This window comes from Typopeltis vanoorti, chromosome 8 (assembly GCF_054136105.1).
Source record: "Typopeltis vanoorti isolate ZY-2024b chromosome 8, IOZ_Tvanoo_1.0, whole genome shotgun sequence".
Classification (NCBI taxonomy): Eukaryota; Metazoa; Arthropoda; class Arachnida; order Uropygi; family Thelyphonidae; genus Typopeltis; species Typopeltis vanoorti.
The window spans coordinates 22996594-23284951 of record NC_143556.1 but is presented as its reverse complement, the minus strand read 5'-3'; the positions used below and the strand labels follow the sequence as shown (position 1 = coordinate 23284951).

At 36.6% G+C, this 288358-nt stretch overlaps 2 protein-coding genes across 3 annotated transcripts; both read right to left on the bottom strand.

The window, feature by feature from the left end:
• Window positions 1-19243: 19243 nt before the first annotated feature.
• Window positions 19244-57647, bottom strand: LOC150103849 (carnitine O-acetyltransferase-like). Of its 2 annotated transcripts, none has more exons than XM_090396555.1 (3): window positions 56717-57647; window positions 56347-56484; window positions 19244-19537 (listed from the first exon to the last, which is right to left on the bottom strand). In XM_090396555.1, exons 1-3 carry the CDS (start codon window positions 56798-56800, stop codon window positions 19301-19303), a joined length of 459 nt encoding a protein of 152 aa, XP_090252681.1. In that variant the 5' UTR covers window positions 56801-57647; the 3' UTR covers window positions 19244-19300. The 2 variants fall into 2 exon arrangements, with proteins under 2 accessions (XP_090252681.1, XP_090252682.1); XM_090396556.1 differs by lacking the exon at window positions 19244-19537 and adding an exon at window positions 36416-37720.
• Window positions 57648-78748: 21101 nt separating this feature from the next.
• Window positions 78749-234725, bottom strand: LOC150103848 (carnitine O-acetyltransferase-like). Its single transcript, XM_090397075.1, has 10 exons — window positions 234588-234725; window positions 227741-227908; window positions 198373-198459; window positions 191015-191133; window positions 182839-182892; window positions 159201-159366; window positions 135258-135429; window positions 131516-131691; window positions 86535-86635; window positions 78749-78875 (listed from the first exon to the last, which is right to left on the bottom strand). The coding sequence occupies exons 1-10, from the start codon at window positions 234612-234614 to the stop codon at window positions 78749-78751; spliced, it is 1197 nt and encodes a 398-aa protein (XP_090253201.1). The 5' UTR covers window positions 234615-234725.
• Window positions 234726-288358: the final 53633 nt, after the last annotated feature.

Here is a 288358-nt window from a genome sequence, read left to right as displayed (position 1 = left end):
GTTTGAGTAATACAATAACAATGCAGAATAATTTTAATTCTCTCTATATGAAGTATAATTAAAACATTTCTGGGTCGTACGAGGAAGCGAAGTAATTCTTCACTTCCTTCTGAATAAAAATGTCATCTGAACGTTCTTTGTTTCTCATGTTCTTGTTCCAAGAAATGACTACAAAACAGAGGAAGAAACTGAGTCATGCCAATTATTATTATTATTACGTGACACTTCCAGGGAGTCCAAAGACTCATCGAGGGAGGGCATCTACTATACAACTCTATCTCCACTACCCACAATCTACCAACCAATGAACCACAACTCCACCAACGCCATCTACCGCCCACCACTACCACTGTTATTTTCACAGACAATCACAAACATCCAAGTTCATGGTGGGATTCGAAAACCCGCAGCCTTTTGGCTTTAGAGAAGATACGCTAATGACTCGACCAACCAGGCCTCGCACAGCGACTAGTTTTCATGCATCAAAATCGAAACTTTACCTAGCAAAAAAAAAAAAAAAGCATGTCAAATTCAACTGAGTTTCACAATGTTTTGTATGAAATCTCTGGAGGTAATGTAGCAGACTACACCAGAGTATCACGATGAACATGTCACTATCGTGAAGGTGGGACAAGGATTCAATGCGATCCAAGAAGTGACGCATGATCAACAGCTACAGATGATAGACATACATCCGTGGTTATCGTTAACTGATTTCTGGAAGGTCGACCAAACGGTCTCAAAGAGAGAAATCTGCCAGAGAAGATGCTCAATTAACAACAGCAACTAAAAGTATGCAGTTGATGGTAGAGCGAGTAGGCTGTTTAGTGTGCACCCTGATATGAGTCCCTAGGCTTCATGGAGATGCTTTGTAATAATCGTACTAGTCTCCATAAATTAAAAGATGAAAATAAAAAAAAAATCACGATAACTTCAGGTGGGGAGAAAAATTCATGAGTCAGGTACATTATGTAAAAAGTGACACTGAGTCTGGTTATTCTATACAAATGAGTCGCGCTGTCAACAGCATATGAAAATGAACCACTCCATAAAAGCGGGATTTGTGGAGTGGTTCCACTTCATGTTTGGAGTGAGAAAAAACATTTCGTGATAGCAAAATTCTTGATATGGCTGCAAGACATCATTTAACAGATGAATTCAGATGGCGAGACAAAGTCAGGTGGACAAAGTCATTTCCAACAGTCGCAAAGAGAATCTCGGAAGTACAGTGAAGTAAGGCTACAATCAGAATGAATGGCCGATATTTTCGGTTATCTGCTCCCCAAAACAGAAGTGCTGCCTGCCCTGGAATTAGCTACAATCTGACCTCTCGTCAACTACAGCAACATTCGTAACTGCTTCCACTCTGTGCAAAAATGGGCCAGGTTCCATGTCAACTAGATCCAAGAGACCAATGGGGATCGGTGTTGTTTACAGACGAGTCCCTATTTGATCTACAAAGAGATAGGAGGCATGTGTTGATCTGGAGAGAACCAGGGACACGTTATTATTCCACTAATTTCTATGAAAGGAACAGTTACGGTGGAGGTAGAGTGATGATTTTTCGTATTCATGCAGCACAACTCGTGGACCAATTTATAAAAAAATCCTAATCACTTTATCAATGATAAAGTTGTGCATAAAATCAATACAAGATTAGATGCGAAGATTCAAAATGATTTAAATAACAGTTGAGAGGACACAAGATGCCTTGTTAGAGTAATTGGTGGAGGCAAAATGACTAAATTCTTTTAACACCAAGTTTGATATCTACATGTAGATTAGGCTGGATCTTCTATTAGTCTCAGAATTCTATGGAGATTGTATTATAATACAGTAGTAATATACATATCATATTGTATCAGGCTAAGTCAAGACGTATCCATATTGATTTATTTAATTTTTTTATTTTTGATTGGTCCCAGTGATGAATGCATGTGCACCCATGAATATGAATCCCATTGTTATTTAAAGAATGGCAGCACTTACTATGCCTTTTAAGCTTGTAGTGTGTGGCTGAAATAAATAGGATAGTATATCTAATTAAGATGTTATTATAAGCCTGGGAATGTAGATGGCAATAATCCAAAATGTTTAGACAAATTGGTTGGGCAAATAAAAATAGGGTAATTGATCCTAATGGAGAGAAGGATTTCAAATATGGAAATAACTGAGAGAAAAAAGAGTGCATCTCTAAAGTTTTTGAAGGTTAACTACCTCAGGCAGTATGTGATGGAAGCAATGTGAGGGTATGGGATGTTGAATTTGGTGACAGCCTCAAATATGTACACTCATGTTCATAGAAACCACATCACCTTATATAAATATAGTTTTTAGTAGTTAAATAGTAATTTTCATTGGTTTATCATTAGATATTTCATTGTATTGCATCATCTAACATTTCCACAGGTTTCTGTATGATGTAAAAGTTGCTGCTATTGTGTCAGAATGTTTTATGCTATAAATAGATAGCAACAACTAGTTTTTGCATTTTCGTGCTGAGATCACTATGGCTAGTTACGTACAGTTGACAATTCGTAGATAAAGTGTAATTCATGCTTTGAACTATTCCTCTCATGAAATAACTAAAAGGGTGTCCTGGAGTCAATATACTGTGGTAGCTGCTGTCGCAAGTAGAGGAAACTGGATCTGCTGCAAGAAAGAAGGGACAGTGAGAAAGCTAATGTCTACACCATGCCAAGATTGAGTTCTAAAGCAGCTTTGCCTCAAGAATTACCATGCATCATCTGGAAAATTAAAACGGGACTGGAAAGAACAAACAGGATTTGTGGCAAGCTCTGTAACTGTCAGGAGAAGACTCATTCGACAGCTGGAATGAGAGAAAAGAAGCCGTTGTTAACCAAAAAATGAAATCAAATAACATGCTCAAAGAGCATGCCAAATGTAATCCTGATCAGTGGAAAAGAGTAATTTTTTCTGATGAGAAAATGTTTAACCTGCAGAGTGCTGACAGCAGAGAGACAGTTCAAAGATCATCAGGGGAAAAATTCAATCCAAACTGTCTGGTGTCAACAATCAAATGATCTGGGGCTGCATGTTGTATTATGGTGTTGGTCGCTTGCATTTCACAAAAGGGTCAGTGAATGCCCAAGTGTACCAGAAAATATTAGAAGAATTGCTGCCTACTATCAGAGACCACTTTACTGTAATGAAAAACTGCATCTTTCAGGATAACTCTTCCCCATTGTCATAGGGCAAAAAGAGTAATGCTATTGTAACCCTAAAATGTACCACATAAATTGAGTTTAGTACTTAAAAGACTTTAATTTTTGTTGCAGGTTAATAAGTGACTCAATGAACACTCAATTCATCGACTATCGTGGTCAGGAAACAGCCCAAATCTGAACTCGATTGAGAATTTGTGGTACCAAATGGAGACTGAAATACATAAGAAGCCAAAAACACTTCAGGTGCTCCAACATTATAAGGGTATGGAATCATGAATTGACAGCTGCATCCATCAGGAAATTGATTTTGTCAATGCCCCCACTGATGCCAATAAAGGCAAGAAGAGAATCCACAAAGTACTAAACAGCAAAAAGTGAATTTTTAGCTTTGAATGTTAGTACAACTGCGCAGCTGAACTAAATTTTGATACCAATATTTGTTTTTCCAGTGAAAATATCATTGTTTACTCCATTTTAAAATATTTGCAAATTTGTCAAGTTTGTTGTCATTTCCTAATTATGTTGCATTTTGTATTAAAAAGAGTCAAATATTAATCAAAAATAAATATGTTATATTACTTTCTTCATTATTTGTGATAACTGTTGTATTATTATCCCTTTTCAAATAGGCATTCAAATTTAATTATCAAAAAAGAATTGTTACAGCAGGTGATGTGGTTTCTATAAGCATGAGTGTAGTTGTGAATATCAGCACTGCTATTGGTAGATAAGAGTGATCATGATATACTAACTTGGGATACAGTCAAGCTGGGAGAAGATTTCAGTCTTCTTCATCTTCTTTAGAGCGATTTTTATCCTGCTTGCTGAAGGGTTTTCTATGATTATGCGATCATAGCAAACCTTGCAACTGGGAAACCCCAACTGGCTTCTCAAAGAGTCTCTGGTATTGGGGAGGGGGATGATTTTTATAACTGTAGAAGTGTGTTCATGAGGGCCAGTTTCCCTGATCTGGGGGGACGAAAAACCAGAGTTTCTGGGTGAAAAATCCCCCTATACCTCTATATGAGACCAGCTAACTCACCTTTAGTCAAAAGAGACCAGTCTTTCTGACCAAAGAGCTTTGTCTGCAATGACTAACCAACTGAGGCTCTTGGGAGAAGATTGCAGTAAAAAAAAAGTATATATATATGTATATATATATGTATTCTTCAGCTTCTACCCGGTTGTAATGATACATTTTGAAGAGTAAATTTTAAATGACTTTAAACCGAGATAAAATATTTAATTTAATTATGATTACAACTAGTTTCAGCCTTCTTCAGGTATCCACTAAAGGTAGAACACAGTAATAAAACTTGAAGATATAAAAAATGAGAATTACAAGCAAAAATGCAACACATAATTGAAATAAAAATGTTGTACTTTTCAAGTCGTTCTATCTAACGCGCTATTGTTTGTTGCATGCATGCTTGCAGGTTCTCGTGAACACCAGTATTGAACAACTGCAGTATGACTATCAGGGACGTTATAACTCAAATTGCTGTTCAAATGCTCAGGATTAAGGAGGATTTCCCTGGACTCCACGATTTTCCTTTCAAACTCATCACTTCAGCGAAAAATATTTCGGATTTATCCCAACACACTAAGTGACTCTGTAGATTATCATGACGATTCTTAGAGAAAAGAACATGACTGGATAGCGCAGATGCATGTGACCTTTTATAGGAGATATCTGTCTTATGCTCCTCAATACACAGTTCAACAGATTTGTTAGTCTGTCCAAAATAAGGAATATTACAATTGCACCATAACTTGTAAACACTGCAATAGGCTTCAGATGGCTTACAAGAGAACGGACTTTAGGGAGTTTAGTGAAAAACGTTCTGATGTTTTATTTTTTAAGGACTTTAGCCAATTTATTGGAGACTGAACTAATGTAAGGTATTGAGATGCTATCTTTAAAATCAGTAGTTTCCGTAGTACGTTGCCTAGGAGGATCCAGAAGAAATTTCTTAATTGTTTTTTCAGAATATCCATTTTGTGTAAAGATAAGAGAAAGTTGTTCTTTTTGGAGTTCATATGGTTCATTTAAAGGAGATCGTGCTGTGTCCTAAGGTAGAAATAGTTCTGAGCTTTTGTGGTGGAAAGTGATGAGATTGACAATGCAGATATCTGTTTGTATGAGTTGGTTTTCGGTATATAGAGATTTTAAATCTATCAGAGCATCGAGTAAGAATTATATCCAGGAAAGGAAGGCAGTTACGTTCTAGTTCAGTAGTGAATTTTATATTAGAATGCTGGTTGTTAAGATGTTGAAGAAAATCCATGAGATGTGTGTCACTCCATATAATGAAAATGTCGTCAACATAACGTTTCCAAAGTTTCGGCTTAGGTGAGAAGGACGATATAGCTTTCGTTTCAAAATTTTCCAGGAAAATGTTTACTAGAACTGGGGATAAAGGGTTGCCCATTACTAGGCCTTTCTCTTATCTTTAAACAAAATGATATTCTGAAAACACAATTAAGAAATTTCTTCTGGATCCTCCTAGGTAACATACTACGGAAACTATTGATTTTGAAGGTAGCATCTCAATACTTTACATTAGGTTAGTCTCAAATAAATTGGCTAAAGTCCTTAAAAAATAAAACATCAGGACGTTTTTCACTACACTCCCTAAAGTCCGTTCTCTTGTAAGCCATTGGAAGCATATTCATCATAACCTGAAATATCCAGGTGTTTACAAGTTGTGGTGCGATTGTAATATTCCTTATTTTGGACAGACTAAACAAATCTGTTGAACTGCGTATTGAGGAGCAATAAGAGAGACATCTCCTATAAAAGGTCACATGCATCTGCGCTGTCCAGTCATGTTCTTTTCTCTAACAATCGTCACGATAATCTACAGCAAGGATTCCCAACATTTTTGTTTCCTAGAGCACATTCTAAAATACAGGTAGGGTGACGGGCAGCATCTATTTTTTCGGAATTGCAATGCTACTGTTGCACAACAAACAAACACAATTATCTTTAAAATTAACGAAACAATATGTTTCCTCCCAGTCAGTGTTAAAATTATAGCTTTGTTGTCTTTTACTTGATTCACTCATTTTAGGATTAAAAATCAAAATATTTCAAAAATTTAAGTACAAGACACCGTTAAAATTATGCTCATATAACTAGCAACAGATAATGAACAACTTCGAATGCCCGTCTACTTTACATTGAATGCATTTAATACCCATCATGTGTCATTAACGCATGCGTCATAGCATGCCATGAATTGTTGTGTGATGTGCACGTGATTATTTCAAACTATACGGCACACGGTTGAACAGCGGTGGGCACACACAAATTGGTCGACGAGCGCCATGTTGCCCGCGGGCATAGGGTTGGGAACGCCTGATCTACAGAGTCACTCAGTGTGCTGGGATAAATCCGAAAACATTTTTCGCTGAAGTGATGAGTTTGAAAGGAAAATCGTGGAGTCCAGGGAAATCCTCCTTAATCCTGAGCATTTGAACAGCAATTTGAGTTATAACATCCCTGATAGTCATATTGCAGTTGTTCAATGCTGGCGTTCACGAGAACCTGCAAGCACGCATGCAACAATAGCGCGTTAGATAGAACGACTTGAAAAGTACAACGTTTTTGTTTCAATTATGTGTTGCATTTTTTGCCTGTAATTCTCAGTTTTTTATATCTTCAATTTTTATTACTGTGTTCTACCTTTAGTGGATGCCTGAAGAAGGCTGAAACTAGTTGTATCATTATCATTAAATTTAATATCTTATTTCGGTTTAAAGTCATTTAAAATTTACTCTTCAATATATATATATGAAAAACCTTTAATGACTAATACCGAGAGATAAAAAGATGACATGATATATTTGATAAGATACTACTAGTTTACTGGTGTCGTTGAATTGATCAACATCTTCAGGTATCACAATCAAAGAAGTATATAAAGAATTACAGAGACTTAAAATTGTAATAACAGAACAAGTACAAAAAGACAGTAGCGTGTTTGAAAACAAAATGCGAGCTTGAATTCCAAACAAACGTATACTACGCGCTGTCTCGAGTGCGCCAGTACTGAACAGAGGCAACGTGTGCATCAGAGAGATTAAAACTCAGGATGTTGTTGATATGAGAAGAATCTAGAGAAATTTCCCTAGATTCGACAATCTTTCTCTCGAGTTCATCATAGCACACATGGATGTTAGAAGTTTGAGTCCAGTTCACAATGTGTTGGCGACAATCTTTCTCTCGAATTCATCATAGCACACATGGATGTTAGGAGTAGTTTGAGTCCAGTTCACAATGTGTTGGCGACAATCTTACTCTCGAGTTCATCATAGCACACATGGATGTTAGAAGTTTGAGTCCAGTTCACAATGTGTTGGCGACAATCTTTCTCTCGAGTTCATCATAGCACACATGGATGTTACAAATCCAGTTCACAATGTGTTGGCGGCCTTCGTCTGAGTTAGGTGAAAAGAGAACGTGGCTAGAGAGAGAGCGCTAGCTCTAGTCCTGTTATAAGAGATGTCTTGACGATGTTCTTCCAAACGTAGAAGTATGGATTTAGCAGTCTGGCAATAGTATGGCTTTCCACAATCACATAAAATCTTGTGCACTCCTGGAAACTGAGTTAGATGTTTCTCTTTAGGTTTGCTAAGTATTGAACGAAGTTTTGGAAGCGTAGTGAAGCAAGTTTTGAAGTTAAACTTCTTGAGAATCTTTGACAGTTTCGGTGAAATAGAACTGATGTAAGGCAAAGAGATGAAGGCTCTTGGGGAAGAGGGATCTTCAGAAGTAGTTGAGTGACTTGGGGAAAGAAATTTGTCAATTTTCTTAGTAGAGAAACCATTATTAATAAACGTTTTTTTTTAAGAAAAAGGAGTTATTTTTCAATTTCTGTTTCTTCTGTAAGTAATGATTTGGCTCGGTGAGCTAAGGTGGAAATAATACCAAATTTTTGTGGAGGATAGTGATGGGAGGAAGCATGAAGGTATCTATCAGTATGAGTAGGCTTTCTAAAAATTGAGATTTTAATACTCTCAGCACATCTTTTAAGTTTCAGGTCTAAAAAGGGGAAGTCATCTGATTCCAGTTCGAGGGTAAAAGATTTTTTCATGGCACTTGTTTAGGTGGTCTAAAAATAAATTGAGGTTGTTGACACCATCTTCCCAGATGAGGAAAATATCAATATAGCGATACCAGAATTTTGGTCAAACTTCTAATATCCATGTATGCTATGATGAACTTGAGAGAAAGATTGTCGAATCTAGGGAAATTTCTCATATCAACAACAGCCTGAGTTTTAATCTCTCTGACGCACACGTTGCTTCTGTTCAGTACTGGCGCACTCGCGACAGCGCGTAGTATACGTTTGTTTGGAACTCAAGCTCGCATTTTGTTTTCAAACACGCTACTGTCTTTTTGTACTTGTTCTGTTAATGCAATTTTAAGTCTCTGTAATTCTTTATATATTTCTTTGATTGTGATACCCGAAGATGTTGATCAATTCAACGAAACTAGTAAATTAGTAGTATCTTTTCAAATATACCATGTCATCTTTTTTTTTCTTTTGGTATTAGTCAAAGGTTTTTCATAATATTCCAACCGAGTAAAAACGAATTCTGTGTGTATGTATATATATATATATATATGCATGAAACTATAAGGCAGGTAATCATCATAGGAAGTTCCATAGTTAATAAGGTATGGTGCAAAAAAAGTACGTTATTTTGCACCATTCTGTACAGTAATAATATAGTAATCCCTTCCAGAAACCTTACTGGATCATGAAAATATTATAATGTATAACCAATAATTCATTCTATTTTAGCAACTCCCTCCAATACATCAAAAGGTAAAATTTTCTCCACATAGCTAAGTTATTTTCCTCTCTAATAAGTGGGATTTAAAATGAGTCTTTTGACTCCATGGAGGTTTGATAATAATAAAGGCGTTAGCTGATTTTTTTTTTTTTTTATAAATATGCTTTCATTTAATATAAAATATTAAAACATGAAAAAACTTGAAAAAATTACAAAAAGTACCTTTACACAATATGTAATTTAATATTGAATACATAATTTCGACGTGGACAGGAAAGAGCAGTGCACAACTGCTCAGATTAGCACAAGAGCGCAGTTTGTTCGCCAAGATGGTCGCTGACCTTCGATAGAAGATAGCACAATAAGAAGAATTTCGATGAGCACAATAAACAAACACTTGAAGGAAAAGAAGCATAATCATAATCACTAAATAAAACACTGTGAGTCAGCAGACTCAACATGTTTATTGTGATATAAGCACAATCAATAATTATGATTGTATTCAATGGCGCAATCAGGATTTAACCTTTGGGGGGGGGGGGGGCGAGTTGAGTAGACGTTTTGCGAATACACACTACACATCGCATATGACCTATAACTGAGCATCTGCAGTGATCGCTAATTCATAAGTGGCACCAACATAAATAAAAAAAAATGAATTTTAATTAGGAAAAGATTTTTGGAAAATTTTCTAGTGTTTTTTCCTTTTCTTTGGGGAGTGCCCGGTCCCCTTGCCCCCCCCCCCCCCTTCTGGGTGCGCCACTGATTGTATTAGCCTAAACACATACATGAGGTAGGTTACTAATCACATCATCATTATTTCGGGCAACTCCAAGGAGTCGACAGACTCATCGAGGGAGGTTATAACATCATGTCAAGAACAACTATTCAACATTCACACAGCATCTATCATACCTCGCCTTGAACTCATTCACGGTCATTGCGCCCACCACAGACTCTGGCAGCTTATTCCACTCATTTACCACTCTCCAAGTAAAAAACCTAGCTCTAACACAACTGTTAACCACTTCTTGCCCAGCTTCCATGTATGGCCCCTAGTTCTCCCACCACCAGCCCTATTCTCAAAAATGTCTTCTGAATTAATCTTATAGAAACCCTTTAGTAATTTGAATGTCTCAATTATATCACCCCCTTTTTCGCCTATCAATCAAATTTTGCAACCCACAAATCTTCAATCAGTTCTCATGAGGTTCATTCTACAGACCAGCCACCATCTTGGTCACTCGTCTCTGGATCCTCTCCACCTCCTCCCCATCAAGAAGAAACCCTGGCGCCCATATCTGGGCACAGTAGTCCAGATAGGGTCTTATCAGGGCTCAATATAGAGGAACAATAACTTGTTTGTCTCTGCTTGTTAAAGTATTTTTCAGTAACCAAGTGATTTGATGAGCTGATTTAGCAACTTTTGCAATGTGCTCTCTAAACTTCAACTCCCTATCCACCAACACTCCCAAATCCTTGGCCTCATCAATCTCCTGGAGTACGGTTCCACCAATGCGATATATTGCTGCTATTCTTTTCACCCCAAAGTGCATAACCTTACACTTTGCCATATTAAATTGACATCCATTTTCCTTGCCGCCTTTCAAACTATCCAAATCATCCTGCAAAATTTTGACATACTGTGCACTCACAATTGCTCTACCCAACTTTGCATCATCAGCAAACAAGTGAACACTTCCTCTCAGATCCTTTCCTATATCGTTAATGAACAAACTGAAAAGAAGTGGTCCAAGAACAGAACCCCGTGGCACACCTCTAGTCACAGGTCGTCTTTTGGACTCCACTCCTGAATCAACCATCCTCCTAACCATCTCATCAACCCTATATCCATCCTAATCTGCTCCAGTTTACTGATTAGAGTTCCATGCGGTATCCTGTCAAAGGCCTTGGCAAGGTCCAGTAGAATCACTGAAAACCCATTATCCTTATCCAGTTCAGTCGTCACTGTGTTATAAAACGTGAGCAAATCACTGAGGCATGATCTACCCTTCACAAAACCATGTTGTCCCCCATACAGTATCCCATTTTCATCTATCCAATCCTGTATTCTTCTCACTAGTTTCTCCAAGACCTTGACAACGATTCCTGATATGCTAATGGTCAGTAATTTACAACAGCAGTCTTGGAACCTCCTTTATGCAGTGGAACTATTTTCCCCTCTTTCCACCCCCTCGGGACTAACCGAGACCCGAGACTCAGATTAAACAAAATGGTCAATGGTACTGACAATTCTTTAGCCGCTTCACGTATCACACGAGCTGGCATACCATCCAATCCCACAGATGTATTGACATTGAGGTTTTGCAATAGACTACTCACCTCCACCTCATTCACCACAATTCCCGTATAAACGTTTGGTTCATTCATTTCTGCAATGTCACCACTTCGATGATATACTCTTGCAAAGTGCTCAGGAATTGAACTATATCAATTGATTCGATCACCTCCCTACCATCGGCATTCTTAAAATCATTTTGCCATATACATTTTTTCTTTTACTTTCAACATATCAAAAAAACTGTTTAGGATTGTCTTTAGCCTGCATGGCCAATGTTCTTTCATAATCCTTTTCTGCTTTTCTTACCACACTCGTTACCCTTCTGGCCTGGGCTTTATACTGTTCATGTGACTGCTGGTCACCTTTCTCCTTAAATTCCCTCCATAGTTGTTTCTTTTTTTGCAGCTCAATCTTAATGGTGTTATTCATCCATTTAACTCCTACTTGATTTATTATTTGGACTCTAGGTATACAGTCAGCCATTGCTTCATGCAAACACTTCTTAACTGCCTCCCATGCACTGTCAACTTCTAGTCCTTGCAGTTGTACATGCCATGGAACTGTACCAATCAATCTCCTAAGCTTGTCATACTTACCAGCCTGATAATTCCACATGTACCCTGTCTTAATTGTAAATTCCACACTTTTAGCCACCTTCCAAGTCAAGACCCTATGATCGCTCTCACCAATTGGTGGCGTGGTCATATTCGCTACAGCCAAATTCTCAGGTGCAATTACTAGGTCAAGCACTCTCTGACCCCTAGTATTTTCCATTACATGCTGTCGCAGATAGCTATCCCTTAATAACTGCATAAAATCCAATTCCTTCCTCCCATGTGTCCTCTCCTCCTTCCAATCAATGTTACTATAGTTGAAATCTCCCATAATAATTACCCTCCTTCCACACATTTCTTCTATTTGCTTATGCATACTATCTCCACCATCTATTCCATCACCTGGTCTACAGCAGCATCCAACTGTATATTTTGTTCTGCTAGTTTTAATCTCTCACCAAATAGCCTCAAATGTGCTCTTTTCTCAATCCTGCAGTTCCACTTCTATTCTCCTTGGCTGTAGCTCATCTGCTATCATCAATAACACACTTCCCCCATTTTATTCTCCATCTCTCCTGAACACACCATACCCCTCACATTCAATTCCACTAGCTGTGTCATCTTCTGTCAGCCATGTTTCACTAATGCCAATAACCTGTGGTCTGGAAGTGCCAACCAAGGCCAAAAATTCTTCCTTCTTTCCTAATACTTCTGGCATTTGTATACATGAATTGCAGAAGCTGATTTGTCCCATCCCTATTTTGATGCCTTATACTAACTATCCCATTCTGATTCGTGGTCTTTCCTACTCGCTTGGGCATATTACACACATTCACACACTCAACTGTCTCCCTAAAATCTTTTAGGGAGACAGTTGAGTGTGTGAATGTGTGTAATATCTACTTCCCTTCCCCCTTAATAACTCTAGTTTCCCTGGTTTTGTACATCCACTTCCACTACATTCGACAACACCTTTTCAAGTCTCCGCACACCAAATCCATTCAAATTTAAACCATCCATTATATATATATATTCTTTCACCCATCAAACTCACTCCACACCACTCATCAAACATATTTCACGCATAAAGTCATTAGCAATTATGGCACTCCTTCTATACTCTTCACTGTCATACTGCGACAACAGACTCACCATCCTAACTCTCTCACTTTTTACTTTTGCTACCTCAAGCAATTCCTTCATATCCTCACTCATAGCCTTTTTGTTTCCTTTCATATCATTTGTACCCGCTACCACTATCAATTCCTTCACCTGCTGTTTTTGCATTCTAATTGACTCGCTTACATTCTTTACGTTCGCACCGGGTTGGCATGATTTTGTTAAACTCTCAACTAACACACCTATTACTAAGGAATCCCCATACAACACACGCTCTTTCATTTTGTTTACACTCACTATCATACCCATTTATTTTTTCTATCATATACTTTTGCCGATTATTAGTCGGTTCGCTTGTTAAAGATTTTTGCCAACGCTCCAGCTGCTGATTTACTCTATGTATCACTCCGCGTAATAGAGCTATTTCATTCATTGCGTCAGTGTCATCATTTTTATTCTTTGATGATTCATTCAATCGTTGAAAGAGAGAATAATGCATTCTCTCTTTCAATGCCACTCTCACACCAACAGGTACTACCTCGCAAATATCATCATTCATACCTCGAATATCGCTGTTATCTAGATTTTCACTTTCGACAACGATATCACTCACACGACCTGAAACACTCTTTAAATCCTCACATTCTTTACACTTTTTGCATCCTATCATAAAGTGCATATTTTAATTGTACACAGAAACTTATTTTATTAAGAAGAGTCCATCATAAAATGATTTGATCGTATACCAAGCCCATCAAAAAGTGGGAGGTTCACTGTACGTTAATAACATGGGATGATCAGCTGTAAGAAAAACAGGATAACAGAGAATGGGAATTGGTATATAGTTGAACATAGCATCAGGCAAATAAATAGGATGTTAATAAAATGTATGAACAATAAAATTAGGCAAGCAGTAAAAATAAGTAAAATAATATGTAAAAATAAGTTGTCACGGAGGGAGATATAGGACAACAGGAAATGACCATAGGCATGAGGAGTATAAAATGTAGGCTGGAAAAGTGTTGAGCAAGCATGCTAAGAAACGAAAATTTTTTGTTTAAAAAAAAGTACAGCTAAATCCAAAGTAGTTCTTTGGCTATATGGAAAGCAAGAAGATGAATAATTATGAGAGGGTTAGGGTAATGGTGATAAAATGACTCTCTGAAACAGCAGAAGCAGGAAAATTATTTAGTGAGCACTTTCTTGGTATGTTTCACAATGATATTACCACACAAAAACGTGCCACCACACAAAAATGTAGTGCTGAGAGAGAGAGATTATTCCTAACAAATCTCTCCAATTAAGGTATTGGAGAGATTTGTTAATAACAGTATACAAGACTGGTTTGAGAAACATAGGATTCTTTGGGACTGTGAACAAATGTCTGCAAAGAGTAGGTCATGTTTTAGCAATCTATTTGAAATTTAATGAAAAAGTGATGAAAAGTGATATTTGAACTTCATGAAAGTATTTTTCCAGATAGCAATTTGTCATACAAACTGAGGAAAATGAAGCTGGATGGATAATAAATTATTGAGATAGGCATGATCAAAGATATACAGCCAGCAAGTTGTGTATGTCAAGGACAGCAATGTTCCAGAAAAAGAAGGCAATCAGTACTGTGCTACAGGGTATGTTATTAATCCACTACTGTTCAACTCATTTGTTAATAATATTTCATATGGATACTCAGTGGTATGCTGATGATATAAAGTTGAAGAGAGTTATATGGAATGATGATTATATTGGATCCCTTCTTCTTCGATCTCTTTTCATCCACTACTAGAGACAGGCCTTTCCCCTAAATTTCCAGTTATCACTGTCCTTCCAGTCATTGCTTAATTTTGTACTTCTTTCACCTGTTAATCTTTTATTATGGCCAGCCCATCTCCATTTGCATGCTTTATAATATAATATCCTCTACTCCACTCATCTCTCTAATTATATTATTTCTAATTCTTCCTGTTTTGTTATATGGCACATCCTTCCAAGGCTCATTAGGCCACTTGCAACCTGTCATCCTGTTTTTTAGTCGATGCCCATATCTTCCTTCCATATGTAAATACTGGAATGATGCACATAATAAATAGCTTTCTTTTTAAACATACAGGTAATTCTCCTAAAAGATAATCTTTATGTAGCCAAATGATGTTTGTTGTTGTCTTGTGGGGCAACCCCCAAATTTTCCTTATTCGTCCCTTAGGATTGGTTGAGATTGTGCCCTCCAATGAGAGACTTCTATGTATTTTTTTTTTTTACTCTAGATCTGTGTGTGTGTTCACAGGGCTGGTTTGCCTGTTCTGAGGGATGAAAAAACTTGAGTTTCTGGGAGATAAAACCCTCTACCTCCGTATGAGACTGGCTAACTCACCTTTAGTCAAAAGAGACCATATAAAGGTTCCTCACATCATTGATGGGAATGAAACCAAAGTCTTTACAACCAAAGTTTTTATGTTAATGATATTGTCAGAGGACTACAGGGAGATGTTCAGTTGTTTGCAGATGATGTGAAGCTTGGGAGGGTTTCAGTAAAGTGCTGATGTTTTGGCTCTTCAAGAGGATTTGAATAAGCTGGAAAGGTGGGTAAATGAATGGAGGATATCCGTTCAATGCAATTAAACTGATATCCTCCATTAAAATTTTAATTCCATAAAAATATTAAAATTTGGGATCCACAGATGGGATGCTTCATACTCACTTGGTAGAATTATACTCGCAGAAGTGGGGAAAAACAAGGGATCTTGGGATGACAGTGGATGGAGATTTGAATTCCAAGAACATATTGAAAAAGTTGTGAAAACATCCTAGAGGATTGTGGCAATGTTGAACAGAACATTATCAAGAGCGATAAAAGAGTGTGTTGGTTCCATTGTATAAAGCTTTGATCAGACAACATCTGGTCACCTGATCAAAGTAACCTTGGAGAGGACACAGAAAGATAACAAAAATGATATCAGGTCTGTTACAACATTGATTATGATGACAGACTAAGGGCATGTAGACTGCAGAGTTTGGTGGAAGGAAGGCAATGGCGGATATATGAGCAAGACATTTAAGCTGTTGAAGGATTATTATTGTATTAGCACTGAGGAGATTTTTCATATGGTAGAATGAGGGAAAGGAGCAAGGACAAGGGGCCATTCTTGGAAGTTGCAAAAGAAGGTGGTGAGTAAAAGGTTAAGAAGTGTTTTGCATGGAGAGTGGTGGAAGCATGGAATGCAGAGGGTGGTGAATATGCAGACTGTAGATGAGTTTAAAGAGTGGTATGATAGACTTTGTATTGACTTCCCACAATGAGTCTCATGACTCCATGGAGGTTAGGAAGATGATGATTATAATAATAATAATAATATCAAGGGCCAAGCTATTCGGGCTGAACATTCTTAAAGTATGTGCTGCTATCCCATTTGGACACTGTAGCTGAATTGTTATCCAGGTTATGCAACAGCGGTTACACCTCATTTTTATGCACATCTACTTTTTAATCTGGTGTGGTGGTAGCATTTTGCACCACATTACATACACTTAATTTAAAGATCTTAGTGAAGTGAACAATCATCTGCTTCTGACATGTTTTTTTTTTTTTTTCTTTTCCTGGTTGTCTTTAGCCTGTAAGCTAATTTCATTTCATACTCTGATTTAGCGATCGGGCTGAACATTCTTAAAGCACATGTATATATTATATATATATATATATATATACAGGGTGTTCGGGATAAATTTGACATATTTATAATTAATTATATTTTTCCGTAAGTTACATGTATTAACACACACTTCTCTTCATTTAAAAGTTTGGACCCTTCTTCATTCACATACAAGATGTCAGAAAGGATGGATAGCTGGAACCCACCTGAATCATGGAAGAGAATAACTTGTATCATGATGATTCGTGCCCGCCATCAAAATAAGGATATTACGACTGCTGCCCAATGCTCCCTGAATACAGTAAAAACAATCAGGCATGAACTAGAGACTTGCAATGGTGACTACGAGGATGTAGCAAGAAGAAAGATCCCTAGCAGACGATCTGATTGCGTTCGTACAGCAGAATTCCTTGCAAATCTGCAGGAACAGGTGTTGAAGAACCCTGGCATTGGAATTCGGGCTTTGTTTGTGGAGTTGCTAACTGTAGTCAAGCCCTGGATAACAAGGGTAGCCAATGGTAGGCCGTATGTATGGCAGCAGGATTCGGCCCCTTGCCACACCTCTGGGAAAAGTCAAAAATGGTTGTCTGAAAATTTCTACGACTTCACCAGTCCAAATGTTTGGCCTCCAAACTCCCCAGACCTTAACCCCATGGATTATTTTGTATGGGGCGCAGTTGAAAACGACACCAATCGCACTTCCAGTAATACAAAAGCCCAGTTAATGGATAAAATTAAAACAGTTTTTGCGGCCCTTCCCAGGGAGACTGTAGCATCAGCTTGTTCGAGGTTCCGAAGCAGAATTGAAGCTGTGATCGATGCTAATGGTGGTTATTTTGAGTAAATCTTGTTGATAGTATTGTAATTAACTCTGCCTGTAATGTTTTTTTGTCAATTCATTAAATTTAATAGATACAAAGAAGATTTTCTTTTTCCTTACGAAACTGTCAAATTTATCCCGAACACCCTGTATATATATATATATATATAAGGAGAACAACACAAAACAAAATAGAAAACAAAACTAAACATAAAAGAAAACAACATAAACACTGGAAAGGATTAAACAAAGATAACATAGAAAGAAAAGATGGCATCCAAAAAACTGAACAATATAGTATAATGCAACAGAGATCTACAGAAAGGTAGAGGAAATAGATACAAATCCTTTATTAAATTTAGATAACTTGGATACTGAACTACTAATCATAACAGAAGAATTATGGAAAGTACTTAAAAGAACATGGTATATTAGAAAAATATATAAAAATGAGGTATGTTCAAAGATAATTATTGGTTTATGCCTTTGCTATGGAACAGAAAAAAATTTCAAAGCAATGTCATGAATCAATGATTACCTTATTATATAAAAAGGGCAGCAGAGATGATGTTAATAATTAAAGGCCAAAGTTTATTACTGCATATGTACAAAAGTTTTATATCAATTATTTTAAATAGAAGGTTTTTGGATGATGCAAAGAAATATAAACAAGTAGACTTCTTCACAGCAAGATTCTTGGCAATTAAACAAATCTCACCTTTATTCAAGAAATAAAGAAAAGGAAATTAAGGGCTTTAAATTCCATAGACACTGCATATTTAGTGTCTGTAGATTTCAAAAAAGTCTTTAATTCATTAACATCAGTCAGCAAAAATAAACAGTAAAACAACAGTCCAAAGGTTTGTAAATAACCTTTTGTGGGTGGGAACTACATAATATATATATATATATATATATATATATATATGTTAAAGATACCAGGCAATTTTAAACCTGGTTTTACTCCATTTCCCAAGCAAGCAAACAAGTCAAGTTTGCGCCTGCAAGTGTTGCAAGTCTAGCTGACCCTGCACGTAGTGCAAGACCAAGGCAACTCATGGTAAAAGTAGAGTAAGCTCTGATCACTAATCTTAATATTTACCCTTAATGCAAAGCACATCTCCTGGAGGAGATGTATGATGCTTTGTATTACTGCTTACTTGGGAAATGGAGTAAAACCAGGTTTAAAATTGCTTGCTATCTTTAACATTTATTATACCCAAGGTAAAATACTTTCTATACACACACACACACACACACACACACACACACACACACACACACACACACATATATATATGAGAAGATACCATCCATGATCCCTGGATGTTGTGTAAGGGTGAACAGTAGATTTTTACATAGTGAAAAGCAGTGTTGGAGTGCACTATAAATGCAAAGAGTGGGAATGACGTTAGGTTAGATACATTGATAGCTGAGTGATACTTCATGTGATGAGTGTGCTGCCTGTACAAAGTTTTGTTATAGCAATAATAATGATGAATGATGATATTTCTAGGAACTGTGCATGAAGTCAGTTGAAACTGTTACAGAAGTAAATGAATAATGGTTAATGATTTCCGTAAGTTTTAATACTAACTCTAGTAATTTCTTTTTAATGTGAATTTAGTCAAATATTTTTATAATGTTATTTCAAGTGAAACTGAAAATAGCAGATGTTTCTGTTCTTCTTGTTTAGCTACCATATCTCAGGTTGTCAGTATGTCATTTTAAATTTGTATAACTAATTCCATGTAAAAAATCATTGCAGTTGATCGTAATGTATTCCAAAAATGAAGCTAAATGAGTGCTTGAAATTGAAGGAAACAGAAGAAAATATTCATCATTTACATAGCTATATACAAAATTCATAAATGTCCCTTCATAAGTCCACTTTTTGACTGTTTAAATTCCATTAATAAATCATATAGTTCTGTAAGAACTTCTTCTAGAATTTCTCCAAATTTCTTGGCATTTGTGTCAGGACAAGTGGTGAATGATGTTGGTTCAAAATGAATGCTGTATGGTGTTACATAATACCAGCAACCATAGCCATCAGGTACTACTGGACGAAACGCACCTGCAAATCCTGATACAGCAGGAAACTAAAAAAAAAATAAAAAAAAAAAATAAGGAAATAAAGAAAAACAAAATGCCTAATAAGAAAACTAGAAGAAATATTAAAGATACTGTTAATAATTCTATATATACAATATAAGATGTATGTGTAAATAATTCAATTTTTTTACATATGGCTGCCTATAAATTCCATATTCTAAAGAATATGGAACTTGGTACCTACCTTCTTTCTTATCTATAAGGCTCTATCTCTATGATACTGTCACAACACCTCACTATCTGTCTTAGTAGATTATGTTTACAGCGTCCATGTCTACTTTTCATTATCTGCCTACACCTAAACACAAATTCTTCTCCTTTCAACAGTAATCTATCCAGCATCACACTACTATCAATTGGGTGGTGGGGAATTTGAGCTGTGCTGAAGAAAGTGCTTATTAATTGGTGAATAGTCCATTTTTTCAATGTTTTTGTAGTGCTAAATTGTTTTCTGGAATATGAATGTCCATCAGTGGTTGTTTTTTTTGAAGTTAGTTGTCGCGATATTGTTTATTTTGGATACTGAGAAGACTGGGTTGGAATCGAATGCATAACGGTGGAAGAATACAAGACGAAGGATAAGTTTTCATTATTTAGTTATTTCATTTTATTTATTTATTTATATCTAGCGTACTTAAATTTACTATTTTAAATAATGGTGGCAGCAGCAGTTAAAATTACAAATGGCGTATCGCCAAGCCCCCCTCCCAATTTAAGGACTCCATTTTGCGCAATATCATACAAGATTTTGTAGCATGCGGGACTTTGAAGTATGCGTCCCGGCGATTGTATATATGGCAGGAGAAAGAAGGGGGAAAACGTATATGCGCAAAATGCAGGCAATGGGAGGAACTTGGTGATTTAGAAATGACCATAACTGACCTCGTTGAGTCAGAGATAGGAGATTCTCCATGTAGAGAGATGATGGGTATGATAGAGGGTGATAGAGAAGTATGAATAAAATAATAAGAGTGGGGAGTATGGAAAAGTTGAACGATTCTGAAGTTTTAGGAGACAGTCTCAATTGGGAGTATGAATGGCAAACAAGAATGGCTGACTTACAGAGAGAGATAGATGAGTTGAAAGAGCAGGTAAAATGTCTGGGGAATGAGATGAGAAGATGAAAGATGTGAAAGATGAAATTAAGTGAATGAAAGAGATGAATGCAAGGCAATCAGAGGAGGAGCGAGAGAGAGTTATGGGAATGAGAGAAGAGGAGAGAATGGGAACAATAGTAGAGGAGAGGGATTGAGAGAGAGATGGGAATGGCAGAAGAAGAGAGAATAGGAACAGTATAAGAGAGGGAATGAGAGAGAGAGAGTTATGGGAGTGATAGAAGAGGAGAGAATGGGAATAGTAGAAGAGAGGGAATGAGAGAGAGTTGTATGAATGACAGAAGAGGTGAGAATAGGATAAGTGGAAGAGAGAGAATGAGTGTCAGATATAGGAATGATAGAAGAGGAAAGAATGGAAACAACAGGAGAGAAGGAATGAGAGGAATGCAAGGGAGCACAGGGACTAGAGATAGAGTGATGTCAGGAAGGCAGATAAGTAGGGGAGCGCACAGAGAGAAACTGTTACAAGAGAGAGAGAGCGAGGGATGCATGTGAGCAATCGAGGAATATGGTGGTAAGAGGTGTAATGTATGGGGACTCAATGATCCGTGGTGTTCAAGATAGGATGCGTGAGGAGTGTTTGCCAGGAGGAACAATAGAAAGTGTGGCTATGGCAATTAAGAGAGATGAAAGGGTGGATGAGATGATTGCGATGGTGGGAACAAATAACTTGAGTGGTGGTGTAAATAGGGCAGCGAGAGATATGAGATTCTTGCTTGAGGTTGTATGAAAGAAGACACACAGAGGAAAGATAGCATGTGTGTTGCCTAGGTATGATAATGTTGAGCTGAGCAGAAGAGCAGTGATATTGAATGGCATAATAGTGAGAATGTGTCAGAAGAGAGCATTTGAATATGTGGATGCTTGGAGTGCATTTGAGAGCAGAGAGATATTGTACGCGAGACATTGCCTGCATTTGAATGAAGAAGGACATAGGCATCTGGAGTGATTGCTGTTCTGAACAAGTCAGTGTGTCCCAGTGTGGATGGTAGCAGGAGTGGCCTCTTGTGGAAATGGGTACTTGGGAGAAGGGGGATGACATCAGGTAATGCTGAACCCAGTGGAGTCTAGAGGGGATAATGCTGGGTATAGAAACAATAGCATTTTTATGCTTTATACCAATGCCAGGAGTATTTGGAATAAGGGAGAGGAATTGGTGGCACTGATAGCATCAGCCTGGCAAGATTATTGGGAACACAGAGACGTGGTTGACAGAAGAGGATATAATAACAGGAATAGAAGTTGCTGGGTACAGCATTTTTCGACAGGATAGGAAGGGAAAGCATGGTGGTGGAGTACTGCTTATGATAAGTGATGACCTATGTCCTCTAAGAGTGGAGGCTTTGGAAGGCTGTGACACTAATGATTTTGAAAGCATATGGTGTGAAGTGGAGGTGGGCAAGACAAGATATTTAGTGGGGTGTTGCTACAGACCCAGGAGCACAGAGGGTGGGGACAAGGAGATGTTGAGACAGTTGAGCGTGGCAAGTGCAAGAAGAACGATTGTTATGGGAGATTTTAACTACAGCAATATAGATTGGGGAAAGGAAGATGCATGTAGCAATAAGGGAATGGAATTTCTAGAATTCTTGAGGGACAAATGTCTTAGGCAACATGTAACAGAAGGAACAAGAGGTTCAAGAGTTTTGGATTTGGTTATAGCATCAGAGGGGCTGATAATAACTGAGATGACATCTCTCCCACTAGTTGGAGAGAGTGATCATATGGTTTTGACTTGAAAAATGAATAGACATGCAGGAGTATCAAAGATACGGGAACGTATGTGGAATTATAAAGCATGTGATTATAGTAGTCTTAGACGTCAACTTGGGGGAGTTTCGTGGAGGGAGGAATTGGAAGGCCGGGATATCATTAGTGCTTGGGAAATTGTGAAGGAATATTTGTTAGCAGCAATGGTAAGCTGTATTCCACGAGTTAAGAAGAGGACACAATTTGGAGTAAAATGGATGACAAACAATATTAAACAGGAGCTACATGTGAAAAAGAGGCTATGAAAGAGATTTAAGGAGACAGGTGAAGAGAAGATGCATGAAGAATATAAGACACAGGCCAGAAGAGTGACTAGTATGGTAAGGAAGGCAAAACTGGAATATGAGAAAAGATTGGCCCTTAGATCCAAGGAAAATCCCAGGGAATTTTTTTAGCTATGTGGCCAGTAGGAGGAGAAATGACTGTGGAAGAATGATATTGTGGGATAAAAATGGGAATAGAGTGACTGATGCAGAGGACATAGTGGAATTGTTCAATGAACACTTTATTGGAGTATTTCCTCCTGGAGGAGTCAATTTGAATGCTAGAAGGATAGTGCAGGTTCGAAGTTTAGAGGTGCAGGAGGAGAGTGTGTTCCACATACTGAGTACTCTGGTTGTTAGTAAAGCTGTGGGACTGGATGGTATTTCACCACAAGTTGTGAGAGAATGTGCTAAGGAACTGACAATTCCCTTGACCTGGCTTTTCAATGAAAGTCTGGCTGCAGGAAAGGTGCTCATGGAATGGAAGGAAGGTAAGATAGTACCATTGCATAAGGGTGGTAGTAGACTGGAAGTGTCTAATTATAGGCCAGTTTGTGTGTCATCAGTAGTTAGTAAGATCTTGGAGAAAGTAGTGAGGGACCATATACAGCATTGGGCAGATGAGGGTAATGTTATCTGTGAGAGTCAACATGGATTTGTGAAAGGGCGCTCTTGTTTTAGCAATATGCTAGCCTTTTATGATAAAGTTACAAGAGCATTAGATGAGGGAAAGGCATATACTGCCATTTTCCTAGACTTAGTAAAGACATTGACAAGGTGACACATGATAAGCTGATATTCAAGTTGCAGCACATGGGGTCTGGATGTCAGATTGGTCAACTGGATTCAGGATTGGCTGTCTGATAGGTATCAGAGAGTTGTATATGGTGGGGCAGTTTCAAGGAAGCAGAGGGTTACAAGTGGGGGTCCCACAGGGCTCAGTACTGGGACCTATATTGTTTAACCTTTATATCAATGACATTGTCCGTGGATTGCTAGGGGATATTCGGTTGTTTGCGGATGATGCGAAGCTGGGAAGGGTTATTAGTAATAGTGCAGATGTGGTAACCCTGCAAGAGGATTTGAATAAGATAGATAGATGGGCAAATGACTGGAGGTATCAGTTTAATGCAGCAAAATGCAAGGTCTTGAGGTTTGGGACGCTGCATACTCTATGGGAGGAGTTAAACTGGAGGAAGTAGGAGAGACAAGAGATCTGGGTTTGATGATTGATAGAAACCCGAAATTTAGGGGACATATTGCAAAGATAGTGAACGTAACACAGAGGATTGCTGCAATAATGAGAAGGACACTGACCTACAGAGATAAAATGGTTATCATTCTGTTGTATAAGACTCTGATCAGACTACACTGGAGATCTGGGTTTGATGATTGATAGAAACCCGAAATTTAGGGGACATATTGCAAAGATAGTGAACGTAATGCAGAGGATTGCTGCAATAATGAGAAGGACACTGACCTACAGAGATAAAATGGTTATCATTCTGTTGTATAAGACTCTGATCAGACTACACTTAGACTACTGTTCTCAGATCTGGTCCCCAGGATTTGAAGGGGATAAATTAACTTTGGAAAGGGTACAAAACTAACATCATAAGTATATAACTAACATTGTCGGGACTGTACAATGTTAGTTATGAGGATCGGCTGAGGGAGTGTGGACTGCAGAGTTTGGTGGATAGAAGAAGGAGGAGTGATATGATTGAAACTTTTAAACTGTTGAGAGGTGGTTACAGGGTTGACACTGCGGAGTTCTTTCGCTTGGTTGAACAGCGGGAAGGAGTGACAAGGGGCAATCCCTGGAAGTTACGAAAGAAAACTGTGAGAAAGAGGGTGAGGAGTGGTTTCTTTGGAGTAGCTCTGGAATGCATTGCCTGATAGAGTGGTGAGAGCAAGAACGGTCAATGAGCTCATGGAGTGGTATGATAGACTTTTTGTTTCCTAGGAGGGACATCCCTCGATGAGTCTTGATAGACTTGTGTTTCTTAGAAAGGACCCACAATGAGTCTTTTGACTTCATGGAGGCCTGAATAATAATAATAATAATAATAATAGTAAATGCAGACCATCCAAAGCAAACACCCAAAGTCTTTATTCTAAGCTCCCCTGCATCCCCAATACAAACGTTTCTAAAATTCCAAATCAGAATGGAGGTATGTTGGAGGTTCCATAAATGGAGGTTCCATAAATCAGATTTGCTTGTGCAAACATGATAAAAAAGGAATTTTCAAAGAAATCTGACAAGAAGCAGTGAGATAATTAAAACTAAGACAGAAATAAGAACATTTTAATCTTACTATGATTGCATTTTATTAGTTATGTGTATACTTTATACAAAACATGGTTTCAATGTTTAATGAAATATTTTTGTATTCTGTATAATGCTTTTAACTGCACGAATTTGAAATTCCCACTGCACATTACAATACAGGCTGCATTCTCATACTTATGGCTCTGATTCTTAAACTAATTATTATTATTATTATTTGACACCTCCAGGGAGTCCAAGGACTCATCGAGGGAGGGTACCTGCTCTACAACTCCATCTCCACTATTCAATCACCAACTGACCGCAACCACACCAACGCCATCTACCGCCGACCACCACTGGTATTTACACAGACGATCACAAACATCCATGCCCACGGCGAGATTCGAGCCTGCAGCCTTTTTGGCTGGAGAGCGGATACACTAACCACTCGGCCAACCAGGCCAGCAACTTCCTGGCTATTGTGCCATTCATAATCTTCACCCTTGAGATAATGTGTCTTTATTCACTAATTTTCCCCTAGATGAAACACTGGACTTCCTCTAAGAAAACTTTCATGTAGACAATAGATTGTTCACCTCTTTGACTCCATCATCCATTCTGGCTACTTCACATGTCAAAATAAGCTCTTTCGGCCAACAGAAGGTACAGCCATGAGTAGGCCTCTTTCTCCAACACTTGCTGAAAGTCTGGATAGATTACAGCAATTAGAAATGGGAACAAACATCGGGACCATAGTAGAAGAGCTTCGGCAGGAGTTAGTGAAAATGAAAAGCAAAATGAAATATCTGGAAGACGATATTAAGCATCTAAAGGAGAGATTGGCAGATGAAAGGAGAAGGAGGAAGTAAATATTATGAAGAAAGAGTCAAAGGATAGTCTTATATCAGTGTATGGGGACTTGATCATTAGAGATGCATTTACTAATAAAGTGCATAAGATATGCTTTCCTGGAGGAACAATGAGGCAAATAACTGATGTGTTGCAAAAAAAGGAAATACTGGACGTCAAAATAGTGGTAGTTGTGGACACAAATGACTTAGTTGGGGAGAAAATGAATGTTGATAGAAACTTGAGGAAGTTGTTGCAGCAGGTAAAGAAGAATAGTGTTGTTGGGAAAGTTGTGAATTTGAACGGAAGTTGGAATGGTATAAAACTGATGGATTCCATTTGAATGGGTTTGGTGTTGGGCATTTAGAAAGGCTATTGTCATTAAGTAAGGAGCATTCGAAACAAGAGAGCTGAATTTGTTGCATTGATTGAGAGGGTATTCTCAAAAGTAATTAGAATAAATGAAACTTGGTTGTTTGAGGAAGATGTGATTCTGCTGGGAATAGAACTAGAAGGATATATAATTTTCCAGAAGGATAAAAATGTGAAAAGAGGAGGGGGAGTGCTGTTAATGATTGCAGAGGAATTGTGTCTGCAAAGCGTGGAAGTTGATAGTACATGCACAGATTTTGAATCTGTGTGATGTGAAGTTGAAACAAACAGGTTAATATATGTGATAGGATGCTGTTATAGGCCAGGGAATGCAGAGAATACTGATTGTGAAATGTTTAGACAAATTAGTTGAGCATGTAAAAAGAAGGTAATTTTGATGGCAGACTTTAATTACAGGAATATAGACTGGAAGGAGGAGAGATAAGTCAGTTATTGCTCAACAAGGAGAGATAAGTATCTTAAGCAGCATGTGATTGAAGCAACTAGAGGCTTTAATGTTTTGTATTTGGTGATATATTCACGAGATGTAGTTAATGAAGTGTTGACACTGCCGCCGGTTGGTGAGAGTACTTGTTTAGGAAGTGATGAAATAAGAAAAGGTCACTGCCAAAAATGGATACATGTGGAAGTATAAAGTAGGTGATTATTGGAAGCACTGTAGTCAGTTAGCATCAGTACGTTGGATAGATGAGCTGAGCAGAAAAGATTGACAATGCATGGAAACTCACAAGGCAGTATCTGACAAAAGCAATGTATGACTGCATACCAGGGGTTAAGTGAGTAAATAGAGTAGGAGTGAAATGGATGAACAGTGAAATTAAGCAAGCTGTGCTAGAAAAGAAAATGTCATGGAGACGGTACAAGGCAGTTGGTGGTGATCAGACCCATGAAGAGTATAAAATACAGGCTAGAAACGAGCATGGTAAAGAAAGAAAGGGTGTAGCATGAGATGAGATTGACTGATCAGGCCAAGGTTAAATCAAGGGAATATTTCTGCTACATGGCAAGCAAGAGGAAGAATAATTATAGCAGATTAACATTGGTGGATAGTGTTTCAATAAGGAAATACTGTGACAAGGTGTATTTAAATAAATTATAATACCGGAATTAACTCACGTAAAATATTATTTATTAGTATAATTTTTACTGAGTATCACAGGCATCTTCAGTACAAGGTTGAGCAATAACTGACAATTCCAAAATGCACCAGCTAAGTAGCTAATGCAAGATAACTATATATATATATATATATATATATATGCAATTAAAAAGTTAGGAAAGATTATGAAAGAAAAATAAAGCTGTTTTCTATGAGGAACCGACTTTTGTGAAAGACTCTTGTCTTGTTCCAACTCATGAACTCTATGTTTCATGAACTCCATGTCTAGTATCTACATTGAATGAGGATCAAAAGAAAAAACTTAAAACCTTCTTTGGTCAGACTATACAATCTACGTGGTCATCCAAGTAGATTGCATGGTCTTCCAAAAGTTCATAAACCAGGTATTCCGTTAAGACCAATTGTAGACTGTATAGGTTGTCCCACTCAGTGCCGGTGCTAGGCTGGACGTTGCCCGCGTGCAAAGCTGAAATGGGTGCCCCCAAACAAATGGCAATTTATTTATTTATTTTTGTCATAATCATGCGAAAAGAATTTACAAGAATTTTTTGTAAATTTGTAATAACTTTTTGTAACTGTAAATTTGCAGACTTACCTAATTATTATTACTTAATTGATTTACAAAAATTTAAAGAAAGAATGAAACTTCATACTAATACTTCAAAACGGTACCCACCTTGTAGTGGCACCCGCCTGCAATGCAGCCCTGCTTCAGCCAGCCCTGGTCCCACTTATAAAATTTCAAAATTTTTATCAAACATACTCACTTCTTCAACTAGAAGAACTGCTACTTATATAAAAAATACTTTGGATTTCAAAAATAAAATTTTGGATCTTCATTTAAATGCTCAGATGTTATGGTTGGTTTAGATGTTGTTTCATTATTTACTAATGCTCCATTATCTGACAGCACTGAATTACTACAACAAGAATTTCCTTCAGACATTGTTAAAATATTTGATTTTGTAATACATTCAGGTTATTTTTCCTTTAAAAACAAGATATATCAACAAATCAAAGGAACAGCAATGGGCAATCATATTTCTCCTGCTATTGCCAACTTCTTTATGGAGCACTTTGAACAATGTATTTTTGACAACATTTCACCTAGACCTACTCATTGGTTCAGATGACATTTTTGCTATCTGGAATGGATCTTCTTATGAATTACAACAGTTTCTCTCTAAATTAAATGCACTTAATCTAAGGATTCAATTCACCCTAGAAGAAAAAGTAAATAAGCAGATAGCCTTTTTAGATCTTTTAATTCTTCGCCAACCAAATGGTAACCTACATTTCTTAGTTTTTAGGAAGAAGGCCATTATATCCATGCTGAATATCATCACCATCCCAGTCAAAAGGATGGAACTATTAAAACACTGGTTCATCAGGTACACTCCTTATGATCTTCAGATGAGCTATTACAGAAAGAATTGCAACATATTATTTCCACATTTTTATCTAATGGTTATAAGAATTTTTTCATCAAAAGAGTTTTGAGCAGTTTTGGTATCTCTACCTCTTCAAATACAGAACAAATAACTCATATTCCTATCCCTCATGTGCAATGCATTAGTTATTGCATACCAAAAGTTTTAAAACCTTATTTTTGTTGCCTTTTGCTCCATCAGAAAAATCTCCACATTTCTCACTTCTCCAAAGGGCAAGCTTTCCACATCTCAATTATCCAAGGTGTCTAACAGATTCCTTGCTCCTGTGGGTTATCTTATTTCAGACAAGCAGGAAGATCTGCTTTTATTCGGCTAGAAGAACACAAGTCTTATATTCAATACCTCGAACCTGAAGAGTCTGGACTTGCAGAGCATGCCATCAACACTACACATAGTTAATTGAAACAAGACAAGAGTCCTTCACAAAAGTTTGTTCCTCATGGAATGGCTTTATAAAGAAATATGTGAAACTTTACTTCACTCTCCTAACTTAAACAGATCTGATGGTCTACATCTATTTCCTTTGTGGGAGAGATAGTACTTTTTAAATCAGCTAATCTTTCCTAACTTTTTAATTGTATATATATATATATATATATATTATTTAATTAATTAATTATTTAATTAATTATTTATTTTTATAAGTTTTTTTTTAATAAGTTAGGAAATTTAATGACCCTTTTTTCATTATCTTGCATTAGCTATTTAGGTGGCACATTTGGAATTGTCAGTTATTGTTGAACCTTGTACTGAAGATGCCTGTGATAATCAGGTGAAAATTATACTAATAAATAATATTTTACGTGAGTTAATTCCAGTATTATAATTTATTTAAATTGGTGGATAGTCATGGCAGCAGACTAACAGCTGCAAAGGATACAGTAGAATTAATGAACAAGCACTTTATCAACATATATCATACTGTTGTAAATGATGCAGTGGAATATATAGAAGAGAGGAAAGTATTAGTATAATTGGAAGTGAAAGAAACAGTGTATCAGATGTTGGTTGGGTTAGATGTGAATAAGGCTGTAAGAATGGATGACTTATCACCATGTATTCTTAAGGGAATGTGCACCACAGTTGACTATGCCCCTGACCTTGTTATTTAATGGAAGTCTTGCAGTGGATAGGGTTCCTAAGGAATGGAAAGAAGGCAAAATAGTACCACTCAACAAGCATGGTTCTAAGAAAGAAGTCTCCAACTATAGGCCAGTCTGTACAACTGCAGTTGTGGTTATGGTGTTGGAGAGATTGGTAAAGAATAAAATACAGAATTGGGTTTATGGACATGGCATTCTTTATGATGGTCAGCATGGATTTGTAAAGGGTAGGTCCTGTTTCAGTAATTTACTTGCATTTTATGATAAGGTGATGAGTGTGTTAGATAAGGGAGAAGCATATATAGTGATATTCTTAGACTTTGCAAAAACGTTTGATAGATTACCACATGATAAATTGGTGCACAAGCTGCAGAGGATGAGAATAGACAGTATATTAGTTAGATGGATCAGAGATTGGCTCTCTGAATGATACCAGCAGGTTGCGCATGATGGAGCAGTGTCACAAAAAAGAAGGGTAACTAGTGGCGTGCCCCAGGGTTTTGCTCTTGGGCCCCTGCTGTTTAACTTGTTTGTAAATGATATATCATGTGGATTGACTTGGACAAAAGAGTGGAGTTGTAGTTTTCAAGATGTTGCATTTTTGATTACAGAAATATAAGGCTGTGTACTATATCGATGGTGCCATACTGCAGGAAGTGGATGAGATTAGAGATTTGGGAGTGATGGTTAATTAACAGCAGACTGAAGTTTAGAGGGCATATTGCTAGTGTTACAAAGGCTGCACATCGTAGTGCTGCTATGATAAGAAGTACTCTAGCATGCAAGGATAAGGATGTGGTTGTGCCACTGTATAAGGCACTGGTCAGACCACATTTGGAATATTGTGCTCTGATCTGGTCACCTGGTTTTCAATATGATGTGGAGACATTGGAGAGGGTCCAGATGCAAGTGACTAAGACAATATCAGGAGTTTGGAATGCTGCCTATGTGGATTGCAGAGTTTGGTGGATTGGAGGAAGAGAGGTAATATGATACAGACATTTAAGTTAGTGAGAGGATTTTATCAGATTAATTCAGAGGGGATTATAAAAAGAGTAGAAGGTGAGAAGGGAAGAACCAGAGGTCATTCCTGGAAGTTATGTAAAAGTATGGTGAGAAGTGGTGTGAGGAGCAGATTTTTTACATGGTGAACTGTCAGTGAATGGAATGCATTAATGGACTTCCCACGATGAGTCTGCAGACTCCATGGAGGGTGTAATAATAATAATAATAATCATTTCTCCTAAACTGTTTTATGGGACAGGTTATGTTGGTGATATACTTGTAGTTTGGCATGGTTCATAAAGGAACCATGCCAAACTGCAAGCATCCACATACCAATAGTGGATAATATGATAGTATATAATGTTGATCTTCAAGAATGCATCACAAAGATCAGCATTATTCACTATTACATCCAGTTTAATCTTGAGTAGAAGAACATCTTCAAATTGCCTTTCTAGATCTTCTTGATGAAGATGGTGGCCTTCACTTCTCCATTTTTAGAAGGAAAACCCAAGTTTTTCACATATCATCCTTGACAAATATCTAGCACCATTAAGAATCTGGTGCATACATTGCTTGTTCTTTGTTTTCTATTAAACCACTGAGGTCTCAAGAAATAAATTACATCAAGTCCACCTTCCTCATAAATGGCTTCATTAGGCTTATATCATCAAAGTCATTAATAGCTATACGTTTCCTTGTCACCTGCCCCCCCAAAAGGTGGTCCTTTGTGTTGCCATTCTTTATTATTATTATTATTACACCCTCCATGGAGTCAATAGCCTCATCGTGGGAAGTTCATTCAACTGACAATGTATTTATCATATAGAATCTTAAAGTCCTTAACACTAATTGAGTTAACAACACATTCTGGTAATGCATTCCAATCACTGACAATTCTCCATGTAAAAAATCTACTCGTCATACCCTTCTTCACCACACTTTTACATAACTTCCAGGAATGACCTCTGGTTCTTCCTCTCTCACCTTCTACTCTTTTTATAATTCCCTCTGGATTAATCTAATAAAATCCTCTCACTAACTTAAACGTCTCTATCATATCACCTCTCTTCCTCCTATCCACCAAGCTCTGCAATCCACATCTCTTCAACCTCTCTCCATAGCCAGCACTCCAAACTCCTGATATTGTCTTAGTCACTTGCATCTGGACCCTCTCCAATGTCTCCACATCATATTGAAAACCAGGTGACCAGATCAGAGCACAAAATTCCAAATGTGGTCTGACCAGTGCCTTATACAGTGGCACAACCACTTCGTTATCCTTGCATGTTAGAGTACTTCTTATCATAGCAGCACTACAATCACTCCCAAATCTCTAATCTCATCCACTTCATGCAGTATGGCACCATCGATATAGTACGCAGCCTTATATTTCTGCACTCCAAAATGCAACACCTTGCACTTATTGATATTAAAACTACAACCCCACTCTTTTGTCCAAGTAAAAAGTCTATTCAAATCTTCCTGAAGGGATTCAGCATCAGAAGTGCTACTTATAATTCTTCCCAACTTGGTATCATCAGCATATAACTAAAGATCCCCAGTGAGTCCACATGATATATTGTTTACAAACAAGTTAAACAGCAGGGGCCCAAGAACAGAACCCTGGGGCACACCACTGGTTACCCTTTGTTTTTGAGACACTGCTCTCATACACAACCTACTGGTACCGTTCAGAGAGTCAATCTCTGATCCATCTAACCAATATATACCCCTATTCCAATATATTCCCATCCTCTGTAGCTTCTAAACCAACATATCATGCTATGAAACACTTTTGCAAAGTCTAAGAATGCAAAAGAATGATTCTTCCTTATCTAACACACTTCGTCATCTTATCATAAAATGCAAGTAAATTACTGAAACAGGACCTACCCTTTACAAATCCATGCTGACCATTATAAAAAATGCCATGTCCATCAACCCAATTCTGTATTTTATTCCTTACCAATCTCTCCAACACCATGACCACAACTGGAGTTATACAGACTGGCCTATAGTTGGAGACTTCTTTCTTAGAACCATGCTTGTGGAGTGGTACTATTTTGCCTTCTTTCCACTCTTTAGGAACCCTACCCACTACAAGACTTTCATTAAATAACAAGGTCAGGGGTACAGCCAACTGTGGTGTGCATTCCTTAAGAATACATGGTGATATGTCATCCATTTCCACAGCCTTATTCACATCTAATCCAACCAACATCTGATACATCTATGTTTCATCTGTTTCTTTCACTTCCAATTCTCCTAATACTTGTCTCTCTTCTATATATTGTACCAGATGATTTATAACAGTATAATATATGCTGATAAAGTGCTTGTTCAATAATTCCACTATATGCTTTGCAGCTGTTAGTTTGCTGCCATGACTCCCCACCAATGTTAGTCTACCATAATTATTCTTTCTCTTGCTTGCCATGTAGCAGCAAAATTCCCTTGAGTTAACCTTGGCCTGACACCAGCCAATCTCCTCTCATGCTGCACCTTTTCTTTCTTTTCCATGCTCATCACCTTTCTAGCCTGAACCTTATACTCTTCATGGATCTGATCACCACCAACTGTCTTACACCTCCTCTATAACATTTTCTTTTCCAGCACAGCTTGCTTGATTTTGCTGTTCATCCATTCCACTCCCACTCTATTCACTCACTTAACCATTCGTATGCAGTCATACATTGCTTTTGTCAGATACTGCCTTATGAGTTTCCATGCATCGTCAACATCTTTTTTGCTCAGCTCATCTGCTAATGCTAACTGACTACAGAGCTTCCTATAATCACCTGCTTTATACTTCCACATGTATCCACTTTTGGCAGTGACCTTTTCTTGTTTCATCACTTCCCAAACAAGTACTTCATGATCACTCTCACCAACTGGCAGCAGTTTCAACACCTCATTAACAACAAAAATTAGTATATTTTCTATCAAATATACTAACCTGTTTATTTCAACTTCGCACCACAGATTCGAAATCTGTGCATGCACCATCAACTTCCACACTTTGCAAACACAATTCCTCTGTAATCATTAACAGCACTACCCCTCCTTTTTTCACATCTCTATCCATTACTCCTATCTGTAAGGCTCTATCTGGGCTCTATCTGTGATATGTGAAAGGTGTCTCTGAAGGAATAGCCAAACTGTTTAGATCAGTTGGCCTACGGGTGTCCTTTTGTCCTATTAATAAGATTTCTGCTTTTTTTTTAGAATCTACAAAAGATAAACTTCTTCCTTTAGCCTGCCGTGGGATCCACCAAATTTCATGCCAGTGTAAGTTATCACATTTTAGATTGATAGACTGGCTGTTTATCGTGAGAAACATGTTGATTAAATTAAATTCCATGAAGTGGAATGGTTGGGACTTGCAGAATATACCACCTCCAGCAAAACACTGGAGTCCTTTGGAGGAATATTAAGGTCCTTCACAAAAGTAATTGTTTTACAGAATGCTCATATAGAGTTGTGAAACCTTACTTTACCAACGAAATCTCAACAAAAATGATGGCCTGAAATTATCCCTATTATTGGATATAGTTCTTCTCCACACCTTGTCCCTTGTTTAAATTTGTATAGTTAAGACTTTAATATATTTTATTCAATACCACTCTATATCATGTATGTGTAGCTTATGTATTTTCATTCAGTCTTCAGATTTTCTCTTCTAATTGCTTAATTTGAAAGTTTGACCTTGAAATACTAAGTCATACTGAAAATGCTCTTAATACTACGGAAAAAAATTCTATGTTAAATAAAGTCTTGTGTAGACAAATCCATAGTTAGTCATTATTTAGCCCTCTCTATATACCTCTAACCACCACACTGGAAATACAAACTAGCTTACAATTTGTCACAATTACTTATTTCAACCATCTTATGCAGTGTCACTATTTTTTAGAGAGCTTGTTTCTGCAGCTAGATTGTTGTTGAACAACCAAGTCAAAGAAACCATTAACTCCTCTGCAAATTCCTTTAATATACACATCCCAAACAGGCCAGCAGTGGCAGTATTAACTTGAAATTATTATTATTATTCTCCTAAGACCCCATGAAATCAAAGACTCATCTAGGGGGTTCCTTTATCATACATAGCTCATCATGCCAAGCCATGGCAGCCCTGCAAGAGGATTTGAATAAACGAGACAGATGGGTAAATGAATGAGGTATCAGTTTAATGCAAAATGTAAAATCTTGAAGTTTGGGATACATTGATGGGAGGCTGCATACTCGATTGGAGGAGCTGTACTGGAGGAAGAAGGGGGAGACAAGAGATCTAGGAGTGATGATTGATAAAAAACTGAAATTCAGGGAACATATTGCAAAGGTGGTGAAGGTAATCCAGGGGATTGCTGCGATACTGAGGACACTGACCTGCAGAGATAAAAGAGTTATCGTTCCATTGTATAAGACCCTGATCAGACCACACTTAGACTATTATTCTCAAATTTGGTTCCCAGGATTTGAAGTGGATAAATTAACTGTGGAAAGGGTACAGAGGCAGATAACAAAGATGGTTTCAGGACTGTACAATGTTAATTATGAGGATCGGCTGAGGGAATGTGGACTGCAGACTTTGGTAGCAAGAAGAAGGAGAGGTGATATGATTGAGACTTTTAAACTGTTGAGAGGTAGTTACAGGGTTGACACTGGGGAGTTATTCTTTCACTTGGTGAAACAGCAGGAAGAAGCGTTGACAAGGGCCATCCCTGGAAGTTACAAAAGGAAACTGTGATCAAGAGAGTGAGGAGTGGTTTCTTTACATGGAGGGTGGCTGTGGAATGCATTGCCTGATAGAGTGGTGAGAGCAAGAACGGTCAATGAGCTCAAGGAGGGGTATGATAGATTTTGTGTTTCCTAGGAAGGACCTCCGATGATGAGTATTTTGACTCCATGGAAGCCTGAATAATAATAAACACATTCAAATTCTTTGCAGACACCACACTCTCAGGCAGGGCATTCCAATCCTTCACAACTCTCCATGCAAAAAACCTGCTTCTTACTCCCTTACTTTCTTGACCCAGTCTGGGCCTGGCTCCCACTGAAGAGACCTCAATAAAGGTCGAAACTAGTCTGGGTAGTGGCCCTCCCCTTAATGCATAACATTATACATATCTGCAAGGAGATGTGTTTTGCATTATGGGAGATACTGAGATAGGAGTGATGTTAGCTTGCTCCACCTTTGCAACGAGTTGCCCAGTGTTGTACTACTTACCTCAGACCTGAAGATACTTTCAGGCACAAACTTTGTTTGCTCACACTTGGATAAAGGATTAAACTAAATTTATTATAGAACTCAACTCAACTCCAACCCAACAACTGGAAAACTACTGTTGAATGTTAGAAGGCGCCAACCTGAGGCATTAGAGCTTTTTTCTGTTACAATTTAAACTATTTCCTACACTCATTGTTTATATACTATGACAAGTTATTGTGCTCTGAAGACATTGGTCAAAAAAAAGCCAGCAAAAAATTAGCAAGTTATTGAACATCTTATTTATTGTTTTGGTGTTGTATAATACCTTAAAAGCATAATAATTTCCATTACCTTAACATGTTTCCACAGAGTATCCTGAGTTTAGCAAATAAAACATTTTTCTTGTTTTCATTATATTTTAGCATCTGTTTATTATTTTTATATACACAAAAACATTTTCAAAAAACAGTAAAATTTTTAAAATATTTAACCAGTGCCATTAAGATAAGGAAAATTATCTTATGTTCCATATATACTGAACATAGTATTGCTGAACATCCGTATTTGTCTTTACTTGCATCTACTTCTCATTCTTATGGAGGGGGGGACTGTGCCCTTTCTTCCCCTCTCCTCAAATTTATTATCCATTTAACTTTTCCTGCACATTCTCAATGGTCAACAAGTACAGTATATGCACATAACTATCATAAGGAATACATAGAAAAACTAACAGAGGTATGCATTAAAATTGACAAAAAAGAAATTAACAGCATATTTAACATTCTCTAGCATTTCATAAAGTAAATTAGCAATGAATACAATAAAAAGAATTGTTTTCTGCAATTAACCTTCTATATATCTTTACTCAGAGTTAGAATTAATTACAACAAACATTTAAACATTGACTGTCTTTTTGTAATGTTTTTTTTTTTTTTAATGAAGTATTTTATATGCTGAAAGGCCTTTAACCCCCTTATCAGCTTTAATGTCACATATCAATAATTACCTGGGCGTGAAGTGCCATGAAACTAAAATAACATTTGGATCCTTTGAAATAGCATGTATACAAAGGATAAATTGATTGCTATATTTTATCCATATGGCAATTTGAGTGGTTAATAGCTAATAGCATCAGGATATAGAATAGTGCTCTGAAAACAACATATGCATGACATAAGTTTAAAAATTAACTTTTATTCTGATAGTTTTTATTTATCCTCTTTCATATCTCGCTGATATAAAAGACTACTTTTCTACATTTTATCTTATTTTTGATATCAACTTCACATGAGAGGTCACAAAATCTGTAAGTGTCTCCCAATTCTGCCATATAACCTAGACTTTCTGAACACTGCAGGTTTTAGTTTATAAATGAAGATATTTAGTTTATAGGTTCGCTATTTATCTTCTCTCAGACTTAGATCTAATTAACAAATCATATAATTTATTTAAGTTATCTACAAAAACATCCCCATAGTTTTTAGCATTTGTTTCATGGCAACTGGTAAATGCAACTGGAAGAATATGAATGGTTTCTCCTGTTATATAATATCTGCATCCATAACCATCAAAAGTTACTGGCCCAAATCCTATTAATATGCCAGGAATTATAGGATACTGCAAGTTTAAGGAATCATAAATTAGTCTAATAATTAAATACAGAAGAAAATTATAAAAAATAGAGTGTACAAATTCAGCAATATAAAAAAATTAACTATTATTTTAATAGCTAATAGAGCCTACTTTTGTTTAGGAGCACCCCTTTTTTTTACAATGTCATTAGCTCTTGATCCAAATTGTAGGGCATTACTGAAGTGTTATAAAACTAATATATGAAGAATAAAAATAGGAGAAAATTTGGACATACCTTTTTGGATGTTGTTTTCTGTCTCCTTATTCCTGCGATGTGCCTTCATATGCTGTTAAGCTGATAAAGGATGGAGTTTTTTGGGGGGAAGCGGAGGTAAAGTAATGTGGGAATATTATTTGAAAAAACTTGGGTTTTTTATATATGTATAATATTATCATTAAGGTTGGGTAGAGAGCTTTTGAGAGGGGTGTGAGAGAAGGATCTGAAGATAGAAATTATTTTTTTGGGGAGGAGGAGGGATTTAAGGGAAAAAGTGAGGGGTAGGAGTAACGGGGTGTGAGCCGTTTCGACAACCATTGTCTTCAGAACTCGTGGGGAAAGTGGATGCTATGTCATGTTGGTTAGGTGTTTCTGTCTTTGACATACTTGTGTTATCTCGTATTGGTCAGAGTCGTGACCTAATTTTTATGTTATGGAGCTTCCAATTTTCGGAGATTATGTAGGGTCGGTGGACGTTTGTTGAGTTTTAGTCACATTTTATGGCTATCATTTCCAATATTATAAGCATTGTTTTGTTGTCTTGTATGTCTAATATTATGGCCTTGTCGATTTGCAGGGTATGTTTTACTTCAAGGACATACTCCTAAGCCTGACTTGTTCCCTTAAATTCCTCCTCTTCCTCCCCTCCAAATAATTTCTACCTTCAGATCCTTCTCTCACTCTCCTCCCAAAAGCTTTTTACGCACCCTTAATAATAATAATATTATACATATATAAAAAACCCGGGGTTTTTCAAATAATTCTACACATTACTTTACCCCCACTTCCCCCCCAAAACCCCTTCCTTTAACAGCATATGAAGGCACATCGCCAGAATAAGGAGGCAGAAAACAACATCCAAAAAGGTATGTCCAAATTTTCTCCTATTTTTATTCATCATATATTATTATTATTATTCAGGCCTCCATGGAGTCAAAAGACTCATCGTGGGAGATCCTTCCTAAGAAACACAATGTCTATCAAGACTCATCGTGAGAGGTCCCTCCTAGGAAACACAAAGTCTATCATACCACTCCTTAAACTCACTGACTGTTCTCACTCTCACCACTCTATCAGGCAATGCATTCCATGGTTCAACCACCCTCCATGCAAAGAAACCACTCCTCACCCTCTTGCTCACAGTTTCCTTTTGTAACTTCCAGGGATGGCCCCTTTTCATCACTCCTTCCCACTCCTCAACCAAGCAGAAGAACTCCCCAGTGTCAACCCTGTAGCCACCTCTCAACAGTTTAAAAGTCTCAATCATATCACCTCTCCTTCTTCTATCCACCAAACTCTGTGGTCCACATTCCCTCAGCCAATCCTCATAACATTGTACAGTCCTGAAACCATCTTTGTTATCTGCATTTGTACCCTTTCCACAGTTAATTTACCCCCTTCAAATCCTGGGGACCAAATCTGAGAACAACAGTCGAAGTGTGGTCTGATCAGAGTCTTATACAACGGAATGATAACTCTTTTATCCCTGCAAGTTACATTAGTTTTATAACATTTCAGTAATGCCCTAGAATTTGGGTCAAGAGCCAATAACATTGCAAAAAAACGGGCACTCCTAAACGAAAGTAGGCTATATTAGCCATTAAAATAATAGTTTATTTTTAGAGGAGTAACATGGGAATTTTTCCAGAAATAATACCTAAAAAAATTTAAAAAATTAATATTACTAAAATATAGAGTCAGAAGTCTTCAGTTTGGCAATTTCTTGAGTTCAATTTATAATTTCTTTTCAAGTTTCTTCAGATTATATATATTTAGCTATAAAATATGACGGGATCCATAATATCCTCCATTTTATTATCTTAAAAATTAATAATTGTTATTTAATTATTATGGGTCTGATTTGTATTTTGTAATAACAATTGTTCACAAATATGTATATAGGAAACCAAAAAAAAGGGGAAAGCAGTTATCTTCATCTAGACTTTGAAATATAAATATGCAAAATATTTTTTCCTGATGGAAAGTTTTTCTACTTTGTTATAATGTATATCATATTTGATAAGAAATTATATCCTTATTTTAGTCCTAAACCAAAGCGTGAGCATAAGCATGAAGTAATTTCATGACTAGTCTACTTGTACATAGAAACTGTTAACTTCAGATCACAGGCTGGTTTCAACTTTTATTAATGTGAAAAAATAAACAGGTGTTAATCGTAGGCCTCGAGGTATGCTGGTGCAAATATTATTAGGAGAAAGAAAAGGCATATGGATAGTAGAACAGGTAGAAAAAAAAAAAAAGCTTTGGCCATTTTATACTGCCTTGAGTTGGCCTTCTCTGTCTGAGATTGCTCTTCAGTCATCTCTTAAAAAAAATAAAAATAAAATTTTCATAAGATGACCATAAGACCATAGTGAATTCAGACAATGGAATATCATGTGAAAAATCTCTCGTAATACAAACAGACAGAATTTTATCACTCCCGTGGTAAATATTATATAATGTTGCTGGTCTACGCCACCTTTCCAAATATTTGACAACTCGTAGAATGATCTTTCGAAATATAAAAATCATTGGAATGAACAATAAAATTTCCATAATACACTATTGTATTATTGCTTACAATTATTATTATTATCATTATTATTATAATCTGACCTCATGGAGTCAGAGAATAATCATGGGAGATACGCACTAGTGCACACAATGCTCATCCAACTGTGCTTTAAACTGATTCAATGTATCTACATTCACAACACACAGGCAATGCATTCCACTCACCAACCACTCTTCATGCAAAGAACCTTCTCCTCACTCCTCTGTTCACTCTACTTATACAGTTTCCAGCGATGGCCTCTTGTTCTGCCCCCCCCCCTTCTCCCATTCTATGAAAGGTCTCTTCCATGTCAACCTAATAGCAATCCCTGACTAGGTTATCTGTCTCAATCATATTCCTCCTATTCATGAGGCTCTGCAACTTACATTCTCTTAATCTGTCCTCACATTACACATTCCAAAGACCACTGAACACTTTTGTGAATTTTCTCTTGACTCTTTTCAACATATCCACATCAGTATGAAAACCCAGCGACCAAATCTGTGAACATTGGATCAAAACATTGATTGAACTCAGAGGTCCACTTACCTGCCCATTCATGAAATCTACTCAAGTCCTCCTAAGGCCATAATATCAGCTTGTCTCTGCATTGCTCTCCCCAATTTTGCATCATCTGCATATCACTAGTTAAACCCTTTCCAATATCATTAACATACAAATTGAATACAAATACAATGGTCCCAAAACTGACCACAGCAGTACACCACTAGTGTACTGCTGTGGGATACTGCACCCCCATATACAACTTTATGATACCTATTTGATAGCCAGTCACTGATCCAACTCAGAAGTCTGTTATCCAATCCCATCTGTTTTCAATTTATTTAACAGTTTGTCGTGTGGCAGTCTATCAAAAGCTTTTGCAAAATCCAAGTACACCACTGTATATGCATCGTTCCTGTTCAAGATATTTGTCACCTTGTTATAGTACATAAGTAAGTTAGTAAAACATGATCTCCTTTTAACAAACCCATGCTGATAATCACAGAGAATAGTGCTGTTATCAACCCATTTCTGTATCCTCTTCTCACCAATCACTCTAGTAACTTCACCTCAACTCCAGATATACAGATTGCCCAACTTGAAGCCACAGTCTTATCACTACCTTTATGCAGTGGAACAATTTTACCCTCCTTCCACTCCCTTGGAACCTGTGCTGTTAAACAGTCATACAAATGCTACTGCCAATTCCCTGGAACATTCCCTTAAGAAGCGTGATGATATGCCATAAAATCCCATTGCCTTATTGACATCAAGATTATTTATTTCTTCAAATACCTACTGCTCACTCACAATTAAGCCATCCTCTCCTATGTCTTACACACTTACATTCCTCAAGATTCCACGCTGATCAGAATAAAACACCCTTATAAATTGATCACTGAATACCTCAATGTCTTTTGCAGCAGTTACCATTCTACCATTTTCATCCATTAGCATCATATTACCATAATCATTCTTCCTGCTACTTGCAACATATCTAAAAACTCTCTAGTGTTTATTTTTTTGTCTGATTTTCTAATTTCTGCTCATAATGCACTTTTCTTTACTTACAAACTGAGTCAGTACGTACAAACTGGGGTGCTTAAGGGTCAAAGCCGTATAACTGAGAGGAGACCTCCACATAGCCTTTAAAGGAATGCGGAGAACCGACCAGGGCTTCCGACCTAATGTCCAATCCTCACCTTCTCGTGGTGCACCCTGTTGGATATCTACTTTGATACTGAACGGACGAGGATGGGCTGGCAATTTGGGATTTAGCTGACCAAATTGTATTCTTATTGGTTAAACCAAAATAAAAAATGATGGTACAACATGACAAAATTTCATGCCGGCTGGGGCATCGCCCGGTTAAACAAGGCCCCCGTTGTTTTCGCCAGGGAACCAGGGCGAACAGCGAAAAGTCAGCTACTGGAACAAATCTGAAAACAAACCCCTACTCAACATCACCAGAGTTAAAGATCGGAACTATCAATGTAAGAAGCCTGAATGGCAAAGAAATGGAGCTAGCTGAGGAATTAGATAAGTCCAGATCGACATAATAGGGGTGACTGAAACAAAAAAGACAAAAACTGGTGAGATCTTTCTGAGCAATAAATACAAAATGTTATATTCAGGCAATGACAATCAAGGAAAAAGAAGGAGTAGACATAGTATTCAACACTAAATACGAGGCTAATCTTCTTGAATGGCAATCAGTCTCAAGTAGAGTAATGTGGGCAAATATGAGAATGGGGAACTGGACAATGAGACTTATTTGTGCCTATGGTCCCACAGAAGGTTCTACTAAAGTAGAAGTGGAGGAATTTTTTGATGCTTTAGAAAAAGCAACTGACACAATGAAAAACAAAAAGTTGGTCCTTGTTGGGGATCTAAATAGCAGAGTAGGAAATGATTGTGAGACATACAAAAATATTTTGGGAAAATTTGGAGAAAAGAGCAAAGCTAATACTAATGGCAAATACCTGTTGGATTTCTGCTCAGGACATGGACTGGTTATTACTAACACCATGTTCCAACATAAAAATGTGCACAAATTCACATGGAGAGAAGAGGCTAGAAATAAGAAAAGTCTCATTGACTATGTTATTGTTGATAGTGATGTTTTCTCCATGGTGCAGGACACCAGAGTGTACAGAGGATTTGAAATTGGAAGTGATCACTATTTAGTCTTGAGCAGGATAAAATTGAATTTCATATTGAAAAGAAATGTAAGAAAGTTTTAAAGCGAATAAAAGTTGAGCAGCTCTCAGATGTGAACTGTAGACTAAAATACACAAAGATTATTGAAGAAAAAATGAAAGAGTTTGAGAACAGGAATCAAACCTTGGAGATTCAGTGGCAAACTCTGAAGAAAACATTGATTGATTCTGCCATAGAGGCATGTGGTGAGGTTGTCTGCAAGGATAAAAAAATCAGAACTCCCTGGTGGACACAGGAAGTTAAAGAGGCAGTGAAGGAAAAGAAGAAAGCATATCAAAAATTCCTGTCAAATAAGTCAGCTTGTGCTCTTAGAGAATATAGAGACAAATGCAAGAATGCTAAACACTGTGTAAAACTAGCTAAACAAAAGTCATGGGAGGACTTTGGCAAGAATATAGAAAATAAATATCAAGAAGGTGGCAAAATATTCTGGAGGTTGTTGAAGAAGCTTAGGAATGGAGGAAAGAGTGCTGTAAAAGGAGTTAGAGATGATAAAGGTGACATGAAAACAGGAGAAAAAGATATCCTTGAAGTATGGAGTAATTACTTTGAAAAACTGCTAAATGAAACAAGCAGTGATGACAGCACAGTGGTAAAAAACACTGACCAGGCATGCAGTCAGGAATACATATCCATACTTGAAGTAGAAAAAGCCATCAAAGGCTTGAAATATGGAAAGGCAGCAGGAGTAGATGATATTCGACCAGAAATGCTGAAGTATGGTGGTATAAAAGTCTTACAGTGGCTGCACTGCATAGTTCAGAAAGCCTGGACAGAGGGACAAATTCCCGATGATTGGAGTAGAGCTCTCATAGTACCCATATATAAAAAGGGAAATAATACTGAATGTGAGAATTACAGAGGTATTTCCCTACTGAGTGTTCCTGGCAAGATCTATGCAAGTATACTTGAGAAACGGTTGAGAAGAATTGTGGAAGAAAAGCTTGGTGAAGAACAAGCTGGATTTAGGCCAAATAGAGGCTGTCAGGATCAGATCTTCACTTTATGACAAATAGTCGAGAAAGCATGGGAATATAACAAAGATCTGTATTTAAGTTTTGTCGATTTGGAAAAGGCATATGACAAAGTGCCAAGAGAGAAGCTATTCAATATGCTGCAGTTATATGGTGTGAATGGGGCATTATATCAAGCAATACTTAGTCTTTATTTGAGTTGTAAGTCAGCAGTTAGAATTGTAGGAAGTACAGGAAGATGGTTTAATGTTAAATCTGGTGTGAGACAAGGATGTACATTATCCCCTCTGTTATTCATTATCTATATGGATCACATTATGAAGGAAAGTGGTATTAAACCTGATATCAAAATTGGAGATGTTAATGTCAGCTCTTTGCTTTATGCGGATGATGTTATACTTCTAAATAAATCCGCTACAAGTCTGCAAGCTTCTTTGATTAAATTGAATAACTGTTGTAATAGATATGGTATGAAGGTCAGCAATAAAAAGACAAAGACAATGAAAATAGGCAGAATCATTGAAAATGTCAACTGTGTTGTGAATGGAGAACCTGTGGAACAAGTAAAACATTTCAGCTACTTAGGCTCAATTTTTACTGAAGATGGTAAATTAAATATAGAAATAGACAACAGAATCAGCAAAGCTGGTATGGTGGGAAGTCAATTGAATAAATTCATATGGAATAAGAGAGAAATTAGTCGGAACACTAAATTAGCTGTATACAAGACAGTGTTCAAACCAGTTTTAACTTATGGATCTGAGAGCTGGGTCAGAAGTAAAACACTTGACCAAAGACTAGAGACCGCAGATATGAGAGTCCTGAGAAAGATTAGAGGTGTGAACAGATGGCATCAATGGCAATATCATATTAAAAACGAGGATATTAGGAAAGAACTTGACATTGTCAGCATCCAGGAATGCGTTAGCAGAGCTAATCTCAGGTGGTATGGTCACTTAAATAGAATGGGAGAGAAAAGATTAGCAAAACAAGTGTTCTCTGCCAGGTTGTCAGGAAAGCGACCCAGAGGAAGACCAAGATATAGGTGGATTGATACGGTACAAAGTGCCTTAGATGATAGAAATATAAGAGCTGATAATGTTGGAGTCTTGACAAGTAACAGACTGATTTGGAGGAAAATTGTAGATAGGAAGTTAGTAATGATGTAATTTTTTCATGTAGTACTATCATATCCTGTACACCCCTTGAGGGTACATGGCAGGAATTTGATGATGATGATGATGATGACAAACTGAGTCACTCTCCTGGTTTGTTCTTTATACTCTTCATGTAACTGATTATCACCATTATTCATCTTAAGTATTATTTTATTATTTAGTATTATGTATTATTAAGAACAACATGGCTTTGAAAACCAGCAATAGAATTTGTATGTTATATTGCTGGTTTTCAAAGCCACAGGTTGAGGTACTGCAAAAAAAAAAAAAATCATAATAATGGAATGCCCAACACATTACATAATCTGTTACAAATACACAATGTAAGAGGGAAGCTATAGAATGCATATCCTACTGTTTCTAATCTGTAACAGATGTCACAGATACCACCATTTGATGGCATTTACTGGAAAGCAACCATATTAAATTCTTCAAGCAAGATCCCTCCTGTTAGGGTATCCTTGGAACTTGAATAAATTATTAAAATGAGTATAATTTTTAGTATTCAACTGATGAAGAAGTTTGTTGAGGAAGTGATCAAAGATTTCTTTATACCAAGTTCTGCTGTTATGAATGGAAAGAATGTCAGTGCCAGAATGCTGTAGCAGTTCTAGAGTTAAACACAGAATACTGTAGCATTCTGAAAAAAAATCAGCTTATGTGCCATTGTAATCCTTTATTCCAAAAAGTGGGAGATGAAACCCAGGTAGTACCAAAAAAAGGAGGTGCACTGGAATTGAATACTGAGAGTCCTAAGCCTTCATTCTTCTTTGACAGTTGAAGAAAGTATTATTCAACTGTCAAAGACCTCCATGGGGTCAAAAGACTCATTGCAGGTGGCAAACAATATTATACATAAAGCCCATCAAACTGTACTTTAAACTCATTCAATATATCTGCATTCACCACAATGTCAGGCAAGGCATACCACTGACTAATCGCCCTCTATGCAAAGAACCTACTCCTTATGCACTGCTCACACCCTCATTATACAACTTCTAGGTATCACCTCTTGTTCTATCCCTTTCCCAATTCTACAAAAAATTTCTTCCACATTAACCTGGCAACTTAAATGTCTCAATCATATCTCTTCTCTTTCCCCTATTCACAAGACTGTGCAAAGACTGCATTCCCTCAATCTGTCCTCATATCCCACATCTGAAAGGCAAGTTATGACCTTAGTCACTATTCTCTGGACCCTTTCCAACATATCATCATCACCATGAAAACCTGGGAACCATATCTGTGCAAAATAATCCATACGAGGCCGATCAAGGCCTAATACAATGGAACCAGAACCTCATTATTTGTATAAGTTAAGGTCCTCACATTGCCATAATCTGATGCGATGTCTTCACAACTTGTGCATTGTGACCTCTGAACTTCAGCTCCTTGTCCACTACCACTCCAAGGTCCCTTATCTCCTCAACTTCCTCCAAAATTTCCCTACAAAGTGTATAGTTTGCATCCCATTGTTGCCTACCACATTTCAGAACCTTACACTTGGCAACATTGAACTGACAGTTACATACTGTTGCCCACTCATACAATCTATTCAAGTCCTCCTGTAAGACCACAACATCTGCTTGATTCCTAATCACTCTCTCCAGTTTTGCATCATCTGCAAACTGCTGTATATCACCAGTTAAACCTATCCCAATAGCATTAATATACAAATTAAATAATTTTTCTTTTTAACTTACTGATATTAGCTGGACCAAAATATTTGAAGAGGATTACTATATGCTTGTTTTTCTTCAGCTTCTGTAAAGTATGTAATATTCATTATGTACAGCTGAACCTGAAAGATTATGGTTTTAAGTACTATGGCTTTAGAAGAAAAGGAAAGTGGTCCAAATTTCCAAGCTTCTAAGATGCCAATGTTTTAGTAGATAAGTTCTTAAACTGGTAATATTGGAAAGGTGGAGAGAGGCATCCTAAATATGATAAGAGGTTCTCTCATTGGACTACCTCTAAGATCCAATCTCCCAAAAACCTTTAATTTGTCATGTCAACATTGGCAGTTAGTCCAATGATTTTGTTGATTTTTTTCAAAATACCAAAAAATATGTATGTTGAATCATTATTGCTCAAAGTGCCTCCTACGACATGTCTGCAGATGCTAATACTTTATTTTCTTTCATAGTGGAAGCAACTGTTATCACTTACACATCATACAAATTATCAACTTTCTTAAAAAAACATCCTAGACCCAATGTAAAGAGCAAGAGACTAATAGAAGACAACCTTGCTTGACTCCTTTTGGAATTCTGAACAGGTCTGATAAGAACCATTAATAGGATCATGTGGTTGTATTAGCATAGGCTCCTTTAATGATGGATAGTAGCCTTTTGCCTACACAATTTGCTGGAGGATGTGGAACAGAAAGGGATGTTGGACATTATCAAATACTGGAAGTAGGATTCAACAAAAGCGTTGCCATTGGTTTCTTCAGGCTAAGCAGAATAGACCACACAGCAGAAATAGATTAAATTCTACTGCTCAGCTTGAAACACCATATACCTATGTGCTTTTGATTATGTATCTCATTCCTGCTTTGAGCTTGTAGGTGATAATGCTAAAAATTATCTTGTTAGTCAGTATTAGATGAAGAAATAGGCTTCCAGCTGTTGATTAAAGTATGATCTCTATCAGGTTTTTGAAGTGTGCTTTTTTTTTTTTGGATGGTATGTAACAGTACGTTACTGGCACGTTTATTAACAGTGACACACATGGCTAATAGGTGCAGTATGGTTTAACTTTCAACTTTTCCTGCTAGAAAAAAATGTGTACTAGCACTCATTATTTTCCAAAAAAGAGGTGAGCTTTGGAATGATGATTTGCTACAAATTCACTTGGGATGTGACCTGTAGAGAGAAAAGAATATAACTAGAATGGGAAGAATAAAATCTCAGGCCTCGAGGTAAAGTAATATCCCTAGACCATCAAGTATCTGGGATTTTCTTGTCTGGCATTCTTTATAGGCTGTAGTAATTTCAGCTGCTGCTGTGATGGGACTGAACAGGAAAGGCATTAGAATTCCAAGAGTTATAGTTTCCCATAGTGCTATTGTCTTCAAACACATCTTAATAGTGATTTTGAAAGAAGAGAGCCAGACACAGAAGAAATACCAAGATTGAATTAATGCAGAAGTTATACATTCCCAATATACTAGTTAAAAGCCATATCCACTTATTATTAAACAATAATACTCTGGATTATAGATAGTTGTAGAAATTTTTTTTCACTTGGTTTAAATTAAACTTGCCACAAAATTATATTCTTGTTTAGTCCTTTATCTAAGAGTGCTTTACAGTATGGAATACTAAGGCAATTGATGTGAAGTCAACAGCCTCAATATAACAAATAATTTCATCATGAAAATACTTCATGCACAAACTATCAAGTGCAAATAAACTCTGTTTGTTTACACTTAGGTATAAGATTAAAACAAGAATATAATTTTTTGCAAGTTTAATTTAATTTGTAATCAAGTGAAAAAGCTTTCCACACATGAAATTTAAACACATATTAAATACTTCAACCATATGCACTGTAGTTACCATGTACCATTTACATCAACCAGTACTGACCTGACATGCTTATGCTATCTTTCTTATACTTTTTATACTTTGCATAAGATACGCCTTGGAATTTTATTATTGTTATTATTATCAACAGACCCCCATGGAATCAAGAGACTTATCGTGAGAGGTCTCACTCTCACATGAACATAGAATATCTGTATTCTACATATGATCATCAGATCTTCTATGAAAAATCTCATCCACATTATCTGTTGAAAGTCAAAAGTTTTTTTTCACCTGGTAATACTATAAATTACAGATGCTAAGAAATTATATTCTTAGTTTCATCCTTTATCCAAGTGTAAGCAAACAAAGTTTACCTGTGAAATGATGAGACCTTGATAAAGGTTGAAACCAGTCTGGGTAGTGGCCCTTCCGATAAGGCACAAACATTACACATGTCCATAAGGATATGTGTATTGCATTGTAGGATACTAAGGCAACTGATGTGAAGTCATTAGCCTCTATATACAAGTAGTCCAGTTGTGAAGTTACTTCACGTACAAACTTTATTTGCTTGTACTTAGATAAAGGATGAAACCAAGAATATAATTTCTTGGCATCTTTAATTTATTGTATAACTGAGTGAAAAAACTTTTAAACATCCATATTTAATCCAGAGTACAGTGATACCTCGGCTAACAAGTGACCCTGCTAACGAAGATTTTTTTCACTATTTTTCGGACTCAGTTAACGAATGTTTTAGTGGATGCGCTCAACATAAAGCAACAAACATGAATAATCCGGTCATTCCAGGAGCTTAAATGAGCTGACCACATCAGTTAGGACACTTAATGCTGCCTGGAAAAAGTTATGGCCAGACTGCTGCAAGATAAGAAGTGCTGTTTCCAGTGATCAAGATGCTGAAGATACTGCTGAAAATGCTGACATTATAGATAAGATAGTCTCTTTGGGCAAAGCATTACATTTGGAGGTAAATGAAGAAGATGTAGAAGAATTAGTTGAAGAACACTCAAAAGATCTGACAACAGAAGATCTTGAAGAGTTGAAAAAACAACTGAATCAGGAAAGAGACAAGGAAGATAAAGAGTGCTCATCAGAGGAACAGGATAGCAATAAAAAGGGAAGAACGACAACAGGTGACATTAAATAAATGCTACACTACTGGGAAGAGTTTCAGTCTTTGGCTATAAAGTGGCATCCCAACAAAGCTGAAATGAACAGACTTTGTGCCTTGGTTGAAGACAAGTGTCTGAATCACTTTAAAAACATTCTGAAAAAAAAAAAAGAGAAGTTCATTCAACTTTGGACAGATTTTTGACTTCTCCTTTAGCAAAGAGACAGAGGCCAGCTAGTGAAGAAGAAGAATAGACTTAACTTGAATAAACTTTGAAAATTTGGAAGAATAGTAAAAACGTTGTGTACATATTTTCAGTTTAATAAAGTGTATATAATAGTGTAAAGATCGTGAGTTTTTCATTCTACTTTCAATTCTCCTAAATCTAATTGGGTAGCTGTTGATCTCAGCCTTTGGTGAGTTTTTGCCCTTTTATAGTGTGATTTTTACTATTTTATAAGGCTTATCTTTAAATAGTAGGCAGCTTCCAGAACAAATTAAATGATTTTCTATAGAAACCTATGGGAAATCACGTTTTGGCTAACGAATGTGATTCCGGAACGAATTATTTCGTTAGCCAAGGTATCACTGTACTTTAGTAATAAGGTGTGACACCTTTTTGACTACTTGTACATGGAAATATGACCTCTGTATTACTTGGTATCACTTCTGAAGTTTGGCTCCCACTGATGAGACTTCAATAAAGGGCAAAACCATAAGGGTAGTGGCTCTTCCCATAATGCATAGCATTATACATGTCCATAAGTCCATTATACATGTCCATCGTTGCTTACCAAATCTCAAAACCTTACACTTGGCAACATTGAACTAACAGTTCCACTTACTTGCCCATTCATGCAATGTATTCAAGTCCTCTTATTACAATTATTATTTTCAGGGACAGCATGGTTTTGTGAAGGGTAGGTCATGCCTCAGTAACTTACTCATGTATTATAATACAGTGACGGCTGAACTGGATAAGGGTAATGGGTTTACGGTGATTCTACTGGACCTTGCTAAGGCCTTTGACAGGATACCACATGGAATTCTAATCAGTAAATTGCAGCATATGGGGATGGACATAGGGTTGGTGAGATGGATAGGAGTGTGGTTGACGGAGAGATATCAGAGAGTGGTTTACTCAGGAGTAGAGTCCACAAGACGGCCTGTGACTAGTGGTGTGCCACAAGGATCTGTTCTTGGACCACTGCTGTTTAATTTGTTCATAAATGATATAGGAAAGGATCTGAGAGGAACAGTTCATTTGTTTGCGGATGATGCGAAGTTGGGTAGGGCAATAGTGAATGCAGATGACGTCAAAATTTTGCAGGATGATTTGGATAGATTGGAGGTCTGGGCTAAGGAGAATGGATGTCAATTTAATGTGGCAAAATGTAAGGTTATGCATTTTGGGGTGAAAAGATTGGCGGCAGTTTACTGCATTGGTGGAACCGTGCTCCAGGAAATTGATGAGGCACGAGATTTAGGAGTGTTGGTGGATAAGGAATTGAAATTTAGGGGACACATTGCAAAAGTGGCCAAATCAGCTCATCAAATCACTTGGTTGCTGAAGAATATGTTGACAAGCAGAGACAAGCAGGTTATTGTTCCTCTGTATCGAGCCTTGATAATACCCCATCTCGACTACTGTGCTCAGATTTGGTCACCTAGGTTTCTTCTTGATGGGGAGGAGGTGGAGAGGATCCAGAGGCGAGTGACCAAGATGATAGCAGGTCTGTGGAATGAACCTTATGAGAACAGGTTGAGGATTTGTGAGTTGCAAAAATTGGTTGATAGGCGGAGGAGGGGAGATATGATTGAGACATTCAAATTACTGAAGGGTTTCTATAAAATTAATTCAGAAGATATTTTTGAGAACAGGGCTGGTTGTGGGAGGACTAGGGGACATCCATGGAAACTGGGCAAAAGTGTGGTTAGTAAAGGTGTTAGAGCTGGGTTCTTTACTTTTAGAGTAGTGAATGAGTGGAATGCGCTCCCTGAGTCTGTGGTGGATGCTGTGACAGTGAATAAGTTTAAGGCGAGGTATGATAGATACTGTATGAATGTCAAATAGTTGTGATGAATATGATTTGGGGCCTCCCTCAATGAGTCTAATGACTCCCTGGAGTTGCCCATAATAATAGTAATAATAAGGATATGTGTGTTGCATTATGGGATACAAAGGCAATTGATGTGAAGTCATTAGCCTTTATATACAGGCAGCCCAGTTGTCAAATTACTTCATACACAAAATCTGTTTGCCTACATTTGGATAAAGGATGAAACCACAAATATAATTTCTTGGCATCTTTAATTTAACTCATCCAGGTTAATCTGGTAATTACCCATTATCAACTTATACATCTTGATCATGTTTCCCATCTTCTTTGTATTCCCTAGACTCTGCAATTTGCATTCTCTCAATCTGTCTTCATATTCCACATTCCAAAGACTAGAAACACACTTAGTTTATTATCTCTGAACCCTCTCCAACATCTCATCATCCTTTTGAAAACCTAGCGACCAAATCTGTGCACAGTAATCCATATGCAGTCTGATCAAAGCCTTGTACAATGCAATCAAAACATCCTTACTTCTACAATTAGTGTTCTATGCATCATTCCCATGATCTGCGTGTTGTCCTCACAATTTCAGCAAAATATCCAGAAAATTTCAAGTCCCCTATCAAACAATCATCGCCCCAGATCTTTCATCTCCTCCACTTCCACTAAAATATCTCCACCAATCTCATACTCTGTATCCCATCTGTGCTTCCCAAATTTTAACACCTTACACTTTGCAACATTAAACTGACATCCCCACAAACTCGTCAATTCAGTCAATCAGTCTATTTAGGTCTTCTTGCAAAAAAGCTACATCTGTTCAACTTCTCATAACTCTCCCCAACTTTGCATCATCTGCAAACAACTGTATATCACCATTTAAGTCCTTTCCAATGTCGTCTACATACAAATTAAACAAAACGGTCCCAAAACAGACCTCTGTGACATACCACTATTGACTTTCCTCTTCTGGGATATCACTCCCCCCATAAGCAACCTGAAGATAATGATTAGAATTCCAATCTCCAATCCAGTGCACTAATTTATTATCCAACCCATCTGTTCCAATTTAACAACTAGTTTGTTATGTAGCAATCTACTGAGAGCCTTTGTAAAATCTAAATATACTACTGTATGTAGCATCTCCTTTGCCCAATGTATTCATCACCTTGTTATAATAAATATGCAGATTGCTAAAACACGATCTTCCTTTAGCAAACCTATACTGTCCATTAAAGAGAATTCTACTGCTGTCAACCCAGTTCTGAATCCTTGTCGCCACTAGCTTCTCTAAACACCTTGACCAAAACTCCAGACAAGCATATTGGCCTAAAATTTGAAGCCTTAGTCTTATCATCCCCTTTATTGAAGTGGAACAATTTTGCCATCTTTCTACTCTTGAACTTGGGCTAATCTAAGACTCACGTTAAAAATGTACATTAAAGCTGTTGTTAACTCCCTGTAACATTCCCTCAAGACACACTGTGATATTCCATCAAGTTTACTAAATTCCTCATACACCTCCTGCTCACTCACCATCATTGGTTCCTCCCTCATTCTCACTGCTCTGAAGTTTTGCATTATGTTACAATCACAAGGATGGAATACTTTAATAGACTGCTTATTAAATACCTTTACTGTATCCTCCTCAGTATTTATGATTTTCCTATCCTTCTACTGGCCATATATCAAAAAAATTTCCTGGGATTTCTTTTAGCATCATTTGCTAACTGCTGCTCATACTGCACTTTTGCTACCCTTATGAAGTGAGTCAGTCATCGTCCATGTTTGCTCTCTGTACTCCTCACATAACTGATTATCTCTACTAATCTTGTGCCACCTCCACAATGCCTTTTTCTTCCAGATTGCACACTTCACCTCTTCACTCATTCAAGAAAATCAAGCAACACTGATTTCCTTCCCATGCAATTCCTCATTTCATGAAATTCATTCTCTCTTCATTCCAGTATATATTACCATAATTGAAATTGCCCATAATGATCACATTTTCTTATTAGCCAGACCAGTTTGTCTACACATTTCCTTCCCACTGTCTTATTCATTACCAGATCTATAGCAATACCCTACTAAACATTTTATCCTGTCCACCTCCACTTCACACCATACTGCTTCAAAACCACTGTCAGTATATGCTCCCTTCATCTCCACCCTAGATGGGCCCAATTACTCTTATAACAACATCAATATTACTCCTCCTCCCTTTTTGCTTTATCTGTCTTCACGAAAAACTACATATCCCTCCATCTCTATACCTGTCAGAATGCCATCCTAGTTCAACTGTCTCACTTATACCAACAATTTTTGGACATTGATCTCTATCAATGCTACAGTTTCATTTCCCCTGTTTTGAATATTTCTAGCATTTGTAAACATACACACTAGTTCATTTCTGTTTCTATAACAATTCCACTAACCCCACTTCTTGAATATGACTCCTCCAATCCCCCCCCCACCACCACATCCATTCCTGTCTATCATCACTGATATTATGTTCCTTCCCAGATCTAAATGTCATCCCCCACATCCTTGACTCTTAATCCTTTCTTGTACACACACATCTACTCCTGAAACCATCATTTACACTTTTCATACAGTATTCCCCTGTTCACCCTTACCTCCCTCATTTCCCTGTCCACTCTGCATTCGTTCTCTCTCTCTCATTCTCTTCACTCATGCCACTCACCTCTCCATTCACAAACTTGTCTACCTTACTCTCCTACTCTTCCATAACACTTTTGCTTCCCTCAGGTCTTACATTTACTTCCATCATTCTCTCTCTCTCTTGCAGCAACAGTTTCTCCAACTGAGCAACATGCTGACAACCCCACACTGTTATCTTTCACTCTCCTTAACAGCCTCACGACATTCCTCCTTACATTCTTCTTGTTACCAGTCAAATCATTTGTGCCAATTACCACTACCAACTCTTTTGCTCACATACTTCTCTTATCTAATGCTTCAGCCACTCTGTTCATTCTACCTCCCAGAAAACAGACCATGTGCACTTTTTCACTCACCATCATCAGATATCCATACGCTGTCACTCTCAAATCATTCAATATTTCTTTCAAATCTTTTGTCCCATCTTCTTCAAGTTCCCATGGAAATCCATAACATAATACACAGACCCCGAGATAATCCACTCAGCTTTCTTCATACATTTAATCTCTTGCCTCATCTTTACCAACTCTGCTTTCCTATCTTCAATTAGTTTTTCAATGCCATTTATGCAAATTGTATTTTCACTACTTTGCACATCCACTGTCTTACTGCTCACTGCTGGCTCTCTTGCCACTTACCACTGCTAACTTGTCACCATCACACTGTCTTACCAACCAACATCACTAACTCATTGCCACTTTCACTTGCTGTCTTGCCATTACCATTCAAGCACTCAGCTGTACCGTCAACTCTGCTTACTCCTATAGCTTTATCCATGATTTTTTGCCCATTACCGCTTACACTCAATAATATCTCATAATCCATAAGTATGCTACACTTCTTACACTCTTAAACTCTTTCATCTTTCCTATTAATCCTCTCCACATAAATATCTTTAATCTCTTCCAAAGAATACAAACTGCATTCATGGCATCTCACCATTTTTGAAAAAACCATGCCACTTTCATGCTGTCTTATGATTCACCACCATTTTATTCATGCTTATAGATGCACACAAGAAGCACAAAAGAAATTTAATAAATATAGAATTATAACTGCACCGAACACTGCCTACTGATTACAACTATCATACAACAATATTTAAAAAAAATAATTATCACTATTGCCACATACAATTTTAAAATTTAAACTTATCTTTTACAGTAATCTTGCCAAACATGCCTGAAAGGCTTGATGCTTGTAAGATAAAAGATGTTTATAAGTTCATTCAGCATTAACAAACTTTTGAAAAACTATTTTGTTGTTTGAAAAATTGTATTTTTTGCAACAAATCATTTTATGTAATAAGAGCATTGCTTCTTTATGTTACTTAAAAAACTACATTCAAATTTGTTTACTGGTATACCTGTCCTGATTACAGCAATAAATATCATGAAGGCTAACTAGGATGACATTCCAAACCTATGGTTAGGTTTTCAGTTATAAAGCGATTCTTTTCATGCATGTTTCAATGTATATAGTGTAAACAAAATAAAATATGCACCATATCATTCTTTTCTGTTATAATTTAAAGACTAATAAAATACTTACATGAGTCGTGCACAACTTGAAATGAGTGCTAAGCTTGTATCCTTTGTCTAGAAAGAATTCAGGAGTATCTAAATGGTTCTCTGAAGCAATTCTTTTAAGTCCAAGTAGATACCTATCAATTCCAAATCCATTAAGAGCCTATAATTTGAAGAAATCACTTAAACTGCTGCCACAAGATATTATAATTTTTTCTAATATAATATGACACAAATACAAAAAATGGAAAACAAGTTATTCAAAAGTAAGTTTATTCTAATTACTCTAATTATGAGTAATTAAATTAAAATCAACTTTGAATGCAGCTAAGTTTTAACAATACAACAAATGAAATGAATCATTTCTGCGAGTATATATTAAAAGGCAAACATACCTGTGCAGCATATAATTTGTGTGTCTTTGTCGCTTGGTACAGAGCTGCTAGTTTGTTATAAACAGATGAAGAAGAATCCATCATCACCTTACAGAACTGTACAGATTCTATGGATGTTGACCTTATAGCTTCTGTTCTACCATGGAGAAATCTTCGCAGTGTAGAAGCTTCATAAACTGCTGGCACAAATCCATGAAGGCTTAATAGATAAATAGAATTTGTGTTTTTAAATTACCAAGTGTATAATTAAGCAAATTTATAAAATATAATAAAAATGGGAATGTCATTGTATTTCATGTCAGTGACATATCAGAATATGTTTGTTGCCAGCAAAGATTGGTCGATTGGTAGAGCCTCTGCTACTAATGGCTCAGCAAAAAGTTAAGCAAGTTTGCGTGTGGTTAGTAGTTGGAAGCAGAAGTGTAGCTAGGGAGGGGTGGAGGGGGTGATCCACCTGGGGCAGACCTTTTGAACTTTTTTGAGCCTTTTTGAACTTTTGCAGTTAATTCTAAAATACAGTCTCTAGAACTCATTTCAAAATATTGTAATACTACTGCGAATTTTCCTCACAATTGCTGTAAGTGTTGCTAGTTGTGAGAGGAGTTTTTTCTAAATAAAATATATGAAGAATTACCTACATTCTTATGAAACAGACTTCGCCAATGTCATCGATGATTTTGCTAACAGAAAAGCAAGAAAAATAACATTTTAGACTGTTGAAATTAAAGTTTTACTCCAAAAATAAACATAGTGTTTTAATTTATTTCCCTATATATCATTTTGACTTTTTGTAGTATTTTTGGTGTGTATTGAGAGAGGCAGCAAACTCAGGTACTGCCCCAGGCAGCAAAAGCTCTAACTACATCACTGATTGGAAGGGGTTCAATCGTTCGATGCAGTTGGCACACTCTCCCTCAATGAGTCTTTGGACTCTCTGGAGGTGTCACATAATAATAATAATAATAATAATAATAATAATAATACATCCACATACATCCAATTCATTGTTTACATGGTAGATTGCTTCCAGAAAAATCTGTGTAAATGAAAACTGTGCAAAAAAGAATACAGTGCATATGAAAAAATAGAATGGTTCCAGATGTGAAAACTTGATACGAACAATAAATTATTTTCAAACAAAACATATGAAAATTATTGAATAAAATACCTTTGTCGCTTGGTACAGAGCTGCTAGTTTGTTATGAACAGATGAAGACAAATCCATCATCACCTTACAGAACTGTACAGATTCTATGGATGTTGACCTTATAGCTTCTGTTCTACGATGGAGACATCTTTGCAGTGTAGCAGCTTCATAAACTGCTGGCACAAATCGGTTTTAAGCGAGGTTTTTAATTTGAAAGTGCTGCTATTTAATTCTTCTAGTCATGCTGAAGACAAGGACGTTTAAATCATCAAAATCGGCTAAGTGATATCCAAATTTTCAGTGCTGAAAGTCATAGAGTGAACTTCTGTCACCAACCAACAAAGAACAAAGGACGTTGGCATCTTAAAAGTCACACTACACTTGCTAATGGGAAGAAAGTCTAAAGGTCACTGAGACAACGAAGATCGAGCACAATGAGCTGTAACAAGTGCAAAAAGCATTAAGTGACAAAGGGGACGGGCAGCTATGTTCTGGATGTGGCAAAAGACAACACTACCAATGATCTGGGATCTTAGAAAGCACGTGGAAAGCAAAAGGAGCCATGAAACAGACTGAACAGTGCTGTCTACAATGCTGTGAGAAAATGAAGAACAAAGAAAAAAGAAAAGCAATGATGCACATCCTGATCCTAAAATTACAGACAACTTTGATTCATTCAAACTCATGGTTAAAGACTTGCTAAATACACACATGGAACACATCAACAAAAAATTTGAGGAGTATGAACATTACATACAGTTTAATAACGTGACCTCTGAAGAAATGTTAGGAACCGTGCAAGAAATAAGACAAAATTCACAGTAGTGATTGAAACACAAGAAACACTCAAGCACGAAAATGAAGAATTGCAGAAAGAGGTAAACACACTCAAGTGTCAAATGGAGTACATGCCAAAAAAAAGAAAGAAAAAAAGAACCTCAAATTGCAGGAATAACAAAAGAAAAGACAGAAGATTTAAGCAACATAATGCACCTGATCAGCAGCAAAATTGGCATTCAAGTCACATCTACAGACATCTTCTCTATTAACTGAGGCCCACAAAAAAACAAAAAGAGACCGCCACCAATCATGGCTCATTTTACCAGCAGAAGTCTGAGAGATTCCATTTTTTCAGCAAGCAAGAAAACAAGGCCGCCAACATCGATCCTAACTGACAAGAAACTCCCAACACCAATCTATATAACTGAACACTGGACTCCATACTTTAAAAATCTTTTATACCAAGCAAGGACGACAAAAACAGAGAAAAACTACACATTCTTTGTGAACTAAGGATTCATAGATATTTATGAGAAAGAATGAAAACACTTGAGTTTATATAATTGCAGGAGAATCTGACCTACAGCTTACCAATATAAAACACTAACTCTTCACATCCTTAAGAACAAGATTAGAAATCACTTAAAAACTATATAATGGAAATCTCAAATATAGGCGAACATATCCAGTCAGACAATATAAACTTCAAGGTTTTTGACTCTTTGAAGAAATGGCCAGACAACATTTCCACCAATACCGACTTCACAATGTACACACAAACATAAGAAGTATAAAAAAACACTGGCTTATATTGATAACACTGCTCAACTACACCACAACGAACATAAATGGGCTAATACTGAGTGAAGTTGCAATAAATGACACAGAAATTTATGCATACAACATTAATAATTACCAAACCTACAACTTATGTATACCAAACAAAAGAGGAGGTGGCATTTATCAAAGAAAAATACAATGTGACTGAAAAACAAACTCATTTCGAACATGCGGAAACATTAATTTTGGAAATCACAAATAGCTACAAACATAGTATCAAATACACAATAAACATAATACACAGACCACCCCAGATAATCCACTCCGCTTTCTTCATGAGTTAGAAGAATGGCTAAGTGGCATCGAACCCCGTACAACACAGGCTCATTTGTAATAGGAGACATTAATATAAATACTCTTGACCACATTTCTTCAACCACTAACACATATCTCGATATATTAAGTCAGTACAACATAAACCCTACCATTAAGACCCCAACAAGAGAAGAAATACTCAACATTCACTAACACAATCATGCACTGATCATATCAACATACGGACTCCCATCCATACATAATCAGTAATTAACGACAAAATTGCCAGTCACTACTTTGTCTCAACTTCGTTTTATTACGTTACCTATCCCCCCACCACCACCACAAAAGTTGACAAAACTCGATCATATTAAAGAGCACTGTTGATAACCATGTAAAAAATACTGACTGGAATTGCCTACTTAAAATAAATGATCCTGTAACATTATATGAAAATTTTCAACTAAAATTCACAGGAATATACAAAAAAGCAACAAAGCCTACACAAACGAGGCGACAAACAGAAAACAATCCATGGATAAATGGTGACATACTAAATAGTATTACTGTAAAAGAAAATCTATGGAAAAAACTAAAAGTCACTCAGTAACACACATTTACAAACCTTATACAAAAACACAAGAAATCAACTAACAACAAAAATTCGTAGGGCAGAAAGACACTACTATTTCAAAAATTCATGGAATATAACGACAACATGAAGAAAACATGGGTTACACTCAATGAATTAGTAACTCGTAAAAAGAAAACTTCAGCACAAGATTTTATTGCAAAAGGTTTCGGTCAGGACACAAAACAAGAGGAACTAGCAGACTCATTCAACCATGCATGCACAAACAATATCACGCAACTCAAAAAAAAAAAATCTACCAATGATCAACAAAAACTACCGACATAAAGTCAACAAAAAACTATGCATTTTCCACCTGTAACAAAACAGGAACTGAAAGAAGCACTCTTACAACTAAAACCAAAGACCACTCCAGGAATAGACAAAATAACACTCACAGACCTTGTAACACTCTTTAAACAAATAAATCCACTACTTTTGAGACTCATGAACATAATATTCGACACTGGCATTATTCTACAACTAAAAACTGCAATAATTACGCCAATTTACAAACATGGTAAAAGAAACGATACTAGGAACTACAGACCAATAGCTACCCTACCAGTCATCTCAAAAATTCTAGCAAAAATAACACGCATCAGACTACAAAACCATTTACAGAAGTACAACATCATCTCACAAAACCAATATGGCTTTCAGAAAACAAAAAGCACCATCACATTATTAGAACACATCGCCGACGCAATAAACAAAGCTCTCGATAAAAACAAGTACGCCGACTTAACCAAAGCATTTGATACACTTGAACATGAGATACTACTCATGTAAGAAGTAAGAGGAACACTGTATACATGGATCAGGAACTACCGCTCAATAGTGCCACTATCAAAAATTATCGAAATAAGCACATAGAGATAAAGATCGCCTTTCGCCTAAAGGACAAGTCCACCACGTGCTTTCTTGAGAGAGTGTAAAATGTCCGTTTGCATGAAAAACTCTTTATGTGGAGAAACAAATACACAAATAATAAGTGTGGTCGGCCACTACCCGAAACTAGTCTGGGTAGTGGCCCTTCCCTTAATGCATAACAATAGACATATCCGCAAGGAGATGTGTTTTGCATTATAGGGGATACTGAGATAGGAGTGTTGGTAGCTTTCTCCACCTTTGCAATGAGTTGCCCTGGTGTTTTATCACCTTACCCTAGTCCCGAAGATACTTTCAGGCGCAAACTTTGTTTGCTCACACTTGGATAAAGGATTAAACTAATTTTATTATACTCTAACCAAGTGAAAAATAAACTTTCATCATCAGTAGGTGGGCTTAATCTGCCTCATTCATCTACACGTAATCCTCATAATCAAAGACTGCAGATTATGTAACAAAACAGTCAGTAAGATGTATAACAATAATGAAGATATTGATAACATTATTCAGATAAGCTCTGCAAAGCTTCGAGGAAGAAGCCGCCCAAAGAAACAAGTAAATATTATAAACAATTTAATAAAAAATGAATCATTGTAAATATGAATGTGAAAAAAGATATAAAACACATTGTTAATATCATTATTTATGCAATTTAAATAAGATATTTTCTTATGCAGGACGCAGGACATATATGGCGCAGAGGGTGAAGCTTGACGGTTTTCATATTCCCTGTTGTCTGTTTCGGGAGGAGTGATGGGAGAGATTTGTGAGCTATTTTAGCTCGCCCTGAGTGGGCAGAAGTGGTTAATCGTCGTTGGGTGTTAGGATGGCTTTCGGTCTTTTATGTTTCCAGTAGTCATTACCGTCATAGTTTCCGGCTTGTTGTATCAGTTGGTTTGGATGGGTAGATGTCTTCATAAAGAATTTTTCTGCTAGGGAGCGTAGTAGTGGAGAGATATAGGGGATATTTAAGTCCTGGTGGATCTGGGCGTTCCTGATGAACCACGGGGCGTCCAGAATCACTCGCAGGCATTTGTTCTGTAGTCTTTGTAGCTTGAGGATGTTTGTCTTGGAGGCATGGCTCCAGGCTGGGGAGGCGTATATGACTGTGGGACGGATCACTGTCTTGTACAGTAGTATTTTATTTGTTGAGCTTAGTTTGCTGTGTCTGTTGATCAAGGGGTATAGCTGGGCGATAACTTTTGAAGCTTTGGTGCATATGCTCTTGATGTGGCTGTTGAAGCATAATCGCTTATCGAGAAGTATTCCGAGGTATTTTGCTTCAGTTTTCCAGGGAATTTTAGAGTTGAACAGGGTGATGTCTCCTTTGGGGGATGCTCGTCTTCTTGTGAAGAGTATTGTTGTACTTTTCTGGGGGTTCAATTGCAGTCGCCAGTCCTTAAACCATTTTTCCAGATTTAGGATGGTGTCTTGTAGTTTTTTTGGTGACGAGAAGTGGTTGACGAGATCTAGCTAGAATAGCTGTGTCATCAGCATAAAGGGCGATGGTGGATGTGAGAGGATTTTGAGGGATGTCTGCCATATAGATGTTGAACAGGATCGGGGCTAGTAGTGATCCTTGAGGAACTCCAGCGAGGATTTTCCGTTGGGTTGAGACTGTTTCGCTGATTTTGACTTGCATCCTCCTGGTGGAAAGGTATGATTTGATCAGGTGTATCATGTTTAGTGGAAGGTTAGCGATGATAAGTTTGTAGAGGAGGCCTTGGTGCCAGATCTTATCAAAGGCCTTAGAGATGTCTAGGAAGACAGCTCCAGTGTGTTGATTCCAATTGAATCCTGTGGTGATGTATTCTACCAGTCTATGGATTTGATGGGTGGTGCTGTGATTTTGACGGAAGCCGAATTTCTGTACTGAATATATGTATGTAATTTATCTGAGACATCATATATTATTATTATTATTATCCATTATTCAAAAATTCCGTGCAATCTTCATTGTTAATATTAGAAGAACAAGTGTCGTAAATATAGATGCAAAAAAGTATTATTATCAAAATTTTAATTCAAATGCAATGTAGAAAAAAAAATCACATATGCTGAATTTTGACAAATTACAAGTTGGAATGTCACTAAAGATTTGTAATTGTGTAAACATTTTAGAAATCAACATACTTAAAAATATTTCATTATTATAAAAAAATATTTTTTATCTATTGTAAATATAGAATTTAAATACATTAATGATGTATTTAAATCACTAATGTAAAAAAATGCAGCATTCTTATTATAATTTATATATGTCTATATATTTGTACTTAATCTGAATTATATATTTATAAATACTCTATATATGTACATATGAATGACAATAAACTTATTGTATTATTCTATTTTATTTTAATGGAATATTTTTCTTTTTACTTTAAATACTTATTTAATGTACATACATATGTATCTTTCTTAAAGAAAATAGTGTGTCACTAATAAAACAGAAATTTGAAAAGGCCCTCTATGGTCCTAATAACCATAAAGTTAATTTGGAGGAAGTCAGGTTGTCTGGTCTCAGAATGCCTGTGTCCCAAATTTCTGGCAATTAATCAAACCATGAAAAGTTATGCACTTTGGTGTGATTACATTTCCAATGGTATATTATATTGGTGAGATGATGCTGTAACTAATGAAGCTAGGAATCATGGAGTTATGGCAATAGGAATTTGAAGTTCAAATGTTACATTGCAAAAATTACAAATATAACTCAGAGGATAACTGTGATGTTGAAATGAACACTGACATGTAAGCATGTAAGAAAAATGACAAGCAAGTCATTTTGTCTCTTTACAAGGTCTTGATATGACTGCACATGGACTACTGTGCACAGATTTGATCTCTTAGGTTCAGAGGTAATAAAGAAGCTGTTAAAGAAGCTGTGAAAAGGGTGCAAAGAAAAGTAACAAAGATGATATCAGGATTATAAAATGCAGATTATGAGAATATGTGGACTGTAAACAGTGTTAAAAAAGGAGAAAGAAGGTTGATATAATAGAAGTTTATAAACTTCTAAAAGGGTGTTATAAGTTATCAACTGATGAAAATTTTTGTTGTATGGCAGGCAGGGAAAGGACAAAGGGGCATTCGTGGAAGTTAAGTTTGTGTGTCGCTAAGAAAGGGGTAAGAGCTAGATTTTTTCTCACAGAACACGGAATAAGTGGAACAGTTTGCCCACTTACTTCGTGTTCTGTTAACCCATGACCTCCCTTGATGAATCCCTTACTCCCTAGTGTGTATTCTCAGATATAATAATAATAATATTCTGACAGATTAATGCAACCATACCTGTTGAGATTTGATTAGTACTTCATTGCTGAGGCCATCCAAAAACCATATTTACACTTATAGTACTGTGTAGAAGCATGTCAGTTGTTTCCTATGTTCTTCCTATCTGTCCATAAGTTGCAAGCACAAATCTCCTTTCTCCCTGTTCATTCTATCCATTAGGTTCTGAAAATGGCATTATTTCAATATGACCTAAAATCCAACATTCTACAACCACATTAGCTACATTTTTCTGGACCCTTTCCAAAATATTGTCACCTCCTTGAAAAAGGCAGGTGACCAAATCTTCACACACTAATCTAGTGGTCATGGTGGACAGCAGATGGCGCTGGTGTAAATGAGGGGGTTTGTGGATGAGGTTGAGTGGTGGAGACAGAGAGTTGTAGAGGTGCCCTCTGTCGATGAGTCTTAGGCCTCCCTGGAGGTGTCAAATAATAATAATAATAATAATAATAATTACTTAATCTAGCCCCTATACAAGTTATTATTATTACATGATGGTTCCAAGGAGTTCAATGACTCATCACAGAAGGCACCCATATTATAACCTCTTTTCTAAACATCGATATCCTCATTATTTCCATTATTACTTATTGCAGCAGTATTAGCTCTAAAGTTCAGATCCTTTATCCTCAGATTTCTAATCTCCTCTACAGCCTTCAAACATATACACAACCTACATATACATAACCAACTATACACAATCAATTCCATCCTTGCATTCCAAATTTCAAATTTTACACTTTGCAACAGTGAACTGTTAGCTTCACTCACTTACATATAGACATTCTACTGAAATTTTCATCTAAAATCACATCTGTTCCACTCCTCAACTTTGCATCATCTGCAAAAAAAAAAAAAAAAAAGGTATCACTAATGAAACCTCCTCTCCAATATCATTAACATATAAATAAAATAGTAACAGATTTAACATCTCCCTTACATCAAATTGCAGATCCCACCAACGAAAAGTCATAATAATAAACCTACAATACTGTGGGTGGTCTAAGGTTTTTCTATTTTTTTATTAATTTTATATATTTTTGTCTATTTATTTGTTTATTTCCATAGTTGGAATTCCTGCTCTAGAGATCAAACACACAGAACTTTTTTCAAGCCACTTCAGGTGCCCAGTAAGTGGGGCAGTCGTATAGCACTGTGAAATGGAATTCATCTCACACTTAAAAAATCTAACTCATTAATTTGTTATCTAACTACACTGTCCAAATTTGATTACCAACTTGCCTTGTGACAATCTATCAAAGACCTTTGCAAAATCTAAGTATGTTATTGTATATGCATCTCTCTTATCCAAAGTAATGTGAAACAATTTTACTCCCTTTCCATTCAATTGGGTATTGCCTATTGTAAGGCACTTTATTAAGCAAGTATGTCACGGCTGCACTGTAAACTCACTACCATCCTCAAAGTACAGGATGATAAGTCATGAAGTCCTCCTAGTGATTTATTAATATTAAATTTACTTAATTTCTCATATATCTTCTGCTCACTTAATACTAATCTCACTGCTGCTATTTACCTCCTCACTCAATTGTATCAAATGTATCATATTGCATTTACGAGGATGAAATATTATTATTATCATTATTATTAACATTTGACCTCCATGGAGTCAGAGACTCATCGTGGGAGGTACACACTATTGCATACAATGCCCATCCAACTGCGTCATAAACTGATTCAATGTGTCTACATCCACAACACACTCAGGCAATGCATTCCACTCACCAACTACCCTCCATGCAAAGAACCTGCTCCTCACTCCTCTGTTCACACCCTTATACATTTTCCAGCAATGGCCTCTTGTTCTACTTCCCTCTCCCATTCTATGAAAAATCTCTTCCGTGTCTATCCGATAACAACCCCTGACCAGCTTACATGTCTCAATCATATTCCCCTCTTCCTCCTATTCACAAGGCTCTGCAACTTACATTCTCTCAATCTGTCCTCATACCCCACATTCCAAAGATCACTGACTACCTTTGTGAATCTTTTCTGGACACTTTCCAACATATCCTCGTCACCATGAAAACTCTGACTACCAAATCTGTGCACAATAATCCATATGAAGCCTGATCAAAGCCTTATACAATGGAATCATAACCTCTCTATTTCTGCATGTCAGGGTTATCCGATATGATGTCTTCACAACTTGTGCAAGGTGGCCCCTGAATTTCAGGTTCTTGTCCACTATCCCTCCTAGATCTCTCATCTCCTCTACTTCCATTAAAGTTACCCCATCAAGTGTATACTTTGCATCCCATCGTTGCTTATCAAATCTCAAAACCTTGCACTTGGCAACATTGAACTGACAGTTCCACTTACCTGCCCATTCATGCAATTGATTCAAGTCCTCGTGCAAGGCATTAACATCTGCTTGACAGTACATTGCTCTCCCCACCCCAGTTTTACATCATCTACAAACAGCTGTCGTAACAACCGCATCGTAAACTGATTCAATGTGTCTACATTCACAACACACCAGGCAATGCATTCCACTCACCAACCACCCTCCATGCAAAGAACCTTCTCCTCCCTCCTCTGTTCACACCCTCCTTATACAATTTCCAAAATCTCTTCCATGTCTACCTGATAACAACCCCTGACCAGCTAATATATCTCAATCATATTTCCCGTCTTCCTCGTATTCACGAGGCTCTGTAACTTACATTCTCTCAATCTGTCCTTTGTAGTCTACATTCCAAAGACCACTGACTACCTTTGAATCTTCTCGGGCTTTCTAACATATCCTCGTAACCATGAAAACCCGGCAACCAAATCTGTGCACAGTAATCCATATGAGGCCTAATCAAGGCCTTATACAATGGAATCATAACCTCTATATTGCTGCATGTCAGGATCCTCCGCATCATTACCATTATCTGATGTGATGTCTTCACAATTTGTGCAATGTGGCCCTTGAATTTCAGGTTCTAGTCCACTATCACTCCTAGATCTCTCATCTCCTCTACTTCCATTAAAGTTTTCCTATTAAGTGTATACTTTGCATCCCATCATTGCTTATCAAATCTCAAAATCTTGCACTTGGCAACATTGAACTGACAGTTCCACTTACTTGCCCGTTCATGCAATCTGTTCAAGTCCTCTTGTAAGGCATTAACATCTGCAAACAGCTGGATATCACTAGTTAAACCCAACTCAATATCATTAACATACAAATTGAACAACAATGGTCCCAGAACTGACTATTTATTTAATGAAATAAATAACAAAGTATTTAAAGTATTTAATTTATATATTTTGCAGTGGTCACTAATCAACCATTTTCAGTAATTAATATTCCATTTCATAATCACTGTTTCTTCCACTGTCCATATACTGAAAGAACTCTTGATATATTATCAAGCAGGTGACCTTCTTGGTCTGCTCTTTTATACTCTTTATTAATATTTAACAACAAGTATAAAGCAGTATTCTTCTTTTTGTCAAAGAACTGTAAAACAGTTCAACAACAGCAGCTATATCTGAATGTATACCAAAAGTTAGGAGGTGGGAAATGGATGAATGGTACAATTAAACATGCAGAAATAGGGAAAAAAATTATTTCTTCTTGGGCACTGGTGAAGAACTGTTTTACAGCAGCAATATTTGAATGTACACCAAAAGTTAGGAGACTTTCAGACTGCAAAGTCTCCTAACTTTTGGTATACATTCAAATATTGCTGTTATAAAACAGTTCTTCGCCAGTGCCCAAGAAGAAATGAGTTTTTCCCTATTTCTCTTTGCCTTCCTCTTCAAGTGAGTCTTTTGGCTGATATTTATATCTTTAACTTTTCCTGGCACAAACACATTACATCCATAACCTTTTCAGTCTCCACAAATTCAGCCATTTTCCAACCACGACCCTATTTTTTACCTATGCCAACACTATATAAATATCACTGTCAACCTTGTCAGACTTCTCAGATCTCTAAGGTAGTGCACCAAAATATCCTTATTGAAAGTTCCTGATATTGTCTGAATGAGGGCAACTGAGTTAACTGACAACATTTTTCTCTCTCTCTCTGATAGATTCAATCTAATCACTTCTCTTAAACTTTGTTTCGTTCATTTATTATCCAGCTTCTAACCTACCAAACCAACTTTTCTTCCTCCTCTTAGTCCATCTCCCCCTCTATTATTTGGAGCAGTCTCATTCACATTTTACCAACCTCCAGCTGCAAAAGAAGCACTTCAACAGATTCCTACCTTCCCCTTAACCTGTTACTTGTACAATACACTGATGTACTACAGGTCCAAGTCTTCAATCTATGGTAGTGCTAAAAGCTGTCTGCTAAGATTTCCATGATCTCTGGACTCGTATTTTCATACTGTATATTCTTCCTTCATAGAAGTCTTCAATGGTTGGACACCACCCAGGTGATCGTTTCATGATCATTCTTCCAACTAGAAGCAAATTACGCATCCATTCACAATAACATCATTCTCTGATGAAATGATGAAATCCCAAACTCCTAATCCCTGTGTAACCTCCACTACATACTACCTGAGTAAGTTGCCCACCCACAATAAACTCAAGAAATTCATTTTCCTTGCTATTGGATACTGTCTTTCTCTTTATTTAAGTCTATATTATCATAATTAAAACCTTTCCACAGTGATGAAACTTCACATCTTTGTTAGGCCAATTTGACTATACATTTCCTTGTGACCATCTGCTACATTCTGGTACATAGCAACATCCAACTAAATATTTCATCCTTTCTATTCCATTTCAAACTAGACTGCCTCAAAACCACTGCCATTTCCATGTCATGCAGCTGTGTTTCATCTGCTATCACTAACAGCACTTCCCTTCCCCATGTCATCCCCAAACAACACATAGCCATTCATCTCTATTCCAATCAGGACATCATTCTCATCCAATATTTTGCTTATACCAAATATTTTTCATTCAAATGAACTCAATCAATGTAGTATGTTGAAAGTTTTTTCTACTTGGTTATACTATAAATTAAAGATGCCAAGAAATTATATTCTTGGTTTATTCTAAGTGTAAGCAAACAAAGTATGCACGTGAAGTAACTTCATGTGCAAACTTTGGCAAATACAAAGGCAAGTGATGTGACGTCATTAGCCTCTACACACAAATAGCCTAGTCGTGAAGTTACTTCACATGCAAACCTTGTTTGCTTACACTTGGATAAAGGATGAAACCAGGCAATTAATTTCTTAGCATCTTTAATTTATAGTATAATCAAGTGAAAAAAACTTTCAACATCTATCTCTAATCCAGAGTATTTTAGTAATAAGGTGTAACTGCATTATTCTGCCCATTGCTGTCTCATCAAGTTGTTTGTATATCTTCCCTTTCCATGTAAAATAACCTGTATGTACTGTAAATTTAAAAAGTTCAAATATAGCTGGAGGAAAATGTGACTTTAGTAAATCAAGGGTTTCAATTAACGGTATATTTGTAAAGTGAGGTGATATCGAAAGTAATCATTACATCTGAACTTTTTAAGATATGGTTTTCTAAAATACATTTTAGGTTAACAGAATTTTAAACAAAGGAGAGATTATTATTATTATTATGGGCAATTCCAAGGAGTTCTTAGACTCATTGAGAGAGGCCCTAAACATCATGTCAAGAACTATCCAACATTTACTTTGAACTCATTCACAGTCATGGCACCCACAACAGACTCTGGCAACCTATTCCACTCATTCACTACTCTCCAAGTAAAAAACCTAGTTCTAATACCTTGCTAACTACACTCTTACTCAGTTTCCAAAGATGGTCCCTAGTTGTCCTAGCAACACACCTGTTCTCAAAAATTTCCTCTGAATTAATCTTGTAAAAACCTCTCAGTAATTTGTATATCTCAATCATATCATCCCTTTCTGCCTATCAACCAGTTTTTGTAACCCACAAATCTTCAACTTGTTCTTGTAAAGTTCATTCCATAGACCTGTTGTAATCTTAGTCACTCGCCTCTGGATCCTATCCACCTCTTCCTCATTACCAAGAAGCCCTGGCACCAAGATCTGCATGCAGTAGTCAAGATGAGGAGTCTTATCAAGGCTCAATAAAGAGGAATAAGAACTTGCTTGTCTCTGCTCGTCAAAGTATTCTTCAGTAACCAAGTGATCTAATAAGATGCTTTAGCCACCTTTACTATGTGTTCCCTAAACTTTAACTCCCTGTCCACTAACACTTCCAGGCTTCATCAATTTCCTGGAGTACAGTTCCAGCAATGTGGTATACAACTGGTAATCTTTTCACCCCAAAATGCATAACCTTACACTTTGCCACATTAAACTGACATCCATTCTCCTTTGCCCAGTCTGCCAATCTATCCAAATCACCCTGCAAAATTTTGACATCATCTCTATTAATTAATGCTCTACCAAACTTTGCATCATCGGCAAATAACTGAACTGTTCCTCTCAGATCCTTTCCTACATCGTTAATGAACAAACTAAACAGTAACAGTCCAAGAAAAGAACCCCGGTAGCATACAATTAGTCACAGGCCTTCTTTTGGACTCTACTACTGAATAAACTACTCTCTGATATATATCCATCAACCACTTCCTATCCATCTCACAACCCTATATCCATCCCCATGTGCTGCAATTTACTAATTAGAATTCCATGTATTATCATGTCAAAGGCCTTTGCAAAGTTCAGCAATATCACTGTTAAACCCATTATCTTTATCCAACTCAGCTGTCATTGTATTGTAAAATGTGAGCAAGTTACGGAGGCATGATCTACCCTTCACAAAACCATGCTGCCCGCCATACAGTATTCCATTTCCATCTACCTATTACTGTATTTTGCTCTTAATCAATTTCTCCAATACTTTGACAACAACTCCTGATATGCTGATTGGTGGGTAATTTGCTACATCAGTCTTGGAGCCACCTTTAGTCAATGGAACTATTTTCCCCTCTTTCTACCCCCTCAGGACTAAACCACAGCTGAGACTTATAAAACAGTATGGTTTTAAATTATTTGTGAGGGTGGCTAGTAATTTAGCTAAATCTTCAGCAAGTTTGTATATGGGATTGTTTATACTATCCACAGTAGGTATATGTACCTTGTTTGTGAATTTTAGGTGCTCCATATATTCTGGGAATTTTAACATGAAAAGGTTTGAGTTTGTTAAGTGTTTCTTTTGGCTACGAGGTGACTTATTTTTTTTAATAATTTGCACACTTTATTCTTTTGAGAGTTAGTGGGATCATGATCTATAATTCAGTATGCAGAACTGGTCTTGTAAGAGTATGTGCATTTTGCTTTCATATTCATCTAAATTCATCACCATAGGTTGCATTTCCTTTACTTTAATTATAATAATATAGTTATTCCTGTATAGATCTTTTAAAGCACTGATTTCCTTTTGTGGGATATTATTTTCAGGAGGTTTGGAATGAATTAGGATGTTAGCCACATCCAAAATGAATGCTACTGGCTGTTGCTGGAGGCAGATTGTATATTCCTCACAGAATATATGGAGCACCTAAAATTCACAAACGAGGTACACCCCTACGCCCTATTGTGGATAGTATAAACAGTTCCACATACAAATTTGCTAAATATTTAGCTAACTTACTATCTGCCCTCACAAATAATTCTCTCTCCTTTGTTAAAAATTCTGTTCACCTAAAAAGTATTTTAGAAAACCATATCTTAAAAAGTTCAGATGTAATAATTAGTTTTGATATCACTTCACTATTTACAAATGTACCATTACTTGAAATCCTGGATTCACTAAAGTCACATTTTCCCTGGATATATTTGAACTATTTAAATTTACAGTACATGCAGGTTATTTTACATGAAAGGGAAGATATACAAACAACTAGATGTGACAGCAATGGGCTTCTCCCCCTCCCCCCCTTCAGCCACTCTCAAAGCAGTGGTTTGGCTACTCTATGCTGATAATGTGTTTGCTATTTGGCCACATGGTCCAGACACATTGGATACATTTTTAGTGTATTTAAATAGCCAACACCATAAAATACACTTTACAATGGAACAGAAAACTAATGACTGTCTCCTTTCTGGATACACTAATCACACAGCTTCCAGATAGTTCCGTGTCGTTTTTCGGATTATAGAAAACACACAAACAGGGAGATATTTGCACAGACAGTCACATCATTATCCAGCTCAATGGTATGTATCCTAAAAACACTAACTCAAAGCTAGAGCTATTTGTTCCAATGACAATGCTCTTACTGCTGAACTCACTCACTTATGTCCCACCTTCTTAGCAAATGGCTATAATTCTCATAGGATATAAAAAATACTGAATGCTCCACAAAAATCCCATCCATTGTCTACTACACAGGATTACAGCAAAACTGTTACCATTCCATACATTCAAAGCACATCTAAAAAGATATTTAGAGTGCTTAATAAATATCAACTATGCACCATATTTAAACCTTATGTCAAATTGGCAACTCTCACCTGTTCACCTAACGACAAACTCTCTTCTTTTTCACATCCAGTATTTTACGAAGTGCCCTGTTCTTGTGACCACGTTTTCTATGGACAAGCAGGAAGAACTTGACATCTGCCTTGGTGAACATAAAAAATATATCCAACACTATTGTTGTGGGAAGTCGGATCTAGCAGATCATGCCTTGGATATTCCTTCACAAGGATCAATTGGAAGAAAACAAAAGTGCTACAGAGAAGCCATTATTTGTCAGAGAGATTGTATTTGGAATCAACAGAAGCTTTAAACCTACTGCAAATCTCAACAATTATGGCTGCATAAATTTATCAAAAATCTGGGAGACAGATTTTTAAGAACTAATTTTTAAGAACTAATTAATACTTCATTTCTCTCTTTTTCTATGGTGCCTAATTAGGACCTTAGTTCCTTGTGTTGTCTGTTACAATTTTTTACACTAGTTCCACTGTTATACCAAATTGTTGTTTTGTGTACTGTAATAAACTGGTTTTGTACTCTGAAGATACTGGATATAATACTAGCGAAATATCAGCAAATAAGTTAATAAATATTAGTTATTCTCTTATTATTCTATGTTGTCATCAATACAGTGAAAATAAATTAACATTCATCACTTCTATTTAGATTCAGTCAATGTAGCAAGGTTTCACAACTTTCTTTGTACAGATGCTCTAAGATATTATTACTTTTATGGAGAACCTTCATTTTCTTCCAAAGGATTCGATGTCTGGTGGTGGCAGCATGTTCCTCAAGTCTCAATTGTTCTGGCTCCTGGAACTTAATATAGTGACGATACACAGCAAAAGTCCATATAATCCACACTGACAAGGAATTTGATACACTGCAGGGTGGACCAAAGGCAGAACTCATCTTTAGCTGAGCCTAGAAAAGTAGATATCTTGCTGATAGGGCAGTAGGATCTTTAACATAATGAATGGTAACAAGACAGACCAATTCTGTATCACTATCATGATAAGAGGCAGATGATAGGGAAACCACATAATTATCAGTTACCTTGTTGACATAAGATTTAAGATTCAGTAAAGCAATTAACAAGGAAGATGGACTTGATGTGATTTATTTCTTGAGAGAGAGAGGCATTTCAGTAGAGAAGACAGTATGCTTGATGTACTAGAATGGTTCCAGATTTTTGACAATTATGATATATGAAAGAGGATGAATGTGAAGTCCTGTATGTGTTTTCTAAAACCTGAAAAATGAAGGCTGCCATCTGGTTGATGAAGTAACGGGAGATCTAAAAAGACAATCCAATTGTTTTCTCTTCTAACTCAAGATGCAATGGTGAAGAGTGTTGATCTTTTTGATGAATTCTTGTAGATCTGTACAGCATGCCAAACTGTGAAAACATCATCTACATATCTACATGACACTATTTAGTATCAATTGCTCAAGATATAGTGTTCTAGTGTGGGAGAAAGAGGACTACCCATTGATGTATCCTTAATTTGTTGGTAAAGTTTATTTTGGCATGCGAAGTAGCCAGAGTGAATGACAAAAGTGTTTCATCTAAAGGTAAGAAATAAGGACACTATATCTAGACTAAATCACCTCGGAAAGAGGCAATTCCTCTTCGTTTATCAAAAACAGTCCTCGTTTCAAAGCAAGATATCTGAACTTCTCCTTTTGAAACCCATTCACAGTTTCCACACGCACCACACTTTCAGGCAATGCATTACTCAATCACTCCCCATGCAAAGAACCTGCTCCTATCCTCCTTAAACTGCTTCCACAGCTGGCATCTTATTCTACCTTTGTCTCCCTCTGCTCTATGGAAAACCCCTCCCTATTATCTGGTAACAACCCCTCACTGGCATGTATGACTCAATCATATCCCCTCTCTCTCTTTCTTATATTTACAAGGCTCTGCAAGTTGCATTCTCTCAGTCTGTCCTCATGTCTCACATTCCATAGACCTGGCACTTACTTAGTGAACCTTCTCTGGACCCTCTCTAATATATCATCCTCATCCCTCTGAAAACCAGGCAACCAAATCTGTGAATAATAGTCCCTATGCAGCCTGATCAAGAACTTATACAATGGAACTATAACCTCTTTGCTTTGGTATGTCAATGTCCTCCTCATTATTGCCATAATCTGTTATGATGTTTTTATAATTTTATCAATGTGACCCTTAAACTTCAAGTCTCTGTCCACTATCACTCCCAGATCTCTTATCCCTTTCATCTCGTTCAGAATTTTTCCATTAATTGTATGTTGTGCATCCCAAACTTGCCTACCAAATTTCAAGACCTTGTACCTTATAATATTAAGCTCCATTCACTTGCTCACTCATATAGTTTACTAAAGATCCTCTGCAAGGCTATAACATCTACTTTGCTTCTCATAGTTCTTTTCAAATTTGCATCATTAGCAAAGAGCTGAATATCTCAGTTTAAGCTGGTCCCAATATCATTAACATAAAAGTTAAACAATAATGGCCCCAAAACAAATCCTTGTCAGACTCCACTAGTGACTTCTTTCCTTTGAGATACCACTTCTGCATACATAGCCTGCTGATACCTAGCTGACAGCCAATTAGCTATCCAGCTCACTATTCTGTTATCCAATACCATCCGTTTCCATTTAGCTACCAACTTCATCTCCCAGAACAGGCAAACTGGCCCCATGAACACACGTGGATTACAGTCATGTATACGTCCCAGCCATATGCCAGTCCCGAGCCCGGATAAAATGGGGGGGGGGGAAGCAATGGTGAACTATGCTGTAAAAATCTCACCAGGAATACTTTGTGGGCAATGCCTACAAAGTCACCTATGATTGGATACGACTGAAAGGGAAAAACAAAAGAATGATAGTGGCATGATTTGAGAGAAATATCCAATTATTTGCAAATGATGCAAAATTGGTGGCAGGTAATAGTTAAAAATGGTGATATAAAAATGCTGTAAGATCATTTAAATAGACTGACAGTATAGAAAAAAGGATAATGGGTGTTAACGTGGCCATGTGGTTATGCATTTTTGGATTAAAGAATACAGGCAGATGTATGCTGATAATTAATTAATCCTTAATTAATTATCAGCATATTTAAGTGGATGGAACTGGATGGACTGCAGGAAAATGAAGAGCTGAGAGTTTTGGTTATGGCTGGTGGACTAATAGCCTGGTTAGGTGTATTCTCTCTTGCACTTTCCCATAACACACTTGTTGATATTTAATTGATCACAAGATTGTATTAACATGGGATTTCTTAATATATCCTAAACACCTCTAGTTCATCTCTGTTCTCAATATCAATCCCAATCATTGCATTATCTTCATCTGGATGATACACACTTGCAATTTAATTTGACTATTTATTCTGCTTCTGTCACCTTCTCAGCAATCATTAAAATTATCATTCTATAATTATTATTCTTATTATCCTTCTATTATTCTTCCTTTTCCTCATTACATAGTGAAAAAACTTTTTAGGATTTCATTTGGCCTACTCAGCTACACTTTTTCTTATAATCTGATGTTGCCTTCCTCAGCATGCTTGGTCATCTTTTTTTGTTTGTGCTTTGTACTCCTGATAAGTCTGCAGATCACCTTTCTCCTTTTATACTCCTACAAAATTTTATTTTATTTTTTTCACAGCTCCTATTTAATAATGCTACTTATTCATTTAACTCCCACCTGATTTATCCTCATGACCTTGGGTATGCAGTCTGATACTGTTTTCCTTAAATATTCCTTGGCCATATTTGATACACTACTAATGATGATCACCAGCTGTGTACAATCACTAACTTAATCACTATAATCTTTGTAGTTGTACATATATCTTTTCTTAATTGAAAATTCTATGTTTAGCTATGTCCTAAGTCAAGACTGCATGATTACTCTCTCCCATTCAAATGCAAAGTGGCTACCTTGGTTATGGATAAATTCCGTGTGTCCCTTCAAGTGTCTTTTCTTCCTTCTAATCTATATCCTTATTGTTGAAGTCACCCATAATGATTACTTGTTCTGTATTCATTAGCCAATTCATGTCATCCATATCTCTTTAATACACTCTGGCTTACATGTTTGAAGATATCTGGCGTAGGCCAGATATCTTCAAACTGCCTCCTTCAGCCCCACCCTCATGCTGAAGTTCTCTTGCTGGTCACAGTGTTGTGATTATTAGCAAAAACCCCATTCTCCCTGAAATGCAATATCCTTTCCATTTTAACCCTGTAACAATATCTTTCTCTGTGAACCAAATCTCACTAAAACATAATTTCTAGTCAAGTTAAGCAAACCAATGCCAAAAATACCTCACTCTTCTTCCTAATTCTTTTGACATTAGTATATATGCAGTGTAAAACCCCTGCATTCAGCATTCTTTGAATGTATTTTTTCCTCCTTTCCACATTCACACATGCATACACCGATTTTGCACTACTTTTTTCTCACTAAACAAAACTACCAGGCACCTAGCTCTAAATCTTTTCAAGGTCAATTCATAAGTCGCATATAATTTCTTTCATCTATCAAATTCATTCCATACCTCTACAAGCTGCACATCATTATTTCTACATGACCTATATATTCATTTATTTGCAATCAAGATTCACCCTTTTCAATTCACTCCTATATCCTATCATACTTTTCAACAGACTTAACTCTCTCACTCCTCTTTTTTTTTTTCTAGTAACTCTTTATTAGCCTTTCATATTTTTCTTTTCACCTTTTATGTCATTGATTCTTATCAAAATTCTTAACTTAATCAATCTTTGTACTATTTCATCATGCACTGATAGAACATACACCTAATTTTAAAATCACTGTACCATACTGTATCTTTTTTGTTGTTGTTGTTGTTGTTAATTAATACTTGCTTTTCTTACACTTCACAACCACCATACCACTTACCAGACATCTCTCCAAGTGCTCTAGTTATTTTTATTGTTCTCTATAAGAATGCTACCTTTTTCTCTTTCTTTCTCTCTCTCTTCCCCTATCACACACACACACTCACAAACACATTAAAACTACTTCTTTTATGTTTCTATGTTACTTATGTTATGTTATTTGTTATCTTTCTTTTTACTTTCCATATATGCTTTCATCATTACTTCCTTCACCAACATTAATATTATTAACCATGCCTGAATACTGCAATATAATTAGTTGGTCATCATAAGTTAAGTAATACAAAACAAGCTATAGTTTTGTATTGTCATACTATTATCATTTTAGATAACAATAAATATATTCATAATAAATAAATAAATTATAATAAATAATAAATAAATCCTTTTATTTCCAAAGGGAGTAGGAAGAGTTCTTTAAGTCCTAACTTTTTGAAGACAGTCAGGCAGCCAATTTTCCTTATTTTATGACCACTTATAGCAAACTCAAGCTATAAATGAATCAATACTTTTCAGAAGAGGAGCATACTCTCATCATCTGATGGCCCTAAAATTTAGCATTTGTATTTTTTCTGTAATTATTTGAGTTCTATTATCATTTTTTAAGATGCTGGGTTAAAAAGCTGAGTTTATAGGGAAAAAATGCTGTACTTGCCTATAAAAAAGATGACTAACTTAGGAAAAAGCTACTACAGTAAATATATTCATTAAAATGAAATTTATCTTTATGTTTTGATAAATATGTAAATTCTATTTTCTCTTTGCAGTGGAAAAAAATTAAGCATTTCAGCACTAGATGAGTTAAAATACTGAAATATTAATAAAACTAAATGAGAACTTACACATTAATTTCATTCTTTGCAATTTCAATATCCTCAATCATTTCTGGAGAGAGATTAAATTTTAGTTCTCTAGGAAAAGAATCACGAACATCTGCAGGCATTTCATAATCCTTACTTGTGAACCTAAACATGCAATTTTTTTTCTCATGATAATCCAGAAAAGGTATGCTGTACTCAGTATGCATTTACTGCATATATATATATATAACAAAATAGCAGGAATAACAATACCAGGTTCAGATTTTATATGGAAAATAAACTAATAAAACCTAAACATGCAATTTTTTTCTCATGATAATCCAGAAAACGTATGCTATACTCAGTGTGCATTTACTGCTGAAAGTTTATTTTTCACTTGGTTAGACTATAATAAATTTAGTTTAATCCTTTATCCAAGTGCAAGCAAAAAAGTTTGCGGCTGAAGTATCTTCAGGATTGAGGCAACTCGTAGTAAAGGTGGACCAAGCTCTCAGTATCTCTATGGGAGATACCGAGACAAGGAGTGATGAGAGCTTGATTCACCTTTACTACGAATTGCCTCAGTCCTGAAGATACTTCAGGTGCAAACTTTGTTTGCTTACACTTGGATAAAGGATTAAACTAATAATGATGGTACTAAAATTTATTATAGTGCATTTACTGCATATTATTATTATTATTCAGGCCTCTATGGAGTCAAAGGACTCATCACGGGAGGTCCTTTCTAAGAAGCGCAAGTCTATCAAGACTCATAGAGGGAGGTCCCTCCTAGGAAACACAAAGTCTATCATACCACTCCATGAGCTCATTGACCGTTCTTGCTCTCACCACTCTATCAGGAAATGCATTCCACAGCCACTCTCCATGCAAAGAAACCACTCCTCACCCTCTTTGTTATGCAAATTAGTGCAGATGGGGATGGATACTAAACTGGTGATATGGATCAGAGAATGACTGATGGAGAGATATCAGAAAGCAGTGAATTGAGGAGCAGAATCCAGGATGAGGCAGGTGAACAGTGGTGTGCCTCAGGACTTTGTGGTTGGGCCATTATTGTTTAATTTGTACATAAATGATATAGGAAATGGGTTGAAGGGAGATATTCAGTTGTTTGCTGCTAATGCAAAGTTGAGTAGTGCAATAAAAAATCAAGCTGATGTTGAGAGTTTGCAGGATGATTTAAATAAGCTGGCAAAATGGGCAAAAGGTAATGGATGTCAGTTAAATGTGGAAAATTGTAAAGTTATGCATTTTGGGATTAAAAGATCCCTGGCTATGTACCACATTGATAGAATGGTACTCCAATAGATTGATAAGCATAGGAACTTGGGAGTGTTGGTGAATGGGGAGATGAAGTTCAGAGGGCACATTACTAAGGTGTCCAAGATTGCACATAGGATTACTTGGTTATTGAAGAACACACTAACATCCAGAGACAAAGAGGTTATTATTCCCCTTTATAAGGCATTGATACTTCCACATTTGGATTACTGTGCTCAAGTCTGGTCACCTGGATTCCTTGAAGATGAGGAGGTTGTGGAGAGGATTCAGAGGAGAGTGACTAAGTTGGTGAGTGATGTAAAAAATGCTCCCTACATTGACAGATTGTGGATTGCAGAGGTTGGTTGATAGGCAGAGAAGAGGGGATATGATAGAAATATTTAAATTACTGAAAGGTTTTTATAAGATTGATGCAGGGGAAATATTTCAGCTGTGTGATAGGGATGGAAGAACAAGAGGTCATCCCTGGAAATTAAGGAAAAGTGTGGTTAACAAAGATGTGAGAACTAGATTTTTTGCTTGGAGGGTGGTGAGTGGGTGGAATGCATTGTCTGACTCAGTTGTGAGTTCCTTGTCTGTAAATGAATTCAAGAAGAGGTATGATAGATATTGTTTTGATAGTTTGGGTCTCCCGCGATGAGTCTACTGACTCCATGGGGATACCCGTAATCAGTGGTGAGCTATAAGGGGCTCGCCCGAGCTATTTGTTAAATTTTTCTCAAATTTGCGAGCCCCTTGTTCTTCTTGTTTCCTTTTTTATTTTTTCAAAAAAAAAAAAAAACATATTTTTTTTAAATATATTAAGCAACAAACTCATATGGTAACCTGACAAAGTGATTTTATTAAATAAAATATTATAGTTACTGTTACTACCATTTTACAAATAAGAATTCACTCTTGGTAATCGCATATAAATAAACAGGATTATAAAATAATGCCCCTTGATTATCACTTGAAGTATAAAAACAAAAGAGAAATATAACGTTCTTCAATATTATTGTGTTTAGATAATATTTATTTATTATTTATAGATTGTTTGTCGTAAAAACTTCTATCACAAACAAAAGAAATTTATTTTGTTTATAAAAAAAGGGGACTATTTCATATGTGTGATTATAAAAGATTTGATTCTTGTGTAGCTCAGTGGATGTGGCGTTTGCATACCACGGTGCTTGACCACATGAAGGAACACTTCTTGGTTTCGAATCTAGTCAGCGACTAGATTTTTTTCAACCAATTCCTGAGTTAGTCGATCTCTGGCATGGGAAAGCGGGTTTTTTCTCCTGGAAACTCGGGTTTTTCATCCCAAAAAACCAAAAAGTAAACAATTCAAGAAAATTGATCATAGAACCCACATTATTTCAGACATTAAATACGAGTATTAGAGTTAGGGACCACGAGATGGGGCCACTTGTTAAGCTGTCTCTCTTCACTGCATGCTGCTTAATTAGTGATAGCCTTGGGCCAGCTATCTCTGATTGGGTACCAGTGGAGATTGAACTGCCCACTCAATCTCCAAAAGTCAGATTGGGCTAAAATGGCCTTGCCTACTGCTTATATATGGGAATAAAACAGCTTTAGCTGATTTTTTTTTATATATATTTTGATAGTTAAAAAATGTTTTTCTTATGTAAGATAAATTAACAAGATGATTGTGTGCAAATATTTCATGTTCAGATCATGAAATATTTGTTTAAAAATGATAGCCTTCGCAGATTGATTGTCCCCTCATACTTTTTGATTGGCATTTGTACAGAAGCTATATTAATAAAAGTTTTTGTGTGAAATAGGGGTTTTTTTTTGCTCGACGATGCAAGCCCTTTGTTAAAATTTCCATAGCTCACCACTGCCCGTAATAATAATAATAATAATAGTATACCTAGAAATTTAGTATTTTGCAAAAATAAATAATAATAACAATAATAATTATTATTATTATCCGAAGACCCCATGGAGTCACAGACTCATCCAGGAGGTCTCTTTTATCATACACACACAGCTCATCATACTACACCTTAAACACATTCAAATTCTCTGCAGACACCATTCTCTCAGGCAATGGATTCCAATCATTCACAACTTTCCATGCAAAATCCTGCTTCTCACTCCCTCCTTATACAGCTTCCAGGGATGACCTCTTGTTCTCGTCCAACAATTTTATGAAAAACCTCTTCAACGTTAATCCTATAACAACCCGTTACTAACTTATATGTCTCTATCACATCATCCCTATTCCTCCTATCCAGTAGACTCTACAAATTTCATCATCTCAATCTTTCTTCACATTCAACATTCCAGAGATCAGAAACTATTTTGGTCAATTGCCTCTGCACCCTCTCCAACATCTCTTCATCCTTTTGAAGAAAAGGTAACCAAATCTGTGCATAGTAGTCCATATGTGGCCTAATCAGAGCCTTATACAATGGAACCAAAATCTTCCTTATTTTTACAAGTCAGTGTCCTCTACATCATTGCCAGACTTTGTTGTATTGTCCTCACAATTTTAGGTCGTTATCCACCAACACTCCAGGATCTATTATTTCCTCCACCTTCAACAATATATCCCGACTAAGAATAAGTTGTAAATTCCATTCTTGTTTTCCAAATTTTAAAACCTTACATTTTGCAACATTTAACTGGCATCCCCACTCCTGTTCCTATTTACTCAGTCTATTCAATCTTCTTGTAAAGCCACAACATCTGCTCTACTTCTCATAGATCCTCCAACTTTCCATCATCTGCAAACTGTATATCCCTATTCGTATCTTCTCCAATATCATTAACATAGATGTTAAACAACAATGGCCCTAAAACATACCCCTGGGGCACACTACTAGTGACTTTCCTCTTCTGGAATATTGTTCCCCCACACACAACTTGTTGATACCTATCAGACAGCCAATTTCCAAACTAATGCACTAGTCTAATATCCAACTCCATCCAGTCTAGTTTTGCTATCAACTTATCATGCGGTAATCTATCAAAAGCCTTTGCAAAGTCTAAGTATACTACTGTGCATCCATCTCCCATGTCCAATGCTGCTATCACTTATTGTAATAAGTATGTAGATTACTAAAACATGATCTCCCTTTAGCACATCTGTGCTGTCTGTCAAAGACAATACCTTGGTTATCAATCCAATTCTGGATCCTAATTCTCACCAGCTTTTCCAACACTTTAACCACAACACTAGACACACAGATTGGCTCATAATTTGATGCTTGAATTCTGTCACTTCCTTCATAAAGCAGTACAATTTTGCCTTTCTTCTACTCCTTTGGATCTTGACTCAATGCCAGACTCATATTAAAGAAATATGTCAAAGCATATATCAACTTCCTGACACATTCCTTCAAAATACACAGTGATATATCATCCAGTCCCACACCTTTATTAATATCAAGTTTGCTTAATTTCCCATATACCTACATAGAGGTATGTGGGAAAAGTTTATAAAGAAACTGCAGTATCCCTTCAGGTCCTCAGCCACCTTTACTTCCTGAATTCTTTGACTCTTAATGTGAAGAATGCTGTAGAGAGATGCTGTTTTTATTATGGCCAGTATTTCTCTTAGTATTCGTGTTTGGAGTGGACAGAATGCGACAGCAGATGCATCTTTATAAGGGTCACTCATGAAATTTCTGTTGATTCTGAAGTAGGCATTATTTCTGACACCTGCTTGCAGACCACTGTTTATGAAGGTGTCATACAGTTTTACCAGAACTGAAGTAGGTGATATTTCAGACTTGCTTTCTTTGAAACATTTCTACCTAAACTAAGCCCATTAGAAGTTTGCAAACTTCCTGAATTGACTACCCAATTCAATATTTTTGTTTGAGAGACTAGATTCTGCACTTGTTGGTCATTCTCATACTCATTTGCCTCATGGGTGCCTTCAAACACACATACGCTCATCTGCATCCCAACTAAACACCAGGGGTGAATTCTCCATGCTTCCTATGCTTGCTGCACAAGCTCATTACTTGAGAAAGAAGTAATATTTATTTGTTAATAAATGCATGCATTTATAAGCATTGCATTTAGGCTTTTATTTTTGTAGACAGAAGACGTCTTAAGCTTGCGCAGCAATAAGAGCCTCCAGGTCCTCGCTGCAGCACTGTGATTTCATGCATGTGCATAGCCATTTCTGCTCCCTTCACGTCGTCTTAAACACAAGGCCATAGGCAGTGTCAAAGTAGCTCTAGCCAGTGAGCTTCAGCCAGCCTTTACAAGTGTGCATGTTGCTTGGGAAAATTTAGTTACAACTAATGTTTTATGATGATGTTATTGACAAGTTCATAAAGAAGAACCATAGGGTAGAATTTGTATTCAAGTAGCTAAATTGAAAAAGATAGAATATCATTTGTAAAATAAATGTTGTATTTGTATGATTAAATGTACATAAATTTCTAAATATATAGTTTTAAATGGTCAGTAATTCATTATTCCACTAATCAGACTTCAATCACACCTCTCACTCTCTGAATGATAACAAGAGCAAGCGTGAATTTCAAGACCAGCATTCACCTCTGCTAAACACCTAACCACAAATCTGTTTAAGTGCAATCCATCAGCATTGTACAAATCTTTACATCTATCAAAATCAGGCCATAGGTTCCAAAACTCTACATCATTCCTTCTGCACAATCTGTATTGATTTATTAGCTATTATCGCCCTCCTTATCAGTTCACCTCTATCATATTGTGGCAGCAGACTTACAAACTCCACTCTTCTTTTTCACTTCTTCCAATAACTCACATCTTCCCTCATGCAATACTTCTGACCTCTCAGGTCATTAGTTTCAGCAAAAACAATCAATTCTTTCACCTTGTCTTTCTGCATTCTGCCAGCATTACTAATATTATTAATTTTTGCGCCAAAGAAACATAATTTTGTAGAAATTTCATAAAGCATCCCTCCCCCATTATGGAACCACGGTAAAATATTATCTGCTTACACTCTTTCTCTTGTTTATTTCTAGATTTTGTTTGGCTTTGAACCTCTTGCTTTTTTTTTTTTTCCTGTTTTCAGTTCGACTAATTTCTTCAGACTTTCAATCTTGCATTTTGTCCTGTAAAGGACTACATGTCAGCAAGCTATTTCTTTATTCAGGTCTTTTATATTCTTCTGAACTTCCATCACCACAACCTTTGCATATGCTATCTTACCATCACTTTAAATAACCTAATTAATACTCTCTTTCCCATTTCTTTCACCCTCATTTTACCCAAAGTCCATTCACTCCAATACTTTTGGTTTCATGGCTTTCAGTATTAACTTATGTTACTTTATTTTCTTACTTCTGACAAGTCTCACATTTCTTTTTCTTCCTAGTGTTATGTCCAGCTTCAGCAAGGTCCACTGTTTTGCATTTGGCCCTCAATTTCATTCAATTTGCAGCATCAGTAGGGCAGACACCCATGACTTCTTTTAGGAGGTTTGTCCATCGCTTTTTGGATGTTCATTAGGTTGTCAGCCATCTGGGCTAAGTGTAAGGGCTGATCCTGGAACAGATTCCTTGTCAGCCCTGGCCACATGCCCATACCATTGTAGGCGTGCTTCCCTCATCTTCTCTGGAATTAGGGCAACAACAAGAGTTTTCCAGATGTCATCATTTGTAATATGGTCTAGTCATGCATATTCCAGAGTCCATCAGAGTATCTGCATCTCCATGACACATAGTGTCTGTTAATGCTGTGTCTTTACAGGCTAGCACTCTGCTCCATAACGTGCAACTGGTCAGATTACTGTGTGATAGATCTTGGATTTGAGAGACATCGGAGTATTTTATTGTCACACAGGACTCCAGTGGCCGGGCACCATTTCAGACAGGCAGCATTAATGTGTGTTCTGGCATCTGGGAGGGTACTACATCAGACATCACATAGGATCCAAGGTACTTAAAGTCAGAAGTCTTAGTAAGTTCAGTACATTGACTAGAAATGTCCCATCTGTTTGGGTGCCGTATTTTAAATATTCAGTTTAATCTCTCTCTCTCTGTGTGTGCATGCACAGAATGCATGCATCCACACACACACATACACTACATTTCACAAAATCCCCTATGTCAGACCTCCTGCACAACAATGTCTTGGCTACCATCTTGTTTGCATCATCACCATGAATAACACAGTTTATCTATCGTACACAGAATGAATATATCAAACATAAATAAACACACTCAACCACACAATCATACACAAGAATACCTTTGCAAAACTGGTAAAATGTATACTTTTATGTTTTGTATATATATATATATATATATATATATATATATGTGTGTGTGTGTGTGTGTGTGTGTGTGTCCATTAATTTAACTGTTCAAGTAATTTTAGAAATAGCAAAATACAAATTTTATCATTATAAAGAAAATATTAAAAACATACCAAGAATATTAATGAGCTTCTCGGAATTATATTCATTGTTACATGGCAGTGAAAAAGATTCCACATGTAAAAGGATAGTTCAATTATTCTTATCCTAGTTAATTTCCATATAACAAAAAACAAATAACATACAAACTTTCAAACATTCGTGACGTAATTAAAGCTGTTGGGGGTGCATCCGCAGGACTATGTTCATAATTAAGTCCTACGACTCCATCTTCTCCAACTATGATCTTAGAAAAGAAAATATATATTACAAAATTATTCTAATTACATAAAAAAAAAACTTTCTACAAAATTCACAATAATCCATAAAACTCAAGTTAACAGTTTGTTTAAATTTAAGAATAATGGTACATTTCAAATGGGCAGCACCATCAGCAACATTTCAATTTTACAGATCATTGGTATTCAAGCGATTCAAGTAATCACTTTGTCACTACAGGCTGTGGAGGTTCAAATCCCACTAAGGTATGTGTGTGGTATTTGGTATTTAGGTGGTAGATGACTGCCATTACTACAGAGCAATTTTGTATTATTTACAGCCCTCTGGAGTCATCATGGGAGATCTGTCCATTCTGGATCATACTTCACTCGAACTCATTCAGTATCGATGCATCCATTATCAGCCTTGCAACTCCACAGACTCAGTACACCTTATAAAAATAACTCCTCACTCATTTGCTCACAACATTATACGGCTTTCAGGAATGGCTCATGCTGTCTCCCATTAATTACTGTTCTTGGCAATCTCTCTCTCCACTGGCCCATATACAGGGACAAAAACCAGGTTCATAATTCCTTCTGTGGGAATTATGAACCTGGTTTTGGGTGGAACTGGGGTGGGTAGACTTTTTTTAATACATGGCTAAGTATAACCAATCATCTAAGTTCAAATGGGATAAATTTTTTAAAACTCAACTAATCTCATAAGTGATATTATTGCTGAATAGTGAAGGGTCTCAGAAGTAATAAATGTAAAAAAGTGCTTTCTTTAGTTTTCTGAGCATTCAGTACAGAATTGCCAAATAACAGCATCTTTCAAAACAATGTCAGCCTGGTTGGTCAAGTGGTTAGGATATCTGCTCTCCAGCCATCTGATAACAACCCACAACTTATGTCTCAATCATATCCCATACCCCCTCTTATTCACAAGGCTTTGTAATTTAGATTCTCTCAATCTGTCCTGGTATTCAACATTCCAAAGACCACTGACCAAATTTGTGAATCTTCTCAGGACCGTTTCTAACATATCTTAGTAACTATGAAAATCCAGTGACCAAATTTGTGCCCAATAATCCATGAGGACTGATCAATGCCTTATAGAATGGCATCATAACCTCTTTATTTCTACATGTTAGGGTTCTCTGCATCACTACCATTATCCAATGTGATCCCTGGGACCACATTGCACTAGTGCAATGTGGTCCCTGAATTTCAAGTCCTTGTCCACCATCACTCCCAAATCTCTCATCTCCTCTATCCCCTTTAAAGTTTCCCAACCATATGATGTGAAGTCATTAGCTTCTATATACGAGTTGCCCCAGTTCTGAAAATACTTCAGGTACAGACTTTGTTTGCTTACACTTGGATAAAGGATTAAACCAAGTATATAATTTTATGGTACCTTTAATTTATAGTCATGGATCTGAGAGCTAGGATTGAAATAAAACACTTCAATGTGACACTGCCGCTTGTGCCATTTGTTCAATCTCCAGATATGACAGTTCTCAGAAATATCTGGAGATTGAACAAATGGCACAAGCGGCAGTGTCACATTAAAAATGAGGATATTAGGAATGAACCTGATATTGTTTGCATTCAGGAATGTGTTAGCAGAGCTAATCTCAGGTGATATTATTACTTAAACAGAATAGCAGAGGAAAGGTTAACAAAACAAGTTTTCTTTGCCAGGATGGCAGGAAAGAAAAAAAAAAAAAAAAACCAAGGGAGGACCAAGATCTAGGTGGATTGACATAGTACAGACTCCAATACGCAGTGACAATGAAGTCTTCACAGATAGTTTCATTTGGAGAAAAACTGACGATACGAAATTAGTAATGATATAACTTTTTCGTGCAATACTATCATGATATCCTACGCACACCCTAACGATATGTGTCAGGAATTTGCTGCTGATGATGACAATAATATTTATTATTTTTATTTTATTATTATTCACATTTGCAATAGTGTGGGAAGTACACACTATTGCGAACAATGCTCATCCAACTGTGCTTTAAACTGTTTGATGTGTCTACATCCACAACACACTCAGGCAATGCATTCCACTCACCAACTACCCTCCATACAAAGAACCTGATCCTCACTGCTCTGTCCACACCCTTCTTATACAGTTTTCAGCAATGGCCTCTTGTTCTACTCCCCTCTCCCATTCTATGAAAAATCTCTTCCGTGTCTATCCGATAACAACCCCTGACCAGCTTATATGTCTCAATCATATTCTCCTCTTCCTCCTATTCATGAGGCTCTGCAACTTACATTCTCTCAATCTGTCCTCATACCCAACATTCCAAAGACCACTGAACACCTTTGTGAATCTTCTCTGTACCCTTTACAACATATCCTTGTCATCATGAAAACCCAGTGACCAAATCTGTGCACAATAATCCATATGAAGCCTGATCAAGGCCTTACACAATGGCATCGTAACCATTCTATTTTGGGATATCAGGATACTCCGCATCATCGCCATTATCCAATGTGATGTCGTCACAATTTGTGTGTGCAATGTGGCCTTGAATTTCAGGTCCTTGTCCACCATCACTCCTAGATCTCTCATCTCCTCTACTTTCTTTATACCACCAAGTGTATACTTTGCATCTCATTGTTGCTTACAAAAACTCAAAACCTTACACTTTGCAACACTGAAATGACAGTTCCATTTACCTGCCCATTCATGCAATCTATTCAAATCCTCTTATAAGGCCATTACATCCCCTTGAGTCTGCATTGCTCTCCCCAGTTTTTCATCATTTGCAAACAGTAGCATATCACTAGTTAAACCCAACCCAATATCAGTAGCACACAAGCTGAACAACAATGGCCACAAAACTGAGCCATGTGGCACATCACTATTGACCTTTCTCTTTTAGGATACCACACTCCCATATACAACTTTCTGATACTTATCTGACAGCCAGTCACTGATCCGACTCAGAAGTCTTTTATTCAGTCCATCTGTTTTAATTTATTTAAGAGCTTGTCATGCCGCATGGCAGTCTGTGAAAAGCCTTTGCAAAATCGAAGTACACTACTATTCATCTCCCGTGTCCAAGGTATTTGTCACCTTATTATAGTATATAAGTAATTTAGTGAAACATGATCTCTCCTTAACAAACTCATGCTGATAATCACAGAAAATACTGCTGTTATCAACCCATTTCTGTATCCTACTTCTCACCAATCTCTCCAGGACCTTCACCACAACCAACTCCAGATACACAGACTGGCCTATAATTGAAGCTACAGCCTTATCATCACCTTTATTCAGTGGAACAAATTTACCCTCCTTCCACTCCCTTGAAACCTGTGCTGTTGTAAGACTTTTATTAAACATGCATGCCAATGCTACTGTCAATCCCCTGGAACATTTCCTTAAATGCAATGTGATATGTAATCAAATCCTATCGCTTTATTGATATCAAGGTTATTTATTTCCTCAAATACCTCCTAGTTACTCACAATTAGGCCATCCAGCCCTATATCCTCTACACTTAATTTCCTCATGATTCCACCCTGATCAGGATGAAATACCTTTATAAATTGATCATTGAATAACAATTATATATCTGGTTTAATCCTTTATCAAGTGTAAGGGTAAATAAAATTTGCACCTGAAGTATATTCAGGACTGGGGCAACTCGTGGTAAAGGTGATATAAGTTCTCATTTGCCTTAGTATCTCCCATAATGCAGACATGTATAATGCTATGCATTAAGGGAAGGGCTACTACCCAGACCGGTTTCGATCTTTATTGAGGTCTCATCAGTGGGAGCCAGACTCAGAGGTGGTGATACTAAGGTGGAAGTAATGGAGAAGTCATATTTACCTATACCAGTTGCCAAAAGGTGTCACACCTCATTATTAAAATTCTCTGGATTAGAGATAAGTTGATGTCAGTTTTTTCACTTTGGCTATGCTACCAATTATATATTTGGTTTAATCCTTTATCCAAGTATAAGCAAACAAAGTTTGTGCCTGAAGAATTTTCAGGACTGGGGCAATTCATGGTAATGGTGGTATAAGTTCTCATCACTTGCCTTAGTATCTCCCATAATGCAAAGCACATCTCCTTGCACACATGTATAATGCTATGCATTAAGAAAAGGGCCACTACCCACACTGATTTTGACCATTATTGAGGTCTCATCAGTGGGAGCCAGACTCAGAGGTGGTGATACTCACTTGCCTAAGGCAAGTGACGAGAACTTATACCACTTTTACCACAAGTTGCCGCAGTCCTGAAAATACTTCAGGTGCAGACTTTGTTTGCTTACGCTTGGATAAAGGATTAAACCAAATATATAATTGGTAGCATAGCCAAGTGATAAAACTCCTATCAACGTATCTCTAATCCAGGGAAGTTTAATAATAAGGTGTGACACCTTTTGGCAACCAGTACAGGTAAATATGACTTCTCCATTACTTCCACCTTAGTATTACCACCTTTGGGTCTGGCCCCAACTAATGAGCCCTCAGTAAAGGTCGAAACTGGTCTTGGTAGTGGCCCTTCCCTTAATGCATAGCATTATACACATCTGCAAGGAGATGTGCTTTGTATGGGAGATACTAAGGCAAGTGATGAGAACTTATACCACCTTTACCACGAGTTGCCCCAGTTCTGAAAATACTTCAGGCGCAAACTTTGTTTACTTACACTTGGATAAAGGATTAAACCAAATATATAATTGGTAGCATAGCCAAGTGAAAAAACTTCCATCAACTGATCACTGAATACCTCAACAATGTCTTCTGCAGCAGTTACCATTCTACCACTTTCATCCATTAACTTCATCTTACCATGATCATTTTTCCTTCTACTTGCTACATATCTAAAAAAAACTCTCTAGGGTTTTTCTTTGATTTGCCAATTTCTGCTCATACATTACTTTTGTTTTCCTTACTAACTGACTCACTCTCCTAGCTTGTTCTTTATACTCTTCATGTGACTGATTATTACCATTATTCATCTTGTACTTCCTCCAAAGTACAGGTATCTCTCGATTAACGCGGCTAATTAATCCCTCAATGTTACCGCATATATCAAAATCGCATTAATCAAATCTAATAATCAATGGTAAAAATTGCAATTCGTCCATGATCAATTACTGTATTAATAATTCGTTTTATATGGTACTCTTTTAGGAAAGATAAAAAATGAATGCAAAGTAAATGTTTAATAAATACTTGTACCTACATTATGTACTGCAATTTTTTTTATCAAAAGAAGTTATCAAGAGTCGTTGTGAACAGTTTCAGTTTTTTTCTTATCGGCATTAATTCTGCGATAACAAGCAAAATGACTCTCCAGACCTTGGCAAACAAGCAATAAAACAAAGAAAAAACACTGCAAATATAATACATGATGGTACAAATTAAGTGGATATTGAATCCAACATTATTTCATATTCAAATATAGAAACTGCAAGAGTTTCGTGCTGAATATATAGAAACTAAAAGTTTCGGCAGATTCAAGCATAAGCAACCTTATGGGCAACTCGTAGTAAAGGTGGAGTAAGCTCCAGATCACTTTCCTTAGTGTTTTCCATAATGTAAAGCACATCTCTTAGAGGACATGTATGATAAATAAGCCTTTGACTCTCTATTTCAGTAATACATGATGGTTTATTTATTTTCAATTTTCAGTTACAATCTAGAAATTATTCAACAAAGAATAAAAGAAATAAAATAAAAAAATACTATACTGACATCGGAGGTCGTGGTATCTCTCAGATACAATTTACTGTCAAATATCACAAACCTTTACATAACATGCGTTAAACCAAACTGGCAGCAAAAAAAGTGCAGAATGTCACTCATAACATAAGAATGCACAGCTCTCATGACTTCCAAGCTATACACTGAATTGTATCAGAATATTTATATTAAACATTTTGCATCTATCTGTCAGATCAACTGCTAGCTCCGCAGGGTTAAAGGCATGTTAATCAAAACTCTTGCTGCGTATATCAAGGGATTGCGTATATAAATTAATTTTGGCACATTAATCAAATCCTGCGTTAAGCAAAACCACGTTAGGAAAGGGATACCTGTATTTTCTTTTTCCAGATTTCATGCTTAAGCTCCACGTTCATCTGTTTTAAACCTACCTTATTCAGCCTTTTGGCCTTCGGAATACAATCGCACGTTGATGCTCTCATGTATTTCTTTGTCAGTTCCCATGCAGCATTTATTTCCTTACCACTCAACTCTTTGTTCAATGTTATAGCTCCTAGCTGTCTCCTAAGCTTGTCATAATCGATCTTTATAATTTCACATATATCCTTTCCTCACAAAAGTCTGCATATAACTAGCCACAATACAGTTGATTACTTTATGATCACTTTCACCAAGTGGATGAAAATGTGAAATCCTCTCTAACAATTACATCCTCTGATGAAATGATGAGATCTAGAACTCTTGATCCTCGTGTGCCTTTCTTTACGTGCTGCCTGAGATAGTTATCTCTTAAGAACTCGAGAAATTCATTTTCCTTATTCCCAAATGCTATCTCTTCATTCCAATCTATACTGCTATAATTAAAATCATCCATAATAATTACCCTTTCTTTGTTCACTGATCCAAGTTGTTTATACATTTCTTCATCACCACCTTCCACATTCCCAGGCCTATCACAACATCCAATTAAATACGTCTTCCTCTTAACCTGCACATTACACCACCTGCCTCATGACCATTGCCACTATTTTCCCTTTTCATGTCTACTTTATGTGGACTTAATTCCCTTACTATCATCAGCAGCACTCCTCCTCCCTTCTTGTCCTTTCCATACTCGCGAAAAATACTGTATCATTCCATCTCTATTGCTATTATGATATCATCTTCTTTCACCCATGTTTCACTTATTCCAATGATTTTGGGGGCGAATAAACTCAATCACTGAAACCATTTCATCCCCCCCCCCTTATTTCTGATACTTCTGGCATTTGTAATCAAACAGAGCAGTTCATTTTCAGGTCAATAGCCAGTCCATTCCAAGCAATGTGTTGGTTATGATTTCCCCACCACACTTGTCCAATCACCTTTATTACCACTTACCATGTATATCTGCTCAGTCTCAACTTCTCCACCCACATAACAATATATTCCATCTTTATACACACATTCAGTGCCACTTTCAACATCCACTCTCGCTATGCAATGTCTCCCTGCCCACCCGAGCTCCCCTTGTTTCCCAGTTCTTCTTGCATTCCCATTCTCTCTTCATCTCTCACACAAGTATTGTTTCCACTGCCAAGCACTTCTGTACTACCACTCTCCCAATTTTTCCCTTCAACTCTTTCTTCTGATCTCTTGCACGCATCACACGCTGTACTTACACACACTTTACTTTCATACAGCAACACTTTCTCCAGTACACTCACTCCAAAACCATTTAAATGCAACCCATCACGCCTATATAATTTCATTCTTCACTCAAACATATGCCATACATCCACAAACTTCACTCCCTTCTGCTCACACAGCTCTACTAGCATACCATTTATGATTTTAACTCTACTTTGCAACTCACCATCATCATACCTCAGCAACAAACTGACAGCCTTTTCTACTATACTGTTACCTTTCACTCTTCTCAATAGTCTCCTGATATTTTACCTGCTGTTTCAATTTAAACAGACAGCCAGGATATTTTCCCTCAAAACAGACTCGAGCAGAAAGCGTTTTCTGATAAAACTCAATAATTTAATATAACATTCCTCAGTTTATAAAAAGCAATAAACTGAGTTTACATTTTGCATATTCTTCTTGTTATTATTACTTACCAGAGCCCTTCAGGAGTCAGGAACACACTGAGGGAAGCCACATATACCTTTTCTTCAATTCATTCACACTGCCTGCATTTGCCGCTTCTAAAGGTAATCCATTCATACTGCTCTATGAGAGAAAAATCTAGCTCTTACACCTTTGTTGACTGCATTCATACAGAACTTCCATGGATGTCCTCTCCCCACACATCATAAAATTCCACCTTCTAGGATCATATATATAAAATAAAATAAAATAAATATATTTTTTTTATGTTGCTCCATAGATGAAAGGTTATTTGCAAACCTATGGTACATTATGTGCCTTGGGTGGGTTAAGAAACTTTTATTTTCTATTTTCATCGAGTCTGGAAACCCTGCTCTACAGACCAAACATGGAACTTTTTCAAGCCACTTTTAGGCCTCCAATAAGTCAGGCAGTGGTCTCACACCGTGGAATGAAATTTATCTCCCACCTAAAGACGATCACAAACATCCAGGTCTGTGCTGGAATATATGATGCTTACATAAGATTATAGATATTTATCTTATCACTCCTTTTTCTCTTTTTGCAAAGGTTTAAGGTCCACAAGTCATTTATATGTGGAACTACAAGGCTGGTGATTATGACAAGCTAAAGAGACAACTTTCAGCAGAGCAATGCCATAAGAATTTGGAAGGGAGAAATGTCGATTCATGGGAGGTGGCCTGAATGCATACCAAGAGTCAGAAGGATAAATCAGGTAGGATGAATAGCTTCATTAAGCAGTAGTTGCACACAAAGAAAAGGTTGTGGAATGATTATAAAGAAAAGGATGATCTGCAGGTGAGAAGAGTGACCAGTATTGTAAGGAAGACCAAGATAATTATGAGAGGAAGCTAGCTGATGAGGCCAAAAGAAACCCTAAGGAATACTTTTGCTATGCAGCAAGTAAAAGAAGGAATGGCTATGGAAGGATGACTTTAAAAAGTGCTGATGTGGGGAGGTAACAGAACCAAACCAAATAGTTGAATTACTAAGTGAACATTTTTCAGAAGTGTACCATCTTGGTGGTGACATTGCAGTGCCAGATGTGATATTGACTGATAGGAGAATAGAGATGAATAAATGGAGGTGCTTCAATCTCTATTCTCCTATCGTGGAGGTGCTTCAATCCCTATTCTCCTATCAGTAGCAGAACCTCAATACGAACACAGCCATTGGATTAGATGGCATATCAGCTTGTGGATTATGAGACTGTGTAAGTGAATTATCATTTCTTCTGACCAAGCTGTATAATTTAAGCTGCGGCAATGGGAAGATGCCAATGGGACAGAAAGAGGACAAAATAGTTCCATTGCATAAAGAGGTTCTAAGACATAACTGGCAAATTATAGGCTAATCAGCATCTCAGGAGTGGTGATTAGGATATTGGATTAAGATATTGGAGAAATTGGTGAAAGAGAGAATTCAGACCTGGGTGGATAGGAATATGATACTCTATATGGGACAACATGGTTTTGCAAAGGATAGGTCTTGCCTTAGTTAACTTGCTTACGTTTTATAATCAAGTGACAGTGGAGTTGGATAAGGGAATGGCTACTCATTGATATAGCTAAATTTCACAAAAGCATTTGACAAGATTCCATGTAGAACTCAGTTGCATAAATTGAGCAAATAGGGATGGATATGAATCTGGTGATTTGAATTAGAGGATGGCTGATGGACAGATATCAAAGAGTGGTTTATGGATGAGTCGAGTCCATGAGAAGGCAAGTGACCATTGGAATGCCATAGAGCTCAGTAAGTGATCCTCTGTTGTTTAAGTATATTAATGATACAGGAAATGATTTGACAGGAAATATTCAGTTGTTTGCTGATGATGCTAAACTGGGAAGAGTAATAATAGTAAATGAAGATGATGCAGAGATCCAGGAAGACTTAAACAGACTAGCAGTGTGGACAAAGGAAAATGGCTGCCAATTTAACATGGTCAAGTGTAAGATCAATAGATTTTTTGAGAATAGATCATAACTTGTGTACTATATTGATGGAACTGAACTGCAGGAAATTGAGGCCAGAGAGATGAATGCGATTATGGACAAGGAGTTGAAATTTAGAAGGGATATTATGAAGATAATTAAAACAGTACATCAGATTACATGGTTGTTGAATAACATTCTAATGATCAGGGATAGAGAGAGAGAGAGAGAGATTATTGTTCCCCTATATAAGGCCTTAATAAAGCCATGTCTGAACTACTGTGCACCAATCTGGACTTCTGGATTCCATGGGAATGAAGAAGCTGTTGAGAAGATTCAGAGGCAAGTGACAAAGATTGTGGCAGGTCTGTGTAATGCTCCCTATGAGAATAGATTGAACAGTCTGTCTTCAAAAATTAGCTGATAGGTGAAAAAGAGAAGGCATGATAGAAGCATTTAAATTATTAAAAGGGTTTTATAGGATTGACATTGAAGACTTTTTTCAGTACATGGCAAGAAGGGAGAGAAGAAGGGATCATTAGTTGAAGTTGTGTAAGAGTATGGTTAGCAAGGGTGTTAGGACTAGGTTTTTTTTGCTTGGAGGATGGTAAATGGGTTGTCAGAGGTGGTCATAGATGCTTCATCAGTGAATAAGTTTAAGGAGAAGTATGATAGCTATTGTATGAATGATGGCTGGTGTGTGAAGAATGAATCTCATGTTATGAGTCTTCTGACTCTATGGAGATGCATGTATAATAATAATAATAATGTACATTTCAAAATATTGATATCATCTTTAACACTCTTGTTTGTGCCTTCTCCACTGTATCTGCATCACCACAGAAATTAGGACACCAGATCTACACAAAAATAGTACTAAGCAGTGCTTTTTTTCTGGAAAAAAAAGGTGCCAGTACTCACCATGAAGATGTTATTACAGCAACTTCCACACTTTTAAAATATCCTCCGATATACCCTCGTTGTCTCTAGATCACTTCTTGCTTTTGCTATCAACTGCAGAATGATGACCTCGGAGCAGCCATGAGTCCACATATTTGCTAGGGTTGAACTGAGTAAGAGGAGGTCCTACTATCCTGATGAATATCAGTGCAGAAGTTGTCCATACAAGCAGAGATGACCTAGATGAAGGTACTATAAGATTCATCTGAGAGAAACCCCTTTCCCATTCACTGGAAGATATTGCAATCATACCCAAAATGTGCTTTAGAGGAAGTAGTATGTCTGGGACTTTATTTTCTTGAAGATATTCACTGAAATCACAAAGTGCTTCTCTTTCATTTAAACGAAATTTGCGTGCTAACTTTTTAATTTCAGCTTCACCAAATGTCAGATGCTTCCCAGGATTTTCTGGCCAATACTTGGAATCTAATATCTTAACACATTTAGGCAAATCAGCATCATCTCCTTCAAGCAGATGCTTTCCAACAGTTTCTTTCAGACTTTTATATAAAGCAGATGAACTTATTGCAGGACTGTGTCTTTCATTTTTGTGGAGCTCAATCCCTTTGAACTTCATGTTCTTCTGACTTTGAAGGGAAATACTGTAGTATGGACCAGGAGTTTCAATTCTTTCTTCAAAAAGTTGAACTGTATTCTTTATCTTCCTGTCTGCTTTGTACAAGTCAATATTTCTCTCTTCTAAATCTAGACTTAGTTCACTAAGTTCTTGGAAAGCATCACACATAAGGCCCAAATCAAGAACAAACTCGCATGATGTTATTTTCTGAAAAGGTCCTCATAAAGAAAGCATGTTTTGCTTCTTCTGCTGTCTTCTTTTGCCTCCAGAAAGTGATGACAAGGGCTTCAAAGTCTTGCCACACTGCAGAAACAGTGCAAAAGCTATATGCAACCCAGCGAGTGCTTAAAATTCTGTCAATTTTAAGAAGTTGAAGTTCTAGAGTCGCTGCACATTCTTGTAGTTCCCTAGCATTTTTAGGTGAAGTATGATAAGTCACATAAAGTTTGTCCATGAAACTCTTAAAGCAATTCACTCCTGCCACATTGTTCACTGTGTCACTAACAGACAATTCAAGGCAATGGCTAGCACAATGCCAGAAAATAACACTAGGAAACTTCTCTTGCATTAGCCTCCTTACACCATTACGCACCAAACAACAAGGCTGCAACATCACAAGTTACAGACAATAAATACTCGATAGATGATACTCGATACACAAGAGACCTCAATAAAGGTCGAAACTAGTCTGGGTAGTGGCCCTTCCCTTAATGCATAACAGTAGACATATCCGCAAGGAGATGTGTTTTGCATTAAAGGAGATACTGAGGCAGGAGTGTTGGTAGCTTGCTACACCTTTGCAACGAGTTGCCCTGGTGTTGTATCACTTTACCCCAGTCCTGAAGATACTTTCAGGCGCAAACTTTGTTTGCTCACACTTGGATAAAGGATTAAACTAAATTTATTATAATAAATACTCCTTTAAGTAATCTTCAGATAATCCTAAACACTCAAGATGACTAATTAAAAAGTTTAGAATTCCTCTAGCAGTTACATCTGATAATTTGATCAAATCTAGGAAAAGACTCACAGGAGCCGAAAGTTCAGGAAGAACTACACGAACAATATCAATCAATGTTGTTTTGCAAGCATTTGTTGAATGAAGAATATATCTCATGTCTAGTTCCTGTAAATTTATTTCTTCTTCAAAGATGTTAAATGATTGATTTCTGGTTTCTCATTTGTAAAGTTGTAAAGTTATCATAACATATAATATGTGTAATTAATTGTTTATAGTTTTTTTGTAAATCTTTTTTCTACTAGCACCCCCTGATGATGTAAATCTTATGATTTACGAAACTTGTTGGGTTTTAATTGCTTATTATTTATTTATTTTTTTATTAAACTCTTTATTTACATCGTAATGTGATCAATACTGAAAGCTTCCCCAGAACTACTAAACCACAGAAACTTTTGAAAATTTGAAAATTGCTGTCTCCCACTCAGAAAAAGTTTTTGTTGTAAACCTACAGTACGTTATACCACAGGATTGTATTTTATTATTATTATTATTTTTTACATATTATTTCAATTACGTTATACCACAGGATTGTATTTTATTATTATTATTATTTTTTACATATTATTTCAATTAAGGGGATATTAAATCCCACATTGTTTTAAAACCGATTAAGAAACTCAGAGATTGAAATCAGAGTGTTTCATGCCGAATATAGTAAACTATAAAAATATTGGCGAATACTAGCGTGAGCTAATACAAGTAGTACATAGTACAATACAGGGCACCTCGTTGCAAAGGTGAGTAAAGTTCTGATTGCTATTCTTTGGTATTTTCCATAATGTAAAAACACACTTCCTAGGAAATGTATGCTGTTATTACATTATGGTAGGAGGTCACCACCCAGACCGGTTTCAGCCTTTTTTGAGGCTTCATCAGTGAGTAGCTTATATTTAATAATATTATATTTAAGCAATTTTTTACATAATCCACGAACCAGAAACATTCTCTTCTTTTCACTGATTCTCTAGTGATCCTCATACCGAACAAGGAGGATGTGGAATATCAGATGAGAAACTAAAAAATTCACATGTATACCACAGTAATTAAATTTTAATAATATGTAGATATTTCGTCTTAAGTATCTTAAGACATCATCAGTACAGTTTTTACAAACAATACTAGAAATTATATACAAAGGAACAGCTAGCGTGCATGATTAGCATATGAATCCCTCTATGTGTACATTAACGTGTCTGAGGAATTAAAAAAAAAGCATAATAAGTAATATATTTAAGCTATCCCTAGTACAAAAACACACTAGAATCAGACTATATAATGTCTTGTCAAAACCAACTCTACTATACAGAAGCGAAACATGGAACATAAAAAGGAAAGATGAAAAAGGAATTCAAGCAGCAGAAATGAAATTTCTCAGAAAAACAGCTGGATATACCAAGTGGGACCATAAAACAAATGAAGAAATCTTGCAATCCCTGAAAATAAAACCAATTAATTACTACATAAGGCAGTATAAACAAAAATGGTCTAGAACACTTAAATCAAATGGACAACAGCAGACTACCAAAAATATTATACAGATACAAAATAAGTGGAAAAAGAAGAATTGGAAGACCAAGAAAGAGATGGAATGAAACCAGAACAGGCCACTTGGCCTAAAATCTATGTTTGGAAGAAGAAGAAAAAGACATTCAACTGTCAGAAACAGACATGCTAATAAGCTTCGACATCTCTCTCTCTTCACTAATATTCCTCACAAGGAGACAATAGAATTGTAAACTCAAAAATTTCTATCTGATATTCTGGAATTATTCAAATTTGCTATCACATCTGGATACTTCACATGGAAAGATAAAATTTATAAACAAGAGGAAGGAACAGCAATGGGCTCTCCCTTATCACCAGACTAAGCCAACCTTTTTCTGGAACACCTAGAAGATAGAATTTTCACTCTTGAACCAAAACTAAAAAAAAAATATGACTATGATATGTTGATGATGTCTTTGCAGTCTGGAGTCACTCTGAATAAGAACTATACTCATTTCTAGATAAGATCAACAGCCTTCATTCTCACTAGAAAAAGAATCATTACAGGGTATCTCCTTTCTTGATATACACATCCAATGAAAACAAGATGGTTCCATTTCCACTTCTGTCAATCGTAAACCACCTTTTTCAGGTTGTTACATCCACAATTCATTGGCTCACCATCCTTCTTAAAAATATGTCATCATAAAATCTTTGGTACCCAGAGAATTCAAATTTTGTTCCCCTGAAGAATCTTTAGAACAAGAATTGGAAATCATAAAAGATACAGCCTTATTAAATGGATACAATCCAAAATCAATTGAAGAAATCATCAGCCACTTCCCTACACATCAACCAAGACAAGAAAAATCCCCCTTAGCACACCTATACCATATATCAAAGGCATCTTGGGAACATCTGTCAAAAATTATGAAGAAATACAAACTCGCCGCCATCTATAAACCAATCAACCAGAACTACAATTTGCTACCTTCTCCAAAAGACAAACTCTCACCTATGATGCTACTTGTCATATACGAAGTTCCATGTTCTTGTAAGCTGTCTTACTACAGGGAGATCTATAAGTAAATGTATCTCTGAACATCAAGACCACATCCATCTTATCAAACCGCACAATCTGGCCTCGCACAACATGAAGTTGAAAATCCTAACCATAGGATCCAATGGAAAAACACTAAGCTACTACATAATCCTTATATAAACATGAGTGTTTATATAAAGAAAGTGCTGAAGCCGTACGTCACAAATCCAATCTGAACCGTAATGACTGTCTCACTATCCCAAAAGTCAATTGAGAAATTATTATCCTCAATTGTATAAAATAAATTCATCATATATATTTTAATTTACATTTGAATTAATTTTAATTACAGTTGAAATTTTTTTTTTTTAAGTCCTCAAACACACTACTGTACACACATAGAGAGATTCCAATGTTAAGCATGCACACTAACTGTTTCTTTGTATGTAAATCCTAGTATTGTTTGTAAAAACTGTACTGATGGACTTAAGATGAAATATCTATGTATTATTAATTTAATTACTGTGGTACACGTGAATTTTTTAGTTATGAATACTCCACAGGTTTCACTATATAATAGAATCAGATGAAAAAGCTGTGGATACATATAAACATTGGGACCTGACAGTCAATCTGCTAATAACCAAGTAACCATAAAACAAGTGGATGTTAGTATCTGTATCTTGGCTGTATGATGGACAAGTCTGGCCTGTATGAAGTTGACACAGCATTTTGAACAGGATAGATACCAGCGGCGATTATAACCATGAATAGTATTTTATGGGGTCATAAGTTCTCAAGAAAACATAAGATGCTGTATTGTATAATTATAGAGAGCATAATGACTGAATGCTGCAATTCTCTGAGATGTCTTCACAACCTTGATGGCGTTGATGGAGATGATCTGTAGTCTTCGGACTACTTGGAGGTGTCACGAATAATAATAATAATAACCTTTGCAATATGTCCTTGAAACTTCAAATCTCTATCAATCACCCTCAAGATTTCTTGCTTCATCCACTCCTTCCAGTATAACTCTACCAAGTGAATATGAAGCATCCATCTGTGGATCCCAAATTTTAAAACCTTACATTTAGTTGCATTAAACTGATATCCCCATATATGTAGAGGCAACTTATTCACATCCTCTTGAAGAGCCAAAACATCAGCATTATTACTGATAACCCTCAAAGCTTTGCATCATCTGCAAACAGCTGACATCTCTCTCTCTCTGTAGTCCTGTGACAATATCACTGACATAAAGATTGAACAACAATGTTCCCAGAACTGAACTCTTTAGAATTCTACTTGTAACCTTCCTATTCCTTGATACTGCTTTTCCCATATACAACTCTCTGATATCTATCAGAGAGCCAATCACCAATCCAATCCACTAATGTGATATCCAAACCTATGTGATGCAACATAAAAATCAACCTGTCAACTTGTCATGTGGCACCCTGTTAAATGTCTTGGAAAAATCAAAAAAAATGGCAGTGTATGCCTTACCCTCATCCAATATTACTTAAGTACAATGCCTATTATATATTCATTATAATAATTTTAATTAATATTTCCAGTATTTTGGCAGAATCAAACTGCCATCAGGAACAATGAACAAATGCTCCACACAATAGGTAAGTGTGACTGAAACAGGAATTTAGACTAGCCTTCGTTGTTGTGTTTTAGTCATACTCACCTTATGTAGTGCCTGAGTGCAAACATTGATTTGTTCATTGTTTCTATGATGATGGCAGTTGGACTCTGCCAAAATACTGGAAATATTAACTAAAAGTTATTTAATTAATATATAGTGTAAGTTGTAACTTCCTTAAGTAATATCATTAGTAACAATTATTAAAAACATGTATTCATAAAAAATGTAAACGTATTAAAAACATGGAACAAGTAATAATAATTTCATTACTGCAAATATTTCAGCCTGAAACTAACAGGTCATTATCAGTGCATAAGCACAATTACAATGTGAAGCACAAACAAGGGAATTTTATTCTTGCTTACAGACTTCAGCTATATGCTGGAGTGCAATCATAAAGGTGGCTATAAGATAAACAGAAATTACAAATAAATTAAAATTATTAAATTTATTAAAATAAATTACATTGAAATTAAATAAATAATATAAAATTATTATATTGAAATGAAATGATAACAACAAAAAAAAAGATGGGGGGTGGGTGCTATTGCTTGTCATTTTGGCAATGTATAGGCAATCATTCCAATTTAAGTTTGAGAAGTGTAGAAACACTTCAGCATGCTCTTTAAAAGACTGAACTATTTGCAAATAATACAATTATTATTATTATTTCTTGCAAAGATGTGTTTCTAATAATCTTTAATCAGTATCTCAGGAGTAGTGCTTAAGGTATTGGAGAAGTAATAAAAGAAAGAATTCAGGATTGCAGGAATATGATACTTTACAGGGGAAGGGGTACATGGTTTTTGTGAAGATAAGTCATGCTTCTTAGTAATCTGCTTACTTTTTGTGACAACTGAGTTGTCACAAAAAGTGGCAACTGAATTAGATTCTTCACTCTGCAACTGGAGTGCTAATTATCTAACTGGTTACTCACGACATGCCATGGTGGATGGTTTGCTCTCTTCAGATTTCCCTACCAATGCAGGAGTACCCCAGGGTTCCTCCTGTACATAAATGACCTGCTCTCACAGAATTCCAATCTTATTTGTACTTTGCCAATGACAGTACCCTCCAATTCTCCTTTTCATTCCACAAACCTTGTAGTGCTCAAGTATTAGAATTCTCAAGATCTACCTGAATGACCAATGACCTGAACTCAGATCTCCTAGCTATATCCCAGTGGGACAAGGACAACCTTGTAAACTTCAATGCCACCAAAATTCAGTTATATCTGACCTCTTGCAAGAAGGCACTTGCATCCCTCCCCTTACCTGCAATACTGAGTAATACTGAGATATCCAAACATGATCAGATTTCTCCTCTTGGACTGATCTGCATCTCCGATCTTTCCTGGCACAACCACATTTCAAATATAGCTTCTGCAGGTGCCAAAAAACTTGGTGTACTTTTTTGCACAATACATTACTTCACAGCTGCTAACTCTATATAAAGCCCAAACCTGCCTAGCCATGGAATGCTGCTCCCATATTCAGGATGGTGCACCAAAATCTTCTCTAAGATTGCTAGATTCTATCAAGAAGAGGGCAATCTGGGCTAATTATTGATCTCTCTCTCTCTCTCTCACATACATTCAGTTTCTGCTTTGTGCCTCTTCTATAGATACTTTTACAGACAATGCTCTGCTGAATTGGCCACTATTATTCCTCCAATTTTTTCCAAATTCATTGGAACAAGAGCTACTGCTAATGAACCCCCTTTTATAAGTCCACCTCGAAACTTACCGAACTAACTTCACTGCCCTCCTCTTTCATTCATCCACTTCTGTCCTTTGGAACAGTCTCCCCAACTTTGCCTTCACAAAAGATTATAATCCTCTGCTGTTTGTGAACAGATTCCTCCTTTCTTCTATTCCTTTTGCCCACACATGGCACTAATATGCTATAGGTCTTGTGGCCTTTTGTGTGTGGTTCAGATAAAAAAAATAAAAATAAAAAAATAAAGAAAATGGCTACTCAGTGATACCGCTGACTTCGCAAAAGCATTCATCAGGATTCCACATGGAACACCGTTGCATAAATTGGAGCAAATGGGAATGAATATGAAGCTGGTGATTTGAATAAGAGGGTGGTAGTTAATGGACAGATATCATGAAGTGGCATATTGGGGAGATGAGTTTGGGAGAAGGCAGGAGACTAATAGAGTCAGGCAGAATTCAGTAATCTGTTATTTAATTTATAAATCAGTAATATAGGAAATGATTTAAGGGAAATATTCAGCTGTTTGCTGATGACAGAAACCAGGGAAGGGTAGCAGTGAATAAAGAGTAGAGATTCTGCAGAATGACTTAAAGATACTGGCAGTATTTTGAAGCCCAAAATCTTTCAATCTATTCTTAGAGCGTATAATCTTGGTCATTCACTTCTGGATTCTCTCCACCACTACTACATTCCCATGGAATCCAGGCAACCAGATCTGTGTGTATAAATTAAAGATGGCAAGAAATTATATTCTTGGTTTAATCCTTTATCCAAGTGTAAGCAAACAAAATTTGAACTTGAAGTATCTTCATGACTAGGCAACTTGTATAAAGAGGCTAATAACTTCACATTTCTTGCCTTAGTATCATATAATACAAAGCACATATCCTTCCCGACATGTATAATGCTATGCATTATGGGAAGGGTCACTATCCAGAATGGTTTCAAACTTTATTGAAGGCTCTAATCAGTGGGAGCCAGACACTGAAGTGATACAAAGGCTGAAGTAATGTCATATTTCCATATACAAGTAGCCAAAAGGTGTCATACCTTATTACTAAATTACTCTGGATTAGAGATAGATGTTGAAAGTTTTTTCACCCTTCTCATAATGCATAGCATTTTACATGCCTGGAAGAATATGCGCCTTGCATTATGGGATACTAAGGCAAGTGATGTGAAGTTATTAGCCTCTATATAAGAGTTGCCCAGTCCTGAAGATACTTCAAGCTCAAACTCTGTTTGCTTACACTTGGATAAAGGATTAAACTAAGATTATAATTTCTTGGCATCTTTAATTTATAGTATAACCAAGTGAAGAAATTTTTAACAGATCTGAGTATAGTAATCTAGATTTGGGTAAAGCATTATAAAGGATAATTATAACTTCCTTACTCTTGCTTGTCAGCATGTATTTTTTGCAACATAATCTAATGTGCATTTTGGCCACCTTTGTAATATGTATACTTACCCACAACTTAACTGAAGACGTTGTCAACTGGCCTGATGATACCAAGAAACATCTCACATTTAGGCATCTGCTAGTTCCCAGAATATACGAAGCTCTGAAGATATGCAAGCAAAACACGTCACTGCAGCATGCCATGATAATTTCTCTTGCTTACCATATTGGGGAAAAATTCCCTTGAGTTAACCTTGACCTGACTAGCTAATCTCCTCTCATACTGCACCTTTTCTTTCTTTACCATGCTTGCCACCTTTCTAGCCTGCACTTCATACTCTTCATGGATCTTATCACCACCAACTGTCATGTACCTCCTCCATAGCCTTTTCTTTTACAGCACAGCTTGCTTGATTTCATTGTTTGTCTATTTCACTCCTACTCTATTTACACGCTTAACCCTTGGTATGCAGTTATACATTGCTTTTGTCAGATACTGCTTTGTGAATTTTCATGTATTGTCAATATCTTTTCTGCTTAGCTCATCTACTCATGCTAACTGACTATACATACATTACATTACATTAGCCAGGTGCTATCAGCCTGGGGGGGGACTTTCGGCCTCAAGCACCACATGTTGCCACGTTCTGATCTCCAGCCCGACAGCCTGCAGGTCTTCCTTCTCCTGATCCGCCCATCTACTTCTCAGTCTCCCTGGCAGCCTTCCTGATCGGGGTTGGGCCTCCCCACACTTGTCTCACAGTCCTTTCGGGGCCCATATGGCCCATACCCCAGCCACTGAAGATGCCGGGCTCGCAGCTCCATCAAGATGTCTGCCGAGTTGTATAAAGCGTGTATGGCAGCATTGGACCGCCTCCTCCAGACTCTGTCTGCCATGACTCCCTCCATAGATACGTCGTAGCATCTTGTTCTCGAATACTCTCAGGTGATCGACTTGTCTTGCCGTGAGAGTCCACGTTTCAGCACCATAGAGGAGAACAGGCCTGATCAAAGTCTTGTATAGTCCCACCTTTGTAGTCCAAGACAGCAAGAGCGAGGCGAAAAGGGGACACGCCTGATAATAGGCCACATTTGCAGCATTTACCCGACTCTGGACATCAGCCTCAACTTTGTTGTCTTCAGTCATGAAAGAACCCAAGTACCTAAATACCTTCCCTCTCTCAAACTGTGCAGCTCCCTCTGGATCTTGAGCAGCATGATGACTCATAAAAAGATATTTTGTCTTCTTGGCATTTATCTTCAGGACTACACAGCTTCCCATAAATCACCCACTTTATACTTCCACATATATCCATTTTTGGTAGTAACCATTTCTTGTTTAACCACTTCCCAAACAAGTATTTCATGATCACTCTCACCGACTGGCCACAGTGTCAACACCTCATTAACAACTACATCTTGTGAAGTTATCACCGAATCCAAAACATTAAGGTCCCCTAGATGCTTTAGTCATAAGATATTTAGTCTTAAGATATTTATCTCTCAGAAATTCAACAAACTCAATTTTGTTTCCATACACTATCTCTTCCTTCCATTCTATATTCCTGTAATTAAAGTTTTCCATTAGGATAAAGTACTTGTTGTAAGTATTACAAATACCCCCATCCCCAAGGGAATTGAACTCAACCCATTTGAGAATAAAATAATAGTGTTGTGTCCCATTTTACGATTTTTATTCTACTTTATAATTTCCGCTTACCTATGTTCTTCTATTGTCTACGCACGAGATATCACCAAAATTTTACTAATACTTAAGTTATTTCTCCCCTTAGTACCCCTAATATTTGTATTTATACTGCGCCTTTTGGGATATTTAGTTTAAGATATTATATGCAAAAACAAGGAGAAAGAACTCAAATATGTCTGAAAGTGTAACTATGCTGCAGTTGTGACACTTTATCTCATTTCTTAACATTAATTTCCCGCGTGATTAGATTCGTAATTTTTCAAGTGGTGCATTGGACAGCAATTTCAGACAACTCTTTTATCATTGAACAAAGGTTTATTAATTCCTTAACATGGTACAATTCAATTCTTGTGATTACTCAATTTAATGCTAAACTAAATACTTACAAACTAACATTAGCTTATTACAAGTAGTTAGGCTATGATCCTATAATGGGTATTACGATTATGCCGCCATAACAATTCAACACACAAATTCACTTGACATGGACAAATAAGATTAATTCACACTATTTAACTATTCAAACTTAAGTAGATTAACTAAACCATTTACTGCACTAACACATAACTAGTATTACGATCATGCCGCCATACACATTCAACACGTAAATTCATTTGACATGGACAAATAAGATTAATTCACACTATTCAACTATTCAAACTTAAGTAGATTAACTAAACCTTTTTCTGCAATAACACACAACTATGACATTTTAACTTTCCAATACATTACAATGGACATGCAAAATTCTCAAGACACTTAATTTTTCACATAACATTAACACTAGCCAGCTTATTTTTAATATATTCTGTCAGATACTAAATATACCAAGTCCTAGTATAAATTTTCCTTGGTCACTTCAACAGTTCCGTATTAGAATAATGATACTTATCACAGACAAATTTTAGTTAACATTAGATATATATTACAGTACCTTTCTTTCTTGGGTTTTTCATATGGGCCTTTACCTTCTCCTGATTGAACTAGCTTGGTGTAACTTCTCCGATAATCTGCTACTCGTACGTTCCTTTTAGAGTTGAACTATGTTTATACACACTCTCAATCATCTATATATCAGCTGTGCAACTCGCGACGTGGACATCTATTTCTTTGCAGCTCTCCGTTTTTCGTAGTTGTCACTGAAGTTGGAACACAAAGAATATGCTTTCTTTTCCTCGACTATATGGCATTCTTCGCTTCTCACATAGGAAATACGGAACCGAAATTCCGCTCACTTTCGTTTCCGTGTTGTGACGTGGAGATATAACCCCTATCTCGCCACTCAGGAAAACACCGTGAAATTCCTACGAAAGAGCTCGTGAAGGGCTCTCCTGGAACAGAATCAAAACCAAAAACCAAAAAAGCCTCGTGGGGGGGGGGGTTTCCAACCCTTTTATACCTGCTCTCCTAACGGCATTTTCTAACTTCTTTTCTCCACCACTTACTTGTTTTTACTTCACCGACCAATTAGGGTGGCATTTTTCTGCCAAATGTCCTTTGATCGGCAAGCTCGTAATGATGTCTCAATCCGGGAATCGGCCCTGAGCGATAGTCTGTTGTTTTCCTTTGCTAGCCTCTTATTTAATCCCCTTTCCAAAAATTTTCTATGAACTTACTTAATAACTTAATCTCTAGCCTCTCACATACCATCTCTTATGACTAATCCTTTTCTGTCTTATTTATTTAACTTTTCTCATTTAAATCATATCACAATATTAATATATTCTTTCTTTTGTTAGTTAGTTTAACAAAACTTTCATATTTTATATATTTTATTGGATGCAAGAATCTTTCTTTTTCTTTTAATTAATTCAACTATTATCTTTTATGCAGGGCTCTAATTTATTTTATTTATTCTTCATGTTACACCATGATAGCTGAGAATTCTATATTCTCAAGATATCAGGGTGTAACAATAAGTTTTGCCAACAACATCGCTGAAGCTTCTTCAGTAGTGTAGTTGGCTTCAGTGGAGATTATTATTAAGAGAGACCTCCAGGGAGTCAGAGACTCATTGAGGGAGGCCACATACTACACACACACCAGCTATCATACTTATTCTTGAATTCATTCACACTGCTTGCACTCACAACATCCAATGACAATCCGTTTCAATCATGCATCACCCTCTGAGAGAAAAATCTAGCCCTCATCCCCTTGTTAGTGGTCTTCATTCTCAGCTTCCAAGGATGCCCTCATGTCCTTTCCCCGCTCTCCATAAATCATAAAATTCAATCAACTGAAATTCTGTATGATCCTTTCAGAAGTTTGTAAGTTTCAATCATATCACCCCTGCCTTCTCAATCAAATCATATCACCTCCCCTCTTTGCTAGTGTCTGTAGTCTACAAATTCTCAATTTATCTTCATAATCAGTATTCCACAATCCTGATATCATTTTTAATACTCTCCTTTGTGCTCTCTCCAATATATCAGGATCACAACGGAAACCAGACACATGCACAATAGTACAAGCGAGGTCTTATCAGGGCCTTGTAAAGAAGCAAAATGACATCCTTATTTTTACATGTGAACATTCATTTCAGCATTAAAATTATGCTTTAAGTTGTATTTGCATTCTTTGCCACATGGCCCTTGAATTTCAATTTCCTATCTACTAACATTCTGAGATCCCTTGCCTCATCAGTTTCTTCTAGCATCACCAATCCCACCAATATAATACAACATTGGACATCTAATCACACCAAAGTGAATTACTTTACATTTACTGACATTGAACTGATACCCATTTTCCCCTGTCCATAATTCCAGCCTATTCAAATCATTCTGCAAGTACTGCATATCAGCAGCATTCCTCATTACCCTACCTATCTTTGCATCATCAGCAAATACTGTATATCAATTATCAAAAGAAGTGTATTATGTATTTTATGTTATGTCTATGCAAGGTAGAGATGCAAGGAGAAAATAGTGGTAATAGTTTTGATGCAGTATGGTGCGAGACAGAGGTAAACAGAATGAATACTACCTTGTTGGATGTTGTTATAGAACTGATAATGTAGAAGGTAGTGACCAGGAAAGGTATAAGCAAATGGGAAAAGGGTGACCAGGGGTGATTTTAATTACAGCAACATAGATTGGGATGATGAAACAGCAACTGGAAGTAAAGAAAATGAGTTTCTTGAGTTTTTGAGGGACAGCTACCTCAGGCAGTATGTAACAGAGGACAAACAAGGATTGAGGATGTTTGATTTCATTATCTCATCACAGGATGCTAAATAAGATGTCAAATCTCCCTCCAGTTGGTGAGAGTGGTCATGAAGTGATTATCTGGGTGATTTCCAGCCATGTGAGGATTTCTGTCAGGAAAGGGTATATGTGAAACTACAAGGCTGGTGATTATGAGAAGTACAAAGGGAGTACAAAGAACAGGCAAGGATGGTGACATGGCTGGTAAGGGTAGCAAAAGTGCAATATGAGCAACAGTTAGCTAATGAAGCCAAAAAAAATCCTAGGGAGTTCTTTTGATATGTAGTCAGCAAATATAAGAACGATTATGGTAGGATGGGATTAATTGGAGAAAATCGTATAATGACAACTGCTGCAGAGATATAATTGAGATATTTAATGAACAGTTCATAAAGGTCTTGCATCAATGTAAATATGACATCATGGAGAGTTTCAGAATAGAGTGATGAGGAGGACAGACTGATTATTAGTGAAGATGAAGTATATGGAGAATTAAGCAAACTTGATATTCACAAAGTTGTAGGACTTGATGATATATCACTGTGTATTTTGAAGGAATGTGCCAGGAAGTTGACATCTACCTTGACGTGTTTGTTTAATATGAGTCTTACATTGGGTCAAGTTCCAAAGGAGTAGAAGGAAGGCAAATTTATACTGCTTCATAAAGGATGTGACAGAATTCAGCATAAAATTATAGACTAATCTGTGCATCTCGTTGTGGTTAAAGTGTAGGAAAGGCTGGTGAGAATCAGGATCCAGAACTAGGTTGACAACAATAGTATTATCTTTGATGGGCAGCACAGATCTGCTAAATGGTGGTCAGGTTTTAGTAATCTTCTACTAGCCTTTGCAAAAGCTTTTGATAGATTGTTGTATGATAAGTTGATAGTCAAACTAGAGTGGATGGAGTTGGATAGTAGAGAATTTGAACTCAATCAGATTGAAGATTGGCTGTCTGATAGGTATCAAGTTGCATATTGGGGGAGCAATATCCCAGAAGAGAAAAGTCACCAGTGGTCAGACAGAAAAGTCACTAAAACCCAGAACAGAAAAGTCACTAAAACTGACCCCTAAAGCATGCTTTAGGGGTCAGTTTTAGTACCATTGATGTTTAACCTGTATGTTAGTGACATTGGAGAAGATTTGAATGGGGATATGCAGCTGTTTGCAGATGATGTAAAGTTGGGATGAATTATGATGAGTAAAGCAAATGTTTTGTGGCCTTACAAGAAGACTGCAGTAGACTGAGTGAATGGACACAGGATTGGGGGATACCAGTTCAATATTGTGAAATGTAAGGTTTTAAAATTTGGAAGGCAAAGTTTGGATATAGAATTCACTCTTGGTAAAGATATATTGTTGGAAGTGGAGGAAATAAGATCTTGGGGTGATGGTGGATAAAGATCTGAAATTTAGAGGACATATTGCCAAACTGTGTGGATAACACTACGAATTCTGGGAATGATACAGAGGACACTGACATGTAGAAGTAAGAAGATTCTGGTTCCATTGTATAAGGCTGTGATTCAGCCACATATGGACTACTGTGCACAGATTTGGTCACTTGGTTTTCAAAAGGATGAAGAGATGTTGGAGAATGTTTAAAGACAATTGATCAGTGGTGGCCCATGAAGTTTTAAGTGGAGGTGCTGCCTATACAAAATTTTAAAAAAATTCATTATTTTTTTCCTAATCAGTAACCAATTTATTAATAAATAAATCTGCAGATTTATTTATTAATAAATTGGTTACTGATTAGGAAAAAAAGATTTTTTTAAAATTATTTTGTATAGGCAGCAGCCCCACTTAAAACTTCATGGGATGCCACTGCAATTGATCAAAATAGTTTCTGATCTCTAGAATGTTGAATATGAAGAAAGGTTGAGACTATGCAATTTGCAGATTCTAGTGTATAGGAAGTAGAGGGGTAATATCATAGAGATGTACAAGTTAGTAAGGGATTGTTATAAGATTAATGTTGAGGTTTTATAAAATTGTGGGGGACTGGGGAGAACAAGTGGTCATCCCAGGATGCTATATAAGGAGGGTATGAGCAAGGGAGGGAGAAACTGGTTTTTTGCATGGAGAGTTGTGAAAGTTTGGAATGCATTGCCAGAGAGTGTGGTGTCTGCAGAAAAAAAAAAGGGTTGAGAATATTGTAAAGAAGCCTCTTCCCCACAAGACAAACAGATAGACAAAAAAAAAAACAATAATATAGAGAAGCAGTATTGCTCCCTTGCATATGGTCTCTCTTTCTCCCTCTCTCTCTTTCTCTCTCACATTCACAAGATATCAAAGATATTGCAACAACAACATTGAATAAAAGCTGCTTTCCCCCAATAAACAAGATCTCATGTCTCCTTTTAACTCCAAATTCTACCCATTCACCACTCATAAAACTAGAAGTACACAAGATCCCTTGTTCATGTGGGAAAATGCTAAATGATAAATAAAGGAAAAGATAAATCATCTACAAAAATTGCCTACACTGACTACAATTTCTTTGTCAGAGCATTCAAAGAATCATCAGAAATGTTATGGGGAGGGGGCTGAAAAGTTCTGATAAACACCTAGGACAAAAAATGATCAGCCTCAATTCTGAAAAACTTTCCAAACCTCAAGAAATTTAGGTGTATGAGACTGCCCCAAATTTAGGAAGCTTACAGTCTAAGATCATCAGCCCAGTGGTCAAGACAACCCAATTTAGCCTGCTAGTGGACACCTTTTAGGACTCAAGGACAAATTCAGTTGCCCTTTCTTCAGCTCATTTGCTTAATGTGAGTGCCTGCATGCATATATCATTGTTTTGTGATCCCTGAGGATGGCAATGTAATGTGGCAGAAATATAGGTAGTTATTAATCAAAGTTTTTATAATTAATAATTTAGTTATCTTTTCCTTAAAATTTTGAAGTATGATATTAAAGGAACTGATATATTCACAGAAAGAAAGAACATATCTTAAAACCCTTTAATCTCCATGTTTTATCAAAGAAAAAGACCAAATTGTAATAATTTAGTCTTTTCTTTTAGGATATATAAGAATATATGTCAGAGGTTTCGATGAAATTTGAAAACACAGAGGTGCTGCAGGAAAAGTCCGTAAATGAAATTCACCGAACTTTGTCTTTAGGGGGACTGTGCCTCAACATGGGTGGCCAAGTTTCAAACTAGACATCCTGAAACATCGATGCCATGATCCTTGATGATAGACGCATACTAGTCAAAAACATTGCAAAGACTCTGTAGATATCCAGGGAATGAGTTGAGGGTCATTATCCACCAACATTTGGAAATGCAGAAGCTCTCAATGAAGTGGGGTCCCAAAATGTTTGAATGCCAACCAAAAGAGAGAATGTGTACTGTCATTTCAAGGGATTTGGGGTCATTTTGAGAAATCAGTTGCAAATTTTTTGGCTTGTAGAGTGACTGTTGATGAAACATGGCTTCATCACTATGACCAAGAGACCAAAGAGCAGTCAATGGAGTGGAGACACAAGGTTCTCCAGGACAAAAAAGTTCCAGGCCTAAAAGTCAGCAGAGAAGGTTCTTGCCATTGTATTTTGGGATATGGATGGTATAATCCTTACCAAGTAGCACGAAAAAGATGAAACCGGTACAGCAGCTCTGAAGGAATTGAAGGAAAAACGCTGCGGGAAACTGAGCAGAGGTGTGTTACTTTTGCAGGACAATGTACCTGCTCACACTGCTCATGAAATCCAACAGGCAATACACAACTTAGGCTTTCAATGTCTGCTTCACCAATCCAATTCTCTAGACCTGGTCCCATCCAACTATTTCCTATTCCTCTCTTGTGCCCACCGTCCAGGAGTCTTTGGACTTCTTGGAGGTGTCGCGTAATAATAATAATATTCCCAAATTTAAAGAAACACTCGAAAGGAACAAAATTTACCACAGATGATAAAGTTATATCTGTAGCTGAGAATAATGTGTAAGTTACATGGTCCTACCTCAATTCCTTTATGGTGATTATCACAACTTTTCAGCACACCCTTGTATATTCTAAGCCTACATCAGGTTTGGCTATTTTGACACCAAAACCAACTGCAACCAGCTCTTAGGCACTCTTCTCATCCATAATAATATGATATGAATTGCATGTACTCACAAGTGTTAATCTTTTTTCAAATATTCTGTGTTACTGTGACTGTTAATTTGCTTGTTTCTTAACCTTTTCATTGTAATTTTTTTCTTTCTCTCTCCTGATGAAGTGAACTAATCGTATGTGAAACTTGTGAAGAATTTAACTAAAAAAAATAATAATAATAACTATTATTATTATCCCAAGACTCCATGGAGTCAAAGACTCGTCTAGGAGGCCCTTTTGTTAAATACACAGCTCATCATACCATGCCTTAAACACATTCAAATTCTCTGCAGACACCACACTCTCAGGCAAGGCATTCCAATCATTCACAGCTCTGCATGCAAAACAGCTTCTCGCTCCCCTGCTCACACTCTCCTTATACAGTTTCCATCTCCCACCGTTTGCTATAAAACCACTCCAAAACTGATCCTATAACAACCCCTTACTAACCTGTAGGTCTATCATATTACCCCTCTTCTTCCTATACATCAGACTCTGTAAATTGAATATTCTCGACTTTTTCTCAGTTTCTGATCTCTGGAATGTAGAACATTCCAGAGATCAGAAACTACATTAGTGTTACGTCGTGGTTTTTCCTTAAATCTATGTTACTATCATCCCCTCTTGTGCCAACTAAGAATGAGATCTACAGTCTATCTCTCTGGGGCCGTCTCCTTTTCGAATTCTGACAAATTTGTTTGTTCCAGCTGCGCCAGTCAGAATCCTAGGACAGAAGAATTCTTGCTCAGAGAAACTTTACCAGAGTTCTAACAGCTACCTAAATTCGTTAAATACATATAGTGTCTGTAGAGATCTCAGTTTGCAGTCATAGCCCTATCCTTTCTAATTATTCTATACCTTCCCCTTATGCATAGGTTCAAACTTTTATGAGTGGTAAATTAGTCTCATGCTCAAGCAAACTCAGGCTTACATAGTAAAACATGTTTATTAAAGATCTAATGAGTTTTTACAATTAAGTTTAAACATATCAAAAGCTTATCACAATACCTATACTAAATCAACTGACAATCATAAATGAACACTCTAGTTAATGAACATATAACTCATATCTTCTGGTCAATTAAAACACACTTAGCATGGGAAAATGCAAATTTATAACTTAAATATAAAGAGCCAGTAGGCTTCATTTCGGCAATATAAACATTATTTAAATTAAGGGGATATTAATCCCACATTGTTTTAAAACCGAATAAGAAACTCAAAGATTGGAATAAGAGAGTTTCATGCCGAATATAGTAAACTATAAAAGTATCGGCAAATACTAGCGAGAGCTAATGCAAGTAGTCCCAGTACGTAGTACAATCTCGGGCAACTCGTTGCAAGGTGGGTAAAGTTCTGATCGCTATTCTTGGTGTTTTCCATAATGTAAAAACACATTTCCTAGGAAATGTATGCTATTATTATATTATGGTGGGAGGTCACTACCCAGACCAGTTTCAGCCTTTTTTGAGGCTTCATCAGTGAGTAGCTAGACCAAATAGATACCAAAGGGTATAACGAAAATAACTTATATACTCTGCTATACGAGTTGTCAAACAGGCGCAACCATTAAGTTACTTAAATATAAAGAGCCAATAGGCTTCATTTCGGCGATATAAACATTATTTAAATTAAGGGGATATTAATCCCACATTGTTTTAAAACCGAATAAGAAACTCAAAGATTGGAATAAGAGAGTTTCATGCCGAATATAGTAAACTATAAAAGTATCACTGATACTTTTATAGTTTACTGTATTCGGCATGAAACTCTCTTATTCCAATCTTTGAGTTTCTTATTCGGTTTTAAAACAATGTGGGATTAATATTAATATATAATAAAAGTATCACTGATACTTTTATAGTTTACTATATTCGGCATGAAACTCTCTTATTCCAATCTTTGAGTTTCTTATTCGGTTTTAAAACAATGTGGGATTAATATCAGCTTAATTTAAATAAAGCAAGTTTATAATTTTAACTTCAAAGCTAACACAGACCCCACCACATTAATTAGGTCTCACACAAGAACTCAAGTCCTCCGATTACCAGTCCAATGGAGCTAACAAGTTCCAATGCATATAAGTCATTCAAAAGGTTCTCTAAGCAATTGTCCATTTTTCTTCCAACTGGAAATTAAGTCACCCTTTTCCTCTAATGCTAATTGTTAATAAAATAAGAGAATTCTGTACATTACTACCGCCGCATGAGGTTACCATGTCTCCTTTATCCGTCCTTTACTGTTAGATACATTACTGCTTCAGTGGGTTGTGTCCACGTGGAGGTCACTTCGCTCGCCACGTACAACCATTTTTTTGCAATCTGTTGGGCAAACGCTCATCTTGCTGGTCGCTATCATTAGACTGCCTATCTCCCTGGAGGAACTTTCCATTGTCTCATTCTGGTAGCACTTCTACCAATGGCCTGAGTCAGTGGACGCTGTCATCTCGCATGCAGCTTGCCCGATACTCGCCAGTCAGTAACAGGGAGAAACTTGCCATCCGAAGTTGTAGAATTCCCTTCCACTGGTCAGGGTCAGCATTGTGGGTCCAAAATGAAAACAGGAACAGAAAAAACAGGGGTGGAAATCCATGCAAACCCACATTTATTATCCCTTGTTACGCCCTCTTTTTTGTTGCAGAAGTTTTCTCATGCCCCCTTCCTATTGGTCTTTAAGTTGTTTAGTCACAACTCTTCTCCTCAAGAGCGCTCTTTTCGGGGAATGCGAGTTCAATTCACTTTCCACGAATGCCTTCGCTTCGGGCGTTACGCTTATCGTGGGCAACTCACACGCAACCTTTGGACTTTTGTTTGCATTGACATACATTTTGCATAGAGTATTTTTTCTTACTAGTGATTTCAAACAACAGTAATTCTATCTAGACAGACAAATTCCTCATTTTTTTGTACTTCATTTTAAGGTAATTCAATTATGTTCTCTATTAGCAATTTGTTTCTTTACTAACAGTACAAGTATTTCTTGGTTATTATTGTATTCTTGTTACATCTTGAATGAATGACCCTTTTGATGAAAAGGTCCTTATTCAAGATCTAACATTAGTAAGTTGTATCCGGACCCTTTCCAATATCTCTTCATCCTTTTGAAAACCAGGTGACCAAATCTGTGCACAGAAGTCCATATGTGGCCTAATCAAAGCTTTATAATGTGAAATAAGAATCTCCTTACTTCTACAAGTCAGTGTCCTCTGCATCATTCTTAGAATTCTTTGTGTTGTCCTCACCATTTTTGCAATGTGTCCCCTCAATTTCAGATCCTTATCAACTGTCACTCCAAGATCTCTTATCTCCTCCACTTCCAACAATATATCCCCACCTAGCCTAAATTCTACACACTATCTTTGTTTCCAAAATCCCCAAAACCCTACATTTTGCAGCATTGAACTAGCATCCCCATTTCTGTGCCCATTCACTCTACTCTTCATTACCTTGATTACCTTGATGGACCTGTGGTTTCAGTCAGGATTTCTCCATGACTGCAGGTCATAAAGAGTCCAGCTATTCCTCTCTTGGGCTTTTCTTCTCCATTTTCTTCCAACCTTCTTAATCATTGGGTCTTCCCACCTTAAGGCTGGTCTTCCACGTTTCCTTTTGGTATCTCTTGGATACCAGTTTCTAACTCTGACTGTCCATCTGGTGTCTCTCATTCTACTCTTCATAGTCTGTCCCAAACCTGCATCATCTGCAAACAACTGAATATCTCCATCCAAATCTTCGCTAACATCATGAACATACAGATTAAAAGAGCAATGGCCCTGAAACAGACCCCTGAGGCATACCAACTAGTCAACAAATAGTCAACTTTGGGATGTACACTAGATTTAAACATGTTAAATGTATAAGATGTTTAAACCTGGCATGTTTCCTTTCCACAGAAGTCACAGATGCAACATTCTGAATATTTTATTTTGAAAACATGATCTGAACAGACAGAAACCATAATTAGAAAACAAACAGTTGTTAAGACTATTACACTTTTTTTATATAATCTTTGTCAAGTAGCTTTATTTTATCCTCCTACATGTTTTGCCAATTTTTCTATTGGCATCCTCAGGGAATACAAACTAGTAAGCTAAAATGAAGGTTACAGACTAGGTTATAACTGATGGTTCTAATTCATACAAAAAATTGGTATTGTGCGTGACAATGTGCATGTCTTGTTAACGTGATTTATTCGTTATGGCTCATGACATAATTGTTATGAAAGTTCATTTCTTTGATGTTTAATGATCTGATTAAAGTTTTCCCAAATTTCTGGTAAAATTAGACCTTGATTCTTGTTTAGGTTTTCAGTTTTACGGGCGACTGTAGCTGCTTCTTTAAAGGTTCTTGAATGGTAGTTATCTTCTATGTATGGCATAAGGCTCTTATCCCACTCAATGTGATGGTTAGTAGAGGCAAAGTGGCATGAAAGGCCTGAAATGTCTTGTCTTGTCTGTTATTTCTGACATATCCTATGTGTTCTTTCTTTCTTGTTTCAAAGCTTCTAGAGGTCTGACCTATGTAACTACTACCACATGAGTACGGTATATTATATACTCCAGAGTACTTGTAGAATGGGTGAGGATCTTTCGGTGATCTTAAAAATTTCCGAATAGTGTTGACTGGTTTGAATGCCACTCTGATCTTATGTGGTTTTAAAAGGTTAGCTAATTTTTTGGAAATGTTGCTGACAAAAGGAATCGTAATTGTACTGATGTATTGGACGTCATCACGTTGTCTATGTGGTTTATCAGTAAAGAGAATCTTGTTATAGAGTATTTTTGGGTAACCATTTAAAGAAAGTTCTCTGGATATTGTAGTTAATTCCATTAGTAGGTCATCCTTGTCTGTCGTATACTGTAAAGCTCTTTTCTTGAGCCTATGGATAATGCTAAGTTTCTGAGCTATGTGATGAGCTGAGTTGAAATGGAGGTAACGTCCAGTATTTGTAGGTTTTCTGTACACAGATAGGTTGATACTATTATTGGTTTGTTTCTTTATTAAAATGTCAAGGAATGGCAGTTTTTCATCTTTTTCTATTTCTAATGTGAATTTGATGGTATTGTGGAAACTATTGATTTGGTTGAGGTAATTCATTAGTTCTTCTTTCATATGATCCCAAATGATAAAGATGTCATCTACATATCTGTACCAAATTTTTGGTTTTGGAATGATCTGGGATAAGATTTTTTTCTCTAGATCTTCCATGAATAAGTCAGCACAAGGAGGTGAGAGGGGGCTACCCATGGCTATACAGTATACAACAGACAAGGATGACCTACTAATGGAATTAACTACAATATCCAGAGAACTTTCTTTAAATGGTTACCCAAAAATACTCTATAACAAGATTCTCTTTACTGATATACCACATAGACAACGTGATGATGTCCAATACATCAGTACAATTACGATTCCTTTTGTCAGCAACATTACCAAAAAATTAGCTAACCTTTTAAAACCACATAAGATCAGAGTGGCATTCAAACCAATCAACACTATTCGGAAATTTTTAAGATCACTGAAAGATCCTCACCCATTCTATAAGTACTCTGGAGTATATAATATACCATGCTCATGTGGTATTAGTTACGTAGATCAGACCTCTAGAAGCTTTGAAACGAGAAAGAAAGAACACATAGGATACGTCAGAAATAACAGACAAGACATTTCAGGCCTTTCATGCCACTTTGCCTCTACTAACCATCACATTGAGTGGGATAAGAGCCTTATGCCATACACAGAAGATAACTACCATTCAAGAACCTTTAGAGAAGCAGCTACAGTCGCCCGTAAAACTGAAAACCTAAACAAGAATCAAGGTCTAATTTTATCAGAAATTTGGGAAAACTTTAATCAGATCATTAAACATCAAAGAAATGAACTTTCATAACAATTACGTCATGAGCCATAATGAATAAATCATGTTAACGAGACATGCACATTGTCACGCACAATACCAATTTTTTGTATGAATTAGAACCATCAGTTATAACCTAGTCTGTAACCTTCATTTTAGCTTACTAGTTTGTGTTCCCTGAGGATGCCAATAGTAAAATTGGCGAAACATGTAGGAGGATAAAATAAAGCTACTTGACAAAGATTATATAAAAAAGTGTAATAGTCTTATAAATAATTGTCAAGAAAAAATTCAACATAAAAAACAGTTGTTAAATTTAGTTTCTGCTATCTCCTAGATTCACTGTGATGCTGAATTCTAATACTTTATTAAAACAGCTCCTGGCAACATATCACTTGTCACTAAAAATGTGGAGGCTAAGGGTGACTGCAGGTGCTCATACATGTATTCCTCTCAGATCTTTCCTGGTCTTTCTCAGATCCTTTCCTTGTAAAGAATACAAAGAACCTTTATAAGGTTGTTTCATCAGAAGGTAAGTTTAGCCAGTCTCCCATGAAGGTAGCAAAGTTTTTATTCCTGTAAACTCACATTTTTCATCGCATGAAACAGACAAACTGGCAAAAAGAACATATGCAATTTACAGACATAATATACTGGCCACACAGGTAGTTGCTTTGGCTGTAATTCTAAAACAGTCACAACAAGCAGACATCCTCAAGGTAAGCGAGTATGTCAATGAACAAAACATTTTGAATGTAGTCTCTCAGGTAATAAAATTGAAAGTGACAAACAATACAAGGTGTAAAAGTAATTGTGCAACCAAATGAATAGTGCAGTTTATGTATACTAATGGCAAGAACATCAAAAATATGAGGAAGGAGTTTTTGAAACTGGTTGATGAACTTGGCCAAAAGTTATGGGCATTAGCAAGATCTGGTTGAGGGAGAATGATACAGTTACAAGAATATTCATATGAATAGAATGTGAGGGGGTATAGCATTTTCAGGAAGGAAAACAGAGAGAGAGAGAGAGAGAGTAGGATGACGTTGAGAATAGTGGATCCCCCCCCCAAAAAAAAAGAGTACGAGGAGACAGCTGTGGAAAGCAGTGCATTTACGGTTATGTGGGACTTTGACTATGGAGGCAGAGACTGAAAGCAGAAAAGATCACATAGTAAAGTAATTTATACAGTTACTAAAGTATTATTACCTGAATCAGCATGTAAAGGCAGAAGGGGCTCAAAATTCAAGAGTGCTGAATATCTTTTGAATAGCATCATAGGATTTGTTCATAATAGAGGTTGTCACATACATTGCCTTCAGCTGGTGGAGAGAGTGATCATCCAATCTTCATGAAGTTTTCAGTTAAGGGTTATGTGGAACTACTGGGCAGGTTATTATAATTAGCATATGCAAGGGAAAAAAAGAAAGCAGAAGCAGATTATACTTAAGAAGATTAGAAGGATACACTGGGTAGGATTTGCATAGACAAGTGGCATAATGAAGCAGGAGCTGCAAAAAAAGTAAATGTTACACTAGATATAAAAGAGAAAGATAATCAGCAAACTCACAAGCACTGCAAATTGGAGGTAAGCAGGGTGATCAGTGGTGAGGAAAGCAAATGCAGATTATGAGATGAAATAAACCAATGAAATCTCAAAGAGTTCATTCACTACATGGTGATTAAAGGAAAAAACTACTATGGTAGAAAAATTTAATGAATGCTGATGGTAATGAGATAACAGGTGATGAAATAGTTGACTTACTGAATGATCACTCTGCAAAGGTATATCTTTCAGATGAAGATAATGCAGAGTCTTAACCACCAAAACAGTTATATGGATGAAATATATCAACTTATGCTTTGTATCCATATTATTTCAACAGTATCATCATCATAAATTTCCTCATATATACTCTCAAGAGGCCACTATGACAGTACTGCAAGATTACATTTACATTAATGCTAATCTCCTATCAACAATTTTCCTCCAGATTAGTCTATTACTTATCAGCACTCCAATATTGTCATATCTAACATGTTGGTCTTCTAAAACACTTCTGAATGAATCAATCCACCTAGATCACGGTCTTTCTCTGGCTCTTTTTCTTGCCATCTTGGCATCAAAAATCTGTTTTGCTAACTATGTCAAGTTCTTAGATAGCATCTTTATTTTTAATATGATTATGCCACTGATGCTATCTAGCAAATGGGAATGGATGTGAGGGTGGTGGCTGATAGACAGACATCAGAGGGTGGTGTAGGTGGAGTGGAATCAAGGCAGATGAAGATGACTAGTGGAGTGCCCCAGGATGCTGTACTACGACCACAATTTTTTAATTTGTACATTAACAATACAGTAGAAGAGTTGAAGGGGGATATTTAGTTGCTTGTTGATGATGCAAAACTAGGGAGGGCAATATTTGATAAAGATGATGTAGCTATCTTAAAGGACGATTTAAAAAAATTGGTAGTGTGGGCAAAGAACAATAGTTGTCAATTCAATGTTGTTAAATATAAGGTAATGCACTTTGGAATGAAAATATTACATACTTCATATCATATTGATGGTACCAGTTTACAGGAAATTGATGAGGCTAGGAAATGGTGGGATGGTGGATAGAGATTTGAAATTCACAGGATATATTGCAAGAGTTGGAAAAATACCTCAGAGGATTACTTGGATGCTGAAGAACACATTGATAAGCAAAGATAGGGAGGTTATTATCCCTCTTTGTAAGGCTATCATTCGTCTGCATGTTCACTACTGTGCACAGATTTCGTCATCTGCATTTCTTGGGGATCAGGAAGTGGTGGAAAGGATTCAGAGATGAGTGACTAAACTGGTGAAAGGTCTGTGAATGTTCCCTATGAGGACAGATTGAAGGTCTGTGTGGGTTGCAGAGTTTAGCCGACATGCAGAGAGGGGATATGATAGAAACTTATAAGTTACTAAAGGGATTCTATAAGATTGACACAAATTAAATTTTTCAATACATAGGAGTAGGGGGAAAACAAGGAGTCACACTTGGAAATTGTGTAAGTGTGTGTGGACTAGGTTCTTTACTTGGAGAGTGGTGAATGAGTGGAATGGATTGCCAGAGGTGGTTGTGAGCACCCCAACAGTGAATAGGTTTAAGGAGATGTATGATAGGTATTGTATTAATGGATCACATGGGTCTCCTGCAATGAGTCTTTTGACTCTATGGAGTATCCAAATAAATAATATTTTTTCTACCTGCATATCTGTGGTCTCTAATCTCAGATCAAGTGCTTTATTTCTAATCCAACTGTCAGAATGGTAACTTACAACTGGTTTGAACACTGTCTTGCAAACTGCTAGTTCAGTGTTTTGGCTGATTTCTTTCTCATTCCATATAAATTGATTTGACTGGCTCCCGACCTTTGCTTATACTGGCAAAGCTAATACTGGCTTTGCTTATTCTGTTGTCTATTTCCATATTTATTAAAAACTGGGCCTAAGTAGCTGAAATATTTTACTTGTTCTCTAGGTTTTCCATTGAAAATGAACCTGAAGTTTTCTATATTCCTGCCAATTTTCATAGTTTTGGTCTTCTAATACTGATTTTTATGCCAAGTTTGTCACAGCTGTTTTGCAATTTAATTAAAGAATCCTGGAGACTCGCACTGGATGTGTTTAAGAGTACAACTTCATCTGCACAATCCTTTCCACATCTAAAGCAAAGAACTAAGTTTGATATTTTAATATCAGATTTAATATTAACATTAAACCTGATTTTAATGTCAGGTTTAATGCCACTTTCTTTCATAATGCAATCTAGGTGATGAATAAGAATAGAGATAGCATGCAAAGTGTAAACATCAAATCATCATCCTGTATTTCCTTCAGTTCTAACTGCTGACTTACAATATAAACATAGACCATGTATTGATCTGTATAATGTTTCATTTATCCCATATAACTGCAGCGTTTTGAAAAAAAACTTTCCTCTGAGCACCTTGTCATATGCCTTTTCCAGATATACAAAACTTAAGCAGAGATCCTTGTTATATTCCCATGATTAATCAACCATTTCTCATAAAGTGAAAGTCTAATTTTGACAATCTCTATTTGGCCTGAACCGAGCCTGTTCTATAAATTGCTCTTCCACAATTTTTCTCAGCATCTTCTCATGCATGTTTGCATAAATCTACCAGAACTAGAGTAATTCCTCTGTAATTCTCACATTCAGTTTTATACCCCTTTTTTATAGATAGAAACTATGAAAAAACCTACTCCAATCATCTGAAATAATATCTTCTGACCAGACCCTCTGAAATATGCAATGTAGCCACTGCAGAAGTTTTATGCTTCATTACTAAAATTACTAAAATAAAGAGCCAAAAGGCTTCAGTTCGACGATGCAAAAATATATAAGCAAAGTGGATATTAGATCTAGCATTATTTCAAATCTTTCTAGTCAACTTACCTTACGAAATTTTCATAGTTTCTACATTAGGGTTTGAAATAATGCTGGAACTAATATCCACTTCACTTATATAATTTTATACTTCATATTTGAACATATCATCTATTCCAGCTGCTTTTCCACATTTCAGGTTTTGGATTGATTTTCCTACCTTGAATACTGCTATCTACTCCTTTTTGCATTCCTCTTGAATATTTTCTACTGCTGTTCTGCCACTGCTTGTTTCCATTTAACATTCTTTCAAAGTAATTACTCCCGACGTGTATCCTTATCTTCAGTTTTGATGTTACCTTTATCATCTTTGATTCCATTTACAATATACTTTCCTTCATTTCTAAGCTTTTTCAATAGCCTCCAGAACATTCTGATATTTATATTCTATATTCTTCTGGTTTTTTAGATAATTTTACACATGGTTTAGCTCTTACATTCTTTTATGGCATCTGCTGACTTATCTGCTAGGAATGTTTAGTATGTTTTCTTCTTTTCCTTCTGCTTCTTTAACTTTTTGTGTCCACCATGGTGTTCTTATTTTTCATCCTTGCAGAAAACTTCACCACATGCCTCCCTAGATGAATCAATTAATGTTTTTTTCAGACTTTGCCACCGAGACTCCGAGGTTCTTGTTTTCATTAATTTCATTTTTTCTTCAATGATGTTTGTATAGTAGACTACAGTTTAAAAGTTGTTCAACTTTAATTCTTTTTAAAATTTCCTTACATACTGTTCTTTTCAATGTAATATTCATTTTTATCTTACTTAGCATTGAAATCATGGTCACTTCCAATTTCAAATTCTCTGTATACTCTTGTCATCTCAACAAATATGAAGATATTACTATCAACAATAACACAGTCAATGAGGCTTTTCTTATTGCATGTATCTTCTCTCTATGTGAACTTGTTCACATATTGGGGAGGAAGTAGAGCGGATCCAGCGGCGAGTGACCAAGATGATAGCTGGTCTATGGGATGAACCTTACGAGAATAGGTTGAAGATCTGTGGGTTACAGAAATTGGTTGATAGGCAGAAAACAGGTGATATGATTGAGACATTGTTCACTCATAATCTGAGTGAACAATGCTTTCTTAAGACAACTAACTCCAACAAGTGCAATCAATAAACATTATATGTACTTTTGCTCATCATAGTCAACAGACTTATAAAGATTATAAGTCTGTTGCATGTTGCAACAGACTTATAATCTTTACACCCTTTCACTCTTTTTTTTTTTTTGTTTATTTATATATATATATATATTTTGCATCTTCCAATAAATTTCATATCTTCGCTCATACAATATTTTCCTTTCAAGTTGTTAGTGCCGCCAAAACAATCAATTCTTTCACATTATCTTTTTGATTCTTCATAGCTTCACTAATATTATTAATTTTTGCTACAGAACAAGATTTAGTCATGCTCTCATTAAGTGCTCCTCTTATCATGGAATCACCAACCATAAAAATTTTTTACCCTGTACTCTCCTTCTCTCACTTCATCATATGTTCTTGTTCCTTGGCTTGCACATCTTTGTCTTTCATTTCTACCTCTATCAATTGCTTGATGTCTCTGCAATTGTTTAATCTTATGCTTTATTCTGTGAAGGATTCTGTATAAACTATTTCTTTCATGAGGTCCTCTTCATTCTTCTAACCTTCTACTACTACTACTGCACTTTCAACAATATTACCAACACTATAATTTTCTCAAATTTTGTCAATATTCTCTACTCCACTATCACATGTTTTACTCTTTCCACACAACTGGTACTCACCTTCATAACACTCCCTACATATTCACCCAACCTTGCTTTCTTTTTCAGAAATCTTTCACCTTTGCAACAATACATTACACACAGACTGAAATGAACCAAATTTTGCATATTAAACTTCCTCATGGGAGACCTCCATGAGGTCTTTAAAGGAATGTGGAGAACTGACCAGGGCTTCTGACCTAATGTCCAATCCTCACCTTCTCATGGTGCATCCTGTTGGGTATCTACCTGGATACTGAAGAAACAAGAATAGGCTGGCAATTTGGGATTTAGCCGACCAAATTGTATTCTTATTGGCTTAAACCAATATACAAAATGATGGCACAACATGACAAAATTTCATGTTGGTTGGGGCGTCGCCTGGTTAAAAAAGCCCCCTGTTGTTTTCGCCAGGAAACCAGGGCAAACAGCAAAAAGTCGGCTACTGGAACAAATCTGAAAGCACACCCCAACTCAATATCACCAAAGTTAAAGATCGGTAATATCAACATAAGAAGCCTGAATGGCAAAGAAATGGAACTAGCTGAGGAATTAGATAAGTACCAGATCGACATAATAGGGATGACTGAAACAAAAAAGATAAAAACTGGTGAGATCTTTCTGAGCAATAAATACAAAATATTATATTCAGGCAATGACAATCGAGAAAAAGAAGGAGTAGCCATAGAATTCAACACAATATACAAGGCTAATCTTCTTGAATGGCAGGCAGTCTCGAGTAGAGTGATGTGGGAAAATATTAGAATGGGGAATTGAGACTTATTTGTGCCTATGGTCCAACAGAAGGTTCTATTAAGGTAGAAGTGGAGGAATTTTTTGATGCTTTAGAGAACACAACTGACACAATGAAAAAGGAAAAGTTGGTGTTTGTTGGGGGATCTAAATAGCAGAGTAGGTAATGTTTATAGGACATACAAAAATATATTGGGAAAATTTGGAGAAAAGAGCAAAGCTAATAATAATGGCAATACCTCTTGGATTTCTGCTCAAGACATGGACTGGTGATTACTAACACCATGTTCCAACATAAAAGTGTGCACAAATTCACATGGAGAGAAGAGGCAAGGAATAAGACATAGTCTCGTTGACTATGTTATTGTTGATAGCGATATTTTCTCCATGGTGCAGGACACAAGAGTGTACAGAGGATTTGAAATTGGAAGTGACCACTATTTAGTCTCGAGCAGGATAAAATAGAATTTCATATTGAAAAGAATAATGTGTAAGAAAATTTTAAAGTGAATAAAAGTTAAGCAGCTCTCAGATGTGAACTGTAGACTAAAATACACAAAGATTATTGAAGAAAAAATGAAAGAATTTGAGAACAGGAACCAAACCTTGGAGATTCAGTGGCAAGCCTTGAAGAAAATCCTGATTGATTCAGCCAGAGAGGAATGTGGTGAGGTTATGTGCAAGGATAGAAAAATCAGAACTCCATGGTGGACACAGGAAGTTAAAGAGGCAGTGAAGGAAAAGAAGAAAGCATATCAAAAGTTCCTGGCAAATAAGTCAGCTTTTGCTCTTAGAGAATACAGAGACAAATGTAAGAAAGCTAAACACTGTGTAAAACTAGCTAAAAAAAAGTCATGGGAGGACTTCGGCAAGAACACAGAAAATAAATATCAAGAAGTGGTAAGATATTCTGGAGGTTGTTGAAGAAGCTTAGAAATGGAGGAAAGAGTGCTGTAAAAGCAGTTTACAAATGTGACATGAAAATGGGAGAAAAAGATATCCTTGAAGTATGGAGTAATTACTTTGAAAAATTGCTAAATGAAACAAGCAGTGACAGCACAGTGGTAAAAAAACACTCAACAGGCATACAGTCAGGAATACATATTCATACTTGAAGTAGAAAAAGCCATCAAAGGCTTAAAATGTGGAAAGGCAGCAGGAGTAGATGATATTCGAACAGAAATGCTGACGTATGGAGGTATAAAAGTCTTACAGTGGCTGCACTGCATAGTTCAGAAGGCCTGGACAGAGGGACGAATTCCTGATAATTGGAGTAGAGCTCTAATAGTACCCATATATAAAAAGAGAAATAAAACTGAGTGTGAGAATTACAGAGGTATTTCCCTACTGAGGAAGAAAAGCTGGGAGAAGAACAAGCTGGATTCAGGCCAAATAGAGGCTGTCAGGATCAGATTTTCACTTTACGACAAATAGTTGAGAAGGCATGGGAATATAGCAAAGATCTGTATTTAAGTTTTGTCGATCTGGAAAAGGTATATGAAAGGTGCCAAGAGAGAAGCCATTCAATACGCTACAGTCATATGGTGTCAATGGGGAATTATATCAAGCAATACTTAGTCTTTATTGGAGTTGCAAGTCAGTAGTGAGAACTGAAGGAAGTACAGGAAGATGGTTTAATGTTAAATCTGGTGTGAGACAAGGATGTACATTATCCCCTTTGTTATTCATTATCTATATGGATCACATTATGAAGGAAAGTGGTATTAAACATGATCTCAAAATTGGAGATGTTAATATCAGCTCTTTGCTTTATGTGGACGATGTTATACTTCTAAATAAATCCTAAATCTACAAGTTTGCAAGATTCCCTGGCTAAATTGAATAACTGTTGTAATAGATATGGCATGAAGGTCAGCAATAAAAAGACAATGAAAATAGGTAGAATCGTTGAAAATATAAACTGTGTTGTGAATGGAGAACCTGTGGAACAGGTAAAACATTTCAGCTACCTAGGCACGATTTTTAGTGAAGATGGTAAATTAAATATGGAAATAGACAACAGAATCAACAAAGCTAGTATGGTAGGAAGTCAATTGAATAAATTCATATGGAATAAGAGAGAAATTAGTCGGAACACTAAATTAGCTGTATACAAGACAGTGTTCAAACCAGTTTTAACTTATGGATCTGAGAGCTGGGCCAGAAGTAAAACACTTGACCAAAGACTAGAGAGACCACAGATATGAGAGTCCTGAGAAAGATTAGAGGCATGAACAGATGGCATCAATGGCAATATCATATTAAAAACGAGGATATTAGGAAAGAACTAGACATTGTCAGCATCCAGGAATGCGTTAGCAGAGCTAATCTCAGCTGGTATGGTCACTTAAACAGAATGGGCGAGGAAAGATTAGCAAAACAAGTGTTCTCTGCCAGGTTGGCAGGAAAACGACCCAGCTATAGGTGGATTGATACGGTACAAAGTGCCTTAGATGATAGAAATATAAGATCTGATAATGTTGGAGTCTTGACAAGTAACAGACTGATTTAGAGGAAAATTGTAGATAGGAAGTTAGTGATGATGTAAATTTTTCATATAGTACTATCATATCCTGTACACCCCTTGAGGACATATGTCAAGAATTTGATGATGATGAACTTCCTCATGAAGGATGACTTGGCTGCTATTCTTTGCGTAATAGAAGAATAGCAGCCAAGTCATCATTGTATGGTATGCACTGGTACCATACACTATACCAACAATATATACAGTACTTATATATTCATTTTTCTAAATTAACTGACTTAAAACCCGAGAATTATAACACAATGACATTTATTTGAAAAAACGCAACATGTTTCGTCAAGAATGACTTCGTCAGGCGATAAGACCATCGAAAGATATTAAAAGACACTGAAATTAACATTGACACACTCTAAAGCTATACAATTATAAACATTTATAAATGTTTATAATTTATATATAAACATTTATAAATGTTTATAATTGTATAGCTTTAGAGTGTGTCAATGTTAATTTCAGTGTCTTTTAATATCTTTCGATGGTCTTATCGCCTGACGAAGTCATTCTTGACGAAACATGTTGCGTTTTTTCAAATAAATGTCATTGTGTTATAATTCTCGGGTTTTAAGTCAGTTAATTTAGAAAAATGAACATATCCCAACCCCGAGTTAATAGTACTAATCAGTACTTATATATATATATATATATACAACTTTTTCTTAAAAGCTCAATGACTCAATCTATCAGGCACTCATAAAAAACAAAAAAAAAAAAAAAAAAAAAATACAACAAATTAACTGAATATGGTTAATGATATTAGGTTAATTTGTTGTATTTTTTTTTTGCAAGATTCCCCCTGTTATATTGAACACCACTCTAATCACACACCCAGCACACATTGCTTCATATGAGTATCAAAGTAACAGGTCATGATAAGTAAGTTCTCTTACCTGCACTGTTTTGTCAAACCATCGGTTTGCACTGTTACCACCTGCACCACCACCGTGCATAACTTGATGAAGTGCACTCATTTCTAAATCAGTATTACTAACCGTAAGGGGCTTATCCAGACAGAGAAGAAATATACACTGCTGAATAACTTCGACAGATTTTTTATTAACAGGATCTGGAAAACAAAAATGTAGCATTTTACTGACAGTTTACTATATACTTTACTCATCAATTATTATTATTATTATTATTATTATTATATGGGTATTTCCATATTATAATAATAATCATACCTCTCCTTAAACTCATTCACTGACGAAGCACTCATAACCACCTCTGGCAACTCATTCTACAATCACGTAATTAGTCGAGTTACATCTATCTGCTCAGCATGTTGTAGGCACTGGTGTTGCCACTACAAAAAGGTTGTAACTTAGAAATTCAACATTTCAGGACCCACATTTATTGGGACCTTTTCACTAATTTTGAAATGTAGAAATATGCCTTTAAAGTTTGTGACAGGAGTGTGGACTCATCCTATATATAAAGAGGAGGCCTGGAGAGTGGCACAGTTGGTAAAGAAAGAAAAAAATATATAGTATGGGCAGTTAAACTAATTAAACTAAAAAAATTATTATTATTAGTAGTAGTAGTAGTAGTAGTAGTAAGAGAGACCTCTAGGGAGTCAGGGACTCATTAAGGGAGGCCATATATTGCTCCTTCCAACTGTTCTTGAATTCACTCACACTACTTCCATTCCAATCACGTACCACTCTATGAGAGAAAAATCTAGCCCTCACCTAATTCTTAGTGGCATTCATACTCAATTTACAAGGATGCCCACTCGTCCTTTCCCCACTTTCCATAAAACGAAAATTTCCATCTATTGGTATCCTCTACAATCTTTTCAAAATTTTGCAAGTCTCAATCATATCAAACCTCTTTCTCCTGTTTGCTAGTGTACAAATTCTCAATCTCTCTTCATGTTCAGTATTCCAGAATCCTGATATCATTTTTAACATGCTACTTTTCATCCTTTTTACTATCAGAATCACAACAGAAACCAGTATACCACACCTGCACACAATAGTCCAAGTGAGGTCTTATCATGGCTATGTAAAGAAGAAAAATGATTTTCTTATCTTTACATGTCAAGTTTCCTTTCAGCATTGCAATTATCCTCTGAGTTGTATTTGCAAACTTTATTATATGGCCTTTGAACTTCAACTTCCTGTCTACTAAAACTGCAAGATTCCTAGCCTGATCAGTTCCTCTAGCATAATCCTACCAATATAACATGATATTGGATATCTAATCACAGCAGAGTGCATCAGTTTACATTTACTAATATTGAAATGACATCAATATTCACATGTCCTGATCCCTGTGGTACACCACTCTTCATCTTAAATTTTGCAGACATAGCACTTTTTGATATCTGTTGGTCAGCCATCTAACTTAGCCACATATTTTATATTTTATTAAGTGATGCGAGGTCATTAGTCTTTATATACAAGTTGCCCAGTCCTGAAGATACTTCAGGTGCAAAATTTATTTGCTTACACTTGGATAAAGGATTAAACTAAGAATATAATTTCTTGGCATCTTTAATTTATTGTATAACCAAATGGGAAAACTTTCATTCATTTTGCCTACTTACTCTTATCACAGCAGACTGACTGGGCCTTGAGGAATATTTTTCTTATAGTAGATAGTTTTTACAGCAAATTTACAACAGCATTATGCCTACAAGGCTTGTTATAGGACTATCCTGTAGTTTGTTATAGCGATTGAGTTTTTTATAATGGTGTTTGTTATAGAGAGCAAGTCTGTTATAATAGTGTTTGCTATAGCGAGAGTTAACTGTAGATATTTAGAAGATGAGGAATATGATGAGGACCTAAATTAGTAAGAGGGTTGTGCCAGATAAATACAAAAGAGATTTTTCATGAAGTGGAGGAAGACAGGGAAAAAACTTTAGAAGAAAGTGAAGTAGATTACTTGAGTGTGAGGAAACAGTAAATGAGTTTAAAGGTGCAATTTTATGAACACTGCATTTGATAGTGAGAATCTCTCATGACGAATTTATTGTGATGATGATGATAATAATAATAATAATAATGCCTTATTCTTAAACCAATCAAGAAACACAATAATTCCATCAAAATGCAAAATATCACAGCTTTTTTTTGGCAAAACATACACTCAATAGAACATCTCCAGTGATTATGAATATACAGTCATCCCTTGACTTATGTCTGGGTTCCGTTCCATCTGGAAGGACTTAATTCAATACATTAAATCAACAGCATCATAGGGGTTAGGGACTTAATAAGTATTGTCTTAATAATCACCGATGTAACGTGGATGACCTCGAGCATTATCTAGAATTAATAAAATTCTAAATCCTACATTTTCTTTCCCACAATAGCTTTCCATTTCACTCACATAACAGTTGATTAAGGCATCCTCAAACATTTTTTCAGCATCCAGGACTTCTTATTGCTCTGATAATGAACTGGAAGAGTATGCTTCCTAATGTTTTTGAAGGCTTGTAGATTCTCACTGTGCCATATCACAAATGGTTTCAGTTCATATTCAGTCCCATTACCCACTAACAGAATCGTAATATGGTCTTTAAGAGTTTTGAAACCAGGCATAGATTTTGTCGTTTGGTGGATGAATGTCCACTCGGAGATTTTTTTCTCAAACAAGGAGGTCTTATCCATATTAAATATTTGCTGTGGCAAATTTTCTGATGTAATAATTTTATCTAATTACTCTACAAACACCTTGGCAGGCTTCTCATCAGCACTTTCAGATTCATCACACATTTTCACATTATGTAGTACAAAACTCTGCTTGAATCTCATGAACCAACTAGTAGAAGCATTGAATTCATGCTCATAATCGGGACCTGCTTTCTCATTCAACATGTTGAAGAGACTTAGTGCCTTAGCAGTTATGGTCACAGTGTTAAAGGGCATGTGCTTTTGGTTCAGGTCCTCTATCCATGATGCAAGTAGCTTTTCCATATCACCAATATGGAAACAAAGCACCGACCTTGTCGTTACTTCATCACTATCATCGATTTAATGGAAGCAGATCCTTTCAAAGCCTCTATGATTTTATCCTTATTTTTCAAAATGGCTGTCACTGTAGAATGAGACCATCCGAAGTCATGCGCGATCACAGTGACTTACCAGCTTCATGTTGCTTTATAACTTGTAACTTCATTTCAAGATCAATTATGCCACTTTTTCTGTGATTCTTCACTAAGTTTTTTGATTAGGCGTGTAGGGGCCATGTTGCACAAAACATCTCGAAATATTTAACGATAAACATACAAATAACCTATTTCTCAAAACACAAAATCAACAGAATAACTGTTGAAGACGTGCCGATTGCTGAACTTGCAGCTGAAAGATGCATTGTTGCTAAGAATTTTTTTTTTTTTACTTTAAGCTCGCTTGCATCTTGTTTGAAAGTATAGTTGAAAATGTTATTTATTCCCTTATGGGATCATGGATGTATCTTCGAACGGATGTAAGTTGAGGGATGACTGTATTAGCATCTGGAATAGATATCACAAGAGGTTAATGCTGATGTGCACTGAAAAATGACTAAAATGGCAACATGTTGTGCATGTTGTTTGAAAGTTTAGAAGCTTTCAAATATGTTTGATGAGAACAATAATATTACAGAAAAAAGAAAACCTCAATTTTCTGAGAATTAATTTACCTGTGCACAATCTGTCATAAGCTACAGCCCACTTATCTCTTGGCAAGCTAGTTAGAACTCCAACACCTGGTACCTCTGATTGCGCATGATTCATAATTTTTTTCAGTTGAACAAAGATCTCAGGCTCATCAATATAAGTCCCATCATCATTACAGACATTAACCTGAAAAAACTATATATACAGAAATTATCGTTTTAAATAACACATTTAAGTGCATTCTAGAAAGTAAAGTGTGATAAATCATATTTATTTTAGATGATACAAATTGATGGCTAAAAATATTATGCTGAAAAATGAACACACGCACACACGCACATCAGGGCATCAACACAAGCTGATATAGACTTCCTTGCTTCTGTGCTTTCATCAGGTCAGAAAAAATCCAGTGACCAAAAACTCAGAATAACCAAGAAACTAAAACTTTGATGGAAGAAAATCAGTACCTTGATGGAACGAAGAACTAACAGTCCTAAGAAAATGTGTTAAAGTACTCAGATGACTATATTAAAGAACATACAATAATCAAGATTTAAGACAGAGTAGAAGACAGAACTACCATCAAACCAAATACGCTATCAGTCCAAAATTACAAATGCAAAAACAGAATCATGGAAAAAATTCTGTACTGTTTCAACCACACTGAATCCTTGGAACTGTATATGTAAATTAGCAGTAAGCAAGAGTAAGGCAATGTCTATATTATTTACTATTAAGAAAACAGATAGCTCTTACACTAAGAAATGAGCAGAAGCTGCAGCTATTATGTTAAAGAAGTTTATTCCTGATGACGAATCAACAGATGAAGAAATCCATAAAACTTACAGACAAATAATGGAAACAGACACAGACATTTCTAACAATGACTTATTTACAACTAATGAAATTGAATCAATATTAAGATCAATGGATTCAAGAAACACTTCTAGAGAGGACAGGATAACCAGCAATATACTCCTAAGAGTGTTTGTCGAATTCCCCAAATTCGTAACAACAACTGTTTACAATGAATGCCTAAAAAGAGGGCGATTTCCTTTATTATAGAAACACTGTAAAATTATACCCATAATCAAAACAGGAAAAGAAACATCCAACCAAATTAGCAAATACAGGCCAATCAGTCTCATAAATGTTGCTGGTAAGGTACTAGAAAAGCTTCTCATAAACCGAATAATGCACTTTGTCTACTCAAAGACCTATTAAGCAGCAATCAACATGCATTTAGACCTCAATCAAGCACAGTAGATGCAAGTATGGGAGTTCACAGAATACAATCTACAGAAAAAAAAAAAAAAAAAGTCACTTGATGTGCAAAGAGCCTTTGATGCTGCATGGTGGCCAGCCATAATCAATCAATTAAGACATTTAAAATGTCCAACAAAATCTACTCTACCTTACAAAAAATTATTTTACAGACAGAAGAGCAACTATGACATTAAAAGCCACAGCCATAACAAAAGAAGTCAAATGATGCTATCTGAAAGGTTCCTGCTGTAGATCAGCTCTCTGGAACATCCAGTACGACTTGCTATTAAGACTTCCTTTCACTACTGAAACAAAAGTCACAACTTTTGCTGCTGATGTGATGATATCATATCAGCAGCAAATTAAAATAATTAAAGATATTATACGTATGGCTATAAGATGAACTCTTATAGCTGATATTACAAATATCAGGTATTCATAGTGTGAGTGAGCACTGTCATTGACGCATGCATTGAGTAGTCATATAAGAAGCAAAAGAAATGTGATTTCTTAAGTGGAGTCTGCAAGGAGGGATTTATGTACATTTTTAATGAATTAAGAAAAGATGAAGCAGAACACAGCCAAGTGCATGTGCCCTGACTGAAATTATCATGGAATTAAAGGTGTGTGGGCATTCAGCAACACAGCTAGCTTATGAGGGTGGTCTGAAACGTTCTCAGCCTCGACCATAGATGGCAACAGTATTGGCAAGATTTTTTTTTTTCTAAGTTGGTACATCTGTCATAAGTATCCATGTGAAATTGCAAGTCATTCTATTCTACAAAGTAGTTTGTTTTATACAGCTGTCTGAAGCAAAAGTGTATCTGTATCCCTTGAATTGGATAAAATTGAATATTGCTGTTATAAAATTCTTTGTAAAAGAAGATTTAACGCCAAAAGAAATTCATTCAAATTCATAAAAGTTTATGGGGGCACTCTTCTCCTTCATTTTCGACAATTAAGAAATGTTCTGCTGAGTTTAAATATGGCCATACCAGCCTTGAAGATGATCCACGTGAAGGACATCCAAAAAAGTGTAACAACACTAGAAATCATTGATCAACTACACAATATGGTATTAGATGATTGGCGAGTCAAAGTGCATGAAATTGCTGAGACTATAGGCATTTCAAAAGAACGTGTAGGATACATATTGCATGAAGAATTACAAATAAAAAAGCTTTGCGCAAGTTGGGTGCCACACTTGCTCACAGCAGATCAAAAATACGCTCGCATGAAAATCTCTGAACAGTGCTTGGAGCGTTTTAACAAGAATAAAACTGATTTTGCATGTTGATTTATTACTATGGATGAGACTTGGATTCGCCAATACACACCAGAATTCAAACAGCAGTCAAAACAGTGGACAGAAGCTGGTTGTTCAGTGCCAAAGAAGACAAAGTTGGTTCCATTCAGCAGGAAGGGTCATGGCATCAGTGTTTTGGGATGCTAAAGGCATTTGTTCATTAATTATCGTGAAAAGGGTAAAACAATAACCAGGGAATATTATTCCGATCTTTTAACCAGACTAGACGAAAAAATTCGTGAGAAAAGACCTGGTTATCAACAGAAGAATAAAACATCTTTCATCAGGATAATGCACTTGCCCACAAAAGTGTTTTGGCAATGGGAAAATTAAGGGATCTGCACTATGAATTGTTGGAACATCCACCCTATTCCCCAGATTTGGCTCCCTCTGATTTCTCTCTCTTCCCATGAGTAGTGACAGAATGCAGGCAAACCATAGACCAGTTTATATTTCTTCTGTGATTGTTAAGATTTTGGAGAAATCAGTGAAGGATCATATACAAAACTGGGGATATGAGGGTAATGTTATCTGTGAAAGTCAACATGGAATTTTTAAAGGGCACTGCTGTTTCAATAATTTGGTTGCCTTTTATAATGAAGTGAGAACCGCAGTAGATGCAAGGAAGGTATACAATGTCATTTTAAAAAATATATATTTTTAATTAAATATCACTTATCAACATGATAAATTGCAACACATGGGGTCAGATATCAGCTTAGTGAATTGGATTAGAGATTGGCTGTCTGATAGATATCAGAGAGCTGTGTATAAGGGAGCAGTATCAAGAAAGAAGAACAGTTATAAGAGTTTAAAGTGTGGGTTCCACAGGGATCAGTAATGGGACTCTTACTTTTTGACCTTTATGTCAATGATAATGTCACTAAGTTGAAGAGGAATATTTAGTTATTTGAGAATGATGTGAAGTTTGGAAGAATTATTAGTAACACTGCTAACGTGGTAGCACTTTAGAAGGATTCAAATAAGATGAGCACATGGGCAAATGAATGGGAATACCAGTTTAATGCAACTAAACGTAAGGTTTTGAAATTTGGGATCCACCAATGAGAGGCTGCATACTCCACTGGTGGGTCTGTGCTACTATCATACCAAGACAAGGGATCTTGGTATGATAGTAGATAAAAATGTGAAGTTTAGGATGCATATTCATTGCTGCAATACTAAGAAGGACTTTAACCAGTAGAAATAAAAGCATGGTAATTCCATTGTATAAAGCTCTGATCAGGATGCATCCAGTGGTATAGCTGTTGGGGGGGGGAGTCCACCCTGGGCAGCACTTTTCAAGTGAGACACAATTTTATTTTTCAATGATTTTTTTTATTTATATTAACGTAGTAATTTTTATTACTTAATTAATACTTAGTTTTTAACAACTATACTTATATAACTAAAATAAACATAATGTTTTAATTTATTTCACTATACATCGTTTTGACTTTTTGTAGTAATATTGGTGTACTGAGAGGGGGGGGGTGGCAAACTCAGGAACCACCCCGGGTGGCAAAAGCTTTAGCTATGCCACTGGATGCATCTAGATTACTGTGCCCAGATCTGACCACCAGGATTTGAAGAGGATACGTTAACTTTGAACAGAGTGCAGAAACAGATAACCAAAATTATATCAATTCTTTAGAATGTTAATTATGAGGATAGATTGAGAGCATGCAAATTGTAGAATTTGGTGGATAAAAGACAAAGGGTGGACATGATTGCAACTTTAAAAATTTTTGAGGGGTATTTACAGGATTGACACAGGAGAGATTAATCAACTAGTAGAACAAGTGGAAGAAGCAAGACCAAGAGGTCCATGGAAGTCACAAAAGGAGGTGGTGAGTAGAAGGGTGAGAATTGACTTTTTTTACATGGAGGGGGGGGGGGGGTTGCACCATTTAATTCACTGCTTGATATCAGTGGTGAATGAGAAGATGGTAAATGGGTTTAAGGGGGTGGTATGATAGACTTCTTTGTGTCGTCTATGATGGGTCTCATACGATGAGTCTTATGACTCCATGGGGATCCCTAATAATAATAACAAAACAATGTAGACAGTGGGCTGGGTGGAGTAGTGTCCTCCCATGATGAGTCCTTGGACTCCTTGGGGGGAGGGGAGCACTAATAATGTTACCACTAATAATAATAATTTTGCCAATCATCGAAAAATACTTTAATATTTGTTCTATATATATGTGTGTGTGAAGTTAATTTAGAAACATGAGCTGATGGATAACTCTGTGGAATAATGATTTCGCCATATATCACTCTTCTAGTGGTAAGACTTATACGTTGGTTAGACATAACTGGTAATTAATTTACGGAATTAACAACGCATATCAAGTAAATTAATTAAAGATAACTTTAATGAATCGCTTCTATATTTCGACAATGTCACATTGTCATCTTCAGGAACATAAAGATATGGTATGTGCACTAAAGGAACTAACAAAGCAAATGAGGAAGAAATTAAGACACTAATTTTGTTCCTAAAGTCCTAATGGTGCCCTCTTGAGGGCTAATTTGGTAGTCTTGGCCGTTGGGCTGAAGTTCTCATAATGAAGGTCTCCCAAATTTGGGGAAGTTTCATGCACCCAAATTTGTTGAGGTTAGGAACGTTTTTTAGAGCTGCTGAAGATTCTTTGAATAATCTTTCGTATTTAAACTTGCTGCGATGGATTATTTTTGTCTTCTTCCAACGAATTTTATGGTGGGTATCTAAGGCATGGTCTGCCAGCCCAGAGCGGCTGTACTGGTGAAACCGGATGTAGTCTTGGTGTTCTGAAATCCTGATATTTGTTGTTCTGCCTGTTTGGCCAAAGTAGGACAATTTGCAGCTGCAAGGGACCTGGTATACACCAGGTAGGTCTAGGGGGAGTGGTTGGTCTTTGGTAGAGCGGATAAGGGATGCCAACTTTTTATATGGTCTGTAACAGGAAGTAAGGTCATATTTCTTGAGGATATTAGTTATTTTTTCAGAGGTGACCTGGATGTACGGGATAGTGATAGACTTGGTGTAGTCTTTATTGTTGAGGGGGGGAGGGGGGTTGTGGTTTTCAGGTTTTAGTATTTTTTGGATTTTTTTGGGGTTATAGCCATTGGCTAAGAAAGTGTTGAGGATGTGGTTTAGTTCCATAGTCAGGGCCTTGTCATCTGAGCAGATGAATTTTGCCCTGTTATATAGTGTTTTTATCACCCCATATTGTTGTGAGGGGGGGGGATTTCTGGTGAATGTATCTGCCAGTGTGGATGGGTTTTCTGTAAACAGAGAAAACCAAAGATCCATCAAGCTGGCGGGTGATTAAAGTGTCTAGGAAGGGGAGGGTGTTGTTTTCCTCTTTTTCTAAGGTGAACTGGACTCTGGGATGTTGGTTGTTTAAGTGTGTTAGGAAGGAGTGGAGTGAGTCTGAGCCATGTGGCCAAATAGCAAACACATCATCCACATAACGAAGCCAAATAGTGGGTTTTTGTGGGGCGGAGTTTAAGGCTTTTTCTTCAAATGTCTCCATAAAGAAATTGGCCAAGGGTGGGGAAAGTGGTGAACCCATGGCTGTCCCCTCTATCTGTTTGTAGAACTTTCCTTGCCAAACGAAATAGCCTGAGTTCATTGTGAACTGAAATAGGGCTGAGATATCGGGAGGAAACTTGGCTTGGATGAGCTTTGACGTCTCCTCCCTATTCACTAATGTCCCACTCAAAGAAACCCTTGAGCTCATCCAAGCCAAGTTTCCTCCCGATATCTCAGCCCTATTTCAGTTCACAATGAACTCAGGCTATTTCGTTTGGCAAGGAAAGTTCTACAAACAGATAGAGGGGACAGCCATGGGTTCACCACTTTCCCCACCCTTGGCCAATTTCTTTATGGAGACATTTGAAGAAAAAGTCTTAAACTCCGCCCCACAAAAACCCACTATTTGGCTTCGTTATGTGGATGATGTGTTTGCTATTTGGCCACATGGCTCAGACTCACTCCACTCCTTCCTAATACACTTAAACAACCAACATCCCAGAGTCCAGTTCACCTTAGAAAAAGAGGAAAACAACACCCTCCCCTTCCTAGACACTTTAATCACCTGCCAGCTTGATGGATCTTTGGTTTTCTCTGTTTACAGAAAACCCACCCACACTGGCAGATACATTCACCAGCAATCCCCCCCCCCCCTCACAACAATATGGGGTGATAAAAACACTATATAACAGGGCAAAATTAATCTGCTCAGATGACAAGGCCCTGACTATGGAACTAAACCACATCCTCAACACTTTCTTAGCCAATGGCTATAACCCCAAAAAAATCCAAAAAATACTAAAACCTGAAAACCACAACCCCCCTCAACAATAAAGACTATACCAAGTCTATCACTATCCCCTACATCCAGGGCACCTCTGAAAAAATAACTAATATCCTCAAGAAATATGACCTTACTTCCTGTTATAGACCATATAAAAAGTTGGCATCCCTTATCCGCTCTACCAAAGACCAACCACTCCCCCTAGACCTACCTGGTGTATACCAGGTCCCTTGCAGCTGCAAATTGTCCTACTTTGGCCAAACAGGCAGAACAACAAATATCAGGATTTCAGAACACCAAGACTACATCCGGTTTCACCAGTACAGCCGCTCTGGGCTGGCAGACCATGCCTTAGATACCCACCATAAAATTCGTTGGAAGAAGACAAAAATAATCCATCGCAGCAAGTTTAAATACGAAAGATTATTCAAAGAATCTTCAGCAGCTCTAAAAAACGTTCCTAACCTCAACAAATTTGGGTGCATGAAACTGCCCCAAATTTGGGAGACCTTCATTATGAGAACTTCTGCCCAACGGCCAAGACTACCAAATTAGCCCGCAAGAGGGCACCATTAGGACTTTAGGAACAAAATTAGTGTCTTAATTTCTTCCTCATTTGCTTTGTTAGTTCCTTTAGTGCACATACCATATCTTTATGTTCCTGAAGATGACAATGTGACATTGTCGAAATATAGAAGTGATTCATTAAAGTTATCTTTAATTAATTTACTTTATATGCGTTGTTAATTCCGTAAATTAATTACCAGTTATATCATATATCACTCTGCCAAGTAAAGAGGACTAATTTAAAGCACTATTCATGGTGCAATAATAAACTTCCAATATGTGATAAATAAAAAATGGATAGCCCAGATCTAGACAAAAAAAAACTTTTTTTGTTCCATCATTTATGCTAATTGGTCTATAATTTGCTACTGCAGTATTAGAACCTCCCTTATGCAAGTTAATTATTTTGCCCTCCTTCTGCTCCCTTGGAACTCTACCAGAGCTGAGACTAAAATTAAAGAGACTAGTCAGAGGCATTGACAGTTCCCTTGTAATTTGCTGCAAAACCATAGCTGATATCCCATCTAATTCCGCAGCTGCAGTTACTCTCAGATTCTGCAATAAAAGCCATGCCCCTCCTCAGGTTAATTTAGTCATTTCTTATAGATTATGAGGTGTGAACACAAATATGACAATGAAATTGCAAAATTGGCTACAGTTTGTGAGAGATCTGCAATAGTTTTTTATATTATATGATAGCTATATGATAGCAGATGATAGCTGATGAGCTACAGCCTAGGAGAATAGAAGTTGAATTGCAGGAAAGAGAAAAGAGCACATCTGAGGCCATTTGGTGTGAGATTGTGGTTAGCAGAACTAAATATACAATTGGGTGCTGCTATAGACCAGGTGATGGAAAAGATGGTGGTGACAGTATGCACAAGCAGTGAGTGAGGAGAGGACACATGGGAGGAAGGAATTCGATTTTATGCGGTTATTAAGGGATAACTATCTGCGACAGCATGTAATTGAAAATACTAGAGGTCAGAGAGTGCTTGACTTAGTAATTACATCTGAGGATTTGGCGCTGTAACAAATATGACCATATTGCCACCAATTGTTGAGAGTGATCATAGGGTCTTGACTTGGGAGGGGGCCAAAGGTGTAGAATTTTCAATTAAGACAGGGTACATGTGGAATTATCGGGCTGGAAAGTAGGACAAGCTTAGGAGTTTGATTGGTTCAGTACCATGGCATGTACAACTGCAAGGACTAGAAGTTGGTAGTGCATGGGAGGCAGTTAAGAAGTGTTTGCATGAAGCAATGGCTGACTGTATACCTAGAGTCCAAATAATAAATCAAGTAGGGGTTAAATGGATGAATAACACCATTAAGCTTGAGTTGCAAAAAAAAAAAGAAACAACTATGGAGGGAATTTAAGGAGAAAGGTGACCGGCAGGCACATGAACGGTATAAAGCGCAGGCCAGAAGGGTAACGAGTGTGGTAAGAAAAGCAAAAAAGGATTACGAAAGAACATTGGCCATGCAGGCTAAAGAGAATCCTAAACAGTTTTTTAGATATGTAGCAAGTAAAAGGAAAAATGTACATGGCAGATTGATTTTAAAGAATGCCGATGGTAGGGAGGTAACTGAATCAGTTGATATAGTTCAATTACTGAGTGAGCACTTTGCAAGTATATATCATCCAGGTGGTGACATTGCAGAAACGAATAAACCAGAGATTATACGGGAATTGTGGTGAATTAAGTGGAGTTGAGTAGTCTATTGCATAACCTCAATCAATACATCCGTGGGATTGGATGGTATACCAGCTCCTGTCGTACGAGAAGTAGCTAAAGAATTGTCAGTACCCTTGGCCATTTTGTTTAATTTGAGTCTCAGGTCTGGGTTAGTCCCGAGCGGGTGGAAAGAGGGGAAAATAGTTCCACTGCATAAAGGTGGTTCCAAGACTGCTGTTGTAAATTACCGACCGATTAGCATATCAGGAATCATTGTCAAGGTCTTAGAGAAATTAGTCAAGAAAAGAATACAGGATTGGATAGATGAAAATGGGATATTGTATGGGGGACAACATGGTTTTGTGAAGGGTAGATCATGCCTCAGTAACTTGTTCACATTTTATAACACAGTGACAGCTGAACTGGATAGGGGTAATGGGTTTTCAGTGATACTACTGGACCTTGCAAGGCTTTTGACAGGTTACCACATGGAATCCTAATCAGTAAACTGGAGCAGATGGGGATAGATATAGGGTTGGATATGATAGGAGGGTGGTTGAAGGAGAGATACCAGAGAGTGGTTTATGCAGGTGTGGAGTCTAAAAGACAGCTTGTGACTAGTGGTGTGCCGCAGGGCTCTGTTCTTGGACCACTGCTTTTCAATTTGTTCATCAATGATATTGGAAAGGATCTGAGAGGAAGTGTTCACTTGTTTGCTGATGATGCAAAGTTGGGTAGAGCAATTGTGAGTGCACAGGATGTCAAAATTTTACAGGATGATTTGGATAGTTTGGAGGACTGTGTTAGGAAAAATGTATGTCAATTTAATGCAGCAAAGTGTAAGGTTATGCACTTTGGGGTGAAAAGAATAGCAGCAGTATATCGCATTGGTGGAACCGTACTCCAGGAGATTGATGAGGCCAGGGATTTGGGAGTGTTGGTGGATAGGGAATTGAAGTTTAGGAGGCACATTGCAAAAGTGACTAAATCAGCTCATCAAATCACTTGGCTTCTGAAAAATACTTTAACATGAAGAGACAAACAAGTTGTTGTTCCTCTGTATCGAGTCTTGATAAGACCACATCTGGACTACTGTGTCCAGTTATGGGCACCAGGGTTTCTTCGTGATGGGGAGGAAGTGGAGAGGGTCCAGAGACGAGTGACCAAGATGATAGTGACCAAGACGAGTGACCAAGTTGAAGATTTGTAGGTTGCAGAGATTGGACGATAGGCAAAGGAGGGGTGATATGATTGAGACATTCAAATTACTGAAGGGTTTCTATAAGATTGATCCAGAAGATATTTTTGAAAATATGACTGGTGGTGGGAGGACAAGGGGCCATGCATGGAAGCTGGGCAAGAGCGTGGTTGACAAGGGAGTTAGAGCTAGGTTTTTTACTTGGAGAGTGGTGAATGAGTGGAATAAGCTTCCAGAGTCTGTTGTGGGTGCTACGACCATGAATGAGTTCAAAGCAAGGTATGATAGATACTGTGTCAATGTCGAATAGTTGTTCTTGACATGATGTTAGGGCCTCCCTCGATGAGTCTGTCGACTCCTTGGAGTTGCCCAGAACAATAATAATAATAACAATAATAATATAATAGAATAATATGTACTTATCACATATACCAATAAATGTTGACTTCTATGTCTCACGTCGCTTTGCCTGGTGCTTGTATAGCTACTCACCATCATCTCTAGTTAGTGTCCAACAGTAGTCAGCCAACATGCAAGTGGACCACTTGCACTGGCATCATTTCTTCATTGTTACAATTTCCTGATGGAAACATTCACCGAGCTCATTACTAACCATGCTGCAGTTGTCAGGGAAGAAATTCAAGCAGGAATGGAGCAAGTATATTTTTAAGGACGTATTGCAGCCAAGTTTGTGTTACAGAGACAACAGGTCCTTGTAGTTTTCTGCTCTGACATTTCCAAGGAAGTTAGTTGACACCAGACAAAATGCATCCCAAGCTTTTATTCTCCTCACCCTGTAGCAGTTGCTGAATATCTCATCAACGAAGAGCTCTCTGAACTAAGAACCCACAAAAATTTCCTCTTTGATTTTTGCTTTGCTGAGTTGAGGGAATTTGTCTGCCAGGTACTTGAAAGCTGATCCAGTTTGGTCCATGGCTTTTATGAATATTTTTACCAAACCGAGTTTGATGTGTAGGAGTGGTAGCAGAATTTTGTGCTTTTCTGCCAGTGCTGTGTGTTGCACATACTTCTCTCTGATCTTCAGAGATCTTCCTAAGCATCTCTCTTCACATAATGCAAAGTCCTTGCTTGGCCGTCCAATTCACACAAAACAGCAGTACTATATATAACCTAGCTGCAGACTCATCAACACAGACACTACCTTCAAGTCACCACAGAGATACCAACTTACTTGCTGTATTGAAGACAGTCCAACAGCTGTTTAAGATTGTCATAGGTTTCTTTCATGTAGACAGTGTGTCTGAATGGAATGGATGAAAGCTGATCATTATGCAGTAATATCCACCTTGAAACTGAATTTCGATGAGTCTATGAATAGTTGCCATTCATGTAAATCGTGTATGATTAGAACAGCATTCATCAGGCCATCTACATCATAGTAGAACACAAGGTCCCTCTTCTTTTCAGAAGTAAGGAGCAAATTGCTATTAACAAGTGTGAAAGGAAGTCACTCGGACATTTTCCTTGAGAAAATTCCATTGTAGAAGTCATGATCCCAGTAACTCCGCTTTGGCCTTGGACAGCTCCAAATTGCAAACAAGATAGATTAGTTCTTCTTGTGTGGTGCAGATGTCACTGTGGATGACATATGGATCATCATTAGATGCCAAAGGCTCAGGAGAAAGCAACGTTGGTTTTCCTCCATCCTCATCATCCTCTGAATCAATGGAAAATTCTTTCAGATGTTTGGGAATGGGAAGTCCTTGGCCTTATGGAACTGGTCGGAGAGATGATGGTATATTCGGGTATGTCATTGTCCATTCTTTTCCCCATGATGCCTCCGAAAAAACAGATGGTACCATCCAGAAGCAGCACTCATTTGTATGATTACTTGAATCTCTCCAAACATTAGGAACAGCAAACAGCATTGACAATCCACTCCCTTTCAGCCATTTTGGAATATTTCTCGCACATGTACCACAGCATATGTGCAGGGCCCAGGCCTTGTCCTGGTCCCCAATCTTACATCTGAAATAAAGCTAATATGCCTTTTTCAATAATGGAGTGATGGTCTTTTTTGGCTTGCAAATTTCACTTTCCCGCAAATGTAATAAAAGTCATTTGTACTATTAACACAAGAACAAGGCATCACTACTATTGGATTTACACTGCAGGGACTACTTGTGTAATACTTATGATGCAGGAATAAATGGGAATATAGCCCAGGAAGTCACACAAACACTTGCTCACTCTACAAGACTTCACTTTATATGTTAATGATTACATCATCTTACGACAGCAATGTCATGACTCAACTGCACTACATCAGCAAAAATGCAATAGATTCTAGGGGTTTGTCTATATTGGCTCATACAATATTATTATTATTATTATTATTATGGGCAACTCCAAGGAGTCGACAGACTCATCGAGGGAGGCCCTAACATCATGTCAAGAACAGCTATTCGACATTCACACAGTATCTATTATACCTTGCCTTGAACTCATTCACAGTCATGGCACCCAAAACAGACTCTGGCAGCTTATTCCACTCTCCAAGTAAAAAACCTAGCTCTAACACCCTTGCTAACCACTCTTGCCTATGGCCCCTAGTCCTCCCACCACCAGTCCTATTTCAAAAATATCATCTGAATTAATCTTATAGAAACCCTTCAATAATTTGAATGTCTCAATCATATCACCCCATTTCAGCCTATCAACCAATTTCTGCAACCCACAAATCTTCAACCTGTTCTCATAAGGTTCATTCCATAGACCTGCTATCATAATGGTCACTCGTCTCTGGATCCTCGCTACCTCCTCCCCATCAAGAAGAAACCCTGGTGCCCATATCTGGACACAGTAGTCTAGATGGGGTCTTATCAAGGCTCAATACAGAGGAACAACAACTTGTTTGTCTCTGCTTGTTAAAGTATTTTTCAGTAACCAAGTGATTTGATGAGCTGATTTAGCCACTTTTGCAATGTGCCTCCTAAACTTCAACTCCCTATCCAGCAACACTCCCAAATCCCTGGCCTCATCAATCTCCTGGAGTACGGTTCCACCAATGTGATATACTGCTGCTAATCTTTTCACCCCAAAATGCATAACCTTACACTTTACCACATTAAATTGACATCCATTCTCCTTAGTCCAGTCCACCAAACTATCCAAATCATCTTGCAAAATTTTGACATCCTGTGCACTCACTATTACTCTACCCAACTTTGCATCATCAGAAAACAAATGAACACTTCCTCTCAGATACTTTCCTATATCATTAATGAACGAACTGAAAAGTAGTGGTCCAAGAACAGAACCCTGTGGCACACCACTAGTCACAGGTCATCCTTTGGACTCTACTCCTGAATAAACCACTCTCTGATATCTCTCCATCAACCACACTCCAATCCATCTCACCAACCCTATATCCATCCCCATATGCTGCAGTTTACTGATTAGAATTCCATGTGGTATACTGTCAAAGGCCTTAGCAAGGTCCAGTAAAATTACTGTAAACCCATTACCCTTATCCAGTTCAGCCGTCACTGTATTATAAAACGTGAGCAAGTTACTGAGGCATGATCTACCCTTCACAAAACCATGCTGTCCCCCATACAGTAACCCATTTTCATCTATTCAATCCTGTAATTTTCTTTTGACTAATTTCTCCAAGACCTTGACAACGATTCCTGATATGCTGATCGGTCGGTAATTTACAACAGCAGTCTTGGAACCTCCTTTATGGTGTGGAACTATTTTCCCCTCTTTCCACCCCCTCGGGACTAATCCAAACCCGAGACTCAAATTAAACAAATGGTCAAGGGCACTGACAATTCTTTAGCCGTTTCAAGTATGACACAAGCTGGTGTACCATCCAATCCCACAGATGTATTGACATTGAGGTTTTGTAAGACTACTCACCTCCACCTCATTCACCACAATTCCTGTATAAACTTTTGGTTCATTTATTTCTGCAATGTCACCACCTGGATGATATACTCTTGCAAAGTGCTCAGTAATAGAACTATATCAACTGATTCAGTTACCTCCCTACCATCGACATTCTTTAAAATCATTCTGCCATACACATTTTTCCTTTTACTTGCCACATATCAAAAAAACTGTTTGGGATTCTCTTTAGCCTGCATGGTTAATGTTCTTTCATAATCTGCTTTTGCTTCTCTTACCACACTCGTTACCCTTCTGGCCTGCGCTTTATACCGTTGATGTGCCTGCTGGTAACCTTTCTCCTTAAATTCCCTCCATAGTTATTTCTTTTTTCGCAGCTCAAGCTTAATGGCGTTATTCATCCATTTAACCCCTACTTCATTTATTATTCAGACTCTAGGTATACAGTCAGCCATTGCTTCATGCAAACACTTCTTAACCGCATCCCATGCACTATCAACATCCAGCCCTTGCAGTTTTACATACCATGGCACTGAACCAATGAAACTCCTAAGCTTGTCACACTTACCAGCCCGATAATTCCACATGTACCCTATCTTAATTGTAAATTCCACACCGTTAGCTACCTCCCAATTCAAAACCCTATGATCGCTCTCACCAATTGGCGGCAACGTGGTCATATATTCGTTACAACCATTACTAGTCAAGCTCTCTCTGACCCCTAGTATTTTCCATTACATGCTGTCGCAGATAGTTATCCCTTAATAACCGCATAAAATCCAATTCCTTCCTCCCATGTGTTCTCTCCTCCTTCCAATTAATGATACCATAGTTGAAATCTCCCATAATAATTACCCTCCTTCCACTAATTTCTTCTATTTGCTTATGCATACTATCTCCATCATCTATTTCATCACCTGGTCTATAGCAGCACTCAACTGCATATTTTGTTCTGCTAGTCTCAATCTCACACCAAATAGCCTCAAATGTGCTCTTTTCTCTATCTTGCAGTTCCACTTCTATTCTCTTGGCTGTAGCTCATCTGCTATCATCAATAACACACCACCCCCCATTTTATTCTCCCTGTCTCTCCTGAACACACCATACCCCTCGCATTCAATCCCACTAGCTGTGTCATCTTCTGTCAGCCATGTTTCACTAATGCCAATAACCTGTGGTCTGGAAGTGCCAACCAAGGCCAAAAATTCTTCCTTCTTGTTCCTAATACTTCTGGCATTTGTATACATGAATTGCAGAAGCCAATTTGTTCCATCCCTATTTTGATGCCTTATACTAACTATCCCATTCTGATTCGCGGTCTTTCCTACTCGCTTGGGCATATTACACACATTCACACACTCAACTGTCTGCCTAAAATCTGCAAATCTACTTCCCCCCTACCCCCTTAATAACTCTAGTTTCCCTGGTTCTGTATATTCACTTCCACTACATTCAACAACACCTTTTCAAGCCTCCGTACACCAAATCCATTCAAATGTAAACCATCCATCTTATATAAATCCTTTCACTCATCGAACTCACTCCACAAATTCCATACCACTCCTCCTGCATAATCTGCGCATAAAGTCATTAGCAATTTTGGCCCTCCTTCTATACTCTTCACTGTCATACTGCGGCAACCGACACTACCTCAAGCAATTGCTTCAAATCTGCTCTCATAGCCATTTTGTCTCCTTTCAAATCATTTGTTTCCTGCTACCCCTATCAATTCTTTCACCCTCTGCTTTTGCATTCTAATTGACTCGCTTACATCCTTAATGTTCGCACCAGGTTGGTACGATTTTGTTAAACTCTCATCTATCATATGATGCAATATGTTGCAATCATGAGACTGAAATACTGTGTTGCCAAATTATACCTAAGTACACAATGCAGACTGAGTCTCTCCTAAACAAGAGCTAATCGACAGATTTTATTGTCATTTTTGTGTTCAGCAATCAAAATTAGTAAAGAATTGCTATTTTCATTTCAGAGGCAAATTATGTGTTGTCTAGTATAATCCACCTCTATTCCCACATCAGTGTCTGTCACATAGGTTAAAGTGGTAATCACAATAGGATGATATACCCTTGCAAAGTGTTCACTCAGTAACTCAACCATTTTATCCACTTCTGTCTCCTTGTGACCATCATCATTCATTAAGGTTAATCTTCCATAGTCATTCTTCCTCTTACTTGCCACATAACAAAAAAACTCTTTGGGATTTCTTTTGGTCTAATTGGCTAGATTCTTCTCATAATCTGATTTTGCCTTCCTTGCCATGCTGGTCACCTTTCTTGCTTGAGCCTTGTACTGTTTATGAGTTTGCTGGTGTCACCTTTCTCTTTATATATATCCTCCACAGAATTTTCTTCTTCTGCAGCTCATGCTTAATGATATTACTCATCCATCTAACTCCTATCTGATTAACTCTCCTTACCTTAGGTATATAATTTAATATTGCTTCCTCTAAATGACCATTAACTATCCCCCATGCACTATTAACTTTCTTACCCTGCAATGTTTTATACCATGGCACAGATTTTAGCTTCTTCCTAAGCTTGTCGTAATCACCTGCCTTGTAGTTCAATTTATACCCCTTCTTGACAGAATATTCCTCATGTTTTACAATCTCCCAAGTCAAGAACACATGGTCACTTTCACCAATTGGAGGTAATGAGGTCATCTTGGTTATGGATAGTTCTTCTGATCCTATGACCAGGTCCAATACTCTCCCACCTCTAGTCCCTTCCATCACATGCTGCCTTAAGTAATTATCTCTTAGTAGGTGTATAAATTCTATTTCCTTCCTGTCATGTGATCTTTCTTCCTTCCTTCCAGTCTATATCTCCATAGTCCCCATAATAATCACTCACCTGTGCTCATTGTACTAATTTGGCGACGCATGTCTTCCAGATCATCTGTCGAACTCCCTGGCCTGTGGCAACAACCAACTGTATATTTTGTTTTACTGGCCTTAATCTCACATCAGACTTCTTCAAAAGAGGAGCCACCCTCCTGCTTATCTCCTATTCTATTTGGCTACAATTCACCCCCATGCTATCTTCTCTGAAAATACTAAACCCTTCAAATTCTATCTCTGTAACTACATCATCTGCTGTTAGCCAAATCTCCCTAATGCCTTTTGGTGAGGTTGCACTAACCAATGCCAAAATCTCCTCCCTCTTGTTCCTAATACTTCTGGTATTAGTATATAGAAACTGTAGCATCCCTTTAGGCCCTGACTTTACCCTTTACTTTCTGAATTGATTATCCTATTCAACAATTTTGCTTGAGAGACAAGATTCCTCACTTGGTCATTCTCACACTCACTCGCTTCATGGGTGTCTTCACACAAATTCACTTGCATCCACCCTAATTGCTTAAGTTTCCCTGAATTTGCACTTCAGCATGCTCAGTGAACAAAGCTCTCTCTAGACACCTAACACTAAAACCATTTAGATGCAGTCTATCAACATTGCACAAATCCTTTTTTTGGTCAAATATAGACCACAGATCCACAAATCCTACATCACTCCTTCTGTGCAATCTACTTATAGACTCATTGGTTATCAATGCCTTCCTCCTCAGTTTGCCTGTATCATAGAGTGGCAGGAGATTTACAATCTTCACCTCTCGCTCTTCAATTTTGTCTCTTCTAACAACTCCTTTACATCCTCCCTCATAGAATACTTCTTGCCTCTCAAATCATTTGTATCAACAAACACAATCATTTCATTTGACTTACCTTTTTACTTCCAGATGGAGTGCTAATATCGTGAATTTGTGCATCCGGAAAACATGATTTTGTCACACTTTCAGTAATTACTCCATGATCATTGATTTTCTGTACATAATTTTCTCCTTAACTTGCTTTTCTTGTTTGTTCGGTCGTCATTATTATTCCTTCAGACAGCCTGCTTCTTTCTCTTTTCATCCCCACTAATTTCTTGCTGCCTCTGCAATTTTTCATTTTGTGCTTTGTATTATGAATGATAACATTCAAGCATGCAATTTCTATATTAATATCCATTTCATTCTGCTCTATTTCCATGGCTGGACATTCGACATTAGTAACATCATTTTCCATCCTACCGTTGGTACTCTCCACTCTACTAATATTTGCTGCATTTTTGTCAGCTAACAGACACACTTTTGAAACACTTAATACACACCTTCTCTCCAGTTTCAATTTCCTTCCACATATTATTTAATTTTCTTGATGAATACATTTCATACACATTGCACTTAATAAAACCAAATTAAAACTGTCTGATCTGGCTTTGCTGCCATTGTTCATCCATGCATCAGTGCCATGCCTACAATATTGTATTTAAACATAACAAATACAATGTTTACTTATGAACTAACTATCTCAGTCAATCCTATACACTTTTTAAAAAAAAACTACAATGTATCCAATTGTAGTTTTTGTTTTAAACAGGAGGTGGAGGAAATAAATGATCTTGGGGTGATGGTGGATAAGGATCTAAAATTTTGAAAACACATATGTGAGAACACATATGAGAGGAAGACATGTTTAGTTGGATGTTGCTATAGGCCTGGGAATGTGGAAGGTGGTGATGAAAAAATGTATAAACAACTTGGTTAGTGAACAAAGGAAGGCTAATTATTATGGATAATTTTATTATGGCAGTATGGATTGGAATGAAGAAATAGCATTTGGGAATAAGGAAAATGAATTTCTGAAGTTCTTGAGATATAACTATCTCAGGCAGCACATAAAGGAGGGCACGCAAAGATCAAGAGTTCTAGGTCTGATCATTTCATTAGAGAATGCTATTGTGAGAGGAAGTCTCACACTTTCCTCCAGTTAATGAATGTGATCGTGTAGACATATGTAGACTTTTTTTAGCAAATGATATATGTGGAATTATAAGGCTAGTGATTATGCCAAGCTTAGAAGACAGCTTGGAGCTATAACATGGAACGAGGAGTTGAGCAGTAAGGAAATAAATGCTGCATGAGAACTGACAAAGAAATACATAACAGTAGTAATGTGTGAACATATTCTGAAGGCCAAAAGGCTGACTAAGGTAGGTTTTAAATGGATGAATGTGGAGCTTAAGTATGAAATCTAGAAAAAGAAGGTACTTTGGAGGAAGAACAAGACGAATAATGGTAATAATCAGTTACATGAAGAGTATAAAGAACAAGCCAGAAGAATGACTCAGTTAGTAAGAAAAACAAAAGTGCAATTTGAGCAGAACTTTGGTGATCAGGCGAAGAAAAACCCTAGACAGTTTTTTAGATATGTGGATATGTGGCAAGTAAAAGAAACAATGATCATGGTAAAATTATGTTAATGGATGAAAGTGGTAGAATGGTAACTGCTACTACAGAAGACATTGTTGAGGTATTCATTGATCAATTTAAAGGGTGTTTCATCCTGATCAGGGTGGAATCATGAGGAACTTAAGTGTAGAGGACATGGGAGAGGATGGCATAATTGTGAGTGAGCAGGAGCATTTGAGGAAATAAATAAATTTGATGTCAATAAGGCGACAGGATTTGATGATATATCATCATGTATCTTAAGGGAAGATTCCAGGGAATTGGCAGTAGCATTTGTATGGCTGTTTAATAAAAGTCTTGAAAAAGCACAGGTTCCCAGTGAGTGGAAGGAGAGTAAAACTGCTCCACTTCATAAAGGTGGTAATAAGGCTGCAGCTCCAAATTATAGGGTCTGTACAACTGGAGTTGTGGTGAAGGTACCGAAGAGATTGGTAAGAAGTAGGATACAGAAATGGGTTGATAACAGCAGTACTCTCTGCAGTTATCAGCATGGGTTTGTTAAGGGGGAGATCATGTTTCACTAACTTATTTAGGTACTATAACAGGGTGACAAATACTTTGGATAGACGAGATGCATATACGCTGGTGTACTTGGATTTTGCAAAAGCTTTTGATAGACTGCCACACAACAAGCTGGTAAATAAATTGAAACACATAGAAATGGGTAACAGACCATCTGAGCTGGATCAGTGAATAGCTGTCGGATAGGTATTGGAAAGTTGTATATGGGGGGTGCGGTATCCTGAAAGAGAAAGGTCACTAGTGGTGTACCGCAGGGTTCCGTTTTTGGACCATTGTTGTTTAATTTATAAGTTAATGATATTGGGATGGGTTTAATTAGTATTATGCAGCTATTTGCAGATGATGCAAAATTAGGGAGAGCGGTGCAGAGTCAAGCTGTTGTTAGTGCCTTACAAGAGGACTTGAATAGATTGCATAAATGGGCAGGTAAGTGGAACTCTCAGTTCAATGTTGCAAAGTGTAAGATTTTGAGATTTTGTAAGCAATAATCGGATGCAGAGTATACACTTGGTGGGGAAACTTTAAAGGAAGTGGAAGAGATGAGGAATCTAGGAGAGATGGTTGACAAGGACCTGAAATTCAGGGGCCACATTGCATAAGTTGTGAAGATGACACATCGGATAATGACAATGATGCAGTGGACCCTCCAGTGCTAAAATAGAGATTATGATGCCACTGTATAAGGCCTTGATCAGGCCTCATATGGATTATTGTACACAGATTTAGTTGTGGGTTTTCATGGTTTTGAGGATATGTTGGAAAGGGTCCAGAGAAGATTTACAAAGGTGGTCAGTAGTGTTTGGAATGTGGAGCATGATAACAGATCGAGAGAATGCAAGTTGCAAAGCTTTGTGAATAGTAGGAAGAGGGTGTTGGATTCTGATTATGTAGAGATTAGAGTAATTATTATTCGCTTCAGAATCCAACATGATCTTCCATCACAAAGGCTAGACTTGTAAATATTATTTAATGAAAACAATTTATTTTACAATTTAATATTCATATAACTACCTTTAATTTTATCTAATATTTAATTATTTAATCAAAGATATATGTATTAATAGTGATAAGACCGTATTAAATATTATTAAGCTATTTTAATTATTACTATGTTAATATTATAAGAACTTGTATTTGATAATTTAACTGCGCATTATTTGAAATGTAAATATTCCTTATTTATTCCTATTTGTAGAAGGCAGGAAAAACTGATATAAAAAGCGAGGAACGCTGGGAAAAAAAAAAGCATTAGAGATTTATTAGAGAGGGATTGGCATTAGGTTGGAAGTGGAGCATTCGGCATTCGAAAATCACAGTGTGATAATAGTGAGTCGGCAAGTCACTCAAGCAGCTAAATAAAGTCTACTAGTCGAGAAGCGGTTAGCTTATAAAAGTTTCGGAATAACAAATAAAGCTACGGAAGATAGCTAAGTGATACGGATAGACTAGCGATTACTTGAGTTGAGATTTAATTTCAGGGCCGACCTTTCAAGAACACGCGGAAACTTAAAGCATAGCACGAAGTAACTAGAGAATAATTAGAGGCAACAGAGTTGTGTTTAATGATAGCGGTGTCAAGAATTATAGTACCTAAAGGATTAAATTGAATGCCGGAGGAATGAACAACTGTGCATATAAAACCTCAAGGAATTATTATATGTTGCCTTATTTCATGACTGATCAGTAGTACTTTATGCAACAACGTTTGTTTATGTGTGTAGTGACCGACGATTAATTCAGTTATTGCTTAGAAGATTTATTTTAATGAGTGCCGTATACTGTTTAAGTGTTTACAGTTATAAAAAGTGTTTGTGTGTAAGTTAAAGAAGAAAAAAGATTATCGGTAAGATTATTCCAACCTTTAATAATTCTATACAGAGAAGTGTGTGAGTTTCATCCTAGAAATTCCCTATACTAACAGTAACTGTTGCGGAGAATTAACTGAAGTGTAAAATTAAAAGTGTTTGTTTGTAAAGAGGTGTTATTGAAATTTTTATTGTATTTAAAACTTAAAGAACTATGAGATATTGATGTGAACGATCATTAAGGAACTTTATTAAATAGCTAAAAGGAACTGTAAGAAGACTATATTACAGATAACAGAATTACCATTGTCTGAGTTTGCATGACTGTATTGCCAGGAAGGCTGAAGTGTTTATAATAACTTATTTAGTATTTTGATCTTAAGTGTATAATTTGTGATTTTAAAATTAAATGTTTGTTTTTGTTTATCTAAAGTTGTATTTTGCCTGAATCTCTTTTACTGCACCATTCATAAAATATTCGAACCAATGTGGGTAAATTAAGTAAGTCAAATATACTCGGCCAGTATATATTTTAAGGAGTAATAGTTGAGGGTTGATTTATCTTCAATTCTTGAACTAATCCAGATATAGAGTGGCGCAGTCTATAAATATAAATTTTCTCTATATTTGTATTAGAAATCAACTAGCAACTATTTTTTAGGTTAAGAACATCGTAATAACTAAATGTCGGATCCAAGTACAGATTAAGAAGAAGTAGGATCCAACAAGGGCAGGGGGATATGATTAAGATATATAAGCTAGTCAGGGTTGTTATCAGGTTGACATGATAGAGATGTTTCGTATAATGGGAAAGGGGAATAGAACAAGAGGCCATTGCAGGAAATTGTATAAGTAGGGTGTAAGCAGAGAAGTGAGGAGCAGGATCTTTGCATGGAAAGTGGCTGGTGAGTGGAATGCATAGCCTGAGTGTGTTGTAATTGAGACACATTGAATCGGTTTAAAGCACAGTTTGATAAGCATGTTGTGCAATAGTCTATGCTTCCCACGATGAGTCTCTGACTCCATATAGGTCAGATGTTTATAATAATAATAGGAAGAATAATAACATTGCCAAAATTGTGAGGACAATGCAACAAATTCTGGGAATAATGTGGAGGACATGGACTTGTAGAAATAAGGAGATTCTTGTTCCATTGTATAGGGCTCTCATTAGGCCACTAATGGATTACGGTGCACAGATTTGGCCACCTGATATTCAAAAGAGATGTTGCAAAAGATCCAGAGGTAACTGACTTAGATAGTTTCTGATATCTATCTGGAATGTTGAATATGAGGGAAGATTAAGAAAATGCAATTCACAGAATCTAGTGAATAGGAGGAAGAAAGGTGATATGATAGAGACGTAAAAGTTGGTAAAGGATTGTTATAGGATCAATGATGAAGAGGATTTTCATAAAAGCGTGGGAAATCAGGGGAGAACAAGATGTCATCCCTGGAAGATGTATACAAAGGGTGTACACAGAGGGCGTGAGAAGCAGGTTTTTTGCATGCAGAGTTGTGAATTATTGGAATTGCTTGCCTGAGAGTGTCGTGTCTGCAGAGAATTTGAATGTGTTTCAGGCACAGTACGATGAGCTGTGTTCATGAAAAGGAACCTCCTAGATGATTGTTGGACTCCATGGAGTCTTAGGATAATAATAATGACATACAATTGAAAAGGGTATTGAAAATACAAGATATGGATTTGAAAATTCAGAAAGACAGGCAGCTATTTGGAACACAATATGCAAGGCATTATTGTAGTTAAAAAAAATGTGTAGAATAGAGTAGAGCAGAGTACAGTGAAGTAGAAAAAGAGTGCATGAAAACAGACAATACATAGAAACCTAGAGATATAAAATTATTTAATCTGAAACAAGAAAAAAAAAGATGTGCCATTCCAATTGTCACAGGAAATGCGATTGTCTAGTCAATTTCCAGGACTTTGCATAAAGCCTGAATAGGGCACATCTGTCAGTCAGATTATTTTGTTATATGTTTTTTGTATCTTTGACTATGAATCTGTTAATTGAATGCAGAAATAATAATATCATAAATTTTCAAAGCAACAGAGCACTGAGTGTATCATATCATATCACTACAATTTAGAAGTTTTTCAGAGTTACTTACATGATTGTTGCAGGCAACAACAATATGGCTAGGAGAATAAGACTGTTCATTAAAGTGTACAAGTTCGTCACAGCCAATTGCTGGTATGCGACATGTACAGAAAACTTTAAAATATGGTAACATGTCTAAAGGATGCTTTCCCCACATATCAGGAATTAGGCGATGGCTATTTATTAAAAAAAAAAAAAAAAGTATAAGTATATTTACATTATATTTTCAAGAATTTCATGCTTATATTTCATAAGTATTTTAAGGCAGTAATAACTATGAAAGGATCCTCGGTAGTGTTTCTCAAAGCTTACAGTGCAGTTAACATTTAAAACTTTATATTTGCAGCCTGGCAGTAAAATAATGATAGTTTGCAATATCAGTTTGCAAAGCAATAATAAGTAAGTTACAGAATGCAAGAGCATTAATTCCTTACACAGCACATAAGACAGTTCTAATTGTAGACAGATATACAAAACTAGATGCATACAACATATTTTTATTTTTCTGGACAGTTTATTTCATAATTATATTTTGTCATTAAAAGCAGTTCAAATGAGAGAAAAATTTCAGTACTGCAATATTATGCAGGTTTTTTTTTCATTTTCTGTTAAAAAGAAAACTATGTGGCAATCAATGAAGGGAAGTAGATGAAATCATTTATTGCACATAAATATTATATCAACCAGGAAAATAATTATCAGAATCAGTACTTTGTGTGTGTCATAAATGGATTACTTCCATTAAAGTGTACAAGTTCGTCACAGCCACTTGCTGGTATGCGACATGTACAGAAAACTTTAAAATATGGTAACATGTCTAAAGGATGCTTTCCCCACATATTAGGAATTAGGTGATGGCTTATTGGGGGGATTTATTATTATTATTACCTGACACCTCCAGGGAGCCCAAAGACTCAAGGGAAGGAGGACACCTACTCTACAATCTCTGTCTCCACCACTCACAATCCACCAACTACAATGAACTGCAACTATCATCATCATCATCTACACCAACACCACTAGTATCTTCACAGACAAAAACAAATATCCATGCCCACAGCAGGATTCATGCAGCCTTTTGATGGGAGAGCGGATATGCTAACCAGGCTGGCATTTTATGTCCTAAATGAACTTTTTCAAAATTTCTCATAATGATAATGCTTAATGATAACCAATGCCAAGAGTAAAAATATGTTTATTAAACTGACTAATATTTTGCTGGTTTTCTACCCAGCATCATCAGAGCACAATGATAACTGTGACAAGCACAGAGCACTAAACCAAGTAATTGTAGAAACAATTTAAATTGTAACTGACAGCGAATATCCTTACATGGCTCTCTATGGGCTGGATAACTATAAAGTTAATTTAGAGAAGTCCATCTATTAGGTCTTAAAATGACACTCTCCCAGATCTTTGGTAAATTAATGCAACCATACTTGTTGAAATTGGGTGAGTGCTTCATAGCCAATGCTCATTCTAAGAATAGCCTCTCAGACTTGTAACGACTTCTATGTACCATTTTAAGACCTAATAACTGGACTGGTCTTAGGTCTTAATATCATTTTAAGACATAATAGCCAGACTGCTCTAATTAAATTTGTTAGGATCAAATGGAGAAAAACATCCAGTTAATGAAAAGTATAGAGGTATCATTGAAGCAATAAACATAACATCCAACAAAATTCTTGGAAACAGCAACAAAAAGGACTCAGAAAAATTGAATACCTCTGAAATTGAAAAATATATAGATGAAAGAAATAAAGCAAGGAAACTCTACCGCTTAAACATGAATTATATAAATAAAGATAAACTAGACATTTTAAATAACAAGGTCAATGAAGTAATGATCAGAGACAAAGAAAATCAAATAAATAAATACTGTGAGGAACTTGGAAAATTATAATAAAACTGGAGATACTACAAACACTTTTCAAATGATAAACCATATCTGTCATCACAAAACAAAAAAGAAGTGGAAATATTGTCACACATGATAAAAACGGCAGACAGTGATCAGTAAATTTAAACTTGAAAGAATAGAGAAACTACTTTCAAGAATTACCAAATGCTGATAATCCCCAAATTGAAGCCAGTTAGCAGATCTGCATCTAACTACTGCTCCACCAATAAACTGTGAAGACTTCACTAAAAAGGAACTAATAGAACAAACAAAAGCAGGAAAATCCCTAGGGACTGATGGAATCAGAACAGAAGCCTTTAAAAATGCTGGGTATAACACATATTCCAATCTCCTTGGCATAATGAATCAAGCATTAAACACTAGAATAATACCCCAACAATGAAAACAAGGCCTTATTGTTCCTATATCCAAAAAGAGCAATTTAATAGAATGGATAACTATAGAGGTATTGCTTTGCTATCAACCACAGTTAAAATATACAAAGCTTATCAGAGGCCTCGAGTGACTTGAAAAAGAATACCATATTTAAGCTCTAGAGCAGAGTTTTACACTAGAAAATTCTTAGCCCACCCAGAATAACTAATCTTGACTAGGTTTCATAGTCTTCATGGGTGAGATTCACATTGGAAGAGAGGAGAATATGCAGTACTTTGTACTGTCAGCCAATCACTTCCCCTCCTTCCAATCCCAACTTTCCCTACCTTTACATTTTTCAAATGTAAATAAAAAGTTTGGAAATTAATGAACCAAATATTGGCCAGAGCTCAAAGGTTTAGCCAATTTTACAATTTTATTTCTCGATCGAGAAATAAAAAGTCTCCTTAGTTCTGAAACTCAAAACAACAAAAAGTAAATCTTTTTGGTAACACATCTTTTTGTTGTTAATGTGCCGACTTCTTATTTTTTGAAATTCTTTGATAGCTAAAGCATTAGAGATTATCATATTATTATCAACAGACCTCGATGGAGAGTCTTGACTTGATGAGTACCTTGACTTAAATGTACTCACCACACTCTCAGGCAATGCATTCCAATCACTCACCACTCTCTATGCAAAAATCTTTTTCCTCATTCCCTTGTTCACACCTTTCTTATAAAGCTTCCAGGGATGACTCTTGTTCTCTCCCTGTCTGCAGCTGTTCTATGAAAAATCTCATGCACATTAATCTGATAATTAGCTCTTACTGACTTATATGTCTCAATCATGTCCCCAACCCTCTTTCTATCCACTAGACTCTGTAATTTGCATTCTCTAAATCTATCCACATTCCAGAGACCAGAAACCAACTTGGTCATCTCTGGATCCTTTTCAACATCTCATCGTCCTTTTGAAAACTTAGCAACCAAATCTGTGCAATCCATATACAGCCTGATCAAAGTCTTGTACAATGGAATCAAAACATCCTTACTTCTACACATCAGTGTTCTCGGTATCATTCCCATAATCTGCTGCATCATCCTCACAATTTTAGCGAAATATCCACAAGATTTCAAGTCCTTATCCACCACAACTCCCAAGTGCTTCATCTGCTCCAGCTCCTCCAAAATATCCTCACCAATCCTATACTCTGCATCTCATCTTTGCTTCCCAAATTTTAAAAGATTACACTTTGCAACATTAAACTGATATTCCCACACACACACACACACACACACGCAGTCTATTTAAGTCCTCTTGCAAAACTACAACAAATGCTCTGCTTTTCATAACTCTCCCCAACTTTGCATCATCTGCAAACAGCTTATACCACCATGTGAGCCCTTTCCAATGTCATTTGCATACAAATTAAACAACAATGGCCTCAAAACAGACACCTGGGGCATGCCACTAGTGACTTCCCTCTTCTGGGATATCACTCCTCTATACACAACCTGTTTATACCTATCAACAGCCAATCTCTAATCCAATGCACTAATCTACTATCCAATCTCATCATTTAAGTACTAGTTTGTCATGTGACAATTTATCGAAGGCCTTTGCAAAATCTAAATATACTACTCTATATGCAAGAATGTCTGAAAGGATTGTCCAAAGGTCAGCATACAGCATTGCTGTGAGCTCTTCTTCCAGCACATAAACAGCTTCACTAGTTGTCAGCAAGTAGAATGCGAGTAGTGCCAATGTGTCACATAAAAGGGCAAAGCTTGTCATATGAATATGCAGAGGGCCACTGGTTAATTAAACGGGTGTTTCAAATTAACACAATCAAGATGATGTTGCACCTATAAAAATGCCTACAGAAGAAATTATGATTCAGATTGAATGTGGGAATCTTATCCTTCCTACTGATATTGACAACATTATTTTATTATTATTATTTATATGGGTACTCCACCGAGTCAAAAGACTCATCGCAGGAGACCCACTCTATCCATTAACAAAATACTTATCATACATCTCTTTACACCTATTCACTGATGGGGTGCAAACACAACCACCTCTGGCAATCCATTGCACTCATTTACCACTCTTCAAGTAAAGAACCTAATCCACACACACACACACACACACACACACACACACACACACACCCTTGCCAACCACACACTTAGTCAACTCAACTTCAGTGGTTAAATTCAGCAGGGGCCCGGCCTTGGAACTTTTTTTTATGCACTGGGCCTGAAACATTTTTCTGTTTTGTAACTTTTCTCCCTTTATGGTAATTATGCCTGCATTATTGTGTTATTATTCAATAATTGTTTACAGTTTTGAATATTTATATAAAGTCAACATCAACAGTTGCCTAATTACAAACACGTGATGAAAGGGATGGGAAAGTTTGGAGCTTCCTGTAATGCGTTATCTTGCAGAGATTGACAAGCAAACATTGCTGCAGTGTAGTGTAGCAGAATTTTGTCTTTTCTGGTTGGCAACACTGTAAGCAATAAGCAACAGTCAGTAATCAACAACAGAACCAAAATCGAGCTCGTGATTGTGAAAAGCACAAAGAAAATCATGTAATATTTTAGTGTTTTTGTAGGCCTACTATTTCAACTATGGATAAGTATATTGGTACCTTCTTTAAATGGAGAAATAGCTCAAATGACAGTGATAATACAAAACGAGCTTGTAATGACAGTTTGTGTGTAGTTTCTGAAGCGAAAGAAGTCTGTAACGAATCCACAGAAAACACTGGATTTCCATCAGTTGCAATGCAATAATATTAAAATATAGCATTCAAATGAAAATACAATTGGTTAATTTGTAAAGACGGAGATTTGAGGTGTATAACATGTGCAGAGGTACACACTGTAGGTGCAAATTCTTCACATTAGGGTATTCACTTAGCATCAGAGTGGATAAATGGATTAATACATATTAAAGGGGAAGGTTCTAGACAATGCCAACAAAAGCAACTCAGAAAGAAAATTTATGAACACAGAGATATCAAATCTCACAAAAGTGCAGAGGCAATTATTGGAAGTAAAAGTGAGAATTCATTGTGACACATTGTAGAAGAACAGAACTCTTTAGCTCACGAAATCACTTGCCGTGTGTTTTGCACTTGCATCATATTGCAAAGCATAATAGTACTTATGTAGATCATCAAAAATTAATTGATCTTCAGATTCTTAATGGACTAGATGTGTGGCATGCTTTACATAGTACTGTGACATAAACTGAGATAGTGAATCATATTGCAAAACAAATGAAATACAAAATTGTGGACAGCATTATAAACCAGAGAACCAATCTTTCTACTATTCTGGATGAAAGTACATCCATATCTAACCAGACTGTTCTGATAGTGTACATGCAGGGTGCAATAAATGGTGGTGATGTTACAACACTATTCTTGGACTTAATTCAATTAGAAAGCACCAAAACAATGGACATTAAGAACTCACTAGAATAAATAAATAAATAAAGTTAAAAAATGTTGCGACAATCTAGAAATAGCCTCACATTAATGATCCTTACTTTAAGGGCCCTGGAGCTTATTCATTTAGAATTTAAACACTGGTCAACTTCCAAGTGTGACCCCTTGTTTTCACCCCTATTCCCTATGTACTGAAAAATTTCTTTTGTGTCCATCTTATAAGTTACTAAAGGGATTCTATAAGTTTCTATCATATTCCCTCTCCTCTGCCTGTTAGCTAAAGTCTGCAACCTACACATCGTCAATCTATCCTCATAGGGAACATTTCACAGACCTGTCACCAGCTCGTTTGTGAATCCTCTTCACCACCTCCCAAGAAATGCAGGTGAACAAATCTGTGCACAATAGTCAACATGTGGCTGAATCATAGCCTTATAAAGAGGGATAATAACTACCCTATCTTTGCTTGTCAATCCATTCTTCAACATCCTAGGAATCCTCTGAGCTAATTTGCCAACTCTTGTAATATGTCCTCTGAATTTCAAATCTCTATCAACCATCATCCCCAGATCCCTAGCCTCATCGATTTCCAGTAAACCAGCACCATCAATATGATATAAAGTATGTAATCTTTTCATCCCGAAGTGCATTACCTTACATTTTACAACATTGAATTGACAACTATTGTTCTTTGCCCCACAATGGCAATTTATTTAAATCATCTTGTAAGATATCTACATCACCTTTATCAACTATTGCCCTCCCTAGTTTTCTATCATCACAAACAACTGAATATCCCTGGGGCACTCCATGTAGAGAACATAGAGATATCAAAGAAGGGCACTGATTACCTAGTTATTTATATTCCTTCCACAATGCTTTTTTTTTTTTTTTGCAGCTCCAGCTTTATATTGTTAGTCATCCATTTGATCCTTACTCGGTTTATCCTCCTTACCCTATGTACTCTGATACTTCCTTACTCAAATAATCCTTGACCGCTTACCATGCACTATTGACATTCCTTCCATGTACTTTCTTATGCCATGGCACTGCTCCAAGTTGCCTTCTAAGCTTGTCCTAATCAATAGCTTTGTAGTTCTGCATAAACCCTTTCTTGACTGAAATTTCTACGCAACCTTCCATATTATACTGCATGTTGTCAATGTACTGATTCAAGCAAAACCTCCAAAAAGCAATCACTCCTATGAAGAATATGGAACACCATTGGAAATCAAGCAGAATAATAAAATAGTAATTACTAAATCTGATAATGGAAATGCTACAGTGGTTCTAAACTACTATGATTACACATTCTTGTTTTATTCCTTAAAGATCACTCAACCTACCTTCCCTTACACTATGATCCTGTCACTTCACAGACTGCTTAAAAGGGGTCTGTGAAGTAAAATTTGAAGTTATAATAAACTAAAATAATATACAGGGTGTTTCAAAAAGAATGACCTGATTTCAAATAATTATATTTAATAATGAAAATTATTAATGATAATAATGAAAAGCAGCTATTTGGGTGCTAGTAGTGGCATCTAGCGGTCATCATATCAAACTCTGAGCCAAGGCTGTTCATATGGTACAAGTTGCATTCACATTCTTTTTGAAACACCCTGTAGTTCTAGAAACCCCCAGACACACACATACACACACACACCATATATGTAGACTACCTAAAATTCATAAACAGAATTTTTCCATTAATCCCAACTGTAGATTCCATTGATTCGCCCACATACAAATTAGCCAAATATTTAGCAAAAGTGCTTTCCCAATATACTGGTAAAACCCAATCACACATAAGAAACTGAGCCCATTTTAAAGCCAGTATAGAAAACCCTCACACTCCAACACACTGATATTATGGTCAGTTTCAATGTCTCCTCTCTGTTCACCTATGTCCCACTTCAAGACACTTTAGACCTTATTCATACTGAATTTCCTCCCAATATTTCAGCATTGTTTAAGTTCACTATAAATTCTGGCTATTTCATTTGGCAAAGAAAATTCTACGAACAAATAGAAGGGACAGCCATGGGCTCTCTGCTTTCTCTCCCACTGGCTAATTTCCTAATGGAAATATTTGAAGAGAAAGCTGTGAACTCTGTCCCATATAGACCAACTGTTTAGATATGCTTTGTCAATGTGTTTTCTATTTAGCCACATGGCCTGGATGCTCTTGACATATTTTTAACACATCTAAACAATCAACATCCAAGGACATGTTCACATTAGAAAAAGTAAATGACAATAATCTTCCCTTCCTAGACACTTTAATTACATGCCAGGCTGATTAATCCCTGGCATTCTCTGTTTACAGAACCCCCCACACACACACACACCAGTGGATACATTCATAAACAGTCATCCACTTCGGGTGGAGCAACTGTTCGTGGTTGACGTGGAGGTGGGTTGACATTTGGTTAGGAGAGGCTATACCTTGTGCTATCACTAACCCATTAGCTAGCTCCCTTGTTTTATTTCTTATACTTAAATCTACAGTCTGCTCGGCCCAGTGGGGGAACTTTCTCACCCCCCCTCTCCCCACATTTAAAATGCCCAAACCCAAAGTATAGCCCATCCATTCAGCAGATTCATAACTGTGCTCATTGACATTCATATCACAATATACACATCTTCAGCATTCTGCGCAAGATGATCTAGTTTCCCTGATTCTCTGCATTAAGTCTCATTCCAATAAATAATTTCGCTAGGCACTTGATGGAGGGATGGTCATTCAAGTGCATGCCATCCCTCTTTTATAATTTTTTTCTACTCACTCCATACATTCAAAAACTCACACCCATATTTTCTGCATAGCCTGTGAATTGAATCATTTGCTATCATTGCCCTCCTTCTTAATTCATTATTGTCATATCTCAGTAACAAACTAACTATTTTTACTTTCCCACATTTCTTTCTTGATTCTTCCATCAAGTTTTTTCATATCCTCTCTCATACTATATTTGTCACTACTTAAATTATTAGTTCCAACCAGCACTACCATCTCTTTTATTTTTCTTCCTTGTTGTATTGCCTTTGTTACATCCTTTATTTCAGCTTGCAGGAAGATAGGTGTAATGACTCACAAATTTAATTATCGAGTCACCATACCATGTAACTTCTCTTTTCTTATATTTTAATTGACTTACCTTGTTATTATCATCATTATCATTATTATTATTATTCACTGATAACCTTACGACTTACCTTGCTTTACTTCCAGTTCTTTATCTCCTTATTCTCTTTCTATGTCTTAGTTCTTGTTAAAGTTTTTCTGCCTCATCCAACTTGCTGAATGATTTTCAAATTATTCCTTTATATCTTGAAATTTCACATGCTAATTTTTTTTCATTTATGTTAGCAATATAAAAGTTCTCATTACTGGGTTCCGTGTCATCATTATCCTTGGTGTCTGATGCTGCTCTCCTGTTCTGCCAAGTTTTTGGCACAATTTTTTTAAAAACTATCTTAATTTAACAATATATCTTAAGAGATATTAGCAACACTAAAAATCACAATAATATAGTACAAACACACTGAAAAATGCCCAATAAATCAAACAAATCACCATTATAAGTTGTAAAAGAAAGTGTAAGGTACAGAGCAGGTTTAATTTTAGTTTTATTTTAAATTAAAAATAAAACTAAAATTAAATTAAGATATTTGGATATAGAGACATACAATGTTGTTGCTGTTGTTGTCGAGTCCATTGAAGAGTTTCTAGATATGACTGTGGAATGCTTTGGCAATCTGTTGAACTTTGATGGAGTAGAGCTTTTTTCTAGAGTTATTGTCAATTTTCTGTAGAGTAGCAGCAATTGCAGGACAAGAATAAATATGGACAGGTGTTAGTTTAACTCCTGGACAGTTTTTGCATGTTTCATAGCTTCTACTACCGTCTGGATGAATTTTCATACCTTTAAAATGTTCCGTCTTTAGTCTGGTAATGCTTGTGGTTATTTCTCTATTTTCATTAATTTCACTGATTTCATTCTTCTCGATAGTTTGTTTTACCAATCATGTTTTGGTGACACAGTTAGCATCAGTTAGTGATAGTGGGTGTAATTTTTGAGGTAAGTATCTTGCTTCTTTGGCTAGTCTGTCTGCTCTTTCATTGCCGTCAATATTTATATGGGCTGGTATCAATTGCAGTGTACAGTTCTTATTTTTCAAATTTAAGGTTGTTAGTAGTTTATGAATTTCCTGTGTGAGTTTTGTATTTCCATTTTTTAATGCTTCAAGTGCAGATTTTGAGTCGCTATAGATGGTTATTTCTTCTGTAATGTTTATTACTGGATTTGAGAGATAGAATTTGAGAGCTGTTTGTATGCTTGTTAAGTGAAGTTTGAAGCTTTCTTGCCAGGTGTGGTTTTGATTTACATTTCCTCACCTCCAGGTAATTAGAAAAACCCCTGAACCTCCTTGGTTGAGTGCTTCATCAGATGATCCATCAGTGTAGGGAATGACATGGTTTGGATTATTTAAGTGATGTATAGTGTAAATCCTTTACTTTTATTTTCGTGCAAAGAATCCTTTTCTGAACAAGGTCTGAAAAGATATAAGTTTCTCATTGTGTTTTTTGGTAGAATAGTGGAAAAGAATGGCTCTTTGCTTATTTTAATGTGATAGGTGCTCTAAGTCAATCTGTTTTCTAATTTTATGATCATATTGTAACGTAGATGATCTCTTCAGTATAGATTTTCTTGTCCCAGCATCGAAAGTCCTGAGTGAGATGTGATCCTGTTGGTGGCTCCTCATTCTGTTAGTGAATTTAACTGTGGAGAGTTTTCTTCTGTCTTCTAGTATGTGAAGCCCACAATCTTGTTGAAGTTTTAAATTATTTGTGGATGAGACTGCACCTATGATAATTTTTGCTGCTCTTGATTGTACTCTGTCAAGTTTTTCTTTTGAGCTAGTAGAAGCTGGAGCCCAGATTGATGAGGCATATTATTATTATTATTATTATTACGGGCAACTCAAGGGAGTCCTTAGACTCATCGAGGGAGGCCCAAAACATCATGTCCACACAACTACACGACATTCTCACAGCATCTCTCATACCTTGCCTTGAACTCACTCACAGTCATAGCACCCACAACAGACTCTGGCAGCTTCTTCCACTCATTTACCACTCTAAAAGTAAAGAACCCAGCTCTAACACCCCTGCTAACCACACTCTTGCCCAGCTTCCATAGGTGTCCCCTAGTTCTCCTACCACCAATTCTGATCTCAAAAATATCCTCTGAATTTATCCTATAGAAACCCTTTAGCAATTTGAATGTCTCAATCATATCTCCCCTTTTCTGCCTATCAACTAATTTCTGCAACCCATAAATCTTCAACCTGTTCTCATATGGTTCATTCTATAGACCCGTTTTGGAATTGTACCTCTGTATCAAGGCTCGATACAGAGGTACAATAACTTGCTTGTCTCTGCTCATCAAGGTATTTTTCAACAACCAAGTGAGTTGATGAGCTGATTTAACTACTTTTGCAATGTTCATCCTAAACTTCATCTCCCTATCCACCAACACTCCCAAGTCCCTGGCCTCATCAATCTCCTGGAGTACAGTTCCACCAATGTGGTATACTGCTGCTAATCTTTTCACCCAAAAATGCATAACCTTACATTTTGTCACATTAAATTGACATCCATTCTCCTTAGCCCAGAACTCCAATCTATCCTGCAAGATTCTGGCTCTTCTGCATTCACTATCGCCCTACCCAACTTGGCATCATCAGCAAACAAATGAACTGTTCCTCTTAGATCCTTCCCTATATCGTTAATGAACAGATTAAACAGCAGTAGTCCAAGAACAGAACCCTGCGGCATACCACTAGTCACAGGCTGTCTTTTGGACTCTACTCCTGAATAAACTACTCTCTGGTATCTCTCCATCAACCACCCTCCTATCCATCTCACCAACCCTATATCCATTTTCATATGTTGTAGTTTACGATTAGAATTCCATGTGGTATCCTGTCAAATGCCTTTGCCAGATCCAGCAGTATCACTGTAAACCCATTACCCTTATCCAGTTCAGCCGTCACCTTGTTATAAAACTTGAGCAAGTTACTGAGGCATGATCTACCCTTCACAAAGCCATGCTGTCCCCTGTACAGTATCTCATTTTCATCAATCCATTCCTGTGTTTTTCCCTTGACTACTTTCTCCAAGACCTTGACAATGACGCCTGATATGCTGATCGGTCAGTAATTTGCAACCGTAGTCTTGGATCCTCCTTTATGAAACTATTTTCACCTCTTTCCACACCTTCAGGATTAAACCAGATCCGAGACTCAGATTAAACAACATGGTCAACGGCACTGATAATTCCTCAGTCACTTCATGCAAGACCCGTGCCGGTATACCATCCAATCCCACAGATGTATTCACATTAACGTTCTGTAATAGACTATTCACCTCCACTTCATTCATCACAATTCCCGTATAAACTAATGGTTCCTTCATTTTTTCAATGTCATCACCTGGATGATATACTTTTGCAAAGTGCTCGCGCAGTAACTCCACTATATCGACCGATTCAGTGACCTTACCATCGTCATTCCTTAAAATCATTTTGCCGTGTAGAGTTTTTTCCTTGCTTGCAGCATATTGAAAGAACTATTTGGGATTCTCTTTAGCTTGCATAGCTAGTTTCCTTTCATAATCCGCTTTTGCTTTTTTTACCACACTCGATACCCTTCTGGCCTGCACTTTATACCGTTCGTGTGCCTGCAGGTAACCCTTTTCTTTAAATTCCCTCCACAGTTGTTTCTTTTTTTGCAGCTCAAGCTTAATGGTGTTATTCATCCATTTAACCCCTACTTGTTTTACTATTCAGACCCAAGGTATACAATCAGCCATAACCTCCTGTAAACGCTCCTTGACTTCCCATGCTCTATCGACATCCAGCCTTTGCAGTTGTACATGCCATGGCACTGATCCAAGCAATCTCCTAAGCTTGTCATACTTGCCAGCATGGTAATTCCATATATTATTATTATTATTACGGGCAACTCCAGGGAGTTATTAGACTCATCGAGGGAGGCCCCAAATCATATTCATCACAACTATTCGACATTCATACAGTATCTATCATACCTCGCCTTAAACTCATTCACTGTTACAGCATCCACCACAGATTCTGGGAGTGCATTCCACTCATTCACCACTCTAAAAGTAAAGAACCCAGCTCTAACATCTTTACTAACCACACTTTTGCCCAGTTTTCATGGATGTCCCCTAGTCCTCCCACAACCAGCCCTGTTCTCAAAAATATCTTCTGAATTAATTTTATAGGAACCCTTCAGTAATTTGAATGTCTCAATCATATCTCCCCTCCTCCGCCTATCAACCAATTTTTGCAACCCACAAATCCTCAACCTGTTCTCATAAGGTTCATTCCACAGACCTGCTATCATCTTGGTCACTTGCCTCTGCATCCTCTCCACCTCCTCCCCCATCAAGAAGAAACCCTGGCACCCATATCTGGGCACAGTAGTCTAGATGGGGTCTTATCAAGGCTCGATACAGAGGAACAATAACATGCTTGTCTCTGCTTGTCAACATATTCTTCAGCAACCAAGTCATTGATGAGCTGATTTGGCCACTTTTGCAATGTGCCCCCAAAACTTCAGCTCCTTATCCACCAACACTCCTAAATCTCGTGCCTCATCAATTTCCTGGAGTACAGTTCCACCAATGTAGTAAACTGCTGCTAATCTTTTCACCCCAAAATATATAACCTTACATTTTGCCACATTAAATTGACATCCGTTCTCCTTAGCCCAGACCTCCAATCTATCCAAATCATCTTGCAAAATTTTGACGTCATCTGCATTCACTATTGCCCTACCCAACTTTGCATCATCCGCAAACAAATGAACTGTTCCTCTCAGATCCTTTCCTATATCATTAATGAACAAATTAAACAGCAGTGGTCCAAGAACAGATCCTTGTGGCACACCACTAGTCACAGGCTGTCTTGTGGACTCTACTCCTGAATAAACCACTCTCTGATATCTCTCCATCAACCACCCTCCTATCCATCTCACCAACCCTATATCCATCCCCGTATGCTGCAATTTACTGATTAGAATTCCATGTGGTATCCTGTCAAAGGCCTTAGCAAGGTCCAGTTGAATCACTGTAAACCCATTACCCTTATCCAGTTCAGCCGTCACTGTGTTATAATACGTGAGCAAGTTACTGAGGCATGACCTACCCTTCACAAAACCATGCTGTCCCTGATACAGTATCCCATTTTCTTCTATCCAATCTTGTATTTTCCTCTTGACTATTTTCTCCAAGACCTTGATAATGATTCCTGTTATGCTGATTGGCCGGTAATTTTCAGCAGCAGCCTTGGAACCACCTTTATGCAGCGAAACTATTTTCCCCTCTTTCCACCCCCTTGGGACTGACCCAGACCCGAGGCTCAAATTAAACAAAATGGTCAAGGGCACTGACAATTCTTTAGCCACTTCACGTACGACACGAGCTGGTATACCATCCAATCCCACAAATGTATTGACATTGAGGTTCTGTAATAGACTAGTTACCTCTACTTCATTCATCACAATTCCAGTATAAGCTGTTGGTTCTTCCATTCCTGCAATGTCACCACCTAGATGACATACTCTTGCAAAGTGCTCGTTCAGTAATTCCACTATACTGACTGATTCAGTTACCTCCCTACCCTCAGCATTTTTTAAGATCATTCTACCATGAACATTTTTCCTTTTACTTGCAACATATGGAAAAAACCGTTTGGGATTCTCTTTAGCCTGCATGGCCAATTTTCTTTCGTAATCCGCTTTTGCTTTTCTTACCACCCTTGTTACCATCCTGGCCTCAGCTTTATACTGTTCCTGCATCTGCTGGTCACCTTTCTCCTTAAATTCCCTCCACAATTGTTTCTTTTTTTGCAGCTCAAGCTTAATAGTGTTATTCATCCATTTAACCCCTACTTGATTTAATATTCGGACTCTTGGTATACAGTCAACCACTGACTCCTGCAAACAATTCTTAACCACCTCCCATGCACTATCAGCATCCAGCCCTTTCAATTTTACATGCCATGGCACTGAACCAATCAAACTCCTAAGCTTGTCATACTTACCAGCCCGGTAATTCCACATGTACCCTGTCTTAATTGTAAATTCCACTCCTTTAGCCACCTCCCAAGTCATGACCTTATGGTCACTATCACCAATTGGTGGCAACATGGTCATGTTCGTTACAGCCACATTCTCAGTTGCAATTACTAGGTGAAGCACTCTCTTCCCCCTGGTATTTTCCACTACATGCTGCCGCAGATAGTTGTCCCTTAATAACCGCATAAAATCCAATTCCTTCCTCCCATGTGCCCTCTCCTCTTTGCAGTCAATGTTACCATAATTGAAATCACCCATAATAATTACCCTCCTTCCACTCATTTCGTCTATTTGCCTATGCATACTATCCCCACCATCTATTCCATCACCTGGTCTATAGCAGCACCCAATTGTATATTTTGTTCTGCTAGATTCTATCTCACACCAAACTGCCTCAAATGTGCTCTTTTCTCTATCCTGCAGTTCAACTTCTATACTCCTTGGCTGCAACTCATCAGCTATCATGAATAACCCTCCTCCCCCCTTTTTATTCACCCTGTCACTCCTGAACACGCTATACCAGTCGTATTCAATCCCACTAGCTTTATCATCTTCTGTCAGCCATGTTTCACTAATACCAACAATCTGTGGCCTGGCCTGGAAGTACCAACCAAGGCCAAAAACTCTTCCTTCTTGTTCCTAATACTCCTCGCATTAGTGTACATGAATTGCAGAAGCTCATTTGTCCCATCCCTACTTTGATGCCTTATACTAACTATCCCATTCTGATTTGTTGTCCTTCATACTTGCTTGGGCACAATATACTCGTTTATACACTCAACTGCCTCCCTAAAGTCTGCATATCTACCCCCCCCCCTTCTTAATAAATCTAGTTTTCCTGAGTCTGTACATCAACTTCCACATCATTCATCAACACTTTTTCAAGCCTCCGTACACCAACTCCATTCAAATGTAACCTGTCCATCTTATATAAGTCCATTCGCCCATCAAACTCATTCCACACATCCACAAATTCCACACCACTCTCCATGCATAACACACGCATAAAGTCATTGGGAATTATGGCCCTGCTTCTAAACACTTCACTGTCATACCGTGGTAAAATACTCACCATCCTAACACTCTCACTCTTCTGTTTTGCTACCTCGAGGAATTCCCTCACATCCTCTATCATTTCCATTTTGTCTTCTTTCAAATCATTTATTCCGGCCACGATTATCATCTCTTTCTTCCTCTGTTTTTGCGCTCGAATAGATTTGCTGACGTCCTTTATGTTCGCACCCGGCTGGTACGACTTCGTCAAACTCTCAACTATCACACCCCTTAATAGCGAATCCCTATGCAGCACTCGCTCCTTCATTTTATTGACATTTACGAACATTCTATTATTTGTCATCACAGACTTTCGTCGGTTATTAGTCAGTACATTCAGCACACATTTTTCCATACGCTCTGTGTATCGCTCCACTCAAACGCGCAATTTCAAATTTCACTACTCGCATTTATTTCACCATTTTCATTATCAATCAAATCATCCATTCGTTCTGTATTTCTACCATCATTTACACTTTCAACGACGTTCTCACACCTATCTGGCACTACCACGCAATTCTCTATCACACCGCCATTTTCTACAATCTGACTATCGTTAACGATATCACTCTCGCCGCCCGAAACACGCTTGAGATCCTCATTCTCCTTACACTTTCTGCACATATTAACTCCACTATCGCCCTCTAACCAGACTCCCACCACTCTTCGCAAAGCATACATCTCACCGACAGCACACTGCATAAATTCGTTTACATCAAAACTCTTAAACAAACATGGCGACCTGGCCACCATTTTTTTCTTTATCGGTGCCATATGTACGCTATCTTATCTTAAAAATAATACTTAAAATAACAGAAAACACAAAAATTGCAGACACACCAAGAAACAAAAAGCAAACAATACTACTTAAAATTCTAGTAAAATTGCCAATGTTAACACAAAATACTACTAATCTTTTCAGGAGCTCTCGACAAGCCGACGATCAAATCAGTGCGACACCAAGCGACCTCTAACCCTGTCTTAACCAAAAATTACACACCTTTAGCCACCTCTCAGGTCAAGACCTTATGATCACTCTCACCAATAGGCGGTAAGATGGTCATATTCATTACAGTCAAATTCTGAGATGCTATTACCAGGTCAAGCACTCTTACACCCCTAGTATTTTCAATTACATGCTGTCTCAGATAGTTATCCCTTAATAATTGAATAAAATCCATTTCCTTCCTCACATGTGTCCTCTCCTCCTTCCAATCAATGTTACCATAGTTGAAATCCCCATAATAATTAACCTCCTTCCACTCATTTCATCAATTTGTTTATGCATACTATCGCCACCATCTATTCCATCACCTGGTCTGTAGTAGCACCCAACTGTATAATTTATTCTGCCAGTCTCAATCTCACACCATATAGCCTCAAATGAGCTCTCTTTTCACTATCCTGTAATACAACTTCAATTCTCCTTGGCTGCAGTTCATCGCTATCATCAATAACACCCCTCCCCCCATTTTATTCTCTCTGTCCCTCCTAAACACACTATAACCTACACATTCTATCCCACTAACTATATCATCTTCCGTAGCCATGTTTCACTAATGCCAATAACCTGTGGCAAGGAAGAGCCGATCAAGGCCAAAAATTCTTCCCGATCAAGGCCAAAAATTCTTCCCGATCAAGGCCAAAAATTCTTCCTTCTTGTTCCTAATACTCCTGGCATTAGTATACATGAAGTGCAGTGATCCCTTTGTCCCACCCCTATCTTGATGCGTTATTCTAAATATCCCATTCCCATTTTTTGTCCATAGTACTGACTCGGGTACATTATATACATTCTTACATTCAACCATCTCACTGATGTCCGCATATCACCCCCCCTCCTCCTTGGTAGTTCTAGTTTCCCTCGTTCTGCACATCCATTTTCACTTCATTCAGCAACACTTTTTCCAGTGTCTGCACACCAAATCCATTCAAATGCAGGCCATCAATCTTGTATAAATCCTTTCTCCCATCAAACTCATTCCACACGTCCACGAATTCTTCCACACCACACCACACCGTCTGCATAACTTGCACATAATGTCGTTTGCGATTATGGCCCTCCTCCTAAACTCCTCTCTGTCATACTGCGACAACAGACTCACCATTCTAACTCTGTCACTCTTTTCTTTTGCTACCTTTAATAATACTTTCAAGTCTTCTCTCATAAAAAATTTATCTCCTTTCAATTCATTCGTACCTGCCACAACTATCAATTCTTTCGCCCTCTGTTTTTGCACTCTAATGCTCTCACTTACATCCTTAAATTTCCCACCCGGTAAGTACGATTTAGTTAAACTCCCATCTATCACTGCTCTTAATAAAGAGTCACCACACAGCACTCTTTCCTTCATTTCAGAAACTCTCCCACTCTTACGCTTATTTTTCCTTTCAAACACTTGTTTATTTACGTTAGCCGAATCACTCTAGAAAAAAGTTTTGCAGGTGCTCTAATTGCCGCTGCGCATTTTGTATCACTGCGCGCAACACAGCGATCTCACTTCCTACAAACAATCCCTCATTTTTTTTTATCATTTAAACCATTTTCTCTCTCTGTATAGTTGCTTTCACTCTTTCTTTGATCACTGCTCTCATTGCCATCTTGTACATTGCAATTCTCTATCAAGCCACTATTTTCACTCACATTCTGGCTTTCTTCAACCATAACTGTCTCACAATGACACATACTTCAACTCCTCACTTTGCTTACACTTTCTGCACATTCTCCCACCACTATCACTTTCAATCCAAACTCCAGCCTCATTCGGGAATGAATACATCCCACACACATCACATTGGACAAACTCGCTCACATTAGAGTTTTTGAACGATGGCATCATATTTTTGGACGCCATTATCTTACTTCGCATTGCCGCCATATTCAAATCTATGAAACATATCATTAAATACTAAATTAAATAACGGAATTCACACCAAAATCACACAGACACAACAAGCTACCAAAATTAGACAATATTACGTTATGATTTAAACCTATATTCTAATTTTCACTCAAAATTATACTTGGCTTTCGGGAGCTCTCTGAAAACACTTCCGACCGTGTAGCCCTCTCAATATTCCATAGCGGGTCATATGAATGCCATATATGTAGCTTTGCGTGTCTTCGGGTTTGCACCCCACTTTGTTCCACAAAGCCTTTTGATGAAATTAAGCTTTTTAAGAGCATTTTATTAGATATATTTGTAATATGAGTTGTAAATCTCAGTTTAGTATCTAGGGTTAGGCCTAAGTATTTTGGATACTCTGATTTTTCTATTTTGGTATTATATATTTTGATATGTCTAGTTTTTTCTAACAGTGGAGAAAATGCTCAGTTTTGTTTTTTCTGGGTTTATCTGTAGTTTAAGTTCCTTTGCCCATCTTTCTAAGTATTTTATTGAATTATTTAGGACTTTCTTCAGATTGTTGAGGATTACTGCTTTTGTGCCAGATTGCTATATCATCTGCATAGCACGCTATTTTTGTGTCATTTATTATGTGAGGATATATAATGTTCATATAGATGAGAAATACGGCTTAAAACAGAACCTTGTGGGACTTCAGCCCAAGTTCGATGCATGTTGGAATAAATTCCATTAACTTTTACTTTCATATTTTCCCCTTTCATGAAATCTGAAATCCAAATTAAGAGACATACCATAAAATGATTATTAGCATACACTAAATATAAAGTGTATGTAAAACATGCTGAATAAATCAAACCTGGGAATATATGTATATATTCCCAGGTTATACCTTTATATATATTTATATATATATAAAAGTATAAATAAATATGCAATTAAATATACATATAAAAAAAAATAATAATAAATTAGCTAATGCCTTTTTATTCCTGTATATAAGGAGTAGGTGAGGCCGTTTAGCCCTATCTAACTTTTGGAGACTGAGTGGGCAATTCAATCTCCACTGGTACCCCATCAGAGACAGCTGGCCCAAGGCTATCACTAATTAAGTGGCATGCAGTGAAGAGAGATGGCTCAACAAGTGCCGCCTTCTTGTGGTTCCTAACTCTAACACTCACATTTAATGTCTGAAATAATGTGGGTTCTACGGTCGATTTTCTTGAGTTTATGGGACGAAAAACCAGAGTTTCCAGGAGGAAAAAACCCGCTTGCCTGTGCCAGAAATCGACTAACTCGGGAGCTGGTTGAAAAAAGCTTAGAAAAATTTCTATATATATATATATATACATACATACTAAGGGGGGCTCTCCCCCCTGGCACCTATGCCGCCCAAACCCCCCAAGTTCCAGGCTGGTAAGCAGGTTCTCCATTGTTTTGAAATGTCCAACAAATTGTTGTCTCGTGAAGGCAAACACATTGTTGGACGTTTCAAAACAATGAAGAGACAAAAAACGTGACATAAAGATGTTTCAAATTTCGGCTTATCTTTTCATATATATAGAGTAGATATATGTATTCATGAAGTTCGACTCGGTTGTTATGATAAGTTTTAAAAATAGATATTTAATGACTTTAAACCGAGATAAAATATTAAGTTTTAATAAGAACAATACAACTAGTTTCAGCTTTTTACAGCCTTCATCAGGTATCCACTAAAGGTAGAAAATAATAATAAAAATTGAAGTTTCTAAAAAATTGAGAATCACAGGTAAAAAAGCAATACATAATTGACATATAAAAAACATATTTTTTCAAGTTGTTCTATCCAACGTGCCATTGTTTATTGCGTGCGTGCTTGTAGGCTCTCGTGAACGCCAGTATTGAACAACTGCAGTATGGCTACTAGGGATGTTGTAACTCAAATTATTGTTTAAGTGTTCAGGATTAAGGAGGATTTCCCTAGATTCCACAATTTTCCTTTCAAACTCATCACTGCAGTGAAAAATGTTTTCGGATCTATCCCAGCAAACTGAGTGACTTTGGAAATTATCATGAGGATTGTTTGAGAAAAGAACCTGACTGGATAACGCAGTTGCATGTGATCTTTTATAGGAGATGTCTCTCTTATGTTCCTCTATACGTAGTTCAATAGATTTATTATTCTGTCCAAAATAAGGAATATTACAATTGCACCATAATTTATATACACCTGGATATTTTAGATTGTGATGAATAGGCTTCGGATGGCTTATAAGAGAACGGATTTTAGGAAGGGTACTGAAAAACGTCCTGATGTTGTATTTTTAAAGGACTTTAGCCAATTTATTGGAGACTGAACTAATGTATGGGATGGAGATGCTACCTTTAAAAATAGTAGTTTCTATAGTGCACTGCCTAGGAGGATCCAGAAGAAATTTCTTAATTGTTTTTTCAGAATATCCATTTTGTTTAAAAATAAGAGAAAAGTGATTAATTTCTTTTTGGAGTTCATCTGTTTCATTTAAAGGAGGGTGTGCTCTCTGTCCTAAGGTAGAAATAGTTCCGAGCTTTTGTGGTGGAAAATGATGAGATTGACAGTGCAGATATCTATTAGTATGAGTGGGTTTTCTGTATAGAGATTTTAAATCTATCAGAGCATTGTGTAAGAATTACATCCAGGAATGGAAGGCAGTTATTTCATTCTAGTTCGGCAGTGAATTTTATATTAGGATGTTGGATGTTAAGGTGATGAAGAAAATCCATGAGAGATGTGTGCCCGTGGCTCCATATGATAAAAATGTCGTCAACATAACGTTTCGGTTTAAATGAGAAGGACGATCTGGCTTTCGTTTCAAAATCTTCTAGGAAAATGTTTGCTAGAACTGGGGATAAAGGGTTGCCCATTGCTAGGCCTTGGTTCTGTTTGTAAATGGAATCGCGATATCTGAAGTAGCCAGATTGAATACAATGCTTTAATAAAGCAAACATCTTTTTAGACAATTTGTTCTTTAGTAATGTCAGTAGGGACGTTAGTAAATAATGAGATAATATCAAAACTTGGTATAATATCATTCTCGTTGATGGAAATATCTTTGATATGAGAAACAAAATCTGTGGTGTTTTTGATGAACGATGAAGATTTATTGGAGAAACACTTGAGGTATTCTTCTAGATGTTTAGAAAGCTTATAAGTTGGGGAATCAATTCCTTCCACAATTGGGCGAAGAGAGGTGTTTTCCTTATGGATCTTCAGAACTCCATAAATGCGTGGTATTAGAGGATGTAGAGAGTGTAAAGAAAGGCGAATATTGTGAGGAAGTTCACTTGTAGTCTTTAACAAACTGTTTGTATGGTTTCGTGGTTCCCTTGTTGGATCTTCCTGAAGAATTGAATATGTAATGTTATCTTCATTTTATCAGAGTAGATATATATATATATATACATACACATATATATATACACACACGCACACACACTGGCTACTGAATTATAAACTTTTATTTAATACTGTGTTGGACCTCCTTTAGCCCTAATTACAGTACATATGCAGTTTGGCATGGATTCCATAAGGTGTTGGATTGCATCTATGTCTACAACATATGTTGCAGTGGACAACTTGACAGAAGAGGACTTTGCTGCTGGAGCTGTTTTTCTAACATGTCCAATGCATTCTCGATGGGATTGTTCAGATCTGGGGCATTATGATGGCGAGGGAAGGTGTTGGAAGTCGATATCATGCTTGCTGAATAATCACTGCTGAACATTTCTTGCATGGTGGACAGTAACACTGCCATCCATGAAACAACCATCACCTGCTGGATAAAAAGTCAACATTGCAGGATAGGCTTGATTGGCAACAATGTTCAGATATTCTTTGGAGGCCATCTGGCCTTCCAGCAATATCAGGGGGGGGGGGCATTTCATACCAACAGAACATGCCCCACACCATGACACCCCTTCCAGAATCTTGAGTTGTGTTTAAAGGCAAGGTGGATTCATTGCTTCATGGGGCTCCCATCAAACTCTGCTTAATGTCAGTTCAGAACAAAAAAGGGTCACTCATCAGCCCACCTGACTTTTTTTTTCCAGTCTTCTAGTGTCCAGTCATGGTATTCCTGACACCACTGTAGATGATCTTTCAAGTTCTTCACAGAAATCAGTGGTTTCTGTACATCAATGTGATTGCCAATACTAATCCCCACAATTGCCTATGCATAATTAGGTGAGATATGGGTCAGGAACATTCTTTATTAAATGCTTTGATCAATTGCTGCACATAGGAAGTTCTGTTTGTCTGTCAAGCCATTCTCAGACAATGGCTATATCATTCCTGACAGAATGTCTTAGGACTACAGTCATAACTGTGGTCCTAAGATTCTGTCAGGACCACAGTTATGACTCTTAGAAAAGCTATGTGGGTTATTTTTCTGCTGATTAAATACCTAAGATATCTTGCCTTTTGAGAAACCGGTCATCTCTGCTGTTTTCAAAATCATGGTTCTTGCAGTCAGGTGGGCATCCACAATAAGCCCTTTATCGAACTCTGAAAGATTCTTTGTTTTTTCCCATTGTGATCAATGCTATTGACAATTATTGATCAGTTTTATAAACATTGTTGTATAATGAAACCTGTGAGCATTCATAACTAAACATACACATGTAACCACAGTAATAGTCATATGATACTTAGGACGAAATATTTACTTCGTAAAAATCTTATTACTGTGGTTATGTGTGTATGTTTAGTTTTATAAACAGTCCTTTTTTTGTGCACTTGTATCAACAAGCAAAGGAAAATGAAAAAAAAAAAAAAAAAAAAATACATATACGTACTTGGTTATATCCATATAACAGTCTAAATTTGCTTTTACAAGTTGAGCTGCAACTCTAAAGAAAAAAAAAAAATAATTACATTTAAAAACATTTAGAATGTTTCTTACTGATTTTTTATTTATGCATAATAGTTAAGACACAACATTCGGAAAGGCAGAAATTATGAATGGCAACAGTCATTCAGCATGTTTCCCTTTGTTAAAAAGAAAAAAAAAATTCAATTTTGTTATGTTAGTTTAAATTACTATTATATTACTATTCTGTGACACCTCCAAGAAGTCTTAAAGTCTCATCAAGGGAGGCACATACTCTACAACATTGTGGAACATTGTGGCCTTCGACTGGAAAAGACCTGGGTTCGATTCTCGTCATGATGAGGGGAATCCTTATATGTGCTTTTTCAGTTGAAGGTGAGTTAGCCGATCTCATACGGTGGTAGCAGGGTTTTTCCCTCACAGAAACTCTGGTTTTTCATCCCACGTACAAACAAATTAGCCTTGAGAACACACGCAATTTGTCATTCAGACAAAAATTACTGTTGTTGGTGATGATGTCCAATAGATGGCATTGATGGTTGTAGTGTCGTAGTTGAAGAATTGAGTAGTAGTGGAGAGGATGAGATGTATTTAGCGGAGTAGAGTAGAGTAGTGTGCTCTCCCACAATGAGTCCTTCAACTCCCTGGAGGTGTCACGTAATAATAATAATAATAAAAAACTGCCACCACCATTATCATCTATACCAACACCATCTACTGCCCACCACCACTAGTATTTTTTGTCTGTAAATTCCATTGTTCTGAAAGCTGATTTGTCTGTATGCAAGAGGAAAAACCTGAGTTTCCATGAAAAAAAAACCCTGCTACCTCCATATGAGGTCAGCTAACTCACCTTCAATTGAAGAAACCATATAAAGATTCCTCACATCACGACGAGAATTGAACTTAGGCCTTTTCCAGTTGAAGGGTACAATATACCATTGTTATTCCAATTGCACTATGGAGGTGCTTTAAAAATAACATCAAGACTGGATTTACATGCAAATAATTAGCAGAAAAATTCTTTGATAAATTTCATGATCAAATAATCAAGACTCTCCTAAAAATCACAAAATGCAAAACCTTATTGCACAAAAAATATTAAGGATCTTTTAAGCATAATACAATAAGTATTATTTATAGAATTTGAAAAACTAAGTGGATGCAGTTATGACAGAAAGGTATTGTACTGCCAAATTCCACTCTCGTTGGCTAAGTGGATCTCTCCAACAAGCTGTTGATTCAAATTTTACAGTGGTAAAATAAAGACAATATACTGAGGTGAATGCAATTTAAGTTTTGCTGAAATATACTCCTGTTTCAATACTAACTGAAAAAACATAGTGTGGTTGAAATATTTAATAAGAATTTCATTAAGGTATTTCACACTATTAGTGAAAGTGACTGGATGACAAATCTTGAACAGAAGACAGAAATGAGTGCAGATGGTATCCAAGATAGTAAGTAAACAATATGAAGGTCGGAGGAAGCTCGATAACATATTACCACATGCCTTATGGTATTGTTTCAATGAAGAGTTAACAGTACTCTTGATTTCTTTATTTAATTATAAGGATCATTCCATGTGAAATAATCAAAGTAAAATTTAATTCTTATCTAGTTATCTAGATTTGACCCTTAATTAAGGGTCAAAGATAACTGGGAGGTGACCTCCACATTGCCTTCAAGGAATGCAGAGGACTGATGGGTGCTTCTGACCTAATGTCCAATTCTCACCTTCTCATTATGAACCTTGTTGGCAGGTAGCTACTGAATACTGAAGAAATGAGAATGAGCTGACAATTAGGGATTTAACCAGCCAAACTGACCACTTGCTAGCTTAAAAATACAAAATGAAACAATGATACAGATGACTAAACAATTTTATGTCAGCTGGGCAGTTGTCTGGCTAAATAAGGTCCTGCTTTTTTGGCAGGGAATTATACAACATGAAAAAGTCAACCACTGGAACAAACTCGACTCATCATTAGCAGCAGGATTCAAGTTTGGCACCATCAACTTAAGATGTCATGAGGAAAAAAAGTGGAACTTGCAAAATGGAAAAGTACGTCAACATAATCGGTTACTAAAACAAAGAAGACAAAAACAAGCAGATTTTTCTACATAACAAATACAAATTTCTAAATAACAAATTCATATAACAAATAGCTATAGTATTCAACACTAAATATGAAGATAATCTTGAATCTCAATCAGAATTACGTGCACAAACATCAGAATGGGGAAAGGTATTTCTCATTCAGTGAGACTTCTTATTATTATCATCATCATCATCATCAGACCTCTATGGGATCAAGAGATTCATCATGGGAGGTTTACACTCGCATGAACAGCTCATCCTACCTTGACTTAAATGCATTCAATGTTTCTGCATTCACCACACTTTCAGGCAATGCATTCCAATCACCCACCACTCTCCATGCAAAAAAATCTACTCCTCAACTCCCTGCTCACACCCTTCTTATACAGCTTCCAGGAATGCCTCTTGTTCTCTCCCTATCTCCAGCTGTTATGAAAATTGTCATGCACATTAATCTGATAATTAGCCCTTACCAACTTATATGTCTCAATCATGCCCCCCCCCCTCCTCTTTCTATCCACAGGACTCTGCAATTTGCATATTCTTAATCTATCCTCATACTCCACATTTCTAGGGACTCAAAATCGACTTAGTCAATTGTCTCTGAACTCTCTCTAACAATGTTCTACTTCCACTGTACAATGGAATTAGAACATCCTTACTTACACAGGTCAGTGTTCTCTACATCATTGAAATTATGCAGTCCTCACAATTTTATCAAAATGTTCCCAAAATTTCAGGTCACTATCCACCATCATCCAAAGATCTCTCATCTCCTCCATCAATCTTATACTCTGCATCCCAACTTTGCTTCCAAAATTTTAAAACAGTGCACTTTGTTACGTTAAACTGACATCTCAAACACTAACTCATTCACACAGTCTATTTAAGTCCTCTTGCAAAACTGAAGCATCCGCTCTGCTTCTCATAATTCTCTCCAACTTGGCATCATCATCTGCAAACAATGGTATATTACCATTCAAGCCCTTTACAATGTCATTACATACAAATTAAACTATGGTACCCTAAAACAGACCTGTAGGGCACACCACCACCACTTATATACAAATATGGTTCCCTAGAAGGTTCTGTTAAGGAAGAACTGGAAGAATATTTTGAGTCACTCAAGAATGCAGCTGATATAAAGTGAAACAAGAAAAGTTGGCCCTTTTTGAAGATCTAAACAGCAAAATAGGAAATGAATATCAGATATACAGAATTCTAAAAAAAAAAAAAAAAAAAAAAAAAAAAAAAAAAAAAAAAGGGATACAGCTAATAATAATGGTATGTACATGTTGGATTTTGGTTTAAGGTATAGAACAGCCATTACTAACCCATGTTCCAGTATAAAGATGTGCACAAATTCATATGGAAATAACACAATAAGTTTTAAACCGTGCGTAGACATATCGGTACACAATAAATAACGGAAAAAACTCATGTAGAAAGATTATTTATTAGTATAATTTTCGCCTGTGTGTCACAGGCATCTTCAGTATATTAAGCTCAAAATTAAACACTAACTGACAATTTCAAAAAAGTAGCTGGTGTAAGATAACTAAAAAGGTCAATAACTTTCCTAAAAAAAAAAAAAAAAAAAAAAGTTAGGAAAGATTAGCTGATTTGTAAAGTACTATCTCCCATAAAGGGGATAGACATAAGCCGTCGGATCTGTTTAAGTTAGGAGAATGAAGTAGAGTTTCACATGTTTCTTTATAAAGGCGTTTTTATCTAATTTACTCTCCTCTTCAACTAGAAGAACTGATACTTATATAAAAAATACTTTGGAAATACTTTGGATTTCAAAAATAAAATTTCAGATCTTCATTTGGACGTTTCTGATATCATGATCAAGTTTAGATGTTGTTTCTTTATTTACAAATGTGCCTCTTTCGGAAAGTTGAATTACTACAACAGGAATTTCCTTCGGACATTGTAAACATATTTGATTTTGTAATAAATTCTGGTTATTTTTCCTTTAAAAATAAGTTGCATCAACAAATTGAAGGAACAGCAATGGGTAATCCTCTTTCTCTTGCTATCTCCAATTTCTTTATGGAACATTTTGAACAACTTATCTTTGACAATATTTCTCCCAGACCTACGCATTGGTTCAGATGTGTCGATGACATTTTTGCTGTATGGAATGGCTCTTCTGATGAACTTCAACAATTTCTCACTAGGTTAAACGCATTTCATCCTAGGATCAAGTTTACCCTAGAAGCAGAATCAAATAAGCAGTTAGCCTTTTTAGATCTTCTAATTCTTTGCCAACCAGATGGTAACCTACATTTCTCAGTTTATAGAAAGAAGGCTCATACAGGCCATTATATCCATGTGGAATCTCATCACCATCCCAGTCAAAAGGCAGGAACTATTAAAACACTGGTTCATCGGGCCCACTCCTTTTGTTCTACAGACGATCTTTTACAGAAAGAACTACAATACATAACTTCTTCCTTTCTATCTAATGGTTATAAGAATTGCTTCATTAAAAGAACTTTGAGTAGTTTTAATATGTCTTCCTCTTCAAACACAGAGGAAATAACACGCATTACTATCCCTTATGTACAAGGCATTAGTGAACGTATAGCAAAAGTTTTAAACCCACTGAATATTTTTGTTGCCTTTCGACCGTTTAGAAAAATCTCCACCTTTCTCACTTCTCCTAAGGATAAGCTTCCACATCTTAATCATCCAGGTGTCTACCAGATTCCATGCTCTTGTGGATTATCTTATTTCGGACAAACGGGAAGATCTGCCTCTATTCGGCTAGAAGAACACCAATCTTATATTGAATACTTTAAACCTGAAAAGTCTGGACTTTCTGAACATGCCATCTTCACTAGACACAGAGTTCATTGGAGAAAGACAAGAGTTCTTCACAAAAGTCAGTTTCTCATGGAACGCCTTTATAAAGAAACATGTGAAACTCTACTTCATTCTCCTAACTTAAACAGATTCGACGGCTTACGTCTATCCCCTTTATGGGAGATAGTACTTTACAAATCAGCTAATCTTTCCTAACTTTTTATTGTATTAATTTTTTTTTTATTTTTTTATTTTTTTTTTAGGAAAGTTATTGACCTTTTTAGTTATCTTACACCAGCTACTTCGGTGGCGCTTTTTGGAATTGTCAGTTAGTGTTTAATTTTGAGCTTAATGTACTGAAGATGCCTGTGACACACAGGCGAAAATTATACTAATAAATAATCTTTCTACATGAGTTTTTTCCGTTATTTATTGTGTACGGAAATGACACAAGAAATAAGAAAAATCTGTTATTGTTGATAGCAATGTTTCATACTAGTTCCATGATATACAGAAGATTTCAAATAGGAAGTGATCAACTAGTAATTTTAAGCAGGATAAAAGTGAATATCACTTTGGAAAAAAAAAAATCTAAGTACGATTCCAAAATAATCTAAATTGAGCAGCGCCAGAGGTGAAATGAACTGTAAACTCAATATTCAAATGTTATAAAAAAAAAAATGGACAAGTTTGAAAGCAAGAACCAAACCTTGAAGATTCAGTGGCAGACTCTGAAAATAAAAAAGAAAAAAATCAACTGATAATGATGCATGAGGTGTGCAGTTATCTGCAAGGAAAGGAAAATTAGAACTTTATGGTGGACTCAAGAAGCATAAAAGCAAAAGGTGAGAGTGTATTGAGAGTTCCTGGAAAATAGCTTATCATGTGCTCTGAGAGAAAAACAGTAAGAAAGTGAAGCAATGTGTAAAAGCAGCTAAACAAAAGTCATAGGAAGAATTTCTTATTATTATTAACATCTGGCCTCCATGGAGTCATCGTGGGAGGTACAAACTATCACACACAATGCTCATCCAATCATGCCTTAAACTGATTCAATGTGTCTACATTCACAACGCACTCAGGCAATGCATTCCACTCACCAGCCACTCTCCATGTAAAGAGCCTTCTCCTCACTCTGTTCACACCCCCCTTATACAGTTTCCAGAAATGGCCTCTTGTTATACACCCCCCCCTATGAAAAATCTTTTCCATGTCAACCTGATAATAATCAACAATTTATATGTTTCAATAGCCCTCCCCCTTCTCATATTCATGAGGCTTTACAATTTACATTCTCTCAATCTGTCCACATATTCCAAAGACTACTGACTACCATTGTGAATCTTCTTTGGACCTTTCTAACATATCTTTGTCACCATAAAAACCAGGAGACTAAATCTGTGCACAATAATTCATATGAGGCCTGATCAAAGATCAGGATAAACTTCACCCTCTAGCACAGCCTGGAGTGTATGAAGTTGCTTGTGACTTGGTCTACTATGGGCAGACAGGAAGATCTGTTGACATTTGCCAGGAAGAACATGAAAAATATATTTGCTACCATTATTATGGCAAGTCAGGACTGGCAGACCATGCTTCGGACACCCTTTCATATAGGACTAGATGGAAGAAAACTAATGTGCTATTTAGAAATCATTACAGATCTGAAAGATTACTTTTTGAGTCAGCCATGGCTAGGAAGAATTCTCCTAACTTGAACAAATATGGTTCTGTTAATTTGCCAAAAATTTAGGAGACTGTTATCTTAAGAGTAACTCCCACATAGCTGTATTTTTATTTTTTTTTACGACATTAGAGGATGCCAAAATAGGACCTTAGATCTTTTGTCCATTACAATTGTATTGTTTCACTTACTGTCACGTATACATGCTGTGTTGTGCACTGATGATGCTGATTTGAAATTCAGTGAAATATAAGCAAGTTAATAAAACAACTTATTATAAAATAGTTTGTTTGGTGTTAATACAGTAAAAATAAGTCATGCCCTATTATTTCTTAGCTTACCCCATATATTAATTAATTTATGCTTCATATCCCATCTCATTCATGTGCATTCTCCTACCTAGGAGGTTGACTACCATGATGTGACTCATGGTTAACTACGGGCATAATGACATGTCGTGAGGACCCTATCTCTTCCACATATTGTCGTAAGTATTCATGGCTGTAATCCGTGTGTGTTCAAGGGGCCGGTTTGCCTATTCTGAGGGATGAAAAATCCGAGTTTCGGGGTGAAAAAAACCTTCTACCTCCGTATGAGACCGGCTAACTCACCTGTGTCGAAAGAGACCAGATAAAGGTTCTGCACGTCATAGATAGGAATCGATCCCAGGTCTTTCTGACCAAAGGGCTTCATCTGAACCGACTGAGCTACAGAGGCATGCTTCATATGCATGTCGTTATAATAGTAACCAAATGTTATTTAAATTTCAATGGACACCACATCCATGTCTCTACTGACATTAAACACATCAAGGTCAGTACAGTTTTTACTGGAGAACACACATTTGACAGAGAAATACAAATTCAAATAATATCTGCCTTTATACTCTCTCCAAAGTTAATTTATCTCCTTCAAATGTTCCCCCTTCAAGGTTACTTTATCCCCTTCAAAAAAGAGCAACAACAGTCTTTACTAAAGTTTATGTCTTTGATATATAGGTGACTCATACCAGATTTATTTGTGAGAATAATGTACAAGCTCTGTAAGCTATACTTTTGTACAGTTCTGTAATCTATCTGGTTACTTTCCAAAAAAAAAAAAATATTGTTTTAATGGAAACTCCTGTTTTTTCAGTCATCCTGGTTAACTGAATAATCAACACTTCTACCTTCCAATGAATAAGTCATAGGTTTAAATTCCACTGCAGGCATGGTGTTCATGAATATTTCTAGGTGTTAGGTGAATTTAACTGCCTTCAGCCAGACCACTTTTTATTGAAAACCTTGAAGTGGCTTGAAAAAGTGGTGTTTTTCAAGCCTGGATTATCTCATGCTCAGCCTCTTCACAGTATAAAGGTATGATACCCTTTCACATATGGGATTCACATTAAAAGTAAAATAAATATAGATTTTTATCCAATATTACTAAACAGATAGTGGCTAATACAATCATGAGGTATTATTTTAATCACAAGGTATGTTTGGATTAATATTTTCTTCACTTTTGTTAAGATTTTCAATGAATTTTTAAGCAAATAAAACATACTTTAAATATTCATCCTTATTTTTAAACTGTTGTAATGGTAAAAGTGTACCAGGATTGGTATGTATAACAACAGAATCACGTCGCTCCAGATATGCAATTTTCTTCCACCAGTCTGAAAGCTAGAAACAATTATTTAGATTAAAGCATACAACTCTTTTATCCCATTAAAAGCATTACATGAAACTCTTTTACTGGTTACATTTATATATATATATATATATATATATATATATAAATATGTTCATATTTATATATACTGACTATAACCGAGACTAGAATAACAATTAAATTTATTCAAAACGCAAAATGTTTCATCGGATTGTCCGACTTCTTCAGGCGTGGGAACATATAAAGCAAGCAAACACTATAAGAAACATCGTATCACTATAAAATGACTATTATAAAATCAGTTAGCTTTGAACTGTACAGTTCAAAGTTCAAACTTTGTACAGTTCAAAGCTAACTGATTTTATAATAGTCGTTTTATAGTGATACGATGTTTCTTATAGTGTTTACTTGCTTTCTATGTTCCCACGCCTGAAGAAGTCGGACAATCCGATGAAACGTTGCATTTTGAATAAATTGAATTGTTATTCTAGTCTCGGTTATAGTCAGTATATATAAATATGAACATATCCCAGTACCAAGTTAATACTACAAATTGCTATATATAAAGATTCTTTAATCATTTATATATATATATATATATATATATATATATATGACAGAATGATCACTGACTCGGTTAACATACATAGTTTTATGAAGAATTAAATGACTAGAACCGAGATTTAAGTAAAAAGGTTTTAACATAAACACACTACTAGTTTCAGCCTGTAACAGCCTTCTTCAGGTAACATTATAAAAGAAAAAACACTAAACATTGAGGGTTAAAAGACTATGAACAACACAGACAGTCTTTATACATAATTAGCATGAAAACGTTGTAGTTGTATTTGAAGCTGTTCTTTCATTTGTTGCATTGTTGGGAGAGTGCGTGTTTGCTGCATCACATGAATGCCAGTACATGATTACAACTGAATGACTATCTGGGAGGTTGTAGCTTAAGTTGTTATTTAGATGAACAGGACTGAAGATGATTTCTCTAGATTCCATAATTTTTCTCTCTATTTCGTCACTGCAATGGAAGATGTTAGTAGATTTTTCCCAGCAGACTTTGTGACTTTGGTTATCATCATTAGGATTAGCCGAGAAAAGGATATGACTTGATAATGCACTCGCTCGCTGTCTCTTGTAAGTCCTTTTATAGTAAATATGAGACATTTTCTTTGGATATTATTAGATCATGATTCTTTATAAATATATGTATATAATCATCTACCAGTTCGGCCAGCTTGAGTCCGTCTGGCTTCTTCAGGACGGGAATGTTACACTAACATTAAATGCTAAAACAGAAGAATGCAGTAACAACATTAAAATCAAATAAAAAATTGAAAAGATGCATGACATTAAAAGCATAGAGCATGGAAACTTAGTCATTGTTAGTAGATCATGTTTTTATAGTTTTTTTGCAAAATTGAGTTCTGCTAAACATAGTGAATTTATAAAATTCACTATGTGAATTTTAATATCATGACTTGATTTCTATTGAGATTGTCTCCTGTCCGGAGTACCACTGCAGCTTCTTTAAAGTTTCTACATCTGAAATCTCTTGAATGTACAGCATGGAGCTGTTGTCCCAATCGATGGAATGATTCGAAATCGAGAAGTGATGGGCTAATCCTGAGACATCTCCTATATGTTCTTTTTTTTTTGGATTTCTAGGCTTCGTGATGTTTGTCCTATATAATTCAGTAAACAGGAACATGGGATGTTATATACACCTGCATACTTGTAGAAGGTGATGCAGTCCTTAGGAGATCTTAACATGTGCCGTGTAGTTAAAATAGGTTTGAAGGCAACCCTGATGTTGAAAGACTTCATGATTTTTGCTATTTTCGTTGAGACTGAGCCGGTATAAGGTATGATGATGATGATGGACGATGTATACTGCTTAACTTGAGGTTGTCATTGTGGGCTGTTTCTATAGAGAATCTTTTGAATGATATTTTGTGGGTAACCATTTTTGGATAGAGTTTTTGATATGAGTGAGAGCTCATCAAGCAGATCTTTTTCTTCCGTGATGATATATAGTCTGATCTGGGCTTTATACAATGGAATGACAACTCTTTGTCTCTGTAGGTCAGTGTCCTTCTCAGTATTGCATCGATCCTCTGGGTTATCTTCACCACCTTTGCAACATGTTCCCTGAATTTCAGGTTTCTATCAATCATCACCCCCAAATCTCTTGTCTCCCTTACTTCCTCCAGTACAGCTCTTCCAATTGAGTATGCAGCCTCCCATCAATGTAACCCAAATTTCAAGACTTTATATTTTGCTGCATTAAACCGATACCCCCATTCACTTGCCTATCTGTCTAGTTTATTCAAATCCTCTTACAGGGCTGCCAGATCTGCACTATTACTGATAACCCTTCCCAGCTTCACATCACCTGCAAACAACTGAATATCCTCCTGCAATCCATTGATAATGTCATTGATATAAAGGTTAAACAATACAGGTCCCAGTACTGAGCTCTATTAGAATCAGTTGAAATGTGCATGTATCATTAAAAAAAAAATGAATCATGTATGTACATGTAATAAATACTTATATAATTAAATAGTATAGCTCTTTATAATAATTTCCCAAATTTTTGGTAAGGAGAAAGTCCATCTTTAAGGTTGAAATTTTGGCATCATTATTATTATTATTATTAACATCTGATCTCCATGGAATCAAACTCATTGTGGAAGGTACATGCTATCACAAACAAAGATCATCCAATCGTGCCTTAAACTGATTCAGTGTCTACATTCACAACACATTTCACTCACCAACCATTCCTCATGCAAAGAACCTTCTTCTCACTACTCTGCTTACACCTTCCTTATACAGTTTCCAGGGATGGCTTCTGCCCCCCCCCCTCTCCCATTCTATTCTATGAAAAATTTCTTCCATGTCAACCTGATAACAACTCCTAACTAACTTATACATCTCAATCATATTCCCCTTCTTCTCCTATTCACAAGGCTCTGCAGTTTACATTCTTCAAACCACTCTGAGATCTCTCATCTCCTCCAGCTCCTTCAAACTTTCCCCACCAAGTGCATATCCTGCATTCCATCATTGTCCACTAAATTCAAAAACCCCACACTTTGCAACATTGAACTGGTAGTCCCACTTACCTGCCCCATTCATACAATCCATTCAAGTCCTCCTGCAAGGCCATAACATCTGCCCGACTCTGTACTGCTCTCCTCAACCTTACATCACCTGCATATCACCAGTTAGCCTATCTTAATATCATTAAAGTACAAATCAGACAACAATGGCCCACCACCAGTGATCCTCAGAAGTACTACAGGCATTGCAGAAGTACTTTGGAACTTTCTTTAAAGAGAAGCTCATATTGACAGGAACATCTATGTAGTAATATCGTATCATTCCAAAGGATCCTGTGGCTAGTATTAATAATTCCATGTTCCGCTAGACCCAATTTGTTCTGTTTCTTGGAGGTAATGTAAGATTGATGTTCAGAAAGGCATATAGAAACAGATCGGCCTGTTTGTCCAAAGTAGAATAACTAACATTTACATGAGACTGATAGACTCCAGGTAGCAGTAGAGATGGAATTTTATCTTTTGGAGATGGTATCATAGCGCTAATTGAATTAAAGACATTCCAGCGTGCATTTCCCATACCTTAAAGAAGTTTAATATTTCGTAATTTATGATATGTATGATATTAATTAATGGAAATGGTAGACAGTAACTAGTGTGGAGATACACTTTGAATAGTTACTTAATAGTTGTAACTAGACTTGTACACAATAGTTTGTGTGGTTCAGCTTCATGGACTACCTCCTTATCTCTACTTGTTAGGGTTCTCCTTATCATAGTGGCAATAGTATACTGTGTACTTGTTATAACTCTTCTAATATGCACTTAGAACATCCCATTTCTACTGATTATCAATTCCAAATTTCATATCTCATTCACTTCCTGGAACACAATTTCATATAAATACACAATCTTTTACTTCTGCACTCTGCATTGTTATTTGCATTGTGGGCCGCGCGGTTAGCCTAGTGGCTATGCGCTTCACAACCATATACCTGGGGAAGGAGTGTCCTAGGTTCGATTCTAGTCGGTGACGTGAGGAGCTGAAGGATCTTCCTCAGCCATAGCCAAGTTAGCCAGTCTTGGGCGTGGACAGCAGGGTTTTTCCCCAGTTTATTCTGGGGTTTTTCATCCTGCAAAGCAAGCAAACTGGCCTTGAGAACTCAACACTACAGGCCATAGGATACACCGGGGCATAAGGCTGACCACCTTATCCTGTAAAACGGAGTGAGGTCCGATGATCAATGGACCCTCGACACTGCAAGGTAAAAGAGGGTATAAAGAAGATGAGATGAGACTTTGCATTGTAAAGCCTTGTACTTTATATGTCTAAGCTAAATATTTCTTTAAATCTTTCTTAAGGGACTTCACATTAGCATCACTTATAATTCTCCCCAACTTTGCATCATCAGCAAACAACTGAATATCTTCTGTCAGCCCATATGAAATATTATTAACAAATGAATTGATCTATCAGCTATTAAATATCATTAACAAATATAGGAGGAAGGCAACATCCCAGATTCCCCTCCATATAAAGGATTATATGGAGGGGAATAATCCTTTATATGGAGAATCTGGTATCTGGGTAATAATCCCAGATACCATTAAGTTGTAAGACAGATACAACTTAATGATATCTGTCTTACTAGTCTATTATCCATACTCATGTCTCTCAACTTGTATATCAACTTACATGCAGCAATATGGATTTCATTCACATGTAGAAGTATGCACATCATCATATATTATACAAAAGGATATTGATAAGGGGTAAAGATGTGGTTAGAAACATACAAGTTAAATTTATGAAGAAATTTTTCATTAACACTGGCAAAATAATAAATACAACAGAAAGTAGTACTTCACTGTAGCGTTCATGATAAATGTTTTGCAGAATATCCATGTAAAAGGCACAAAATATTTACAGCTTACTGTGTTGTTTTTCTCTTATCATTTTTTGCATTGAAGATTTAGGACAAACAGACTAAATATTTAAAGTAAGATTTGCAAGCTACATGAGAAGGTAAGTTGCAACTGCTGTAATGAATCATTACTCTGGAAAAGCCTGGGGATAATATTTAATTTTGTTTATTCCATGCCCATTTTGTAACACTTTATCAAAACCCAGAACATTATAAACTGCATAAGTATCATAGCTTTTAAATATGAGACATTTTCTTTAGATTTTATTGGACCATGATTCTTTATAAATATGTGTATATAATCATCTACCAGTTTCGCCAGCTTGAGTCTGGCGAAACTGGTAGATCTCCTTGCAGACATGTATAATGCTATGCATTAAGGGAAGGGGTCACTACCCAGACTGGTTTCGACCTTTATCGAGGTCTCATCAGTGGGAGTCAGACCCAGAGGTGGTGATACTAAGGTAGATGTAATACAGATGTCATATCACCATATGCCAGTTGGTATATGGTGATATGACAAAAGGTGTCAACCTCTTATTATTAAAATTCTCTGGATTAGAGATAGGTGATGGAAGTTTTTTCACTTGGCTATGCTACCAATTATATATTTGGTTTAATCCTTTATCCAAGTGTAAGCAAACAAAGTTTGTGACTGACAGTTAAACACTTCCTCTAATAATATATATTTTGGCCATCCTTTTCTTCTCTTGGTAGGTATTTTCTCTTCCAATACATTTACTATCCATTTGTTATGTCCCAATGTGGGTCATGAATTTCATCATCCTTCATATGATTGTCTTCTTATATACTCAGTTCTCTTTAATTTAACACAAGACTTTACTTCTTTGGATTTTCTTTTTTGCCAATTTACTCCTAGTAATACTCTCCAACAGGACATTTCAAATGCTTAAATTTATTTTTCAGTTTTTTTTCCATGTAAGAATACACATCAAGCAAATGTTGAAAGATTTTTTCACTTGGTTATACTATAAATTAAAGATGCTCAGAAATTATATTCTTGTGTAGAGGCTAATGACTTCATATCAATTGCCTTAGTATCCCATAATACAAAACACATATCCTCATGGACATATATAATGCTACACATTATGAGAAGGGACACTATCCAGACTGGTTTCAACCTTTATTGAGGTCTCATCAGTGGGAGCCAGACCCAGAAGTGATACCAAGGTTCAAGTAATGCAGAAATCATATTTCCGTATGACTTTCATATTTCCATAAGCCCACACTCAGATAAAACATTATCCATTCTCAATAATATCTGTTTTTAAATCCTGGTCTTTCTCAACTCATAAAGCTATATCATCAGCAATGCATATCATATGTACACTCAGCTTGCAGTTAGCCTCTTCGTTATCATCGCATTCTCCATATACAGGTTGAAAATCAAGGGTGACAATGAACAATTTTTTCTTATGCATTTCTTTACTGCTGTAGTTGCTCCACTTTTCAGTATTCATACCTTAATTTTCTGGGTCAGAATACAATTTCTTAATTTGCCTTCTATGCCTCTCTCGTCGATTCCAAATTCTTTCATTATAACACATTCCGTTGTAATTAATGAATGCCTGTTCCAAATCTATAAAGGCAATGTGTGTAGCTTTATTTATCTTAGTTCTTCAGTCTATTATTGTTCTTAAAGCTAGTTTATTTTCTCTAGTATTGCTTACTGATTGCAAATTTGAAAATTCAATACACTTTCACTCTTTGCAATAGATTAAAATCAAAGAGTCCTTTGCTTTTAATTTCTAATGTTGTATAAAATTAAACTTACTGTGAACGCAAAATGCTGGGTGAAATAAATAGTTTATAACTGAAATACAATAAGTTTGGATGTAGTCTCGTCCATTACTACAAAAACCACAAGTGGCCACTGTTCGCTTGGTAGGAAGTGAAGATTTTTTTCCATTCTTGAGTAAATAATTTGTAGCAATTACCCAGATGAAGCTTTTTTCAAAAAACTTGATTTTATTTGTCTTCAAATAAAATCAAAAACAGTTAGCACAGAGACTTTCGATTACACTTCTAATCAAAATTTAATCACCATTAAGTGATTAAATTTTGATTACATAGAACAGAAAAATATATGATACACACATATAATATAATATAATATAATATGCAATCAAACTAGGCTTTTTTAGCTGATAAGCATTTAAATTTAATTTCTATTATCAGCAAAAAATAAATATATAAATAATCTTAAAAAAAAAAAAAAACATTATACCCAATTTTCAGCAGTCTGTGATCTCTGCACTAATTTCAAATGAAGCTGTTCACCTACACCTCCTGGTGCTCCAAAATCTTTCACTACCTATTAAAGAAAGTAAAACTGTAAATTTTTAATGTAAATGTATTTAATTTACAAGTTATCATAGAATTTCCCTGGTGTCAAGAGCCTCAGCAGAAAAGAAAGTTGCATTAATTCCAACAAATTCATCATACTATCCCCCCCCCTTAACAGTATGCATTGTCTGCACATTTTCAACAAATACCTGAATACATTTGTGGAAAAACCTGAACTGAACAAAACAGACGATCTGTGGAGATCCAAAATGATGAACATATTGGCAATATAATGTGCTGATCAGACAGGACTGGTAGTGCATGAATCAGTGAAGGCACAAACTGCTGGGACATCAGCATGTCATTTATAACTTTTATTACTACAAAAGGGCCTTCAATGAGTCCACAGAGAATCCAGAAAGTCCCTTATAAAACCCTTTCTTTTAGGAGAGAAATATGGTGAAGCAGGCCTCTCAGACAATGCACTTAACACCATACACCAAATCAACTGGAAAAGCACCTGCTCCTTACACCGCACAAAAACATGGTACGAAAGAAAATTTAAAGAATCCTGCGAAATCCTGATAAACCACCCAAATATCAACAATAAAGATGGTATGAAAATTCCAAGGATCTGGATGGCACACATTCAGCCAACCTAATATGAAAGATTCAACATAAGTCAGGACTCTAGCCAATCCGCTAGTATTAGAAACCATTCCACTCCAACTGGCTGGAATGATGTTAATATATGTATATAGTAGACAACACAAATAATAGGACTCTAGCGTTGATGTATAATATTTTTTTTTTTTTTTTTTTTTTTCACCAGAGGTCAGGCCAACAATTGTAGTAGCGGTTAGTCAGTGTCTTTAACGAACCAGTATGATTGTAGTATAGCTTGTTTCTTGTGTATATTTGTACGCTCCAGAAGATGACCTTGACATAAAGGTCGAAACATCGAATTGTAAAATTTTAGTAATATTAAACTAAAGTTTTTATTCAAACACGGTAGTTGTCTCCATAATTTCCAAAAATGAATCCCTTATAAAACTGTGTAATGTTTAAAACAAATAGGCTACATAATGATATTTGACACGGCTTTATGAGCCACATACTCGTGAGGAATGACACATTTTCATTATCTGTCTAGCATGTTTCTACTGGGATTTTTCAGTCTACAGTATTAATGCGCAGTTTTTATGTCCTGATAATGTCAGCTATATATAATTAGCAGTGTCCAATATATTACTGAATATGGCCACTAGAGTGCTACTTAGTAAAAGCCATTGAAAGTTGCTGGTGAAAAGATAAGTTTTATATTTGTAGTAAAATAGTTTTGTTTATTTTTCATAGCTTAGTGTAACTGAGTGACTGTGGAGCTTGGTGTGTTTGAAACAGACATTAATTTTTACTATTTTTAAAGACTGTGGTGAACAATGACAAAATAATAGTGTGAACAATATTGGTGTGTCGCACATCACAAAATTCAAATGTAATTAACAGTTTGGACCTTCACATTGCATGATGTGGAGGCAAGATATATACATGGTAGAATGTGGAGAGTGTGTTTGTGGAAAGACTAAACAGGAGATAATATGAATGTGACTTCATGGAGAGATTGAGAGCAGTAGATGATGGGGAGGAGAGACTGACTGTAAGTGAGCAAGAGGTGTATGAGGAGTTAAGTAAACTAGATGTTAATAAAGCTGTGGGATTTGATCATATATCACCACGTATTCTGAAGGAATGTGCCAGGGAGTTGGCAACTGTCTTGACATAATTTTTTAATACGAGTCTTGCACTTGGTCAAGTCCCTAAGGAATGGAAGGAGGGCAAGATTGTGCCACTTCATAAAGGAGGTGATCGAACTCAAGCATCAACTATAGGCCTATCTGTGTGTCAGGTGTTGTGGTTAAGTTGTTGGAGAAGCATGTGAGAACTAGGATCCAGAGTGGGTTGACAACAATGGTATTATCTTTGATGGATAGCAAGGATTTGCTAAAGGGAGATAATGTTTTATAATCTACTTACTTATTATGATAAAGTGACTGCTTCCTTGGACAGAGGAGAAGGATACATAGTAATATACTTAGATCTCGCAAAGGCTTTTGATAGAGTACTATCTCATGATAAATTGATAGTGAAACTAGAACAGATGGAGTTGGATATTACATTAGTGCATTGGATTGGAGACTGGCTATCTGATTGGTATCAACAAGTTGTGTATGGGGGGAGCGATATCCAGGAAAAGGAAAGTCACTAGTGGAGTGCCTCAGGGTTCTGTTTTGGGGCCATTACTGTTTAACTTGTATATTAACGATATAGGTGAAGATTTGTTTGCAGATGAAGCAAAGTTGGGACAAACCATGAAGAGTAGTGAAGATGTTATGGCCTTACAAGAAGACTTGAATAGATTGAGTGATTGGGCATGGAAATGGAGATGTGAGTTCAATGTTGCAAAATGTAAGGTTTTAAAATTTGGAAAACAAAGATGGGATGCAGAATTTATGCTTGGTGAGGATATATTGTTGGAGGTGGAAGAAATAAGAGATCTGGGGGTGATAGTGGATAAGGATCTGAAATTTATGGGACACATGGCCAAAATTGTGAAGACAACACAAAGGCTTCTGGGAATGATGTGGAGAACACTGCCGTGTAGAAGTAGGGAGATTCCTGTTCAGTTGTATAAGGCTTTGATTAGGCCACACAAAGGGATTATTGTGCCCAGATTTGGTCACCTGGCTTTCAGAAGGATGAAGATATGTTGGAAAGGTCCAAAGGTGATTGACTAAAGTAGTTTCTGACCTCTGGAATGTCGAGTATGAGGAAAGATTGAGAAGATGTAATTTGCAGAGTCTGGTGGACAGGAGGAAGATGGAGTATGATAGAGACCTAGAAATTGGTAAGGGGTTGTTATAGGATCAATGCTGGAGAAGTTCTACAGAAAATAGTGGGAGATCGGGGGAGAACCAGAGGTCATCCCTGGAAACTGTATAAAGAGGGTGTGAGCAGGGGAGTGAGGGGCAGAATTTTTTCGTGCAGAGATGTGAATGATTGGAATGCCTTGCCTGAGAGCGTGGCGTCTGCAAGGAGTTTGAATGTTTTCGAGGCACAGTATGATGAGCTGTGTGTGTGTGATAAAAGGACCTCCCAGATGAGTCTTTGACTCCATGAGGTCTTAGGGTAATAATAATAATAGTAATAATAATAAGAGAGGGTATGGATATGTCAAGAGTGCAATATTATGTTGGACTATGAGTTATCAGTAAATGAGAAACTGGCTGATGGAAAATGAAAGGCTGTGAAATAGTGAGAACAAATGACCACATGAATCAAGGAATGCAAGTGAGCCTAATTGCAAGAGCAAATGACTATATGAATGAATGAATGCAGGAGCAGAACAGAAGCAAAAGAAAGTATAGGAAAAGAAACGAAAACAAGTGACATTGTGGAAGAGAAGGAAAGTCAGAATGAGGGGAAAAAAGAAACAAATGATAGATTGACAGATAGTGTAAATGCCAGGATGCAAGACTTGATAAGTGAGTTGATCGGAATGATAAGTGAAATCAAAAATTTGCATAGTGAGATGATAGTTTATTGGATAAGAATGGATGAGTACAAAAGGTTAGGATGAAGGAAAGGAAAGTTTTCCATCAGCCAGAGAAAAAGAGATGACAAATGACTCAAGAACACCTCTAATAATGGAGATTCCATTATTAGAGGTGTGATAAATGAGAGATTCTATAAGGTATGTTTTTCAGAAGAGACAATTAGCAGGATAATTGTTGCATTAGCAGGATAATTGTAAGCAGGGATCATGAATGGTATGTTGGCAGAGCTGTGAAAGAGTTTTTAAAGGTGTGTATGCATTTGAAGAACGGAAGGATGGAAATATACAAAAGCGATGGCTTATTTTTAAATGAATTTGGTGTGAATCAAGTAGAAAGTTTGTCATTTCAAGGAGGAACAATGAATGATGAGAGCAAGAGAGCAGAGGAAGTAAGAGATGAAACTAATGAAAGGAACTGGGTTGTAAATGAGAATAGTAGTATCGTAAGAGATAATCATAAGAGAGAGAGAACACAAATGCAAGATACACAGGATGAACAGGAAGACACAGTATAAGGAGAGTGGATGTTGGTAATAGTAGTAAATGTGCCAATGAGGATGGTCATTATGGAAATGAGATGTCCTGAAATATATAGGGTTTAGTTGAGTATGAAGAGATAGCTAAGAGTAATTGGTGATAGAGACACTGAAAGTTTTTTCACTTGGTTATACTATTAATTAAAGATGCCATGAAATTATATTCTTGGTTTCATCCTTTATCCAAGTGTAAGTTTGCATGTGAAGTAACTTCATTACTGGACTACTTGTATATAGAAGCTAATGACTTCAAATCAATTGCCTTAGTATCCCATAATGCAATGCACATATCCTTATAGGCATGTATATTAGTCATTAGAATCTAGATACAAGTAGTCCACTTGTGAAGTTACTTCACGTGCAGACTGTTTGCTTATACTTGGATAAAGGATGAAACCAAGAACATAATTTTTTGGCATCCTTAATTCACAGTATAACCCAGTGATGGCGAACCTTTTTACCCAGGTGTGTCAAACTTTTTTTTTTTTTTTTTTAAATATTAACGTTGTTGATGTGCCACTTGCATACATGCATTATAAATGTAACTACATAATCATAGATGGTGACTTATACATATCATATTAGGCTATTTATTTAATAGGAACATTGATATAAAATCTATGAATTCATTTATACAATTCATTTAATAAACTGAAATTACAAACTTACATTACATTTAATGACTTTTCTGTTGCTGACTACTGAAAATTCTACTGAAAGTTCTTTCAATGAACAAACCTACCTTCGCCTGAACTGAGAGCGATCTTACATGATTTATCGCAGTTTTTTCATCAGAATACCAATATTTTTCAACATCCAAGGTGTGTCACCTGAAACTCTCAAGTATGTCAGTGCTGACATGCGTGTCATAGGTTCGCCATCACTGGTATAACCAATTGAAAAAACTTTCAACGTCTATCTCTAATCCAGATTATTTTGGTAATAAGGTGCGAACACCTTTTGACTATTTGTATATGGAAATATAACTTTTTTTTTTCATATTTGAGGATTAGGTCATGATTGATGAGGTATTCTATTACAGAGGACGGACATCTTCACTTCTTTCTGCTAGATAATTGCATCTAATTTCAGTAGTGTTTCTTGTTTTTCGCATTTCACGGGCTCCATCCCAAGTCAAATTTCTACTTTCTCCCCCTCTGCATGAAATATGCATGAGATCAATCGCTGTGTAGGCCCCACCCAAAAAGAGGACCAGTGGTGGATGTATGGATTATATAGGGAAATAGAAAGCTCTAGCTGAGGCCTAGTGAAAATTACGACTCTCTTCCACCGTTACTTCACATATTTTCTAACTCAGTCTTGCTGGCAATCCTTTTGTGACTGTGAGATTTTTACTTGTTGGTAGATCATCCATTTGATCTACAGGATTTCACATTTGGGTCTAGGACCCGCTTATCAAAATTTAAGTTTCGATACTTGACACTGATAGACATATAGACATCGAAAAACTAATGGATGAAACAAAATTTGAAGACATATATTGGGAATTTATACAATTAGGTGAAGTACTTAATAATAACTGGCCAGGAAGAGTAAAGCTCTATGACACGTTTCCTCCCACAATCGTCACAGACCACAGTCTAGAAAACTGATACCATAAGAACATGACGGCATTGGACATCGATCAGCAGAGCACTCACTAGATCCTGAGGATGCGTCAATATCCCAATGCAATGCCCACGATATATTGGATACAGCTGCCACACAAGAAGATTTCCAAACCATCAAAAACAAAAAAAAGGAAAATCTCAGTTACTAGAGAAACGACCAAACCAATAGAAATGGAAACTGATAATAATACAAATTTAAAAGAAAGAATATCCCAGTCATCCTAAGAGACAAAAATCAATGGACATCAATAGTTAACTCACTCCAAACTATAGAAATATCATTTATGAAAGCCACCAATACAGCAGAAGGAATTCCATCCAGTCAAAAACTTCTACCGATTAGAGAGTACATTTGCACTCAACAGTGAAAAGAATCTCAAAGTAGTGCTCAGAGGGGTAACAGAATCAATTACAATAGACGAAGTTCACACAGACCTCCAAAACAGAGGCTTCAGACCTACTAAAGTCAGCCATATGCATAGAACTGATAAAACACCATATCCTCTAGTATTGGTAGAGATCAGCAAAGACCAGAAACACATCTATGATCTTCAAACTATCTGTGATTTAGTCATAAAGACTGAATCATTAAAGCACAAATCAATAAAGATGCAATGTTATCGTTGCCAAAAATTTAGCCACTCACAATGCTGCTGCAAAGCAGATTACTGATGCGTTAAATGTGGTGGCAAGCATGCAACAATTGAATGCCAAAAGCCACTCACACAACCAGCAAAGTGTGCAAATTACAAATTTATGTAGCCCCACAAACTATAGGGGCTACATAGCATTTCCTCAAAACTAGAAGATACAACTCCAAAACAGCAGACCCATACAAGAATGCACGTCCCATCAAGCCACAATCTCCACAACAGACAGAAGGATGTATGCTAAACTAGCAAGACTAACCTACCTAAAAGACCCAAAGCCAAGAATAAACCATTCACACCAAACCAACAAACCTATCCTACAGAACATAACGAGCTGCATAGGAGAAATGCTTGCTGAACTCCGGCAAACCAATCCAACTCAAGGAGCCAAGGATATCATGTCCTAAGACACACACACACGCGCACACACTCACTGTTCTCTGAAATCCTTAATGGATAAGTCTATAAGAAAACCTACTTCATTACAGATTGTCAGTTGGAATGCCAATGGACTTCCAGCAAAATACAAGAATTACAGGAGTTTGCAGCAGAAACCCAAGCAGACATCATTCTCATAAATGAATAACACCTCCTTCCAAGTGACAAGATCAAAATCAACAGTTATAGTGCATACCATACAGACAGATCCTATGCAAGAGGAGGCACTGCCATCTTTGTCAAAAGAAACATAAAGCATAATACAATAGCCAAACCCCAAACAGAACACATGGAAACTACAGGAATAGAAATACACATGGAAAACACAAGCAGTATCACGATCTTCGCAGCCTACAATCCCCCAAATAAAAAACTCCTTGAATCACACTTAGATGTCATACTAAACACAGGCAGAGCAGTAATCATAGCTGGAGATTTTAATGTCAAATATTCAGTCTGGAATAGCAGAAACTCAAATATCAACGGAAGAATACTTAACTCATAGTACTTCACGAAATATAACAGTAATAGGACCCACAGAACCCACACACAATGGAGCAACTGGCCATCCTGATGTAGTCAATATACCTATATTAAAAAACATAGTGCACAGCTACCAAATACAAGCAATTAATGATTTGAGTTCTGACCACAGCCCCATCATATTGCAACTAGGCACCATACAGGAGTTAATTGAAAATACCACCACAACTGTTAACTGGAATTGATTCCCCTCAGCTCTTTAGGAAAACCTTGGCCCAGTACCACATATTACATCTCCTGAAGAAATAGAAATGGCAAAGATATTCTTTGAAAAGCAAATATTAACAGCAATATCACAGGTAACAAATATAACCACCTGTACACTGCCAAATAGGCTCCCAGTGGACATAAAACTTCTCATCTGAGAAAAAAACACGTTACATAGACAATATCAAAGAACAATGGATCCCACAGATAAACAAGCAGTCAACAGAGCAACGAACCAGGTTCAGTATGCTTTGAAGGATCACTGAAACCAGCTCTGGAACAACAAGTTACAACACCTAAATCTTTGTGGAAAATTATGAGATTGCTTCGCTCAAAACATAACACTCTTCCTCTAATCCAAGGTGAATGTGGAATAAGCATACAATGACGAAGAAAAAGCAGAAGCATTTGTAGACAGCTTGGAAAGACAATGTAGCCCCAATTATGACAATATAGATATAAACTTCATAAGAAAAATCCACACCCAAGTGTGTAAAATAACTCAGACCACCACACTCCCATCCAACAACAAATCCATATCACCAGTAGAGATATATCAAATCTTAAGAAAATTAAATAACTAAAAATCTCTGGGGTCCGGATGGAATCACAAACAAGGCACTAAAACTACTTCCACGTAAAAGTATTATGCATCTGGTGGCCATTATTAATGTCATCCTAGCTAAAGTACTATAGTACGCCCACCATTTGTAGATCTCTGCTTGGCATTTTGCCAAGAATAGTCGATTCATGCTGAAGGGGAAAAAGAAATGAAGGCTGTACGAATTGGTTGCCAACATGTGAAATTATGTGCTTTCTTGTCTGTCGCTGTACTAGTAGTAGCTTGATTTTTGTTGTTGCTTTTTTGCATTTTTTTTTATTATTAATTTGTATGATGGATCCAGTACAGTCAACAAGTTCTGTTGTTAAACGTTTCAGTAGCTCTTGCAAAAGGATATTGAATAATGTGCTGACATTCTGTGAAAAAGAATCGTTAAAAGGCAGTCTCCTTGTTCCCCTTTCTCAAGGTCATAAAACGTGCAAGTGTAATAGCAGGTGTATCGGGTCGACTGTTAAAAGAATTTGTAGGGAATCAAAAGGTGAAGGTAAGCCAAAATCTAAATCTCCTAAAAAAAAACGCCAGAGAAAGAAAATCATCAGAACTGCAGTTTTGAATGATTTTGATGTAGACGTTATAAGAAGAACTATTCAAGAATTTTATGTGATCGAGAAAAGAGTGCCAACTATTCCAAAATGGATTCCTGTGCTTAAAGAAAAAATTAATTTTCCTTGGAAAAGAGAAACTTTAAGGAAAATACTTCATGAAATCGGATTTTGTTTTAGTGCTATTGAGTAGTTTTAATGCTATTGCAATATTAATGCTATTGAGTATGTTTGCACAGAAGTGAAAAGTTTCATTCGGCATCACAATGTAACTGGGGATATTGACATATCGAAACTTTTTAAGCTTTCAGAACAGGCGATTGAAAGTATTACAGTTCAAAACTGGGGAAAATATTGCTCTCATGTCACCTCATTGGAAAATATATATTGGGACAGAGATGGAATTATTGAAGAATTATGCGAACCTTTGGTGATCAGTTTAAGTGAAAGTGATGGCGGTTTTGGACACCGATTCAGATGACTATGAAGATTAAAAGGATTTGATAATGGTATTTTTTTCAAACCTTTTTTTTTTGCATGGGTTTGTTAAAAAGAGTCACAGCAAGTCATAAATAATTAATCGGTTTAGGACATTAAAGTGTCTCAGTTTCTCAACTGTAAGTTTAGAATATCTAAGTTCATTTGAAAAAAATTTCTGTTTTTATGTATAATTATTTTTATTTCATAGAAAACTTTCTTAAAAATAATTTTCGTTAAATTTTTGTTTTATGCTATACTGTTTTTTAATTTTGTTAATACTCTACGTACATTTTTCCAACTGTTATACAAGCAAAATAGTTACACTTTAAAAACTACAATGTTCGTAAAAGAAAAGCTAAATTTTCCAACCTGTAATAAACAAACTCATCCTGGAAGACCGATTGATTACCCTATTATCGGAATGGATTCTCCTTTTTGGGACATGCGCAGAAGTGTTGAAGGATCTCTAATCTGTGGGTGAACTATACCCAGAATGATGGAACTCGCAGATGTTTTCCTAATTCCAAAATCTGGAAAAAATACACAGTTTCCTCAGAACTATAGACCGATTAGCTTCCTATCTTGTGTAGGTAAGATAGCCGAACATGCTATACTCACACGAATTCAAGAGGCAGCAGATAACAGTTCTTACAAGACAAGCAATTCAGCTTTAGGAAACATGACTCCACAACACTTCAAATCTAGAGCCATTGAATACATCAGCCAAAGTTATGAATGGCACCAACATTCAGGTGCAGTCTTCCTGGACATAACTCAAGCATTTGATAGAATTTGGCATTATGGTCTAATTTTCAAACTACATCAAGCAGGATTCCCTTTACCACTAGTTCTACTCATTAAATCATCTGAGCAATATACAATTCAGAATAAAAATCAATGGAGTCAGATCCACTACAAGAAGAATTATGGCTGGAGTCCATCAAGGCTCTTTACTATCTCCCTTACTCTTTTCCATATACATGGAAGATCTCCCCAAGTTATCCCCATCCATCAGTGCCCTCTATGCCAATGACACAATTATCATACCCAGGTCACTCCGTTCTCAACTGCAGATAGCAATCAACGTATTAGAGAATTAGTACAGCTAATGGCATATATCAATCAACCCAGGGAAAAGCTCTGCAGTACTATTTACCAGACGTAAAGCAGATCCGAACACAACCATACAAATGTTTGGAAAAATCATCCCTCGACACAACTCAACCAAATATCTAGGAGTTCAGCTTGATAAATGCCTAAACTTCAAGATACACATAAATAGTATCTCCACTAAAGCTAATTAGACTATAGCACGGCTTTACCCACTCTTAAATACGAACAGCTTCCTAAACATAAACAACAAGATTTTCCTCTACAAATCAGTAATAAGACCTCAACTAACGCCTCACCCACCTGGGGGCATACGACTAAGTGAAACATCCAAAGACTACAAACGATCCAGAATAAATGTCTAAGAATGGCATTTAATGCCCCTTGGTTCATCATAAACCTCCAATTACACTGAAAAGCCAACCTTCCAGATATCAAAACCTACATGATAGGCATTGCAGAAAAATTCTTCACAATCACAGATAATCACTCAAATCAGCTAATTCGACAGGCAAAAGACTAGAAGTCCTCAGATTGTTTCAAGCACAAAAAAACGAAATTCTTCATTGCAAGAGAAAGCTGATACAGCATAAAAAGCTCACAAAGAGCAGGTAATTAATCCACATTCCATCACCTACAAACTAAAATTCAGATGAAGGGATGAAGAGTCAAGGACTCAGTCCATCACCCAAAGAAGTTCCACATTTGATGTCCATAGATGTCATATGGTTACTCCCATCCCTCATCAGGTTTCAGGAATGAAGTCTCCTGCTACAATAAGTGGTGGGGTTGCAGATTCCCTTTCCATGTAGAGTTTGTAGGACAATCACAAACATCCATGCCCATGGCAGGATTCGAACCAGCAGCCTGTTGGCTGGAGAGTGGACACGTAACTACTCAGCCAACCAGGTCGGCTTATGACTTTTGCATTACTTAAAACTTGGTTTCAAAAAGCTGTTCTGATGATGGGAATGATTTTTGGATTGATGGAGATTGTGATTTGATTTTGTTCATTAGTGATACTTGTTGAATTGTATTTTGTGAAAAAAATTTGTTTCGTGATGATGGAGTTGATGAACTGAAGGAAAGTCGATTGCTGTAAGTATTCGTTTCCTATCATTCAACTTCTTTTATTTTATTTTTAAATTCAAATGTCGAAAACAACGGAAGACCTATCATTCGGAAATCTCGATTATAATGAACTGCTTACATAGTTTAGGAAAATAGGATTGAAACTCAAAACCAGATTCCCAGGTAGAATAAAACTTATTCAGTCAAAAGCTAATGCTGACTCAGCCTACAGTCCTACCGACAATGACTTTGAACCACAGTCTTCCCTACAGGATCATCATTCAGATGCTGAAGAGATGTCAGAAAAATTTGAAATGCTGAATAGGAAAAAAAGAAGGTAGATCATTGACACAAATGAACCTGTTGCACAGATGGAGGTTTCAACTAACATAAATACAGAGTACATCTCTCTGTTCAGGGCCGTCGCCAGATTAGATCACGCCCTGAGGCAAACAATTAAATATCGCCCCTTGTGGATTATAAGACAAAAATATAAGAAAATCTCCCAATTGCTATTTTGTTTTTATTACAAGAGAAACATTCATGCAAAAGCTATGTCGCCTCTATCGATATAGATGCTAGACCAACCAATCTTTCTTGGGTCATTGCTGTTCGCAAATAATTTTTAATCAGTTTAAGCTTGGAAAAATGTCTTCCCACACTTGCTACGCTAACAATTCATAGTGACGGTGGCTACTGCAATATGGCTGGACGAGGCCCTCATTAAGCCATGCCATGAGGCAGGCTGCCTCTATGCTACACCCTGTTGATGGTACTGTCTCTGATCATCCTCAGAGCTAAGCAGAAATAGCTTGAACTAGCCTGCATCATGAAAAGCAATCATATCAGATTCACTACTGCAAGAAATGCTGTACTTTAGAAGGGTCTTTGCCAGTAGGAGTCAATGACAGACTACAGAGTATTAACAAAACTATTAGATGACTTAGTGATCCTGTATCACACATATCACAATTTTTCCATTAGCACTAAACAGCAACAAAAACTTAAAGGTAGTGATAAGGGAGTTGTTGAATCAATGACTATAGAAGAAGTGACAACAGATTTGAGAAAAGAGGGCTTTGAATCCATAAAAGTATCCAGAATGCATAGGGGAGATAAGCATCCAATGCCACTAGTTCTGGTAGCGATTGATAAGGATAAACATGAAATATACAATTTAAAAACAACGTGTGATCTAGTGATCAAAATCGAATCACTATGAAGGAAGGCATCATCCAGTCAATGCCACTGATGTCAAAAATACTGTCATACACAGAACTTATGCAAAGCAGAGTTCCGCTGCCTAATGTGTGGAGATAAACATCCTACTGTTTCATGTACAAAGCCTCTTACGACACCAGCAAAGTGTGCCAATTGTGATGGTCCACATCCAGCTAATTATAAAGGTTGTACGCAACACCCAAATGATAGCAAAGAGGGCATGCGAATCCAATCCTCTAACTGAACCAAATAAATCTATACCATCTACATCTCGATTAGGAATTTCCTTGTGTCTCCATGAATAATTTTTATGCTGATGCAGTAAAGATGAAAACAGGATCATCCGTCCACCACCACCACCCATCTAATTCCAATAAATGTGCCATGATAACAGCTGCCCTAGGTGATATGCTAATTACATTACAACCTACTAGGTGATATGCTAATTACAACCCTACTCAAGAGCTGACAAACAAATTCATGAAAAATATCCAAATTATTTTCTCTACACTCAGTTATTAGTAACACAACTAGCACCAATAACTCATTATAAATCATAATGCTAATGGCATCCTTAACAAAACGTATGAACTATAGGAGTTTGTTTCCCATTTAGGTATTGACATATTGCTAATAAACGTAACTCACTTGCACCCATCCATCAATCCAAGACTCAAAAATTATTATCTTTTAAGAAATGATAGAACTGATTATCACTACTACTAACAGAAATATTATAGTTGTAGGTCCACTCAAACCAACATACTATGGAACAATCGGACAACCAGATGTTCTTGGCATAGTCATCCTCAAAAATGTTCCTTACCAGTATCAGATAACAGTGATTAATGATCTTAGCTCGGACCACAATCCAGTTCTACTCCAGTTGGGTGTTGTACCAGACTCAACTATCTATAAAAATCATGGATCTTATTGGTCTAGTACTATCTATTTCATTGAAAGAAGAAATTGAAAATGCTGTATTAAATCTAAAAATGCATATTCTATTGGGCCGAGCAGCAGTCACTTCAGTTGCAACCCGTACAAAACCCAACCAGCTCCCAGAGGAAATCTGAAATCTTTTTCACACCAAAAACAAAGTCTGTCAGTAATAACATAAAACTCTAGCTCCTCAAGACTATCAAGAACTTAATAGGACCACTAATTTAGTCCGCTATGCCCCAGTGTTGGTTGCAAGAGCAACCAACACTGGGACAACATGTTCTAATCCCTACAACCAGATGATCAATCTCCATGGAACTTTTTCAAGTCCCTCCACAAAACACCAAATTATGTTCCATCAATACATATCATGATTGATGATATACAATATCATTGTATATCATGATGAAAACACAGAAGCATTTGCAGACAGTCCTGAACTACAGTTCAGTCCCAACTAGACATTTGCAGACTTATCATTCATTTCCAAAGCACATCGACAGATGCATCGTGCTCTGAATCACTGTATCCATCAATTGAATATCTGCCCAACATTCCCAGCTGAAATCTGCAATATCATCAAAAACTTAATAATAAAAAAACTCCAGGCCCAGATGGAATCACAAACAAAGTTACTAAATGTCTACCACAAAAAACAATGATGCATATAGTTGCTATCACAAATACAATGCTCAAACTTCGCTACTTTTCAACTAGACAGAAAACAGCAGATATAATTGTAATTTCCAAACCACGAAAAGATTTGAAATTTCCTCAAAATTATCAACCCTTCTCTCCTGTCTTGGAAAGCTATCAGAAAAAAAAGTAATTCTAATAAGACTGCAAGAAACATCTACTAACAACAATATCATTCCAAAAGAACAGTTTGGGTTTAGATCAAATCACTGTACAGTGCAGCAGGTCCAAAGAATTGTGGAATATGTTTCACACATATTCAACTGAAAGCAAAAAACTGGTGCCATTTTCCTTGACACAGTCAAAGCATTCGATAAAATATGGCACAATGGCCTCCTTTATAAGCTAATAATAACAAAATTTCCTATGCATTTGATAAAAGACAGAAAATTCAGAGTTAAAATAAAAGGCCTCAGATCCTCTGAATGTAAAATTACAGCAGGCATTCCACAAGGCTCCTTACTTTCTCCATTACTGTTCTCGATTTATATGGCTGATTTCCCTCATACTAATTCCACCATATCCACTTATTATGAAGATGATGCAACCATTCTAACTAGATCACTCGGTCAAAAACTAATAACTAAGCACCTACAAAATGCAGCTAATGATCTTGAACTATGGTTTAGGAAATGGGGAATACATGTAAATGCCAGTAATTCTATTTACAAGAAGAAAAAACCACCTCATAGCTCAGCAAGCATATTTGACACTATCATCCCATGGAAAACAGCAACCAAATATCTGGATATTCTTGATAAAAGAATACCCAGATATTTTATTTTATCTATACTTGATAAAAGACTATGCTTTGAACCCCATTTATCTTACATTTACTCCAAATCAAATAAAGCAATAGCCCAAATTTATCCATTAATCAACAGATGCAGCTGCTTAAGCATGGATAATAAATTATTTATTTATAATCAGACCAATAATGATATATGGATAACCGGCCTGGAACCACACATCACCTTCTAACATCAAGAAACTTCAAATTATCCAAAATACATGCCTAAGAATGCCATTTGATTCTCCTTGGTTCATTCAGAACTCACAACTTCATTGTGAAGCCAACATGCAACACATCCTTACTTTTCTTCAACACACTGCCTTAAAATAATTTTCTCAAGCAGATACCCATCCAAATCAATTAATAAGAATTGCAGTCGACTATAATGAACATGATCCTGTGAAGCACAAATGCCCTAAAGCAATCCTGCTGAACCAAAACTAATATTAGTCTTACTTCCCATAAAGGGAAAGCTACATGCTCAATAACTGCTCCATCAGACTGATCTACATGACAAAGGGAGTAAAAAACAAGGGCTTGATCTCCAGCATATTAGTTTAGTCAATAGTCCTTGGTATCACTTCTGGGTCTAGCACCCACTGATGATACCTCAATAAAGGTCGAAACTGGTCTGGATAGTGGCTCCCTTCCCATAATGCATAGCTAAACAGTAATCCCTCGATTAATGTGCCCCTGATTAGTGCATTTTCGATTAGTGCGTCATTTTTTTTTCGACCCAAATTCGATTAGTGTGCCTATATACATCTTAAAAATAAATGTTACAGATTTTAAAAATTTTCCATCTATACATTTTTATGGCTAACTATTTTAAAAAATCACTCACCAGAATGAAATATTTTAGTTACCGATTTAAAACATTTTACAAAGTTATTTTTAATGGCACACTACACTACTTCCATGTACACTATGTATACTATGTTCCAAATTTTTACCACCAAAATTTATGTCATCTGCTATAGTATGCCGACAGATGCGAGACCCCTCCACACTTCTGTGCATCACAGAAGAAGGCGAATCCATTCCGATAATAGGGTAATCAGTCCGTCTTCTGGGATGAGTTGTTTATTATTACACATCAAAAATTTAACTTCTCTTTTATGATCATTGTAGATTTTAAAGTGGTAACTATTTTGCTTGTATAACAGTTGGGAAATTTTATATATAAAGCACGTGATTTCGCGTGTTGGCAACCAATTTGTACGTCCTCCATTTCTTTCCCCCCCATCAATGATAACGTCCAAGAGTTAATTAAATCTCATTCTGAAGAATTGAGTGATTCCGACCTGCTAAATTTAGATGCACAGTGGGAAGATCCCGAAGAATATGAAGAAAATTTAACCGCTGATAGTCAGCCAAAAGAGATTTCACAGAAACAATTTGAAAATATTTTTCGTACAATCGAAGTTTTTAAACAGCAATGCTTAGAGGCTGACCCTGATGAAGAGAGAAGCAGTAAAATTTTCAGAAGAGTAGAAGAGGCAATAAGGCTATAACCATCGGTTGTATTGTCGGGTGTAAAAAAAGAAACAAAATGCCCATCAAACTACGTTAGCTCAATTCTTTGTTAAGAAGTAGAATAATAAAATTTATATTCTGAATATGTTTTATTGTCTATCAGCTTCATGGTTTTCCTTTAACTAGGCCCTGAGACATACCCTAATTCTTTTATAAAAAAATTAAGGTTCAAAAAAGAAATTTGAGGAACGAATTATACTTTTATCCATAGGTTATTATATTCGATTAGTGCGTTTTCGATTAATGCACCTGTTTTAAAGAATGCATTAGGTGACTAATCGAGGGATTGCCGTACATATCTGTAAGGACGTGTGCATTGCATTATGGGATACTAAGGCATTAATCTCTGTATGCAAGTAATCCAGTATTGAAGTTACTTTACATGCAAACATTTGCTTGCTTACACTTTGATAAAGGATGAAACCAAGAATATAATTTTTTTTACTTCATGCTTATACGGAGATCAGAATACATTTTCAGAAATTATGAAAACAACTACCATGTCAGAGTAAAACTTCAGTTTAATATAAACCAAAATAAGCACTTAACATTTCGACATTTGCATCTTCACCAAAATTTTGGTGAAGTAGGCCTCTCAGATCATGCTCTTAACATCCTATACCAAATTGATTGGAAAAGTACTTGTTCCTTACTTTATACAAAAACCTGGTATGAACAGAAATTTAAAGAAGCCTGTGAAAATTTGATTAACTGATGTAATCATAATAATAATAGTGGCTTAAAAATCCCAAGAATTTGGATGACACACATTAAGCCGACTTAGTTCAAGTTTTCCAGCAAACCCTGACTTTAAGCAATTTTTCAGCGTTTATTGGCTACCATCCATACTGGTTTGTTCTAATTTATATGTATAGTTATATAAGTAAAAATTTCTTTGTGTGAACATGTTGCTCTCTAGCTTAATTTAATTTACTTTTGTAACCTAATAGATAATAACATAATAACAGGACTCTAGCTTTGATGTAATAAGGTTTTTTTTTTCACCAGAGGTCAGGCCAGTAGTTTCAATGGTTGATTAAATCCATGTAACTTCAGCATACCATGTAGATTGTAGCAAAACTTGTTTCTCTGTATATATGTGTAATAAATTTAGTTTAATCCTTTATCCAAGTGTGAGCAAACAAAGTTTGCGCCTGAAATGACGACCTTAACGTGAAGGTCAAAACGTCAAGTGATTATTTTGGTTTATATTAAACTGAAGTTTTACTCTAACATGGTAGTTGTTTCCATAAGTTTTGAAAAAGAATATAATTTCTTGATATCTTTGATTTATGGTGATAAAGACAATTGAAAATGGCTAAGGGTGGGGAAATTACAACCTACTAGTGGCAAGGCAGAACGTTATAGACCTAAAAGTAAATTGTTGCATTTATTTACAAATGCCAAGAGCACCAGAAATAAGAAAGATGAAATGGTTTCAATGATTGAGTTCATTCAACCAAAAATTGTTGGAATTAGTGAAACATGGGAAGAGAGATGGAAGGGTATGATGTTTTTTTGTGAGTATTGAAAGATGAAGGAGGGAGGGGGGAGGTGCTGTTGATGATAGCAGGTAAATTATATCTGCAGAAATTGGCGACGTGAGATATAAATAGTGCAATGGTTTTGAGTCAGTATGATGTGAAGTGAAAGTTGACAGGAAGAGATATTCAGTTGGATGTTGCTCATATGCCAGGGAATGTGGAAGGTGGCAATGAAGAAATCTATAAGCAATTTGGGTTAGTGAACAAGGGAAGAGGATAATAATGATGTTTGATTTTAATTATGGCAGTACAGACTGGAATGAAGAAATACACTTGGGAATGTGAATTTCTTGAGTTCATGAGAAACAATTATCTTAGGCAGTATACAAAGAGATGCACATAATGATTGAGAATTTTATATCTGATCATTTCATCAGAGGATGTGATTGTTAGTGGAGTTTTACTCTTCTTCCAGTTGGTGGGGGCGATCACCAGGGTTGTGGCCTATAATGAAAGGATATATTTCACATATATCCTTTCATTATAGTAATCTTCATAATGAAAGGATATATGTGAAATTAGAAGGCTGATGATTATGAGAAACTCAGAGGACAGCTTGAGCTATAGCATGGAATAATGTGTTAAGCAGGAGAAAGATAGAGGGAGTTCGGTGAGGGTTAGGATAAATGCTGCATGGGAACTGACCAAAAAAATATTCAATGGCATCAATGTGCGAATGTATTCTGAAAATCAACAGACTGAATAAAGCAGTTTACAAATGGATGGATGAATCATGGGATTAAGCATAAAATTTGGAAGAAGAGGATACTGTGCAAGCAGCACAAGATGAATAATGGTAGCAATGAAATGTATGAGGAAATAAAATGCCAGCTGTGATGGTGACTCGAGTGGTAAGAACAGCAATGAAACTACATTGGCAGAAATTAGCAAATCAGGCCAAGTAAAACCCTGGAGAGTTTTTTAGATATGTGGCAAGTAGAAGAAGCAATGATTATGGTAAGATGACGTTAATAAATGAAAATGGTAGAATGGTAACTGCTGCAGAAGGCATAGTGAAGTATTCAATGAACAATTTATAAGGGTGTTTCATCCTCATCAGGTTGAAATCATGAGAAGCTCAATGTAGAGGAAATAGAAGGGCAGGGGATGACTTCATTATGAGCGAGCCGAAGGTATATGAGGAATTAAATCAGCTTCATTTGATTAAGGCAATAGGACTTAATAACTTATCACCACATCTTAAGGAAATGTTCTAGGGCAGTGGTCTCCAAAGTGTGGTACGCGTACCCTCTGGGGTACACGAGTCTATACGTGGGGGTACGTCAAAAAGTTTTATATTGATAGGAAAAAATTAAGTAATTAATTAAAGATAAAGAATATTACTTTCTTTCATCAATTAAACACATATCTAATATAGACAAAGACGTTATAAAGATCCTGTAAACTTAAATTTGCGAGTAGCGCACACTGGCTGACTTTGCACACATAATCGTCCGTGGCAAAGCTGTCATGTTTTTTAAAACTAGGGAGTAAATCTCTTACTTCTTATCATTGCCATTGTTTGTAGAGCATCCTAGTGTTGACAAGCCCAACTAGAGAAGGAAAATTGATTAGTTATCCTGCTATCTACAGATGACACCACAGTTGTATTAATTATTTGACTATTAGTAGTAAGTTTAACGATTTTTTAGTATATAGTTTCTGTGCAATTCCAACACCTTTTTGTGCTTACTTTTACGTCTACACTAGAAATAATGAATTAATATTATCAAAATTGCTTACATTTTTTAAAAGTGTTTGATATTATCAATAGTAAATGAATTATATTTAAATTTTACAAATTAACCCTCACAAAATGGATAAATGGTTAAAAAAATTTCCTCTAAAGAAACCGCGAATTGAAGATAATTATGATAGTACTTCTACATCAGACGAACAACAAGGAAAAGATAGGATTGATTCTTCTATTCAAACAAGTTCATTATCAGTCAAATTAAGTGATAAAAACATTAATCTGAAACTTAACAAAACATTGCCCAAGAAAGTTCAAAATTATCAAGAAGATTACTTGAAATGGGGATTTACATCGATGATAGTCAACAATGAACCTCGTCCTACATGTGTATTGTGTCATGAGATGCTATGTAATGGAAGTATGAAACTATCATTGTTAGTAATTTGAACCTGCAGCCTTTTGGCTAGAGAATGGATACACTAATCTCTTGGTCAACCAGGCCAGCAGAAATGAGAGAGTGCTTTTTTGTTGTAGCCTTGATAGCATTTTTAATAAATAATGGAATCATAACCTCTTTATTTTTGCATGTCAAATTCCTCCACATCACTGTCAATATCTGACATGGCACAACATGTTTTTTTTTATATATTTTATATATATAATTTATATTTTTCCAAAAAAAAAAAAATTCATAATTAAAAGCATACCACAAATAAGACTTAAATATCCATATACTTGACAAGCTGTGGAGATGTGATTTGACTGTTTATGAAAAGTTATTAAAAGCAAATGACAGATCTGAATTTTGAGTAATCAGAAAATTCTTTGATTTACATAAAAGAAAGAGGTTTTTTTTTTTAATTTCTATTATTTTTTTTACCATGCATTAGAACATATGTGGGAGGCACTGAAAAGTTCTGATGAACACTTAGAACAAAACTGATATTAAAGCAGCTGATATAATCACAAGAAAAAACATACTAATAGCAGCATTATGAAGGTAACTTATGTTCTTATATCCTTATATCCTCGTACGTTCTCTCGTGGTTATATAAGTTGCTTTAACCTCCCTACCGGCCAATGTGGATGAAATAGTGACACCAAATTGCACTTCTTATCCATGTTATTCAATGGGTTTTAGAGCTTCGTATCTAGATTTATCTCGACGTCTATAGACGTCGTGGCCAGTTGGGGGATTAATATAATTTTTGTTCTAGGTGTTTATCAGAACTTTCTAGCCCCATCCCCCTCTTGTATATCTGTTTCTTGTCCTAAAAATTTAAACTATTTAACTGTCTCTAAACAAGAATAACAAAAATAATTATCATTATTGATGGTTTTACTAAAGTTATTATTGTTATGAATAACATATTATAACTGTAAAATTTTAATTCATTTTTATACACAAAAATATGCACTATAATACAAGATACCGAGAAAGCATATACTTGGTTTTAATCCTTTACCCAAGGAACAAAACAATGTTTTGTGTGTGAAATATATTCACATCTGAGCTACTTGTATATAGAGGATAATGACTTCCCATCACTTGCTTTGGTATGTATTCCATACTGCAAAGCACACCCTTTCGGACGTTTAAAATGCTATACATAATGGGAAGGGTCACTACTCAGACTGGTTTCAACATTTATTGAGGTCTCATCAGTGGGAGCCAGACCTGGGAGAGATACCAAGGTTGAAGTAATGCAGAAATCATATATATTTCATATACAAGTAGCCAAAAAGTGCTAGACCTTATTAATAAAAATCTCTGGATGAGAGAAGGTCTAGCACCTTTTGGCTACTTGTATATGAGATATATACGACTTCTGCATTATTTCAACCTTGGTATATTCTTCCAGGTCTGGCTCCCACGGATGAGACCTCAATAAAGGTCGAAACTGGTCTGAGTAGCGACCCTTCTCATTATGCATAGCATTTAACATGTCTGAAAGGGTATGCACTTTGCATTATGAGATACTTATTAAAGCAAGTGATGCGAAGTCATTAGCCTCTATATACAAGTAGCTCAGACATGAATATATTTCACATGCAAAACATTGTTTTGCTTCTTGGATAAAGGATTAAAATCAAGTATATAATTTTTAGGTATTTTTAATGTATAGTAGAACCAAGATAAATAAAATTTCAGTATAGAAATAATATTTAGAGATATGTTCCACTGGTTTGAAGACCAATGTTCTAGACCATAGATGGCGAACCTATGGCACGCGTGCCAGAGGTGGCATGTTCGAGAATTTTGCTGGCACGTCAACGATTTACAAGTGATATCCTTTTATACAATTATAAATTATTCAACTTTTCTTTTAATTGTTACAATACGTACAAGTTAAATTTTGTTTTACACCAGAGAGCGACTATGAAGACAGCTGCTCCCTTTTGAGCAGCTATCTCGTTTGAGCTGGCACAGGAACTTACATATGCATTATATGGCATATTTCAATCCATGGTAGAATTTTATTTGAAGTTAGTCTTTGTGATCTGTCATAATCACATCGAGAATTTCAAATGCAATAAAACAAACACTTATTTCACGTAAATGAAAAATTGGACAATAGTTTTTAGTTGGATGCTATGTTTCCAGTGCAACATGGTTTTGCTTGAGTCTATACAGCGTAATTTCTGTGAGAGGAGACATGTGATTCATTAGTTAGTGCCGTTTTTATTCCAGCTGTCTCTAACTGCACTATTTGTTGAGAAATATATTACACAGACTGCACGGGTATCCATACCTTAATCAGGGATGCAATAAAAGTACTTGTTTTTCTTGCATCTGCAGTATAATGGCTGTTGGGGAGGGTGTGTTGTTAACCGCAGGGAGCGAGTTACTATCGCCTCGCCTCAACATAAACATGTTTAAACATATTTCGTGTGTGAGGCATATGCAACACTTTTTAATGTATTTTTTCGTAAAGTAAAATTAGGGGTGTCAGTTATACGCAAGGGCGAGTTATTTTCGAGTAAATATGGTGTTTCACCGACAAGTTAACATCCTTTTGCTGCATCCCTTGCTCAGCTAACTTCAATGGTTAGTTACAATGCATAAATATTTTTCTCACTACTATTTTATTTTACTTTCAAATCAACATAATGAAAATCAGTTTAATAATACAATAATCAATTTTACACTGAATAACATTATAAATTTATATATAAATAAATATTATAAATAATATAAAATATTATTTATAAAATTATAAATAATTATCTCATCTCATCTTCTTTATACCCTCTTTTACTTTGCGGTGTCAAGGGTCCATTGATCATTGGACCTCAATCCGTTTACAGGATAAGGTGGTCAGCCCTATGCCCCGGTATATCCTGTGGCCTGTAGTGTTAAGTTCTCAAGGCCAGTTTGCCTGCTTTGAGGGATGAAAAACCCCAGAATAAACTGAGGAAAAAACCCTGCTGTCCATGCCCAAGACTGGCTAACTTGGCTATGGCTGAGGAAGATCCTTCAGCTCCTCACATCACCGACGGGAATCGAACCTAGGACACTCCTTCGCCAGGCATATGGTTGTGAAGCGCATAGCCACTAGGCTAACTGCATGGACTATAAATAATTATTTATAAAATATTATAAATATATATATATTATAAATTTATAAATAAATTAATTAATTTTCTAATAAATTTTTCCCTATTAAAAACTGCTCGGCACGTCAGCAAATTGATTGGTAAACTTTGGCACAAGCCGGCACGTCAGCAACTCGATTTGTAAATTTTTGGCATGCGCACATAAAAAAGGTTCGCCACCACTGTTCTAGACTAAAGAACTTTTCCTTTTATTTTATTTTTTTTACTTCCATTGTTATATGAGTTATCTAAATTCAAGTTACCTACTGATAATTTGGATTTAGATAATTTTCTAATAATACCATTGAGAAATGGCAGGGAAGATGCATATACAGTGGCATATTTAGATTTGTAAAGGCTTTTGATAAACCACACAACAATTTGGTAACTAAACTGGAATGGATGGAGTTAGATAATGATAATAGATCAGTGAGTTGGATAGGCGACTAGTTGTCAGACACGTATTGACAAATTATGTATGGAGTCAATTTAACTTGTATATTAATAATGATGTTGAGACAGGTTTAACTGGAGCTATGCAGATGATGCAAAGCTGGAGTTGAACTATGAGAGATAAAAGATGTTGTGGCCTTATAAGGAGGATCTCGATAGACTATATGAGTGCACAAGTGAGCACCAGTTCAATGCTGCAAAATGTAAGGTTGTGAAATTTGTTAGGCAAAGATAGGATAAAGAGTATACAATTGGTGTGGAAATTTTGATGTATATGTTGGAGATGAGGGATCCAGCAGTGGTAATAATGGATAAAGACTTGAAGTTTATGAATTACACTGCTAAAATGAGGATGTTGAAATGGATTATGGCAATAATGAAGGATACACAAGGACAATCATCCTGATATGTAGAAAAGAGGTTATGGTTCTAGTGTATAAAGCCTTGATGACAACATAAGGACTATGCAAAGGATCTAATTGCCTGACTTTCATGAAAATGAGGATATATTCATCGTCCGGTAGCATCCTCTAGAAAGAGGGTTGCAGCAGAAGAGCAGCTCTTCTCCATTTCTCTCTGTCTGTCTTCTCCGTCATTCTTAAACCAGTCCATTCCACACTGTCATTGAACCACTCTCTAGTTGGTCTTCCACGTCTCTTCGCTTCCCCTCAACTTTCCCTTGTAATATAGTTCTTGTCAGGTGTCCTGAAGAACCGCTCAGAAGATGTCCTGCAAATCTGGTCTTTCTTTGCATAATATTCTTGAGCAGTGTTCTTTCCATCCCAACTCTTCTTAAAACTTCTTGATTTGATATTCTCTCTGTATAGCTAATCTTTTCCATCTTTCTATAACACCACATTTCCAATGCATTAATTCTTTCCATATCTCTCTTTCCAAGTGTCCATGACTCACTTCCATAACTTGCAATACTCCAAACTGTTGCTTTAACTATTTCAACTCTAACACCTATTTTAATATTCTTGTTTATTAAAATTTTCTTCATTTCCATAAATGCCGATTTAGCTTTGCCTATTCTATTTCTAATGTCCAACTCTGAAGTTCCTTTCTCTGAGATCCAGCTACCTAAATATTGAAATCTATCCACGTCTTCTAAAATCTTTCCTCCACATCCTATCTTTACATTATCTCCTATTTTTCTGCCCATTATCATTATCTTAGTCTTCTTTGTGTTAATTCTTAGTCCATACTCTTTACAAGGGTTTTCAATTCTTTGAACAATTTGGTGTAATCCATTTTCACTTTCTGCCATCACCACTACACCATCTGCATATCTTAAGTTATTAATGATTCTTCCATTTATTTTTATTCCTTCTTCTACATCCTCAAGTGCCTCTCTAAGCATCTGTTCACCATAAAGGTTAAACAATAATGGTGATAACTTGCATCCTTGTCTAACTCCTCTCTCCACCGGGAATTCTCCTGTTTCCTCTCCATTTACACATACTGACGCTGTTGTGACCAATATAATCTCTTTAAAATTTCCAAGTCATAAAGAGTCAATATTAATATTTTCTAGAATGTCAAAAAACCTTTTATGTTTCACTGTATCAAATGCCTTTTCAAAATCTAGAAATCCCCAAAACAACTTTCCACCATGGTTTAGTGTTTTCTCCTCAATAATTCTTAGACAAGTTATAGCCTCTCTAGTTCCTCTGTTAGTTTGGAATCCAAACTGTTCCTCATTCATTTTTATTTTTCTATTTTATTCTTAATTCTCTCTAAAATTATTTGTGCCAGAATTTTTGCTGTGTGAGTTATAAGACTTATCATTCTAAAATTGTTACAGTCTAAAACTCCCGTCTTTTTTGGAATGGGGATAAAAATTGATCTTCTAAACTCCTTTGGTAATTCTTGTCCCTCATAAATTCCATTAATAATTTACCGTAACACTTCCATACCTTTTTCACCTATATTCCTTATAAGTTCCATCTGTATACCATCTATTCCAGGGGTTTTTCCTTCTTTCATCTTTTGAATTGCTAGATTCAATTCCTACCTCATGATGTACAGCCTCTGCCCACTATGCTCTTTAGGATATATAAGAAAGTATAAATCCTCAGATGTCCAAATGCATTTGTTTTTGGATCATGATGTTTTCCACTATGTGTCATTGTGTAAGGTGTCCAATGTATAAGGCCTCTAATAAGGTCCTTATGTGTAAGGCTTCCAGTCTACTAGGCTTGACTTGCCACTGCTACAGCAGCAAAGATATACTGTTCGAGGTTTCTCTTTGTAGAATTCTGTTAATCTACCAGTCTACCCAAGATATACTGTTATGTACAGGGTATATTATAAACACATGGATAGGAGAGTGGGTAGGATGATCTTCCTCTACTGTTACTTCAAGTGGCTAAAGAGCAGTTTAATGACATGACATAAAGTCGTATTTAGGTTGCATTTTTTAAAAATTATTATTAATAATTTATATAATAATAATAATATAATAAAAATAAAAATAATATAAGAAATTCAAGAACTCATTGCAGGAGAGCACCCTACTCACACAACCCACCATCTATACTACTACACAACATCACTACCACCATCTACACACTACACTATCTACTGGCCACAAATAGTATTTTTGTCTGTAAACTGTGGCAACAAATTATAGGCTAATCTGTATATCTGCAGTTGTCGTTAAGGTATTGAAGAGGTTAGTGAAAGCTAGGATACTAGTGGGTCGATAATAGTAGTATTCTCTGTGATTATCAGCATGGATTTGTTTAAGGGAAATCATGTTTTACAAATTTAATTATGTATTATAGCAAGGTGATGAATTCAGTCGACTGGAGAGATGCATATACAGTGGTATATTTAGATTTTGTAAATGCTTTTGATAGATGGTAACTAAATTGAAACAGACAGGACTGGATAACAGATGCGTATATGTTAGACAGGAAAATTGGCTTTAAGATAGGTATCAGCAAGTTGTATACGAGGGTATAGCATTCTGAAAGTGGAAAGTCACAGTTGAGTGCCATAGGAGTCTGTTTTGGGAGCACCAATAATAATAATAATAATAAACTCTGTGTATGTGCGTGTGGGTTCGTTCTCTTGGTCAATCTGTTGGATGCAGGATGGAAAATTCTGAGGATGAGATCAGCTAACTCACCTTTAACTGGAAAAGCCCATATAAAGATTCCTCTCATCATAATGAGAATCTAATTCAGGTCTTTTCCAAATGAAGGGTGCAATATCCTATCATTTTTCCAATGATGGGAGACTATACCCTTCAGTTGAAAAAGCCTGATGCTTAAACTCGTTCTCAAACCTTGTTCTCCTGTGTGACAGGCAGGAATACCAACCATTACACTACCAAGAAATTTTTCATCCCTCTTCAAAATATAGGTGATTTTTTCAGCTCTACCTTGGATGTAACAATGCTGATGGCTTTATTATGATTTGACAGAAAGGTTGTAAATATTTGCACTTTTTTTTTTATTTTTGTATAGTTGTATACCTGTTATGATCAATGCTCATGATTGCACACTCCTAAGGTCCACAGGAATAGTTTACTATAAGTTGACAGTTTGCTGCTAGTTTGTTATATCAATCAAGTTTATAATATTCTTTGCTACAGTAAGGGTCAACTGTGACAATGAAAGTTGTTCATGTGTTTTGGTTCCAAGTGTGTAGTATATTTCTGAATAGATGGTTTTTTTGGGAAGGAGAGTGGTAGTATAAAACAGAAAGATGGTATGAGTACTGTATACAGGTAGCCTACCTGAGCAAGTGCACTTAGATAGAGTGCATTTTGTTGTTTGGTAATTAAATCATTTAATAATTACCAATCTTGACATTCTCAGATTTGATTTCATGTATCAAGAACCTTTTCTGGATACTCTAATTATGCGTCTTCCCAATGGCACCTTTTTTCTTCTTACAGAAAATCAACCCATACAGGTAGATACATACACAAACTTTCCCATCATCCCCCCTCCCAACATTATTATTATTAATATTATTATTTTGACACCTCCAGAGTGTTATCAAAACCCTTGATAACAACTAGCGCCTCCAATCTCTGTTCTTCCAAGGCTGATGTCGCTGCTGAATTCTCCTTTATTCACCAGACTTTCCCATTCAATCGTACAATGCCAAAAAAAGGTCAACAAATTAATTGTTACTCCTATCTCCTTTCATCCCTCTCAACATGTTGACTACAGTGATGCTATCACTATTCCTTATATCCAGGACATCTCAGGAAAAACAGCCAGAACTCTAAAAAAGTACAATTTCTGCACAGCATTCAAACCTTATCTAAAGCTGGCCACCCTCATCCATTCTACCTCCTCTCTCTCTCTCTCTCTCTTTCAGTTTCAAGTGTTTACAAAGTTCCTTGTTCCTACAACTTATCACATTATGGTCAAACTGAGAGATCTGCTAACATCTGCTAGAAGAACATAAAAAATACATCTATCGCCATAAGTATGGTCAGTCAGGGTTTGCTGACCATGCCCTGAATACTTTGCACAGAATCAAATGGAAAAAAAAAAAAAATCATATTCTTCACCACAAAAATTACAAATTCGAATGTCCTTTTTTTTCAGAATCAGCAGTAGAATTAAAAAAAAAAAAAAAAACATGATCTTAATAAATATGGTTGTATTAAACTTCTCAAGATTTGGAAAACTCTGATTCTGCCTTCTGCCCAACACAGCTAAGGCTAGCCAACAGTAACCTCATAGGACTTTAGGCTTTCAGTCTAATCTTTTCCACTTATTGTTTATGTAAATTTGTGTGTGTTTTTGCAATTTTAATATTGTTTCCCTGATGATGTCCCAGTAACTGATATGAAATATAGGAGTGATTAAATATGCATTTTAATTATTTATATGTGCTGTATTTATTCCATTAAACTCATAATGAATGTGTCCAAAATTGTATCTCCTTACTGATGCATATAAGTACTAAAAGTTCATTCACAATTTCATATCCTTTTTCTTGCTTCATTTTCTGCAGTTTTCATTCTGCAAAACAAGCAAAACCAATCATAAAACACATTCAAATAGCAGACAAAAATACTGTGAGAACAGATCAATGTAGTGTGAAGTAGCCATATGAGGTAAATAAGTATAGTTTGGAGTCGCCTTCTGTGATGAGTCCTGATGTCCCAGAACTCATCACAGAGCACTACTGCAGGTATCACATAATAATAATAATAATAATAATAATAATAATAATACAATTCTGTAGCACGTGCTCCATTCCTCAACCACATTGCCCAACCTCCTTAAAATATCTCGCCTTACCTAGATGCTTCTACATTTTTTTATATTTTTTCCAGAAAATACTGATTAAAAATATGCAACTAAATTAAGAGTTAACCCACATTCTAATATATTATATTCTCAGAAGTCTTACCTTCTCTGTATGCATAAATTCACTTTCAGTTAGCAATGGTTTAACTGAGAGTAAATACTTCTCAAGTGATTGCTTAAGTGGAGGCACAGGTTGCTTTGGAAGAGAGCTCTGGTTGGATAGCATCTCCCCATATTGTGTTCCAAATAGAATTGAAGACATTCTCCTAACCTGTGAGAAAAGCCATTATTAAAACAAACAAAAACAGTAACTTAAGAAAAACACAAACAGGATTATTCAAAATTTATTTTCCAATTTTATTATGTAGAATATATAGAAAACTACTACTAGAAAACTATTCTCAATCAATTAAACATCAAAAAGAGACTGAGTGACAGAGTCAACAAGAAGATACTTCAATATTTTGGACATATATCATGATGAGATGGTGATAACATCGAGAAGGAAATTATGCAAGGAAAAGTAGAAAGAAAACGCAGGAAAAGAACACCAAGGGAAAGATGAATAGATCAAATCCAAAGGATCTAAAGACTTTCCTTGGAAGAAGCAACTGCCATGTCAAGAGATAGAAGTAGATAGAGAAACATTGTTGCCAAGGTCATGAGTCTTCAGACATGAGGAGATCGATGAAGAAGAGAGAAAACTACATGAGGTGAAGGAAGCTGAAATAAACTAGACAGGAGAAATTATTATTATTATTGACACCTCTAAGGAATCGTCGTGGGAGAGTAGTCTATTCCACTCTGCCACATCTTACCATCTCCCCTATTGTGTAATTCTTCCACTACACACAATTACCATCAATGCCATTTACTGCCCACCAACAACAGTATTTTTTGGCTGTAAATTGCATATGTTTTGATGGACAATTTGCCTGCACGTGGGATGAAAAACTTGAGTTTGTGGGAGAAAAAAAAATGGCTACCTCTGTATGAGATTGGCTAATTCACCCTCAACTGAAAAAGCCCAGTCATATAAAGATTCCTCTCATTACAGTATTCAAATTTAAGATAGGCATCAAAGTGATAGCCCAATTCAATTCATTAAATACATTATCCAACACAAATGGTACATGTGTTAATGGTGTAAATCCATCCCATGAGGTCTTAGAGTTTGTGACAATGGTAAAATATAAACTTCACATAAGAGGGCAAGATCAGGTGACCTTGATGGTCATGCAGTGGATTCTCCATTCCTTATCTGCCTGCCTGCCTGGTAGAATGTCACTCAGGTAAGCTAAGAGTCAAACTCCATGGGACCCCGTCTTTCTGGGAAATGTAATTACTGTTAGAATTCTAGGTGACTCATTTAAACTTAACCTAACTTAGATGCCAAGAATACAAAGATGAACACCAATCAATTTAAATTCTGTTGTTGTATATGTTTGGTACCTGAGAAATGAAAAACCATGAAGAAGAAAAACCAACTAATTAAGCACAGTGCAATTTTGCCTGGAATGATGTCCAGCATTTGATTAGAGAACATTATGTAAAGTCCTTTGTCATCCTCATTTATGGCATGCAGAAATAGGAATATGTATAGAATTATAGCTTCATAAATACATGCCTTCATAGGACTTGGCAAATGGTTGATTGCGATATTCTCAATCCTAGGCTGCAAACAAACAATGCTGTTATATACTACATGTTCCATATTTTCCTCCAATGTAGTTCCTCCCACCCCCCCAATTGTTTAGCGGTGCACAGAAAAGTGTTTAAAAACCATCACACCACTTCCATAAATAACTCTATATTTCAAAATCAGAGATTACGAGATTACTATCAGTTAAATTACCACATCAATCTCCATGGCTAGAAGACTTGTCATTGGAATTGCATTACTTCTATTTTAAACATAAATAAATAGGAACACAGCATTCACCAGACATTTTTTTTTCTCTCAAAGAAACTAGAAAAGATTGCTACTTATCTGAGTTAAGTAGCAAAATACATTATGGTTACTACTTAATTTGAATGGCAAGATTGATAAAAAAAATTGTAAATACAAGTGATACAGAACAAATAACTTTTAATATAATGCCCGTAACCTGTGTAGCTCAGTAGAAGTGGCGTTTGCACTCTACAGCTACCAGTGGGCAGGTCAATCTCTGATTGGCTACCAGTGGAGATTGAACTGCTCACTCAGTCTCCAAAAGTTGGATAGGGTAAACAGCCCCGCCTACTCCCTATACGGGAACAACATAGGCGTCAGCTGATTTAGCTGATATAATGCCCACCATTAGTTTCTCCTCTAATAGTATAAAATGATACACTTTAAGTTTGGTGTGAATTATGACTGTAGCAACGAAGATTCTGAGGCAAGCACATAAATGCCAATTCTTTGTCCTGTGGGAGAATAAAAAAATGAGTCGCTTCCATATGACAGGAATTAACTCTCCATCAAATGAAAATTCTTATAAACATTCTTCATGGAAATTTGAGCCTGCTTTTCTCCATCATTTCAGTCACATCCTATACACAAGGATGGCCTTTTTGCAACTGGTTACTTAGTTGTTCTCTTTATGTCCCATGGTACATAAGGCTGGGATCTGTCCTCCAGTTACCTCTGTGTATGTGACTTAATTCTCTTGTTCTTCAGCTCATTCAACCAGTTATTCTTCTTTCCTCATCATCATCAAATTCCTAACATGTACTCTCAAGGGGTGTACAGGATATGATAGTACTACATGAAAAATTTACATCATTACTAACTTCCTATCTACAATTTTCATCCAAATCAGTCTGTTACTTGTCAAGACTCCAACATTATCAGATCTTATATTTCTATCATCTAAGGCACTTTGTACCGTATCCATCCACCTATATTTTGGTCATCCTCTGGGTCATTTTCCTGCCAACCTGGCAGAGAACACTCGTTCTGCCAATCTTTCCTTGCCCATTCTGTTTAAGTGACCATACCACCTGAGATTAGCTCTGCTAACGCATTCCTGGATGCTGACAATGTCAAGTTCTTTCCTAATATCCTCGTTTTTAATATGATATTGCCATTGATGCCATCTGTTCATGCCTCTAATCTTTCTCAGGACTCTCATATCTGCGGTCTCTAGTCTTTGGTCAAGTGTTTTACTTCTGACCCAGCTCTCAGATCCATAAGTTCAAACTGGTTTGAACACTGTCTTGTATACAGCTAATTTAGTGTTTTGACTAATTTCTCTCTTATTCCATATGCATTTATTCAATTGACTGCCTATCATACCAGCTTTGTTGATTCTGTTGTCTATTTGAATATATTTAATTTACCATCTTTAGTAAAAATCGTGCCTATGTAGCTGAAATGTTTTACTTGTTTTCCACAGATTCACCGTTCACAACACAGCTGACATTTTCAACAATTCTACCTATTTTCATTGTCATTGTCTTTTTAATGCTGACCTTCATACCATATCTATTACAACAGTTATTCAATTTAGTCAGGGAATCTTGCAAACTTGTAGTGGATTTAATTAGAAGTATAACATCATCCGCATAAAGCAAAGAGCTGACATTAACATCTCCAATTCTGATATCATGTTTAATACCACTTTTTTTTATTATTCATTATCTATATGGATCACATAATGTGATCCATATAGATAATGAATAACAGAGGGGATAATGTACATCCTTGTCTCACACCAGATTTAACATTAAACCATCTTCCTGCACTTCCTTCAGTTCTAACTACTGACTTGCAACTCCAATAAAGACTAAGTATTGCTTGATATAATTCCCCATTGACACCATATGACTGTAGTATATTGAATAGCTTCTCTCTTTGCACCTTGTCATATGCCTTTTCCAAATCGACAAAACTTAAATACAGATCTTTGTTATATTTCCATACTTTCTCGACTATTTGTCGTAAAGTGAAGATCTGATCCTGACAGTCTCTATTTGGCCTGAATCCAGCTTGTTCTTCTCCAAGCTTTTCTTCCACAATTCTTCTCAACCGTTTCTCAAGTATACTTGCATAGATATTGCCAGGAACACTCAGTAGGGAAATACCTCTGTAATTCTCACATTCTGTTTTATTTCCATATTTATATATGGGTACTATTAGAGCTCTACTCCAATCATCGGGAATTCGTCCGTATGACCAGGCTTTCTGAACTATGCAGTGCAGCCACTGTAAGACTTTTATACCATCATACTTCAGCATTTCTGGTCGAATATCATCTACTCCTATTGCCTTTCCACATTATAAGCCTTTGATGACTTTTTCTACTTCAAGTATGGATATGTATTTCCTTTTCTATTCTATTTCTTTGCCAAATTAGTTTAGACCTTGTCTATTTCCTTTTTCCTTCTGAGATTCATGTCAAAGCTACCTGGAATCCCTCTTCTGTTCATTCTCTGAACATGTTCAATCCATCTCTATCGGCATCTTTTTTATTTCACTGGGTTTTTTTTTGTTTTTTATCAGTTCAATTGGTTAGGTTGTCATAACTTTTCCACACATCTCATAATATCATTCCATTTATGCTATTTTGTTTAATATTCTTATTATAATAAGAATGGTACAATTAAAAAATTCTTGTTATTCCCAAATGCTACTAAATTTTCTTAATAAACTAGTTTCTTTAAAATTAAAAAAAAAAACAAAAAAAAAACTTTAACTTGTTTTTATTTTATGTTACTAATGTGCTCTTAAGAAATAATCAAATTTGGATGTGGGTCTTTTACTGCCAATTATGTATTATTATTATTATTATTATAAAACCTCCATGGAGTCAGGGAATCATTGAGGGAGGTCCCACTGTTATACACACAGTTTATAATACTGGGCCTTAAATATGTTCACTGTCACTGTGCTCATCACACTTTCGGGCAATGACTTCCAATCACTCACCACTCTTCGTGCAAAAACCCTGCTCCTCAGCTCCTTGCTCACACTCTCCTTATACAGCTTCCAGGGATAACCTATTGTTCTCTCCCTATCTTCCCATTCTATGCCAAATTAGTTTAGACCTCCTTTTCCTTTTTCCTTCTGTGATCCATGTCAAACCTCCCAGAAATTAATTTGGTAATAACCTCTTAATAGCTTATATGTCTTGATCATATTCCCTCTCTTCCTTCTATCCACTAATTTCTGCAAATTGTATTTCTTAATCTGTCTTCATACTCAACATTCCAGAGACCAGAAACAACCTTAGTTAATCATCTGTGGAACCCTTTTTCAATACATCTTCATCTTTTAGAAAACCAGATGACCAAATCTGTGCACAGTAATCTATATGTGGCCCGCAAGGGAGCAATAACATCTTTCCTTTTACAATTTTTTTGATGCAGATATTAATTTTATGATGTTTTCAGAGGAGCCATTTTAATCCACTTTTTTATTTTATTATTTCATATGCTGTTGTAACTTCACGTGCGTTTGGTAGAGCAATGGCTCTCAAAAAGTGAAGCAAGTTTGAGCGCGATTAGTAAGGTGGAAGGGAAAAAAATCGTTCGATAATGTTGGCACACTCTCCTCGATGAGTCTTTGAACTCCCTGGAGGTGTCATATGATAATAACAATTGTGAATAAATTATTTACTAAAATAAAGAGCCAAAAGGCTTCACTTCGGCGATGTCAAATTTATAAAAATTAAGAGGATATTAAATCCAGCATTATTTCAAAGCAGAATATAGAAACTATAAATCTATTTCATACGAAACTTTTATAGCGAATAAATTATTTCTTATAAGAACACTGTCTTCGCCAAAGTTGTTCACGGCATTTTTCTTTTAAAGTGAGACCTCTGTTAGAGGTAACACTGCAATGGCCTCTAGGAGAAAAAAAAAAAAAAAAAAAAAAAAAAAACCCTAAATTGCGTTCATTATTTGAATAATGTACGCAATTCAGGTTTTTTTTTATTTTTATCTAACATGCGCAGAATTATTAAATAAAAATAAAACATAAAATTAGTTTCAGCATTTTTATAAGATAATATGAATTTTGGAATACAGGAAGAAAAATTGTAGGCATAAAATTCCTTTCCGCTGTTTATAACAAGAAGTTATAAACAGCGGAAATCTCTATGTATATAAACAGAGAGAGAGAGAGAGAAAGAAAGAAAATTCGCTTCTGTCGTATATGACAGGGAGAAGCTTTACGAAAAAGTGTAATATGAAAGCATGCAATCAGTTTTGTTTCATTAGTTGCATTTTTTTAAAAATCTAAATGCCTACCCATATCCACTTATAACAGAATATGGAAACTAATTTCATGCTTTCTAATCGCATTTTTTTAAATTCGGTATTTAAAAAAACTTCTTTTTCCAGGTCAACTGATGTGTATAATGTTGTTTTAACGTTTCTTTCTTTCCTTCTTTTTTTTTTTTTTTATTGTACACAGAATATGATTTTTGACTTTCTTTAATAATAATAATAATGATGATAATAATAATAATAATAATAATAATAATAATAATAATAATAATAATAATAATAATAATAATAATAATAAACGTTTTAGATAAAAATGTGATATAATTCATTTTCCAAATGACAATTCATGATGCTCAATCCCATCGAATATGTGCATAGGTTAAGTGTTCTCATAATGTTGCAGTTCCTAATTTCAAGTATTTTATCAGGATTTTACTTTATTACAGCAATATTTCGGTAGTTATTTATTTTCAATCTAAATACTCCCATTGGTACTGATAAAAATTCATTTTTAACAATTAACTTAAATTTAAATTTAACGCTTTAAACCTCCAAATTGGACCAATTTAATTATTTCTCAGTAATGTAAGAGATAATCAAAGCAGCCACAGACTATTACTATTGGTTCACTAAAAATGTAAACATTCTAACCTTAAACTGCATACAGATGCAACAGTTATTTATACAATTTTATAAAACTATATTATACTTCAGTTATGCGAAATATTTAAACTTACGACATTTTTACTATGTCTCAGCCACATTCTCGATAAAACTGCACTCTCAGTCGTCTCTAGAACGTATACATTCACATAACATTTCTTATCAAAATCAAGCTGAGGTTCCAAGGTTACAGAATGGATAAGCAGGGAGTAATTTTCATGTGGTAGTTATTTACTATTTATTATTGTCTCTCTTAATACAATATTCAGATAAATCTTCTGACGGGTCAGAAGATTTATCTGAATGATAAATTCACCAAAATGAGTCATATGACTTCAGGGAGGTTAGGAAAATATAAAATACTAATAATAATGCTTTCTGATAACAGCATTACATCCAGTTTTGATGCAACGCTGTCAAAAGTATATAATTTCGGAACTTCGAAAAAGCATTGACTACAGAAATTTAAAGACTGAAAGAAATAAACTTGATCTTAATCTATATATATATATATATATATATATATATATAAGCTAACGCCTTTTATTCCTTTATAAGGAGTAGGCGATGCCGTTTTCCATCCATGTATTTACTGGGCTGTCGTATGCTTACTCCAATGCTCGGTGATGTGCTACACTAGCCCTCGCCATGTAGTCCTGTTGTATGATTTTCTGGAGGCTTCAACTTTCTGAAGATCAGTCACTGCACACGCACACCATCCATCCATCCATCTCATTGATGGTCTACCCCTTCCTCTAAGTCCTCCTTCCATTATTTCAGTGTGTCTAAAATATTTTAATTTTCTTCTGTCAATATCCTTAAGGAGCCTTAAAGTTCGACTGATCTTTTCTAACATCCATTCATTTGTACGGCTTTCAGTATAATATCCTCAACAGCCTTCTGTAACACCACATCTCAAAAGCAGCTATCCTTTTCTTATCTGACTTCTTTAGTTTCCAAGTCTCACATCCATAAGTTGTTATAGGAAAAACAACTGAAGCCAAAATCCTCAACTTCGTTCCCATGGAGATAGATCCATCCTTCCAGATTTTAGACAAGTCTCTGACTGTTGTTTTAGTCATTCCTAATCATCTTCTGAACAGCAATTCTTCACATTAATAATGGATCCCAGGTATTCAAAACTTACTGACTTCCTCGATTCTTTCTCCATTAAGAGGCAGCTAACAAGTACTGCCTTGTGGTGCGTAACCCTAACACAATATATTTAATATCTGAAATAGCGTGGATTCTACGCCCGATTTTCTTGAGTTTATGGGACGAAAAACCCGAGTTTCCGTGAGAACGTATCCGCTTTCCCGTGTCAGAGATCGACTAACTCGGAAACCGGTCGAAAAAAGCTTACAAAAAGTTCCTCTAGTCGGCGACTAGAATCTGACACATGAGCTTGCTTCAGGAGGTCTAGCGCTGAGGAGGACAAACAACACTTCCACTGATTTACATAGGCTCTTAAAATTAATTATATGTGAAGCTTAGTTAAAAACAGAAACATTACTTGATTTGAACGGAAATTCTCTCCTTTCCTGTGGTGTGCATAGAACTTTTCCAGCAGTGTATTAACATTGTTTAATACACTGCTGAGTTTAATTAATATATTGGGAAAAGAGTATGGTAGATACTGCTGCCATCTGTTGGTCTCTAACCTTAATATTATATTATTGACTGAAATAGTGAAAGATTTACAGTCACTTTTCTTGAGTTGCAGATTAAAACCTTGAGTTTTCAGTGAAAAAAGAAAAACACTTCGCTGTGCCAGCGATAGAGAAATTTGAGAACTGGTTAAAGAATTAGAAAAGGTTTCTATAGCTGGAAATTATAATCGAACTTACAATGGGCTTTCTTCAGGATACAGCGTCATTGTTCCAGTTCATCCCTCCACCTTCTTTTTAGACTTCCTCTTTGTCTTGCTCCATCCATTGGTCTCCACTTTGTTGTTTTTCTAGTCCATCTCCCATCACTGCATCTGGCAATATGGCCAGTCCATTTCCACTTAGCATGTTTAATGTATTTTACAATATCCATGACACCTGTTTGGGATCTTATCTTGGTATTTGTCTTCCTATCTCTTAATGCTATTTTTAGCATACTTCTCTCCATGCGATTGTGTTATTCTCGGCTTTTTGTTTAGGGCTTCTGTTAAGTCCATGTTTCTCCCCTGTATGTTAGGAAAAGCACTGGTCGAAAGCTTTCCTTTTTAGACTCATAGGGGTGTTACTTCTGCATATGTCTCTCAATTTCCCATAAGCCATCCATCCAAGGTGAATTCTTCATTTAACTTTTCTTTGGCAATCCTCAAACAATAACAATTAGTCCAAATATACATATGAAGTAACTTGTTCTATTTCATGGTTTTCAACTTTGACAGTTCTTTGGTTTATGTATTTATTCATCATTATTTTTGTTTTTTCTCTATTTATTTTTAATCCAATTACTCTGGAGGCTTCATTTAGCTGAGTTAGCCTTTCTTCCAGATCTTCAAGATTATCTACTATTAGGACAACGTCATCTGCAAATTTCAGATGATGCAGTCTTTTTCCATTTATGTTTATTCCTTTTGTTTCCCAATCAAGGCTTCTAAAGATGTCTTCTAATGCAGCTGTAAATAGTTTGGGAGAGTATCACCTTGCTGGATGCCTTTTTGTACTGGAAACTTTTCACTGTTTTTACATTTTAAAATTTAATTAGAGAAGTTGCATTATTGTAAATATGTTTTAGTATTTCAATATATGTTTTCTCAGTTGCCTGGGTTTCAAGAGCTTTCAGTGTTGCAGATGTTTTAACTGAATCAAATGTTTTTTCTAGTTTATATAGGCCAGACATAAGAGTTTATTGAATTCAATTGATTTTTCAATGAACTGTCTTAATGTGTGAATATGGCCCAAAGTATTGTAATTCTTCCTAAATCCATCTTCTCCACAGGACTGCATTCCCTCAAGATTACATTTTATTCAATTATTTATAATTTTTGCGAAGACTTTATATATGGTGGGGAGTAGGCTCATAGGTCCGTAGTTTTTAATTTCTTCCTTATTTCCCTCTTTAAAGATTAATATTAGAATTGAATTGTTCCATTTTTTTTTTAATTTTTCTGTTTTAGGCATTTATTAAAGAGTTTAGTCAGCTGTGATGACAGGGCTTCCTCCCACTTTTAAGAAGTCTACCATAATTCCATCTTCTCCTGGGGCCTTTCCATTCTTCATTCCCACTTCACCGTGTAAAAACTCAGGGGTATCGTATTCTTCGTTACTCGAGTTATCCATAGCTGATTCTTGGATATCTCGGTCCTCGTCTTCAGGGCGTTCAGTATAAAATTCCTGAATTATTTTGATTATTGCATCTCTATTTTTTTTAAGTTCACCATTTTGTCCTCTTAAGCAGCTATTTCCTTTGTTCCAACTGATAATGCTCGTCTTAAGACCTTCATATTACTATTGTTTCTTTAATTTTTCTAGTTTATGATGCAGTCTAATTTCATTTTTCATCCTTTTGCGTATATAATTTTACAAATTTCCGAATATTCCATTTGATTAGTCTCATTCAAATTTCTTTTCATATATTTATATATTCTTTTCTTCATCCGATTTAAGGTTCTAAGGTTTCCTGTCTTAGTTTTTCCTCTCTTTTGAGAATCAGTATGTCTCTGATCCCTTAATGCTGAGGAAGGCCTCTCCCCACCGATAGGAAGGTTAGATCTACTACATTCATAGTGATCTAGTCCTTCTTGGAAGAGTATATACAATCTGCATGTATAAATGAATGAAAGACATCACAAACATCTATAATTAAGGTCGAATTCAAACACAGAGCTTTTTGGCTGGAGAGTGGCTAGTCATGTCGACAGTAACATTTACACAATTCCAAGATATAGATGGAGACTTAGAAGTTTAAAAGAAATGTTTTCGTATAGCATACAATTCGTGATGCTAGTCACCAAAATACTACTGCAAAAAAACAATGCTCAAAAATAATCTGTATGCAACATTATAAGCAATTGGAAATGAGGCGGTAACCTCACTGAGACACTGAATCACGCTACACTCTACCGATCTGATAGGCGAGTGTAGGTTGGGTAGATACTTTGAATACCTGAGAAACATCTTATTCCTAAGTGCATGATTTCAAATTTTAAATTCAGTGCCTTAAGTGTAATGGCCTAGAGCTTTTTTTTCTGGTATTAACTCAGATCTTTGGTACTAGGGCCTGAATGAATGCTGCAATGACATATAAGAAACAATTATGAATAATTCAATGGGGAATTCCAGCATTCTTAAAGTACAGACCAATATTTCTTCAGCACTAACATGTACCATGTCACATTCCAGACGTTATGCAACCTTTGTGTATGGTTTGCTAACTTATCATAGTGGAGGGACTGTGTGTTCTTATGATCCCAAGAGTCATGCTGGTAGATCTTATACCTGATAAGACCACACTAAGAAGAAATTTCCAGGCGTAAGTTGGTTCCAGCCTATGCACAATTCATGAAAACGTCCGGGGTTGACCTTTCTTTAGATATTTCATATTTCAATGGCTAAATTCCCAGAAAGCTACAAAATATCTGTGTAAGATTAATGTTTCATCATCGAAATGAGTCACTTGAAGAGGTTTTCCAAATTGGGACTACCATCATCTATGCAGAATATTTACACAAGCCCTTTAATGATTAGAAAGAGTGATGTAAACAGGATCTTGAATTCTAAAGTCCTAGTCGTCAATCAGAACTGTTGTTAAAGGACATGCCACACCTGGGCAATCACTATTTTTCCTCCCCAAAGAAAATGCCTAAAATTAAAAAAAGAAATGATGTGTTTTTATAGTTGATATACAAGTATGCATGTTTTTGCTGCCCTCCAAACTTGCCACTCCAAGGCAAGATCTCAGTTACTTAGTGCATTACGAACTTCCCTATTGTCAATCGTTTTCAGGGTTCACTCCATATGAGTAAGTAAGGGGGGGGAAGAAAATGTCATTGATTTCCGATCAGACAACACGTACAGTGGACTCACCAGTCAGCACCCAAAGACCATGCATTTGAATTTACTTTGAAAATAGTAATATTTTAACCTCTATCTTCTTCTTCAACTCATCCACCCTGTAAAACGGTAGGGTCCCCTGATTGAAGATCACAATGGATTAATGCAGTAGGTTTGTCACTCCTCTACAGGATCCCTTAAGAGTAAGTATTTACGGTTGTAGTTCTGTGTTCATGGGACTGGTTTGCCTGTTATATATATATATATATATATATAGTTTACTGCCCACTCCAGTCAGCGACTAGACTAGGTTCTAGTCTAGTCGCTGACTGGAGGAACTTTTTCTAAGCCTATCTTCGACCGGTTCCCGAGTTAGTCGATCTCTGGCACAGGCAAGTGGGTTTTTCGTCCCATAAACTCAAGAAAATCGACCGTAGTACCCACATTATTTATTTCACAGTGACATATCTTATTAGGGTTAGGTACCAAGAGATGGCAGAACTTGTTTGCCAGCCTCTTCATCGGCGGCTGCTATAATTAGTGATAGACATGGCCCAGCTATCCCTGATTGGCTACCGGTGGAGATTGAACTGCCCACTCAGTCTCCAAAAGTTAGATAGGGTATAAAGGCCTCGCCTATTCCCTATTAGGGAATAAAAGGCGTTAGTTGAGTTTGATTTGATTTTTTTGATATATATATATATATATATATATATATATTATTAAAATGCTTTAATGACTAATACCGAGAGATAAAATGATGACATGGTATATTTGAAAAGATACTACTAGTTTACTAGTTTCGTTGAATTGATCAACATCTTCAGGTATCACAATCAAAGAAATATACAAAGAATTACAGATACTTAAAATTGCATTAACAGAACAAGTGCAAAAAGGCAGTAACGTGTTTGAAAACAAAATGCGAGCTTGAGTTCCAAATAAACGTAGACTACGCGCTGTCGCGAGTGCGCCAATACTGAACAGAGGCAACGTGTGCGTCAGAGAAATTGAAACATAGGTTGTTGTTGATATGAGAAGAATCTAGAGAAATTTCTCTAGAATCGACAATCTTTCTCTCGAGCTCATCATAGCACACATGGATCGAATGTCAGTCCAGTTCACAATGTGTTGGCGGCTTTCGTCTGTGTTAACTGAAGAGAGAACGTGGCTAGAGAGAGTGCTGGCTCTAGTCCTGTTATAGGAGATATCTCTATGGTGTTCTCCCAAACGTAGAAAAATGAATTTAGCAGCCTGGCCATAGCATGGCTTTCCACAATCACATAAAATCTTGTGATTTTATAAAATACACTCCTGGAAACTGAGTTGGGAGATGTTTCTCTTTAGGTTTACTAAGTACTGAACGAAGTTTTATTAGCGTAGTGAAGCAAGTTCTGAAGTTAAACTTCTCGAGAATTTTTGCCAGTTTTGGTGAAAAAGAGCTGATGTAAGGCAAAGAGATGAAGGCTCTACGTTTGGAAGAACACCGCAGATATAGTTCCGATAACAGGACTAGAGCCAGCGCTCTCTCTAGCCACATTCTCTTTTCAGTTAACTCAGACGAAGGCCGTCCAACACATTGTGAACTGGACTCAAACTTCTAACATCCATGTGTGCTATGATGAGTTCGAGAGAAAGATTGTCGAATCTAGAGAAATTTCTCTAGATTCTTCTCATATCAACAACAGCCTAAGTTTCAATCTCTCTGACTCGCACGTTGCCTCTGTTCAGTATTGGCGCACTCGAGACAGCGCGTAGTCTACGTTTATTTGTAACTCAAGTTCGCATTTTGTTTTCAAACATGCTACTGTCTTTTTGTACTTGTTCTGTTAATCAATTTTAAGTCTCTGTAATTCTTTATATATTTCTTTGATTGTGATACCTGAAGATGTTGATCAATTCAACGAAACTAATAAACTAGTAGTATCTTTTCAAATATACCATGTCATCTTTTTATCTCTCGGTATTAGTCATTAAAGCATTTTAATAATAATATTTCCAACCGAGTAAAAATGAATTATGAAATATATATATATATAGAGAGAGAGAGAGAGAGAGAGAGAAATAGAAACGCCGATTAACAGCGCTGATTTATGCTGTTAAAATGAATATTTCCACCATGACCATGACATTATTATTATTATTCGTGACACCTCCAAGGAGTCCGAAGACTCATCGCGGGAGGACACCTACAACTGTCTCAACTACTACACCGAACCTCTACTACGAATCATCTCCATCAACGCCATCTACCGCCCACCTCCACCACTACCACAACTAGTATTTTTTGTCTGTAAATTGCGTGTATTCTGAAGGGCCGATTTGTCTGTATGCAGGATGAAAAACCCGAGTTTCCTGGAGAAAAAACCCTGCTACTTCCGTATGAGATCGGCTAACTCAACTTCGATTTCAATCGAAGTTGAGTTATTGAAATCGAAATTGAAATTATGAACTGGAAGAGGTGTTTCTTGACATTAAACCTGCAGCAAGAATCAATAGACTCAACAGTTATCTCAACTCAACAAGAATCAACAGTTATCAGTACCTACATCTCAGTTATGGACTCTGATACATTTTCTGTGTAGTCTAGTGGAAATGGCGTTAACATTCGTAGCGATAAGCTACCAGTTCTAAGTTCGATTACAAGCACCGACTAAAGGAACTTTTTCTAAGCTTTTCTTCAGCTGGCGCCTGAGTTGGTCGATCTCTGGCAACCGTTTTCCCTGTTGGAAACTCTACCCCATATATCAAGAAATCCTCACCATAATAGGGTGAGGCTTTCTTGATATATTACCCTATGCGAAAGAAAAGACGTTCGAGAATTTATTTATTTTTTTAAAAATTCAAATTGGACACCATGTTTATTAACATTTCAAGATACGACATTGGGAAGGAATGACTAAGGAAGGAAGGTGTTGGAAGTCAAGATTAGATAAATTTTCCTGATGACAAACTGAGCTGAAGACGGTCTTACCATCATCAATTATATTTTTTTAAAAAGTGAAAAACTTGAAAGCATTGGGGAAACAAGCTAGTTCAGGTAATTGGTACTTAACATACCACTGTCCATATTTGGAATCGTAGTGTTCTCACAAGAGCCGCTCTGTGATGACAATTGTTCGATTGATTATCTTATTATTTTCTCAACCATGGTAAAGCGGATAAGAGGATAATCAGTCGAACAATTGTAACCACTAAACGGCTCTACTATAGTAAAGCAGTTAAGACGATAATCAGTCGAACAATAGTCATCACTGAACGACTTTACTGTTGTAAAGCTGATAAGTTGGCAATCAGTCGAAAAATTGTCAACACTTGAATGGTTCTTGTGAGAATATTACGATCCTTAGTGTGGATAGTGGTATAGTAGTCAAGTCCCGATTACCTGAGCCACGTTGTCTCCGCAATGCCTTCAATTTTTAGTTTTGATGGAAAATTGAATTGATGAAGGCAAGACAGCTGTTTCTCAACAGGGAATGTATCTAACCTTTTCCAACACCTTCCTTTATTCATTGCACCTAAGAGAAGGCTGAACAGAAAATTCCACAGCTTGTGTAGCTCAGTGGATGTGGCGTTTGCACACCATGGCGCTTGACCGAACGAAGGAAGACTTTGTTTCGAATCTAGTCGTCGACTAGAGGAAATTTTTCTAAGCCTTTTTCGACCGGTTCCTGAGTTAGTCGATCTCTGTCACGGGCAAGCGGTTTTTTTTCTCCAAGAAACTCCGGTTTTTCGTCCTGTAACTCAAGAAAATCGACAGTAGAACCCACATTATTTCAGACATTAAATATATTGTGTTAGGGATCAGGAAATGGCGGCACTTGTCGAGCTGTCTCTCTTCACTGCATGCCACTTAATTAGTGATACCCTTGGGCCAGCTATCTCTGATTGGCTGCCAGTGGAGATTGAACTGCCCACTCAGTCTCCAAAAGTTAGATAGGGCTAAACGGCCTAGCCAACCCTCTATACGGGAATAAAAAGGCGTTAGCTGATTTTTTTTTTATTAATATGATGCTCTGGAAGTTCCTTTAGAGTCCAACCGGTTCCATATCTCGACAAGAAATTATCCAGAGCAGCACCCGAGAACATTGTGCAACACTGGCTGGAATTTCAGTCTGACAATCTTGTTGGTTGCAAAGAAATATTCAGAACTCGATGAAATGGAATTGTCATGCCATGGCATGAAAATGGATAGTATTAATAAATGTGGAAGAGGGAAATATGGGAATTTCATATGCTGTGACATATCAGACAGAGACTGATGTGTGGAATAGAGATGGTTAAATTGGAGGTTCTTAAGATATTGAGAAATCTTATTTTAAACACAACTGTAGTATTGGATGGAATATCAGCTCGCGTTTTCCAAGAATGTGCAATGGAACTGGCAATGCCTCTGACTAGGTTCTTTAATTTAAGCCTAGGTTCCAGTAGAGTTCAAGGAATTGGAAACAGAGCAATATAAACCTTTACATAATTGAAGTTCTAAGACTGCAGTAGCAAATTATAGACCACTCAGTATATTAGAAGTGGTGGTAAAATTACTGGAAAAATTAATCAAAAAGAGAATTTAAGAATGGGTGTATAGTATAAGAATATGATACTGTATGAGGAGCAGCATGGCTTTGGGAAGAGTCGACCATGCTTTAATCATTTCCTAATTTTTTATAATACAGTGACAGCTGAGCTAGAAAAAAGGAAATGGCTACAAGATGGTCTTCTGAATTTTACAAAAGCATTTGACAGTATACAACATGGAACGCTGTTATGCAAATTAGAACAAATGGGGGATGGATATTACCAGACTATGTGGATAAGAGGGTGGTTGCTGGACAGATATCAAAAAGTAGTATACGGAGGAGCAGAATCCAGGAGAAACCTGGTGACTAGTGGTGGGCTGCTAGGAACACTATTGTTTATTTTGTACGTAAATGATGCAGGAAATAATCTGAAAGGAAATGTTCAGTTGTTTGCTGATGATGCAAAATCATAGAATTGCTGACATATACCCTCATGATTTGTACAGAATCTTATGATAGTACTACACGAAAAGTTACATCATTACTAAATTGCTATCAAAAATAATCCCCCAGATTAGCCTATTATTTCTCAATATTCCAGTATTATCAGATCTTATATTTCTGTCTTCTAGGGAACTTTCTACTGTATCAATTCCCACTTTTTTCTTACTACTTATTACTTTTTCATGCTAATTTTCATACCAAATTTATTACAGTAGTTATTCAGTTTGGTCAGGGAATGCTGCAGACTTGTTCTGGATTTATTTAGGAGTATAACATCATCTACATAAAGTAAAGAGCTGAGATTAAAATATCTAATTTTGATATTATTTGGTCTTGCCCTGGATCTTTTTCCTGCCATCCTGGCAAAGAACACTTGTTTAGCTAATGATTCCTCTCCTGTTTAAGTGACCATACCACCTGAGATTAGATCTGCTTACACATTCCTGATAGATAACAATGTCAAGTTCTTTTCTAATTTCCTCGTTTTTAATATGATACTGCCATCTGTTCATTCCCCTAATCTTTCTCAGGACTCTCATATCTGTGGTCTCCAGTCTTCGGTCAAATGTTTTATTTCTAATCCAGCTCTCAGATCCATAAGTGAAAATTGGTTTAAGCACTGTCTTGTATACAGCTAGTTTAGTGTTTTTGACTAATCTCTCCTTATTCCACATACATTTATTCAGTTGATTTCCTACCATACTAGCTTTGCTAACTCTGTTGTCTATTTCCAAATTTAATTTTTGAGAATAGAATTAAATTTAATTCTATTCTCAAAAATGTGCCTAAATAGCTTTATTTTCCATTCATGATGCAGTTGATGCTTCGTTGTCTTTTATTCAGTTTGGTACAGACTTGTTCTGGATTTATGTAGGAGTATAATATCATCTGCAAAAAGTAAAGAGCAGAGATTACTAACATCTCCAATTTTGATATCAGGTTTAATGCCTTCATAATGTCATCCACATAAATGATCAATTAACAGTAGAGATAATGCACAACCATCATCTTAACATCAAACCATTTTTCTGTATTTCCTTCAATTCTAACTGCCGATTACAATTCAAATAGAGAATATGTATTGCTTGATATAATGTCCAATTTATACCATACACCTGGAGCGTTTTGAACAGCTTTGCTCTTGACAACTTGTCATATGCCCTTTCCAAATCGAAAAAACTTAAATACAGACCCTTGTTATATTCCGTGAATTCTCAACTATTTCTCTTAAGTTGAAAGTCTTATCCTGACAATCTGTTTGGCATGAACTCAGCTTGTTCTTCTCCAAGCTTACCTACACAATTTTTCTTAGCCCATTCTGAAGAACATTTGCATAAATCCCACCACAAGAACTCAATAGAGAAATTCCTCTGTAATTCTCACTCAGCTTTATTCCCTTTATTTTACGAATGAGTACTATGAGCACTAAATTCAATACGTGAAATTCGACCCTGTGATTTTCATAAATTTATTATAACGGTTAATAAATTTAACTGCTATAATAAACCGCTGACCAAATCTTTTGAAGTATGCAGTGTAATCACTACAAAACTATTATACTTCCATATTTTAGCATTTCTGGTCGAATAAAGGCTACTCCAGCTGCTTTTCTACTTCAAGTACTGATATACAGTATAGATTCCAGATAGCATTCCTGTTGAGTGTTTTCTACTCCATCGATACAAAATTAGGTAAAGTAATAGTTAATCAATACAATGTGGGAGAACGTTAAGGAGGATTTAAATATGTTAATATAGGCAAAAAAAAGGGTTTCAGTTTAATGTAGAGATATGTAAAGTTATGCATTTTGGTTAAAGTTATGCTTCCGTCAATGGGGTACCAGCTGTGTACCCCATTGACGGAAGTGTACTTCAGGAAATATTTTAAGCTACAGATTTTGGGGTCGAGAGTTGACAGAGAGTTGCTAAGGTAGCTAATAAGATACTTAGTTATTGAAGAGCACACTAACAAGTAGAGATAAGGAAGTCGTAGATAAAATTCAGAGGAGAGCAACTAAGATGGGTTTGTCTGTGGAATATTCCCTGAGGATAGATTCAGTGTGTGTGTAGATTGAAAAACTTGGTTGATAGACGAAAAAGAGGATATATGGTAAAAACATTTTAGTTACTTAAAGGGTTTTTAGGATTGATGAAGGGGGAAATGTTTTAGCGTTTGACTGGAGAACAAGAATTTATCTCTGTAAGTTGAGTAAAAGTCTAGTTAGTAAGGTTGTGAGGAGTACATTTTTCACTTGGAGTTGTGAATGAATGGAATATTTGTCAGTATCAGTAGATCTTTGTTTGCAAATAGGTTTAAAGTATGATAAATTGTGTGGATAGTTTGGATCTCTCCCGATGAGCAAGTGGGCTACATGGAGGTGCCCGTAGAATAATAATAATAAAGTATAAAGAAGAACATGACATCCTGAAATTCAGTGGTAGAATTCTGAGTCATAACCCAGAAATAGTGTAGTATCATAGGAGAATACTGACCTAACAGAGAATCAGTTCGCTTCAGACAGTAACTGCCCTTATCAACGATCGTTAGAACAAATATTTAAGATTTTCTTAAATAGTACACAACAATCACCAATGAATTTTGCAAAAAGCTGCGATTAGCTAATTAAGGATAATCGATTTTCTTCTTTTTGCTGTAGCTGAATATACTATTAAGTATAATCAGTAGCACATTTGATGCTAATGTCATCCTTGTGAGAATTTTAGAGAAGTTGCAGAAATTGTCCATCAACTAACCTCTGTAATTCACAAATTCTCATGTATGAATGCTCCCTATACTGATAAATTGAGAGTTTGTGGATTATAGAGGTTAGTTGATAGGCTGAGAAGAGGTGATATCATCATTTAAATTACTAAAAGGTTTTTATCAGATTGATGCAGCGGAAATATTTCAGTACTGAGATAGTCGTGGAAGAACAAGAGGTCATCCCTGGAAATTAAGTAAGAGTGTGGTTAACAAGGGTGTGCCAGATTCCCAATGCGGTTAAGACATCACAACGGATAACCGCAATGTTGAAAAGAACATTAACTTGCAGAAATAAAGAATCCCACATTACAAGGTTGATAATACCACTTTTGACCTGTTCTGATATATGGTTACGTAAGTCCCACAGAGTCGAGGAAACACTTAAAAGGTCCCGTCGGATAACCAAAATAATATCTGGCTTATAGAATGTCGCACATGGTGACTAACTGAAGGAGTGTGGCCTTGGCATTTGAGAAACAATAGATGAAGAATACTGAAACATAAAAGCAGGTAAGATAGTCTTACAGTATATAGATGCAAGAAAATTACAAGTCATGGTAGGTGAGGAGAATGTGAGAGCGAAGTTCCTTTCATTGCGTGTAGTGAATGAATGTAATGAGCTGCTAGTGAGATCATTATTAGTGAATCTTCCGTGAATATTCTTGAGGGAAGGTATGATAGGTACCACGAAATTACACCTTCCTGCATACTCTCTCGATGAGTCTGACTCTTTGGAGATGCCTACTTCTACCTGATTTGTTTTAAATTGCATCCTTTACTAGCAAAAAAAAAAAGGATTTATTATTAACAAAGTAGTATGTTAAGTGTGGCAATGAATGTCTATATTACTGAAGCTTCAGTAGGAAATAATTTCAGAACTAATAAATAAGTGCGTTTGGCAATAGCATTCTGTACAATAACATTTTTCCAATCGCAGCATATGAACTAGCTGGTTGTTTCGGCTTAGGTATTGTATAAAACCTAATTGTTATAATCTGCATAATATTTATATATATATATATATATATCAGCTGACGCCTTTTTATTCCCGTATACTGGGAGTAGGCGAGGCCATGGTACCAATCAGAGATAGATGGCCCAAGGCTATTGCTAATTAAGCGGTACACAGTGAAGAGAGACGGCTAAAATGTGCCTCCACCTCGTGGTCCCTAACCCTAACACATTATATTTAATGTCTGAATAATGTACTATCGATAGGCACCTTTTTCCAGTTTTTACCATCACTGATATGAGTGTATTGATTCAAGTCACCAGCGAGAGGTTCTTTTCCTAAGAATTTCTACAGCTAATTTCAAATGAACTACTCTCTGTGCAGATAAGTAGATTTTTATTTCTTTATCTTTTTCTTCCTGAATACACTCCATAATTTAACTTCACAACTTAGAAATTTTTTTACAAAACTTAGATGTAATTCACACAATAACCAGTCAGGATTTGGAAAAGCGATAGACAACAATCGAATACGATGTTTTTTTTCGTGTTACTTCTGTCTGTCCATGCCGACTAGGAAAATTAATTCATCTTATGAGCTTGGATGCAACTCTATCTCAAAAAGGGCTTAAAGAAAGTTAGTTGTGAAGTATCATTAGCTTCCAAATGAAATTGTTTTGAACTAGATTTGAAACCTCTGATATTAAAACTTGCAATACTAGTTATTATAAATCCGTGTTCGTAATCGGTAGCTTTTGTTGATATTTTTAAACCCGATCTCAATCAAAAAGTGTTGTGTTGAGGTTTGCGATCTGCTCCTCTCCAAACTTGAAGTTAACTTCTTGGAGTTTTGAGCCCTTGATTTTTAGAGAATATTGTGGATCTCCTACTTGTTCCCATAACTGGCTTTCTTCTGCGCACTAGGTTCTATATCCAGTATTCCGAGAATATGCAAACCTTTTCCTTTTATGTTCTTAATAGGACAATACGCGGTTTTCAAGATTTTTGTGACCCATCTTTATCTGTTTCATTCTTGATATTTTTATGTTGGATAGAAGAAAATATCAAGGGCAAGGTTAAATTTATTTATGTTTACGTTTTTCTGATTTTATTTATATGCTAAATTTTATTTTTTAGCATCTAAATAAAATTGACTATTTTATTTAGATGCTACAGATGAAGGCCTGTATAGACCTGTGGAAATGACTTTTGCATCGACGACGCTAGGTCGCTCAAAGATATTATGTTCTAAGTTTAAATCAGGTCTATAACTTGAGGAACGTTTTTTTTTTCTTCGGTCAGTTCTCGAATTGGTCAATCTCTAATGGAGGGAAGTAGATTTTTAATCCAATAAATTGAAGAAAAGTGACCGCAGATCTTCCTATTTCAGTCAATAATATATTAGAGACAATGTCCTTCTGTTGACTATTTTATTTAGATGAGACGGTGCTACAGATGAATGCCTGTATAGGTAGACCTGTGGAAATTACTTTTGCATCGACGGCGCTTGGTCGGTCGAAGATATTATGTTCTAATTTAAATCAGGTCTATAACTTGAGGAACGTTTTTTTTTTCTTCTTCGGTCAGTTCTCGAATTGGTCGATTTCTAATGGAGGGAAGTGTAATTTTCATCCAGTAAACTGAAGAAAAGTGACCGCAGATCTTCCTATTTCATTTAATAATATATTAGAGACAATGAGATGGCAGGAGCTATCTGTCATATCCCCCTACCAGTATGCCAATTAAAATCACTAATAGTCATGAACCATCTATTCTGTGATTGGCTAAGGGTGGAATCTAGCTGCCCACTTGTCTTTAGAGCCTAAGACTGAATGGGCTCACCTGCTCCTTACTAGGTTTATTTATGGATTCATTACTAGATTTATTTTTTATTTATTTAGCAGAAGCTAAATAAATAAAATTGTGGCTTGGTAAGCGTATCTGCTCTCCAGCCAAAAGGCTGAGTGTTCGAATCCCAATGTGGGCATGGATGTTTGTGATTGTCTGTGAAAATTGTACTGGTGGTAGCGAACGTTAGATGGCGTTGTTGTAGTGGGTGGAGTAGGTGCCCTCCTTCGATGAGTCTTTGGACTCCCTGGAGGTGTCATGTAATAACAATAAAAGCTACAGATGTATTATTTCTTGTGGTGCATCATCTGGTAGAGAAGCCTCCCTGGATTGAAAACCGTGTTTTGGAAGTTTTATTACAGGTATTTTCTTTTTAATGTTGCCTGAAGTTATCTGGAAGTAGCTCTATTCTTCCGGTTGTTTTTCTAACTCCAGAAACAGTGTTGGCAAGGTGGGGCTCTGTATAGATGGTTCTATCAAACCACCCTTTTCTGCGTAGTATGAGGACGGGTGCTGGTTTTGTGTATTCTTGATGCACATTTCATGCAAAGACCACAACACTGTCTTGAAATATGTCTATCACCAAGTTATTAAACCATTAGCTTTTGAGAAGGCTTTGCCCAGATGTTCAGAGGTGCAACAACATAGACATTGCCTTGGAGCACCCGGAGAGTTTACTACTACTATTGCTTTTACTGTCCCTTGGAAGCTACATTGCAGGGGTTACCAACCCAATGCCTGCGTTACCAACTGGTTACCAACCCTTGGCGCCCGCCAACGTATCTAGAGGTGCCTGCTCAGTCATACACTCTTCTATTCTTCTTTCGATTTTGTTATGGAAATCAACTGGCAGGAAAATCCTGCATGAAAAGTCGCCTGCTTTCAGGGTGTTAACAGCAGTCAGTCTTTCTCTTCAAATTTTACTCTTCAGCTAAGTAAGTGGCAATGAGTTTGAGTGCATCTCTCTGAGCAGTTCTTGGGTTTTGAGCAGTTAAATCCTTCACTAAAATGAATGTGGAGAGTAAAAAAAAATGTAATTATTGATCTAAATGGGAAGAAGCCTACTGCTTTGTTAAAATAAAAGAAAAATGTGGGAGTTTGGTATGTGCCAATTCTGTTGCAGTTATGAAGAACATAATGTGGAGCAGCATTTCAAAACTAGTCACTCCTTGTTTGGTAACAACTATCCTGTTAATTCTGAACTGAGAAAGAAAAAGTATGTGAACTAAATCAAAACTTATATTTCAACAGTTAGTTTTTATTAGACCAATAATAAAGCATAAAAATCTCACCATTGCTTCTTATAAAATTACTCACTTAATAGCAAAAAGGAAAAAACCATATCAGGATGGTGAATTGATAAAAGAGGCATTTCTTGCAGGAGCAGATTCTTTATTTGAGGGCTTTAAAAACAAGAAATTATGATAGCGATACATACTTGCAGCTTTCAAATATTAATTGAATTAATAAAAATTGAGCTCAATTTCCCTTGACATGCAAGCCCAATTGGAAAATGGTTAAGGAAAATGTGAATACTTATCCCTGCAATTTGATGAGTCAACGAATGTATTAGATAAAAAACAGAATTGGCTGTTTTAGTAAGAATGATATTTGAGGACCTCTCTCTCTTAGGGAGCTTTAAAATTATTGCCCATGAATGGTCAAACAAGAGGAATGGAAATTTACCGTACATTTAAACAATACGTCGAAACAATAGATTTCCCTCTAAGCAAGTTGGCAGCGATCACCACTGATGCAGCAATGGTGGGTACTTCCAAAGGATTTGTTGGTCTTCGCAGGGAGGACAAATAATTTCCGATCTGTACGTCATACAATTGCATTATTCACCAAGAAGCATTGTGCGATAAAGTTCTCTCCTTGGGTCACATTATGAAATTATGAAAAGTTCTAAAAATAATAAACTCAATTAGAGCCTCTCCTCTTTATCTTTCATTGAAAGTAACGATGATGTAACTAAAAAAAGATCTCATTCTTTATTCTGAAGTTCGCTGGCTAAGCACAGGAGAAGTACTTTAAAGATTTGCGAGTTCAATTGAAGAGATAAAAGAATTTCTCAGTTCCAAAGAACAGAACCATGAGCAGTTAAGTGATCCTTTTTGGTTAATGGATTTGGGTTTCTTTACGGGTATCGTAGAAAATTAAATTCTCTAAACTTGAAACTCCAAGGAAAGGATAAACACATTGCGATGATGATAAGTTTGATGAAATCATTCAAAGAGAAGCTGACTTTGTGGATATATCATTTGGGGCAGAACTCTCTCAATCATTTACAAAATCTGAAGAAAACGATTGACAAGAGTTTGTCCCAGAATCGTTTGTTAAACCGCTTAGTTTCAGGAAGAATTTGACAAGACGTTTCAGCAGTTCAACACCACTGAGCCAATGGTATCAATTTTTTAAAACCCTTTTAGAGACTTAAGTGTGACCGAAATTGCTGACCTCATTACAAACTTTAACAATGCAACAACAGAAGTAGAACTGGAAATTTTAGATATTAGGAATGATATATTAACGTCGTATAAAGGTGATGAAAACTTTTGCAGGCTGGTGGATAGAGAAAGATTTCCTGTTTTAAAAAAAGTCGTGATACAAAATAACGTCCTTTATTAGATCAAAATATTTGTGGGAGTCATTTTTTTCCACTATGAACATCATAAAATCTAAATACAGATCGCGATCATCTCGATGATTGTTTGCGAGCTGCAACATCATCTTATATTCCCAACAATGAAGGACTTGTCAATGATATGCAACTCCAAGGATCCCATTAAAATCCATTTTTCTTCACAATTTATTTAATTTGTTCGTAACATTTTTGTTCCTTTCCAATGCCAACAAAATTACTTTTGTTTATTTATCCACAGTTGAGGGAGCCTGTGTAGCTCAGTGGATGTGGCGTTTGCACACCACCGCGCTAGGCCGCACGAAAGAAGTCTTGGTTTCGAGTCTAGTCGGCGACTAGAGGAAATTTTTCTAAGCCTTTTTTCGACCGGTTCCCGAGTTAGTCGATCTCTGGCACGGGCAAGCAGGTTTTTCCTCCCGGAAACTCGGGTTTTTCGTCCTGTAAACTCAAGAAAATCGACCGTAGAACTCACATTATTTCAGACATTAAATATATTGTGTTAGGGTTAGAGACCACGAGATGGCGGCACATTTGAGCCGTCTCTCTTCACTGCGTACCGCTTAATTAGTGATAGCCTTGGGCCATCTGTCTCTGATTGGGTACCAGTGGAGATTGAATTGCCCACTCAGTCTCCAAAAGTTAGATAGGGCTAAATGGCCTGGCCTACTCCCGTATATACGGGAATAAAAAGGCGTTAGCTGATTTTTTTTTTTTTTTTTTATTTATCCACAACATAAATTTATCTTGATTGTTTGATTGCTTTAAGAAAGATGGCAGGGTAGGGAGGGAATGCTCCCCCCAGTACAGATATGAACGGGACTGGACATTAGTGAGATCACTGATTGTTATATAGAAGGGTGCAGATGATAGTATAGGACCTTGGAATACTCTGGCATGGATGGAAAAATCAGAAAGGGAACAATCTACCTTGACATGTAATGAACGACTAGAGGAAACTGACAATCCTCTTGCAAGGGGTAGGAGGAAGACCATTAAGATAGGCAGCTTGAAAAGATGAATGCCAGACTAAATCAAATACTTTGGAAATATCAAGAGTGAACATATGAGTTTCTACAAATATTTTCATGGTTTGTATCAAAGGGTGAGTAAAGTTATTGAAAGTTTATTTTTCACTTGGTCAGACTATAATAAATTTAGTTTAATCCTTTATCCAAGTGTGTGCAAACAAAGTTTGCACCTGAAAGTATCTTCAGGACTGGGGTAAAGTGGTACAACACCGGGCGACTCCTTGCAGAGGCGGAGCAAACTACCAACACTCCTATCTCAGTATCTCTCATAATGCAAAACACATCTCCTTGCGGATATGTATAATGTTATGCATTAAGGGAGGGGCCACTACCCAGACTAGTTTCGACCTTTATTGAGGTCTCTTCAGTGGGAGCCAGGCCCAAGTGGAGATACCAGCCAGAAGCATTAGCTACCTGAAGTCAAATCAGTTCATCAAATGTATTCTTAATGTGGCTTCTTACTGATGTTGCTTTCTGTACATAATGTAGCTTTCATTACCCACATATTTATTAACAATTCCATATTTTTAAATAATTACCCATATCTTCCTGTTGACACCATCAAGACACTGGCCAAAAAATTTATAAAATGTAAGTATATAGAGGTAGTAAATCTATCTTCTGTTCAATTATATTCCTTTAAAGTAAAAATATTCACAGGTACTGATGGTAGATTGATGAGTCCCTTCTAATTTTCATATTTATTGTGATTGCCTTCTTGGTATTATAGTTATCACTGTTTCTTTCCACTGTTTGGGAATCATTTTACTCTGGCTTAATGATTACTTGCAAATGATCAACAGAAATTTCTTTAGTTGTCTGAAGCATGTCCACTGTGCCTGTTCCATTGCTGCTTACTTCTCTATTACATTTATTATTTAATTTTTAGATATTGGTTCTAACATAATATTTAAATCCATATTTAGGATCATCATCATTATTATTATTAACATATGACTTCCATGGAGTCAGAGACTCATTGTGAGAGGTACAACGCTATTGCACACAATGCTCATCCAAATGTGCCTTAAACTGATTCAATGTGTCTACATTCATAACACACTCAGGCAATGCATTTGACTCACCAACCATTCTCCATACAAAGCACCTTCTCCTCACTCCTCTGCTCACACCCTCCTTGTACAGTTCCAGTGATGGCCTCTTGTTCCATCCCCCCTCTCCCATTCTATGAAACACCTCTTCCATGTCAACCGGATAACAACCAATGACTAGATTATATGTCTCAATCATATCTCCCCTCCCCTTCTTCCTCCTATTCTCGAGGCTCTACAACTTACATTCTCTCAATCTATCCTCATACTCCACATTCCAAAGTCAACTGACCACCTTTGTGAATCTTCTCTGGACCCTTTCTAACATATCCTTGTTACCATGAAAACCAGGTGACCAAATCTATGCACAATAATCCATATGAGGCCTGATTAAGGCCTTATACGATGGCATCATCATCTCTCTATTTCTGGATGTCAGGGTCCTCTGCATCATTGCCATTATCCAATGTGGCCCCTGAATTTCAGGTCCTTGTACACCATCACTCCTGGATTTCTCATCTCCTCTACTTCCTCGAACGTTTCTCCACCAAGTATTTGCCCCTCATTGTTATTTACCAAATCTCAGAACTTTACACTTTACAACATTGAACTGATAGTCCCACTTACCTGCCCATTCATGCAATCTATTCAAGTCCTCCTGGAAAGCCATAACATCTGCTTGACTCTGCACCTCTCCCCAATTTTGCATAATCTGCAAACAGCTGCATATCACTGGTTAAACCCATCCCAATATCATTAACATACAAATTGAACAACCATGGTCCCAAAACTGACCCCTGCAGTACACCACTGTGACCTTCCTCTTTTGGGATACTGTGCTCCCCACCCCATATACAACTTTCTGATACCCATCTGACAGCCAGTCACTGATCCAACTCAGAAGTCTGTTATCCAATCCCATCTGTATTTCTTTAGTTAACAGTTGTCACGTGGTAGTCTATTTAAAGGTTTTGCAAAATTCAAGTACACCACTGTATATGTATCTCCCCCTGTCCAAGGTACTGCATTTCTTATTGCGTATAATGAGGGCTAGTATTTTGTTCAGCAGTCCTACTTACAATGAGTCTTCAGAGGTATGTGAATAACAAACTTCCATGGAGTCAAAAAGGCTCAGTTTAGGAGATTCTATTGACCTTTAATTTCATTCACATTCACAACATATTCTCGCAAGGCACTCCACTCACCACCACTCATAAAAAAATTGCACTTCCAAACAAATTTACACAACTTCCAATTATGCCCACCATCCACTTTATGTTTAATATATATCTCTCACACACACACACAAGAGGTGCTGCAAAGCCTAAAGCAAATCAATGTCATGTGTGGGCAAAATGCATAATCTCTTCACTGGCAAAGCAGGAGGAGGAATGAATGATAAAATGAATAGGAAAAGTATGAAAGTGCAAGAAACTGGGAGTAAGGAGAAGATGTCACTTGGAGATTTAATGATAAAAAGTGTACTTAATGAGAAAGTGATGAAAGCATGTTTTCAAGGTGTGAGGATCAAGGATGTTAGTTTGCAGAGGGAAGAATTGATTGTCTTGGCTGGCATGAATGATTTAAAAGGAAATATGCAATGTGAGAAGATATGAAAGAGTTGTTAATAGAAGAAAAAAAGAAGAGTAAGAAAGTAAAGATCATGTGCCTGCTGCTTCTGTATGACAGGACTGAATTGAGAAGGAGGGCCAAGATTGCTAATTAGTCAAAGTCAATGAGAAGATTGTGCAGGAAGAATAGTATGCATTTTATAGATGTAAAAGAGTGAATCTGATGGACGAAAGGACATGCATATGCCTGCCTAATAGACAACATTTGAAAGTTTTGGAGTTAGATGTTTGGTATAGGTGTTGCTCGGTGAAAAGTTAGAGGTGCAAATTAAGGGAACCTAGTGGTACTGGCAGAGATAGTGGTGGTGGGGGAATCCCATCAAGCATGTGTCTTGCCAATTCTGGGACAAATGAGTGTGAGTGAAGAAATGATCACAAAAATAACTGGGTGCAGTTTCCAAGTTTTTAATCTGAATGGGTGGGTAATGACATTATGCAAGGATGTGAAATGCATGTACATGAATGCCAGAAGTATCAGAAATAGAAGAGAGGAGTTTGGGACATTGATCAGCTCACTTGGCCAAAAATTATTGGCATCAGCAAGACCTGACTGACCAAAAAAGATAGAGCTACAGAGAGAGAGAGAGAGAGAATGTAAGGGTTATTGCATCTTCAGAGTGGATGGAGGGGAGGGAATATGATTGGAGGAGGGGTATTACTAACGATAGCTGAAGAATTTCTACTAGCAAAAATAGAAGTCAAGGAGGATTTTAGATCTGAGGGAGATGATTAATTTGAGGCTATTTGGTGTGAAACAGAAGACAATGGGACAAAATGTATTGTTTGTTGCTGCTGTACATGACAGTGTCCAGAGGAAGATGTGGATGCCATGCATTAGAAGTTTAGCATGAGTGAAGGCCAAGTAATTATCACAGAGGACTTCAACTAGAGTAATACAGATTGGAAAGAGGAAAGGGCACATAGCAAGATGGAAATGGAATTTATACAGTTACTAAGGGATAATTACCTGATACAGCATGTTATGGAGGGATTATGGTAGCAACACTCTTACACCCTTAGTAAGAGTGTTGCTACCATAATCATGGTAGCAATTCTACCTCTAATTGAGGTAACTAACTCTGGCAAAGTTCCAAGGGAGTGGAAGGACAGTATGAGTAAGACAGTTGCATTACATATGGCTCTTAGACAGAAGAAGCAAATTACAGACAACTTAGTCTCAGGAGTGGTGGTTAAAGTATTCAAAAAACTTGTTAATGGTAAAATTCAGGAATGGGCAAATAGAAATATGTTACTGTGTGGTGGGTAGTATGACTTTTAAAAAGGTAGTTCTCGCTTCAGTAACTGAATCACATTTTATAATAAAGTGAGAGTGCAGCTGGATTAAAGAGATGGTTATACCATGATATTGTTGGAGTTTGAAAAAGGCATTTGACTGAATTTCACTTGAAAAAATATTAGATAAATTGGAGCAAATAGGAATGGATATGAAACTAGTGGCATGGATGAGTAGAATCAAGGAACGAGGATGACTAGTGGAGTGACTAAGGGTTCTATACCAAGACCACTACTCTAATTTGTATGCTCAGTTGTTTGCTAGTGATGCAAACCAGGAGAGGGCAACACTTGATAAAGATGATGTGGATATCCTGCAGGGTGTTTAAATAAACTGGCAGTGTAGCAAAAGATCATGGTTGTCAATTTAATGTTGTAAAACGTAAGATTATGCATTTTGGGATGAAAAGATTACATACTTTGCACCATTTTGATGATAATGGATCAGGAAACTGATGAAACTTAGTCATTACCAATACTTGCTTCCAGAAGCACTCATACTTGGACATCAGCTAGTAAGAGCCAATGCATAACTGAGACTCTGAAACCTTCCAAGTCAGACCTGTTCCATTACACTGGATGTCAGAGTAATCTCTATTGAGTTCAGAGAAGAAACATCACTGTTGGATGCTCTTTTGGAGACCAGTGAGGAGATCCCAACTAAAATGTTTGTTCTCCTCAATAGGAGAACACACCTCACTGGGGAAGAGTCAAGGTCATAATACAGGAAGCAGCCAAGAAGTATCTAGGCCTAGTTAGAAGAAAAGAAGAGACCCATGGATATCAGATTTAATATGGGATCTGATCAAAAGGAGGCATTCAAGAAACAAAGAGAAAGATAGGAACTGAAGAATATAAGCGATTACATAGAGGTCAGAAAAGCCATTAGGCAGGACAAGGAAAATTACTATGCTAATAAATGTGAAGAGACAAAGTTCCAGATGAAGAGGCACAATTATAAAAGGATGTTTTGTTTAGTTTGTGACCATAAGCAAAAAACTGAATGTTATCAAAGACAGGAATGGAACACTACTAACAGAATAAATGGAAATCAAAAACAGATGGAAAGAGTACTGTGAAGAACTTACAGCAGAAATAATAATGAAAATTTAAAAGAACCCTCTCACCAGGAATGTTAAGATTTGGAACCTCCTCCACTTAGGCATAAGATTGAAAGAGCAGTTAAATAGCTTAAAAACAATAAGACCCCAGGTGAAGATGGAATCCTAGAAGAGTTAATTAACCACACTACTGGCCAGGACGTATATATACGTCCACATTACCATGGATGCGAAGTGCATATTAAAATTGTAATACCATTGATATTATATTGAAATTCATGATGGATACGAAGCTTTTGAGAATGCATATTTGATCTTTAATGGCCGGTAAGGTGGTTAAGGCCACAGGGGATGGAGGGACAAGAGTATATAAGAGTATGTCATAGATTGATTACAAGGATATGGGAGACAATAGAAGTTAGAAGTCATTTTTCATAATACTGCATAAGAAGGATTGCAAGAACTACATAACTATTAGCTTAATCACTCATGTAAGACTTTATTAAACATCATTCTAAAAAGGATTGAAGCCAAGGTTGAGGAAAATTAGAGGTACAGATGCCTGAGGAACAAGCAGGGTTCAGGCAAGGTGAGGGTACCAGAGATCAGATTCTTTGCTTTAGACATATCATTTGGGAAATATAAAGAGTTTAGACTCCCATTGGCAATGTGTTTTGTAGATTACTGCATGCTTTTGACTGTGTTCTGTATGTGAAATTGTGGGAGGTAATGAAAATAATGAATTTTCCTCAACACATTATCAGGTTCTTAGCTAACTTGTACAATGAGCTAGAAGCCACGGTAAGAGCAGGTGTTGGATTAACTGATTGGCTTCAGGGAGACAGGATCACATCTTCAGGTAGGCAGAGGAGTTAGGCAAGGATGCCTACTTTCTCATCACCTGTTTAGTATCTATGCTGAGGCATCATGCATATAGCATTGGATGAATTTAAGACAGGATTTAGGTGGCAGATGAATCAGTAATCTGAGGTATGCTGATAATACAGTACTCCTTTGTAATGACAAGGAATTACCAGAACAAATCCTTGACAGAGTTAATGAGATCAGCAAGAACAGAAGACAAGAACAAACAAAGATTATGGTTCTCAAAGGAAATATAAACAAGGAAGCTCCTGATAAACAAGTATACCTTAACAGAGAAATAATTCAGGAAGTCAGCAAATTCATGTACTTGGGATCAGTGATTGATGTGAAGAATTGCTGTTTAGAAGATTAGGAACAGTCAGAGACTTGACTAAAATCTGGAAGGATGGAGCTGTTTTCACAGGAACAAAGCTGAGGTTTCTAGACACAGCTGTTTTTTCAATAACAACTTATGAATGTGAAACTTAGAACCTAAAGAAGTCTGATAGGAAAAGGAGATAGCTGCTTTTGAGGTGTGTTATTACAGGACACTGTTGAGGATCTCATATACTGAAAGGTGGATCTCAAAACAGTAACAGAAAGTAAAGTTCCTGGAAAAAGAGGTTATCTGATATTTCAGTATGAATGTGAATGATCTGTGTAAGATCAATGTGATAGCAAATGACTCAGCATCTCTCTCTGCCTGATCAGTGCAGCTGAAAGAGAAAAACCAGTTGGTGTTGTGAACATGAGAAAGATGACATCGCTGTTAGGAAAGGTAGACTAAAGAAAATCAACATTTAAAGAAAAGAAATAAAAAAAAATTAAGAAGAAGGGTTGGTGGCATTAGGAGAGCAATAGAGATAACAAATGAATTTGGAAATGTGGTACACATTTTTGGTCAAAGGATGTCACAAATTCAGGAGATTCTTTAGCCTGGTATATCAGAGTGAAACATATGTACATGTTCCTGTTTGAGTCAAATGTGTATAATTAGGAAAGTTGAGATGAGTAGTGGTCGAACAAGCTGCAGTTCGAGTTTCTTTCAGGAAAAGCAGGTAAAGTTTTGTAGACTGGAGGTTGAAATGAACATTATTAAGGATGTAACTGAGACCACACATGTTTGTTAAGTGGATCTGGAAGATTCTCTGAGGTTCTCACATGAGCCAAGCATGTTCCCTAAGAAATTTGCTGGCATCGTTAAAACAACCAATCTCCTACCAATTTGCCCAATCTATTATCCACTACTCTCTCTCTCTCCCCTTCCTCCTAATTTGTATACCAACCTGTCATAAAGTAATTTATGAAATGCCTTTGCAAATCAAAGAATATCACATGTGATCCCACCCTCCCACTTATCTAAAACATTCATCACTTAATCAAAAAATTTGAACTGCATCAAAATGAATATCATTATACATCATTCTGACATTATAATCAACTTCTGATATTGACATCATAATTAGAAAATGGCAGATAGTTATCCAAATGGGCAGACATATTTTTATCACAATACCCATAAAAATTGCAGAATGAACATAATGTTTTTCAGAAAGAATTACTCTTATGTAAATAACTATAGAACAACAAAAACGTGATCACTTAAATTATTTATAATTTAACAAATAATTTTTGTCATCATTATTACAGGGGTGCTTAAGGGTCAAAGCTGTATAACTGAGAGGAGACCTCCACATAGCCTTTAAAGGAATGCGGAGAACCGACCAGGGCTTCTGACCTAATGTCCAATCCTCACCTTCTCGTGGTGCACCCTGTTGGGTATCTACTTTGATACTGAACGAACGAGGATGGGCTGGCAATTTGGGATTTAGCCGACCAAATTGTATTCTTATTGGTTAAACCAAAATAAAAAATGATGGTACAACATGACAAAATTTCATGCCGGCTGGGGCGGCGCCCGGTTAAACAAGGCCCCCGTTGTTTTCGCCAGGGAACCAGGGCAAACAGCGAAAAGTCAGCTACTGGAACAAATCTGAAAACAAACCCCAACTCAACATCACCAGAGTTAAAGATCGGTACTATCAACGTAAGAAGCCTGAATGGCAAAGAAATGGAGCTAGCTGAGGAATTAGATAAGTACCAGATCGACATAATAGGAGTGACTGAAACAAAAAAGACCAAAACTGGTGAGATCTTTCTGAGCAATAAATACAAAATGTTATATTCAGGCAATGACAATCAAGGAAAAGAAGGAGTAGCCATAGTATTCAACACAAAATACGAGGCTAATCTTCTTGAATGGCAGTCAGTCTCAAGTAGAGTAATGTGGGCAAATATGAGAATGGGGAACTGGACAATGAGACTTATTTGTGCCTATGGTCCCACAGAAGGTTCTACTAAGGTAGAAGTGGAGGAATTTTTTGAGGCTTTAGAAAAAGCAACTGACACAATGAAAAAGGAAAAGTTGGTCCTTGTTGGGGATCTAAATAGTAGAGTAGGAAATGATTGTGAGACATACAAAAATATTTTGGGAAAATTTGGAGAAAAGAGCAAAGCTAATAATAATGGCAAATATCTGTTGGATTTCTGCTTAGGACATGGACTGGTTATTACTAACACCATGTTCCAACATAAAAATGTGCACAAATTCACATGGAGAGAAGAGGCTAGGAATAAGAAAAGTCTCATTGACTATGTTATTGTTGATAGTGATGTTTTCTCCCTGGTGCAGGACACCAGAGTGTACAGAGGATATGAAATTGGAAGTGATCACTATTTAGTCTTGAGCAGGATAAAATTGAATTTCATATTGAAAAGAATAACATGTAAGAAAGTTTTAAAGCGAATAAAAGTTGAGCAGCTCTCAGATGTGAACTGTAGACTAAAATACAGAAATATTATTGAAAAGAAAATGAAAGAGTTTGAGAACAGGAATCAAACCTTGGAGATTCAGTGGCAAACTCTGAAGGAAACATTGATTGATTCTGCCAGAGAGGCATGTGGTGAGGTTGTGTGCAAGGATAAAAAATTCAGAACTCCCTGGTGGACACAGGAAGTTAAAGAGGCAGTGAAGGAAAAGAAGGAAGCATATCAAAAGTTCCTGGCAAATAAGTCAGCTTTTACTCTTACAGAATACAGAGACAAATGTAAGAAAGCTAAACAGTGTGTAAAACTAGCTAAACAAAAGTCATGGGAGGACTTTGGCAAGAATATAGAAAATAAATATCAAGAAGGTGGCAAAATATTCTGGAGGTTGTTGAAGAAGCTTAGGAATGGAGGAAAGAGTGCTGTAAAAGGAATTAGAGATGATAAAGGTGAAATGAAAACAGGAGAAAAAGATATCCTTGAAGTATGGAGTAATTACTTTGAAAAACTGCTAAATGAAACAAGCAGTGATGACAGCACAGTGATAAAAAACACTGACCAGGCATGCAGTCAGGAATACATATCCATACTTGAAGTAGAAAAAGCCATCGAAGGCTTGAAATGTGGAAAGGCAGCAGGAGTAGATGATATTCGACCAGAAATGCTGAAGTATGGTGGTATAAGAGTCTTACAGTGGCTGCACTGCATAGTTCAGAAAGCCTGGACAGAGGGACGAATTCCCGATGATTGGAGTAGAGCTCTCATAGTACCCATATATAAAAAGGGAAATAAAACTGAATGTGAGAATTACAGAGGTATTTCCCTACTGAGTGTTCCTGGCAAGATCTATGCAAGTATACCTGAGAAACGGTTGAGAAGAATTGTGGAAGAAAAGCTTGGTGAAGAACAAGCTGGATTCAGGCCAAATAGAGGCTGTCAGGATCAGATCTTCACTTTACGACAAATAGTTGAGAAAGCATGGGAATATAACAAAGTTCTGTATTTAAGTTTTGTCGATTTGGAAAAGGCATATGACAAGGTGCCAAGAGAGAAGCTATTCAATACGCTGCAGTTATATGGTGTCAATGGGGCATTATATCAAGCAATACTTAGTCTTTATTTGAGTTGTGAGTCAGCAGTTAGAATTGAAGGAAGTACAGGAAGATGGTTTAATGTTAAATCTGGTGTGAGACAAGGATGTACATTATCCCCTCTGTTATTCATTATCCATATGGATCACATTATGAAGGAATGTGGTATTAAACCTGATATCAAAATTGGGGATGTTAATGTCAGCTCTTTGCTTTATGCGGATGATGTTATACTTCTAAATAAATCCGCTACAAGTCTGCAAGATTCTCTGACTAAATTGAATAGCTGTTGTAATAGATATGGTATGAAGGTCAGCAATAAAAAGACAAAGACAATGAAAATAGGCAGAATCATTGAAAATGTCAACTGTGTTGTGAATGGAGAACCTGTGGAACAAGTAAAACATTTCAGCTACTTAGGCACAATTTTTACTGAAGATGGTAAACTAAATATAGAAATAGACAACAGAATCAGCAAAGCTGGTATCGTGGGAAGTCAATTGAATAAATTCATATGGAATAAGAAAGAAATTAGTCGGAACACTAAATTAGCTGTATACAAGACTGTGTTCAAACCAATTTTAACTTATGGATCTGAGAGCTGGGTCAGAAGTAAAACACTTGACCAAAGACTAGAGACTGCAGATATGAGAGTCCTGAGAAAGATTAGAGGCGTGAACAGATGGCATCAATGGCAATATCATATTAAAAATGAGGATATTAGGAAAGAACTTGACATTGTCAGCATCCAGGAATGCGTTAGCAGAGCTAATCTCAGATGGTATGGTCACTTAAATAGAATGGGAGAGGAAAGATTAGCAAAACAAGTGTTCTCTGCCAGGTTGGCAGGAAAATGACCCAGAGGAAGACCAAGATATAGGTGGATTGATACGGTACAAAGTGCCTTAGACGATAGAAATATAAGATCTGATAATGTTGGAGTCTTGACAAGTAACAGACTGATTTGGAGGAAAATTGTAGACAGGAAGTTAGTAATGATGCAATTTTTTCATGTAGTACTGTCATATCCTGTACACCCCTTGAGGGTACATGGCAGGAATTTGATGATGATGATGATGATTATTACTACATGACACCTTCAAGGACCAGGACTCATCACAGGAGAGCACTCTTCACCACACAATCCATCATCTATAGTACTCAATCCACCTTCTATGCACTATTATTAATATTATATTATTATTATTATGTGACACCTCCAGGCAGTGGTGCACTCAGGATTTAACCTTGGGGGAGGGTTGAGTAGACGTTTTGCGAATACACACTACGCATAGCATATGACTGAGCATTTGCAGTGATCGCTAATTCATAAGTAGTATAGAAATAGAAGACACGACAAAACATAAATAAAAAAAAAATTAATTTTAATTAGGAAAAGATTTTTGGAAATTTTTCTAGTGTTTTTTCGTTTTCTTTGGGGGGGTAACCGGCTCCCCTCTGGGTGCGCCACTTCCTCCAGGGGGTCCAAAGACTCTTCGAGGGAGAATGTGGCAATGGCACTGAATGATTGAACCCCTTCCAACTATTAACTGAGCTCAAACTTGCTTAACTTTTTGAGTGAGCCATTAATAGCAGAGGCTCTACCAATCAATCAACCTATGTTGGCATGCTACTATCCCTTCTACACTCTATGCATTTTACCACCCATTAGCAGTATTTTTGCTTGTTAACATTTTTTATGTCACTCTGACCCACAAAGAGTTATTTGTAAACCTACAGTACATGCATACTATGGGCAGGTTAAGAATTTTTTTTCCATAGTCAGGAAACCCTGCTCTACAAACTGAACATGGAACTTTTTTAAAGCCACTTCAAGTCTCCAATAAGCAAGGAAGTGGTCTCACGCCAGGTGATGAAATTCATTTCCCACCTAAAGACAATCACAAACATAATGCCACAGTGGGATTCAAACCCGTAGTCTGTTGGCTGGAGAGCAAATGTGCTAACTACTCAGTCAGCTAGGCCAGCAAAAAAAGCACTATTAAATGCAAGTGTTTACTGGCCAATTTCCTTATATGCAGAATGAAAACTCTGATTCAAACCCGTAGTCTGTTGGCTGGAGAGCAAATGTGCTAACTACTCAGTCAGCTAGGCCAGCAAAAAAAGCACTATTAAATGCAAGTGTTTACTGGCCAATTTCCTTATATGCAGAATGAAAACTCTGCTATCCCTATATAAGATCAGCTAACTTGCCTTTTAGTGAGATGCCCATACAAAGATTTAATTTATGGCCAGGATGTTCTGTTCATAAACTAGAAAATTATTAAAACAACAATTTATTTACTTTATTTATTTATTTTATTAAAGTAAATAAATTGTTGTTTTAATAATTCTTTATTTATTTATTTTATTCTTTATTTATTAATTTATTTACTTTTTTAATTTGCAATTTACTTACAATTTCCACACAAATTCATGAAAAAAGAAAAGAAAAGAAAAGAACTGAAACATAATCTCATCAGTACGATTCTGTTCTATCAACTAAAATCTCAATATATTTCAGGTTGTTTTTTTAAAAGCATATTCCTGATCAAAGTACATTTAGCAAATATTTATTTTTCAAAGAGCAATTCTCGTTTCTCTCTCTTTTTGGATTTCAAAGAAGAAGCTACTTATTAGGTCAAAAGTACTGATAAAAAGTACATTAAAAAAAAAATCAAACAAAATTTGTGTGTGAGTATCTTCAGCACTGGGCTACTTGTATAGAGAGGCTAATGACTTCACATAAATTGCCTCTGTATCCCAAAAAAGGATTAAACCAAGAATATAATTTCTTGGCATCTTTATATTTATAGCGAAAAAATAGTGAAAAGTGAAACAGAGTGAAACCAAGTGAAAAAATTTCACCTTGTGAGTCTAGCTTTACAAATATGGTAGCTCACATTAGCAACACATTGGCCACGTAAGCATAAATGAACCTCACAGCATTAAGCCGAAAGCAAATTTTATTCTGAAAAGTATACATGTATACTTTTGTTGAGCTTCTATCTTCATGTCAGCTGTAAAGTTAGACTCCAAAGTTTAAATTTTTTCACTTGGCTAGACTATAAATTATAAGTTATTTAATATTATAATATTAAATTAAAGACAATGGAAATAAATTATATTCTTGGTGTAATCCTTTTTTGGTATACGAAGGCAATTCATGTGAAGTCATTAGCCTCTATATACAAGTAGCCCAGTGGTGAAGATACTCACACACAAATTTTGTTCGATTTTTTTTTTTTTTTTTTTTAATGTTAATCCCACACATGAAGGGTCACAAAACCTATAACACTACAGTACCATGTGTGGGCAAGTGATTAAGGAGTAAATGTAGCCTGTTAAAGAATGGGAGGCTGTACTCAGTGGGAAAAGTAGTATACGGAAGATTGTTCCAAAGAATAGAGGTGGATGGAATGAGAAAAACTGATGAGAAGTTAATTCAGTGGGTTTGAAGCTGAACAGTGTATGAATGTTGGCCAGTGGCTGCTCTAGTTCTTCTATGTTTAAAAGAAAGTCTAGACGATGGAGGAATGGTAGGAGCCAATTCAGAAGAGCAATACCTGAGAAATTATGTATAGAATAGGCACAGCAATGAAACAGAATGCCTATTATAAAGTGACTGAAGGGAGTCTGTGAGGGAAGGATTGTCTATTAAGTAAATTGCCCTCTTCTGAATATCAAGAATTCTTAGAGAGGTATTTGGTGCTCCACTCCAAATGTGGGAAAAGTACATCAAAGCTCAATAGATCTGAGACTAATAAAGTGTTAGCAGCTAAGAGGAAGAGAAGTAATGTTTAGAATAAAAAAGAACACCAAGCTTATTAGAGGCTAAGGTGGCTATGTAAGTAATATGTTTGTGTCATGATAAACTGGATATGGCAGTCAACCCAAGAAGAGAAAGTTGATCTTGAAAGGAAACTGGTACATTATTAAAAATGAGAGGGAGGATGAAGTAGAATTTGTCTTGCAGGTAATAAGGCAGGCTTGAGTTTTTTTAGCACTGAAATTTACTAAGTTGTCTTCACCCCATTTCAAGATGTTGGGAAGGTCAGTGTTCAAGTCACTGGCTATGGAAGATCTTGAGCCATCTAACATTTGGGGACTGCAAGGTTTATCAAATGAGGAAGATGAATGAAGAGTATTGTCATCAGCCAAGCTGTGAATAGGATTTGAAGTCAGAGAAAGGAGGTTACTGATGTAAAGGCAGAAGAGTGTGGATGACAGCACAGAACCCTAGAGCACTCTGGCATTGTTGGTGAAATCTGATGAGAGAACCATCCACCATGACACACAATGAATGACAAGTGAGGAAGTTAGTAATCCAATCACAAAATGTAAATGGGAGGCCATAAGATGGCAGGTAGCTTGTTCAGGAGGTCTCAGTGCCAGACATGTTCAAATGCTTTAGAAATATCGAGAGTGATAACACAAGTTTCTCCAAATCTTTCCATGGCCTGAGACCAATGATGGATGGGATAAGCTAGGAGGCTGGTTGTAGAACGAGAATGGCAGAATCCATATTGGTGATCGCTTAACTGATGAGTCTCCAGGTAATGAAGAAGTTGGTTGTTGATAACTATCTCAATTAATTTTTAAAGTACTGAGGTGAGAGCAATGGGATGAAAGATGGCTTAGTTTTGTCTCCCTTTTTAGGTACAGGCTGGATTTGAGCTTGCTTCCATGCTGTTTGGTAGATGCCAGCAGAATATGTAAGTTTAGACGATACAGGATGGTGTCAATTCTGGAGCACAACTAGAAGAATGCCATCTGGACAGGACCCTTATTAGTATCAAGATTAATGAAGGTTTTCCTGATGTCCTTTTGGCAAAAGTTCAGAGAAGTCATGAAGTGGGCAGTTGTAGAAGTACTGGAAGTGATTTGCTTTGGTTCAGACAGGAGTTGGAGGAAAAAAACTGATGCTAAGAGATCTGCCTTTCCCTGGGTGAAGTCACTATAGTGCTATCTGGATGCAGGAGAGGTACCTGGCAATATGGAAGGGCAAAAGCTATGCCCAAAAGCCTTGGCTAGGGACAAGAAGGCTTGACTGCCGGTTGAGCAGGAGGCGAGTTTATTGCATTTCATTCTTATGAAGTCTGCTTGGGAATCATTCATAGCTTTTTTGTATGTTTCTGGCTGTTGTGTAATCTAAATGAGAAGCTGGAGTTTTTAATGTAAGCCACTGAGCATAAGCTGCATTTTTCTTATGGATGGATGGCAGCAGCACATTTTTTTTTTTTTTTGAGAACCAGAGCTTGGATACAGGTCAGGGGTTTACAGTGGAGTTGAAGTGGAGTGGAGAATGAAGATTCATTCCAGTGAGGATTATTTCAGTTGCTAGTTCAGTGCACCTGTTTGGATCATCAGAGCGAAAGCAATAATCTGATCATGGAATAGCAACATAAAAATTCTCGTGGTCATCCCAGTTGGCACAATTATAGTGCCATAGGGTACGAGGCTGAGATTGACTTCATAAGATTGTGGTCAGAGTTGCCGAGGACAGCACACATCCACGGTATATTTGGAGGGAGAGCTTGTTAATAAAGGGGTCAAGAATGCTTACACTTGGATAAAGGATTAAACCAAGAATATCATTTTAGCATATTTAATTTATAGACTGAGTAAAAATATAAAATACTTGTTTTCTGTTTATGGTATTCTTGCCTGAAATAAAATTTCTAAAGGGAGGAAGAACCTGCCTCAGGTCAGGTCAGATATTATTATTATAATTAACATCCGACCTCCATGTAGTCAGAGACTCATCATAGGAGGTACACACTATAGCACACAATGCTCATCCAACTGTGCCTTAAAATGATTCAATATGTCAACATTCACAACACACCCAGGCAATGTATTCCATTCACCAACCATTTTCCATGCAAAGAACATGCTCCTCACTCTGCTGCTCACACCCTCTTTATACGGTTTCCAGCAATGGCCACTTGTTTTATTTCTCTCTCTCTCTCCCATTTTATAAAACATCTCTTCAATGTCAACCTGATAACATTGATAACCTGACTAGCTTATATGTCTCAATCATATCCCCCCCCCCTCTTCCTATTCACAAGGTTTTGCAAATTTCATTCTCTCAATCTGACCTCGTACTCCACATTCCGCACTGACAACCTTTGTAAATCTTCTCTGAACCCTTCCGAATATATCCTCGTCACCATGAAAACCCGATCTGTACACAATAATCCATATGAGGTCTGATCAAGGCTGTGCAATTAATAAGCCTTTGTAGTCAGAATTTAAAAAACCCAACATTAACAAAGCATTATATGTGAAAACAATCCAGAAGTCAATCTCAAAGAAACGCTTAGATGTTGAACATTATTCATAACCTACTTTAATGGTATTAAAACACCAAATCCATCGGTGGATTTCAAACCAACATCTTTTGATCACATTACATGTTACAGTTAACATGTGACAACGAGTAAGTGAAACAGTTCAAATTGTAATAGACAAAAGATTTAAAGTTCTAATTTGGCACCCTTTAATGTTGTAAAAAAGAAGTATTACAGCTATGCAAGAGTTGATCTTAAGATAAAGCTCTCACATTTTGGGCAAATTAATGCAACCATACTTGTTCAGGTGAGGAGAATGTTTTGTAGCCATGGCTGACTCTAAAAATAATATAATGACTTCTATAAAATACACTGATTTTCTTCCATCTAATCCTGTGTAATGGAGTATCCAAAGCATGGTCTGCCAGTCCAGACTTGCCATAATAGTGGTAGGAAATGTATTTTATATATTCTTCAAGGCAGTGGCATATTTAGGTATTTCCCACCCCTAGGCCTGCAGAAAGTGCCCCCCCCCCCCATATTTAATGAACATGTTGATTTACACGCATACCCTATTTATATCGTAAATTCGTAATATAAATATAATTACAAAAATGAGAGCCCGGAAATTTCCGCTACCCCTCAAAATTTGCCGCTCTAGGCCCAGGCCTATACCTAAATACGCCACTGCTCCAAGGCAGATATTAGAAGATCTTCCTGTCTGCTCATAGTAGTTGTATGAAGTTTCATATGACTGTAACTTGTATGCCAGGAGATGGAGTTTATCCTTAGGAGAGGTGATCAGATTTACTAGTTTAACATGCGGTGCAAAGGTTATATTAAATTAGTACTTTGGCTATCTTTTCAGATGTATCTCAGACAGAGGGAATAAGAATAGTGGTGTTTTGTTCTTGTGTGTTTGAGGAGGGGAAATAAGAGGGACATATAGTATTTTATCTATTTTGTAGAAACTTAGCCATTGGCCAGGAAAGTATGGCTGACCTCCATGGAGTTAGACTCACTATGGGAGGTACATACTATTACACACAATGCTCATCCAACATGGCCTGATACAATGTGTTTACATTCACAACACACTCAGGCAATTCATTCTGATTCATTCAATTTGGGGGCAAATAAATGCAATCACTGAAATAATTTCATCCCCTTTATTTCTGACAATTCTGCCATTTGTAAACAAACACAGCAGTTCATTTTTTTGTCTATAGCTAGTCCTATCAAAGCCATGTGTTGGTTGTGATTTCCCCACCACACGTGTGCAATCACCTTTATCGCCACTTACCTGTGACTGAAACGAAGGACAACTATAGACTACTGAGCACTGATGGTAAGGAAGTAACAGAAGCAGGTGAAATAGTTGAGTTACTGAGTAATCACGTTTCAAGGATGGATCATCCAAGTAGAGATTTGCAATGGCAGATCTGACAGAGACGATGGTAGACAGATGTTAGAAAAGAGGTACATGATCTGGAGGCACTGTAGTATCCTAATGTGAACACAGGCATGGGACAGATGAAATATACAGATCCATCAAAAGTGCAAAGACCTGGTACGTCCTCTGACTAGGTTGGTTATTTTAAGTCTCATATGATCCAAAAGGAATGGAATGAGGGCAAAATAGTCACATTGCATAAAGGAAGCTCCAAGAGTGGTAGCAAATTATTATTATTATTGCACAGTCACCTTCATGGAATCCTAAGACTCGTTGTGGGAGACCCAAACTATCAACAAAGTATCTATTACACCTCTCCTTGAAACCATTAATAGACAAAGCACTCATAACTGACTCAGGCAACCCATTCCATTCATTCACTACTCTCCAAGTGAAAAATCTAGTCCACACATTCTCACTAACCACACTCTTACCCAACTTCCAGGGATGATCTCTTGTTCTGCCTGCACTAGCCAAGTGCTGAAACATTTCCCCTGCATTAATCCTATAAAATCCTTTAAGAAACTTAAATGTTTCTATTCCCCACTCCCTTTTTTTTTTTGCTTATCAAAAAACCTTTGCAATCCACAAATCCTCAATCTATCCTCATAGAGAGCATTCCACAGACCACTTACCATTTTGGTCACTTGCCTCTGGATCCTCTCCACCACTTCCTCATCCCAAAACAATCCGTGTGATGAGACCTGAGCACAGTGATCCAGATGTGGTTGTATCAAGGAATGATATCTATCCTCTCTATCAGCTCTCTATCTACTACTACCCCTAGATTCCTGACTTCATCAATTTCCTGGAGTACAGTTCCTTGAATGTGGTACACAGCTTGTAATCTTTGTATCCCAAAATGCATGACTTTACACTTTTCCCACATTAAATTGATATCCATTATGTTTTTCCCATACTGTCAGCCTATTTAAATCATTCTGGAAACGGTCTACAGCATCTTGATTAGCTATTAATCTACCCAACTTTGCATTACTAGCAAACAATTGAATATCTCCCTTCAAATTATTTCCTATATCATTTTATGTACAAATTAAACAGCAGTGGTCCAAGAACAGAGCTCTGCGGCACACCTCTAATCACCTGCCTTCTCCTGGATTCTGCTCCTCCATATACTTTACAGTGATACTGCTGGATCTGGCAAAGGCATTTGACAGGATACCAAATGGAATTCTAATCCGTAAACTACAACATATGGGAATGGATATAGGATTGGTGAGATGGATAGGTGGGTGGTTGATGGAGAGATATCAAAGAGTAGTTTATTCAGGAGTAGAGTCCAAAAGATGGCCTGTGACTAGTGGTGTGCCGCAGGGTTCTGTTCTTGGACCACTGCTGTTTAATTTGTTCATTAATGATATAGGGAAGGATCTAAGAGGAACGATTCATTTGTTCACTGATGATGCAAAGTTGGGTAGGGCAATAGTGAATGCAGAAGATGTCAAAATATTGCAGGACGACTTGGATAGATTGGAGTTCTGGGCTAAGGAGAATGGATGTCAATTTAATGTGACAAAATGTAAGGTTATGCATTTTGGGGTGAAAAGATTAGCAGCAGTATACCACATTGGTGGAACTGTACTCCAAGAGATTGATGAAGCCAGGGACTTGGGAGTGTTGGTGGATAGGGAGATGAAGTTTAGGGGGCACATTGCAAAAGTAGCTAAATCAGCTTATCAACTCACTTGGTTGTTGAAAAATACCTTGACGAGCAGAGACAAGCAAGTTATTGTACCTCTGTACTGAGCCTTGATAAGACCTCATCTCGGTTACTGTGCCCAGATTTGGTCACCTAGGTTCCTTCTTGATGGGGAGGAGGTGGAGAGGATCCAGAGGTGAGTGACTAAGATGATAGCAGGTCTATGGAATGAACCATATGAGAACAGGTTGAAGATTTGTGGGTTGGCATTCAAATTGCTAAAGGGTTTCTATAGAATTAATTCCGAGGATATTTTTGAGATCAGGACTGGTGGTGGGAGAACTAGGAGACACCTATGGAAGCTGAGCAAGAGTGTGGTTAGCAGGGGTGTTAGAGCGCTGAGTTCTTTACTTTTAGAGTGGTAAATGAGTGGAATAAGCTGCCAGAGTCTGTTGTGGGTGCTATGACGTTGAGTGAGTTCAAGGCAAGGTATGATAGATACTGTGAGAATGTCGTATAGTTGTGTGGACATGATGTTTAGGGCCTCCCTCAACGAGTCTAAGGACTCCCTGGAGTCGCCCGTAATAATAATACTTTTTGATATCTGTCCATCAGCCACCCTTTTTATCCATATCACCAATTTCATATCCATCTCCATTTGTTGAAGTTTTCATAACAGAGTTCCATGTGATATCCTCAAACACCTTTGCAAAATCCAGCAGTATTATCATGTAGCAATTTCCTTTATCCATCTCAGCAGTTACTATGGCATGACCAATGCTTCAAAAATCCATACTGATTCTCATTGAGTAGCAGTATGGATAAGAATATGATACTCATTGAGTATCATATTCTTATCCACCCATTCCGAGTTCTCTTTTTGACCAACTTTTTCAGTTTTACTACTAGTACTGAAATAGTAATTGATCTGTAATTTGCTACTACAAACTTAGATCCTCCTTTATGAAATGGAATTATTTTGTCCTCCTCCCATTCTCTTGGGACTTTGCCAGAGTGCAGACTTAAATTAAACAGCCTAGTCAAAGGCATCACCAGCTCCCCTTCATATTCTTTGTAAAACACAAGCAATTATCATATTCAATTCCACAGCTGTATTTGTATTGAGATTCTGCAATACACTAAGTAACTCCAATTCTTCAACCTCACATCAGTTTCTGTCACCTTTGCAATAATAATACCATCACTTGGATGATATATTGTTGTAAAATGGTCACACAATAGTTCAACAATTTTGTCTGCTGCTGTTACCTCTGCACAATGTGCACTTATTAAAGTTATTCTTCCATAGTCGATCTTTTTTTTCCTACTTGACACATAACAAAAAACCTCTGGGATTTCCTTTTGCCTAACTTCTTCTCATAATCTGATTTTTGCCTTCCTTACCATGCTGGTCACCTTTCTTGTCTGTTCCTTGTACCGTTTATAAGTTAGCTGGTCGCCTTTCTTCTTATACCCCCCCCCTCCCCACAACATCTTGTTTTGCAGCTGTTACTCAATGATATTACTCATCCATCTAACTCCTACTCGATTTACTCTCCTGACCTTGGATAAACAGTGTGTGATATTGTTCCTCCAGATACCCCTTGAATACATCCCATACATTGTGAACATCTTTTGCTTACAGCTCTTTATGCCATATACTGCTTCAAGCTACTCCTTCTTAATTGGAATTTCCATGTTTTGCTACCTCCCAAGTCAAGACCACATGATCACCTTCCCAAATTAGAGACAATTTTGCCACCTTCATTATGAACAGGCCTTCTGATCCTATATCAAGATCCAACACTCTCGAACCCCAAGTCTCCTTTGTCACATTCTGCTTCAAGTAATTATCTCTCAGTAAGGATATAAATTCCATTTCCTTCCTGCCATGTGACCTCTTTCCAATCTATGTCTGCAAATTATAGACTGATCAGTATTGTAGAGTGGTGGTGTGGCTAAGGTAGTGAAAATGTTGGTCAAATTCAGGCAAGAGTGGATAGGAATCTGATATTCTTTTGGGATAACATAGCGAAGGTTAGGTCATGTCTTACTAATTTACTCAAATTTTATAATAAAGTGACTGTTGACTTAGAAAAAGGGGACAGCTACATTATGATACTGATGTACTTTTGTAAAAGTGTTTGACAGGAGACCACAAGGAACAGTTATATAAAATGGAGGAAATGGGGATAGATATGAAGCCGGCGATTATGAATAAGGAGGGACTTATTTTTTTGACACTACTTTTTTGATGTCTGCACCTCAGTGCAGACATCAAACAAAGTAGTGTATGGGGAGGGAGATGGATCCAAGAAAGGGTTACTAGCAGTGTATTTCAGGGCTCTGTAGTTGGGTTGCTGCTAGTTAATTTGCACATCAATGATGTAGGAGATAATTTAAGAGAAAATACCCAGATATATGCTAATGATGAAAAACTGGGTAGAACAAGAGTTTATAAAGATTCTGCAGGATTATTTAAATAAACAGGCAATATGAGTAATGATAATTTGATAGTTTAATGAGGCAAAGCGCAAGGTTATGCACAGGCAATGAAAGATTACAAGCCATATAGTTCATCAGTGTACTACACTGATGAACTATATGGCCTGCACCAGTAGCGCACTCAGCATTTAATCTTGGGGGGCGAGTTGAGTAGACGATTTGAGAATACACACTATGCATCGCATACAACCAATGACTGAGCATCTGCAATGATCGCTAATTCATAAGTAGTATAGAAATAGAAAACACAACACAACATAAATTAAAAAAAATGAATTTTAATTATGAAAAGATTTTTTTTCTTCCTTTTTCTTTGGGGGGGTAGCTACCCCCCCCCCCCTCTGGGTGCATCACTGGACTGCACTGCAAGAAATTGATGAGACTATGGATTTGGGATGATTGTGAACAGGGAACTGAAGTTTAGAGGGCATTTTGGAAAGGTGGGCAAAATAGCTCATCTGTGTTTAAATTCAATATCAGTGGACATATCGATCACCTGGATTTTGTGAGAATGAGGAAGTGCTGAAGAAGGTCCAGAAGCAAGCAACTTTTGTGGAGCAAAGATTGTTTGTGGGTTGCAAAGTCTATTTGATTGATGAAAAAGATGGACATCAGAAAAACATCTAAGTTTTTTAAGGACTTTTATAGGACTGACACAGAAGAAATTTTTCAATACATGATAAGAAGGGATTGAACAAGGAAGTTACCTATGGAAATTGTGCATAAAGGAAAGGATTCTGATAATTCATGGAAATTTGATGCACAAGCGATGCAATCAGCATGGTAAGCTAAAGATGCATGTTTCTGCTTTGATTAATCAATTGGCATTTTTAAAATATTGTGGAGATAACAATTTTATTCCCAACTGCATCAAACTGAAAAGAATAGTCACCTCGGCAAAGGCACTAAAAATATGTAACTGTATGGAGAAAGCGAAGCTCAGAGAGCAGATTCAAAACTACTCATAAAAACCTAGCATTTGCTCAAAGTCAGGTTTGAAATTCAAAATCTGAACTTTTAAGTTATTTAAATCCAGATATTTGGGATATCATTGAGAGGATTACTGACAACTCTGCTAAACATATCCTTAAAACAAAGAAAGCAAAACTTATATCCAAGTTTCATAGACTTAAAGATTGACAATATTCAGACAGTCAACGGACAATGAATTTTTCCTCATTGAATGAAAACCGCCACTGCTAACAAGAGTGGATAGCAACAACCAACTAGAATTAAGTGATAACAGGAGCCAAGAAGTGCCTTCAATGAACAGTCATGTGATCTACCTTTCCAACCATGTCCTGAACAATGGTGAACTCTTTATGCTTAGTAAAGGCTTAATCTTTGCTGTGGCACCCAGGACTATTAACAAATTAGATTTTATATACCAATGATTGAGACTTTTAAACTGTTGAGAGGTGGTTACAGGGTTGACACTGGGGAGTTCTTTCGCTTGGTTGATCAGCGGGAAGGAGTGATGACAAGAGGCCATCCCTGGAAGTTACGAAAGGAAACTGTGAGCAAGAGGGTAAGGAGTGGTTTCTTTGTGTGGAGGGTGGTTGAGCCGTGGAATGCATTGCCTGATGGAGTGGTGGGAGCGAGAACGGTCAGTGACTTTAAAGAGTGGTATGATAAACTTTGTGTTTCTCAGGGGGGGATCTCCCCTCAATGAGTCTTGACAGACTTTATGTCTTAGGAAGGACCTCCCTCGATGAGTCTTTTGACTCCTTGGAGGCCTGAATAATAATAATAATAATAATAATAATAAAATACTGAAAGAAGCTTAAGATTTTTCCCAATCACCATAGCTAATAAAATATGATTGAAAACCTCAAACATTTTAAATAATACAAAAACAATAACTAGCAACTTAACCAAATCTGAAATGGCAGCTGTGAAATTGTTAAAATCAAATCAGGATTGTAATCACTAGAACTGATAAAGGCAGTGCTACTGTTATTTTAAACCAAACAACATACTTGGAAAAAATGAATCAATTAGTCTCAGACAACAGCACCGATCAACTTTTCAAGTATATCCCAACTAACTGGATTATTATTATTATTATTATTATTCAGGCCTCCATGGAGTCAAAAGACTCATCGTGGGAGAAAATGGAAAAATTACTTAAATCAGTCACTTCTTAGTCTGAGGATACAGTTAAAAAACTACTTCAGCACTACACTTGTTCCAAGAGAATTTATGGTTTACCACAGATTCACAAGTAGAATGTGCTGCTCCAGCCGATAGTTGAAGGTATAGCAGCCCCAATTATCATTTAGCCAAGATACTAGTGTCAACACTCAAGAAATTGATAGGTCATTTCCCTTCCTATACTAAAAACACACAACACTTTGTAAACAAAATTAAAGACATCACACTGGAAAAAAGTGATTTATTAGTCAGTTTTGATGTCTGCCCTTTTCACAAAAGTCCCAATCAATGATACAAATGTCCCACAATTTTTCTTTTAAGGACAAATTCCTGCCTGATATCACAGTGCTCTTTGCACATGTACTATGTTCTGGCTATATTGTGTGGCAAAACACTTTCTACCTACATAAAGAAGGCACAGCCATGGGTTCACCATTATCCTCCCAATTCATAACTTTTTTTTGGAAATTTTTGAGCTCTAGATTCCTTTACTTTAAAACCCAAAGCCTGGTTTAGATACATTGATGATGTTTTCTCTATCTGGTCCCATGGCTGCCAGACAGATACTTTCCTCAACCACCTCAACAAACAACACAAATGCATATACAATTCACAATTGAGATTGAAAGTCAGAACACATTTCCTTTTCTAGATACACTTGCCACACATCTTCCTTCTGGCAGTCTTTCCTTTACCATTTACCAGAAGCCTACACATACTGGCCAATATAAACACAAACTCCTATTACCACCACCAACACCCAACACAAAAACTAGGTGTCATTAACACACTAAAAAACAAGGCTTTGAAGATCTGCTCCAGTGAACAAGCATTTAAAGATGAATTAAAAGTACCTTCCTGAAAAATGGCTGCAGTCAAAATACTATCAACAAAATTCTTCACAAGACCGCACTTAAAAACAAAAATAAACTAGATTACAATAACACTATAACCATTCCATATGTTAAAGGGATATCAGATCAAATAAATAGAATACTACAGAAATACAACCTTAATGCCACCTTTAAATCTATTGCAAAATGAAAGAACTTATTCAACTCATCCAAGGATCCACTTTCTCCGCTGACCAACTTGGGACTATATCGTATTCAATGCACCTGTAATTTGCCCTATATAGGTGAAACAGAATGCACAATTCCCATCCAGAAAAAAAAAAGGAACATAAACAGCACATTAAATTTAATAACTAGGTAAATCTGCCCTTTCTGATCATGCCCTGAATGCTCTACATAGAATTGACTGGAAAGGAACCTGTTGTTTACATCACACCAAAACATGGTATGAACGTAAATTTAAGGAGGCCTGTGAATAATGACAGTCTAAAAATTCCAATTGTGATTGTCTGTGAAAATACTAGTGGTGGTGATGGGTGGTAGATGGCATTCGTGTAGATGATGATGGTAGCTGCAATTCGTTGTAGTTGGTGGATTGAGTGGTGGAGACGGAGTTGTAGAGTAGGTGCCCACCCATGATGAGTCTTAGGACTCCCTGGAGGTGTCATGTAATAACAAGGACTGGGACAACTCGTATATAGAAGCTAACGACCTCATATCACTTGCCTTAGTATCCCATAATGCAATGCACATATCCTTGCAGACATGTATAATGCATTGCATTATGGGAAGACCCTTCCATTAATAACCTTTTCGTCCAAGAGTTAATTATAAATAGGACTGTAAATAATACAGAATATTAACTCTAATATAACAACTCTCATGTTAAATTAGGACACCACTTTTGCTGTAATAAAACTCTCTCTATGAATTTGTTCTCTGATAATGTTATAAACAGAATATAGCTCTGATGTAGTTTTTTTTTTTTTTTTTTTTTACTAGAGGCCAGTAGATTAATGGTTGAGCAAATCATTGTCTTTTTGGCATACTGTTTGAAATATAATATATCTTGTCTCTGTATATATATATATATATATATATATATATATATATGTATACTCCAGATGATGACCTTAACATGAAGGTCAAAATGTTGGGAAATTAAAGTAACTATTTTTAATATGGCTGTAGTCTCCATAATTTGTCTGACATGAATGCTGATCACTGTAACACTAAAAGAAAGGATTCTGACATATTTCAAATACTAAATACTGTACTCAGTACAACAACATGAATGAGTTTTCAGTACATTTTAAAAGAATGTGCTAAGAAACAGATAATGTCAATTACCTGGATGTTTAACAAAAAATACACAGCAGCTTGTTCCTGTGCAGTTATTAAAATTTTAGAAAAATTAATATGAACTTGAAAACAGAACTGAAAAGATAAGGGTAATATTATACCGGTTTCCATAAATTCAAGAAGAAAGAGAAAAGTGCAATATAATTCAGGGAAGGGGTGGAACATATGAAAGACAGGTATATAATGTAAAAAGTGATGCCAATTCTGGGTTTCATACACAAATGAGTGGCACTGTCAGCAGTATATGCAAATGAGCCACAACATAATATGAGGTGTTTTGGAGTGGTTTTTAATTTCATGTCTGGAGTGAGAAAAAACATTTTGTGATAGCAAAATTCTTGGATATGGCCACAAGACATCATTTAACTAATGAATTCAGCTGAAAATTTTTCCACTTGGTTATACTATAAATTAAAGATTCAAAGAAATTATATACTTGGTTTAATCCTTTATCCAAGTATAAGCAATCAAAGTTTGCACCCACCTGAAGTATTTTCAGGACTGGGGTAACTTGTATATAGAAGCTTGACTTCACATCACTTGCCTTAGTATCCCATAATGCAAAGCACATATCCTTGTAGACATGTATAATGCATTGCATTATGGGAAGACCCTTCCATTAATGCATAGCATTAATTAATTATTAGTTTAAGATGAAAAGCCAAACGGCTATTTTTTTCTGGTGAAGTTGATAAATTAAGGGGATAAAAATCCCTTATTGTTTTTCAGCCAGTATGCGAAACTCTAAGATCGAAAACTACGATCTAAGCATTTCATGCCGACGAACTATCGGCGAATCCAAGCGTAAGTGACCACTTGGTAGTGCCATACCAAGGCAACTCGATGCAAAGGTGGAGCAAGCTCCCTCACTATTCTTGATATTTTCTCATAATGTAAAAACACACAGCTCCTATGACATGTAATACTGCTTTATATTATGAGGAGAGGTCACTACCCAGACCGGTTTCAACCTTTTTTGAGGTCTCATCAGTGAGTAGCTAGACCTAAATGATATCGAAGTTTAAGTGAAAAGAACTTGCATACCTTCGCTATATGAAAAAAGTGGCACACCTTTTGCAGAAAGGTGTGCCACTATATTATATTATAACATATTATAACTAAGATGAAAAGATCTTACGAGTTTCGCATACTGGCTGAAAAACAATAAGGGATTTTTATCCCCTTAATTTAATTATTAGTTTATTAATTAATAACATTAATTAATGCATAGCATTATACATGTCTGTAAGGATATGTGCTTTGCATTATGGGGTACATTATGGTAAGTGATGTGAAGTCATTAGATTCTATATACGAGTTGCCCCAGTCCTGAAAATACTTCAGGCACAAACTTTGTTTGCTTACACTTGGATAAAGGATTAAACCAAGTATATATTTTAATGGTATCTTTAATATACAATGAATTCAGTTGGCAAGCCATCATAAGACTAGAGGCTGGCCAAAGTCAGTCAGAATTAGCTACATGGTTGCATTGGAATCATTCATTGGTACATAGACTGTGGAACCATTCAACAGTCACAAACAGAATCCCAGAGATACAGGGAAATAAGGCCACAGGTTACAACTGCACTAGTGATTGATATCTCAAATTATCTGCTCAACAAAACAGGAGTGCTACCCCAAATCAGCTATGATCTGACCACACAGGCTATAGGGACATTGGTATTTGCATCTACTGTGTGCAGAAAGCTTCACAAAGGTGGTCTGCATACTAGGCAACTTAGTCTGCATACCCTCCTCTCCCCTATCTCCTGTCCATTCCACAGGAGAAAATGTTTGAAATGGGAGAGGCTTCGAGTCAAGGATCCAAGACCTTTTGAGGGGTCAGTATTGTTTACAGAGAAGTTCCAATTTACTCTACAAAATGATACTAGGCAAGCTCTGATCTAGAGATAACTAGCGATACATCATCACCCCCTCTAATACCAGTGAAAGGGACACTTATAGCGGAGGTAGTGTGAGGAGGCATCTTGTTGGGTGGACATACCGTCCACCCAACGAGACTATCTAGTGGAACCACGAATGCTGCCATTTATAGAGATGGAATCCTGGACCCTATACTCATCTGTATGCAGGTGTAATAGGGAAGACATCCTACAAGACGATAATGCTCATCCTCATTGAGCAAAACTCATTGACCAATATCTTCAAGAAGAGACTATCATATGTATAGTGGCCAGCCAGGTCTCCTGATTAATGTTCCCTCTAATTGTCTGTCAGCCCATGTCAACATGAATAACATTTTGTGCACCTGTTTTCAATCTCAGACTTATGTGCACTAATGTAATATATCTCATATTAAGATGAAAAGGGGGGCACTTTTTTTCATCTAGATGTAACCCGTAAAACTCCAAGCACTAAATTAATTCACTTACATCCATGTAAATACAAAAATCCATCACTGTTTGCATAAGTTCAAGTGATGTACTGTCCATACAAGTAAACACTCTTAACAAATATGCCTCTGTAACTTGCTGACATCAGCATCAGTTCACCCACAAGGCTTAAAGTAACTAATTAGAGTGCTTTCATTTGGAATGGTTTAGAATCGTTAGAGTAATAGTGAAGCGGAGACACTGGAGAAACTACTGCATATAATAAGTAATTTATCATATAATTTGTTTTTATTGTATGCTCAAAAATTATTGACTATAAATTAGAAATTCTGTAAGCAAAAATTTTGTGTGCATTAGTGACTAGACATGTGCATTCCTTTTTTCAAATGGTATGTGTGTGTCCCCACACATGATCAGCTTAGAGGGAACATTGTACCTGAGATTAATCCTACTCATCTGGGATGCTCCTCTCAAACTCCCCCCCCCCCCCACCTTTCCAAAAAAAAAAAAAAAAAAAAAAAATTGAGGGACGCATTCCTTTATTGAGGCACTGTGACAATCTCATTTAGACCTCTTGTAGAAAACTTTTTTCACTTTGTTATTACACTATCTTATAATATAATAATTTATAATTTAATTTATACTCAAGTGAAAAACTTTTCTACAACTATCTAATTTTGATCTCTTGTTTTTGACTATTGTCTTGATACCCATTTGTTACTGAATTAAACTAATTATTTACAATTTTGGGGGATGTTTCTTTCTGTTATCATGCTGCTTTTCACCAAATTACATTCATTAAAATTCATCATACAGTTTCTGAGTTATTGTGGTTTTTTTCTTTGTTCCTTACTTTATGGAAACCAGTGTATTTATGGAGATCAACACATATTTGTTAAGAGGTGATCCTGTTTCAATAATGTATAGTCACCAAACACAGAGTTTAATATGGTTAATGATGGAAATGCACATAATGTACTTCAGCAAGATTTTGCAAAGGCAGGTGACAGGTTACCACATGACAACTTGATATTAAGATTCAATACATTTAAATAACATGCTAACTGATTGACTGACACTCAAACAGATATCAAAGGGGATGTAGGCTACAAGTTAGGCTTCACAGAATTCAGTACTGGGACCATTACTAATCAACCTTTCCATCAATGATATTTCACTGGATTGCACAGATATGTGATTTGCTGTTCATGTGAAGCTGAGAAGGATTATCAGTAATGATGCTAATGATATGTTTCCTTTAGGAAGATATTAATAAGCTGAAAAGGTATGTGAATAAGTCAAGATAGATGCGAGTTTAATGTAGCTAAGTAGAAAATTCTACCAGTAGTGCTACACACTACTGGTAGAACTATATGTGGGATGGATAAAAACTTGTAAAAGTAGTGAAAAACACTTATAGGACTGCTACAATACTATAAACTTTGACAGGCAGAGATTTTTGTTATCCAGCTTCTGTATCCCTTCTCAGATTACTTTATCCCTTTGAATTTCATTAGATTTGAATATAGTAATCAAGATGTGATCTAATCAGGGCTTTATACAATGGAATCACCATTCTTTTATCTTGGCTAGTCAACATTCTTCTTAGTATTGCAGCAGTCTATGGGTTATCTTCACCACCTTTGCAGTTCCTCAAACTTCAAATTTCTATTGACTATCAACCCAAGATTCCTTACCTCCTCCACTTCCTCTAGTATAGTTCCATTAACAGAGTATGCAACCTACTATTGGTGGATCCTAATTCCAAACCTTACACATTTAGTTGCATTAAAATGACATCCCCATGTAGCATATTCAAATCCTCTCAAAGGGCTACCACATTGGCACTATCACCAATAACTCTTTAGTACCCCACTATCACTAACCAAACTTCACATCATCTATGAACAACTGAATATCTCCCTGCAATCCACTGTTAATGTCATGAAGATTAAACAGCAACAAAGATCCCCGTACCAAACTCTTTGGAATCCCACTTGTGGCCTTCCATTTCCTTCATACTGTTCTCCCATACACAACTTTCTAATCAGCTAGCTAATTTCCAAATCAATTCACTAACCTGATATCTAAGCTGATGTGTTGTAACTTAAATATCCGTGTATTGTGTAGCATGCTGTCAAATCCAAAAAATGGCAGTACATACATTTTTTCATCAACTGCTCATATTACTTGATTATAAAAGGCAAGCAGATTACTGGAACAAGAGCATCTCTTAACGAATCTATGCACTTCACGGATAACCATCTTATCAAATTTGTATACAATCTCTCACTAACTTCTCCAAATCTTAACAGTTACAGAGGAAACATTATAATAAATTTAGTTTAATCCTTTATCCAAGTGTAAGCAAACAGAGTTTGCGCCTGAAAATATCTTCGGGACTGGGGTAAGGTAGTAACAACACCAGGCAACTCACTGCAAAGGTGGAGCAAACTAACATTACTCCTATCCCAGTATCTCCCATAATGCAAAACACATCTCCTTGTGGATATGTATAATGTTATGCATTAAGGAAAGGGCCACAACCCAGACTAGAGAAAGATGTTGAAAATTTATTTTTCACTTGGATAAACTTTCAACATCTTTCTCTAAATCCAGAGTAATTTAATAAAACGGTGGCACATCTTTTGGCAACTCCTATAGGTAAAGATGACCTCGCTATTGCTTCTGCCTGGTATCTCCACCTCTGGGCCTGGCTCCCACTAAAGAGACCTCAATAAAGGTCGAAACTAGTCTGGGTAGTGGCCCTTCCCTTAATGCATAACATTAAACATATCCGCAAGGAGATGTGTTTTGCATTATGGGAGATACTGGGATAGGAGTGATGTTAGCTTGCTGCACCTTTGCTGTGAGTTGCCGGGTGTTGTACTACCTTACCCCAGTCCTGAAGATATTTTCAAGCGCAAACTCTGTTTGCTCACTCTTGGATAAAGGATTAAACTAAATTTATTATAGTCTAACCATGTGAAAAATAAACTTTCAATACAGAGGAAACAGAAACTAGTCTATAGTTTGATACCTCCATTCTACAACCATTTATTCATCCTTCCTTTTTTTAAGTATTTTAGCTAAACTTTCAATGAATAGTTAATTGTTAATGGAACTGTCAGTTCCTTAGCACATTCTCTTAGAATGCATGGCAAAATCCCACGCAGTCCTGCTTGACCTCCAGAGTACTTAGTATTTGAAATATACAGGGTGTCCAAAAAAGAACTCAGGGATTTTCAATGAAATTTATTTTATGACATTTTGAAGCAGAATGTGAGCAGAGGAGTGAGGAGAAGGTTCTTTACATGGAGAGTGGAATGCATTGCCTGAGTAAGTTGGGAATGTAGATATAAATACATTTAATCAGTTTACGGCACAGTTGGATGAGATATGTGTGTGATAGTGTGCACCTCCCACAACGAGTCTCTGTCTACATGGAGGTCAGATGTTAATAACAGGCCTCTAGAGAATCAACTCAGCCAATTAGTTGATCCAATTCTTGTTATTTTATTAATTTTATTTTTGGTCAGGCTGACTAAATTATCTATTCCACAGCATGTGTCCGTGTGTGTGTATGTGTGTGCATTTAGAGATAATGATTATATAAAAGTGATTACTCTAATGTAGTAGTAGCTTACCTAAGTTTTTACTAATGAATTCTGCTTCTTTTTTTTTTTTATTTATTCAGAAGTCAAATTCTACTCAAGTGGCTATGTTAGTAGGTAGAATTATTTAATGTTAATGTGTATATAAAATCAATAGTATGGAATATCATTATTATCCTCCATGGAGTCAGCAGACTCATCATGCGAGGTTAATTTAACTGACAAAATTATCATACTGAATCTCAAAATCCTTAACACTTCCTGTATAAATGATATATTCCGGTTATGCATTCTATTCACAATTCTTCTTGTAAAAAATCTACTCCTCACACCCCTCTTCACTACACTTTACATGACTTTTCAGGATGGCCTCTGGTTTTTCATTTCTCAATTTCTACTATTTTTATAATCCCCCTGGATCAATCCAATAAAATCTCTTCACTCACGTAAAGGAGGCACACAAGGATCAAGAGTTTTAGACCTAATCATTTCATCATAGGATATAACTGTGACTTCTGTGAGGAAAGGATATATGTGGCAGTACAAGAGGATGAGAAGCTTAGAAGACAGTTTGGAGTTATAGCATGGAATATGGAGTTGAGCAGTAAGGAAATAAATGCTGCTTGGGAATTGACAAAGAAATACATCATAGCATCAATGTGTGAATGTATTCCGAATGTCAAAAAGCTGAATAAGGTAGGTTTAAAATGGATGAATGAGGAGATAAAGCATGAAATCTGGAAGAAGGCACTCTGGAGGCACTACAAGATAAATAATAGTAATAGATGCATGAACAATATAAAGAGCAGGCCAGGTGAGTGACGTGGTTAATGTGGACAACAAAAGTGCATTATACAGAAATTAGCAAATCAGACCTAGAAAATCCTCGTGAGTTTTTTCAATATCTGGCTAGTAGAAAGAAGAATGATTATGGTAAGATGATGTTAATGGATGAAAGTGGGAGATTGGTAACATCTGCAGAGGACATAGTTGAGGTATTCAGTGATCACTTCATCAGGGTGTTTTCATCCTTAGTGTGAAATCAGAAGCTCATGTGTAGAGAATGGAATGAAATGAAAGAATACTTAATGGTGAGCAAGCAAGAAGTATACGTATATTGAAGAAGTATATTGAATAAGCTAGACAGATGGGCAAATAAATGGGGTATCAGCACATTCAGTTTAATGCAGCAAAATGTAAGGTTGTGAGATTTGGGACACATCAATGGAACGCTGCATACTCTATTGGAGGAGCTATACTGGAGGAAGTAGGGTAGACAAGAGATCTGGGGTTGATGATTGATAGAAACCTGAAATTTAGGGGACATATTGCAAATGGTGAGGATTGCTGCAATAATGAGAAGGACGCTGACCTGCAGAGATAAAAGAGTTATCATTCCGTTGTATAAGACCCTGAACAGACCACACTTAGACTATTGTTCTCAGATTCGGTCCCCAGGATTTGAAGGGGATAAATTAACTGTGGAAAGGGTACAAAGACCGATAACAAAGATGGTTTCAGGACTGTACAATGTTAGTTATGAGGATCGGCTGAGGGAATGCAGACTGCAGAGTTTGGTGGATAGAAGGAGGGGTGATATGATTGAGACTTTTAAACTATTGAGAGGTGGTTACAGGGTTCACACTGGGGAGTTCTTTCATTTGGTTGAACAGCGGGAAGGAGTGATGACAAGGGGCCATCCCTGGAAGTTATGAAAGGAAACTGTGAGCAAGAAGGTGAGGAGTATTTTCTTTGCATGGAGGGTGGCTGAACCATGGAATGAATTGCCTAATAGAGTGGTGAGAGCGAGAACGGTCAGTGAGTTTAAGGAGTGGTATGATAGACTTTGTGTTTCCTAGGAAAGACCTCCCGCGATGAGTCTTTTGACTCCATGGAGGCCTGAATAATAATAATATATGAGGAGTTAAGTTATATATCAATAAGACAATAGGACTTGATGACATATCACCACGTGTCTTGAGGGAATGTTCCAAGAAATTAGCATCAGCCTTAGTCTACCTGTTTAACAAGTTTGCAACAGTACAATTCCCAACAGAGTGGAAAGAAAGCAAAACTGTTCCACTTCACAAAGTGGTTGATAAGTTTGAGGCAACAAATTATAGGCCAATTTGTATATCTGGAGCTGTAGCTAAGGATTAGAGTAGCTGGTCAGAAATAGGATACAAACATAGGTTGATAACAGTGTTATTTTCTGTGGTTGTCAGCATGGGTTTGTTAAAGGTAAGTTGTGTTTTACCAACTTACTTATGTACTATAACAAGGTGACGAATGTATTAGTTAAGGGAGATATGTGTACACAGTGGGTACTTTGATTTTGCAAAAGCTTTTGATAGATTGTCATACCACAAGTTGGTAACTAAACTGAAGCAGATGGGATTGGATGATAGCCTAGTGAGCTGAATAGGTGACTGGCTATCAGATAGTTATCAGCAAGTTGGGTATGGGGGACACTATAATATCTCAAAAGAGGAAAGTCACTAGTGGTGTGCAGCAGGGGGTCTGTTT

Coding starts and splice junctions, on each gene's coding strand:
- LOC150103848 (XM_090397075.1), bottom strand. CDS start 234,614: ATGTGGCTGAGACATAGTAAAAATGTC. Junction 227,909..234,587: donor TGAGACATAGTAAAAATGTC/GTAAGTTTAAAT, acceptor CTTTTCTCACAG/GTTAGGAGAATGTCTTCAAT. Junction 131,692..135,257: donor TTATGACAGATTGTGCACAG/GTAAATTAATTC, acceptor TTTGTTTTCCAG/ATCCTGTTAATAAAAAATCT.
- LOC150103849 (XM_090396555.1), bottom strand. CDS start 56,800: ATGATGGATTCTTCTTCATCTGTTTATAACAAACTAGCAGCTCTGTAC. Junction 56,485..56,716: donor ACAAATTATATGCTGCACAG/GTATGTTTGCCT, acceptor TTCAAATTATAG/GCTCTTAATGGATTTGGAAT. Junction 19,538..56,346: donor TCAAGTTGTGCACGACTCAT/GTAAGTATTTTA, acceptor TTTTTTTTTTAG/TTTCCTGCTGTATCAGGATT.